Raw genomic sequence first — 274232 nt, 5'->3', positions numbered from 1 at the left:
ATATCTTTTACGTTTTATTTAAATATACAATTTTTTATTATAATTGGGCACATATTTGTTCTTATTTTCACGAAAATTAACAAAAAGTTAATAAATAAATTCGATTCTGACTTCATAAAATCGATAAAATCGAAATAGAGAGTGGCATATTCACAACTTGAGATTTTCATTTCCACAAATTATCATATTTATTTATTATAATATAAGGTGTAAAGTAAATTTACAATGTAATAGCCAAGGTTATGGCTATGCACATTCCTCAAGTAACATAACACACTTCATAACGTGCCTACACTTAGCCTATTTTTCCTTTATATATATATAAGCATAATAAGAAGATACATATAGAATATCTAGCATTTTCAATATTATTGGATCCGATAAGTAAAACTCGTATATGATGTTATTCAGATTCTTCAGAAATGTTATTAGGAATGTGTCGAAATCATCAAAAGCAGTGTATTTCTGGAGAATTCGACATGGATGCGGTATCATTTTTGGAAAGTCGTCCAAGAAACATAAGTCGTGTTCATATGGAGATGATGATGAAAATAACGATGACGGGCATGACTATGCACCAACAACATACTTAGAAAGAGGTGGCGACGATGACGATGGAGATTATGACTATGCTCCGGTTGCTCTCACTTGATGATGTTATCGTGTAACATGTAGTGTTTCATACTAATTGGTAACATAATATATTACAATAATTAGGAAACTATTAAAATAGTTTTTTTTAAAAAAAATATTAATCAATAGCATGCATTGCTCTACTAGTTTATTGTATAAAAAAGAAAACAGTTAAAGGCTTTTTTTAAATAATTTTTTTTTAGCATACGACATATAAAATCAAATTAATTATGACAGTACAAAGCTTTAGGAATAAATTAAACATATGATGCTAAATAAATAGTCTAAATCTACATAGCTAAGTTGTTCAAATTAAGCAATCAATAAAAATTAATATATCATATATTAGTTAATTAATCTAATGTCTAGACAAAGTCAAACTTCAAAGTGGTATATATGTGTTTATTTATTATAAATAAGAATCAAAATCAACAAAATTCAGAAGCAATACCCATGCCAATCACAACAACTATAATCGGTGTAATTTTACAAGTAGATTCTGAAGAAAATATGATGAATGTATGTCTTATTATCCCTATTTTTGCGGGGCAAAGAGGTTATTTCCCGTAAAGTCATTATAGTAAATATTTGGATATCTAAATGACTATCTTTTGAATTGTATATCATGAGAGTTCAACCAAACACCGCCATTAGTTGAGCTTTATTTGACATGAAAAAAAGTGGACATAAATTTCGAACATTTACATATAATTGATGATTGTTGTTGTTATCTTTGAATCCTCAATTATAAACATAGTGAATATGTAGCCTTTTTAGCACTCATTTTAGTCATCACATACAATGACATATGACATGTAAAATCATCACTCAAGCATATGGTTGTGCACATTCTTGAGGTAAGATAACACACTTCCTAAAGTGTCCAAACAAGTCTAATAGTTGTCTCTTTCCTTTATATAAGTATAATAATAAATGGTTTCTTCACCAAAATCATACACACAAAAACAAATATCATAAATCTTCACATCTTTCAAAAGCTAGAGGTACAATATTTGTTAAAAAATATATAGAATGTCTTGAATATTCAAGATTTTCTGGGTTGAGAAAAGAAGGTTGTGTTTAGATGGAGATGACGATAGTGATTATGACTATACTCCAACAACATGTTTAAAGAGAGATGATGATGACAATGGAGATTATGACTATGCTCCTGCTACGACATCCTTGGAAGGCCGCGAGAGGATCGAGATTAGTGGCGACATTTAATACTTTCAGTGACGACATTTTTACACTTTTGGAGGCGATAGAGTTGCCACTAAATGCCTTCTAGTGGCGATATTTTACACTTTAGCGGCGATTATATTTGCCACTAAACTACCTTTTAGTGGCGACATTTGAACTTTTAGCGGCGACTACAGTTGCCACTAAAACAGACTTTTAGCGGCAATTGCTTTTGCTACAAAAACAGCCTTTTAGTGGCGACATTTTACACTTTTAGCGGCAACGGAAGTTGTCACTAAAACAGCCTTTGGTTGTGACATTTTACACTTTTAGCGGCGACGGAAGTTGCCCTAAAACAGCCTTTTAGTGGCGACATTTTACACTTTTAGCGGCGACGGAAGTTGCCACTAAAACAGCCTTTTAGTGGCGACATTTTACACTTTTAGCGGCGACGGAAGTTGCCACTAAAACAGCCTTTTAGTGGCGACATTTTACACTTTTAGCGGCGACGGAAGTTGCCACTAAAACAGAATTTTAAGTGGCGACATTTTACACTTTTAGCGGCGACGGAAGTTGCTACTAAAACAGCCTTTTAGTGGCGACATTTTCACTTTCGCGGCGATGGAAGTTGCCACTAAAACAGCCTTTTAGTGGCGACATTTTCAACTTTCAGCGGCGACGGAAGTTGCCACTAAAACCGCCTTTCAGTGGCGACATTTTACACTTTTAGTGGCGACAAAAGTTGCCACTAAAACAGCCTTTTAATGGCGACATTTTCCACTTTTAGCGGCGACGGAAGTTGCTACTAAAACAGCCTTTTAGTGGCGACATTTTACACTTTTAGCGGCCATTATAGTTGCCACTTATCGTAAATCCATGTGGCTACGATACCCGGCTCTCAAAAGAGTCCCTCTATTGCTTATAAGATCACATATTTGACTACAACACTAAAATCATTAAGGAATCATATAAAAATTATGATCCATTATCCATGTCGACTACATGATTTATGAGGAATGTGAGTTGTCTGAACTCATCCCTATATCGATGCTTAATACTACTTCCAATAATATATATATATATATATATATATATATATATATATATATATATATAACTCATGCTAAAATGTATAAAACATAACTCATCCTCAACTTGAGATTTTACACAAAAGATTCTCTTAAAACAGATAATGCTCTATATTCCTCATAAACTCGTTTTAAAATCAAGGTTTCCTCTAGTTTTAAATGGAAAAGCATTTACACTTTGAAATACCTACTCCCCTTATACTCATTTTGAAACATGCAAGATAACTCTCCTCATTTACAACTCATTTACTCAAGTCTTATTCAAGTTCTAGAAGTTTGTACAAGACTTCTCAAAATGACTCAAAAAGTTTTTCTCAAACTTTACTTTTAACTTTAATTTAATGTAAAATGTAAATTAAGTGATGTGTATGCATGATCTCTCAAGAATTAATGAAGATTTTAACTGTGGATATCATGGAGTGGAGAATATAGGTATGATGCGAGGGAACACACACGGAAAGAAGGACAAAAGGGTAAGGGACCTAGCGACCCAGGCACATTGATCAAAAGCTATTGCATAGTGTTTGGAGCATAGTAAGTAGTGCACCGCGCTAGGCCCTAACTACTGGGCAGTAGTTATGCGCTATGGTGGTGCGCCACCCCATGCCCCTCCTAGAATTTTGACTAATTTTCTTGCTCCAATTCAAGCCCAAACTTGATTGGATTCATAAACTCAACACAAATAATCAAAAACCCCACTCAAATTCTATTAAAAACAATACTCATTCGTAAAACCATCATCTCAAGAACTCAAAAAGACTTCATTGTTAAGGAATAAAGCTAAAACCTCAAGAACTTCTCAAGAACTCAACAAGACTTTCATTGTTAAGAAATAAAGCTAAAACCTCAAGAACTCAATTCGTCAAGTTCAAGAACTAATTTATGAATGAAAATCACATAATTAGCGTGAGAGCGAATAAATCCAACATTATGAAAGCTTACACACCTCAAAAGAACCAAGTATAATTTACACCATTCAATAATTGCCAATAATACTTACTTTTAAGCGACTTTTATTAAGTATACTAACTTTTAATGACAACAAACATAGTATAATATACATCGTTCAAGTCAAACTTTACTAATTTGTGTAAGTCATGACTCATGTCATGACATGAAAGTAGAGTGAACAGAAATCAAAGCAAATAGAAAAGAGGGATTATGACATTGGGAGTATAGTGAAGTATCACATTAAAAGTTTATATGTATGTGATATTAATAAAAATATGACATACATCTTTATATAAAATAGGGATAAGATACAAATACCTCTCTAGACTGTAATTTAAGAGATACATCTTAAATAAACATATTAAGGTCCTATTACACCCTCCCCTCCCAAATCAATTTTCTTTTTTAAATTTCGTATACATATTAAGGCAATAGACACAACTACTAAAGATTAAACATGATTTTGGAATAACCTCATAAATGGATATGTACATATATATATATATTATTTTTATTTTTGTAAAATTACTTTTAATTGGCCAATTGATTTCCAATCTTCAACAATACTCTAAGTACTTCTTTTGCTAAGAGGCCGACCAAAGTGATTCTAATTCCATTCTCCACTTAATTTCTCATGCTTTGGATGCTTATTGCATATATATAAATATATATATTCTTTTTTATGCAATTTTTTTTTAAAAAAAATACTTGCTAAAAAATATTAAAAAGAAGTCAAAGTCCAAATAGAATTTTGAATACTAAATATGTATATCTTAGGAAGGGACCCGTAAATTGGCAAAGTCCACACAAAATTAGCAGGATCATCTCCTTCATTCTACATTGATTTTGACAAGAGTTGACTTCATAAGATCGTAAATCATAAAATTCGTTAAAAAATCATATCGTGTAAATATAGCGAAATAATTTTTTCTTCTGTTTTATATAAATGGTTGAATTCACTTAATATTAAATAGGATATTAGTATAGTGGCCAAAAAATTATTGTAGATCACAAATTTATTACAAAAGACATCAATGATTGAGGTAATTAAGAAAACTTTTATTTTTTTAAGAAAGGGGAAATGGGAAATAATTAAAAAAAAATTAAGAATCTAATTATCCAAAATGGATTTTTATGGGATTTAATAGAATAATCAGTTTATTCATTATTTGAATACTTTGCCAATTAAAAGATTCTTAAAGAAGGCCTTACAACCCGTAAATGTACATTTCATTCACTTTCCACAAAGCCTAAAAAAGAGAATAATATTTCATTATAATGCAAAATATAGAGTTAAATATTAACCTTTAATTTGTATATTTATATCACTTTATAAGCTTAGGATAGGATTGAATAATAGAATTTTGAATTATTGTTAACAAATATTCAAATTGATTTGGGTACTATGGTTGGGGTATATATTGGATAAGACAGAATAGGGATATTGAAAATATCCAAATTTGCCCTAATATTATTCCAAATTGTTTTTACCACTCAGAGAGTTTTGGGAATAAAATAATGAATTTCAAGTTTTCAAGTTCGGTAAGAAGTAACGTCTAATTATACGATAATTTGTTCTTTAGATGAATTGGTCTTTCGATTTTTATCAGAGGTAGAGGAAGAGCGTTAGATACGAATTAAGTTAAAATCGTTAGTAGTTTTGATTCAAACTTATTAAAATATCGTGAATATATACATAAGAAACCCAACAGCTTAAAAAGATTAAAATCTAGGATCCATAATAAGCTTCAAATCTTGACTTCGACTCTGATATTTGCCCTTCAAATAAAACTTATATCTAGCGGGACAACTTTAACGATATGGACCCTAACTTGTGGGATGCTATGATATGAAAATATAAACTTATGACCCGCGAAAATTTTATTTACGTTGAAGAGCAAAAATTAAAGATTAGTTGACACAAATACCCTCCAAATTTACCCTTTTCCTTTTATCCTCAAAATTAATTAATCCCATAAATTACAAACACTATATTTCTCTTGAATTAGAGAATTTTTTTTCCCTTTTCCCTTATTTTATACATTATACATTTTAAAAATAATTTGCTAGGCCTTTTGAGAACACAATTATGTTTCCATCATGCATGATTTGTTTATTTTGATTATAATATAATTAAGTTTTCCTTGACTTGCATATCCCATGCCTAATCTTGGTTAGGAAGATTAATAAGTATGCAATTAGTATATCTTTCTAATTAGTATTATAAATTTTCTTGAGGAATATCCATTAATTTTTATATGTAGTAAGTAGATCACACTAATTAAAGTACTATTAAGTACGTATATATATTTGAAAATAAACGAATCTCTACTACCAAAGTAAACTTTTATATTTCCTTCAAAAGTATACTTTAGCATCATATATATACACCACTAATCCTCTCTTTTTTCCCCACTCAATATATGATATCCGTATGAGAACCTGATTAATCTGAATCCGTTCGTTGTTGGACTTAAATCGGGTGGTGGTCGACTCTCCCAACAAAATATTTTCCATTTCCAAGATTTAGACCTGAAATATCTCGTTAATTAATTAAGGACAGAGGAATCTCAATCAACTCATTCATCATCTTAGTTTACCAGTATTTACAATGATATAATTATTAAAAATATATGAATTTTCGAGATGAGTTTTCAAGGAATATCCGCTAAAATTTGGTTATTATTCGTGTGTTTTTACTGATAAGATCTTTTTCCTTGACATCTTATAATGAAATACAAAAGAAAGTTCAATTAGAAAATATATTCAAGTTATATACTGACAATGTAAATATATTTGATATATCTTTTATCAAATGTAAAATTGACTATTATTCGCGTGTTTTTAAGATTTTTTTCTTGACATCTTATAATAATGAAATACAAAAGAAAGTTTAATTATTTTTCATATCATCGAGATAAAACACTTAAATCACATAAAATATGTAACTTTTGGAATGAGTTTTTAAAATAAAAAAGGTATATAAGTTGGGTATAAGTATTTAATACTTTACGTGCCATAAATCATAACATGCATTTTCATGTGAGCATATAATGCATGCAAGAAAAAAATATAAAGCCAACCAAAAGTTGACAGAAAGGAATATTTTGGAAAATAATTGGAAGGATGTGCTTTAATTTTTTTCTAATGTAAATAAAAAAAATTCTATTTTAATCTGCTTGTCTTATTTTTTTTAATATGTATTTTTTTTATAAAAAAAAAAGTACTATCAATACATATCCCTACTCGTTACGCCTAGCATACTATGTAATATATTTAAATCACAAAATTCAAAAATTATTTTAACATATTATACATATTTTTATTTAAAATCACAAAATAAAAAAAATTAATTAAACTCTATATCGAGTTAAATTAAGATAAATAAATTAAAACATCGGCAATAAATACATACGTGCTTGTCATTCTTTTTTTAGGAAAAAGATATTCCATAGGCTTTCTTTAATCTTTAATCTGTCACTTTAATATTTGCACCAATGATATATAGAAACGTTAATCTTTTTAATAATAATATTTTTGTTTAATTCTAGTAAGTATAAAAATAAAAAAGTACTTAGCTTGTCTTAATTTGAATATTTATGCTCTATAAGTCTATGACTTTTAGAAAAATAAAAGTATATTTTTTACTAGAATATTTCTTTTGTTGATATACGTCATTATTTCTAAAAAGAAAAACAATAGAAAGTTAAATAAACAAATTCGTTTAATTTCTTGAAATTAATTATGTACAAAATCATTATTGGTGGCTTTTCATATTAAATATTTATTTTCGATTGATTAAAAGTTACATATATTTAATCATATATTGTGAGGTACCAAAAGCTCTAATTTTCAATAAATAACACAACATACACATAGATAGCAGAGTCCATTTTTCACAATTATATAGTATAGTATTATATTTACATAAAAATTAATCTATGGTGGGGTTTTCCAATTTATAATTTGGTGGGGGTGGGGTGGGTGGGGGTGGGGGGGATAGAACATTCTAAAAATTGGACTTCCAGACAAAAGGGATATTCAGAAGGACCATATATTATGGGAATATAATCTAAGAAACGTGTCACTAGGAGAATCCCATGCATAGGATAGACAAATTAACCTTTTTTTAAAAAAAATAAAATAAATAGATATACGTTGATAGTGTAAAAAATTGCAATCCTCGAATCATTTTACACGATATATTGTCAAATTATCATATTAGACTTGTTATAAATTTCACCTATTTATTATAATTAAAAAATATATATACATCGGCAATATGAGCTTAAACTCCTTGTTATCACTAAAAATATTGGCAAGATGCGATTATAATTCGTTTATTTTTAATCAAAGTCTGATGTAAACTTCAGATAGAAAGTCATGTGTGAGAGCAAATTCTTCTCTCTCCTTCGTAGAATGTATATTACGTGAATTGCGTTTAATCAGAAATTTAATATAAATATCGGACACTCAATAAAGATAAAAAAAGAAAGGGGAATAAGAGAAGAGAATCTTCAAAAAAAAGTTATGTTTTGGAGAGTTGAGTGAGTCTTGTAAATGAAGAATGAACATAGAAAGCAACAAATTAAAGCTTCATTATTCACCCAATACACTTCAAAACACCTCTTCTTCTTTTTTTCTTTCTTTTGGCAAAGACCAAAAGCTAAGGGAATTAGATGCAGTCTCTCTCTTTCTCTTTCTCTTTCACTTTGTGTAATATTCCTCTCATGAAAAGGTCTATGTTGTTACTATTACTATATGAGTGGAATAATTAGATGTAAGAGTTTTAACTTTTTTCGAGGGGTATATTTAGATATATTAACTTAGTTTTATCGTCAACTAATTAAACACTCTGATTCGTTTTAATTGTAGTGGACGTTAAATATTGATGTAACACATTATTTTTGGAGATATTAACACAAATTGAGTATCTACAAGTGCCTATTTCAATTAAATTGGAGTATTTATCAGTTCATATCAAATTCAAGTACTTATTTATATATTTTATCGTATATATGACTCTAGTGATAAATGAAGTTTTGTATTTGAGCATTGAGAATAAAATTCTCCTTGCAATAATGTTTCTATCATAATCGATAAAGTTTGTAGGATTAGAATTTAAATTAATCGAAGTAATGAATTTTGAATATCAAATACTTTGAAAAGGTTTGCTAATCTTACTTTTTGTGTACTGTTATGCTAAGTGAGCGTCTATTAGCCATTCTAATAAAGTTGTAGCCAACTGTATGCTACCACTAAGGTGTGTTTGGTAGGAAGTTTTCTTTGGTAATTGGTTGGCTTAAATATCTTGTAAAATATTTTTGTAATGGACTAATTTTCTATTAATTTAAGAAAAATGACTTCTCTATTTAAAATACAATAAATCTCTGAAATTCTCTTTCAACTTCACCACTCGATCCAGATTTGGAATTCAACTACTAACTCTAACCATGCTTAAAATCAGGGCCAAGGTTGAGAATAGGGCATCAAACAACGACAGAGAGTCGAATATTAAGTCAAGTTCAAACTCAAAAGTTGAGAGTCAAGTCTAAGACTGGGGTTAGGGTCAAGGTTAGGATTTAAGGCTCGAGTCGGGATCAGGAGTAATGAGATAGAATTGAGAGTGGGGTCTTGTATCAGGGTTGGGATTCAGGTTTAAGGTCATGGTCGATATTAGGTCCTAGGTTGCGTGTCGAGGTTACGTTATCATAGGCTGGGAGTCAGGCTTGAGTCGATATTGGGTGTCACACTGAATTTGGGGCTAGGTCAGATGTCAGATCCTGATAGAGGTATGTCTCTGTCTCAAAGAGTGGGGATCCGAATATAATGTTTTAATATTTGTCTAGATCATATATAAAGACTCATGATACGATACATTTTTTCTTACTAACCAAAATATCAAAAAATAAGTCTAAAATTACTTATTTTCTAGGTGATAAAATATTTTCCTTTGGATCAAACACACCCTAAATAGGGCTCACATCCCTCCTAATCTTAATACTTCATAAAATTTTAAATTAACTAAATGACTGAGTTCCATACACCAAAGTACTAAAAATACAATAATTAAGGCATGACATAGGAATACAAAAGTTGAAATGTTACAAATTAGATAACAAATGGATATTAGAATTAGTCTATATAGAAATGTGCTCTTTTTAATCCAATTTATGCATAGTTTCAAAAAGATAAATGAAATTCTTTTTCCACTAACTACAATTCTTCTATTCATAAAAAATAAGATACTTAATTACCTCTCCTCAAGTTACAAATGAATATTAAGAGGTTTTATTTAAGGAAGCTATGTGTTAAAAAAGAATTACTTCAAAGAACTAAAAAAAAATCCCTTTTCTTGAATGGTCATCTCATCCCAACAATACATCCACAAATATCTATATGAAAATAGAATGTTATAAGTTTTACTTAGGATATTGTATGATCAACGAAATACTTTATAAGAGTCGATACCTAATTTTAAACCCTATGTCTGAATTTGAACTGCATTGAAACTCGATTCAATTTCAGAATCTAAAACTTGAGAAACATAATTAAAAAAATTTTGAATTCGCGACTACAAACATAATAAGAGCCGATTTCATTTTATTTTTCTCAAACTTTACTATGGTTTAAGAAAATTGTGTGAAAAGTTTGGTCAAGATCCAATCTTTGTGAAGAAACATAATTTAATTAGAAAACAATATAAAGAATCTAGTTACCTTCCTATCCACTTCATTAAAGTTATTTAGCAGAAGAAGATTCCCCACAATCCCTTAAGCTCCCTTTAATATACTTTTTAAATTCTTGTGAGACATAATTTGTTCCTTTTTATAAGATCCTTCACTCTTACTTACCTTTCCTTAATTTAGAGTCGTAGAATTGGAATTTCAGATATTCTTTTCTTTGAAGCAAATATTATATTCTTTTGTAAAATCAATGAATTTGAATAGAGATTAGATGTTCTCTCTCTCATACACACATTATATGTGCACTCAATTCTATAAAACAATTATGTAACTTTTGAACCAAATAAAGAAATGTTCTTTTGTTTTTTCAGCTCGATATTCGATATACATATTTGTATCGAGATTTTTGATTAAATTTGTATTTATGTATTGCAGGATTCATTTTTGAAGGTGATTCAAAAATTTATATTTAAGACATCTGATTAAGAACGGAGAATGTCAATCATTTCACCGAGATAGGATAATAAAAGAAAGTTGCTTTGGTGGATTGATACTTAAGCACCATCTTTAACATGTCCTCCTTTTTTCTCTCCCATGCTTACTATAACATGGTTTTAAAAAAGACAATGGTAGCATTTTTTATCCTTTTGAAATTCTAATTTTGATCTTTATGATAGTTGAATCAAACATATTTAACCTTTTCAAAAGCATAATTAATATTTAATCAATTAAAAATATATGTTAATTTTGGCCCCCTTTTAATAATTGTGGTGTTAGAATTATCTTGTGCACATCTAAATTTATGGGACATCTGTTAACTCGTATTAATATAATTATGTAGATATCAGGTTATTCTGTCTAGCAAATCTTGAATAAAAGAAAAAAGAATTCGAGTGCTTTTGAGTTTTTCGATCCCTTAAATTTTTTATGGAAAATTTATATTAATAATTAGACTATTTTCTAGAACTGTAGTACTCTCAAATATGAAACGTTATCCAAACTTTAGAAGAAGAAAAAAACATGAGTAATTATATAATGTAATGGTTAATATATAGAGGTATCAAATTTGCACATTTCAAATTATTGAAGGTTAAATATGTTCAGCTAAATATCACAAGGGCTAAATCACAATTTATCAATAATTAAGGGATTAAAAATGCAAATAAATATATAGAAGAACAACATAATGGATGGGGGAGAGGGGGAGGGGGGGGGGCTTTTTATAATTAGTTAAATCAACCATAGAAATGGAATCAAGATTCACATTATAAATTTAAAAGAATTGGTACTGCATTTGAATAATTTGTTTAAAAGTACATTTTCAAGTACTACTATCAAACCATGATAATAATTTAATTACTATTTTACTATAGTTGAATATAATTTATTTTTCTTGAAAATGTTTTTGTTAGTGGCATACTGTCTGTAAGATACCCATTAAGCCCAAAAGTAGAATTGTATTTAGAATCTTGAATAACACAACTTACTAAATGAATCTTTTGTAGCATATTTATTAAGATAAAAAAAATTGTAAGTTGTTTAAAAGAAGATAAAAGAAAAAGGTAAACCCCATGAGAAGAAGGAAGTAGAAGAGAATATTATCTTTTATTTTGAGTGATTATAGAATTTCATATAAAGACTGTCCTAAAGTACCAAAGGTTCCAAAAATCAGACTCTTTTCTTTTCTATAATCACATGACACCTAAATTGATTCCTTCTTTTACATCTCAACCATTTAAGTTATATAAATATATAACTTTTACATTATAAGTGTAATTTTATTGGCTATAATATGTTCATGAGTTAACTACTTTATATTTTTCGGGAAACTGATGATAATGAGTGGTTAAAGCATTGTATTTATTAAAAGATGAATAATCGTGAACATAATAATTATTAAGTGACAGCAAGGTCGAGGCACGAGATGATTCACCATGCATTTATGCTCAAACATGATATAATCGCACGATAGTAATAATTTATTAACTTTGAAATTTTTTTATGTGTCAATGATCAAGACCTCACAAATATTAATAATGCTAGCAGCCCCCAATATGGGGTTTGGAACCCATGTATAAAATCGTTGAGTGAATTATACTTCTTGTGTGTTGGTTGACCTAAGTCGCACCCTTATCGTTGGGATGAGGCTCAATGTGGCCTCTAAATTGTAGGTGGATGAGTTTCTGTCTCATACAGCTCGAGTCTTAAATGTGGAAAGTATAGAAGATATCGAAAAATCCAGCAACAACTAGTTGTCAATCGAGGGAAGGATACACTTGCTTCTTCACAAGCCTATTCGGCAAAAACACCGAACGTGAATATCCATGGGCTTAAGTTTTACAATTATTATTGGTGGTATGAAACAACATTTTACAGTATTAAATCACTTATAATACTATTATAAACAATTCTTACGATTAAGTATATAAATTAGCAACATATTAAAATGATAATCAATCTTCTATAACATGTTAAAATATATCGATTGATAGCTAATTTTCTATAACATGTTAAAATATATCGATAATATTTGATATATAAATAAAAACAATTGTTCATGCCATATGTACCCCAAGACAACTTACCCTTTCACACTTTGATGACTACCAACAAATAGCTTTTTGCCTTTACTCTTTGCAAGAAGTTACTATCCCTTCTTTTCTCTTCTTTTTTGATTTTTTTTTTTAATCTTTTTTTTTTTTGTTTTGTTTTGTTTCTTTATTTTCTTTATCCTTCCCTTTGCTTTTACTTTTCACTTTTTTTTTCCTCTTTCAAGAATCTTTACTTTATTCTCCCTCGAACTCAACCCTCTAAAAAGACCACCATCCTCTTCACAAATATTTGAATCCACCTTGTGTTCATAAACAAACAATTCCTCCCTTTTTTTCCTCTATCCACACACACCACTTTGTGTTTCAAAAACCTAACATTTTTTTTTATCATCTTCCTATTTGAACATGAAAACAAATCCATTTGTTGTTTGAGGATTATATACGCGGAATATCTGAATAGACACTTGTACTTGCATCGAATTTTACAGATAGACCTAGCTCGTTTTTTCGAGTTTTTGAGAAAATATATAGGCAATCATGAATATGGCATCATCAAATTCAGAATTAAGCCTTGAATGCAAACCCCATCAAAGTTATTCTATGCTTTTGAAATCATTTGGTGAGAAAAATGTTGATCAAACACAAAATCTTGAAGAATTCTTAACTAGACTTGAAGAAGAAAGGGTCAAGATTGATGCATTCAAACGTGAACTTCCCCTTTGCATGCAACTTTTAACCAATGGTACGTAATTTCATTCTTTTCAACAACTAGTATATATCCATCTTCAGATCACGTATATTGATAGTGTAAATAATTTTATACGATCATAAAAAAATCATCCTTTGGATTATTATAAGGTTGAAATGGCTTTCTTTTGTGTACAAGTTTGTGTGTGATGAGATTTATCAAACCAAGAAAAGTAGAACTCAAAAATTCTTGATTATATCATTTAAGAGTAATTATTCAACATCATTGTTATATATGAGGTAATTATTGGTATATCTTTATGATAAGTATTATAATTGATAATTTAATAAAAATGGTACACAACATGCTATAACATGTAGGATATATAGAACTTAAAAATCTTTCATTCAATATATAGCATATATATATGCTAGCTTAAACTTATTTATAGTGTATTGTTTAATTACTTGTTGCCTTTTAACGTGTAATGTCGAAAACAACTTCTCTATCTTGCAAAATCAGGGTAAGGTTCGTGTATATTCTATCCTCTTCAGACCTGACTTGTGAACTTACACTGCGTATGTTGTTGTTTCAAATCTAATATTGGTCCAATTTTTTTTGGGAATTAACAGCTATGGAGGCTTCAAGGCAACAACTTCACTCCCATAGAGAAAATAATCATATTGGACAAATGAGACCAGTTCTTGAAGAATTCATTCCACTTAAGAATAACAATGCAAGTGTTGAATTAGGAGATGAAAAAATAGTAGCAAATAACACATCTACTATTGTTGATAATAAGGCAAATTGGATGACTTCTGCCCAATTATGGAGTCCACCAAGTGATCATCAAGAAACAAAACAACAAGTACAAATATCAAATACTTGTAACAAAGAAAATGATCATCATAACAATATAGGCTTTTCTATTGCCTCAAAATTAGCATTGGATAACAACAATTCTTCATGTCCAAGTCCAACAACACTAGCACTTGCTTCATCTAATAAACAAAATAATAATGAAACATTATTACAAGTGGAAGATAATAACAAGAATTTGGAAATTCAACAAGATTCTCAAGGCATTGGAGGTGGTACCAATAGCACAAGCACAAGTACTCAACAACAACAACCACATAGAAAGGCAAGAAGATGTTGGTCACCTGATTTGCATAGGCGTTTTGTTAATGCTCTTCAAATGTTAGGTGGTTCTCAAGGTAACATATTTGTCTATACCAATCTCTTATTTTATTCATTTATTTTTGTTTTATGTTATATATACTGATAAAGGAGAGTCTTGAAGCAACGATAGAGTTGTTTTTCAATGACCTATTCGAGTCGTGAAACCACTCAATCCAGGTTGGGTAGTGCGATTCATCTCTGAACTTTGTGTGAATACGAGATATATTGTGCATCGATCAGACTGCATGCTTTTTATGCATTGATGATGTAAATAATAGTAGTACATAGTATATATAATTTAATCATTGCAAAGGGAAAAAAAAAAATACTCTTTCTATATATTTAGATATGTTTCTTGTTATAGTCTAGTCTTACATGTACTTTTTATTGGTCTATCAAACTTTTTAAAACTGTTTGTTTATAGTCAAAAAGAATTATCATGTCATCATTTGGTTGTTTTCTTTTCTTACTTTGCAAGCAAGCAATCCAATCTTCTTTTTTTTGTGTAATGATTTTCAGTGGCCACTCCAAAACAAATCAGAGAGTTGATGAAAGTTGATGGATTGACCAATGATGAAGTTAAAAGCCATTTGCAGGTATACATGTTAACCAATTGCAACCCCCACCCCCTCCCCTCCACCCCACACACAACTCCAAGAAAACTAACCCTAAATTAGTTGATTTTTCTTTTAATTTTACATTTGATAATATATTATTATGAACATAAAAATGTCATGACATATTTAAGTTAATTCGTTTTGACTTAATTATACAGAAGTACAGACTTCACACTCGAAGACCAAGTCCAAGTCCACAAGCAACAACAGCACCACCCCACTTGGTGGTTTTAGGTGGGATATGGGTCCCACCTGAGTACGCAGCCGCAGCCGCACACGGTGGTGCACCACCTACAGCCACATTTTATGGACCACATTCAACTAGCCATGCACCATCACCTCACTATATTGCGGCCCCACAAGCATTAGCTCAAGAGTTTTATAATACGCCACAACCATTACAAACACTTCACCACCAACAATTGTACCATCCTGGTAGTCACATGTATAAGCCATCGCCAAAAGCACATTCTCATAGCTCGCCGGAATCGGACGCCCGTGGAACTGGTCAACACGGTGATCGGTCATCGGAGAGTATCGAAGACGGAAAATCGGAGAGTTATAGTAGTGAAAATGGTGGAGAGAGAAAGGTTGTGGTACACAAATTCTAGCAATTTTATGTGATTTTAACTTAGTTTAATTTAGTGATAATTTATTAAGATTAGGTTATATTAGATAAATAATTAGAAGGTTTTTGTTGTTGAAGGGGAAAAATTGCTTCCTTTTTTTTCATAGTACTACTACTCAAAGGAAGGGTAAAAAGGGAATAATGAAAAAGGTAGTGTTTTGTTTTGTTTGAGATTCCTATTGTATGCTTTAATATCCTAATTGGATAAAGTTTGAAAAATCAGATTTATTTGGTTTTCTTGGAGTTTTGTGGGTCTTTTTGACAATTTTGTCCTTTTGCTCAGTTGAGAAAATTGACCTTTTTATTTTATTTTTACTTTTTAATAAAAGAATAAATACTTGTATCACTTACACTCACATGACACTTTGATAAGCTTCCTCATTTTCATTACATGTGACAATGATGTTTAATTTTAAAGTTTGGTGTCCAATTAAGATGTTAATTTGAATTTTAAAATATATATATTAGTGATAATTGGAAAATTAAATAGTGATTAAACAAGGAACAAATGTCACATCAAAGTTTAAATGTGAATAGTTTGATAGATTTATATTCTTTAAGGAGTGAATATTATATAAAATTCGGTCAAACAAAGTCTACTCATCTCGAGATAACTTCATATATGTGATGTCTAAAATTTTGTATGATTGAAATTCAACTATATGATTAAATTTTTGTTTGAAATTCATACAAATATAACAAAAGTTTAATGTTTTTTATTATTGAACTGTAAGCATATGTAATTTCGAAAACGGCGTGTTTGAATCGCTCTACAGCACATGCAAAAAGAATTGAACATATATTCAATAGCGATGTCCAAACATGACACTTGAAAAAAATTATATAGTAATTTTGGGTAATTCGCAATTATGTTCTTTCATTTTTGTCTCATAAGATAAATATTTTTTTTTCGTGATACATAAGTTTATATTTTCACATTATAATTGACGATTCTTTTATTCTTTATGGACCATTGAATTAGTTTAAGGATTCACCTACTCAGTATGCTTTAAGCCCATAACTTTTTTTTGGATTGGGATTTGGGATAATTGGGCCGTAATGAAAACATCCAGCAAATTATGGAGGCCCAATTGTAGGGGAAAAACCAATTTTACAATTTTTTATATTTCGTTGATCAAAAAATTTAGAAAATATTTTCTCTAGAAAAATAAGTCACTTAAAAATAAGGAAAATGAGTTACGCATTGATGTTTCATTTTCATTTTGTCTTTATGCCCTCCAACATAGCACATTCTTCACTTCCAGCTAGGGTTGGACATAAAATATCGAAAATTAAATTGGTAAACTGGATTTAAATTTTTGATAATTTGGTATTCGGTATGATACTCGGGAGTAAAATTCTAGAATTATGGTGTTCGGGTTTAGGTTTGAGACATTATTACTATTTGGCATTTTCCAAATATCGAATTATTCACTTGATGAAGATCATGTATCAACATGTCTATTACTCATTGATAAAAGTCCGAAGAAGAAAATTAAAAAATAAACATAAACAACTCAATTACATGTCTTTTAGTTGTATCAATTTATTTTTATTGATATTTTCTTATTTATTGATATTCTATTATATTGTACCTCCAAATCAACTACAAGTTCAATAAGGTTTACCGAATACCATATCATTCCAAAATTTAGTTTACCAATTGTCGTACCAAATTAAAATTTAAAATTTTCATATTTGATATCTACTTTCAACTATCAATTATCGAATCAGAAATTTGATAACGCTGAACCGAATACCGAACATCTACCCCTACCTCCACCTCTATATAGATTGTAGCTCTTATTCCCACCACTCTACACCCCATCCCTACCATCCATAGCATTTAGTAAGAATCTTTTAAGTTATTAGATTAAACCTTTTAGAATTTAAACACAATATCTTTAATTATGAATAACTAAATTTCACTAATTCCCCACACATTCATTTCTTTTGATGTACTTAATGGTTAAAAAATAATGCATTAGTGACTAGGCATGAGATATCTAATTCATTGAACATAAAAGAAAAGTAGAAAAAATAAATCATTTTCCATCATGGAAATTGTCCTTTCTATATCATTATACTATTATGATTAAGAACTAATGTCAAATGGCTAATCATAAGAACAAATGTCAAATGGGTAAAATATTACATGTACTAGAAATTTGTTGATTCAATTAGTTGGAATTCACGTCTAAGTAAATTTATATTAAGATAGAATAAAATATTCCATATAAAGAAATTCTCTATTTCTGAAATATAAATTTGATATTTTAATTAAAAATAATAATATTTCACTCGTTTCATCATATCATTAAAAAAGATAAAAAGAAGGTGGGGGTGGGAGGGGGGGGTCCCTTTTTCATCATTGAAACATAAATTGTCGTTTGGCTATATATATTAATTACTACTATGATTAATTAAGCTAAAACTAATATCATAAGGATAATATTGCATGTACATTAAGGTTGTATTCCATAATTCGAGATTTGTTAACTCGACTAGTTGAAATTCATGCTAAATAAATTTACAACGAAAAATAAAATATTTTATGTTAAAAAAATTTCCGTTCTTAAAATTTAAATTTTGACTCTTTTTTTTTTCCGCTACAAACCTGATATTTTTAACGAAGAATAGTGAGATTTTTCTCTTTCTAACACATCCGTTCATTTCTTTGTATTTTAAAGTTCAAAGTAATGCTTCAATAGTGACTACACATGAGATCCAACTCATTAAAGGAATAAAAAAGAAAATCATTTTATCATGTAAATTGTTCTTTCACAATCAATTAATAACTAATGTCAAATTAAAGGGTAATATTACATGTCCATTAAGGTTCTATTCAACAACGAGAAATCTCTCAAACTCAACTAGTCGAAATTCACGTCTATTAAAAAGGATTTCATTATCTTTTTTAAAAAAAATATTTTCTTAAAACTCAATTTAAATATACTTTTAAATAAAAATAACGAGATCTCACTCATTTCTGCACTACACATTGAGGGGTGGGGGTTGGGGGGTGGGTCATTTTTCATCATGGGAAGTAATGTCCTTTCACCATCATCAATTACTAATACTATGATTAAGAACTAATTAATGTCAAAAAGGGTAATGATTACTAATATCTATATATACTAATAAGAACATGCAAATATATTTTTCATGATATATTCCTCAAGGAGAGGCAAAAAGAATGTCAAGATTTTATTACAAGATAGTTTGATTAGACTAAAAGTCATAATTGCATTGCCTTTATATTATATTTTGTACATTTCACTTTGTAGTTGTAATGAGTAGCCCTTTGTTTTTTTTTTTTTTTTCCCCTATGGCAAATTGTGACAAAATAGTTTTCAAGAACTTAGGTCCAATCACTATAATGCTCTTATAAAGTTTGTATACATATATGTACACATCTTACAACTTTAATTTCTTTCCAATAAGTGTACTAGTGGGATCAATTCCAGCAAACCAATTTTTTTCTCCTTTTGAAATAGAAAGAACAGAGGCAGATTCAAAATTTAAAATACATGTATGCATTATTTTTTAGTGTATTTAGCGATGAACTAATGTTGCTTTTAATATTAGGCATATTAACGTTAGAATTTCTCCAAGATTAATGTTCGAAACGATCAGACAACATATAAATGATGAACCAAAAACATTGTTTATAGAACCCTTTTAAGCAATTCTTTTACTTGATGCACATTTAAACTATTACTAGCTAATTGTAAGGGTATTTGATTTGGTTTATTTCTTGACGATCATCATATATGATTTTTAGAAAATTATTAAGTTCAGATGAATCAATTTATTATTTTCTCCGCTTTTTCATAGGGGAGGAGGGGGGGGGGGGGGGGTTATGATTCAATTACTTTCAATAGATTTTGCTATCATTGAGTAGTTGAAAGTTTTAACCTTCACGTCTTTTAAAAACATTATTATAAAAAAAAAAAAATTGGAAAAAGGGGAAAGAACAAAGATATGCATCTTTTAATGTAATCAATAGTTGATTAATGTTATATTTGTAATTTGTCATCTCATGCGGTTGGATAAAATGCGTGCCACCTATTATTTTTTTAAAATTATTCAATAAAATCATAAGTAAAAGAAAATGATTACAAATTATAATAAAGCGATAAATATTTTTACTTCATTTATAATTATAAGTTTTGAATTTGAAATCTAATAATATAATGTCTAAGATATATAGAAAATTACTTATCTTTAGATATGAACTTTTCATTACGAATTTGAATTATTCGAGTCGAGTAATGGGCACCAATCATCGGATTATAAGAAAAAATAAATATAAAAAAAAAATAAAATATATATATATATATATATATATATATATATATATATATATATATATATATATATATATATATATATATATATATTGTAAATTTGTCACCATTTAATTTTATAACTTATTTGCTCTTTCAACCATTGAGATTCAAGGAAATAAATTGAGAAAACAAAACCACACATCTTTTTCCTTTGTGTAAATGCTAAGACCTCATTTGTTTTTATTTAATAAGTTATGAATCTCAATTATTGAAATTCAATTAATAAGGTGCATTTGTTTTAAAAGCTTAAGCCTTAATTATTCAAATTTAATTCATATATTTATTTTGTTTCCTTATAAAACCTTTGAATGAATATGAATATATTTAGTTGACTCGCTATGATAGAGTCTTAATATCATTCAGTCTCATCAAAATATTGTTTCGCAAAAGCTTTTCTGTCTCTGCGCTTATCTTCTCGGCAAAATCTTCACATCGCTCACTTTTCTTTCTCAACCAAATACAATATAATTTTCATCTTGAACAGGTAAGTTTTCATAACATTTATAAGTTTTTATTTAGTATTTTTCTAATTCGATGCTTCAATGTTTTTCTCGTTGAAAACAAACAGTCTTATTTATTTAGTGTTCAAATCTAGAAACGATACTCAAATAGATATGTAGATTCAAACATCTAGATCTTAATATAGGTCGATGGCAGGGTCGGGAGTCAAGTTAGGGTCGGTTTAGGTCCCATACAAGGCGAAGTTAATTTGGGGTATAGGTTGGGGTTAGGATTGAAAGTAAGGTCTAAAGGTGGGGTCAGGTTTAGGGTAAAGAGTTGGGTCATGGGTCGAAATTGGGAGTCGAGTCTTGGATCAGGACCAGGTTTAGGAGTCAATTTTTTAAAATTGATTTTTAGTACCAAAAATCTAAAAAGTGAAAGTTGACCTCGTGAGAATTTGGATTCGCGATTGAGGATGAGAGTAGGATCTGGTCCCAAGTAGGGGTCAAGTCTGTGTTTCAGGTCTCAAATCGGGGTTAGGTGTCGAGTCCTAGGTCAAGGTCAAGGTCGAGTTCTGAGTTAGGGTTGAAAGTCGAGACAGAGTCAGGTTTGTATTTCAGATCTCAAGTAGAGATTGGAATTGAGTCTCAAATTAGAGTTTGAATGTCAAGTCTCGAGTAGGGTACAATTTTGTTCGGCTCTCGAATTGAGAATTGAGAGTCAGATCTTAGCCGCATGAAGTCGATGTCGAAAAATCAACACTTTTAATTAAAAACTTTGACATTCTCAAATGCTCGAATCTAAAATATTTCATTATAGATAGTGACATTCCAATCATCCTGTCACAATTCAAATTAATCTCGAATTTAATTATGAGCCACCACTACCACCACTTTGTTTATATAGAAAGGCTACTAATACTCTTTGCCTTTTGCTCTTCACTCTTTTAATAAACTCTTCTGCCTCTCTATATTTGTGTCCTCTCAGATCTGCCACAACAAATTAAAGAGAAAAAAAGCAACAAAAACACCCTTTTGCAGAGAAAATAAATATAAACTTTTATATGGAATCTTTTACTCATATATTTATTCAATTCTTTTACTTGTAAATTTTTATCTTCATTGTTTTTTGTATATATTAAATATAAAAGCCTGCTAATGATGAAAAAAATAATATTTTCTCCACTGCATGCTTAAAGCTCTTTTTTAGTCTTTAGCTTCTCTTTCTTTTAAATTAATTAAAAGTTCTCTTTTCCCTTAAAGGTAGTGAGTGAGTGCAACTATTTATTTATTTTTTACTCAAGAGTTTCATTTCTATTTTTTAATTTTTTTATCTTAATCACATATCTTATATATTCCCAATGCTAAAAAAAAAGATATTTTTAGTTCATGTGACACACTTTCTTATTTAATCGATTAAAAATTTGCATCTTTCTTTATCGAATTCAAAATTATCGTATTTTTATCTAAAATTTCTTTCGTTATAAAAGATTATTTGGTTCGAAATCAGATTATCACTTATGAATTATAATATCGCATTTCATATGAGATACTTCTAAAATTTGATATTAACTTAATTTATATTGATATTAGCTAATACCAATTACTAACCATTGAACATTGGATCAATGTATTTTAATTTTGGGATAATATCTTAATCTCGATAACCAACAACCCTTAATTTTCTTAAGACGGTGATATACAACTTATACATATTTTTTAAAAATTATTTATTAAATTTTGATATATTAAATTATTTTTTAAAACTAGGAGTGATTTAGTACTATCTGTCTCAAATTATATATCGTAATTTCAAAAATTAATTATCTCAAAATTATTTTTATTATAAAACTTTAAGACAAAATTAGTTAGTTCTTTTTTTTCATTTTATCCTTAATAGTAATTAGTTTTGAATACTACAAACTCCTCAATATACGTATATGACATACAAATAGAGTAAACATTTATCGAATAAACACACCTTCTCTAATAAACATTTTTTTAAGATCGTATATAAAAAAATCGTAACAGATAATTTGAGACGGAAAGAATAGGTTCGACTTTCTAAAACTCTATTTATTCCCCATTGAGGTGTGTTTTTTTGTGCTTTGTTTCTATAACTCTCTCTTTCCTTCATTCCTTTTGCTTTTATATAAGTGTTTCTGATTCATATAACAAAAAGATTATTTTTGAACTTCTTTTGCTCTTCTAATTCCTTGATGATTCTTCTCTTCTCTTAACTCGACGAATTAACTTTAAATCTTGATTTCGTCTTCGTAAAATAAAGGAAGTTTCTCCTCTTCTCTTTGGTTTTTGGTTCACTTAATTAGTTCTTCAAGCCATTTTCTCATGTTTGTTGATATACAACTCAAATCTTAACTTCAATCGAGTGTTTATCGAAAATCACTTTGATAATTAGAGGTAAGACTGCGTATACGTTATTTATTTAAATAAAATTTTCCTGATTATGTTATAATTATGATTGTTACAAGTTTTAAAAGATATTATCAATAAAAAATGATTTTTTAATTTTAACTGTCTTTTCTACTTATTATATATATACACGTTTGATTTTACTGCCCCAACTACTCTTTTTGCTTTAAAGTCAAAACCAAAATAATGTATATCACATTATTTTTTAATTTAAGTTATATATATCGATATCGTAAAAGATTAAAATGTGATGTGATAGTAACTTGAAGTATTATTTTACGAGGTTATTGATTAATTTTCAACATAAATTTATTTTATAATTGATGTGATTATGTAAAATTACATCTTTTACCCCTTTTTTTTTTTACTAATACATATTGATATATATTGTTACATGTTATAACTTGGTTTATTTATTTTGATTTTTGATCTAATTTATGTAATTATGATTTGATAGTATAAATTATTTTGACACTCTCAAAACTACATTTAATATTTCTGTTTTTTTTTTCCAGTACCTTATACCTACTACAATAAAAAATAAAATAATGTTGGTCATATTTTTTGCAGAAGCTTAAGAAGGAACACAACAAGTGAAGGACAAAAATTCAAAGAGTTGAAAAATTACGTATATCACAAGGTTTTTTTTCTATTCTTTTTATTTTTCCCTTATATATACTTCCTCTCTTTCCGTTCCTAATTTACGTGATACTTTTTAAAATTAAAAAGTGAAATTTGTAAGTTTTGAACTTAAAAAGAACAATTTATTAAGTTCTGAATAAATTATTTAGACATTAATTTAGTGAATAGCTAGGTATGGACCAATGTTATTAGGTTCGTGAAAATTCTAAGTCCGACCTTGATAACAACACATTTTTATATTAATTTTTTTATTTATAATGAAACGAATATTATAACCACACACGTAAATATAATAATAATAATAATATATATAATATGATTTCACGTATACTGCTCTTAATTCATGGCTGATTTAAATGAATATTAGTATGTTTTACTTTGAGTTTTGATTTTTTTTATTAAACTATGACTTAAATAAAATAAAACATGCACTTGCTTAAATACATAATGCATATTAAAAGAAAATTCAGGATTTAGAAGCTCTCATACGATCACTGAGTTAAATTTAAAATAAAAATAATAAAATTTAGTATATTAGTTAGATTCAAATTCTAATCTCGTAGATGATTCCTCTATCTTGTCTTAGCAATACAAGAATATACTTACGCTCCTTATCAGTGGAAGTATATTTTAGTTTTTATCAGTTTCTCAATATATGTATATAAATTTTTTTTTTTTGAAATTAACGAATACATATACATACACCTCCTCTAACAAACATGAGTCCGTCTTTGAGTACGATAATCGTAAATCAGTGATAAAACTATTTTCATATAACTTGTAACTTATAAATGTATGAAATCGTAAGATTAATATTCATTAACTTGTATATCAAATAGACTATCTATATCATATTCTTTAAAATAATATTTCTTATTATAAAATACGAAATAATTTATGCACCGAATTAACTATTAAGGCAATAGGGGTTGAGGGGTCAGCTATATGCAGACTTTTATAAAAGGAGTAAATGAGAGTCTAAAATAGAGTGTCTCTCTGTACATTCTCATCATTGCCTTTTTTTATTTTATTTTTTAAAGTCTTTTTTTGCCTTTAATTCTCAACCATATCTTCTTTAATATATCTTGGGAATGAACAGAACTAGAGAATTTACAGTATATTCTTTATATATATATATATTTTTTTAAATTAATTAATTGGATTAACTTTTTTTAAAAAAAAAATTACTTCTCCTCAAAAGTTTACTCATTTTCAAAATTCAAATTAAATATCTCTATCTCAAATAGAACTAATTTATTGATTTTTTATTGAGAAAATTATATATAATAGTTAGTAGGGTTTGATTTAATTATGCTCTATGGCAAATGTTTTTTAAAAAAAATTGTCAGACACCTCTCTCCCAAATATCTCGCTCGCCACTCTCCTCCGATCTCTCGCCCGCTTCCTCATTTTTTATACAAACACACGTGTATAAAAATTATTTGTAATTGTGTAAAGCAGAGAAAGATTATATAAATACATATTTTTGTTCCACTCTCTCCCCTCTTCCAGATCTCGCTCGCTACTCTCACAAACTTCGCTCGACACCCTCGCCTTTCTCACTTATACAAATAGAAGCGAAATGTATAAATTTCGTTTCTGTTTGTATAAAGCGTGAGAAAATTGTATATACACATGCAAGTACATATATTTTCGTCATATACACTTATAATTATACAATAAAAATTACTCCCGCATCCAGTTTCTTTTGCTTTTCTCTCTTTCTCGTTTTATACGATTTTCAAATTGTATCTAATTTCTTTCTCTTCCGTTTTATACAATTCGATTCAAATGTACATTCCTTGTCAAGTCTATTTTGTCTTTCTCTTTTTCTCATTTTATACAAATTCAAGTTATATATAATCGTTCTATACACTTATAATAATATAATTCGTTTTATACACTTCGTTTTTATATAGTTTTCTGTCCAAATGTCTTTCTCTTTCTTGTTTTATACAATTTGCTTCAACTATATATGTATAACGAATTATACAGTTTCTATGTTTGTTATAGAGCGCAATTATGCAAACTTTGCTATCGCATATAAATATAATTTTTTATAAATTGCCTTTTTTTTATTTTAATTTATTTGTTTTGCTTTTTTCTTTAGTCTGTTTTAGAAAAACTAATTTTTTTCATATCAATTTTTTTCGAAACATATTTTAGATTATAAGATTAAAAAAGAAAATATATCAAAGAGGGTATATTCTAGCCACAAAGGCTTATATAGATGGTGCGACAAAAATAAAGATAAAATGATTAAAATTTTCTTATATATAAAAGAAAAATAAATCAAATAATTTTAAAATAATCGAACACTATTTTCATCACACGTGATGAGTATTTTTATTTATTTATTTATTTAAAGAAAAGGTAATGAATGTGACCTTTGCGTATGAATCTTGATTTTATATGGTCCCTTTATAAAATAGTTTTTTTAATAGTCTTGATTTTATGGTCGTGACCAAATCTATTAAGCGTGCATTTTTGGGTTATATCTATATTCGAGTCAGAGTCAAATTTAAAATTTATATAATATCGTGTTCGAACGATGAAGTTGTATTATGTAAAAATTAGTCAGGTAATTTTTTTGAATAAATACGTTAACGTTGATCTAAGTACACCAATTAGCCTTGGTGTTACCAATTAATATTACAATAATTTTTTAAAAAATATACATAAAATATTTAATTTTACAGAACAATCACTAATATGTGTGCTTCATATTTATCACATAAATTTGTCATTGCTTAGAGGAAGTAAGATTTTTTATAAGGATATAACATTATTTGTAATATATACGTTAAAAAAAAATTATATTTTATATTCGACAATAAAAATACTTGAATAACATCTCACTTTCGAATAAGTTAAGGTTAGATTATATAAAAATGCCTGCTTGTATTTTATATAGTTAGAGAAGAAATTCTTTAGCTTTAAGAGTTATCTTTATTTTTGTTTTTCCATATTAATGTAAGACTGACTATAAGTAGGAAATTTAATTTACAATACACATTGATATAGATATTATTGTTGTGGTCATAACTTAAAGTACACGTATTTAGTATTTACATTAAATTAATAAATAAATAAATATATATATATATATATATATATATATATATATATATATATATATATATATATATATATATATATATATATATATATATATATATATATATATATATATATATATATATATATATATATATTAGCATGTATGTTATACCCTTTTTTTAATTCTGTTGTAAGAAGGATATCATACTTTCTTATTAGAAATAATTTAATTTAAAATTTCTTATTTTACATTTAATAAGATAATTTATAACCACATAATTTTTATATATATATATATATATATACTCCTTGAAATAGTTTTAATTTGAGATGAAATTTGACTTCAAACTCTTCTTTAGCTTGACCCTCCCTCACTAGGAAAAATACATCTAACAAAATGTGAAACTTATTATTATATTTATATATATATACATACATAAGTATAAAATTATGCTACATTAATGTTAAAGTCAATTCTCTAAATAATCACTCAATTTTAAAAGATTATCATGATATTTCATGAGAATTCCTTAAATACAGCATGATTTAAATAATTTGTTTTTAGTGAATTTTGGATAGTGGAATGGGGTTTGGTGGGAAGGATATATCATGTCCTCCGTCTAATTTTACGTGATATTTTTTATATTTTAAAAAGTCATATATTGAAATATTAATTATTAAAATGTTATTATTAAATATATAAATATAATTTTTTTATATTTATAATTATCAAAATTTAATATTTAAAATTTAAAACCGTATTACGTAAATTGAAAGAGACGATCCTAAAAATATAGTGATGTACAAGTATGCAAAAGGGATAAAGAATAAACTTTGATTTTGCAGTGCATCGTCATTTTCAGAAAAAGAAAGTTCCCTTTATTGGTCAATGGGTATATTCATTGTTTCAAAGTGCTTCCCCACACTCTACAATACACTATTGTCCTCTCTTATGCAGACAATTTGGACTATTTGGTTGGAAGACTAAACCCTTTTTTGATATGCGTTATTTGAATCGGGATAAAATAACGATATAATTTATGTACACTCTATTCTATCTGCACCTTACTTTGTGATGTTTAGCTAACCATCACGCTAATCATTTGTAGAGACAAGACACTATGAGGTAGATAGTTTATTTAGAACGGATCAATCTCATGAATTCTGTATCGAATGAAGGTTAAGCGATCATTTAATTCATTAAAAGGTATAAAAATTCCCTCACCTGATATCGAAAATGATATTTTTTATATTTTTCGTTCGACTTGCATGTGTTGGTTGTTAGGCTAAATCACCTCAAAGTCTTTTTTATTATTATTTCTTTGGATAAGGGGAAATCATGTTATTAAGGTTAAAAATAATCATCAAATCCCCAAGAAGGGAAATAAGCTGGAACAAAACTCCAAAAAAATGTTACAATAAAGAAAATAAAAACAAAAATTAGGGTATGATTTTAATTTTTTTTATATATGCCTTAGACTAAAGGACTATAAAAGGTTTGCTACTTTTTTATTGAAATACATTCTAAATAGTATACAGATATTTTTCGTTATACAAAAACTAGATATGTTATTTATACAATCACTTAGTCAGTCATTGGTCTCTGGGCCAAACACTTGGACCGTTAATGGTGAAACCATTCTGCTATTCATCTATTGATACATCTCTTTCTTCATTTGGATCCAAATTTTATACACTCGTGACTAGAGATAAAATTTACGTATATTTTTAATTTTTAACTGTCACTTGTGAAATTACACAAGACATATTATTGTTATAGTATATACTCATAGTTTTCTCATTTCTTGTTCAATTTAATTATATATACAAACTTTTAATAAATATTATTGAGTTTATATGAATTTATAAATTATATTGAAGATTGAAAATCCGTAAACTTTAAATCTTAGAATAGGTGATGTGTCTAGAGTAGTAGAGATATTTCTGTCAAATTGTTAAAATAATACTACCTGAAAACTCTTATCAGCTGCATAAATATCATTAAATGTGATTCTTTTTATCAGCAAATATTTATCATTAAATGTTTTCTTGTACTATTATCTTAGCTTTAGCTTTTGTTTGGGTTGCACCCTATATAAATTACTTACATTATAGACCAAAATTATGGCATACTAGTAATATTACATACCTAAGAAAATAACTTACAACAATAGCAATAACATATTTTATGAAATGTTCGCTTTGGTCAGACCGTTTGTTAGATTCTTGACTCAAGAAAAACGTTTTTTCAAAAATAATTTTGGATGAATTTATTAGCATTGTAATTGTCTAAATATTTGAAGGGGATACAACAAACACCTTATAGCTCTCATTATCCAAGTAACCTTTTAAAAAAAAAAAATAATCGAGAAATTCTCTAGGGTCACGCTTCAAAATTGAGTGGATAATGAGCTTATTCTTTTATCTTTCTCTACTTAAATATATCAGTATTTCATACTAGTATTACCATCAAGGCAAAGTCACCTTATGGCCGGTCAGGTATTCATCTGAACTTCCTACGAGGAAAAATGAATACTTTTTATACATGGTCAAAATAATTTTGTATGTATGTAAATATCGAAGTCCCCTAGGCTAGTTTTGTGTGTCTATTTCATTAAATTTTAACCTAAAATTCTGATTCCACCACTGATTACCATATAACATGACTACACAAAAAGAATTTGGTAAATTTCATAAAATAGCCATATTTTTTAGTCCATTCCTATAGATTTTTGAAACTTCAAAGATAAATGACTATTTTTTAAATAATATGATCGAAAAATGATCGATGAACGTTATTTCGACTTTAAAAAAAGTTAGCTAAGAATTGGGTTTTTGGTAAAGTTTTCAAATATTTTGTTTAATTGTTGCTACTTTTTGCAAAGATATCAGGCAGAAAATTGAAAGGGGAAAATCTAGCAGTCTTTAAAATATGGTCACGGACCTCAATGTATAGGGGACCCTATACACATATATGTATCCATTTTCTGTCACATTGATTATGACACTTCATTGAAGAAGTTTGTTAATATTAAGTTGACAGTCCATCAACTCTGTCTCTTTTAACAAAAGAAATTTTGACGGAGTCAGAAATTCTAATTTAAAAAAAAAATCGTTGATGAAAACAATCTCATTTCGAATAGTGTTGAAAAAAAAAGTGTGTCACATAAACTGATACAGAGGGAGAACTCTGGCAACCTTCGTCTATGTTATATACTCAGAATCTTCAAAAAATATTTACATGTTGAATCATTCGAAAAAAGTACGATATATATTTGTTTTGAAGAATCTGAGATGAGTACGTCGTCATATTTGAAAAGTCCGAGCAACGTAGGGCTTTATTGAGGTGTATTGTTTTGTTGTTGAGTGGCTATTTTAGTGGATTTTTTGTTCTTTACTTTGCCCATTGGTATCTGCATGGTTGCATGGTTCTCTGTTTTACTTTGGCTTTGTAAACTTTTTCAGCTAAAAAAAAACTTATGAGAAGACAAAATACTGTGAAGATTTGATTCTTTACTAATTCTACTACTTTTCCTTTTGTATCTACACGTGAAAAATGTCATGCATCATATACTTTTTATTATCTATTCATTGTCTTTATTATTATAAATTTTGCATTCATACCTATCCTCATGAATTTCGATTCTTTTTAAGCGTTAACAGTCAAAAAACACATCTGAACTATTGCTTGTTCACGAGTTTTCTTACCTGAACTATCACTAGGAGTAAAAACCCATGTTGAATAGCTGAGGTGTGTTTTAATACGTAGACGGTGATAGTTGAGGTGTGTAACTCGTGAATGCATGTTGTTGTTGTTGTTAATCGAAACACTTCATAAAACTAGCTGATGTTTTTTCATTGTATTTTGTGATGTGAAGGCTAGGCAACAAACATGCCTCAATGGCAAATGAAGTTAGAACTTGAGCAAAAGCATATGGTTTCAAGAACTCCTTTACAAGAGTCGTTGAATCAGAACGCGCAATGCCAAAGTAGTGGAGAGCATAGTAGAATGGAAGAAGTAAAGAGACATAATAATGCGGGGAAGAGAAGAGGTAGGAGGAAAGGGAAAGGGATATTAGTCGAAAAAATGCAGGATAACTCTGTTTGTTCTGCTTCATCATCATCCGAAAGGAGTCTTGTGTTCCCTCGTAGGCCGGGATATGGACAATTAGGTACCAAGTGTTTGGTTAAAGCTAACCATTTCATTGCTGAATTATCAGAAAGGAACTTAAGCCAGTATAGCGTAAGACGTTAACTTACTTCTTGATGGCTAAATTATATTACTATTTTTCGCGATGACTTGAAATTTTACCTTGTTTTAATGACTTTTGAATGCAGGTAAGAATTACTCCTGAAGTTAAGTGTACAAGATTGAACAAGGCTATAATGGCTGAGTTGGTTAAACTTCATAAAGACGCGGATTTGGGTAAAAGAGTTCCGGTTTTTGATGGAAGAAGAACGCTTTACACAGCGGGGTTGCTCCCTTTTAACTCGAAAGAGTTCACTATAACTCTTGGTGATGATGATGAGTGGATAGGAATCACAAAGTACCTATTTTTGTTTTGTTTTTCCTTTATGTTTGATTAATATAGCATTAGCCTATGTTGCTCGGACTCTCTGATGCCTCCACATTCATGTCAGATCCTCTAAAAATGCACTACTTTTGAAGGACGTGAATGTGGAGGTGTTTTTAAAGAGTCTGAGCAACATAGTCGGTAGGACTAGTTGTTACTTAATTTTGACGCTCTTGATAATTGTTCTCAGGGAGCGTAAATTTGCTGTCACGATCAAGTTAATCTCACAAGCCAACATGCTTCAGTTACGCGAACTTCTTGCAGGGAAACAAGTTGACAATCCTCCACAAGCACTTAAAATCATCGATATTGTGCTAAGGGAACTTGCTTCTCAAAGGTGCATTTCATTTTTCGCTATCTCATTGTCATGGTATAGCATTGCAACTATATCCACCGTCTATTTAGTTGTTCTCGTGTTTGTTTAGGTACATATCCGTTGGGAGATTCTTCTATTCTCCGAATATTAAAAAGCCACAGACACTAGGTAATGGTTTACAGTCTTGGAGGGGGTTCTACCAGAGCATAAAACCAACTCAAATGGGATTGTCTCTCAATATTGGTAAGGCAATCGTAAACTCGTTGAATTTCTCCAACTTTATTTGATGGTATGGATGTCTGATTACTATTTTAACATCTTGTATTTATCAAATAGATATGTCAACAACAGCATTCATCGAACCACTCCCGGTTGTTGAATTTGTTGCTCAAGTGTTGGGGAAAGATGTAAGTTCAAGACCATTGTCCGATGCAGATCGAATAAAGGTACATATTATACTAATGAATCAAATGAATTGTTCCTTCTAACTTTCTTAGAAACGTCATATGTTTAGAGTCTAAAAAAGACTTATTTGCTAAATTCTATTGCTTTAGAGTAAATGATGATCGATCGTTTGTGAGTTAATCAGGTTAAAAAAGCTCTTCGAGGTGTTAAAGTTGAAGTGACACATAGGGGAAATATTCGAAGGAAATACCGAATTTCTGGATTGACATCACAGCCAACAAGGGAGCTAATGTACTTGTAGTTTCACATAGCTTCATTTCTATCTTTATTTTTGCATTTCCGTGGTTTTTAATGCTTTACTTTCTTATGATCGTTACAGTTTTCCTGTCGATGAGGAGAAGAACATGAAATCAGTCATCGAGTATTTCCAGGAGGTGTATGGATACACCATTCAGTATCCTCATCTACCTTGTCTTCTCGTCGGAAGCCAAAAGAAAGTAAATTACTTACCGATGGAGGTAAATATTGCGTGAACTACTTCATCATTCAACTGATCACTTTTATCTCAAGTGAAAAGTTTTTCCGAATAATGATTGTTGTAATAGGCTTGTAAGATACTCGAGGGACAGAGATACACCAAAAGGTTGGATGAGAAGCAGATAACTTCACTGTTGAAATCGTCATGCCAAAGACCACGAGAACAAGAAATGGACATTTTGCAGGTTTGTTGATCCATTAGTTATGAAAACATACTCCCTCCGTTTCAATTTATTTGTCTTACTCTCCTTTTTAGTCCGTTCAAAAAAAGAGTCTCTTTCCTATGTTGTAATTCTAAGTTTCCACGTGGCATGTTTAAACTTTTCTACTTTCTTAAACTCCGTGTCAAGTCAAAACCAGATAAACAAATTGAAAACGGAGGCAGTAATAAGCATATACACACACATATTTAAGCTAATTTTTGGAATGCAATGGCTTTTTAGTAACAAAGACATATAGAGATTTTATGGTAATGATCTAAATGGTGTCAATGTCCAGACCATTCGCCAAAATGGATACAAGCAAGATCCAATAGCAAAGGAGTTTGGGATCAATATTGACGATAAGCTTGCATCAGTGGAAGCTCGAGTCCTCCCAGCACCGTGGGTAATGATTGATATATCTTTACTCATACGACTCGTTTTCAAAAGCACTAACATAATTTTTTGTATGTTTTTCTTGTCTTTGTTAGTTAAAGTACCATGATGCAGGGAAGGAAAAGGAATGTCATCCACAGCTAGGCCAGTGGAACATGTTAAATAAGGTACATATAAGATCTTTCGGTTTTACATTAGCATTCGTAGAATGATACTAATCGAACATTGCTTGCCTTCATCATACAGAAAGTAATCAATGGAAGTACTGTTAACCACTGGGCTTGCATCAACTTTTCGTGTAACGTCCAAGAAAATGCAGCCCGTGGCTTTTGTCATCAGCTTGCCCAAATGTGCCAAGTCTCTGGAATGGTAAGTGTTTCCCACATGTTGTTTTAAACCTTCGTACATACTTTTCGAAAAGTAGTTCATCTTCGCAGTCTATGCATACTGTCTAAATGGTTTTGTTTATCGATACTTCATCTCAGGAATTTAATTGTGAGCCCGTGATACCGGTTTATTATGCAAGACCAGATCAGGCAAAGAAGGCATTGAACTATGTATACAATGCTGCTGCTAACAAACTTGGAGGAAAAGAATTGGAGTTACTAATTGCCATTCTACCTGACAACAATGGTTCTTTGTATGGTATGTGGCTAACCTTTGTTGAAACTTGACGTTCGTGAACATAGTATTAGATCGTTGTGATTTTCTTTCTAAAGTCTATTAATCCCGAAAGGTATTACTCCTATAAATCCCTTATTGTACACCGTCATCAGGTCATCCAACTGATATCTATAGGTACGTCTCCTTGAATTATGGTATTTGAAATCTTGAAAATATGATACGTTATCTGCTACAACAGGTAAAGATGACCTGATGATGTAAACGACTGTTTACACTGACGGTGTATATCAGGAATAAGAGTTGTTTATATATGAATGGATGTTGTTTGAGTAACAAGTTGATCGTCAATCAATCTTTAGGTACTCTGAAGAAAATTTGTGAGACGGATTTGGGGATGATTTCTCAGTGTTGTCTTACAAAGCATGTGTTAAAAATCAGCAAGCAATATCTGTCAAATGTGTCACTGAAAATAAATGTGAAGGTATGTAGAAATTCGACGTGCTGAGATGATTATATAATCCAATTTAACGTCCATAGTATATGTTACGCGGAACTTTTTCTTATGGTTAATCATTGTGTGATAGATGGGAGGAAGAAACACTGTACTTTTAGATGCTTTGAGATGGAAAATTCCTCTCGTTAGTGATATTCCAACGATTATATTTGGTGCTGATGTGACTCATCCAGAATCAGGAGAAGACTTTAGCCCATCGATTGCTGCTGTAAGCATAAAGAATACGTTAGTTGATTTCTCAGATGATCACTCAAATAGTTTTTATCTTAGAAAGTCACGTTCTTTATTGAAAAAAATTGAAATGACGAAGAATAGTAGACTTCGTGAGATAATAACAGTTAGTTGAGAATGTTTGAGCCTTTCTCGAAATGTTTATATTGGATATACGATTTTTCTTGATTCAGGTTGTAGCATCACAAGATTGGCCAGAAGTTACTAAATACGCGGGTTTAGTATGTGCTCAACCTCATAGACAAGAACTCATTCAAGATCTTTACCGGACTTGGCAAGATCCTCAACGAGGAACAATGTCTGGAGGGATGATAAGGTGGATATATATATTTCGTCATTGTAACATTCATTTTACACAATGATGTATTGACATGTTTGTTTTCCGCGCTTTTCCAGAGAACTTCTGTTGGCGTTCAAGAAAGCCACAGGACAGAAACCACTGAGAATAATATTCTACAGGTATTATATCATATGATCGGATAATGAGGCCTCTTATTAAAATATGGTTTTAGTACACCTGTAGTATTGAACCACGCCTATGCTTGATTGTTGTACATTACGTTGTCTTTCAATTTTATGCAGGGATGGTGTTAGTGACGGGCAGTTTTATCAGGTTCTACTTTATGAACTCGATGCAATTCGTAAGGTATATATGCAGATAATGTCACTACTCATATACAATTTTTCGAGTGTGTGCTTGTGTAAGTTCACTCATACTTCCCGGTACACAGGCTTGTGCATCTCTTGAACCAGGTTACCAACCTCCGGTAACCTTCATAGTTGTCCAAAAACGTCACCACACACGTCTTTTGCCAAATAACCACAACGACAGAAATCACACTGACAGGAGTGGGAACATCCTACCTGGTAACACTTTTTGCTCTACTTACATTGAGTATTGTGCTTAAACTCATCGAAAACTTAAAGAAAGAGGATCGAGATACCTCATTTAATATGTTACTCCCTCCGTTTTATGTTCTATGACGTTTGTTTGATTGGACACAGAGTTTAAAAAAACCAAAAAGGCTTCAAGAACTTGTAGCGTTAAACATGCCATGACACATTTAACAGGCTTAAAAGGAAAGTATGCCACATAAAATGGAACAGACGGAGTATAGCAATCCTTTTTCTCCCTTTTAGCTTCATTTTTCGTGTTTTTTTCAGGTACTGTGGTGGATACAAAAATATGTCATCCAACTGAATTCGATTTTTATTTATGTAGTCATGCTGGAATTCAGGTGAAATGTCAATACAAGTTTTTAATTCGAAAAAAAAAGAAGAAGCTCCAACTAGAGTTAACTAACACAATGTTGGATGTCCAGGGAACTAGTCGTCCTGCACATTATCACGTTCTCTGGGATGAAAATAATTTCTCCGCGGATGAAATGCAGTCTTTGACAAACAATCTTTGTTATACGTAAGCATTCAAAAATCTCAACTTGTTTCTATACTTGTTTTTCGGGGAAAACTCAATTCCTTAGTGATCGTTTGATTAAATTGCAGATATGCTCGTTGCACTCGTTCTGTTTCAGTAGGTACATTTCTCATATACAACCTTATGTTTCATGTTAAGCTTATGTTCGTTCTGTTTACATCAATGTTGATCATTTTATAAGGTTCATTCGCGATATAAATCCCCTGTATCTACTCTGCTTTATTTAGATCACTATAGTATTCAAACGTTTCATCGTAAATGTATACATCATGAGCTCATTTGGCTTAGCTTATAAGCGTTTTAAGTTAAGAGTAATTACGTATCTGAATACAAGTGTTAGCTGAACTTGGCAACTTTTGCAGTTCCTCCTGCATATTATGCTCACTTGGCGGCCTATAGAGCGCGTTTCTACGTAGAACCAGACTCACGTGACAACGGTTCTATACGTGGCACACGTGCAACGAATGGTTCTGTCAACGTCCGGCCGCTACCAGCATTGAAAGAGAAGGTGAAGAATGTGATGTTCTATTGCTAGAGGGTGAATGTTGAGTTTATGTTATATAGTAGTAGTGAGTAGATAAAATGTATGAAATTAGGATATGAAATGTTATGGGTATGATATACATCATAATTAGAGTCAATAAATTATAATTTAATTTTCATGTTACAATAATCAATGACAAGTTTGCTCTAAATCTAACCCACTAAATTATGCGGCTGGAGCATAATCATAATCTACATCAACGTCGCGTCCTTCGAAGGATACTGCAGGAGCATAATCATAGTCTTGATCATTGCAATCTCCTTCCAAGGATGCTGCAGGAGTATAGTCATAATCTCCATCATCTCCGTCACCACCTCCTTCTAAGCATGTTGAAGGAGCATAGTCATAGTCTCCATCATCGTCTCCATCTGAACACGACCTTCTCTTCTGAAACCCGATAATCTTGAAATTGCTAGACATTTTATATATATATATATATATATATATATATATATATATATATATATATATATATATATATATATATATATGAGTCATAGTCTCCATCTGAACACGACCTTCTCTTCTGAAACCCGATAATCTTGAAAATGCTAGACATTTTATATATATATATATATGAGTGTTAAAGCTTATTCTCCATTCTAGTGGTGGAGATAGAATATATCTACTCTCTTTCTAACTTTATGGGTGGGACATAATATGGTTTGAAAATAAAATAGGTATTTTACACCTCAATATATTAGTTTAAGTTATCGATATCATTAATATAAAAAAGAATCTTTTACAATATCGATCAATTAAGAGTACTAAATATCTTAATACTAAGAGTTATAACAAATAAACACATAAAACATAAATTGTCACGTAAGATGTCAAAAAAAATATAGAAATAAATTTATTTAATTTATATAAATTTACGTGTATACTTGTATCCCTTTAAAGTCGGAGGACTTAAATATCAGTTAATTAAATCAAATTAAAAAGTACATTTATGTGTTACGCCAAAAGCCATTATAGGCTTTACTTTCACAACATTGTCTCTTTGCCACATGCAAATTCCTCCTTTGGAATGTATTGAAAGGAAAGTTGTTACAAGGAGCTATTTAATTTGGGGATAAATTTTTTCTATTTTTTAGGTGAAATAAATAAAATCAAATTTGAGGTATAAATTTATTTTGATATTAATTAAATAACCAAGCATTTTATAAACTTAGTTCCAAACATAATTTTAAAACATTTTTCATTTTATTCAAACATAATATTGAAATATCTGATCTTGTCGAACGTGCTAAAAGATTTTAATTACATGAGCCAAACGAAATCTATTAGGCCACGTGGAATCGTTAGTATGACACGTGGAAGTGTGTACTATCTACGTGGATGCTGAGTTGGCATGCCACCTTGACAAATATATTCCATGTCCTTTAGCTAGAGATATTGTAAAAAATGTTGACATTTATTCCTTTTTGTGCATAATATATAATTGAAAAATATGATAATCACTTAATATATGGCCAAGTTTGACTATAATTAAATAAATTATATGAAAAAAATATATAGTAAGATTTGGATGGATTGAACTATAATGCATTGCTTAGTTCGTTTCAGTCCAAATTAAGATAATCTTTGGGTATGTTAATGATTAATTTGTTTATTAATTAAATTGGTTTCGATCAATTTAAATTCAATCCAAACAATTTATTTGACACACTTAATCATTTATTTCTTATAATATACTTTGATTTATATATGCCATCAAAATTATAAAAATTGCTTAAATTTGTACTCATATTTTAGCCAAAAAGGACATGCTAACTCATCTTTACTTTAAATTCACAAAAATTAGAAGTCCTTTTTTATTTTCTTGTATTCATTCAAAGTAAAACACTTTAATTTAATTATAAAAAATGCATCTAATAAATTAATGATCTTGATTAGAGACCTCAACTAAGTATTATTAAAACAAAGGTTCTTCTTAATTCCTTGTTACTATCTAAACCTTATATTTGAACTAGACAACAATAAGTTAGTTTGACGAAAAATGTTGGGTCTATACTAAACTTGTCTCTAACAAAACCTTTAAAATGAACTTATTTCATGCGGCCGGAGCATAATCATAATCTCCATCGTCATCTCCTTCTAGTGATGCTGCAGGAACATAGTCATAATCTCGATCGTCGTCATCTCCTTCCAAGGATGCTGCAGGAGCATAGTCATAATCCCCATCATCATCGCCATCTCTCTCTAAACATGCTGCTGGAGCAAAATCATAATCACCATCATCATCTCCATCCAAACACGACCTTTTGATCTTCTCGAACCCAATAATCTTGAAAATTCCAGACATATTTCTATAATTACTTGGAGAAATCTTGAAATATGAGCTAGGTGTATATTAGATGTATACTTGTATACCTCTTTTGATAAGATGTGAAGATTAATGTTATGATAGGTAAGGTAACAAAATGCTATATATATAGGAAAGAGCCAAGTGTGCACTCATTTTGGGCACGTTAAAAAGTGTGGCTTTAACATGAAAAATGTGCAAAGCCATATGCTTGGCTCCAAAATTAACTTTACATGTCATAGTATTTAATTTTGTATAAATAATAATGAGTGTTAAAAGGTTACATATTCTCCATTTATTTTGGTGGGAATAAAATCTTCATTATCTTGAATGAGCCAAAAACAAATTTAATGTGTGCAAGACACGTGGAAGTGTGTTTAATCTACGTGGACACTTAGTTGGCATGCCACATAGACATGTAAAGATGTCGACATTTTTTTTTATGCATAATTATATTTATATCTTTACATTTGTTTGGAATATGATAAAAAATTCAGGATATTCATAAGGTTTATTCTTAGCTTTTGGGATAAAAAAAATACTCCACAACTATTTATTCATAAGCCATCTTATAAAATTATTGATTTCATAAATACTCATTCAACTATATATTAAAAATAAATTAGTAAAAAATTATTTGTTTATATGAGAAAAATCAGTCATTTTTTTAAATATTTCATTCAAAGATCTTCAATCAATCAATTATCAATATGCACAGTATCAAAAGTTATTTATATATATATATGTGTGTGTATATATATATATATATATATATATATATATATATATATATATATAATAAAATGATATTGTTTAAACGATGTATATTAATGTATTAGAGATTTATATACATCTACCTATATTGTTTAAATAATAAAGTATATAATTGCATAAATATATATTGATATTAGTAACGAGTGTTAAAGTCTTTACCGACATTAGTTAAGTGTCATTAGAATCAATGTAGCTAAAAGTTTTAGGGATATATAAAAAGAGTGTCAATTACCGCGGCTAAAAATACATATTTAGCAGCTATTAAGAATCAATTGCCGCTAATAATCATTTTTACTGTAGTGATAGACTCTAAGCAGTCTAAAAATTTAGATATGAACTCCTCTTTAAGTCTTTTGATAATTAAATTAGTCACTCGAAACAATTTACATTTTTCAATTCCAAGTTCCCAACCAACTCAAATCTCCTCTATATAGTCCCAAAATTTTAGATGTGAGTTTCTCTCGATGTTTCGAGTTTTTTGATATATTATTTACTTGATTCACGTTTGCGGCAAATTAAATTTTAAATTTTCACAAAAACTAAAATACTTTTTATGTTCTTTATCAAACTTATTTCCATTGAAAGTACAACAATATAACTATATAAGTAAAAACAAAGAGAACATAATCTTATAATTAAGTAAGACAATATTTGACTACAATTATAAATTGATACAAAGATATTGTATAAACAATACATTTAATAAGCCAATGATCTTCATTAGGGTCCCTAACAACACCAGAGACCTCATCAACTAAGTATTATTAATCATACATATTTCCTCTTTTTCTTTTAAAGACTAGTATTATTAAAACCAAGGTTCTTACTTCTTAATTCCTAGTTAAGATCTAAAAGTTCCTTATATTTGAATTAGACAACAATAAGCTAGTTTGACCGAAAATATTGTGTCTACTCTAAACTTTTCTTTAATAAAAACCTATAAATGAATTTATTTCATGCAGCCGGACGGAGCATAATCATAATCTCCATCGTCATCTCCTTCTAATGATGCTGCAGGAACATAGTCATAATCTCGATCATCGTCATCTCCTTCCAAGGATGCTGCAGGAGCATAGTCGTAATCTCCATCATCATCGCCATCTCTCTCTAAACATGCCGCTGGAGCATAATCATAATCACCATCATCATCTCCATCCAAAAACGACCTTCTGATCTTCTCGGACCCAATAATCTTTAAAATTCCAGACATATTTCTATACTTAGAAAAATCTTGAAATATGAGCTAGATGTATATTAGATGTATACTTATACTTCTTTTGTTAAGATGTGAAGATTAATGGTATGATAGTTAAGGTAACAAAATGCTATTTATAAAGGAAAGAGCCAAGTGTGCACTCATTTTGGGCACGTTAAAAAGTGTGGCTTTGACATGAAAAATGTTCAAAACCATATGCATGGCTCCAAATTAACTTTACATGTCATAGTATTTAATTTTGTATACATAATAATGAGTGTTAAAAGGTTACATATTCTCCATATATTTTGGTGGGGATAAAATATTCACTATCTTGAATGAGCCAAAAACAAATTTAGTGTGTACAAGGCACGTGGCAATGTGTTTAATCTACGTGGCCGCTTAGTTGGCATGCCACATAGACATAAAAACATGCAAAGATGTCGACATTTTTTTCATGCATGATTATATTTATGTCTTTATATTTTTTTGGAATATGATCCAAAATTGAAATCAGGATATTCATAAGGTTTATTCTTAGCTTTTGGGGAAAAAAGAAATACTCCACAACTATTTATTCACAAGTCATCTTATGAAATTGACTTCATAAATACTCATTCAACTATATGTTAAAAATAAATTTGTACAAAATTATTTGTTTATAGCAGAAAAGTCACTCATCTTTTGATATTTCAATCACAAGATCTTTAATCGATTAATTATCAATATGTATAGTATTAAAATTTATTTCAAACAAAATGGCTATATGTGTATGTGATGTATCGATATGTATATATACTCCCTCCGTTCATAATTAACTGTAATGGTTTTCTTTTTAGAGTCAAACTATAGGAAAATTGACCAACATTTTACGATGTATATTTTCATCATATTGATATGCAAAGAAATTGCATTTTATATTACTTTTCGTATAGTTTTTCAAATTTTTTAAAAAAAGATATTGAATTGACATATTTTAATTTAACTTTAAAAATTAATCAAATTGACTTTTAAAAAACGCAACATGACAAATAAAAATAGACAGAGGGAGTATATCAATATTATATAAATAATGTATATTAATGTATAAGAGATTTATATACATCTAAATATATTGTTTATATAACAAAGTATATATAATTCAACCAACTCAAATCTCCTCTAAACCAGGGGCGGAACTATCTTGTATGAAGATGGGTCATCCGAATTTTCTTCAACGGAAAATTATATTATTTATACATGGTTAAAATAAGTTTGTATGTATATATAGTAGATGTCGAACCTCTTTTGACTATCTATTTCTACCGATTTTGAACCCCCTTATTGAAAATTCTGACTCCACCTCTGCTCTAAATTAAACAATCTTAAAATTTAGATATGAGATCCTCTCAATGTATTACGTCTATAAATTAAATTTATTCACTCGAAACGGTCTACGTTTTTCAATCCCAACCAACTCAAATCTCCTCTAAACAGTCCCAAAAATATAAATATGAGTTCCTCCCAGTGTTTCGAGTCTTTTGGTATATTATTCACTCGATTCATATTTTTGACAGATCAAATTTAAAATTTGAGCTTCAAATCTCTTTGGTGGCTGATTTTTATATGAGGTTCCGTTGTCTAGTTCGGTGCATCCACATTTATGGATAGAAGGTCTTTACACCACCGTGTTAGATTTTCTGAACCCCACATCCGGCCTAACTTTGATATCATATAAAATTAGATTTGGATATAACTCACAGATAAAAAATTAAATCAAAGTGAGAAGAATTATCTATGCCTTATTATAAAAACTCAAAATTTCATTTATTCGTCAATGTGAGATATTCCATTATTCACTACTTCATTCAAAGAAGTTAATGATCGAGCCAAAAAGTGAATTTTAAAAACTAGATAAATATTCATTCAAAGTAAAATAACTTAAAATTATAACAGACTATAATCTTATCATCAAGTGACTATATTTGACTATAATCAATGTCACTACTTTTCATAAGTTAATAAGATATTTTTCAAGAGTATTGTTTCTATTCTAAATTTGTCTCTACCAAGAGCCTTCGATGAATTTATTCATGCAGCTGGAGCATAATCATAATCCCATCATCATCTCCGTCTATTGTTGCTGCAGGAGCATAGTCATAATCTCGATCATCGTCGTCTCCTTCCAAGAATGCTGCAGGAGCATAATCATAATCTCCATCATCATCACCGTCTCTCTTTAGACATGCTGCTGGTGCATAATCGTAATCACCATCATCATCTCCATCCAAACACGACCTTCTGATCTTCTCGAACCCAATAATCTTGAAAATTCCAAACATATTTGTATAATTACTTAGAGAAATCTTGAAATATGAGCTAGATGTATATTAGATGTATACTTGTACCTCTATTGATAAGATGTAAAGATTAATGTTATGATAGGTAAGGTAACAAAATGCTTATATATAGGAAAGAGCCAAATGTGTGCACTCATTTAGGCACGTTAGGAAGTGTGGCTTTGACATGAAAAATGTGCAAAGCCATATGCTTGGCTCCAAAATTAACTTTACATGTCAAAAGTATATATAATGAGTGTTAAATATTAAAGGTTTACACATTCTACATATATATATATATATATATATATATATATATATATATATATATATATATATATATATATTGGTGAGAATAAATTCTCTCTATCTTGAATAAGTCAAAACAAAATTGAGTGTGTGCATGACACGTGGAAGTATGTTTTATCTACGTGTATGCTTAGTTGGCGTGCCACATAGACAAAGTTATTAGCTCTTTAACTTGACCTTAGCTGATATTTATATTTTTTAACTTTAGAAGTGCATGGATAAATTCTTAAATTTGTATAAAATTAAATATATAAACTGACACGTCCTTTAATTTGACATCAAAAGCATGCAAACATGTTCACTATATTATATACCCTTTCATGCATGAGAACAGTAACATCTTCGCTTTCGTTTAAAATAGGATCGGCCGTTCATTTTTATTTGTTTAATATATCAAAAATAATTATTCGATTTAATTTGTTAATATAGAAAATTAAGAAATAATTTGTCATTTTGTATCACCTTTGGTATTGAGTACTATTACTATTTATTTTTCAACGTTTAGATAATTTATAACTAATAGAAATTATATTGTAAAATTATGTTTCTATTTATTATTTCTTAAAATATATAACAAATCAAACATAGAACAAGTATAGATGTACAGAAAGAGTAAAAAACAATTTATTATTTCTTTATATCAGAAAAGTTATTCATCTTTGACTATTTTAGGCACAAGCTAAGGCCTATTTGTTTTGCGTATAAAACACTCATCTTTGTTACTTTGTTAAATTAGATTTTAACCTAACTTATGCTTCAAAAATTAGCTTAAAAAAGAAAAGATTGCTCAGGCATTATAAAAAATTTAAAATTTCATTCATTTTCCCCTCCTTATATATATCGGTGGTTCCTATTGTTTGGCCTGGTGAGTGCACGTTTATAGATCGAGTTATTTCCATCCTGTGCCAAGTTTCCAAGGGGGCCACTTGGGTTCAGGCTTGTATACTATGTTAAATTAGGTTTAAGCTTAGGTCACTAGCTTTATACCTATCTCATAAGTTAGCTCAAACCTTATAAGAAACCTATGATTCCGTTCATTTGTCAAAATGGTACATTACATTCATCATTTGCTATTTCACTCAAATAAGTTACTGATCATGCTAAAAAATAATTTTTTATCGTCACTTTTTAGTGATGTGACACCTAATATTTTAAGAAATACAATACATTTTAACCAAAAAATCTTCATTACAACTAAGTATTTTACTCGTCAAATCTCTTTATATACTTAACAATTGTAAAAAAGTTCCAAAATTACAAACTTGTTGCATGCAATTTCGAATTTTACTTGCTAACAGAATAAATCCACTAATTGAAGATAAAAGACCCAATCTAAATTAGATCACTATTAGCAAGATATTTATATTATATAATAATTTGTTCGTATAATATTATAATAACCACGTGACTAATTATATAGGAATAATTAATTAAGATACAATTACATGATCAATACTTGAGACTATGTTTGACTACAATATCCATGTCACTCAATGCATAAATTACTAAAATATTTTTAGAAAAATAGTACATGTGTAATATTCATAACCTAATTAATTATTAAACACGTTGTGTCTATTCTAGATTCGCCACTGTCAAGAATCTCTAATAATTTAGGCTGCTGGAGCATAATTATAATTATCTCCATCATCATCATCTCCGTCCAAAGATGCTGCAGGGGCATAATCATAGTCTCCGTCATCATCATCTCCATTCGAGGATGCTGGAGGAGCATAATCATAATCGTTATCATCGTCATCTCCTTCTAAGAATGCAGCAGGAGCATAGTCATAATCACCATCGTCATCTCCATCTAAATATGACCTTTTGTTCCGAAACCCAATAGTCCTCAAAATGCTAGACATTATAAGATATTGGATGTTGTATATATGATCTCTTTGATATGGAAAATGAATTGTTATTATTTTTAATCTTGTGGTGTGAATAGGTGAGGTAACCATATGTTTATATAAAGGAAAAAACAAGTGTGGACTCATTTTGACACATTTTAAAGTGTGGTGTGTTATATGAGGAATGTGCACAACCATAAGTTGGCTCAATTTAAGCTACTTTTGGAGTTGCCACATTCAAAATTCACTTTACATGTCAATTATTATTATTATTATTATTATTATTATTTTATATATATAGATAAATGTGCTTTAAGGATTATTCTTTAGTATATATCTTGGTGGTGGAGATGGAATATAAACAATCCAAATCCATTAAAAGTAGCATAAATTTTAAAAAATAAATTAGTCATAATCGGTGCATCTTTTTTTCTATTTCATAACGTAGACTCTTCGCCACAAAAATAAAATAAAATAGTTTTTGAAATAAGTGCAACTTGCTATAAAAATAAAAAATAAAAAATTATGCATGCCACGTGGAAGTTTGTAGTAATAGATTTCCTCAAAAAAAATTATATGTCAAATTTTAATTTTATACCTATATTTACATATTAACGTTGACACTATTTGATCATACAAGGTGAAGAGTTTAGTGCAACAATTTAAGAAATTTTTACTTCAATATTATTTTCTTTACTTATTGATGTGTTTACTAATTTATATTTTTTTATACCATTTAATAAAAATCGTAACTCTGCTACTGATGAATTAGACTATAGAAAGAATATGTACTTTTGATGAAAAATGTAAAAATGTCGACACTAATTCGTTTATTGCATGAATAATTTTAAAGTAGGAACTTAAAGTTAGTGGCATTGTCAAATATGCTTTATTTCCCTATAACATCTTGAGCTGACAATTAATTTTAGCAGGTTCTAATATTTAAAGTTTTAAGTTAATTATAATTTTGATATGTTGATAAGTATTTTGCAAATATAATTAGGGATGCAGATATTTATTTTAAATAACAACACAATATAATAAAAGGAAGCATGAAAAAAATAATTGAGATGATTATAATTAGATAACTAATCAATTAAAAATATATTCAACGATCCATGTTCCACACGGCCAAGGAACCATCGGTTTTTAATTTCATTATGACTTGGTTGTTTGGAAGAGCAATTAATTCAATCAGAATAGTGGAATGGAAGACGGTAAAAGAATGAAATACTCCTTTTTCTTTTTCAATCGCCCTGCGAAGACAGACGCTCGGAAAGGTTCTCGAGATTCTCAATCGCTCTTTTTAGTGGGGAGGAATAGTCTACTCACCCCAGCGATCTTCACTTTATGCAAAGTTCCACTTCTTCCTTCCCTTCCATTAGATAATCAAGCTCAGTTTCCATCTTCTTTTTCTTAAAGAATAGGAGTGAGACTTTCATAGTGAAGGGAGAGGCGAAGCCTAGTAACACAACATCATGGTTTAGCCTAGCCCTGACAAGCAGTTCACCGCTTTCACATGGCAGAACCCATCACAGCACAGGGAGTCGGGCGCCCCTATACACTCATATCTCGACTTGACAATCAAAATTACGGAAAATGGAAATTTATAGATAGTATACAAAATTCTTTACGCTATCTATATATACGTATAACTGAAGTAATGTTTACAACGAGATCGATGATGAAAGAAATATTTTTTTTCTAGATTATATGATTTGAAGTTATATAATAAATATAATACGACATATATACCTAATTGGGACCAAATTGTATATTATTTCTTATTAATTAATGGTGTCATACTTCCATATTTTTAATCCAATTATATCATATGCTAGAGGCTAAATTTGACTTGTGATAAAAAAATTCTTTGGAAAAAAAGAAAGCATGTGCACACTATATATATAATTAAATAAGCCCCAAGAATTAACAATACACTAATTGAGAAATTAATAATATGTGGATATTAATATAGAGAAAGCAATTTTTATAATTTGATGATTATAATTGTAGAATTATCAAGCAACTATGGAATAGGAATAAAAATTTTATTATCATTAAGTGATAAATACTATGTTTGATTACAATACAATGTAGTCAAATTATTGTTAAAAAAAAGATTCATTTAAAAATAATATTAAGCTATTGATATCAAAAACCCTAATACCTTTAAGTAGACCTCAGTTACACTACATGATCCAATTAATATATAAATTACCTATATATTCCTACTAAATAAAAGAAGAAGAAAAGACTAATTAAAGCAAACACATTGCATTTGCTTTAAATCCTCATTAATTAAATTTCCAAGAAACTCATATGAATTTATGCAGCAGAAGCATAATCATAATCTCCATCATCGTCATCTCCTTCTAAGGATGCCGCAGGAGCATAATCATAGTCCCCATCATCGTCGTTTCCTTGCAAGGAAGCCGCAGGAGCATAGTCGTAATCTCCATCATCGTCATCTCCTTCCAAGGATACTGCAGAAATAGAATCATAATCTCCATCAGCACACACCCTTCTCTTTTCGAACCCAATAATCTTGAAAATGGTAGACATTATATATTATATCTCTTCTTAGAAAATTGAAATATGAGATATTGGGTATATGTTGTATGATATATCTCTTTGATAAGATGTGGGATTTGTATTGTGTATGATAGGTGAAGAAATCACTTGCTTATATATAGGTAGGAGCCAAATGTGGACTCTTTTGGACACGTTAGGAAGTGTGTTATGTTACATGAGGAATGTGCATATATAGCCATAAGCTTGGGTCAAAAATTTCACTTTACATGTCATTAAAAAACTTTATGAAACAACTTTGGGGTAGAGGGTTAAATTTGTTATTTGATTGTTTATATGTTCTATTCTAGAATAGCTAGTCTTGATAGTGTTATTATTTTATATTGTATGATATAAAATAATTTTATTTTATATTTCAAGATTATTATTCTGATATCGGAGACGAAAACAGATTTTAGTTAGCGTGGATAAGTGTGCATGGCATGTGGAAGTGTGTACTATCTATGTGGATGCCACCTAGACAGTGTATTATTGCTAGACAACAAATATATTGACTATAGTCTATATAAAAAATATATGGTGATGTTGATATATATATATATACTTTGACTATATATTCTAAAATGTCAACATTTTTTCATTGCATGGATTCTCAAGTATATAATAAGGTTATTAACTACACTTTGATGCATGATAGAGATAGCAAATTAGAAGTTATGAAACTTAGGTATGAGTCTTTTGTTGAAATGTTAATATATATTTAATGTATTCATTAATATTTTTGTAAATATATATAGATATATATATATATTTATTAATATTTTATAAATATTTACTTAAAATCAATTCAATTACTGTTATACATTATAGTTTCAGAATATCTATTTGCTCTAGATCTCTAGTAAATGCCTGAAGTTCAAAATCAACAAAATAAAAATTTAATGAATATTTATGAAACAAGATGTATATCGAATAGACAAATCTATTTTTATAGCTTCCTAGCTCATTATAATATAAATTAGTGTTTTAAAAGGCTCGAGACACGGGGCGTAAGTCACATGGATGTACGGGGTGTAATCGCATGTATATTTCAATTTTATAATTTTATTACTAATAAAATAAGCAAAAGTAAGCTTTTCAATAAATTATGATTTTTATGTGAGATAAATTGTTAATATTCAATAATGAAGAAAAAAGGATTATCATTATTATTTGAGAAATATCATTTACATCAATAATAAAAATGTGATTTAAAGCCAATAAAAATAAAAAATATACATTAAAAACGTCCGGGCGTACATTTTTACGCTCAAAACCTACGTTTTTATGTTCAGGGCTTACGCCTCAAATTTTAGGACTTATGCCTTATGGATCTACGTTTTTAATTTACGCACCAGAGCGATTTTGATACACTCCGCCCAAAAACTCGCCCTGAGACTCGCCCCAAAAATATTTTGGAAAACACTGATATAAATATTGTGACCAATTATTATGAAATATGAATACTTTTATAAAATATCATTAGTACTTGAATTTTTAATATATAAATTCATTTTTTTTATTACAATCACATCATTGATGATCTGCCAATTGCCATAAGTTGTTCAAATTAAATACCTAAAAAAGAAAGATACATATATGAAATTGGTAAGTAAACAACCAAGCTAATTAAGGTTCTTATACATAACTAAAATTTAATTTATAGCTAAAATATGTGTTCTTTTTGTAACTGTTAGGACCAAGAACAACTAAAAGAACAATAAATTCATGCGCTAGGACCATAATCATAGTCTCCATCATCGTCATCGCCTTCCAAACACTTCAGTTTATACTTCAGATGTTTGTATAACTGTTTGTACTTCAGATGTTTGTGATTGTATAAATTTGTTATTTTAAGCTTATACAAAAATAATTGAATTATACAAGTGTACCTGCGAATTATACAAATGAGACAGTTTAAACTATAGCTACGACCAATAAATATGCAAACTATAGTTATGAAGCATAATTAAGTCTATTATAGTGATTATTTGTGAAAGTTCCCCGTTATAAAACATGTACACAATATATATGTAATATACACTTATACTAAACATTCATATAATATACATATCTTTACACAATATATATAGTCGAAACATATAGTTAATTAGGGTTGTTCAAAATTGAACTGAAACCGATAATTCAAACCGAAAAAAAGTTATTGGTTTATCAGTATTGGGTTATTGGTTTAGCGGTTTTGATAACAATTTTGATTTTTTTTGTTATTTGGTTATTGATTCTTAACGGTTTGTTTGAGGTTTTTTCTTAACGGGTATATATATATATCATTTTGTATATAAAGTTTTTGACTAGAGTTTGGTTTCCTACTTTTATTTTTGGTTATCTCAAACACTTGGTTATTCTACAATGTAAAAATGTTCGCTTTTGAGCAAGATGTAACTTGTGAACTCATGTGCATGGTTTATTTGGTTTGTTACCTTGTTTCTAAGTGATTTTCAATATTTGTTTTTTGTGTGTTAAATCTTAACGGTTAAACCGATAATCGAACCGATAAGTACTAAATATCTTAATTGTTCTTTAACGATTTAGCATCTCTAAAAACCGATAACCAATAAATCAAACCGATAAACTTCAAAACTAAACTAAACCGACCTATACACAGCCCTACAGTTAATGTATATTTCAACCATGTTGATATATAATTGAGCTAATTGACCAAAGATGGTATATTTACTTCTCCCCAATTTAAAGTGCAACTTTAATTATCTTCAGCAAGAAAGCTACTTGTCAAATTCTCTAATGAAAACATACATATAGAAGCTAGATAATTATAATTAATTTATAGATAATGAAAGTGTTATTATTTATATCAAAATATATTGGCAAATCGTACATGTCTACTATGGTTTTGTATGGAGACTTTTCATTTGTAAAATAAGATATAATGCTTAACATATATATTAGGATTTTCTTCGAAAGACGAAACATTCTTTTAATTATGCAGCTGGTGCATAGTCATAATCAGCATCATCATCGTCGTCATCGTCATCTCCATCATCCTCAAACAATGTAGCTGAAACATAAATACACCCTATGACATGGCGATCCATCATCGACCTGGACTCATAAACATGACTACATATGTCATGGTTAAAATTACAAATTGAGTTCATCAATATTGTTGAAATTTGAGACATATTGTTGGAACTTCTAATTTTTGTTTCAAGATTGAATCAAAAGAGATGGTAGTTAAGGGAAATTGCAATTGATATATGATGTTGAGAAGAAAAGGGGTATATATAAGGATGCCTAGTGAGTCATGACATAATTATGTGCTCAAAATGGCTCCACAAATGTACTCTAAATAATAGAGCTAATTAAGCAGCAACGGATTCAGTAAAATTTGAAGGAAAAAAATATAGTGTTTGAGATTTAAATTTGGACCATCAAGATGGATATTGAACCACCTCAATCATTAAAATAATGTCTAATCTTATTTTTAGGAGGTTAAAAATTTATGTATATATCGTATAATTTTTTATCAAATATTTCAATAACCCCTCGCTACCCTTTTAATTTGCCCACAGAGCTAATTAAACCACATCTTTATCATGATAGGATAGTATTTTATGATCTTTATCATCATATCATTAATTCAAAAAGATAGAAGATTTATTTTTTTTATGCTCAAGTATATACCGATCGAATAAACGATTCTACTATAGTTAAATATGTCCATTGACAACAAATTCAAAAATGTCGACATTCTTTTGTGCATGAATTCTCAATAACCATTCTTGAGAGTTACTAGAATCACATCATTGATGATCTGCCAATTGCCATAAGTTGTTCAAATTAAATGCTTAAAAAAGAGATACATATAATGAAAAGTGGTAAGTAAACAACCAAGCTAATTAAGTTTCTTATTGTTAAAAAACATATGCACAACGGAAGTATATCAGGATCTTTAGTGCTTACGTAAATAATAGATAATCAAATTGTTTATACTAGAAATGCTAGAACATATAAACATATTGAAACTTAAGAGAAAATGCACAAGTACCCCCTCAATCTATGCTTGAAATTTCAGAGACACACTTATACTATACTAAGGTCCTATTACCACGTGAACTTATTTTATAAGTAATTTTCTACCCCTTTTCGGCCTACGTGGCACTAGCTTGAAGAAAAAAAGTCAACCAGCGTTGGGCTCACAAGGTAGTGTCACGTAGGCCTAAAAGGGGTAGAAAATTATTAATAAAATAAGTTCAGGGGGTAATAGGACTTTAGTATAGTATAAGTGTGTCTCTGAAATTTTGGACATAGGTTGACGGGTACTAGTGCATTATCCCTGTCTTGAAGCGTGAGCGAATACCTTAACGTGAATATCCTAGATAGACAGATCTTCAAGCAAATCTACAAGGTAGCTATGGTCTTCTACAGTGATCCCAAGTCACATCCGAACTCTCTCAATACTTGGGTGGGCAAGTATCGAATAGAAAACTAATCATCTTATTTTCTAGGTTAGGAGAATCTCTATTTGTAGAGATATCTTCCTAATCCAAAAAGGATTAGAAAACCTAGTTTTTCTACAAGACTAGAAAAAACCATATTATTCTTTCTTTTTCCATAGAAATAGAATTCTGAGTTTTAGTTAAATATGGGCACTATAGGGACCACATAATTAATTACCGAGACTTCCTATTATGAAAATAATTTCAAATAATTAATTTGAATTATTCTTACCATAATAAATTATAAATTATTCCACTAGAAATTCGTAATTGCACTCCTCTATTTCGTAATTCCCCATTAAACACTTATGTAATTTCCTATTTTAACATTTCAGATACTAATCAATAAATTAAATTACTGACGAATTTAACTTAATGATTAATTTCCTTTAGAACAATGCTTAACTTATTTCATATGTCGGATTTCATAAATCCACTTGCAAGATTTGACACGATGAAAACTTATAAGTTTCTCAAAAAGACATATCAATCAATCTCTATAAAGAGACATGGATTTCATCAACTAACTTATTATTTCACCAATATATATATATATATATATATATATATATATATATATATATATATATATATATATATATATATATATATATATATATATATATATATATATATATCATCCAACTTACTAGGTATATTGACCCATCTCAGAATATCACCTTTTAATAAATCAAAATGATAATTAATATATACAGATTATAATAGTTATATCAGGATTAAGAATATAAGTACATTTAATAGTTTAGAAAATATGTTTTTGTCAGTCAGTCTAAAACAACTATCTCTATCCGGTCCCGTTCAATACATACAAAATGACTAGCACAAGAAATTGGAACTATATCGTTCCCATAATCAAGATAAATTACATATAATCTTGTGCTACAATCGTACCCGATGACATATCCAATTTCCATCCTAGATTGTGAACCATAAACTTTATACGTATAAGAAACGATGATTTAATCCTCTGTGTATAAGCTAAAACTCTACACACTAAATCATCTACTATATAAGTAAATAAACACCATAAACTAATATATGATCTATTGAAATTAAGCAGATATTTATTTTATAATAAATACTATTTCTTAATACATGATAAATAGTATATATTCCAACACTTATACATAGCTAAAATTTGTATTCTTTTTGTAACTGTTTGGACCAAGAACAACTAAAAGAACAATAAATTCACGTGGCAGGTGCATAATCGTAGTCTCTATCATCATCATCGCCAACAGGAGCATAATAATAGTCTCCATCATCATCATCGCCTTCCAAGGATACTGCAGAAGCATAGTCATAATCTCCATCATTCTCATCTCCGTCTCCTTCTAAGCATGTTGCTGGAGCATAATCATACCCATCATCATCTCCATCTGAACACGACATTCTTTTTCTGAAGTCCTATAATCTTGAAAATGCTACACATTGTATATTATCTCTTTTCTTCTTGGACTATAGAAATATGATTAGATACTATATATTCTTGGCTATTTTATGATCTATTAGACAATCTGTGAGTTTTTGTAGTGTGTATGATTGGTGAAGAGACCATTGCTTATATAATAGTCAAAGTTTAGACTCATTTGGATACATTGGGAAGTGTGCTATATAACATGAAGATTGTGTAAGATATACTTTTTGGAGAATTGCCACTTCCAAAATTCACTTTACATCTCATCCATCATATTCCTTTTGTTCTGATAATTTATAGCTATATAAATGATGAGACATATTTAAAATCATTATTGATTCAAACTTTCATAGTATGTTCCTTAAAAAATAATTATTAATTTAAATGATATCATATAAATTGAAACAGATAACTATATAAACTAAAGGTCAGGATTAGGATGGAAGAGTTTGCAATACAACTAAACAAATGTGTGATAGCTATACCTAGGAGAGTTTTGAGTTGTTGCTAATAAACTGTACAAAATTAGAAATAGATTTAACATTTTAATTTGATGAATTTGTTTTGTATGAAAAATTACAATTAAATATCATTCGATCATCTAGTTTAAGGAAAAATTATGCGTATAAGAAAATATATACTAGTTAATTAAATAAAATAGCTATAGTTTGCCATAATTACAATTTGTGACCTACTTTTAGCTATAACTACGCGGATCAACTTTTTTATTTTGTATAACTCGCACATATGTATAATTCAGAATTTATATAACTTTTGTATAATATAATTTTGTACAATATTATTTGTATAACTATTTATACTTTAGATGTTTGTGATTGTATAAATTTGTTATTTTGAGTTTATATAAAAATAACTGAATTATACAAATGTACCCGCGAATCATACAAATCTGCTAATTATACAAACAAGACAGTTTGAACTGTAACTATTACCTGTTAATACGCAAACTATAGTTATGGAGCATAATTAAATTTATTATAGTGGCTATTTGTGATAGCTTCCCGTTTTAAAATGTGTACAATATATAGATAATATGCACTTATACTAAACATTCATATAATATACACATCTATACACTATATATACAGTCGAAACATATAGTTAATGTATATTTCAACCATGTTGATATATAATTGAGCCAATTGACCGAACATGGTATATTTACCTCTGCCCAATTTAAAGTGCAACTTTAATTATCTTCAGCAAGAAAGCTACTTGTCAAATTCTCTAATGAAAACATACATATAGAAGCTAGATAATTATAATTAACTTAGAGATAATGAAAGTGTTATTATTATATCAAAATATATTGGCAAATCGTACATGTCTACAATGATTTTGTATGAAGACTTTTCATTTATAAAATAAGATATAATGCTTAACATATATATTAGGATTTTCTTAGAAAGATGAAACATTCTTTTAATTACGCAGCTGGAGCATAGTCATAATCAGCATCATCATCGTCATCGTCATCTCCATCATCCTCGAACCATGTAGCTGAAACATAAATACACCCTGTGACATGGCGATCCATCGTCGACCTAGACTCATAAACATGACTACCTATGTCATGGTTGCCCTCCTTAACATGGTAATCAAAGAAGGTAAAATTACAAATAGAGTTCATCAATATTGTTGAAATTTGAGACATATTGTTGGGACTTTTTTGTTTCAAGATTGAATCAAAAGAGATGATAGTTAAGAGGTAATTGCTAGTGATGTATGAGTTGGGAAGAAAAGGGGTATATATAAGGATCCCTAGTGAGTCATGACATAATTATGTGTTTAAAATGGCTCTATAAATGTACTGAAGTGGATTTAGAATTTTCAGTAAATTTTTTTAAAAAAAATATAGTATTTGAGATTTCAATGTCTAATCTTATGTTTAGGAGATTCAAAATTTGTGTATATATAAATAAATATTAAAATACCTTTTATATATATATATATATATATATATATATATATCGAGGATATTTCGATAACCTCTCGCTACCCTCTTAATTTGCCCCCAGAGCCCACACCTTTATCATGATAGGATATTATTCTATGATCTTTATGATCATATCATTGATTCGAAAAGTATAAGGTTTATTTTTTATATGCTCAAGTATATACTGATTGAATAAACTATTCAAGTATAGTCAAATACGTCCTTTGACAACAAATGCAAAAAATGCACTCTAAATGATACAACTAATTAAGCAGCAGTAGATTCATAATTTTCAGATTTTTTTAAAAAAAATATATAGAATTTGAGATTTCAATATCTAATCTTATGTTTAGAAGGTTCAAAATATCTCTCTCTCTCTCTCTCTCTCTCTATATATATATATATATATATATATATACCGAGGATATTCCAATAACTCCTCGCTACCCTCTTAATTTGCCCTCTGAGCTGATTAAACCACATCTTATCATAATAGAATATTATTTCATAATCTATTTCATCGTTTCATTAATTTGAAAAGATATAAGGTTTATTTTTTATATGCTCAAGTATATACCGATCAAATAAACGGTTCAAAGCTAAGTATAGTTCAATATGTCCTTTGACAACAAATGCAAAATGTCGACATTCTTTTGTGCATTAATTCTCAAGAACCATTCTTGAGAGTTATTCCAAATGCAGAGCTTTAATAATTAATGTCAAAAAAAAGAAAAAAAAAACAAATTAAAATAATTATTATTGTAACAATCTTATAAGGTTATAGTCCACATGCTTCAACATAATAACCAATCAGTAAACTAAATATAATTTGTGAATTTTAATTTTAATTATCATAATCACCCTATTATTAAAAAGAATCTTATTTTTGCCTAAATGAAAAAATAAATTTCAAATTAGCGGACGCAAATAAATTACTATACATGTCATATAAAATTTCTTCAAATATAAAATTAATAATGATATATCTATTAAACTAAATATATTTCAAAGTCAATTGATATAAACCTAGATATTATTCCTCAATAAAAAAATAAAATAAAGAGTAGCTAACTAAGACCAAGATTTTTAATTACTTCCTCACGTTTGAATTAGACATAGTAATCGTTGTGTATATTTTAAATCTATCGCGATTAAGAACGTCTAAATTTATTTTGAGAAAATAATAGTTTGCATAAATTGTATGTTGGTTTATAATCCATGTATTTGCTACGAAATTGAACTAACTCTATTGTTAGACCACACATGCTCTTTGATGAAATTCTTTTGTTGTTTCTTAATTTATATTGCTCAATCGTAGTTTTACACTTAAAAAAATAGGAAGTTTATTAGTTTTTTTAATCAAAAAAAGGAAAAATATTTAAATATGCTATCGAATTTTTTTTAAAAAAACTCATTTATGTCATTCGATAAAAGGTTTGATTCGTCTATATCATTATTGTTAAAGAAAAAGACTCATCCATGTTTTTTTTAAAACTCTGATTTTGTAAAACCATTTTGTACACCTCGTACAAGGTTTAACACTTTTCACGAGTTTTTGAATCAAATGTATATTGTTTGCGTTGCTACTTCCTTAAACACCAGGAAGATTGTACATTTGATCCAAAAACTTCAATTGAAAAGTATTAAACCTTATTTGGAGTGTAAAAAACGATATGAACGAGCCTTTTTTTTTAACAACTATTGAAAAATAAATGAACCAACCTTGTTAACGAATGACGTAAATGAGTCTTTTCAAAAAATTCGATGACATATTTAATTTCTTTTACGTTTAAAAAAATAATAATTTTCCGAAAAATATTTCTCTTTATTTTTGTTGTTAAAACCCCTCACTCCCTTTTAAAAGAGAAAAAAATTTCTGTGAGTTCAAACATCAAACACCTAATAGGCGCTAAAATGGAGAATCCATCTTCATCGGAGAATTTGCTTCAAACCCTAAATACCAGAGGCTGGTGTCTCCGGGATATCAATCTTGTAAATTCACTTATTGCAGCTCAATTGCCGTCATCATACACCGTTAGTTCAATCGAATCGGAGCTTCTAAACATGGACTTACGATCCGTCGGCGGGAAATCGTTGCCGGACTTTTCTCTTCTTCGTAAATCGTCTCATATCCAAGGCCCTAAAGTCCTTCAAGTAATTATCCTTTTTTAATTTCTCTTATATGAAGACTTTGTGTTATTTTGCGTCATTTTGTGTATATAATGGTAGTAGGTAAATGATTTAGAGGAATTCGTATTGGATTTTGATGAACTTGTATCTGTGCTTCTAGCTCCACCTAGGATGAGTTTGGATTTGTACGATTAACAAATGTTTGAGCTGAAAGAATTAAATTTGATTACACCTGCCTTTACATATTTTTGTTGCGTAAGGATTTTGTATGAAGAATATATATGTATGTATGTGTAAAGGATGCACTAAGCATCTCGCATTTTGATAAAGAAATGAACTTTGGGCTTAACTCAACTCCAAAAGTTAGCTCATGAAGTGAGGATCGCGTAAGACCGTATAAGGAGACCTAGAACCCATCCCACGACGATGTGTGACTCCAACACATTCACGCAAGTTCTGGGGAAGGGTCGCACTCCTAAGGGTTGTGATGTTGGCAGCCATAATTGTGTGTACCCATTCGTTAGAAAACTACACTGTGCAAGTGGAGTTAAATTGTATCTTTTTGGTTTTGTGTGAGTTGTTCAATCCCCTTGACATGAAAAAAAGAAGCAAAATTCAAGTATAATGGTAAAAGGGGATTCAAAATTGCTTTAGTTCAGATGTTCAAATTTCGAGTTCCGACGCTACATCATGGATGTTAGTGGTAGTAGTCAAACAATTGTTGCTGTGAGGTAGATTCTGTATTTAGTGTGGGTGGGTTTGGATCTAAACTGGCTCTTATATATATTCACATTTTTTAAATTTCTTATATATGTAGAAATGTTCGAGCTGAAAGCAGTGAATTTGATCATACCTGCCTTGACATTTTTTGTTGCATAAGGAAGTTGCATGAAGAAGTTATATGTAATTGCATCATTTTGTGTACATCGTGGATGTTAGTGGTAGTACCCAAAGTATTATTGCTATGAGGCAGACTCAGTTGTTAGAGTTAGTGGGTTTGGATTTGGACGGACTATTATATATACACACATTTTAAAAGTTCCTTATATATGTACGAATGTGTGATCTGAAAGTTGTGAATTTGATTACACCTGCATTTTGTGGACTGCCTAAATCAGTGGAAATAAAGGTTTATTGCTTAAAAAGGCTTTAGTATCTATAATATCCAGGTTCAATGATGACTAAAATCAAATGGATGTTCTTCTACGTTGACAAAAATTTTCTCAAACGTTTATGAGAAAAATAGGTTCCATTAACTATGTTAGATCACTGAATTTCTTAGTGCTATGGAGGTCACTCGTAATTTTGACTTTTATTTCTGCTAGAACATATGGCTGCATTGTTTGGGTAAGTTATGCCAAAGAACTCCTCAACTTTGATAGGAGAACTTCTTATCTTCGGTTTTGTGCTATAAACTAATGGCTTACTTGGGTTTTAGCCACATTAACACTCGACATGAAGATTTTTCCATCTGCCTTGCCGGACTTATGCAAAGTTGTCTGTTATATAACAATGGAAGACATCAATTTTATCATGCTTAAAATTTTGTACAGAGTCTATGCATTTCAGGGAGATAAATATGCATATCAAAACAGGTTTTGTTACAGTACACACCCATTCTAGCAGAGGTGTACTCTTGTGATTTACTGCACCCACTTTCTAAAATTCTGGATCTGCCTCCGAGAGCTAGGTATTTGAACAAGTGTTGTTATTCAATTCTATTTGAAATATATCATATGTTTCTGAAATCATTATTGTAGACAACAGTCAAAACTGATAGTCGTATCATATGCCATTCATAATTACCAATTAGTCATGGCTTACTTTATAGTATCAGATATTTAAGCATCTCTTCTTTTAGCATCATTCACTCTTTGATACTAATTAAAATTTGTCTGTCGAAACTTTTATATTGGTTTTGCCTCTTATCCCCCTTTAAGTTAACTTACTAAAATTTTGTGCTGCACTGAACTTCTTTCCTTCTTATGTCTCCGTATTGTTCATGGTCTTGAGCAGATATCTTCTGTCAGAGATATATCACGAAGTACTATGGCTGAGAATTCTGAAAGTTCCAACAGTCGGCGTTTACTTAGATTAAAGCTCACTGATGGGCACTCTGAAATCACTGCTATAGAGTACTCTCATATACCATCAATTCCTGATGATGTTGTTCCTGGCACTAAGGTATCCTCCTTCTCTAACTATTTGATAGAAGAAAAAAGTAGTAGATGGTTTACGTTCTCATATACATCCTATTGGCATGTGCTTTACCGAGAATAATGTATCTCTTTTTTCCTAAGAAGGAATATGAATGTCTTTTTATTACTATTGCAATCATTTTTACAAATAATTATTCCTAAATCGTGTAATTCTTGACTTCTGTGGGTGATCAATACAACCTTCGACATATGATATAGACAGTTTAAAGCTTGCCAAAGGCGACCAGTTAACGGGTGTATCCAGTTGCCAGTGATAAAAGTTCCAACTTATGACTGTCTTATTTGTTGGTAGTATACTATGATATGCTGCACAACTTAGCAATGATTCCATGTCTGTATGTATTCTGCTTTTCAGGTGCCCTTGGAAAACAAAGCCACAATTCACAGTGGTATTGTGTGTTTGAATGCCAAAATGATTACTGTTTTAGGAGGAACTGTTAGTTCTCTTTATGAGGAATGGCAGATGAACAAAAAATATTCAGGTTTCTCCCGTTCAACCTTGAAAGTAGCACACGAGGATGGAACTGCTGGTCCACCACCATTTGAAAAGTTGCAGATTGGAGCTTTGCAGAAACCCCTTTCTCAGCATAAGAGATATTCTGGTCAGAGGCGTCACACTTTTGATTTGAATATATATATTTGCCCTCCTGTCATCCTGCATTTAGATTTTTATCATCGAGCTCTGGCATACTATCTTTAAATGATACCTCTTATTAGTTGATCCATACAAGGCAATTAATGTTTTTGTTCGTGGGGAGGGTGGGTTTTGTTTCCTTGGCTTTCTTATGTATGGATGTCGCAGTTATTTAACATGTATTAATTTTTCCTCCAATACTCTGGTGTGAAGATGTTTCTCCGTCATTTGGTAAAAGAGCATGTCTCACTTATGCAGATAAAGCTCAAAGTTCCACAGCTAGTCAAACACATAGATTGCAGAACAACGAGTCAAGGATAGAGAGCACGGGTAATGAACTGAAGCCGCCTGCTCATATTGAAAGGATTGAAGAAAAGCCAAGCACATCTGAATCAAGGCCAAAAGAAGGTGTAGTCTAGTTGTCAAATTGTTATCTAATGGAAATACATGCTGCATTCTCTTCATTCATCCTGACATTTCACTTTCAGCATGTCCTTTCGGATAAACTGCAAGTTTTACTTTCACTATATATTGAAATTATTTTTATCCTTAAAGTGTGTTCACCCTAACCTTATATATCTTTGTCTGACAGTGGCCGAGGCTGTCCCTGTTCAAAACCAAGCAGCTGCGCAAAAATTACTACAGAAAATGAGTCAGCCTCCTCCTCGTGGTGGTCATCGTTCTAGAGGGCGAGGACACAGGGGAAGGGATAGAGAGGAAGATGAGTCACACCTTCTTACCCTAGAGGAATGGGAAAGGAGAAAAACTGGTGCTAATGTTTCTGCAGCACGTAATTTCCCTGATGTTAGCCAAGATGAGGATCTTGCTAGACAGCTGCAACATCAACTAGATTTCGAAGATTTTCATGTAAGTAACTATGGTTTTCAATATTCAAATGATAGTGGCACCCTGACCTATATTTTCACCCTCTCCATATGTAACCTTAAGATTTGAAAGGAAGATCACGCCTTGGCTATGAATCGGTGTAAAGCTCAGATAGAGTTATCATGACAAATATTTCGACAAGTGTGTTTGATATGGTTGTTTTACCAATTTTCAGGAACAAGAAGGTAGTACAACAACTGCGGCAGAGAACATCAGAATGAGCATGTTCACATTTGAAAGAGAGGATGGTGGAACAACAGGATTTAGGGGAAGAGGGAGAGGAAGAGGAAGAGGGAGGGGCAGAGGAAGAGGTAGGGGAAGGAGAGGCTGACTTTCGTCTACCGGTCAGCCTTTCTGCCTTTTCATTTTACTACTCCCTCGTTTAAAAATGAATGACCTTTTTAGTCTGTTTCAAAAAGAATATCTTGTTCCTTTTCTGGTAACATTTTAATTTCAGTTGTCACGTGACATGATTAAAGCCACAAGATTGAAGAGCAATTTAGTACATTTGACATAACTTTAATTTAGGACCGTAGATTCAAAAGTTTCTTTATTTTTTAAAATTTTGTGTCAAGTTAAACGAGGTCATTTTTTTTAAACGGAGGGAGTATATAGTATTTGTGGAATGCACGAAAAGCATTATGGAGAAGATCAAAAAAATATACTCTATTTGCTCGACCATCTTGAATTTTTTTTCTTAATTTATCAATTGTGAAATTTGAATTATTTGATACGTAATAAGAAAGTAAGAAATATCGAAATTTTCCAATTTGTTCGTATTGTAACAAGATGAACTAAAGGCACATGTCGGTGTATAATGATATATGTATTTTACTATTTTATCTAAAAAAGAATATATATATATATATATATATATATATATATGAAAACACGTAACACGTTTGAATATTGGATGACACCTTATTTTATAAAAATTGAATAAATTATAATTCATTGTTCCTATTCACCTTCTTATTTGTTTTTTAAAAAAATCTACCACTTTTTATATGTATTTGGAGTACATGTTCTCTAATTAAGTGTTAAATTTGTTGTATCGAATACGATACAATGATAATTGATAAAGTTGTTCTTCTCTTGACTTGAGGTTTCAAATTCAAATTTTAAGTATGAAAAATATCCTTGATAGCGAGTATTATTTCGAATAGAATTTTACCTAATATAAATTTAAAATAATTAAATTTCAATACAGAGATAGAGATTGATGTCATTATCTACTTTTTGTTAAACTTCTCCTTCTCTCCTTTGTCTTTTATCCATGTGGGCAGCAAAAATGGGACCCTTGATTCACATGGTCAATCAAACTCAGAAGAGTGAAATATTTTTTTTAAAAAAATAAGAGAGCCAAAAAGAAACATACGTTGTGAGTTTGTGACACCCTTTCACTGACCAATGAAGTGAAAAAAAAAGAAGCAACAACTCGAAGATTCAGTGTAATATTACAAGTAAAGTTTGAAAAAAGTGATGTGTACACAATCTTACTTTTATATTGAAAAAATAGAGATTGTTTCTAATAAACCTTCTGTTCAAGTTAAACATACAAGCATGTAACACAAATAGAATAGTGAAAATTCAAACTAAAAACAATGAAGAAGAGAATGATAAGGACAATAAATAGCATGATGATCGAAATCTCAAAAGAGTATTCATAAATAAGATTTCGTGTCTTCTTATATCTACAATAAGTGCATAATGACAAAGTCAGAAATATTCAATATGTAATATATAATATTAAATAATTCGATGCACAAATCATCTGATGTTCATACGAGGTTGAGAGAGAGGGCAAACACCGGTAATATAGGTGGCACATACTAACACAAATCACACAAATATGAAGTGTTATGCTAAAGATATATTACTTATTAATTTTATTTTTAATCACTTATCAATTTTTTTTTATTTGTATCTAATTATTCGTCCATCTTGATAAATTAAGAAAGGATAAAAAAAATTTTTGTCTATTATATCCTCAATAATTACTTTGGAAAAGATAACTTTTTTTATAAAATTTTAATTTGTTGATTCATTCACTTCATAATTAATAGGATAAAATGATAAATTCACTACGTAAATAATTATTTTAATAGATATATTAATCTAAAAGTGGAGAAGTAATTAGGGCATTGAGAGTATTATTTTGTTGAAAGTGTAATGTGCATCGCATGATAATTATGTCTCTTATTTTTCTTTTTGTTATTTTGTTTTATAAAATGTTAATATATCTATATTAAAATATTCCTTCACTTTAATATTGCACTTAGAAATATTTTTAAAAATATTTGGCAGTATATTGTGTCATTTAACTTAAAATACTTTTTTTTCATATTTTTTCATTTTTTGAATTATATATAGTTAGAAAAAAATTCTTGAAATTAAACATTCAGTGCGTGTTGTTACTTGCCAGAATGCCAGAGCAAGAAATAAAACAGCGTCGACTTATTATTAAAGATATTACGAGATAATTGAGATTTCTTTATTTAAATTAAAGTTCATATTCAAATGTTTGAAAACGAAAAATATTATTTAGATTTTTTTTACGAAAAAATAATTTCATAATGCACAAATTTAAATATAATTTAACCTTAAAATATAAATTTTAAAAAAAAGGAATGAAAAATCGAAAAGAGCAAAAAAAAATCATGTCCTTCAAAAATCAAATCTAATAGTTACGATTTTTGTCACTATGTTATAATTTTAATACAACTTTGATTCTCATCTAATTTGACTAAGCATATTTAACTTTAATTCTTTAAACTAATGAAAATCAAACTCTAACCAATTTAATGTTTCATATTCGAGTCTTTATATATACATAGTCGTCTTTGTTAGAAAACGTTCGATATAAAACTTATCGACATGAATTCAAATTTAGTGAAACTTCAATATAAATACTAAACTCGCAATTTTCAAAATATTACTCCGCCACGTCAAAATCCACCTCAAGTCCCTCATTTTTGTTATAAATACTCGTTAACCCCCTATAAATTTCGAGTCTTTTCATTCTCATCGAAGAGTCAAGATAGCAGCTTGGCAACTCAGCTGCAGCCTTTTCAGAGTTGTTCAAAAGCACTAGGGTTTCAGAAAAATTCGATCTTCAGAGTACTGAATCATCACAAAGGAAGATTCTACGATAAGGGTTGTTCAGATCGGTGTTTGTAAAACATCTGGTAACTCGTTTTATGGAAGATTGATATAGTTTTTTGTTAATCAGCAAGTTGTGTTATTTGATCTGTTCATTTTGCTTATTTTTCTCCTTTGATTGTGTTTTGGTTGCTTAAAACGTGATTTTTTATGTGGGTTTTGGTTGTTTGAGTGTCTTTTCGTAAAATTTGATTTCGGTTTGGTGTTTGAGGTCAAAATTAGGCGTTTTGGTATTGGGAAATTGGGGAATTTAGGAACTGGGAAGTGTTTGATTTTAGATGTGGGTGTTTTGGTTGTTCTAGTGTTTATTCATAAAAATTGATTTGGGTTTTTTGTTTGAGGTCAAAGTTAGGCTTGTTTAATCGGAGAACTGGATAAGTGATTGATTTTAGAGATGGTTTCAGTCGGTTTATTCCCAAAATTTGATTTGGGTTGGGTTTGGCATCGAAATTAGGCATTTTGAATCGGAAAACACAGTAGAAGTGTTTGATTTTGGATGTAGGTTTTGGTCTGTTTATTCACAGAATTTGATTTGGGTTGTATTTGGCATCAAAATTAGGCCTTTTTAATCGGTGAACAGTAGAAATGTTTGATTTTAGGTGTGGGTTTCAGTTGGTTTAGTTGGAAATTTTTTATTTGAGTAGTGTTTGACGTCAAAATTAGGCCTTTTCAACTAGAGAACTAGGTTTTGTTTGTTTTGAGGAGTTAATTGGATTTGTGATTTGTTAAATTGGATGATTGTTTGAGTTTATTCATTAAATTGGAACTGGGTTTGGTGTCTGAAGTCTAATCAGGCCTTGTTTAATTGGATATTGATTGAGTTCATGATTTGTGCCAATATTTGTTGAGGATTTTTATGGCTGTTTTTAGTGTTTGTTTCCATTGAGATTGGGTTGCATGTTATAGTTGAAGTAGGTTTCAGAAGAAGTGCTTGAGCTAATGTTTCAAGCTGAAATCTATTGAGAGATCATGAGCTTGTTGGACTTGGGAAGTGAGTAGTGCTAATAGATTGTTGATTATGTTTCTTTTTATCTGATATTTACTTATAGGATCTGGTATTAAGTTGATGAAGGGCCACATGATATTATTGAAACACTTAAAGATAAGAACTACATGTTTACTTTATTTTTAATAATTGCTAATGATCTGTGAATGCTGGTTGGTATGGGGTGGAAATCTTGTTGATCAAGTTCGTGTTCACGTTATCATCTGTACTGTTGGTGTATTAGCGAGTTGGTACAGGAGAGTGACTGAGAACTGTAATTTGGCAACTTTAGGTTGTATTTGACAAAAGTAACATGTCAAGTTTTGAACTTTTTATTAGGATGTTTTGAGTTAGAAGAAATGAACTTCTGGAGTTAAATTAATACATACATTTTTTTGCAAATGAATTAGTGTTAGTATGAAAAAAGGTTTGATTTAGAATTTTCAGTTGGGTCTTGCAGCCTCAATATGTTGTAAAGCTCTGGGTTTGCTTATGGTGAGTCACATGTGAGGATGGATGCTCCTTTTGGTTTGGGCTGATGCTTGTGAGAAGTGCTTTCCATCAGGCTCCAAGTGACCCGGGCTAATTATGCCAAAGATTTGGGTGGAAAAGTGAAGTTCTGTTTTAGTTGCATGGATGAGAGGACTTGATATCTACTGAAGATGCTTCATATAATAACATGATGTGAAAATTTTTGTCAGGGTATGTGGATGATCACCCTAATTAATCCTATTCATTACTTGAAGTGAATATGTATCTATTGGGTGTTACAAACCCTGAATGAGTATGGTAGTTGAAGTACCAACCAGTTTATTTGGATTAGGTGCAACTTGGTTTTCATGGATTTGGACAGATTCAGTAGGAGATAGATTTATTTGGCTAATAAAGCCATTTCATCTTGACACGGCTTCTGTTCTTTTTGTTTTCCATGTTTTGCTAACTTAAAAGAGTTAGATATTTGATTACTGTTGCGATTCACACAATGGTGATATCGAGAATATTCATGTAGTGTTAAAGATATGCAGTGTGTGATTTCCGTGTATTCATCATGGGAACTGTTGTCAGTTCACTTCCTTTATTGAATTTTTCACTAATTACTTTATGGGTGTATATGATTGAACAAAGATTCTAATTGGAATAGGAATGATCACTTCAGATAGAGGATGCAAGTAGCTCATATAGAGGATAAATGAGAGAGAATTGTTTAGTATGGTTTGTTTAGATCCTATGCTGACAAGGTGTGCACTGGTTCATGTGTAAAACACTGCGATGATTGGGGATGTCCTAGAAAGAGACGGGCAGATTGAAAGACGCATGATATCTGAATGCTGACTTGGCTAAGAATGGGACATGATGTAAGAAAATAATAGGCACTACATACTAGTTGTGTCTTAGGCTTAGTTGCTGTTGTACTTGCATCAGATCTGGTGCCTTCTAGTTGCCTGAATGAAGTTTTTTCTTGTGCTTCTGGTTGTAGATCGTCTCTCAGTGTTGGTGTAACAATCTTAAAAAAAGAATATTTACTAAGTAGTGAGGTGAAATGGACCCGAATAAAGAGGACCTTAAATACAGTGTTCACTAGTTCCTTCTGATTTTGGATTCATGCTTAGATGATTGTTGAATGTTATATCTTTTTAGGTGTTTTTGTTAAAGTTGGTGGTTATACTCTTCTAGCCTTTTACGGCAAGTTTTGTTTCTGACATAGTTTCTGTTTTTGTCATACATTAGTTGTTCAGCCTTTTATCTGAACTGACGTCATTAATTCCTTATTTATTCGTGATGCATGCTAAACTGATCAGATTAATACAATGTTACTGAATAAGCATTTTAACCATTTGGCTGAGACATGTGATATTGATTCCTGTTTGCCTTTCTATTTAAATTCTTTTTTAGACTTGACATAGTTTGTGTACACATGTTAATTTATATATTGGTCTTTTGGTGAAGGTTTCTGCATGGATTTGTATTTCAGCACTGCTTACATAATTTTTTGTCATGTGACAGTTCTATTTTCTTATAGAAACTAAACATGCCTAAGGAGAGAAGAGATAGGTCTGTTTCTTTTGATAGGAGCAGAGCTTCTCCTTACTGTTGTAGCTCGAGTCACTCAAGGTCATCATTGTCCAAAAACCCTTTGGAAAATGAGGAAAATGTTAAGGACTGGGAAGATGCTCGATGCCCAGTGTGTATGGAACATCCTCATAATGCTATTCTCCTTCTGTGTGCCTCTCATGAGAAGGGCTGTCGTCCTTTTATGTGTGACACAAGTTATAGGCATTCAAATTGTTTTGATCAGTTCAAAAAGTCATTTGAAGAAGCTTCAGCATCAACAACTCAGCAAGTGGAGATTCCAGCTTCAGCTTCTATTACGGAATCTACTGTAACGTTATCAGAAGCTCTGTCTGAACTTCCAGGTGAAAGGACTGAAGGTGGTTCTATATCCCTAGATGCCTTGTCTTGCGAGAACCATGAAATAAAGAAGATGCTATGCCCTCTCTGCCGTGGCCAGATAAATGATTGGATTGTTGTAGACTCTGCCCGTCGTCACATGAATGCCAAATTAAGAAGCTGCTCTAGCGAGACATGCGAGTTCAGTGGCACATACACAGATTTGCGTAAGCATGCTAGGCAGGAGCATCCTCTTGTACGTCCTACAGAAGCTGACCCAGAGAGGCAGCGCAGTTGGAGGAGGCTGGAACGACAGAGAGATTTAGGAGATCTGCTCAGTACATTGCAGTCATCTGTTTCAGAAGAGGGTAGTGAAAGCACCAGTTTAACCTTTGATGAGGGTGGTTTGCTGACTGTTTTTCTCTTTGTTCGGATTCTCCAACCTAGGAGTAGTTCTCGGAGTAGTAGCTGGTCAGGTTCCTCAAGAACCCGGGCTCAGGCAACTGGGAGGAGACGACCTTCAAGAAGACTTTGGGGTGAAACTTATGAAGGGGAAATTGATACTAGGGATGACGAGAATGACGACTCTGATGGAGGATCAGGTCCCCGGAGACGCCTGCGTCGACAACCAACCCCAGAAAATTAGTTCTGGCTGCAAACATGTGTTTGCTTGCTATTCCTTTTGAATGTTACCGCTGTAGGTACTTGTAGCATATACTACTACAGTCATAACTCATTTCTCTTCTTTGTTATACCTTTTTGTTTGGGAAATTTCAACAACCTGAGAGTGGTTTTCTGTGATCACTTTCAGGTGGAGGGAACCTCGTGGTCCAAAATATGTCGTGCTGAAAGCTGGGGAATCGCTTCTTGGATACAAGATTCGGATGGAGTGGAAATGGAGAATTGTGTTTGGTTAGTAGTATAACTTGTATACATGTCCTTCTTGATGAAATCTCATCTCATCCTGTGTGCTATGCAAATGCTTTATATCTACTTGAATTGATAAAGTTGGAAAGCAATTTGCTAGTTTTGCTTCTTGTCTTATGAATAAACCCCATTACTGCAAGCAAAATATTATTCAACTTTGGCTACTACAGCGTGAAAGGAATATTCACTTTGCTTTTAGCTGTTCATATCCCGTCTCTTCGAATATATGTCCCAGGTTATCTATATGTGCAGGTTTTTGCGCGAGTTATGTGCATGGTGTAATTCGTGAAAATCATAGAATTCGAAAGAAATGTTTTGGAGCAACGGTAAGTTGTTATTATACTATCTCGTAAGTGATCTGATTGTGTAAATATTACACACACGATGCTCATTAGGTTTATGTATCCCCCTCATCAACAAATAGGGGTGGTGAAGTTGTGGACTAAGCTTAGAATTGGGTCAATGTGTGACTCTTTGCTTAGAAAGCCCATATCTCATTCTTTTCCTCTATAACTAAACTAGCCAATAGTCAATGTTACACAAGTAGTCTTAAACCACCTCTCACTCTCCCACACGCACACGCGCATGTATAATTGCACGATTTGTACTTCAAATGAGTTGGTCTTTAATTTTTTTGCACGGTAGCAATCAAACTCGGGACATCGTGGCCATTGGGGCATGAGTTATTTAAAAATTGAAGTCATGTCTAGCCATAACTTATGCCTTGTGTGATATTATAATACGAAATCATAAACTTTTATGTTGCTACGTGAATCTTTGATTAGTTGAATCTCTAAATTTTAAATATAATACAAGAGGATCAGAATACTATACAAGAAGAGACATTGTAGTTTAAAATTTCAAATAACATCCATGTGTGTATCAAATCTAAATTCATTATCACGAAAGTGTATTGCAGGAAGTTATATTTCATATTCCTTCACTTAAAATTTTGAATACTATGTCTTTGTTATCTCGAACTTTGAGCTCGTTTACGTTACCGGTCCAATTACATGTAAAAAAGGGGGAATGTTAGGGATAATCGAAAATAATCTATAAATATCGAGATCAGACTATGTAGATTTTACCGTTCTACAACTTACTTGTGGTATTAGACTATGTTTGCGTTGGCTAATATACAATAAGAATGTTATGGAATCATAATAAAATTTCCTTTTTTTATTTTTTGGTTTTCCCAAATGATCAAGAAAAAGAAGAAATAATTAATATTTTCAAGATAAATATATTACTAAATATTGTTTTTATGAAACTCAAAATCTGATATAATCCTAAAAAATGAACTGTATATGAATAGTTTCAATAAGATCTCTTTTTTTTAATAATTATCACAAGAGACCTACTTTATGGTCAGCTTAATATTACAACATTATTTAATTAAAGAATATAGTTTTTCTCTCCTTAAAACATATATTCTGTCGTCCTCAACAACACATAAAACTAATTAAAGTTCCACATTTTCAGCATAAATAGAAAGATTTAAAATTCACAAAAATTAAAACTTTATGATTTGTAAAATTGTACCACGTGCAGACCATTAGGAAATATAAACTATATATTATAAAAAAAAAATAGGTTTTTTTTATACTAAGTGACAAAATAGGACAAATTAATGTTTCTAGACCCCATTAATTAATTAATTTGTAGCTGCCCATAATATTATGTCCCCAGACAAAGGCTAAAATGTTTTGCAGAAAGAAAGACACAAGCAATTTCCTAAGTATATACCTCCATGTCCCCTTTTTAAGTGTTTTAATTTCCACTTACATTATGCTTTTATCTACGTATTCGATATAACCTCACGAGTGAAGTGTAGAGTGAGCAGACACTGGTGAGAGTTGGAATATTTACTATGGGGTGTTGAAATATTGAAAAAAATGAAGACACGTGAAAGATAAGGAGAGTACGTCTATATATTCAGAGATCTAAAATTTCAACCTAGCTAAATATATTTCGAGGAAAGGATCTTAGTATAAGATGGTTCGGCCGACCGCCATTAAGTATAGAGTTTACGTTACATTTTTTTATGAAATTTTGTGTTTGAGTATAGAATGTACACAGTCAATCTTTAATCTAATGTTTTGGAGGTTCAATATTTATATACACACGATAAAAGTCTAAAATATCATATATATCATGTAATTTTTGTTGAGGAAATTCAAATGAACCCTCTAGATTGCGGCTTCATTGATTTTTTTTTCTTAAAACATAGTTATATGAATTTATTTTTTGTTCACTTTTAAAATGTTGACACCATATATGAAAATTCATTTATATGTTATTGAACTTATGAGTTCACGTGAACACAGTAAATTTGACTTAGACCTTATATTATTTTATTATTAAGAAATTTACGAAATATCTATAAATATTTTAATTTATTATATATTAATTAGAAAATTGATGCAAAAATTTATGAACTTTAAATGTTGAATTTGCCTCAACTGTAACATGAGGGGATTTTTGTCATTTTCAATTTTTTTTTGAATATGTATAATACTAATTTTATTGCATGGTTCAACATTGTATTTACATAAATAAGTACATATTTTTTTTCTGATTTCTTATACTCCTCCCATTGCTATATATCTAGCTTTATTTTTCTGTTTTTTATCCAAGATTCTTAATAAGCTTTTTTTTTTAAAAAAAAATACACTTTATATATATTAACAGTAATATATAGTTTATCGTGGAAGGATATTCAATTGAACACTCTTTTTGGAATACGGCTCCACAAATATTATTAAGATTGTCACTCACTATCTAATTAACTTTTCACTTTTTTTTTTATAACCATGGAGTGTTCGCGTCAGTTTTCTCAATATCTCAATTAATTTCAGGGGATATATATCACCTCCCACCAAATGCACGTACGAGGTAATAACTACTCTGCCCACCAAGACAATCGACCTGAAACCTCGCGATTCTCAAATCACTAGGTTACATATGAATCACATTCCATTTGATCATTACAAAACACCCAAAGAACTAATTAATTCAAACCACACACAAAAAAAAAGCAACACTATAAAAGAATTGGATCTTGTAAAGATATGATATTTAGGTCAAATTAAAAGATTTTGTCATAAGAAAAAGATTGGTAGTTGTTGTGGGATTTTAGTAGGCAAGGGAGAAGAATGTATGGGGCAAGTTATGGAGATTTGAGTTTTTCAATTTATTTGTTACCTTTCTTACATACTAACTTATATATGTCTACTAAAATTGCAACCAAAAGGGAAAATGATAAGATCATGCAGGCACAAAGGGGGATATGAAACAAAATAATTAAATGAAAACTTTGTTATAATGTTTATTTTTTGTTAAATAAGAACAAAAGAAAAAACTTTTGGCTTTTGAAAAAAGTTCAATATATCAAATAATGGAGTCAAACATATATATTTTGGTAATTAAATTATATGATCCTTGTCTATATGAAATATTACAATAATGTTTTGGTGTGTGATTGTTGGTTATTGATATAGAAGAATATTCCAAATAAAACTAATTTTTAAATTAAAATCAGTAGTTAAATTTGAAGTATGTTAAATTACTGATCTACATAAAATACTATCATGAAAATGTTGTTATGATGCATGAATCATTTTGCGTTTAAATATTATTAGGGAATGTTGTTATGATGCATGAATCATTTTCCGTTTAAATATTATTAGGGAATGTTGTTATGATGCATGAATCATTTTGCGTTTAAATATTATTAGGGAATGTTGTTATGATGCATGAATCGTTTTGCGTTTAAATATTATTAGGGAACGTTGGTTGTTAGGTTGTACGCATCAAGCATCTCACGTTTATGCATAATTTAGAGAAGGATCACATTTCAATGAGGTATAATGTAGGCAATCTATTAAGAAAAAAGCATGAACAATTAATAACAAAAATTTATATTGAAGAGATAAGTACTTTTTCGTTTAATATTTATAAAAAAATCTCATATTCGAATTTCAGATTATAAAACCACTTTTAGTCGAGGACACTTAACTCTTTGACCTAGATAAGAGACTTGGGGATAAGATGATTTTACGAGTGAGCTGAAAAAGTTTTAAGGTTGGATTTTACAACAAACCAACTAAGAAGTTTAAGATACAATAGTATTGCATCATTGATGCAATCATCGATTCTCCCGAAAGGTCACAATTATCAAACTCCATAAAACAGGATCGCGAAACAATGTACAACACTTTTCTTCATTTCATTTCAAACTAACCAAACCTATTTCCAATATCATTCACCTCTTATCTTCTAATCTACCGTATTTTCATCGATTAGTCTTTTAACACAAATCTAAATTAATCAAAACTCAAAACGAATACAAAATTCAAAACGAATAAAAAGACAAAAATAACAAGCAAACTCCTCTAGACAAGAAGACAATGATATATAGTGGTAATAATACTTCCAAACAACAAATCTTTTTTCATAACATTATCTTCATTATTATTAACCTTTAACTACCAAAACTGCAAGCCTAGAAGAGTAGGTGAAAAATCTAGGTACTTGTAGCCAATAGATTTCAATTAAATCTTTGATAAATACTCTTTTTTTTTCTTTTACAGTAATACTTTTTTCATAAAATTCAGTGCATGTAAAAAAAATGGTAAAAAAATTTTGTAGGTCAAAGTTCAAATTCTCTTTCCAAAATAAAATACTATATACTAAATAAAAATTAAAGTTTTTTCTAGTAAAACTCTTCATCAATTATAATTATTTAAATAGCACGACTGTAATCTTTTTGGTCAGAAAAAATTAAAACTTTTAATTTAGTGCGATCCAGTTAATTGGCAATATATATATATGTAGTTCTCTTTTTTTTTACTTAAAAAGGAATGTTTTTAGATCAATTGAAAAATAATCATAAACATAATAAAGGTTAAAAGCTGCACTAATTAGAAGTACAATGAATCTGAAAAAAATTAAAATATTTGTGTAAAAAGGTAAATCTATATTATATTTTTTTTCTTCATATTGGTAGTTTTTCTATTAGTTTTCGTGTCTACAGACTCTCCTTTCTTTTTATTCGATCTCATTCTGTCTCTAGTTTAAATTACAAAAATAATTTATTTTTATGAACAACGTAAAAATTATATTTACTGCATCATATATAGGCGAATTATAATTTAAACTTAACTTTATGATTTCTACGTCTCAGGATAATGACCATAATTTGTTTTAAAATAAAGTCTGAAACTTATCATGAATTAAATTATAATCGATATTTTGGAGAAGTAAAGTGAAAACTCAAAAAGAGGTTGGGTATATGTATTTTCACATGTTTGGATAAGTAAACAATAAACACGAAAAATATATTTATTTTCCAAAGAAATTCAAATAGAATCAAGCTCGAATATTTATATGTACTATAACGTAAAAGAACATTTACATAATTAAATTATTAGTATAAGATAATTCTAAGTAACTCTTTTTTATACTCCATAAGCATAATTTTGTAAGTTGTAAACCTAATAAAAATTACGGAACCCAATTTACTATGATTAACAATATACACAATGTAAATTCACAAGAATGTAATGTGTACATATTGTCACTGTGATTCTAGCGTAATTTTCAATCGAAAAAATGTCAGATCTGACTCTGTTTCTTCATAATCTTATCTTTATCGTATAAAGATAGAGAAAACTCTGATCAACTTATAAACATATAAAAATCAAATATATGATATTAATCTAATATTATATATTATAGGCCAAATACATAAGCAGATCCCTAAACTTGTTGGTATTTTTCCCTCGGGTACCTCAACTACGTCATTTTCCTATTGAATCATTGAACCCCCATAATTTGTTCCGTTTAAACAAACACCGTTGTCTGATGTGGGACCAGATTTGTGAGGAGTATTGATAAAGGATACATATGTTGTTCCACAACTCATTAGTCCAATTGATAGTGAAAATGTTGGAGAGTAATTGTGTTTTACTTAAGTCATTTGAACACATTAGAAAACAAATGAGACTAACACGGTTTGTCTTCATTCACTTAATCAAAATTATTACAATTCGAACACAATTGAAGGCATTTACTATAGAAAAGCCGATCAAAATCGACTAACAGCATTTTAAAGGAACAAATTATATGTGGTTCAATGATCAATAAAAATGACATAGTTGCGGTACCTGAAAGAAAAAACCCAACAAATTTAGAAATCTGTTTATATATTTGGCCTATATTATATTATATCAAAAAAATATATGTTATATACGATCGATATATATAACTTAAATCCGCGATAAAATTTATCATCATTAATCTACATAGTGATTCCATATTTGAGTACGTGTATATAAGTCTATAAAGCTAGTGGACAATGAATAGAGCACGGGTATTTTCATGTACACTTTCTACTTTATTACTTCTTTTACGAAATAAATTGTAATTATTATTTTTTCTGTCAAAGTTTTTATTTTCTCATACTAATAGTAAATTTATCAGAACTTTTTGACCGTCAAAAGTAGAAAAAAATAAAGGAGTATTTTTCATGAATATACTCATCATGAATATTGTTGTTATTGGAGTTAGAAATAATTAGTATCTTTATTATAATATATTTATATACTTCAAACATAATTATAGTAGTAATTATAATAATTATTATTACTAGTATTTTTTTTAAAATAATTAAATTATTTGTCTTGATTTTAATTAAAATATATTATTTTAAATTATTTGTTATTTTAAAAATTCAGCAAGCAACATATTAGTTTAATCTCATATGCTACAAAATGAGAAAAGTATGATATACACCAATTTTAATCCATATTTGCCCTTTTCACTAAGGAAGTTTTATATCTTTTTAACAGTAAATTACATTTACTCGTAAAATTATATTTATGATTTCACAAAAGATAGTAGTGAAAAATATTATATAATATATGTTTTTGAATATTTTTTTAAATAGGTGTATATTGCTTCACAAATTCAGTTAATACTCACTTTGTACAATTTTAATTATCATGTTGCGTTTTTCGAAAGTCAAATTTATTAATTTTCAAAGTGAAATTTGATTACATGAATTTGTTACTTTAAACAAAAAATTTAGATGTTCAAAAACTATACGAAAGTATTATAAAATATAATTTTTTACATACCAATATAATGAAAACCTACATTGTAAAATGTTAGTCAAAATACTTATCGTTTAATACTTAAAAACAAACACAATAATTATAGATGAACGGAAATAGCATAAAATAAAATAAAAAGTAATAAATATTTTGAAACATAATTGTTACACTAATGGTGATGTTGATTTCGATAAGATTAATGGTGTCATTTTCGACTTTAAATAAGTCATTAACTCATTACTATATAATTTGACACCCAATTATATAAAATCTTTTTAGTTATAATTAATTTCCCATGATTTATGGCATATATTTCATTATCTAAAGAGTAATAGGTAGCTTTTGCCCGAGAAATATGCAAAGCATTGTCAAAAACCACATGATCCATAATTATATCATTAATGATGACATGAAATGAACATTTTTTTTCTCATAATTATTTGATATTCAAATTTTATTACGATCTATAATAATTATGTCTCAATTTGAAGTAAGTTGAGATCGTTTATATGAATTAAAGTTTATTTTATATCCTCATCATGTGAAATAAGTAAATAAAGTCATATATCCTCTACTATGTACGAGAAATCATTCGTACGTTTTTTAAAACAATTTTTCTTTTATGTATATATCTTGTTTTCTTTTAATACCTTCATACCATAGTTTCATACTTTAATTTAAGAGATACGTATTGAAAATACTTTTACATTTTTTATGAATTATTAGTTTATTTTTAAATTATTTACAGCATTAAAAATATTAATTTACTTGACTAACTGAGCTTAATACAACCATGATCTTGCCACAGAAATGAAATACACCCTTAAATTTTCCCAAGCGCTTTTACAAGAGTTTGAGATCATTTGCTATGTCATGTCGAGACAGATTGAAAATATATTTAAGTTCAGTTAATCGATCAAAGGATATTTTATTGACTATCAATAGTTTGAGGGCGAAAATAAGCAATAACGTCAGGTTTGAAAGTGTTTTCAATACTTCTATGTTCACTTAGATATGTTTGTATAAGTATATTCACATTATCGCTACTCTTAATCCCAAATAAAGGAAGAGGATTATAATAAACTAACACCAACATAATACTCAATTAAGAATAAAATTAGGCTCAATTAACTAAATACATTTTTGACATAGCAAACCTAACCAATTAAGTTAAAGTAAAAAAAAAATGATGTATCACAAATGTGATACCATGTGTTAAAAAGGTATACACGTTCTATCCATTTCCAAAATTACCTCGAATTATCATCAATATTCTTTTCTAAAATAAAATAAAATTCTTCCATTACTATAAATAGGATTTGTGACATAGATCCACATTAATTTTTGAAAATATTTTAAAGAACCCACTATTATTATGTACTAATGTTATACTTTTTAAAAAGTGAAATAATATTTACATGTATGTTAGAGAAAAAAATTTATGTAAAATAATTGATAATTCATTTAAAAAATCAAAATATTACGACATAAAAAAAGAGAAAAAAATATACAAAGTATATAATAAAAATATATTAATGTATGACACCATGACATGGGGTCAAAGAGGAGAACAAAGCTTCTAGACTAATTAAATTTTTAAATAATGCACATGATATTATAAATGAATTTTGTATTATGATTAAAAAGATGGTGGAAAGCTTTATAAAGTATATTATAAGTTTATATAATATACTTAATAATATTTAAGCTCTGTGATAGTACTGTTGCTCAAAAACAAATTTATGAAGTTCATTTGATTAAAATAACCAACATATGTTATGATATTGAGTTGTGACTAGTTAAAGGAACATACTTACTTCATCAACATATTTTCACCAAATTAATAAATATAAAATACATGCTTTTATATATACATATTTACTTATTTCAAACATAATTTTATAATTAATTTTCAACTATTAAAATGATATTATTTGATAAACATAAATATCATATATTTTTATAATTTCACTTTGTTTTAGAGATCATTTAGATGGACTTTAAAAGGTACTATACTTTAGTCGTTTCAAACGCGCTCTTACTTAGTTACTATTTGACAAGTTAATCTTTTCTTTTTTGTTTTACTTATAATTTTTTTATATTATTAATTATTATTGTTTATAATATTCTTATATAGCTTCTATATTTTAAATATGTAAAACTCAAACATTTTAAAGATTTTATATTTCAATTCACATTGGATATTAGTTAATTTAACTATTTTGTTTCAAACCAAGTTAAATAAAAAGATCAAGTACTTATCTCGCTCAAATTATACTCTCTCCATCTCAAAATAAGTATCGTTTTAGAAAATCAAGACTATATCAGGGTGGAGGAGAAACCAACTGTTCTCTTTTATCTCAATTTATACGATTTATTTTTTCTTTTAGTCCGTTTCGAAGTATAACACATTTTTACATGACATAATAAATAAATGTGACCTTTAACTTGGCCTCAAATCACATTTATGTCTTTTAATTTTGGATGTACAGAAATAGACACTTAAAATTGTATAAGGTTGAACAAATAGACACATATGTATAGACACATATGTCCTATATGTCATTCTATATATCATTTTTTGTCTAACGTGGTGTTATACATGTATTATGTCATGTAGGACTTATGTGTTTATTTATTTAAAAATTGGATAGTTAAAATGTCTGTTTGTGCGTTAAGAGAGTTGGAGGTCAAAGTTCAAATTTAACGCCAAGTTTAGAATTCAATATATGTATTATGCCTTTTTATATTTCTTAACAATTTAATTTTTTAAAATATTTATTTTACCTATAATGAAACGATTTATCGTCTCACAAATACAAGCTACGTCACGTAAATTAGGACGGAGGGACTAGTAAAAAAAATCTTTATATATATAAAGCCTGAAGAAAGCTGAAATGAAACTCAAAAACGTGCTCTTCCTCTACCATAATGGCCACCACAAATCGAGACGAATCCGACAAAGACAGTACGGCTTCTTCTTCAATAACAATGCCGGAATCCAGTCGCCGGAGTTGGATGAGTAGTACTAATCTCAGCAGTTTCAGTAGTCGCCGGAGTTCAATTTCACTCTGCAATGAAAACCCCTATTTCTCCAACTCACATAAACCACACAAATCCAATCAAATCTCTTGGGAACTCATTCGACGGATCCGAGTCGAATCAGGTCAAATCAAACTCGAGCATTTCCGACTACTCCGCCGAGTCGGCGGCGGTGATATCGGTAGTGTTTATTTATGTGAAATTCGGAATCCGGTTGTTGGTTTACCGCAGTGTTTTTACGCTATGAAAGTTGTGGATCGAGAAGCTGTTGAAATAAGGAAGAAATTGCAGAGAGCGGAGATGGAGAAGGAGATTTTGGGGATTATTGATCATCCATTTTTGCCTACTCTGTATGCACAATTTGAAGCTTCGCATTATTCGTGCTTGGTTATGGAGTATTGTCCCGGCGGCGATTTGCACGCCGTCCGGCAACGGCAGCCCGGAAAACGTTTCAGCATTTCCTCTGCTAAGTAAGTGATTTATTAACTGATTTTTAACTTATATATATCGACAGTATATATTTCATTTCATCATATATTTTGAAGTTGAAACTCATAAAATTATTTATATAACTTAAAACCATAATTATATTAATCGGTTAACTAAGAGAAATTAGTAAGTTGATTACTATAGTAAATTACCTCTTAGTATATATAACTTAAATCAATTAGATATAATTACATTTTTTATCCATATGTTAAATAAAAGTTTTATTATTTAATTGGTGTAATCTTTAACCGAACTTATTTAATCTTCGATTAATAGAGTTATTCACTAATTAACCGTTATTTTAACGGTATATAATATAGTCATTTCATAACAAATAATGAGATAGTTGTAGCCTTAGTAGCGCATAATTGCGGAGCTAAAATTCGATCGAAGGGGTGTCAAAATATAAAGAAATAAAATCGTGTAAAAGTCAAAAGTGTCAGTATGTAATATATATATATATAAATATTTTTATTCTAGCTACATAACGTAATTTTTCGACGAAGAGGTGTCGATCCACTATATGTGGCTCCGCCATTGCACGAACTCTTCACTTTTGATATTGCATTCGTCTCGGATTCTTCAAAAATACATTATTTTTGACGACCTGAAACACACTTGTTGGCAATTTTGAAGAGTCGAGCAACATAGGACTTGTAGCTACACCTAACAAATATTCATGCATTTGTATCTTATTCTTTTTACCTCTAAGCTTTTAATAAATGCCCACTTTATCTTGTGACATCTTTAGTATTTTGTTACGATCTTTTCACTTTCGTTATTTTCTTTTTCGAACTATTTAAAATGTTTAGGGTCTATCAGAAACAATTTTTCTACAGTACTGACTACTTAGCTTGCGATGATCTGATATTTTTTATTTTAATTTATAGGTTTTATGCTGCAGAAATACTATTGGCACTAGAATATCTTCATATGATGGGAATTGTATACAGAGATTTAAAACCAGAAAATGTGCTCGTAAGATCAGATGGTCACATCATGCTTTCAGATTTTGATCTTTCTTTTAAATGTGATGAAGTTGTTCCAACACTCGTGAAGTCGAAAACAACGAAATCCATAGCCAAAACCCCAAGAAATTCATACTGTGCTATGCCAATCCAACCAGTTCTATCCTGTTTTTTATCACAAAAAACAGAACAAAACCATGAAAACCAAGAAGAGGATCAAGAAATCGTTGCTGAACCTATAAATGCTCGATCAAAGTCCTTCGTTGGGACACACGAGTATTTAGCACCCGAGGTAATATCAGGACAGGGTCATGGAAGTGCAGTAGATTGGTGGACATTAGGGGTGTTTCTATATGAGCTTATTTTCGGTACTACTCCTTTTAAAGGAGAGAATAATGAGAAAACGCTCGTTAACATATTGAAGAAACCACTCACATTCCCAAGGATCGCGATAAGTAGTAGCAAAGAGTATGAAGAAATGGTGAAAGTTCAAGACTTGATCTCTAGATTACTTGTGAAGAATCCAAAGAAGAGAATTGGGAGTTTACAAGGTAGTGTTGAAATCAAGAAACATGAGTTTTTTAAAGGTGTAAATTGGGCTTTGATTAGGTCAATTAAGCCACCACAAGTACCAAATGATTTGGTGAAAATGAGAGGTGTTGTTCCAAAGTTGAGTAAGAAACAAAGGGAAGAACCTTATCAAATCCCTCAGTATTTTGATTACTTCTAAACTTTGTAAATAGTTTTTAGGGTAATTAATTAACAAGATAGCAAGTTGTAATCATGTATGACATGAAGAAAAGACCTAGTTGTTTTCATATAGATGTTTCTCTTTTTAACACCCCGTACGATATTATCTGTTTTAGATTTAATCTGTATGATTATCCTTTCGTTAGGTCTCACGTCATTTAAAAACATATTGTCGTCTCATACATGTAGCTTCTTTTTTCCTTTTTAACTATGAAAAGCACATCCAACAATCTCCTCCTATCGAACTAAGTTTCACGTATCATTTCATGAGCCTATATGGAGATACATTGTGTGTCACCCATATCGTCCGATTATTTATCGCCATCGAAGCCCATTAGTAAGCTTGTTCTTGGGTGTGTTATCCAAAATAGTAGTAAAGATAGTAAATCAAGCTTTACGTCTTCATACTCGTATCTCGAAACTATAAATTTTAATATCAATTATTAGACTAATACAATCTAAAGATAATTTTAACGATAAAAATTTATCCACATTTAATATTTATTACATCAAATCAAATAGAGGTGATGGGAAATATTCACATCTATCATATACTTATCAATATGATATTATATTATCCGTTTTGAACGAAACCTTCACAATTTTTTTTTTTTGTTAGAAAATCAAAATTAAAGATTAGGAACATTCCATTAATCTATGCACCGAATTGTTACGTATAAAAAGTAGAGGCAAAACATAATTGTCACCATGTTTTCATGTGATAGCCATTATTACAATCAATATCTATCATGGAAATATTAAAAAGGTTACCATAAATTCAATAAATTTGTTCTCTTTTTGTTAATATATCTTTTTTTTTTATACCTTTTTCTCCTCAAGGTATTTCAATATCTAAGGTCTAGGATTCATCCTTGTCACTTAAATCATTTTTCTTTTCATTATTGTAATAGCACCAACAATCTAAGTAGCCCATCATGTCCCTTTCCTTTTTCCACTTAGGCATAAAAAAAATTGCAAATATTTTACTTTTTTTTTTTTTTACAAATACCATTTTTAAATCGCTAATTTAATTTTGGTCAGTATTTTAAAATTATTTATGATTTAGTTATTATTCTCGTGTAAATATAAAGTTTTGATACTAGTTAAAATGTCAAAAGAATTCAAAAGACTTTAACGTTTATCAATTTGAACTTCACGAATTATTTTTAAAATTTAAATTCATAAAGATTTGAACTTCATTTAGTGTTGTTGAAATTTAAAATTTGAGTTTTTTTTTCTAACACTAGCAAGAATCATGTGCTAGAATAGTTTAGCTAAATAGATTAATGAATTAATTAAAAGGTTAGCATCAATATTGTTCTCTTTTTTGTTAACATCTTTTTTTATTTTACATTTTCTTCTCAAGGTACTTCAACTAATTAGGCCTAGGATTCATCCTTGTCACTTAATCATTTTTCTTTCATTATTATAATAGCACCAACAATCTAAGTAGCCCATCATGTTTCTTCCCTTTTTTTCCACTTGTGAATAAAAGAAATTGACAAATACTATCAATTATTTGGATTATTACATATGTTTTTTTTGGTATTTATCCCAAGTTCTTCATATCATAATTGGATTTTTTATAGGAAAAAAAAAATATGTAATCCGTATATTTTGCTAGTCCTTTTCTTGTAGAAAAACATATATGACTTTATACATAAAGGTTTATTTCTTCTAAATTAGGAGCATTTATAATTTAGTTCTACGGACTTTGAGAGTTTTGTGTATGGAGAGAAATGGTGGGACTCAAGTGTTACGTTAACACTTGCGTGGAACTCTTTTAATTCTGAGTGAATTGCGTTATGTTATTTCTCCGGTATTTAGTACTGTCATATTTATATAGTGAATTGCTCATCTTTTTTTTGGGCATAGATTAGTTGATCGAACCACATTAAATTTTTGTGTCTTTTAGTTTATTTCTCTCTTGTCTTCTTACTCATGATCTTTCGAAGATTGCTTTGTTAAATTCCGCAAGACACCGAATCAGTTCGGTCCTAACAATTTTAGCCGAGGGTCCAAAACAATCTCTATATCTTTCAAGGTAGGGTTTACCATTTGATATCATATTATCATTATTTTTAATTAGTTTACTCGTCATTTTAAAATTGTTCAAAATTCATTCAATTTTAGTGCGAAAATAAATTTTTGATAAAGATAATCATAGTTAAGAAACGAAAAAACTTTTAAAAGATTTTAGTAGAATTTGTACACTATAAATCATTAATGAAGTTCAAAACTCCAATAATTTTTCACACTTAGAATATGAAAATTTGAACTCCATGAAACACTATTGAAATAATAAAAATTTGTTACTTTTTTTTCTTTCTAAATTTGCCTTACTTAATATTTACTAGTTTGATTCATGAAGTGTTAATTAAGTAAGATGTTTAAAAGAGAAGTAATTTAAACAAAATGCACTTATAATTAAAAATTATTAAATATTCCTTAAAGGGTATTTATTTATTCATAATCTGTGTGAACTTGTACATAATACATGATTTGTAATGATTAGTTGAAAATAAACTGAAATTTTAAAATGAAAAAAAAAAAAAACAGTACACTTATTTTGACCAGAATTATATTAATTATCATAACCTAAACTTTGACCTTTATTGAATTCTACGTAAACTATATCTTTATACATCATTAGATTGTATTGAAGATAAAAAAGATTTAGCTTTAAAGCTTATTTAATTAGTAAAATAATTTTGTTCTTCTGTTGGTCAAGTTGACCAGTTGATTTAGAAGTTCCAAATAATAAATAAATTAATTCAGAATTTAAGTTATATAATTGATAATTTAAATAATTTTTTTTTATCATCAACTTAATTTAATTAATGATATGTTGATTATCCCTAATTTATTTCTAGGTTATCAATCTTTGTCACTCTCTTCCATCCAATTTATGCGAAAGTATTTTACGAAAAATGGAGTTTAAGAATGAAATGACAATTCTTTAAACACGTTATGATTTAAAATAAATTATGACAATATGGGTGTGGATATAAATAATCTTATTAAGAATTAAGTAAGAATTTAATGTATTTGTTTTTAAAAATAATAAGATGTCACTCTTTTGAAATCAACTAACAAAAATCACATTTAGTAGGACGAAAAGTATTAAATGAGTTATTTATCGTTATTTTTAGATGACATGATTATATAAATAATTGTGTTACCATCGATACATAAAATTCAGAATCTGCTTGCCCATAAAAAAAAAGATATTCACTTTTTTAACTGAATAATTTATTATTTTATCATAATATCAATGTTTTGATAAAATTTTAAATTCAACTTGAAGTTATATTTTAATTAATTTGAAAATGAGTTTCTCACTTTTTATTTCGAAATTGTATTTAATTACATTCAGATATAAACAGTATTTTAGTTAAATTTTTTAAAAAATATAACAAAACACAGTTTCATCTTTAACTTCAATTCTATAATCAAAATAAAGAGTGAATATTTCAAATCTATGATCAAATGTCTACTTAAAACTCAATATATCCCACTTCAGACTAACGAACTATAAATAAATTATTCAGATTCATTTTTTCAAACTAAAACTCTATCAAAAGCTAATTCTTTTATCTTTAAAATAAAAGTAAATTTTACATACAAGCAATATCCTATTCTTTTTAAATTTCACTTTATAAATAACACCAAATATAGATATTATATCCCAATTTTTATTTTTATTTTATTTTGCCTTAAAAAGAGATATTTTTCAATTATGGTGGTAGTAATCATAAGTACATATTGCGCATTATACATCAAAGAGGAAAATCATTGCTTTTATATATTTTTTTAGATAGATGCCACTTTATTTTTTTAAATTTTTATTTTCCATTTTCGAGAAATATGTAATTATACTTTCGAATTTATTTTTTTTTAAAAAAATTAATAATTCCTATCTGAAAGTGTCAGCTCCATTTTGCATGCGTAGGAAAAGTTTTTCTCAACTTAGATAACAACAACCAACAAAGCATAAAGTGCCAAAGACTCAAATACACAATTTTTTGAATATTCTTTTAAGTTTTTTTTTTCCCTCATTCAAATCCGATATTTTATTTTAGTGTATCTTATAGGTTACGAGTTTGAATCATAAAAATTGTGATTAATGCTTGTATTAGGACAGTCTGTTGTATCTATCATATTTCTTGGGATATGACAATCTTTAATTTTTCTGGAATATGAACACGAAATGCTTTGTGTACAAGGTTATCTTTAGTTTTTGGTACTTTTTGTCTATGTGAAGTATTGGTCACGAGTTTGAGCCATGATAATAACCATTAATGTTTGCATTATAATAGACTGTCTATATTATATCCGTTGGGATATGCCGCATTCCCACAACTAATGTTCAATATTTTGTCTCAGTGTGACTTATAGGTCACAAGTTTGAACCGAAAATCAGCCATATTGGTATAGTCCAATTGAGACAGTTCGATATTTGAAAAGCTAGACATTTCATGCCGTTGAAGTGTATTTTGGCGTGCTAGGTAATTGACATATTATGTATTGTCTCTACCAAATCCCAAGAATGGATTGAATCGAAATGATTTTTTTTTCTATTGTAATTCTTTGTGTGTATATAATTAGTTTTTGACCCCATAAAAGTTGTTATAACTCTGCATCGCGTATAATTGCTCACATTATCAATCATAAACACAAATATAAGAAAATTTTTTGTGATAGATTAATAATTAACGTAAAACTCATCAATTTACAAAAATCTCTTAGAATAATCAGTGAACGATTCATATAATCGACCCTAACTGCTCCTAATTGGTGTGTTATCATTGTTATAAGCTAAAAGTAGTTATGATGAACTATACATTATGTGGTAAACAAATTACTTCAAACCATAATATATTGTGGGGCTTGATGGGATTTTGTCAATTTCATCAAAGAATTTTGTTTTGGGCCACTTTGACATTATGCATCCAAAAAGGTCCAATAGATAACTAGCCCACTTAATAAGTTCATTTACTCCTCTTGCTGATTTTGGACTAAACAGAAGAGCCAGAAATCACAGACTTATCCATTTTGTGGTCCAGACTGTGTCACCACCTTTGAGAAAAGGTAACAACGACGACATATTCAGTGAAGTTGCACGAGTAGAGTTTTAAAAGGAGAGCGTGTACATTGTCTTACGAAAAAAATTTGTGTTACATAGCGCGTCATTTGAATGAGACCTAATGAGGTACAAATTCAAAATAATCAGACTCTAATATAGAAAACATGATAAATACTTGATTTATCCCATACTATGTGATACATTTTAATATATAGTTTATTTTAAAAGATATGATACATATATCACATAAACTGAAACGTCGGAATGAATAAAAAATGTTGTTATTACTAGGTTTCTTGTGACTAATAATCTAAAGCTCCTTTGAAGAAGTAATTCCTAGAAATTAGGTTTACCTACCACTACTTTTTTCTTTTTTTTTGACACAAGTGAAGGTATAAGTTGAAACAATGACCAATTACTCATGGGAAGTTGTTTATTAGCCCACAGGTCTCATTGGCCACTTATATTTTAGCATAGTTACTTCGAGAGATCAATCAAAAAACTTACAAAAATATTTATTCAGTAGAGTCGATAGTAAATATTTATCATTCACCATCGTATGATATACATTTGATATATATTTTAGGTGTTGATTTTCTCATACATACAAGTTGTATAATATAACATACACTTCAGATACATATAGTTTGAAGTCAAAATTTATATGCAAAATATGAGGTATGTTAACACGTGATCTCTCCATAAAGCTAAATAATTTATGTATATATTTTTTAAATATACATATAATATTATATTCTAATTTGTTTTGCCCTTTTTTAGTGGTACAATTATATTTTTAAAATTTTAAATTCGTCTCTAGCTAACTTTGCACATATAGTTTGAAGTCACATACACTTGGTACTCTCTTCACCTACATTCAACTTCTGCTTTGAAAACATACATACATAGACATAATATATTCGTATAATTTTAATAAAAAAATATTGTATACACGCAAATATATTATTTTATTTTTAAAGAAAATGAAAATCCAAAATATGACAATCCCAAGTTTGTGGCCAGGTGTTAAACACTTGTGGACTAAACATATATATTTATTTTTTCAATTTATCCATAGGGCACACACTTAGAAAAAATGGGCATTTCCCCATAGTTTTGGCCTAAAGTTCCTAAAAACCACTGGCTTCTTCTGCATTCTCCAAAACTGTGGAACCAAAAGACTTATAAGTACTGTTTCTTGGTTTAATTATTTTTACGTATTTTATTTTTAAAGAATATAATATTTAAATTTTAATATTTTATTAAAATTATGTATCGTCTTTTAAATCATATAATTATATTGAAAGTTGAAATTAAAAAACTTACTAAATATAAATAAAAATGCTTAAATTAAAACAGAAGGAGTAATATCTAAAATGAGTTATATATATATATATAAAAGCTTTATTTAATACGAATATTTTATTCATATAGTGTGAGCTCATAAAATTTATTCATAATTTGAGAATAGTTAATGACTTATTTTTCGATATAATATTGTTATTCTCTTCTCAAAAGATTTACTAGTAATGCGAGGACTGTTAATGACGTATTCTTTAAGCTCGAATGATTTAGATTTAACCTTTATATAAATATTTAATGACTTTTATGAAATATATCAAGATATTCGAAATGGTAAGTATCAAATATATATTTTGTTGCATAAAGTTTTTTTCTAAACTAAAGTGCAGAGAACTTTATACACTATAGGAGTAATATTTACTACTTATATAAGTAGTACAATATTGAGTAATATTTACTGTTTATTAATTATTATATTATATTAATATACTCCCTATCCAAGAATAACTCGACTTTACCAATAAAAAGTCACTGTAATTTCTCTTTGCTCCTGAGTTAAATATTTTTATTCGGTTATTCTCGTAGCCGATTAAAGTTATATAGATATTAAGAAAATATATTTAGGCTTTTTATATTATATTTAAAAGTTAATTATGTTTATTTTAGTTATTTATCAAATATTATCTTATACCCTGCGTATAAACTAAAGTAAATATCACATTAAATTTACGTATAGTAAAAGTAATGTGATTATTAATTATATAAATTTTATTAAATATGTGAATAATTTAGCTCCTGATCTACTATCAAACGAATTATTATAGTATTAGTGACGGAGCCATCATATTTTTAAGGGTTTATTCGAACCTTCTTCAGCGAAAAATTATACTATTTCTATATGATTAAAATAACTTTTTAGATATATACAATAAATGTCAAACCCCATTCAATCATTTTAAGTATTTATTTCTTCAAATTATCGAACTCTTTTATCGAAAATTTTGAATCGACCGCTATATACTAATATTTTATTTAAAACCACAGATTTATCATTCATGAACCGACAAATGTATTTAAATTTACTGACCATATAACAGAACCTGATAACACATAAACTACTTATTATTATTATTATTATTATTGTTATTATAATCATAGTACCAAAAAAAATATAAAAATAATATTACTCACGTACTGAGAATTAAATAATAAATAAATAAATAAAGTGATAAACAAAAACAAGTGACTGGAACATTGGAAATTATCCAAAACCATCAAAACAAAATATCTATAAATAGATAGAAATTCATTCTTATTTCTTACTTCACTTACAAAAACTCAAATCAATTATTCCAAAACCTTATTATAACTCTTTTACAATATTTCTATTAAAAAAAATGGCAAAAAATGTGAGTTTAGATTCAATTGACCAAAAATTAGCATATGCTAAACGTTGCTCTCATGGTACTTTCCCTTTTATTACTTGTACCTTCACCAAAAAAAAATTGGAATTTTTTCATTTAATTGATAATTAATCTCATGAATATTTTTTTTTCTTTTTTATGATTGTAAATAAATATAGAAGGAGCAAAGGCAGGAGCAAAAGCAGCAGTTTTTGCAACAGTTGTTACAGCTATTCCTACCGTAAGTTAACGTTTGATACGATAAAAGTCATTTTTTTAATTGATGTGACACATTTTTTTATTTTTAGTTAATATTGAAAAAAGTGATACATTCTTTTGATTAGTGATTTAATTTTAAACATTTACGTTTAGTATAACCTATTATTTTAGACAATAAATTTTAAAAGTTTTCTATTACTAAAAATTGATATTAATTAATACTATTGGATTCTATTACTATTTTATTTAAATTATTGATGAAATTAATTTATTAATTTGCAGTATGCTTGTGGGAAGATATCACCATGGGCAAGAGCACATCTCAATCCAACTGCTAAAGCTCTCATTGTCTCCACAGGTATAAAATAAAAATTAATTTATACAAAAAAAGATATTATATCATCAATGAGATTTTATTAAATATAATATATATCATAAATATAAAATTCGATTTATTTTCAACAAATAATTATCTTTCAGGTGACTAGACATATATAGTAATTCAACGCATTTACATGATAAGTTATTCGGATTATAGTCTTGATTTCAGTTTCGATTTTAATTAATATACCTAACGACAACTAAACATGATATAAATTTAATATCAGGATACTTTAGTGCATAGAAATTAAACTCTACGATTTTTTTTTTGTTTCTAATAATATTTTTGTATTATTATATAACAGCTGCTGGGATGGCATATTTTATTGTAGCAGACAAGACTATTTTGAAAACAGCAAGGCAAAATTCCTTCAAACAACAAGGCTAATATAATCAACAACTAATATAAACTGTTTTAGTACCAAGTTTTATTATGAAAATTTAAATTAATTACTGTTTTAAGTACAATTAGTAGGGTAGTTAGTAGGTGGAGAATCACATTATGAGGTAATTAATTAGTAGAAACCTCAACAAAAAAAAAAAAGTGATTCTTGTCTATGTAATAGAACCATCTCTACATCCTCTACTGCAATAAATATAATAAACTTTTTTTTCTCATCAATTGTTAATCTCGTTTTTTTTATTTTTACGTAAAAGCAATCAGAATTCAAATTATGATATAATATGTAAAAGCTATCAATAATCAATCAAAATTCGAGTATCGACTTTGTCGCATTTTATTGAAAAGGATATAATTATAATCTACGTGACTCACTTTTTCTTTTCACTAATATTTTGGATTTTAAAGATTTCACCTTTTATGAGATGAATCCATCTTAACAACTAAATATTTAAACATTATATATATATATATATATATATATATATATATATATATATATATATATATATATACGTACCTCGTTGAGTGAAGACATTATATTATTTTATTAAAGTTGTCCTCCAAGCATATATATTATTACGTAAATATATAATTTCCCCACCCTTTGATGCGAAATAGACGCGGGAAAATAATTATTAATTATCGTGAATATAATATTTTTTATATGATTCATAAATATATAAATTTATTTTAACAGAATAAGATAAAAAAAGAATGATTATTAATTATTTTATTTTGACTTACCAAGAAATAGTCAAATTAGTCAGTATTTTTGAAATCATCTAGGATAAAGTTGTACTAAAAAAAAAAACCTTTGGTTGTGAGCAATATAATTATTACTCTATTATTTATTTTTATTTGTCATGTTATGTATTTTAAAAGTTAAACTTGACTTATTATTATAATTAAATTAAATTGTATTAGTTCGATATTTTAAATAAAAATTTAGATATTCAAATTATACGAAAGTTCTATAAATTGCAACTTTTCACATATCAATATAATGAAAAATACGTTATAAATATTAGTCAATGTTCTTATAATGTGACTCAAAAAAATTATAGACTATCGCACACGAAAATTTTGTTTTGGAAATTCGATATCACAAAAATTCATGAATTATAGCACATGGGAATTTGCAAAATTTGTGTTTACCTTCTTTGGGGTTCGTTTGAACTTGTAAATGTACCCGTTTTTCCCGCTGGACAAACTGAATACATCGCCAATGTCTTAAAGGGCGTCCACAAAAAACTTCGACCATATTGTTTTCAGATTTCGAATCACAAAAATTTCATAAACTATAACACATGAAAATTGACAAAATCTGCGTTTACCTGCTTTGGGGCTCGTTTGAACTTGAAAATGCGTCCGTTTTTCCCGCGGAATGAACTGGATACATGTCAACGTCTTAACGGATGTCCGTAAAAAAATTTGGTCATTTTATTTTAGAAATTTTGGATCACAAAATTTCATGAACAATAACACATGAAAATTAGAAAAAATTGTGTTTACGTATATTGGAGCTCGTTGAACTTGAAAATACGACACCCATTTTTCATGCGGGAAAAATTGGATATATTGTCAATGTCTTAACGGTCGTAAATAAAATTTTTTGATAATTTTATTTCGTGAATTTCGGATCACAAAAATTACATAGACTATAGCACACGAAAATCGATAAAATTTGCATTTACCTGCTTTGGGGATCTTTTGAACTTGAAAATGCACCCGTTTTTGTCACAGGACGAACTAGTACATTGCCAACATTTTAACATACGCCCACGAAAAGTTTCGATTATTTTATTTTTGGAATTCTGGATCACAAAAATTCCATGGATTACAGCACACGAAAATTGACAAAATTTGTGTTTACCTGCTTTGGGCTCGTTTGAACTTGAAAATGCTCTAATTTTTCCCACGGGACGAACTAGATACATCGCCAACGTCTTAATGGACGTCCAAAAAAAAGTTCGGTCATTTTATTTAGGAATTTCGGATCACAAAAATTCTATAGATTATAGCACAATAAAATCAGCAAAATATGTGTTTACCTTTTTGGCTCGTTTGAACTTTAAATTGCGCTCGTTTAAATTGCGGGACGAACTGAATACATTGTCAATGTCTTAACGGACGTCCATAAAAAAAATTTACATTTTATTTTGAAAATTTTGGATAAAAAAAAATTCATAAACTATAGCACATAAAAATAGATAAAATTTGCATTTACCTGCTTTAGAGCTTGTTTGAATATAAAAATGCTCAAGTTTTCTGTTGGGATGAACTAGATACATCGACAACGTCTTATCGAACGTCCATGAAAATTTTAATCATTTTGTTTCAGGAATTAAGGATCATAAAATATAATGCAATATAGCACACGAAAATCAGTAAAAATCTGCGTTTACATGCTTTGGAGCTCGTTTGAACTTGGAAATGCATTCGTTTTCCCTGCAGAACGAATCGGGTACATTGCAAACGACTTAACAGACGTTCACAAAAAAAATCTGGCCATTTTGTTAATAGAGTGTCGGATCACAAAAATTTCATGGACTATAGCACACGAAAATTGATAAAATCTGCGTTTACTTGCTTTGTGGCTCATTTAACTTGAAAATATGCTTATTTCTATGCGGGTCAAACTGTATACATTATCAACGTCTTAACAGACGTCCACGAAAAATTTCAACTATTTTGTTTTTATAATTTCATATCTCAAAAGTTTCATTTGCTATATTTCACACGAAAAATTTCAACTATTTTGTTTTTATAATTTCATGTACTTACCTGCTTTGAGACTCGTTTGAATTTGAAAATACATGCGTTTTTCTCGCAGGACAAATTGGATTCATTACCAATGTCTTAACAGACATCAACGAAAAATTTCCGCCACTTTATTTCGGGAATTCTGGATCACAAAAATTTCATGGTCTATACCATACGAGAATGGGTAAAATCTGCTTTAACCTCCTTTGGTGCTCATTTGAACTTGAAAATACGCTTGTTTTCCTCGCGAGATGAACTAGATACATTGCCAACGTCTTAACAGACGTTCACGAAAAATTTCAGCTATTTTGTTTCAGAAATTTTGTATCACAAAAATTACATAGACTATAACACATAAAAATCAACAAAATCTGTGTTTACCTGCTAATGGGCTTGTTTGAACTTGAAAATGCTTCCGTTTTTCCCGTGAGATGAACTGCATACATTATGAACGTCTTAACGTATATCCGTAAGAAATTTTGGTCATTTTATTTTGAAAATTTCGGATCACAAAATTTCATGAACGATAACACATGAAAATTAGAAAAATTTGTGTTTATATATATTGGAGCTCGTTGAACTTGAAAATACGACACCTATTTTCCATGCGGGAAAAGTTGGATACATTGTCAATGTCTTAACAATCGTAAATAAAAAATTTTGACATTATATTTTGTGAATTTCGGATCACAAAAATTACATTGATTATAGCACACAAAAATCGATAAAATTCACATTTACCTGCTTTGGGCTCTTTTGAACTTGAAAATATGCCCATTTTCTTCAAAAGATGAACTGGATACATTGTCAACGTTTTAATAAATGTCCCTAAAAAATTTTGGTTGTTTGTTTTTGAAATTTCGGGTCACAAAAATTTCATTGACTATAGCATATGAAAATGGGTAAATCTGCTTTTACCTTCTTTGGGGCTCGTTTGATCTTGAAAATACGTCTATTTTGCCCGCAAGACGAACTGGACAGATTGTCAATGTCTTAACGGACATCCACAAAAAATTTCAGCCATTTTTTTTGGGAACCAGATCACAAAATTCTATAGACTATAGCATACGAATATCGATAAAATATGCGTTTTCCTGTTTTAGGTTCGTTTGAACTTTAAATTGCACTAGTTTTAACTGCGGGACGAATTAGATACATTGCCAATGTCTTAACAGACGTCCTCAAAAATTTTTCTCCATTCTATTCGAGAATCTGGATAACAAAAATTTCATGGACTATAGAAGACAAAAATCGATAAAATCTGAACTTACTTTGGGGCCTTTTTGAATATAAAAATGCTCAAGTTTTTTCAGCGGCACAAACTAGATACATTTTCAACGTCTTATCGAACGTCCACAAAAGATTTCAGCTATTTTGTTTCAGGAATTAAGGATCACAAAAATATCATGCAATATGGCACACGAAAATTGATAAAAATTGCGTTTACCTGCTTTGGGGCTCGTTTAAACTTGAAAATGCTCTCATTTTTTCTGCGAGATGAATTGGGTGCATTGCAAACGTGTTAACAGACGTCCACAAAAAAATTCTGTCATTTTATTAATGGAGTTACAGATCACAAAAATTTCATGGACTATAGCACATGAAAATTGATAAAATCTGCATTTACTTGCTTTGAAATTCGTTTAACTTGAAAATGTGTCCATTTTTTCCGAAGATTAAACTGAATACATTGTCAACGTCTTAATCGACGTCCACGAAAAATTTCAGCCATTTTGTTTTTGAAATTTCAGATCATAAAAATTCCATTGACTATATCACATGAAAATCGAATAATCTGCATTTATCTGCTTTGAGACTCGTTTGAACTTGAAAATTCATCCATTTTTATTGCGGGACGAACTGGATAAATTTCCAACGTCTTAAAAGACATCCACGAAAAGTTTCAGCCACTTTATTTCGGGAATGTCGAATCACAAAAAATTTCAAGGACTATAGCACACTAAAATGGGTAAAATATGTGTTTATCTGCTTTGGGGCTCATTTGAACCTAAAAATGCGTCTATTTTTCCCGCGAGACGAACTGCATACATTGTGAACCTCTTAACAGACGTCCACAAAAAATTTCAAACAATCAATTTCAGGAATTTCGGATCACAAAAATTCCATAGACTATAACACATGAAAATCAGCAAAATATGTGTTTACCTTCTAATTGGCTCGTTTGAATTTTAAAATGCGTCCATTTTTCCCGCGGAACACATTGAATACATTGACAACGTCTAAATGTATGTCCGTAAAAACTTTCGATCATTTTATTTTGAAAATTCCAAATCACAAAATTTCATTGACGATAACACATGAAAATTAAAAAAAATTACGTTTACGTACATTGGGACTCGCTTGAACTTGAATATGCTTGCATTTTCTCTGTGGGATAAATTGGATACATTGCCTACGTATTAAAGGTTGTCAACAAAAAATTTCGGCAATTATTTTGGAGATTTCAGATCACAAAAATTTCATTGACTATAGCACATGAAAATATGTAAAAATTTGCGTTTACCTTCTTTAGAATTATTTTGAACTTGAAAATGCGCCCGTTTTCCCACAGCACGAACTGGATACATTTCCAACCTTTTAACAAATGTCCATGAAAATTTTTGGTCATTTTACTTTTGGAATTCTGGATCACAAAAATTCCATGGATTATAGCACAAAAAAATTGATAAAATTTGTGTTTACCTGCTATGGGGCTCGTTTAAACTTGAAAATGCGCCCTTTTTTCCTTCAAGACGAACTGAATACATTGTCAACGTCTTAATGAACGTCCACAAAAAATTTTGGTCGTCTTTTTTTGGAAATTTTGGATCACAAAAATTCTAGACTATAGCACACGAAATCGATAAAATATGTGTTTTCCTGCTTTAGGCTCTTTTGAACTTTAAATTGCACTCGTTTTAACAATGGGACGAACTGGATACATTACCAATGTCTTAATCAACGTTCACAAAAAATTTTCTCCATTTTATTTCGAGAATTCCGGATAACAAAACTTTCATGGACTATAGTAGACAAAAATCGATAAAATTTGAATTTACTTACTTTGAATCCTTTTTGAATATAAAAATGCTAAAGTTTTTTCAGTGAGACGAACTAGATACATTGTCAACGTCTTATCGAACGTCCACGAAAGATTTCAGCTATTTTGTTTCAGGAATTAAGGATCACAATAATACCATGCAATATGGCACATGAAAATAGACAAAATTTGCGTTTACCTGCTTTGGGGCTCGTTTAAACTTGAAAATGCTCTCATTTTTTTCGCGAGATGAATTGGGTGCATTGCAAACGTGTTAACAGACGTCCACAAAAAAATTTGGTCATTTTGTTAATGGAGTTACATATCACAAAATTTTCATGGACTATAGCACATGAAAATCGATAAAACCTGCATTTACTTGCTTTGGAGTTCGTTTAACTTGAAAATGTGTCCATTTTTCCCGCAGATTAAACTGAATACATTGTCAACGTCTTAATGAACATCCACAAAAAAATTTGGTTATCTTTTTTTGGAAATTTTGGATCACAAAAATTCTAAACTATAGCACACGAAAATCGATAAAATATGCGTTTTCCTGCTTTAGGCTCGTTTGAACTTTAAATTGCACTCGTTTTAACTGCGGGACGAACTGGATACATTGTCAATGTCTTAATCGACGTTAAAAAAAATTTCTCCATTTTATTTCGAGAATTTCGAATAACAAAAATTTGATGGACTATAGCAGACAAAAATCGATAAAATTTGAATTTACTTACTTTGGGCCTTTTTGTATATAAAAATGCTCAAGTTTTTTCAGCGTAACGAACTAGATACATTGTCAATGTCTTATCGAACGTCCACGAACGATTTCAGCTATTTTGTTTCAGGAATTAAGGATCACAAAAATATCATGCAATATGGCACACGAAAATCGGTAAAATTTGCGTTTCCCTCCTTTGGACTCGTTTAAACTTAAAAATGCTCTTGTTTTTTTCGCAAGATAAATTGGGTGCATTGCAAACGTGTTAACAGATTCGATCATTTTGTTAATGGAGTTATATATCACAAAAATTTCATGGACTATAACACATGAAAATTGATAAAATCTGCATTTACTTGCTTTGGAGTTCGTTTAACTTGAAAATGTGTCCATTTTTTCCGCAGATTAAACTGAATACATTGTTAACGTCTTAGCCGACGTTCACGAAAAATTTCAGCCATTTTATTTTTGGTATTTCAGATTATAAAAATTCCATTGACTATATCACATGAAAATGGAATAATCTGCATTTATCTGCTTTGAGGCTCGTTTGAACTTGATAATGCATACGTTTTTATTGCGGGACGAACTGGATACATTTCCAACGTCTTAACAGATATCCACGAAAAGTTTCAGCCACTTTATTTCGGGAATTTCGAATCACAAAAAGTTCATGGACTATAGCACACTAAAATGGGTAAAATCTGCGTTTACCTGCTTTGGGCTCATTTGAACTTAAAAATGCGTCTGTTTTTCCCACGAGACAAACTGCATACATTGCCAATCTCTTAACAGACGTCCACAAAAAATTCAGGCAATCAATTTCAGAATTTTGGATCGCAAAAATTTCATAGACTATAGCACATGAAAATCAGCAAAATTTGTGTTTACCTGGTAATGTGCTCGTTTGAATTTTAAAATGCGACCATTTTTCCCGCGGAACAAACTGAATACATTGACAACGTCTAAATGTATGTCCATAAAAAATTTCGATCATTTTATTTTGAAAATTTCGAATCACAAAATTTCATTGACGATAACCCATGAAAATTAAAAAAAATTACGTTTACATACATTGGGGCTCGTTTGAACTTGAATATGCCTGCATTTTTCCCGTGGGATAAATTGAATACATTGCCTACGTCTTAAAGGTTGCCAACAAAAAATTTGGGCAATTATTTTTGAGATTTCAGATCACAAAAATTTCATTGACTATAGCACATGAAAATCGGTAAAATTTATGTTTACCTGCTTTGAAATTATTTTGAACTTGAAAATGCGCCCGTTTTCCCACAGAACGAACTGGATACATTTCCAATGTTTTAACAAATGTCCACGAAAAATTTTGGTCATTTTATTTTTGGAATTCTGGATCACAAAAATTTCATGGATTATAGCACACGAAAAATGACAAAATCTGCGTTTACCTGCTATGGGGCTCGTTTTAACTTGAAAATGCACCCTTTTTTCCTTCAAGACAAACTGAATACATTGCCAACGTCTTAATGAACGTCCACAAAAAATTTTGATCGTATTTTTTTGAAAATTTTGGATCACAAAAATTCTAGACTATAACACACAAAAATCGATAAAATATGCATTTTCCTGCTTTAGATTCATTTGAACTTTAAATTGCACTCGTTTTAACTGCGGGACGAACTGGATACATTGTCAATGTCTTAATCGACGTCCACAAAAAATTTTCTCCATTTTATTTCAAAAATTCCGGATAACAAAAATTTCATGGACTATAGCAGACAAAATCGGTAAAATCTAAATTTACTTACTTTTGGGCCTTTTTGAATATAAAAATGCTCAAGTTTTTTCAGCGGGACAAACTAGATACATTGTCAACGTCTTATCGAACGTTCACAAAAAATTTCAGCTATTTTGTTTCAGGAATTAAGGATCACAAAAATATCATGCAATATGGCACACGAAAATCGGTAAAATTTGCATTTACTTGCTTTGGGCTCGTTTAAACTTGAAAATGCTCTCTTTTTTCCGCGAGATGAATTGGGTGCATTGCAAACGTGTTAACAGACGTCCATAAAAAAATTCGGTCATTTTGTTAATGGAGTTACAGATCACAAAAATTTCATGGACTATAGCACATGAAAATTGATAAAATCTGCATTTACTTGCTTTGGAGTTCGTTTAACTTGAAAATGTGCTTATTTTTCCCGCAGATTAAACTGAATACATTGTCAACGTCTTAACCGACGTCCACGAAAAATTTTAGCCATTTTGTTTTTGAAATTTTAGATCATAAAAATTCCATTGACTATATCAAATGAAAATCGACATAATCTGCTTTGAGGCTCGTTTGAACTTGAAAATGCATCTGTTTTTATTGCGGGACGAACTGGATACATTCCCAACGTCTTAACAGACATCCACGAAAAGTTTCAGCCACTTTATTTTGAGAATTTCGAATCACAAAAATTTCATGGACTATAACACACTAAAATGGGTAAAAATTGCATTTACCTGCTTTGGGGCTCATTTGAACTTGAAAATAGGCAAAATATTGTTTTCCTGCTTTGGGCTCGTTTGAACTTTAAATTGCGCTCGTTTTAACTTCGTGACAAACTGAATACATCGTCAATGTCTTGTTTTTGTCTATTTTTTTCCAGAATTTCAGAGAACAAAAAATTCATTGACTATATCATACGAAAATCGGCATATTCCGCATTTACCTGCTTTGAGGCTCCTTTAAACTTGAAAATGCATTTGTTTTTATCGCGGAACGAACCGGATATATTATCAATGTCTTATCAGACATCTACGAAAAATTTCAGCCACTTTATTTCGAATATTTCAAATCACAAAAATTTCATATATTATAGCATACGAAAATGGATAAATCTGCTTTTACCTCCTATGGGGCTCATTTGAATTTTAAAATATGCATGTTTTTCCCGCGAGATAAACAAGATAAATTACCGACGTCTTAACAGATGTTCACAAAAAATTTCAGCCATTTTGTTTCAGGAATTCCGGATCACAAAAATTTCATAGACTATAGCACATGAAATCAGCAAAATCAGCATTTACCTGCTAATGTGTTCGTTTGAACTTGAAAATGAGTTCATTTTCCCCGTGGAAAGAACTGGATACATTGTTAACGTCTTAACGTATGTCCATAAAAAATTTTGGTCATTTTATTTTGAATATTCCGAATCACACAATTTCATGTATGATAACACATGAAAATTAGAAAAATTTACGTTTACGTACATTGGAGCTCGTTTGAACTTGAAAATGCATCTTGCAGAAAAAATTGGATACATTATTTTAAACGATCGTCAACAAAAATTTTAGGCAATTCTATTTCGTGAATTCCGAATTAAAAAAATTTCATTGACTATAGCACAAAAAAATCAGCAAAAATTTACATTTACCTGCTTAGGTGCTCTTTTGAACTTGAAAATACACTCGTTTTCCCCACGAAATGGAATATTGATGCTTCACAAGAGTTACCATCATATATGAGGATTATTGATCAAGATCTTTTAGATGTTTACAATGAAATTGAGAAAGAGTTGGCAAATGAAAACAAGTCATTTCTAGTCAACTATTCCATAAATGAGGTACTTATAAAAAAAAAAAGTAGCAAAAATATATACTTAAAATTAATTAAAATGATGAACACTAACATTTTTTTTTAGATGAAAAAGGTGGTGAATGCTTACTCTCAAGAGGCAAAATGGTATTATGAAAAGAAAGTGCCAAGAATGGAACTATATATTAAAAATGGAATTTCAACAAGTGGTTACCTATTCCTAGCAACTACTTCTTGGTTAGGGATGGGAGAGAATAGCAACTAAAGATGCATTTGATTGGCTAACAAATGAACCTCCAATACTTGTTGCATCTTGTATCATTACAAGATTACTCAATGATCTTTTATCACATGAGGTATGTTTATCTCTGTCTCAACTTATGTGATGTTATTTGAGTTGACACGATTTTGTATGTTTATATGATTAGGAAGAGCAAAAAAGAGGAGATGCAGCTTCTGGTGTTGAATGTTATATGAAAGAATATGGTGTTCGAAAGGAAGAAGCACACACAAAAATAAGAAACATAATAGAAAATTATTGGAAGGATTTGAATGAAGAATACTTTAAAGTGGATGTGACTATTATACCAAGAGTTTTGCTTATGCCTATAATTAATCTTACAAGAGTATCTGAGTTCATGTATAAAGATGAAGATGCTTATACTTTTTCCAAAAATAACTTGAAATGTGTCATCTCTGAAATACTAGTTGATCCTATTATATAGACTGATATGAACTTCAATCAAGGGTTGTTTAGTTACTTGTATTACTTGTATTACCAGCTTGCTCTTAACTCTGATCCACATCATTCCCAAGATATCTTAGCAGCTGCAACCGTTGACGCGTCGTAGAACTTGTCACTCATTCCCAGAAATCAATCTCAATCTAAAATGAAAGAACAAGAGATGGCTTACATCAGATGTATAAGTGCTATGAACTTACCCTTGTAGGTAAGTTAACCAATCGACTCTGTCTCAGATATTCGTGAGCTAGGAAGACTGCAGACGTTTCACTTCCTCCTCAATTCTTTGTAACCATCTAAATCCAAGGTCCGATCCTGCTTTTGCAGCAATTTCAAATTGTTCTCTGGCAAGCTCAATCGGATTAAGCTCAGCATCAACGCCGTTCCTCCTTGATATTCTGCTTGATGACCCCCTCTTCACATAAAATTTTGTTATTGATTCTGGAAGTTCCACACCTGAATGATGCCACGTGAAATTGAGAATCCGAAAAATGCTCATAACATATTCCAATCAAGTGTATTGCATTATGTGAACTTAAGCAGGAATCCTATTAAGTTAACAACACTAACAACAATATACCCAGTGTAATCCCATAGGTGGGGGTTTAGGGAGGGTAGTGTTTCCGATAGACAAAAAAAGATGAAAGTCGCACTAAGTTTACAAAGAAGAGTGGATAGTCTCACTGTTAGATGTTATAGAATCCTTGTAAGAAGAGCAAGGACACACTTGTCCTTTTCTAAAAAAAAAGATAACAAGGGGGGGGGGGGGGGGGACAGGACAAACTACCTGTGAGTAAAAGGGATCCATACGCTATAGCTGCTCCAGCATGACCCTACATTCAAGCAAAGAAAATTAGGTGGGGATAAACAGCCCGGATCACCAGCTAAGGCCCCTAAATGACCGCTCAGTGATAATTGTAGATAGGCTCTTCACTTATTTGCTAGTAAAACAATTTTCTATGAGGTGGAGCCAACTTACGCCAATCACAGTTTGTTAACGCGATATGCTTCCCAAAATGTACAAATCCAGTATTCCTTTTAAGTTTAATATGAAAAACATCCGTCTCTACAGCATATAATTTGTCACTACATAGTTCGATCTTTTGTACTGATTAGTTGCATTCAACAAGCAGTAAAAATGCCCTGTACCTTCTGAGATGCTCTATGGAAACACCACAAAGCAGAACCAACATCCTTTTTCACGCAGTCCCCAGTAAGATACACAGCACCCAAGAGGTATAGTGCACCTGGATGCAACTGAAAAAAAGAACAATTTTCCCAAGAAATTTAGAACATTCATGCAACCAAGAATAACTTCAACATCACTAATAAAATACACACCTGGTCAACAGCTTTCTCCAAGTAGTAAAATGCTTGCTGATCTGATTGCACATACTCGTTCTGTGAAGACCACCCAATGTATAAAAACAGTCAAAATCTTTAAAACATGTCTTGAAGGCAGAACAATTGAGCAGGGGAAACTCAATTAAGGTAGTCGATTCTGCGCTTCTAAACTAATAGTCTCCTGATGGACATGATGGAGCAAAAAGAAATATCGTAGAAACACCCAACATATTAACCTACGAAAGAAGGAAAGTTTGAAATGGTCGAGCTGACATTATACATAACATAGACTTGTTTGACACAAACCCACTACTAGGATAGAGTACTTGAAAAGGCTTCAGATATGTGATTATATTGCTCAACCAAAGTGAAATCGATAAACATTATAAAAACGCATTGAGAAGGTGGCAGTGAAGCTGAGTCAGTGCAAAGCAGTCAAAAGCCATAAGTATGGTGGTTAACATCAATAATATTATTCAACATTGAAGGAATGCACAAAAGTGACTCATGGCTATCTGATCCTTTTTGTCCAATGGCTCAGACATCGTCCTTCCACTTCTTTTTTTAAAACTGGTAACATAACATCATCTTTCCAAATTTAAAACAGAGAGTATGCAAAATTGCTGAGTTTTGGTGAATGATTGTGAAAGAAGATATCCTTTCCCAGGGAAACTTAAGTCAGTTCCTCAAGAATTCTTGTACTTTCCCCTCATTCACTAACTTCTTCATTTTCCATGTTCATCTACTTCCCTTTACAATACCTCAGTGCCCAAAAATATACCCAGTGTAATCACTAATCCCATAAATTGGATCGGGGAGGGTAGCATGTACGCACCTTACCCCTACATTGTGAAGGTAGAGAGGTTGTTTCTGATAAACCTCTGGCTCAAGTAAATAATACCGAAAGACAAGTGTGTAAAATAAATACAGTAGCGAAGAAGCTATGCTGAAAGCAATAGAGAAGAGAACCATGTAGTAGCTTTGTCATGTCCTTGGTTACAAATCAGAGTGTTTTTACACAAAATGTAGGTCCGTCCAGTATAAAAATGACACCAACAGAGAGAAAAGGGAATTTATCAAGGGTGGTTGCCCTGTCTGTTTGGCATATGATTTTTCCTTTAACCAAACCAACAACCTCTTCAGATGTACAAGAACTGTTTCCTTGTTTTCTGAGCTTAGCAATGCCCCTACAAATCAAATCAAATCAGCAGAACTTCTCTGTACCTTAAACTTCAAAGTTAGTTTTAGTCTCAATTCTTGGAATCACAATTTAAGCCCACTACCCTACTCGTGGGATTATGATAGGTCTGTTGTTGCTGTACGATTTAAGCCCAGCAGAACTCATGCATGACTTAGGCTTACAATCAAAATTTCAGCAGTATCTGAATAGATCTAGCATGCTATAGCTGGTTGTCAAATTATTGTGCGTTTTTGAACTAGTTCTCTCCTCACAACCGTTAGCGTAGTGACAGAGACATGCCGACTAGCTCCAAATTAGACCACAATTAGTGGATATACTCAAAGGCATGTGCTTTGAATTGCAGTAATGAACGGGGAGCAATGTGTGGATAAGAAGATTAGTGGATATACTCATAGGCATGTGCTTTGAAATTGCAGTAATGAACAGGGATCAATGTGTGGATAAGAAGAAATTCTCAAAAACACCCATTTGATTAAAAAGAAAGAAGTTTTCATTTTTGTAGTTCATGTCACTAGAAAAGTTCACAAGTCATACCAAGCAAAGTAAGATACTACATACTAAGCTTGTGTCACATATCAAGGTGATGTTAGTTAACTTTTGAGTTTTAAACTCAAACAAGTTTGTGTAGGTGTTAAGATGGTCTGTCACTTGAGCAAGAAAGAGTCTTAACACTGTAGAAACTCATAGGTGGTATAGGATTAACAATTCTTCTTGACAAAATTGATATGTTCGGATAAAGGAAATCATACCTCGACTCTTAAACGGCAACCTAATTCAAATTGAGCTTCTGGATCACCCATTTCTGCAGCTTCAACCAATAAAGCAGCTCCTCTGTCATCAAAAATAGGAATAAATATTAGCTGTAAGTTTTAACAGTGTAATTTATGAAGAAGTGCTGAACATAGTCCTCAGTTTCCCCTTAATTACTCCATAAAAAAGTACTGAAGGTATCACTCAAGTCAAATGATTAACCCCCTCATCTCATGAGCAAATCAAGAAGTTAGATATCACTACATATCATGTAAGTAGCGATTGGCTAATCAGTTAGTGAAATTTTTAGAACCTCAATCATACACATGATAAGTTCAAGAAGATAAACATGATAAGAACAAGCTTGAAACTAATTAAGTGGAGGGTGAAGACCTATTTACACTTGCTTAGAAGAATGTAATAATAGCATATGAACAATAATAAATGCCTACACTTCGCAGATACCCAATTTTCAGACCAAATAGACAAAAACTTACACAGCTTTGCATGCCCCAGGGACATGGTACTTGAGATGAAGTTTTGAAAGCCAATATCTTGCATGCGTATTTGAGTTGTCTGCTTCTAGGGCCAACTCAAAATTCTCCTTTGCTGTCTAACACATAAGAACCAATGAAAAAAATATTTGATAAGTTCAAAATCAACAAAAAAGAATATTAATGGATAAACTCTACCAAGATATACATGCCTAAGTAAATATTGATTGGTATAAGGGAGATGAACCATAAGAGATGAAAAGAAGCAAACAAAATACGCAACGATGTTGTTTTCATAAAAAGAGTCGACTGTAAACAGAAATGCTATTGTAGTTAAGCTACCAAGCCAATGGTGGATGCTTCTTCAATTTCTGTGGAATACCCTCAGCTATTCTTTAAGACAAAAAAAAAAAACTATATGACATCCTCCGTCTTCAACACAGAAGACGGCACAAAGCATAAGTTGGATGCTTGACAAAAGAAGGATCAAAGGGTCACCTCAAATGCCGCTATGTAGGGTGCTAAAACTCCTGAAAGATAAATAAATCTGCTTAAATTGAACCAACCAGCTCTCTTTACAACCATTAACATCAATAACCTCCATGACATATTCAAGAAACTGGAGAAAACCTAATGATCAATGTGCTACTTTGGGCATGCTTCTATCTTCCCAATCAATGTACAGCAAGGATAACACTCTTTTCTAAGGAAATAAACATGAAAATTGACCACAATGTCTCTGGGGTTAGTAGCAAGCCAAGACAAATGAAGATAGTAGCAATTACTGACAGAGGTTGAACTCACACACAGAGACACATGAATTTCCATTGAAAGAACCATAAATAAAGAAGATTAACTGTATCATGTTATTTTCTACTAAACATACCCTTAGTGGAGGAATGAGACGTTTGTCATTAAGCTCACAATAATCAATTACTCTATCAACTTCCTGCAGAGCATTCCACCCTTTAGCTATGAACTCCATTGCCTTCTTATTTCTGCTGTGCATTCCTCTCTATCAAGAAGCAAAAGTTAGCACTAAAAGAAACTAGAATGCATATCACTACTATCCCAGAATTGCAGAATCGGATTGTATCAGAATTGAAATTTTTACCTCTGAATGGAACTGGAAAGGATGACGACAAAGCTGTTTAGTGACATCTGGATGATAACTAAGCTGTTTAGAAACGGCCTTTCGAAGGAATGATCTGAACATTATTTTCCTGCCTGCATTAAGAACCATAAGAATCTTCTCGGTGTCAAATCACTATAGTGGCCGTTTTTTGTTTTTTTTTGATTCATAACACAACCACAAGGATCTTCTCCACTGTCAAGTCTTCGGAGAAAATACTAAAGCTCAAAAGAACAGTATCTCCATCTAGTTAGGCACCCGAAATTATTTTCATGACATCTTCTTTTTTTAGTTGTTTGGGGGATGAGTAGTTAAGAGCAGGAAAATGCTAGGGTTCATTGATATTCAAACACAATGAAAGATGACAAATTACAATGTAACTTCACAAAGGGTTCCACTTCCCTACATATACAAATGACCCCTCAAATGCTCCTAGTTTCTTCGATTTTAGCAATGGCTTCCTATTTCACTTAGCTAGCTTTTGGCCATAGAATTTGAATCAGATTATCTTCATTCATCTATTAGGCCATGAAATTTGATCAAACACTTTTTCGACACCACTTTTTGGGAGAAATTTCACATCCACTCACAAAAATTCGATTTTTTTTTTCAATTATAATATATGTCCAAAGACAACTTCCAGAACTCAATTTTCACTTTGCAAATTCAAAATCTATGGCCAAAAGGGAGTTCTATTCATGCCAACAAAATGAAAGAGGAAAAGATACCTACTCTCGAGGGCCATTCAATTTGTACAGAAATCGGCAAGATTATACAAACCCAGAAGAAAAAAAAGAACTTTTACATATTTTGACAGAAAAAAAAACAAAAAAATCTACATGAAGATGAAGAAATCGATATTCCCAGTAGCCAAGCAGCAGCATAGAAGAAAACGCGATTCCATACACTAATTTTGGAATAATTATGTGGAAAAAGTTGAGATTTTTACCTTTCTTAGCAACACCTGATGCTTCTTCAATGGCGATTAGGAACAAGAAGAAAAAACTGTATTTTTCGACTGCTAATTATAATATCATATGTTTATAGGTAAAGCTATAAAAAAAATGACACATAAATATTTTTGGAATAATTCACTCAACACACTTATAGTATACTAAAGTACTATTACCTCGTAAACTTATTTTATAAGTAATTTTCTACCGTTTTTCGATCTACGTGGAAAAAAAAGTCAACCAGCATTGGACCCACAAGATAGTGTCACGTAGGTTGAAAAGGGTAGAAAATTACTTATAAAATAAGTTCATGGAATAATAGGACCTTAGAACTACTATAAGTGTCTCTGAGATTTCGGGCATAGATTGAGGATACTTGTGCATTTTTCCATATTTTTTAGTTTATAGTTCGAGGATGAAGCTCGTAAAAGAAAAACACTTTTAACTTGTTTGGATATCGATACATATGTTTCATACGAAATGATATTGTATTATTTTGAAGAATATATATATATATATATATATATATATATATATATATATATATATATATATATATATATATATATATATATATATATATATATATATATATTAGTTTCATGTGTATAGTTTAAGAGAAGTATGGATAACATCCTTAAATTTGACACAAATCATTAGTTTCGTCCCCGAATTTAAACTATTGATAAAATTAAAAATCTGAACTATTGATAGTCTTAAAAATACTGATCTACTTGATTAACTAAACTTAAATATATTAACTAAACTTGGATGCATCTCCATCAAATGATCTCAAGTTCTTGTAGAAGTATGAAGCTCTTAATAAAAAGTCGAGAGAAGTATTAAAAATACCTTTAAACTTGACTTGAAAATAAAACTAATAATTTGCGCCAAGGTTTAAGAGTAATAAAGTTATACTAGTATAAGAAAACATAAGAGTAAAATAAGATTATTAAACAAAAAAATAAGGTCAAGATAGAAGGGCAAAGATACTGATACGATAACAACGTCATATAACGATACAAAATAATAAAATTAATATTGTGTTTAAAGTAATAATATCATACGAGACAACATTTAACACCAAATAAAAGACTGTCTGATAAACGAAGAACGATGGAGCGAACCATTATACACCAAATATTGAACTGCACTTCACAGGCTATTGAGAATTTCTCAATCATCAAGGAAGAAAAAAGTGGAAGGCCATTACAATGTTGCTTAGTTCATGAGGGGAACAATTTCACTCTTGGTCAGCATGAATGTTGAAAAAACTTGTACAATCCAATGCACTTTCAAAACACTATCAAAACTTACAAATATTTACTTCACTCAAAACTATTCGTTCAAAACCGAACTTTGAACAACTGAATTGATCTGATTCGTTCATAACTCCTATACGCCTTCAGCTAAGTCAGTGAGATGTAAAACTATGCTTGTTAACACACCGTATCTAATCTGTACGAAACAAATCAGTTTGTAGCTTGAATCTCCTGAGAACCAAATATGGCAGTATAACCATGCAAGCCATGAATAGAGTGAACTGCAAAACATAGAAGACAAGGTAATGCAGTTCAATCAGATTTAAGAAACTAGTAAGACAAGAAATGGTTAAAGAGTGGTAAACTCGAAAATGATGATTCTTTTCTGCATTTTGTTAGGCCATTGTCATTTGATTCTTTCTTTTAATGAACGAGAAATTCCCGACAGCCAGTAGCACACGATCCAAAACACTGTGGATAATGGTTCTCTACTAAAATACTCCATCCGTCCCAATTTAAGTGTTTTACTTTCCTTTTTGGTCTGTCCTAAAAAGAGTGCTTCTTACTGGACGGCGTACCTCTTTATTTAAGATCACAAGATTCAAAAGTTCACCAATATTTCATAAACTCCACGCCAAGTCAAACTAATACACTTAAATTATGACGGAGGGAGTGACAAACTTTTGTCTGCAGCAGGGTTCAAACCACAGATGTACACTCAACCCGCACATCACACTGCGTTCTTACCGCTAAACAAGCCCTTGGGGCAACGTCATCGTTTGATTCTTTTACATGATTCATTAGAAAACACAAGTTATTTCAAGCTGGTCAACTGTTTATTCATCAAACAATTGGAAATTGTTCTACAGGTGAATCAGAAACATAAAGGGACTCAGGACATACCACAAGTGGAAGGGTCAACAAGCTCCATATAGGCCACAGAGCAAAACAGAACCTGAAACAAACAACTTGTACTTTAACAAAACAGTCTCATTTTATCTAGACTTTTGAATTGAAAAACTATATGTATGTTATTATTTGAATGCACGTGTAACTCATGCAATCATAATGTCTCTTACAAGAGGAAAGATAGGATCCCAAGCGCAGTGATGTAGGGAAGGGCAGCTGTACTGGAAACCTCCCACTTCTCATAGGACTTCCGGACACCCAAAGCCAACATACTTGTGTGGATGAAAAATAGAACATTAAAACCAACACCAAACATCCCAAAGTAAAGTGGTAATCTGCAGGAGAAATGTGAAGAATCAATGAAGGTACTTGATATCAAAAGAAGTCGAGAAGCTAGTAGTTCCTGGATACCACATGCATGTTACTAACAGATTAACAGCTGCAGTTTGCTAACATACAACACACTTACATGAAAGAACTGTGTGGGAATGATGGAAAATAGACAGATGGAATGCACGCAAGTACAGACAGATTTGAAAATTCTATGTATTTTGTATTTACTACGATATTTAGATACTTTTGTATCTGTTGTTCTACAAAAGGACCCTCGAATAGTTGCTCTCCACCATATGAAAGATTTATATCAAAACAACATCTTTACCCAATAGGTTATGAACTATGCTTGATGGAAAACATTCAATCTTTCATCTCTTAACTTATCATGATTTAAAAATAGGCTAATAAGGAGATTAGGAAGTGAACACAGTCCAATAGGATCAGTGGATTAAGAAAACTAATTAAGCACTAGTTGAGCTCTATATATGAATGAATCCAAAAGATCCAAACTACACATGTGCCACATTTTCCCTTCCATTCCTCCATTCCCCTACACATGTTATTTTATTTCTTTGATCCAGAGTAAAATTAAAAGGGAAGAGGGCAGGGAAACTGGTGCACAAAGCATCCAGGGGGCACGCAAGGTTCAGGAAAGGGCCGCACCTGATAGTGAAGAAAAGAGAGCTTATTTCATTGATTACCATGGAGTATTTCAAATAACCTACAGTTGCTTGGACACCATACACCTCAGATGCAGTGTTTTCTCTGGAAATGTTTAAGAGATTACTTCCTAGAATTCATGATTAAACTCCCTCTGTTTCATTTGTTTGTCTCACTTTCCTTTTTAGTTTGTTTAAAAAAGAATGTCTTTTTTCCTTTTTTGGCAACGTTTTAATTCTAGCTTCCAACATGACATGTTTAAGACCACAAGATTAAAGGGCACTTTGGCACATACTACATATCTTCAGTTTAAAGACCACAACATTCGCAAGTCTTCTTTACTTTATTAAACTTTGTGGCAAATCAAATACAAAAGGTGCTTTGCCAACTCAGTGGGAGTGTCAAATGGAGCCAACCTGAAGGACCCATATCAAGATAAAGAAGGTGCAGAAAATGAAAAAGATGACTAACAATTAATGTGCTACTAGACATTCCTGATATCTAATAATTTGAATGCTTCTAACAAAAAAAAAAGAGTTACTTGAAGCACTAGAGTTGATTATCATTTTCGCTATGCAATGGGATAAAAGCATTATAAACAAACATATCAATTCAGCCAAAGCAAAAGGTTGTCTAGAAATCTTTCAACTAATAACTCGAAGCAAATTTGACATGGTTTACATATGCTAGTTTAAAACCAATCAGTTGGATTCAAGGACACTACATGACAGTAACTACCAATCAAGCGCAGTAGCTAAAACATTAGCTACATCTATCCAATCATCTGAATTGTGATGTGAGCTAAAAACATCAAACAAGAGCAATCTACCAACTATTCAGGCAGTAGTATATTAGTAAACGACTAATCTACACATTTTTTCACCTATCCTCATGTGGCATTCAGATATAGTTATTGACAACCTATTGTGCCACATTTATCTACCATCCCTCTCTTTTTTTCCCTTTCTTCACTTTAGGTGGCAAAACAGTCATGCAATATATAGAATATCAAATATGTTGCTTGAAAGTAATAAGTCAAAAGTAGAAATTGAATCAAGTAGGCTCACCTCCTAATTCGATCATCATGCCACAAAAGGAAAATCAAATTATGATGCCGATCACCATAGTATACAATGAATATTGCAGAAGCAATCCAAAGAAAATTCTCTAAAATCTCAGTCCATGTTCTTGTCCTGGGAAGTGAATGTGATTGTGATACAAATCTAGAACAAGCATCATCCTCAAGATCATCGCCACTCGAACCATATCCTTGACTAAGCCTCTGCCTCACATATCTACCGCTACCAGCAGGTGTTCCACCAGACATATTAACAAAATTGTTCTAAAGCAAAAAAATCAACAAATTTCTGTATACAACTCCTTTCTAACTCCTTGAAGTTATTTAGCTGAAACCAACCAAACAAGTCAGCTACAACCAACCAATAATTCCAAATTCTCTACAAATTCCTAACAAATATCCAAACCCCAATTCACTTGTAAAAAGAATCAAACAATGTAAACTATCTAACAACAAAAAGTAACTGTGTCTCTTCAGTTACCAAATTGCAGCTCATTCACCTGACACCCTACATGCCCAGTTGAATCAAAAACTCAACTATATCATCCAAACTGTAAAACCCATATAAAAAAACTCAAAATTCTCTAAAACCTCATCATAAAACTCAAAAATACTCACAACCCCAAATCAAAGATCACAACTTTCTGACACCCCAATCCATGAATACCCAATAAATCAAGAACCCACATCAATGGCCTCAAAATCTTCGACCCCAGCAAAAAAAAAAAGTAGAATTCTCGAATACCCAAAACGTAAAACTTCAGTTTTTTTTTCAGATTAGAAGAATTCAATACAAATAAGCACAACAGCAACGGTTAAACACAACAAGTGTTGCTAATAATGACAACAAAAAAGGCCATGAATGGTTTTTTTTAGAGCTTTTTTGCTATTTTTAGAGAGATCTGTGCATATAAAACTGATGAGTAGTGAAGAAATTGACAGTTGGTAATGCCAGATTCGTTTCTTGAATTGTACCTTTAGGTATGAAGTCTTGATTAAAACCTTAATCTTCGTTATATGTGGAGTAAATATTTTTAAAAAAAAATTGGTTTAGTCTATAGTTTTATGCATGAAATATCAAAAATTACTATTAGGTAATGATAATGAAATGGTTCGGATATATAAAAAAGAGACCAACAGAACAGATGTACGTATGATAAATTGACGAAAGATAGGTAGAGGTATCCAAATGTTAAAAATCCACATTATATATTTGCAGTTTATCGAGGATAAAATTCTTAGGAATCATTTGGTGTGAGATATAAAGTATAATAATTTTAGGATAAAATGCGAGATTATTTTATTTTATATTTAGTTTGAGGTATTAGATAGTTCAAGATTATTTATCACATCATTTATATACTTATTTCGAGATAATTAGTCCCGAATAACTTATTTCCAACTAAATGATCCCTTAGATTAGAAAATATGGATTATCTCGTACAATTTGTTCTCAACCAAGTTACCATATAGATTGGAGAATATGGAGTAGGATGCGGCTCAACTCTAAAACACAAAAGAAAGAACTACTCTCGAACGATAAGCACATATCACTTCCAATTTGAAGACAATAACTTTAGACCCTCGGAAAATAATAGTTATTATTATTACTACTAGTAGAATTTTACTATCATATTTTTTGATTCTATTTTACCTTTTTATTTTCTTTTAAGTCAATTTTGGGTATGCAAACACATATACCTAATTATAAGCATTATATCTAATTGTGTGCATCCTAAGAAAAAGACCCATTTTTTATAAAATAAATAAACAAATAAAATGAACATCTTGAGATTAACTTAAAATTCAATATACTATATGTGGCTACTCCCAAGTCCTAACGGAAACTAACCTTATGAATTATGATATAAATAACATACACACATTTTGTTACACTAACATGAGACATGTATTTAGATATAGGCCGCCTAGGGTTGCGATGAGTTGGATATATATAATTCCTCCACTCTTAATCAAAGTCTCGAATTCAAATCTCGATATGGAGAAAATCTTGGTAAGCTAATATGTACCGCTTAGAGTTGCGATGAGTTGAAAATGATTCCTCGACTCTTAATCAATGTCTCAACTTCAAATCTCGATATGGAAAAACTCTTCGTAAGGAGTGTTCCCCTTTTACCGTTTAATGTGGCTAGCATATCGTAAATTTAAATTTTAATTAAAATCTTAATATGGATACGAAATATCGAATTTAAAAAAATAGTATTATTTTTGGGTGGAAACAATAGTGAATATATTAAAATAGTAGGACCATATTGCCTTTTGTGCCATGGCAATTAGTAATGTCCGAAGTAAGCATGCTTTGCTTGCCCACAACTCCACTCCTTTTGTTACTTTTTTTTCAAATGTCTACTTGAGCCAACAAAAACCACAACCCCACAAATATTATCTTAATTTAAAAGATTATTGTTAAACAAAGCTTGAATATATAAAAATTCTTTGTATACTTGGATAAATATAATGATAATAACTACAAATGGGTATAAGTTAAATATTTCCTTTTTAGTGGGGTTCATGTTTGATGAAGCTTCTCTTATTAGTGGTTTATTAGTCTTGTCAAAAATTGTTTATGTTATTTATTGTGATCAAATTGTTTGGTTTATCTCTTATTGGTAAGTCTTAATGAATGATGAATTTGGATTAAGACAAGACTAAAGTGACCTAATTAATAATTTAAAATGCACACTCGACTCTTCATAGCCACAAATAAGAGGTTTCTTTCTATATGTTTTGATGATTTAAACTACAAAAACTTTACTTGAAAATAGAAACTTTGAAAATATTTCTTCTCAACAAATATTGTTTTTAGTTGCAAATGTATCAATGAAGTAGGTTTCCAAGAAATGTAGGACAACAACAACAATAACATACCCAGTATAATTTTAAAAAATCGTACAAGTTAAATTCGGAGATGTTAAGATGTACATAGACATTGCTTAGAGGAGAAGTGTATACACAAGAACCTATAGTTTCTCCAAATGATGGAATAAATCCAACAAACAATTTACTTTTTTAAAAAAAAATTGAATCCACAATGATTTAGCTTATGAGCTATTGGATGTATGATATTCTCAGCTACATAATTTGTACAAGATAAATATTCTTCGAAGAAACGAAGAAAAAAAAATACAGATACGTAGAGACAAATCAATGGCCTGCAGTACTACTAACGCTAACCATATCCATTAAGGTTGAGTATAACACTTCTAAAGATAAATAACCTAAGAATTTCCTAGTTTCGGATTCACCACTGTTAACGTCCATTTGAAGTTTGTTTTCTTCAGAGAATCCATCGCCCATCACCAACCACCAGGAAATACATCCTTGAATATCTTCAGGGTCTACGTGTGCCACGAGACTGAGTGTTTCTCCTTGCTCTAGCTCAAATGACAAGGATAAGAAATCCCGGTTTGCTTTGATACCAACCATAAGGGCTTCTTCATGAAGCCATCGTATCACCTGGCTGGCAACCTGAAGAAGAAATTAATAGCTTGACATAAGGTTGCTGCAAGATTGGAAGTGACATTGATTTCCAACGTAGATTGTATATTGATTTGTTTATCGAAAGGAAGGGTACAAATGTGATGCTTTTGCTTTTCCCTTTCTGTGATAACTGAGAAAATGGAGCTTGGGGCTTTGAGATTCCCTATGATGGTGCGGAACATTATGTTCCCTTGTCTCCCCAATCCCCCAGTGCCAACTGGCAAAAGGTTTGAAATCTAAAGGATAATAGGTTTGCCCCTCTATACTCTGCGACAAGATTCAAACTCGTGACAGGCGCCTAACTAAAGCAGTGATTTGGAGGTGGGTGAGGACTGAGGCTGGGGCTTCACATTTGTTTCTATGGTAACAAAACAACATTCTCCCTCACCATCATGACCACAGCTATCCACCAGAAGTTTGGTCCCCGACCACAAGATAGCAAATTATCCTAGGCAGCAACACAAACAGTTTGAAAACCTTCTATGCTACTCGTATCACATAAATCACCCCACGCAATACAACAGAAAAAGACTCAAAGAGTTTGGATGGTTCAACTGAATCACAGGAAAAATAAAAAAAGTCTAGGATCATAGGCTTTCTTTTTTAAGGAAGTACCAGCTCTAGGATGAATAGAAGTTTATCCGGCCAGAAAATGAACGATTCTTCATAGTATGGTCACCCATTTTCATATCAAAACACAATAGTAAAGAGGATGAGGACACAGACCTGCTGCAATAGAACCATCGGAAGATCTGACAAGTCACAATCATATCTGTTCATAGGGCAAATACTATCAGGCTTTCCTTTGAAGAGGCCAACAATATTAGGAGCACCTTCCCCTTCCAGACTGATGCAATCATCACGCACCATGACTTTTGTACGAAAGTGAAATTTCACATTCTTTACATAGTCAGATGAGTGAGACAGGCTTCCTGCATGGAGAATTGACTCGGGTACATCCATGGAAAGCGTCCATGATGATGTTCGAGAATGCCAAGTGGGATGCGATATTAATTGGACATATGGTACCCTGCTAACCTACAGACAAAACAAGGAATTCTTCAGATACATAATGGCTACATTAGCTAGCAGTTTACAAACCCAGACAGAAAAGTTCATACCAGACTTTCGAGCTCTGCGAGGACTTTGTTTGAGAAGATCCTATGAGCTAGAGAGACGCAGAAATGTCCCAAAAGGTTGGGACCATCTTTCACAGGTTGAGAAGATATTTCAGGTTTGCCCAAAGATGATAATCTATTTTTGGCTTTTATAAACACATGTTCATGAAAAAGTTGTTGCAAATAAATTTCAAAACTAATTCGATTGGGAAACCCCAACTTTTTCAAGTCAAGTTTCCCTTCATCTTGTTTTGAAGCATCAACTGATTCAAAAGGCACAATAGCAGTTTCTGGATGTTCATCACCCACAGCATTAGCTGTCTGACCATCGTCAGCAGATGGTACAAGTGAAATGGACAGAGAAGCTCTTTGACCTATACTTAAACGTAACAAGTTTTCTTGTATTCCTGTCACGTCAGCACCCAAAGCTGGATTAAATGCTTCACGGTTAACCAAATCAAACACCTGCAACAAGGACCAAGAAAATAATCAGAAAACAGAAGTAGGTCACAAAAATGAATAAGAAAAACTCAAAGGGTACTAAAAAGAGAAAGGAGGGAACCTAGAAATATACCTGCTCATCAAAGATTGCTCGGTGAACTTCACGGAGTGTCGAATGAGTTTCTCTCACATGCTCATCATCACTTTTTTCTCTCTTAGTTTCTCCAGAAGAATCCTCAAAAGACACCTTTGGTCTCAGTCTGCTATGTTTTATAACACCAGCAGGTGTACTTGCACCGAGAAACTCAAATTGAAGAGTCCGGCAGGAATTTGGCGGTAAATTCACAGCCAGCATCCCAGCTGGGTCATGCTCAATACGCACCACAGATGCAGAAGATGGGCGAAATGCAACCGCTGGATCATATAATGAAGTGTCAAATAAATCAATGTAAAACCCTTCATTTCCAGAAGCAGCAGCAACCATCCGATGCCATTTAACCTTCCAATTTTGCTGCAATCTATCAGCTCATCAGGAAATAGCCAAAATTTTGAGGAAAGGCACAAAGACATGGTAGTCTAAATGACTGCACACATATCTTTCACAATGTACTAATACTGTTCGTAGCCACAAAGAACAAACCTGATAAGAGCACCATAAAATCTTGCTTCTCTAGCCACTTGTTGTTCCAAAGCTTTGGCAGATTGCTTAAAATATTTCCCCAAATGCTGCAAAAGAAAAGCCAAATTACGAAACACATACAGCTTTGCTAATGAAGTGCATAACTATACTTTGTCAACAAACCATTAGACTTAAAGATAATCAGTGGATTATTTGTTTAACTCAAACTTATACATCAACCATAACATCTTGCAGAAGGGATAAAGTAAAATACACGGAAGCATTGCAGCTTGGTTGCCATAGACACGGCAAGGTCTGACAGATGCTCGTTGGGCAATTGCTTTGGCCTGGTCATGCCAGCCACTGTCACTGCATCGTTTGCCTCCACCTGTATGCAGAACAGCAGAGTCAACAATGCAATACATAATCCACAGTTCCTGCTAATTTATTCATCTTATGCCTAAGAAAGGTGCTGTCTTAAATGCCAGGGAGAAGGGGCAAAAAGGGATTGAAGGAGCAAATGGACTGACGAATCTCATGCCACTTAAATAACTAATGCCGAAAGCTTAAGTCAAATTTTTTAATCCTTAGTTGTCTCTATCATACTGATAATGAGGAGTAAATGATATGCTAGGGACATTATCATATGCCTTTTCTAGGTCAATGAACACCATGTACAAGTCCCTCTCCTTCTCCCTATACTGCTCAAACAATCTCCTTTCATGGCTTCAAGCTGAATTGGTTCTGACACACCCCTCTTCATCCTCATCTCGACCACCCTTTCCCAGACTTCCATAGTGTGGCTTAGTAGCTTGATACTCGTGTAGCTATTGCAATTTAGAAAAGCCACGTTGATTCAATTCAAAAATCCAATATGTGGTGTATCCAACTTTACACCTTCCAAAAGGCCTTTCTTTATCACGCACACATGAAATTCCCTACTGGAACAACTTAGAGGTAGTTAATAATTCCTCTGTTGTAAATAAGATGTCTTGATCTTCTTTCTCTAACCACTTTTCAAGTACATTCACGATCATACATGTGTGTATTTTACAGTTCTCTATTGTATTTTCTGAATTAGATTCATACCTTACTAATATTGATAACTAAATAAAAATGTTCCAACCCACTCTCGTGATAAACCTCAACATTGGAATAAAACCAGTGTGCTCTATTCTCATAGATGAAATTTTATTAACATTTATCCATGATGCAAACACTACTCTGTATCATTCAGTCTAAAACTGCATGCCACAAAAACTCAATTGGCCAATAATGAGTACAGCATAAGACAAATGTATTCCACTTTCAAGCACATTATCAGGCTAAAACACAAAGTTTTCCTCTTATGGTAAGTGCATGGAACACAACCAGCTAGGCACAAGACATACTAAACATGTACCAACAAATAATCAATCAATCAACCGACACCTCAATCGCACACTAGTTGGCATTGACTAAACCTCCGTATTAAGGCGGAGCTAGAGTGTGGGAAGCAGGTTCAGCAGAACCTAGTAGTTTTAGCCCACTTTGTAGGTATCATATGCAATCCATTTACTAAGTACAAATTACTAATTTAGAAATCATCAACTCAAAAAGAATAAAATCCCAAACCTATAACCTGCTCACCATTCTTTTTTCTCTATTCAACTTCATTATTCTCAAAATCTCACAATTATCACACATTAGTCTTTGACCAGACACCACACAAACACCAGACCAGATGTAAATATCAGAACAATTAAAACTTAATTTGAACTATTTTCTATCAAAACTATATAGACATTAAGTTCAATCATTAAAATTATAAGCCAAAATTCTAATGTTAACACTTACAGTGTGAATGAGATCGATAATGACTTGAAGCTCTTGATGAGCCAATCGCAAATTCTCCACCAAACTCTGCCATTGCCATGGCTGACTGCTACTTGTCTCCTTTGAAGAAGTAGCACTACTGCTTTTCTTCTGCTTCTTACTTGGCTCTTCTCTTTCCACTGCCCACGCAAAATCAATTCTCCTAATCAAATTCACCGTTTTCTCATCGTATCCTATATCACTGCAACAATTACGAAAAATCTAAATGTAAATATCCAGCTCACAAACTGATTATGCATGAAATTCTACATTTTTATATAGAGAGAGAAAGAAAGTGTACGAAGGGAAGCGTTCAGCGCCTTGTTCTTCAATATACTCTAAACGCTTGATCGGAAGCTTGTCGACGGAAATCTCCAGATTGCCGTTCATTTTTCAGGGAGATTTTCCGGGAAGAAGTGTCGGAGAAATCCCGAATTGTGCCCTAAATCGGGGAAAATACCCGTCGAAAATAATTGGGGTTTGGTTCGCTTAATGTATGGGCCTATTAAGATCTGGGCTTAAATCATGGGCCTATTACGAACCACACTATGGCCCTTTCATGTTTGGTTTGGTGGGTCAAAAAAGGGAAACTTACGTAAATGTACTCGCTTGATCACTTTTAATTCATTTATAATACAAGTTTAATACATATTACACAGAACAATTTATTATTCACATGTAATACAAGTTTTAATGATAGATAATACACTTATAACACATTTTAATACACTTATAGTACAATGCGACAATTTTTTACCAAACAAACATAATATATTTCAAAAACAATTAGAATTCATATATATTGCATACATAATTCACTTTTAATACATATTACAGACTTATTACAGTATTGCTATAAATGGTAATAAACAAAAAATATAGCTAAAATCAGTAATTATATTTTAAAATGTATTAATTCATGTAATTTTTTCGTCAAAAAATGAGTTATTTGCGCTTTTATCGTATTTGTACTTGATTTCAATTTTTGTCTCTTATGATAAATCAATAACTTTTTTGGTGGGACGTAAGTTTAGATTTTTTTTAATCATAATATCTCATAAGTTATAGCACGTGTGCCCTTAAAGAACTTATGTACCGCTAGGTATAAGTTTGATTATTAAAGATCAACCTATTTAAAAGAAAAATCGTGCAATTATCAATTATTAAAGGTAAAATTTGAAGATCAACCTATCTGAAAAGAAAATCATGCAATTAAATATTCAAAAAGGTTCGATAGTTAGCAAATCGTCTTGTAGTTTCGATAGTAACTAGGTCTACAGAAAAGTTATGCGTCTTATATTCATGCATAACTTTCATACTGAAAATAACACAGTTAAAAATATTATTACATATATTAACTCAAATAAATATGATTGGTGAATAAATTTTACTTATATACATTACAATAAACATCTTAGTTTCATTATTTTCTTGGCGGCTAAGGATTATTTTTACAGTAACAGATCGGTCTAATCACGAGTTCATAGATTCAATAAAACTTAATGATTTGATTTTGAACATTGTAGTAGCATATGCAATTCTTTGACAATAGATTTATTTCAATTCTGTTTTTGACGATGCATTAATATACATGTAAAATTTAACTAAGAAAATCAATTAATTTCATATTTATATAATTTCATAATACAAAAGAACAATAAATTTTTTATTTAAAAAAATCTAAAAGTTTGAAGCAATTAAATTTAAATCATTGATATGTTTAATTAATTTCAACTATAAATATAATTAAATATACAATTTAAATCTCCTTCTCTCAACTTATAGTTTATAATAATTAAATTCTAAATTCGTCATCGATCGAAGTTGATACACCTCCTCAATGAATCAAAAAGACATTATTGCTAGTAATTCTTAATTATTTTAGTGCCCTTAGGCTACTAAAAGAAGTATAGTATAAAAACAAAATAACAAAATATACAAGTTTAATATTTTGATGATGTGTTTATAGTAGTGGTTGGTATTATGGCAATTTGCCAATTGCCACGTCACCTATTATATAAAAATTCCAGCTTGTCATGATTACGTGTCATTTTTATTTGATGAGTTTTATAAAAACCTTTTTTTAAATGAAATAAAAATTTAAACAATAATGATACTATAAAATACCTTTGTTGTGCGGAATTTGAGATAATACGAGAAAATATAAACGCGAAAAACAAGACAACAGATTTACGTGGTTCACCAATAAATTGGCTGCGTCCACGGGAAGAGAGGGAGCAGTTTTATTATGGAGAGGCAAAAACAGAATTACAGAATAGGGTTTGACATAGCGTCTATATATAGTGCTAAGCTACGCCCTAAAAGGCTTGGGCCCAACATACAGAATCAACAGAAAATTAAGGGCCCAATACAACAACATTGTATACCGTCGGGCCGGGGGCGTCTCTGCCCCCCTGGACCCCCCGACTCGCTGACCGGGCAGCGAGACCCCCGTCCTTTCTGTTTGTAGCGGGTCCGATTCAAGGCATTCAACAACCTTATTTGGTCCAAATCACCTCAATTTGTTACATGATTTCCCCCTATTAATTTTGTCCAAATGCATTGCTTAAATATAATTAATCTAGAGATTCACATGGGATGATGATAATGGATATCTGAGATTTGAGAATATATTAATTTTTATTTAGGTGATAACATGAATATTTTATTTTATAGTCCTTTTATTTATTTTTTTTAAAATTAGTATTATATTTTTTATAAGAAACTTTTATTTTTAAACATAAAAATTCTAAAAAAGATCACTTTTTTTAATTATAAACGATCATGACAGATCATTTCTTTATAACAGTCTAAACTGTTATAAAATATTAGTCTTATACATACATATATATATATATATGTATATATTTGAAATACAACTGTTTTAAAATATATTAATTCTCACTAAACTAAATCTGAATGGGAACACTAATATTTTGTTTAATAAATGAATGGTCCTAATTATTCAAGCTGATTAAGCATACAATTAATGAAATACGAGAAGGTTCACTAGATATAAAAATTATAAAATCATAGTAACAAACACATGAAATGAGAACAACTTTCTGTTTGAGTCTGTTTTGGGGTGACGCTATAAAAATATTTTAGTATTTAAATTTAAATTTGAAATTTTTAATCAAGAATAGAATAGTATTATTATTATATTATAATTTATTTTAGTTTTTGAAATATCATCTTTGATGAAAAATATGTTTTATTGTATAAACTTTTGAATGAAAAATTAAATTTATCGAGCTTCGAAACGAATATCGAGAATATAACGAAAGGGCAAAGTTATTGCATGTCTTTTTTGAATATTAAACTAAAACTATCACCACGTGGTATCTACTTGTTTTACAACCAATTGTCACTAATTTTATTATATTTTTAATATCATTTCAAAGATTATTTTTTTTCTATAAATAACTACTCCATTACTACTCTACTTTGCAATTAATTCTTTAATTTCTTTCTTCCCTTAAAAGTTTGTATTTTCTTCATTTTTTCTTGTCTTTAATTTGTTTATTAATTTCATATTTATTGGAATAATATTATGGAAAATCCATTGCATTTAAAGTCATTAAATCACATATCAATAGTCTGTAGATCACTTGAAAAATCTCTTGATTTTTACCAAAATATTCTTGGATTTTTTCCAATTAGAAGACCTGGTTCTTTTAATTTTGATGGAGCTTGGTGAGTACTAATTTAATTATTTAATTAAGATACTAATTAAACATATTGATTAAATATTAATTATGACATTTTTCAGGTTGTTTAATTATGGAATTGGCATACATCTTTTGCAATCTGAGGATCCAAACAATATGCCTAAGATTAATATCATTAATCCTAAGGATAATCACATTTCCTTTCAGGTATACAACTTTCCATCTCTAACAACAGCAGCATATTCAGTATGGTCACGTAAATAATCAGGTCTAAATCGGATTGAGTGTACGCATATCAATTTTATTTGATTCATAACACCTTGTGTCCTATCTGACATAATACACGCAGAACGTCAGGTATGACGTAAAATTTTCATGTAGGGTGACATGTAGAACACGTGTGTTTACTTTTTTAACGTTATACAAATTTAAAGGCCTACTTATGGACTTTCAAAATTGAAGGGCATAGTTATCCGTTGAAGCCAAGTAAAAAATCATATTTATATATTATATCTCATATATCAGTAGTATATGTAGAATTTTTCGCAGATATAACTGAATACATCAAAACAGTGACATATGTAGAATTTTATATAGATGATGTTTATGTACATATTATTACTATATATACATCATTTTAAATTGGCCCCAAAAAAGTAAATTCATAAATATTAATCAAAATAAAGGGAGTATTAATTAATTACCTTATTGGCTTATTGGAACATACCATATGATTGTCATGTTCCCTAATTTGTTACCAAATCTCAATATGAGAACCATATTTTTGTGTTAATTAAACCATAATAAATTACTTACTTTCTAATTACTACATACTTTTTATTAGCAAAATATCACAAGTCTGATGTATTAAATTTTTGTTATACACAAATAGTATATTTAAAAAAGGGTTATACATAGTCGATAGATCAAATATGATTTGATTTTTCCCCGTAACGAAAACTTAGTGTAACGAGTCGATATTTTTGTTGATTGTAGTGCGAGAGCATGACAATGGTAGAAAATAGGCTAAAAGAGATGGAAACAGAGTATATCAAGTGCAGAGTTGAAGAAGGTAACATCTACGTTGATCAAATATTTTTTCACGATCCCGATGGCACGATGATCGAGATCTGTAACTGCGATAACTTGCCGGTAATTCCACTTTCCGGTGGTGAAACAGTTCTCCGGCCATGCTCAACTCTCCACTGCACCATGCAGCAGAACAAAATTCAACAAATGGTCTAGTTGGAAAAAAAATCGTTCAAAAAGGTTCAAATTTACCTCTCATTATATATATATAATTCGAAGTTGCTCAATTTTGCCTTTTATTATATTTTTGGTCAATTTATGTACTCTTAACACAAAATGAGTGGACTCACATGTCTAAATTTTTTTATATAAAAATCACAAATAGTCACTTTTCACCTTATAGTAATTGAAAGATATGATTATTGGAGTTTAACTTCGTGATAATATATTTTTAATTACAAGACTGAAAAGTGACTAGTCGATACTATTACTACAAACATTTCAAGATATTTATCTCTCAAATTTTAATGATGATTTAAAATTATTAATCATGTTGGAGCTCCGTTAAGGGTCAAGAATAAAAATAGGGAAACAAAAATATATCTTAATTTTTAAAATGACAAAATAATGTATAAGATAAAATTTTAAAGGTAAAGGTAAAGTTATTCTATTTCGATCGATACAAAAAAGAAGTTTGACCTTTTTCTTTATTTGACATTTTGCAGGAGCATGAAAATATTTTCCTTCGTATCGGATTCGCGGTTGGTGTTAACCTTTTTTTGTATTTTTATGTATCATAGTAAGTGAGTGCAATTATTTTTTGGTCTTGTTTTTGTTTTACATTTGAAAGTGTTAAAAATTTCAATAATCTACGTGTTTTTTCAAGGTAACGCATATATATTATTATATATAAACGTATTTAAATGGCCGATTGTCTTATATGTATATAAAAAAATTTCTCAATATTATCATTATCGTCAAATAATGATATAAAATACTAAGTACTCAAATTTAGATCGATGAACTATTATATTAGCAAAAATATGGCAATAGCAATTGTCCACACAAGAAAAATGTAATTAGATGTCTATTTTAAATAATGCATTTCACATCACATCAATTGATGTACATTGTGACAATTAATAAAAATCTTACAATAATTTGTGTAATATCAATTTCTAACTACTAGTTGCTACCTTCATGTCTCAATCTTTTTGTATTTTGCTTTTAGGAATGCTTACCATTAATTGAATTAATACCAAAGGGCCACAAGAAACAAGTAACAAATTGGATTTATAAGGTATATTAAGGAATTATGACACAAAGATAACATCCAAAAGGTGTGGCTACATATGTGGCCAATCAATTGTATAAAAAAACTAATGTTTAAATAAATAGAATTTGAAATTTATTATTCATTTTTATATATAGCAATGACAAGTTATTACTATTATAATGACAAATTGAATTTTCAGTTAAATATCTAGAAGTATATAGAGAAAATAGTTATTAAGTTCATGTAAATATGTTATTCGCTTTCTGAATTCGCCGTTGATTCAAATCTCAAATTAGATACACAACGAGTAGGTGTATTATCTGCACAAATATCAATGGTAGAGTTATTTGATATTTGTGTTAGTTAATAAATATAGTTATCAATGACATGGTAAAATAATCGAGTTACGAAACGATCCTTTGCTTAGACAATGAATTATGAAAAGTATCAAGTGTATAGATAAGCACTAATCAATTTTAATCTAGAGGTGTGGCACAAGGGTGGAGCCAATGTATTTGATTACGAGTTCGATCAAACTAAGCAGCAATCTAAATTTTGTATTTGTCAAGAATTTCACTGAATATATATACAAATTATTATTAATTTAGAACGAATAATTTTAAAGAATTAGAATTTCAAAACCATAAACTTCAAACTATGACCTCTACTTCTACTTTCGCAAGTCGCAACCTTGTAATGGAGAGTGTTTATTTAGGTTTATAGTGAAAAAGTTGACAGATAAGTCGCTTTTATTATCGATCTAATATTATCGTTTTATAAAAATAAAAATTTTATAAAGAGAATGAAAAACTTATACAATTGTGACACATCATTTTCATACCAAATACACAATTGTGACTATCACTTTCATGCCAAACATACAATTGTGACACTCATTATCATACCAAGTATACTAGTCCCTACTCTTTCATCCCTCACTAATTTTAAAAGAATTTGCTAAACCTAAACCCCATTTGGTCTGTGGAAAATAGCACAATTGGTGATATATCCCTATAACAGGCCAATATGCTTGGTTCAAAGGGCCCAAAATGGACAATGAGGATACTATGTCATTATGTGCCAAATATTGTAAAATCTTCCCAATAACTTTGCAATGAATAGCCTAATCCTACTTTTTTTTAAAAGGATTAAAATATTCAGTAGTTTTTTTCATAAATATTTTGATTAAATCAGTGAGAAAGTAGACAGTGAAAAGAAAAAGGAGCGAATGATGTCAACAATCAACTCAACAAAGACATTAGAGAAAAATAAAGAAAGACGTGTTAAGCTTGTTTTTCTCTCAGTCGACTCATACATAATCGTCTTTTTCTATTATAGAGTCGAACTCTCTGGAAAAATTGTATCTTGTAAGTTTTTGGAAGAAAAACATAAAAATAGATATCGATAAAAGGAAAAAAACTCATTTTTCGAACCGGAAGATACATCTTCTAAGCTTGTCATTCTCCACACTATTATTATATTATGTATAGGGCGAATTTTCATAGAAATCACATTGAATTAGTAGTGGAAAGAACCTTTATTTCTAGCTTTCTAATAAAATGCCCTCACATAATGTCCTTCCTAAATCCTAGTGTCATTGTTGACTTCAACTTGCAAGATTCGAATTCGAGGCCTCTGATTAAGAATGAAAGAATACTTACCATTTTAGGAGAACCCTGGTTGATATCAATTCATCATTATCATAGAAAAACATACTTGTAATAAACTAGAATCAACATATTGAAACTTTAGTTTAAAAAAGTGGTCCTTCACTTGAGTCAAACAAAATTTAATTCAAGGAAAAAACAAGTGAGGATAAGTTTTAAACAGTGTGAATTTTGTCTAACCTAACATGTGAGAACTAACAACATTAATGTCTTTCTCAAAAGAGTTTGACATCAAAGGGTACAATTCATGTAAAAAAAAAAAACAATTTATCTTAAATTCACTTGTCTTCTCAACCCTTCAATAAATGTCACTGAAAGAGATGGAAAATAATTGAGATGATAAATTGTGGGAATAAAGTTAGTTCTACATATTGATGACTATTTAATGTTTTTGTTTTTATTTGCTTTTCTTTCTTTGAGTGCTTTGAGAGGAATGGGGATGAGGAGGGAGCAAAGAAGTTGATATCAATGATATGTATTTGATTTCTTCGATCTTAATCAGAGGTTTTGATTTTGAAATAAAGATTGTTTCTTGTTTGATAAATTTTACGTGAATAAATTTAAGTTAATTAGATAAGTGAATAAAGAATTATAAAATAAATTATCTATACAAAAAGTTGATAATATGAGAATGTAAAATTATTTTTTCACGATTGATGTAAAGAAAGTAAAATCAACCTGAAATAAAGAGCATAATATTTTTAAAAAATGTAAATATTTTTTCACATGGTTGATATATAAAAATTGATCTTTAATAAGAAAATTCTAAGTTATAAAATATTCCTAATTAAAAAAGTAGAGATGAAAAACATCACATGTTCTATTAATAGTTTTCCTCTTTGTTTGCTAATAACTCAACATGGAGCTTGAATTTTTTTTCACCTATTTGCCATTCCTCCCATATATTATTGTCCTCTCCATTGGTTATTAACTATATTAGCTACATACCTATTTGTTAATTTGAATAGAAAATAAAGATATTATTTTTTAAATTTCTTATTCGATGTTTCAATATCACTTACTTAGAAATTTTAATTAATTTAAATTTGTGTTGCATAAAATTATTAAAAAGAGGGGCGTTAATTAGTACCAAATTTAATTATATCTAATGACTGATCTTGAACTTTTAATTTTCACTTGCTCCATAAGCAATATTCCAAGGATATACAAAAATTGTTGATCTTGATTTTATGCTCATGAAGCAAGCATAGTCAAAAGTTCGCGATCACCTATTTCTAAAGTCTATTATTTTGTAAATTATCCCATCTTTTCATACATTTAAAACTAAAAAACTCAATATTTATAATTAAAAATAACTTTTTAAAATTCATTCCACCATGACTATTAATGGAAGAAGAATAAAATATAAAGAAATGAATTCAATCTTCCATTCAATCAATTTACAAACAAACAAATAGAGAAAACAAAAATAAAGTACTAAATGATTGAGATTTTCTTCATTTTTAATTAGGACTTTTGAATTAAAGTCATAAAATAATAAAAATTATTTTAAAAATATTTTTTTTAAAAATAAATTTCATATATTATAATACGTGTATCAGATACCGAGCGGAAAAAATAATTATGTGGACCCATGAGCAATAGTTTAGAGTGGCGGTGGGAAGGTAGGGGTCTGTATTTTGTTAGGAAAAAAAAACAAATATTGCCCCCTAATGACTAATTATAATAAAGTCAAAAATACATCAAATCTTGTTTAAACAATACCACCATTTTATTATCCAAAATTATAGGCAATAACACATGGTTTGCTACTTTTGATTAACCCTTTACCTACTATCTAATCAAACCATATTTGACCCTAATATTTATTCTTTTTATGAGCTAGCTTTTCAGATTTTGATTAGAAACGAACTCAAAATGAATTCTATAAATAATTTGATCTGTTTTACTGTAATTATATAAATACTTAATAAAATTATATTTATTTTGAATTTACTATTTCAAAAAAAAAAGATAAATTTATGAGCATTTTTTAATTTATTTACGTGTTTGATAAACTTGACTCTTTTTTTTTAAAGTTAGAATCAATCACAAATCCATAAATTTATCATCCAAAACTTAAAAGCTTTTAATATTGTAAGCATTTTTAATTTGACATATTATTTCTTTTGTAATCCTTGAAACACCCTTTCCAAGACAGAATTATTAATTCCCTCAATCATTCCATTTTGCCAATTGCACTCTATTTATTTATTTATATATCTTTAGTAAATATTATTTTCTTCATTTCATATGAGATGAATATTTTTTGTTTTACATGATAATTAAGAAATTATATTAATTTTGTAAGCATTTTCTACTTTATACTATAATTAAAAAATTATTAATAGATTAATTAATTTTACTATTTTATTTTTGTTTTATTTTAATGAGATTCTTAATTTTTATTTATTTTAGATCTTTGTGTGATTTAAATGTTATGCGTTCAAATTATAAAAATAGATGCTGAGACCAATACTTATAATATGATAGACTGTGTATAACTTTACATTACATGCTCTGAAATATGACACCTGCTAAATTATATCAATATGTGATACTTTATGTACTGAACCGACCTAACCAAGATGTTCTTGAAATAATGTATTTCCCTTTGACCCTAACCAACAAATAACCCCCTCCCAACCCCCACTCCACCCCACCCCACCCCAAACCCCCTCACCCAAGATTTATATACATGAGTTCTCTCATCCCACCAAAATACCATTCAACAAAACTCAACACACCTCAAAAGAAAAATGGCAACAAGAATAGTGGGAGAGAAGCAAAACAAAGGATCCATGTATGTATACAACTTAGACACCGGAAACCCAAAGCCAAAGCCAAAACCAGAACCAGACTTATCAACCATGTTTAAAAAAGGTATATCAAAAGGATGGCCCCTTAGAAGATCAAAAACGTATCGCGAAAATCATCATCAAAATAACAATGTTGTCATCACAACAACAAAAGGAGAAACAACAAGAAAATCAGTTTCATCAATTGAAGGACAAGTTATTGTTAATAAAGAAATTGAATTATCAAAAAATCCAATTATTGAATCAAGAAAATCAGCTTCTTGTGTTATTGGAACAAGAAAATCATTGACACATGTTGAATTAAATGTGGCATCAATGGCTGCAATTCTTCAAGTTAAAGTATTGGTCACAGACATGCCAGGATTTATGCAAGTTCATGCTTTTAAATGTGCAAGAACTACTTATGATAGCTTGGAGAAATTTAGTTCCAAACATATGGCCTATAACATGAAAAAGGTACACCTTCGTTCTCCGTCTCAAATTATCTGTCGTATTTATCTTTTACATAAGAATCTTTTAAAACTAATTTTATCGTTATTCATGTCTTCAAGATATAGTTTAATCTCCTCATTAAATATCTACGCTGTTGAGATGTTTATAGTGTTCAAGAACTATTACCTCTAATAAGGATCGATAAAATGAAAAAACTTAATTAATTTTGTCTTAAAGTTGTAAAATGAAAGATAATTTAAAATAACTATTTATAAAAACTAGGACAAATAATTTGAGATGGAATGAGTATGTGCTTTTCCTATCTTTTTACCTTTAAATTTTGCTAAGGATAATCATTCGAAGTCAGAGTATTCAAAAAAAAAAAAGTCAAGAAAATAAATACATAAAAAAGTTAAATTAATAGAATTCAATATACACAATATATATATATATATATATATATATATATATATATATATATATATATCTTTTTTTTAACCTATTTACATGATATAATATTTCGATAAAAAAGTATTAATCGACACCCTAAACAATATTAACTCCACCACTATACATATCACCTCATATTTTCACACGATTTCATTTTTTAAAATTTTATGCAATTTAAGAAAGTTTAACTTGTATACACGAATAGGTTATGATCTTTTTTTGCCATTAGATAACTTACAAAAATAACATAATTATCGATCCTAATTCTAATTTGGTAACCCATAACATGTTAATAATATGTTGTAATCGATTAAAATATATCTATAATTTTTTTTATATTATCGATATATATTTTCGATACTCTAAACATTGAAATTATATTAAGTCAAATGTACCTAGAAAAAACCTCAACCACATATGGTATAGCTTAAAGAAGTTTCTCATTCTGTCTGTCTCCATTTGTTCATTATACATATCCTTTTTTGCATTTATTATTATTTATCCAAATATCTATGGCATAAAATATATTTTTTTTACTATAAGAAATTTATCTATACAATTTCCTAAAATGTTTTTTTCAATAGTTATTACCCATTTTGAGGAAAAACAATAAAAGATAATTTTAATAAAATAACCTTTACTCATATATTTATTTTTATGGCACATGTAATTGTAAGACAAATTAACACATTTTTGCAAACCTGTCAATCAGATCTGAGACAACTGATAATTGTAAAAATTACATGTTAATAATAGCAAAATGTATCTCTAATCATGTGGCTAATTGTCAATTATTATTCACTTCTTAGTCATCCCATGTGAATAGCAAAAGCCAAATAGTTGCTAATTGTAAGAATTAATTATATATTGATCATAAAGTAGATGACAATTATGGAGTAACAATACATTAATTAAATATATTTGTATATTAAGTAATAGGGTTCAAGGTAGCGATATGATTCGTGTATACATTATTTTATTTTAAACCTCACTTTTAAAATTAAACTAAATATAATGTTGTTATTGTTTAGCGATTGAACCGTTAATAGATATATGGTAAATTTATAAATATCACAAGCAAAGTAATTAAAAGTGTATATTTCAGTTAGTTAGATATCAATAGTAATTAAAAGTGCTATTTACCAACTAAGTTTTATATATAGATAATGTAAAAGAATTTTTATAGAACTATCATATTGCTAAAAAATAAATACTAGTAATTATGTTATTGCAACAAAAATAAAGAACATTGATAAAGTTAATAGTTAAAAACATATTTGAACTATTATTTTTTTCGCGAATTTTATATCTTAATTATTAGTTGTTTCCTTCTCCTATTTGACCTATCACCATCTATATATTAAAACGCAGAGTTTTTGGCAAAAAGCATACTTCAACTATACTCCAAATATAAACTACATCCTTAAAGTATTAATTTTTAGCAGAATTTTTTTTAAACTACATCCTTAAAGTATTATTTTTAGCAGAAAACATCTTTTAAGTATTTGTAAGTGAACAACTTTCATCCTTTTGTGAGGATATTGTCAAAAAATTAAGAAATTTTACGAAAAAATGAGTAGTTAACGTGACTATCAACAAAAGTTATTCTGGAAAATTTCATTACTTTCTACAAGAAGTTCTTTAAAGTTAAATTTTAGACACTGTTGCTCATGGAAACTAAAAATGATTGGAAGGTGTGAGTGCACATGATTTGCCTTTTAGTGAAGAAAAGAAGTTGGAGATTAATTATTTCTAAGTTGGAGATTAATTATTTTTACCTTTTTCTTAACCAATTAAATGAATAGATTTTTGGGTCAATCTAATATCAAAGTGACCAAAATATTGATTATGTCTCGTATTTGAGTTTCATTCTACATTACTAGACGCGGAAGTCTCCAACAAATGTCGCTTCTAGCATATTCAATTGAGAAGAAACATATTTAAACTAATAATATGTTTTATTAAAATTAGGGATAATGTCCAAGTACCCCCTCAACCTATGCCCGAAATCTCAGAGACACACTTATACTATACTAAGGTCCTATTACCCCCCTGAACTTATTTAATTAATAACTTTTTTACCCCCTTTTAGCCTACGTGACACTATCATGTGGGCCCAACGATGGTTGACTTTTTTTTTCAAACTAGTGCCACGTAAGCTAAAAAGGGGTAGAAAATTACTTATAAAATAAGTTCAGGGGGTAAATAGGACCTTAGTATAGTATAAGTGTGTCTCTGGGATTTCGGGCATATAGGTTGAGGGGGTACTTGTGCATTTTCCCTTAAAATTACATGAAAAATGAATGAAAAAAGGATCAAATTCAAAGATTTTGCATAATTCTTAATTCAATTACGATAAAAGTTCAAAATAATATTCTTAGCATATTTAAGAATAATAATTAGGAAGGGACTACTTAATTTTTTGTGGGATATATCGATTAGTTTTCTGATAAATTCAAGTAGAAGGTTGAAAATTGTTTACTTTAAAATACTTGAAGAAGGATGTTTTCTGCTAAAAATGATACTTTAAGGATGTAGTTTAAGTTTTGGTATAATTAAAGGATGTTTTCTGCTAAAGATGATACTTTAAGGATGTAATTTAACTTTGAGGTATAGTTAAACGATGTTTTTGGCCAAAAACTCTTAAAACACACCTCAAATCTTATTAGACCAACGATTGATTATTCCTTCTTCTTACCTGAACTATCATCATTTACTCATGATAAGTTAAAAATATAGATACTGATAATTCAAGTACAAAAAAGAAAATTAAAGTATGAAATTCACGAAAAAATGATAATACGAACATATTTTTGACTATATATCATATTATCCATATATATAAGTTAAATCGTATTCTAACGGGATTTTTTTTTTGACAAATTTTAAACAGGAATTTGATAAAATATATGGGCCGGCCTGGCATTGCATAGTGGGCTCAAGTTTTGGGTCATATGTTACTCATTCCACAGGTGGATTCCTATATTTTTCAATGGAAAAACTTTATATTTTAATCTTCAAGACAAAAGTTCAAAAGACCATTGAGTCCTAAATAATTAATTTATTTTGGTAGTAATACTTTTAGTTTTGTGATTTTTATCACTTTTTTTTTTAATTTAGAATTTTCTTTATTTATTTTTTAGATTTGTAAATGGAAATTCATTGAAATGAAGTGTGTATATGTCTTAATTTTTTTAAGAAGAAAAAAGTACCATTATCCTAAAGTATACCTCTTCTAATTGATCTCCTTTCTTTTTTAGGATATATTATTATAATAATTTAAGAGAAGTTTCTCGTAAATTCATTCTTTAGTATCAACTCATTAGTGTGTGTCCAATCGCGTAACTCAATATCTTTTTTAGAATTTCATTTTGCAAAAGAGTGATTAATTATTGTAGAAACAAACGAAAAAAAGGCTTAGACACAACAATGACAAAATACTTTCTATAAATATAATAACCAAAACTATGACTCCTATAGTTAACTTATCTGATTTAATGTAAATATTGAATAGGAATGGATATTTTCGATCAACGACCTCTTAGTATTTCGTTTTCATGCGAACTATTTTAATTTTTCCCATTTTCTCCTTTAAAAAGAGTCTCTTGTAGTTTATTTTTTATTTATAGAAAATACATTTTGTATTTGTGCTAATGATATTAATAGTTTCAATTATGTGAAATTGATGTAAAGGGTTATATATAATAGTTAGGCTTTGTATTTTAGGGATCTATTAGGATTAGCACTAAATGGGAGAATTACTTTTTGGCTAAAGTACAAACCAATAGTGGCTAGATTTTAAACATCATTTCATTTTCCAAATTGATATATTGTCTTTATTAGTATACACTTTCTTTCACTATCTATTTAATGCCAACATTCAAGTGATTCCATATCATTTTTGGCTTTCTAGATCTTACATCTAATCCTCCTAAAAAGTGAAATAAATAAAATTAAATAATATATATATATATATATATATATATATATATATTATTTGCATTGTGTACGTAGTACGTGCCATAAATATAGATCGTGACAGTTTTATATCACGTCTACCCTTGTGCAACTAGGTAAAGATATTGACACAATTAAGTTACTATTCATAAAAGTATTTATAAATAGAGGTAACATCTAAACTTAATGAGTTTGGATACAATAAAATCTACTAAATACTCGAGTTACTAGGTCTCGAATGTAATATTGACATATATTTGATAGTATTTATTGCATACATAAATCTAGGTCTTGAATTTAATATTGACATACATTTGGTAGATATTTATCACATACATAAATCTGGTCTAACTCAAAATTATTAGGTTTGATTGAACTCGTAGGCATCTGTTCCACACATATGATTTCTATAATAAACAATTATCAAGAATCTTGAAAATTAGTTTGGATCTTTATAACAGTTAGATTACATCGACAATATACAAATCTTTTATGTAAATCTATAGTAACAACGATAGTGATATAAAAACCTTATAAAGCTAAATATATTATTTTCGATAAATACTCAAGTCAAGTTATTTATATATAACATAAATCCTTAATTAATTTTTGGTTATTTCTATACTACTAGGTGGGGTTGTTCAAACCTAAACCTCCCCCACTTCAATTTTTTTTTACTTAAGTGGGACAATTCTACCCAAAAAAAAAAAAAAAGACCCTTACAGGTTGTAATATATAAAAATATGTGGATTATAGCAGCCAACACAAGACAACAAATTAATGGATTTAAATTGGGAATTGGGTGGTTTGTATATTTATCAAGAAAATGACCTGTTTTTATATAAAAATATATTAAATTCAATAACCTATCATCCTTTGGTTTCTCCTTTATCCTTTTAAAATATAACATAATTTCCAATGTCAATTATATTGTAATCACTCTCATCGTTTTAATTTATTTATTTTACTGTATTTATAGTCTGTTTAAAAAAGAATAAATATTTAAAATCACAAGATTAAATTAAACATCATTTCAAAGTAAAAATAAAATAATTAAATTAAAACAGAGATAGTTAATGTTTATTTTAATATATAACATAATTTCCAATGTCAATGACATAGTAAAGCTCTCTTCGTTCTAATTTATTTATTTTATTGTATTTTTAGTCTGTTTTAAAAAGAGTAAATATTATCTTTTATTTTTTTAATAACTTTTTAATTTCAATGCAATATTTAAAATCACAATAATTAAACGTCATTTCAAAGTGAAAATAAGATAATTAAATTAAAACGGAGATAGTTGATTTTTATTTCCACCAAATAAGAAAAAAGGCCTACAATAAATAATACTACTTGTAATTGTTTTAGGTGATAAAACTTTGGAATTTTTCAATTATTATCAACTTGGATAACAATAAGTCAAAAAGCCATGAAAAGCACAACTTTCTTGAACCTTCAAGCTGTCTTTAATATTCAAGAATGGCTAAATTTGCTATATTATGCATAAAATAAAATTAAGTAAAATAAAAAACAGACAACAATTTTAGAAAAAAATGCATTTTTTAATTCCATTGTTTATATTATTACAAAAGGAAAAACAATAGATTTTATGCAAAATAAATTTGTGTCTATAGCAACTAAATAAAATTTAGATATCAATGTTATTATACGTGCATAACAGTTAATCACTAAAAGATCTCATCACGAACAAAACTGTTATAAAAAGATTTAACTAAATTAACATATATTTTTTTTTAAAAAAAACATATTTACATTCAACATCAACAAAGTCTTCTTAGTAGAAAAATTCGTATAACACTTATTCAAAGCGCGATAAATTAAGAAATTATGAAAATTAATAAATATCGTACCATCTAACTCGAACACTACAATCATTTTTTTTTTTTTTTAAAAAAGACAAGACAAAAAATAAAAGGCAACAAAATTCTGATCTTACAAACCAAAAAGAAAACCATGATTCATTCATTTGGCTGAAAATATAACATTTAGTACATATATTACCACAACAAACTAAAACACATAAATATATAACAAAACATAGAGGTAATTAATTAATAATTTCACCAAATATATTTATTAAGACTTAGGTTTGACATTTTTTCTTGTTTTTTTAGATTTATCAATAGGCTTCCCAAAAATACCACAAACACCACAACCAGATACCTTAGGAGATGGAGGATCTATGGACGGTTGCATGTAGTTATCTGTAGCTCGAGATTTAATAGGTTTGGGCTCTGACGATTTTTTTTCTTTTTTCTTCTCTTGTACGCCTTCTTGATTATCAATTTTATTGAGTTCTCCAGATAATAATTTATCGTCCCATATTAAACCTGACGAACCTTGTCTTCTAAACGAAATTTCTGATCTTGGTAACATTTCTCCAATAGATGGTTGATCACCCATATAAAAACTCTAGTCTAAATTTTTCTTTTTCCTTCTTCTTCTTCTTGATCTATATGAAATTGAGTCAAAATAGTTGTTCAATATCTTGATATATACAAAAACAAGAAATAATATATGAAAAGATTAGTTGGACAATGATGTGATCATATATATAAAAATAATTTTTTTTTAATCATATCTTATTTTGTATAGTGTGTTTTTTGATATTACTATTTTGCCCTTTGAAATTTTGTGATATGGTTTTGAAGATTTGACACTCTAGTCTCTATATAAAATCATAAGTTACACTATATTTATATAGTTTAGTTTATGAACGTCGTGAATCGGTAGAAGTGCTTCATTCTTAATCCTTCGATGTGGATTTCGGACATCAGATGAAAAATAAAAAAAATATAGTGTAATAATTTTTTTTGGATATTTCATTTTGTTGAATTAGGTTTAACCATTGATATATATTAACAAGAAATAAGATATTAAGTTTGGACAATGACGTGATCATAATATAAATGAATATCACATGTTATAGTGTTAAAATTATTGCGTACACTCAAAAAATTGTTCTATATATTGATATTGTAATTTATATTTTTAGGGAAAATATAGAAAGACAAATTATTAATGCGGATTATAAATTTGACCAAGAGGAAAATAATTTATACGATTTATATGTTTTAAAGATTTAACTTATATATAAACTCTAAATTGATATAATTTTTACATAATTAGTATACTATTTACCTCCATATTCCTTCATATATTAAAAAGAAAGTGTACTTTTAACAAATTGTACATAGTAGATATGTTATTAATTCATTTTTATGGATAATTATTTGTAACTAAGGGTGATCTGATAGTATAAAATTTATTTATGCATAACTCATATGAAAATCAATTATCAAACGATCGCTTAAAACATGTATTAAATCATGGATAACTAATATTATAGGTGTTTGTTTTGCAATTTAAAAATCTACATAACTAATATATGCGTAGGCTACGAGGAAATCTATGTATTATTTTGTGCAAAATTAAAAGGTGACGTACATAAATAACTAAAATCTGCACAAAAATAATACATAAATTTCGTCGATAACTTTATCCCTACATTACTTATATCTACGTAACTCTAATTAGTTATACGTACCAAACAAAATAGTTGGTAACCAAAACTAATACTTGCATCATTTTCTATAATAACACCTTCTGCCAAATGATACCTAAATTGTTTAAACATACACACACTTGCAGAGTCAAAGTTTGGATTTGGTAATACATTATAATTGGATAATTTGATTTAGACTAGTAATTAAATTTAGACATCTCGAATTTAAGCTTTTAAAAATGATAAATAGGTTATGCAGTGCATACATTTAAATTTAATCATATTCAAAACGTTTATCAAATACACGAATAAAAACTCCCAACTCAAAAAGGACAATATGTTGAATATGAAGGTAGTAAACCAATTTTGAGGAAATAAAAGTTAATTGAGGGTCTAAATTAGAGTATTAAAATAGCAGCCATCTTTGAATACAAAATTAGCATTCATGAAAAAAATTTATTAAGTAATAAATACAATAATTATTTATCCTGATTTTTTCAGATTGATCGATTTTATTATTTTAGGGAAGTTTTTAAAATTATGCAACTATGCTAATTCTTCAAAATAATATGATGTATATTAACCTACAAATCTTAGATACTATCTTCTTAACATATTATAAGTTTGACTAATTCAACCAAATTAATAGAAATAGACCTAACAGATTCATAATGGATAAACATTTATTATTATATTTGTTTGAAAGAAGAACAAAGAGAGGTAAATCTATATCTATATCTAAATATTAATTCGAATTGACACGAATCTCAATGATGACGATGATCAAGAATTGACTATTGATAACACAAGTAGATATAGAAACATACAAAATATATATAGTGGGAGTCTGAAAAGGATAGTGTGTAACATAACACAATATCTGAAAAAGTGTGTATGCGAACCTTACACCGTACCTTGATAATACGTTAGTAAATATAGAAAACACACGTAATACATGCAGTGGAGTATGACGAAGGTAGTGTGTATACACAACAACATATCCGTCTAATCCCACAAGTGGGGTCTGAAGAGGATAGCGTATACAGTGACCTTAGCCCTTACCTTGATAACACAAGTAAATATAGAAACACACATAATATATGCAGCGGGTTTCAGGAGAGTAGTGTATACACACAACGACATACCAATCTGATCCCACAAGAGAGGTCTGGATAGTGTAGTGTAAATGCAGACCTTATGCCCCTATATTGGAAGGCAGAGAGGTTGTTCCCGATAGTGTCTATCTGTTGAAAGAGATTAATCAGAGTATGCAATATGCATTTTCATAGCAAGAAGGCTATTTTCCAATGTACCTGTTTTAAAAAGTTGTAAAGTTTCAAAAGCTAATCCAGAAAATTGTACAGAACTTTTCACCAAGCTACAGTTAAAGTTTTTCCAAAACTAAGATTTTATCAAAACCTTATAGAGTCTACTAATGGCTCACTACTGAGCTCAGCCTTCTTTTGTCTTTGAGGATTTCACTGAGAGGCTTTGGACCTGAAAAGTCTTCTTTTTCACTTCCTCCAGATGGACCAGTTCCCTCAAGTGAATTAGCATATTCTCTTCCTCTCCTCTTTTCTTCTCTAATCTGAGCTAGAGTCTTGGGTGCACTAAACGTCTCTGTCTCTGGAATGTCAGTCAGTCTCTTCCTAGAATCCATCCTCCTCCTAGGGGGTTCATTTGCAAAAGGTCGCGACTCGCCCCGTCTCCTGTCCTTGAAATGCTGCTGTCTGTAACTGCTTCCTTGAGACTGTCTCAACCTTTTCAGCCGATTGGCACCCTCCAGACGAGTGCGGTTCGAAAACCTGGGGGAGAAAGAAACATTGCTTTCCACTTTTGAAGCCCTTCTTTGAGGTATCCACCGGGAACCCTGTGGACGATGCCTATCCCTGCTGCCTTGCTCATGGACATTCGACCTAGACAGGTCAAACCTTCTAGACAAGTGATCTGGAGAATCACTTTCATGGGCTCGTCGCTTCTTCAGAAGGTCCCGGAGGTCAACATTGTCTCTGCCGCGAAAAGCCAGTTCTCTAGGCAATTCTCTTTTACGAGATACCCTCTCTCTTCCATGAGCAGGGATAAGAAATTCTCCGACGCGTTCATTCATTTCATGATTCTCAAAGTTATAATAAGAAGTTTTCTGTTCTACGTCGGACACAATTCCTATATCTGGATATGCAGGATCATACTCGAGGTGGTTCTCAAAATCATACCCAGTGAACCGTTCGTCAAGCTCCCTGTCTTCCATATCATGATGCATCAGATAATTATGTTCATCTTCGTGACTCAAACCTACTAATCTATCATCAACAAGAACATCAAAACCGGGAGATGATTCTAACCACTCCTCTCTCTCCACGTTGTCCTCCACTTCTTCATCTGAGCTCTGGTTGGGGGACAAATAGGATCCTCCTTGGGTAAGGCCTTCAGCATGAACAAACGGAACTAACCCGACTGCAGCAGCTTCTTCAGAAGGAGATTCTGACGTCTCATGAGAAGCACTCTGCTCACCAACATTATTAGTGATCAAAGGAACATCCACTTTTGAGTTGACATATTCATGTGCTGCTTCCTTGGGCCCCATTTCTGAAGAATTCGGATGTCTCTCGACTGCTGAAAGATCAGTTTCACTTCCTGCAAATGTCTTCTTCATCTCAGCTGTTGGTTCATCAGGGACCTCAGAAGCTACTTTTGAGGATTTCCATGCAGTTGCACCATCATCAGGTCCATGCAGATATGCACATCTTTCACCTTTATTGCAATAGCCACTGAAATAGAAGTAACAAGGCATATTTGTCTTGTTAACAGGCACAACAGATTTGTTGGGTTGAGGAGCCAATTCAGATGACTTCTCAGCATGGCTCTCTAATGGCTGAGAAAATGGACAGAGAAAAATTAGCACGTCCAAAGAATTTAAAATAACAAGTTCAAGAATCAATTTAAGTCAAATCAGAAAAAAAGGAAATGAAAGGTCAGACATATATTTGCTTTAAACCATGTAATTTCTTGTTTACTAGGTCCTTAAGTAATCCATGACATTGTCACAAAAACCTTCAGACAGTGGAAGATCTAACAACCACTTACCAAATACTTTTCATTGTTTTCTTGGAGTATCGTAAATCCACCTCCCGAACCACCCTGCCCAACACTGACCTTTATCCATTTTGCTCCCTTGGTGACTTGAATCCCTAACCTCATGGTTGAAGGTGGGTGGTCGTTTCAACTAAGCCATCCCTCCTCATTAACCAGTCACAAGGTACTTAACACATTTACAACCCCCCCTCTTTCTGTTCCATGAGAAGAATTAATATGAGCATTTATTAGAGAATAATACAAGACATTGAACACATACACCTTCAGAAATTGCACAGATTGTTAGTTAAATCAGAGATTTGTGCATTTCGAGGAGCCTGAGGTTTCAGATATCCACGCTACTCCTAAAGAATGTTGCACTGTACACTTTTCAGGAAAAGAATTTGGACCTTGCGCTTTAGGCTTGTTAAAAAACTTAAAACTTCAGCAAGAAATGGTTACCATGGATTTGGCTGACACAAACAAGTCACGAGTAGCCAGTAAATTTTAGTGGGGATCTATATTTTTGGACTCCTACTGATAAGAAAAGTGTTTAACAAGAAGATATCTCGCTTTCTTTGCAGACAAAGGCCTTGAGGAGCCGCTAATTATTAGTGGAGATCTATATTTCTTGACTCACGAAGTAGGAAACGTGCTTCTTTGGATGATATCACGTTTTCATGGAAAGAGGAGATAGAGACAAACACAATATTCAATTCTACTATTCTAGAGCTTAGGCAGACTCTAGCCGAGTTGTAATTATCCGACCCTATAGACTAACACTAATATTCTTAAATTCTGATATATGAAACAGTTTAAACATATCTGAACTCAAACTATTTTAAGTAGAGAGAAATATTCTAGCCAAATCAAAAGCATATTTTATTTTGTTGCATTTTTGCAGTAATAATAATATCAAAATCAGCACAACTATCAATTTCAAACTATGACAGGTTTGTACTTACCGGATGTCGAAAAGCACATGTTGGGTTAAGACAGCTTCCAGCCACCCAGTACCAGCAATCCCTGGGATTGAGCCTTGCCATCTCACTATGTCGATATTCACATTCCATTCCCTGGAACAAAAATCCATATCACAAAACCAGATTCTTAGAAACAATACTTGAAACAATGAGACAAGACACACACAAACACAATTATACATGTGGAAAACCCGGAGTCAGGCACAATGACAATCACAACGCAAAGCTAACAAAAACACCTAAGATTACCAATACAGGTATGACATAATTAAAACAATAATATAAATGTTCATTGCATTGAGACCTATTACTCCGATTGTTGTTATTCCATCATCTCTTAACCTAATCTACTAGAGTTGAATTGAAAAACTAAAACTATAAATAGAGAAACAATTAAACACAATAATAACTTAAAACAAAGAAACAGCACCAATACAACAAACTAAATGAAGACAATCAACTGAATTCACAACTTCAGCAAACCACAACACGATCATCGACTCACTTTATTAAAAAAACTTAACATAACACCCAAATCCATTTAACCGTTCCATCATAAAACAAAAATCCAACAAATCAATGCACCCTAATCCTGAAAAACACACATCTAACACGATACGTGCACACACACACTCTAATTCAAATTTCATACGACTTGTTTACTTGACACAAAGTTTTAACATATACATTACATCAGCATTAACATATACTTAGTAGAATGACACAAAAAACATATTTTTTTCTTCAAAAAAAAGGTTGGGGGGTAGGGTAAGGGGAAAACAGGAAAGAGTTTACCAGGTGAAGAATCGAACCCTCACCAACAAACTAACAATTCAGGTATCCAATCAACTGAACTACTAACGTTCCCCGACGTAACACATAATCAACAAGCTAAACAAACACCCATATAAAAATGAACACAAAATGCATTCATCCACCATTTTTTTCCCACCAATTCTTCAACAGTTACATAAACCAAAAACAAATTGAAACCCAGATTAGAAATGCAGATAATCAACGAGCTAAACAAACACCCATATAGAAATTCACACAAAAAAATACGTTCATCCACCATTTTTTCACCCAAAAAATCGAAAATTTCGACAAATGCAGATGAAAAAAGAGAGAGCTATACCTTCTTACAAGTGAGGGGAGATGCTAAAAAATACACACAATCAGTAAACCGCTTCTTAAATTCTTCCTCCATTGTTTTCTCCCCAAAAAAAAAACCAGACGAACAAAAAAAGAAAATTTTCAAAATTCTGAAAACATTGAGGTTCTATAACTCGATCAAATTCCAAACCCTCAACAATGAATGTGTATCTATATATATGTATATATATACCTATAGATACACATATACATACAACAACTGTATAGGGTGGGGTATGAAGGTGATGATGATGCTCAAATTTTTTTTACAGAAGCTAACGCTTTCTGGGTTTTTTTTTGTTTTATAAGTTGCATTATTTGCAATATAGGTCCTTGTATTTTTGGACATGTTGCATTTACTATCCCTTTAATTTTTATTTTCATTTTAACCTGTTATGAAAAACTACTGATAACTACTGGTTCGATTAGTTCTAGTTTGTATCGATGTAAATATTAGGTTAGAAATAGAGATATTTTTATGTTAAAGGACTTGTAAGTAAATAATGATGATTAAGTTTGACGGTGTATTTTTAATTTTTTTTTTCTTTAAATGCATTTTTGACTATAAAATTTTTAGATAAAATTGTAAAATGACTAAATTTTTTGAAATTAATTTATTTTTTGACTAAATTTTTCGAATTTAATTTTTTTTTGACTAAAATTTTTGAATTTAATTTATTTTTTGACTAAATTTTTGGATTAAAATTTTAAATAATAATCTTTAAACGTATGTTTGACTATAGAGTTTGAAAGAATTTTTTATTCCGGTCTTTAAAAATATATTCAAGTTACTTGTTTTTAGGTTTTGAAACTTTAGTAAATCTTAATAGGTTAGTTGATTGATTAGTTGAATTTTTATTTTGTCGATGAGGATTCGATTCCTCACTATTGTAAAATGCATGTCACACAACTTTAGGTTATAAAACCCACAATTTCAAAAACTCAAAGTTTTCTACTTTTAAATTTCAACTTCGAACTCTATCGCGAAATGAAAGATTCTTCGACAATCAAGCGATTGATTAATCATATATACTATAATTGCAAATTATGTTGCAACATAATAAATTTTATTATTTTTTGGGTTATTACTTGTGCTTTTTCGTCATGTTTTAGTAGAAAATTAATTATCGACAAATCAATTGATTCAATTAATCCAGATTCAAATCAATTTAGATTCAATGTACAATAACTTAAACTAAGAGAAGTTTTAAAAGTTTGCATCACTTATTATTTTTTGGGTGGGTGGCTATGATCAAAAACTACATATATAGAAGTAATTACCTTCAATTTATTCAATTCTTTTACTAAATATAAAACTCTCGATATATATCGTAGTAAAATTTTTTTAGAATCGATATTATAAACACTTAGTCAATATTCATTTTGATTTAATTAATTTAAAAAGATAGTAAAATGTTCTCATACGTGAATGTGGGTGTAACACCACTATATTTAGCCTAATGTAGATTTTCAAACATATTTTTTGTACAAATTTGGTACCAATAAATAAATGATCCAAAAAAGCCAATGAGCTTTAAAAAGGTAAAATAATTATAATAATATATTATTATTTAAAAGTTTTACATGAACAAAAATATATGTGACAACAAAGTGTACACCAATTAAACAAATTAAATTGGGAAGATCTCGAGATATTATGTCAAGAAAAACATTGAAGATATAAAAATTATTCCTACATGCATGGAAATGTATTAGAGCCGTATCGAGGATTGTGGTGGTATGGATATGCATTCTTCAATTTTAATGGTCTCGGGTTTGAGCTAATTTGCGTATGGAAAAAATATTAATAAGTCTTACGTGAATCAGGACTAGTCAAGATTGAAATGGAGATGCCAGATATCGGTTGGAACAAAAAAAAACTATTATATTGAGCCAGACATGAATCTAGGATTTGAATTTGATGATTTCGATAAAGATCGAAACTATTGTATTTATTGATCAAATTTTAATATTTGTTGACATTTTCATGTGTATATTTATGGTTTGTCTAAAATCATTCATGCATAACATTGTTTTTTTTTTTTGTTATTTCTAATTTTAACAGAAACAAGATGGGGATTACAATGTGAGGAATCGAACCCTTACCAATAAAATGTGATTTCAGATAATCAACCAATTGAGTTACTAAGATTCCGCTCCTAACGTCGTTTTATATTATATATTATTATAAGAGGGAACCAAAAAAGTTAAAAGTTGAATTACGATTTTACCCTTATTATAAATTAAAATGATATAAAAATATTTAGTTATTTAATTTAAATATTTAATTATATTATTTTAATAGAAATGTTAATGACTTTTGCACTTCTTTAGATTAATTCTTAATTAAAATATCTAATTCAATTTATCTTCTTTAAATATTTACCCTTTAATAGATACATGTATATGGTTTAGCTTCTAGATTAATTTATGTTCTTAATTAATATTTGTCTTTAATTCCTGTAACACTTGACCTTTCAACTTTGTAAGTTAATCTTCATATTCCAAAACTATATCTTTTTCCTATAAATACAATCTTTTAATATTATTTTTATAGAAAGATTTACATGTGATACAATTTTTGTGTGTGGAAGACTAGAGAAGTTTTAATCAAGTGAAGAAAATTTCAAGGCAAGAGGATTTGTGTCAAAATTACAAAGCATAATGTGATTATAGGAATGAATGTTAATTATTAAAATATCGAAGCTTGATGTATTTATTTATTTTTACTTATTTGTCAAGATCAGAACTATGGTAAGACCCCTCCATTTATGTAGTTGAATATCACTTCCATTAACTTGTCTTCCAAATATTTTAATTTTTTATGGTCAAAAGTTGAATGTTTATTACTATAACTTTTTTTCAATTTGCATTATCAAGAAAAAACAGAAAAAAGATTGTCTTAGCATTTTTCTATTTTTCGTTGGTTGCGTTATGCTAAACTTGCTCCGATATATGATACTTTTTTCTTTGTATTTGTAATTTTATTTTAAGAATATATTTAATTGAAGGGTGTATTTTTTGCTTTAGAAAATGAGACAAATACAATCATAAAAATAGTGTATAAGACATGCAGAACAATTAATGCTTACAAGATATTCTAATTCCAAATATTAATAATTATATTTTTGCATTTTAAATTTTAAATATTTGTAAAGAATCATTCTTACATGTGCTTGTGGATAAAATCTATAGTTTTTCGACAATTTTCATTAAAATTATCATGAGATCCAAATTTCAAAAGTCGAAAAAATGATACACCAAAATGCTTAAGAAGTTAGAAGATCTTTTTATCCTTTGACCAAATATTGCTCCTATTATTTTTTTAACAAAAAAATGTAAAATATATTTCAACAAACTTTTAATTGTAAGAATACTAATATTATCATTTTGACTCTCCATTAAATTAAAATCTGATTTATTTAATTAAATATTAATATTTTATTTGTATAATTACATAATGTAAATATCAATCATTGCACTTTAAATCTTAGTTATTTTCTTCTAATAAGTTTTTTATTTATAAATTTTAATTACTTAATTGCATTCTACTTAATGAGAAGGAGAATTTCATCTTTTACGAATTAATGTCAAACATTTTATCTTCTTGAAATGTATAAATATTAATTTAATTTCAACATTTTTATGAGACAAAAAAGACATTCTAAGAAAGTTAATCATAAGATAGTGTGCCTCCATTTTTGTTTTTGCTACTTTATTTTATCTTTTAAAACAAATATATAATTTATATATCAAAATTATAATAAAGGGAGGACTAAATGTAAAAAAAATTCTTCAAGTTAATTATATATTACAAACATTTTTTAAAAAGTTAAATTGTTTATCATTTTATTCATTGTTATGAAGTAAACGTGCAACGCACGTGTCCATATACTAGTGTGCTCATAAAAGCAAAGGATCAAGTTCTTATCTATGTTATAATTAAGAGTTGATGCTTAAAAATGAATTAATTTTGTTCCCTTTGAATGCAACTATTCATAAATATTCTATGAATCCAATATCTAATCCTTAGTGTTGTTTCTCCTAATTTTTTTTATGTTGCCGCGCTCGTATCGTCAGATCCTATAAAAATATACTAGCCTTGATTTCAGTTGTTTGTCATATTTTGATTTGACGTGAAATTTAAAGAAAGTTAACAAGACAAATAGTATCTTGTTGTCTTAAACTAAAAATATATCAAATGCATGTACCAAAACGGATTACAAACCAAGGAGGACAAACAAATTGAAACAACGGGAGTACTGCTTTTGGAGGATCCCATCGATACCTTTGAAGAGTCCGCGAGCAGCATAGCTAGTGCTTTCTTTATAGGCCTAAACAACATTGATTGATTGTCAAGATTACACAGAAAGAAAGCAAAATCTGAAGGAATTTCATTCATTAGAACACACTATGTAACAGTGTCACAGATACAATGTAGTTAAGTCTCAGAAGGTAAATCTTCAACAAAAACTTAATATCGCGGCGTCCCTCATCCTGAAAAAACAGAACAGAATGTTATAGTAAATGAAAAATGGTGTTGGAAAGTAAAACGTCGACTAATTCAGATGTCTCACCAGAATCCATAGGTGTCTTGCACTTGTAACATTCAGCTCTACTAGCATAGTTGTGCATACCACATCCTATTCTGTAGATCAAGAAGGAAGTTATGTTATATGCTCGTAGTAAATATCGAGGACTTCTAGTACTACTTCTCACTTTTGGTGAAGGGGAGCCCTTGGTGCAACAGTAACATATTCCGCAATGTGACTAGGACATCACGAGTTCAATCTGTGGAAGGTGAGGCTGCATACATAAGACTCTATAGGCTATATGGTTTGGTCATTTTCTAGATCCTACGAATTGTGGGAGCTTAATGCACGGGGCTACCTTAAGGGGAGAGATATGGAAAATGAGGATTCATGTAGCCGATCAAATTTCAGCAATCTGTTATGTTTAGTCCATACATCTGTTATGTTTAGTCCATACATTGCAACGTCAGCTGACGTTGCATATTTAGGACAGCTACATCGTTGGCATCCATCACGTTTCTTGAAATTTACGTGCTGGCATGCAACACACATCCAATCCCCTTCCCTGTTCATATTCTGTCCTTGAAACCTGAATTCAACATCAATCTTAAAGGCTTAAGTTTTTCGAAAAACATTCATGAAAGACTGAAGCTTTTTTATGTAGAATCCAGAAGGATACGAAATTTGATTCTAACCAAAGATAATGAAATGAACTACACAAGGACAAAAACATTATAAATGTGTCTCACCTTAAGAGATGTTACAGATTAGACAAACTGAGCTTCTCGACTAGACGTAAAAACTTGAAGATCTCATTATTGGGGCCAAAAGAAGTTCCTTTTGAATTATAGACAGTTTCCTTAAATGGGATCCACAACAAACATGATGATGTTTATAAATTTTGAAGAAAAAATTTGGATAAAACCTTGAAGAGTTGACAAATGCATATGATGCTAACATCTCTTTTTTCCTAAATATTCTTCAATAATTTGAAAAAAAAAATAGGGAATAGAATCCTAAAACAGACTTAAAAATTTGATTTTTTAACAGAAAATTGACTTTTTATTGACAAAGATATTGATTAAGAATAGGTTCTAGCTGTTTGGACACTAGGAGATATGCCATGGAACTAAAACACTTGTAAAAAAGGAATATAATTAATTTTACATGGAATGTGAACCTTTGCAAAATAATGGATTATTCCTATATGGAAATGTAGGAGTAGAATTTTTTGGAGCTGCGGATTCAAGGTTTAAAGTTGATAAGTTTTATCTTTAAGGTACTTATTGCTTAATGGTTGTTGACGTTCTTCGTGATTTTTTACATGTATATGTATGGTTCATCTTGAAAATGTTCGTGTGGTGGACGTGAGTTCTGAAATGTATATCTAAATCTACACGTACTTGTCTTACGTGTCTACAAATGCACACATATATATAGACTCGATACGAAAGCACCTGTAGGTTCTATTGAAAATGCTAACCTGTGGTTGACTTTGTACTGATTGCTTTACTCACCTCCTACCCCTCATCTCTTGTTTGTGGTTGAATTCCCGACTGTTCTTTTCACGCCCCCTCCCCCACAATCCCTAAGACGGATAATGTTTTAGAAATAATGTAACAAGAATCAATTCCATATTCTTATTCAGTAACTCAATAACTCTGATAGAAACAACCTCTCGAGTTTTTCCTTATCCGAATGAGTTTTGTATTAAATACGATTTTATATTGAGCTCTAAATATAAGTATGTAGTTGGTCCTGCTGGTTAATGTACATGATCCTGTTTCCAATGAAGCCAAGCTTACTGCTAAGTTATAATCGGTCAAAATCCAATCTTTATTAGTGTGATTTCGAATAGTTCTTGGCTCATTCTCGTCTCTTAAGTTGCAACGAACTTACGAACCCTCAAATGGGGTTTCCACTAATTAGTTACATTCAAGTTGTTGTTATAATTATCTGTTGTTTCTTGTACTTTCGTTACTTCTTTTTCTAGACTACTTTGGCTTATGCTTCCTTGAGAGCCGAGGGTCTATAAAAGGGTCTATCTAGACACACACTACCCTTTCCAGAACCCGACTTTGTAGTTGCATTGAAATTATATGGACTTAGCTCAACAATGATGAAATGACTAACTCGGAAATGTTCCCGATTAGTATGGAGATGGAAATGAGTTTGAGACAAAGAAAAGAGAAAAAGTGAAATTGGCTCACTAATAAAAGTTAAAGCATCTGGTTCTTATCTGTGTATGATAATTGAGAGTTGATGCTTAAAGGAACTAATTTTGTTCCTTTAGAGAGAAATCACTCAAATATTCTATGAATCTAATATCTGATTCTTATGTAATTTCAACTTCCTTTTTTCTTGTTGGACTGTTAAGTTCCGATAATATGATTCGTTGGAGCACCCGAAGTAAAAGCAGATGTTGAAACAGAAAGAATGCAAAATCTTGAAGGGATTTCATTCATTAGAACAATTGCATAGTTACAATGCAATTAGAAATTAAACCCTTCTTTGAGAAACTAATCTAAAGAAACAAACTTCATATTGCCGCGGCTTTCAATATAACTCACTCTCTCTCATGTCACCTCCTGAGAAACAGAGAAATGAACGAGATGTTAGTGAATGAAAAGTGATGTTGGAAAGTAAAACGTCGACTATGCAGTACCAGAATCATATGGCAGATGGCTCACCAAAATCTCTAGGTGTCTTGCATTTATAACATTCAGCTCTACTGGCATAGTTGTGCATACCACATCCTAATCTGTCGATCAAGAAGGAACAAGTCACGTAAAGATTTGGACTTAAACGGAAGGACATGAATAATGAGGATTCATAAAGTCGAAGTTAAAGACAACTAACCTGCTGCAAATCCAATCACCACTTTTCCAACCAGGAATAGCACTTGCATCATATCCATAACCTGCTGGTGCCATCATTCCTACCCCCATACCATAATAATCACTTTTTGATGAACCGCATCGATAACAACTTGTTCTGCTTGCATAGTTGTGAGAACCACAATTCATGGCACTGCAATACCAATCTCCAGCAAGAACATCTGTTTTGCTTAGTCCATACATAGCAACATCAGCCGATGTTGCGTATTTAGGACAGCTACATCGTTGACATGCATCTCGTTTCTTGAAATTTAGGTGTTGGCATGCAGAACACATCCAATCTCCTTCCCTACTCATGATCTTCTTTTCTTGAAATCTGAACTAGTAAACATGAAAAGACGATGAGAAAATTTTTTCATACAAGAAGCATAATAGGAGATAGTAAGAGTTTAGTTCCAATCTGAGATAAAGAAATGAACTTTACCTAAAACAAATGAAGGATTTGAAGACTTGAGCTTGTCGACTACACGTTATAAACGTGAAGCTCAAGAAATGATTTGCTGGAGTTGGTAGATTTTGATGTTTGGTTTGGGAGGTTTATATAGTTGGAAAGTCTCACTATTGGGGCCCCAAAGTTTCCTATTTGATCTTTAGACAGTTTCCTTAAATGGGATCCACAAGATAGAACAAAAAAAAAAATACTTGGATAAACCTTCCTTCTTGAGTGTACAGATATATGTTTTTCAAAAGTTGTCAACTGTTAAATTCATGCATTTAATGCTAACATCTCACTTTTCCTAAATATTCTTCAATAATTTGAACTTTTTTTCGCGATATAGAAAATTTAGGGAATAGAATCTTAATTAGACGGACTAAAACAGTGATTTTTAAACGGAAATTGACTTTTATTGACAGAGATATTTGAAAGAAAGACATGATTAACATGAATTGGTTCTGGCTGTCTGGTCCACAGGAGATATGCCATGAAACCGCAACTACTTCACATGAGCTGAGACACTTATCTAAGTTAATTTGCATGAAATGTGTAACTTTCCCGAAATAATGGATTATTACTGCATGGAGAGGCGGATTCATGATTTAAACTTGAGAAGGACTTTATCTTTAAGTTCCTTATCGTTGGTTACGTTGCATTTTTGGAACTGTTGGTTTGAAGTATAATATTTGTTGACATGTTAGTGCCTTTTCACTTGCATACTTATGGCTAGTTCACTTCTGGTTGGGGTTGCTTTTCTCCCCAAAAAACGAGTATTGTTTAGTACATGCATACAATTTATTTTCATTCTTTATATATAATTCGAGCAAAACGTAGTTACATAGATCTGCCTAGTCTTCTAGTAATGAGGTTTGTACTCCTAAATGTGAATGTACTTCCATGTATATAAGATTACTCGTGTTGAGTGTGACCGCCTTTGCACGTTGATGTAGCCAAGCATAATGCTAGATCGATTATCGGCCTAACATTGAAAATGTTGCAGATTAGTGTGGAAATGGAAATGAGTTTTGAGAGTTGAAGAAAAAAAGAAGAAGAGAAAAGGTGGAATATGAGTTACTTCATTTTGGCTCACTTATAAAAGTCAAGCATCAGATTCTTATTTCTGTAATAATTGAGAGTTGATGCTTAAAGGAACTAATTTAGTTCTGTGAATCTAATATCTGATCCTTCTGTACATAAGTAAAACATAACCCTTCACATTTATTAAAGCTATATAATACTCACTCCGTTTCAATTTCTTTGTCTGGTTTTTGACTTTACGCTGTGTTTAAGAAAGTAAAGAAAGCTAAAGATATGTAAAACGTATCGAAATGTCCTTTAATCTTGCGGTCTTACACATGTTTTGCGGAAAGTAAGAATTAAAGAGTTACCAAAAGAGGAAAGGTATATTCTTCTATTAAACAGACTTATAAAGGAACGTAAGATAAACAGATGAAACGGAGGGTGTATTATCATTAAACCACCCAACAAAAACAGTTTTTGAAACTTGAAAGTGAACAAACTTTCATTACTGAGAAGTACAGTTATTTCATTCTAAAAGGAAACTCCGCGGCACATTAAACTTGCATCAAAGACATCAGTTTTTTTTGTGTGTGTGGAAGCTGCAAAAAGAGGAAGTTTAGTTCCAATGTAAGATAAGTAAATGAACTACACAAGGAAAAGACATGACCGACGCCTCACCTTAAAAAGAAATGAAGGAATTGAGCTACTGAGTTTCTCGTATAGACGTAGAATTTGAAGCTCAAGAAATGGTGTGCTGGTGCTGATAATTTTGATGAATGGTTTAGGGAGGTTTATATAGTTGTTAGATCTCACTATTAAAGCCGAAAAGTTTCCTTTTTGATCTGTTGTGACCTTTCGACAGGATCTACAAGATATATAAGTTGTCAACTGTTAGATTTATGTTATTTGCAGCACTAGTTTGGTATAGAGATATGGTTTGACAAATGCATATGATGCTAAAATCTATCTTTTCCTAAATATTCTTCGATAATTTGAAATTTCTTTCTCGATTGGAGAAAAATCGAGTAAACTTGGAGGGAATTGGTTCTGGCTGTCTGGACCACAAGAGATATGTCAAGGAATTGAAATTGCTTCACATGAACTAAGACACTTGTCTCGATAAAAAAAAAGGAATATAAAATCTAGAAGTTGGTGGATGAAGAATGTGTAGACTTGTTACAGGGTGGAGGGACAAAGATAGGTCTTTCTACCCCTGCCATGCAATGAACTTCAGCTCTCACCAGTGGCGGATCCAGAATTTTTCTAGTTATGAGAGCTCAACAATTTCTAGTTTGAGTGGTCGATCTAAAATTTAGACGTTGTAGGTTCTAAACTGAGAATAGAGAGTTTTGAGATGTATATATAACTCTAGATATGCCTGTTTTATGCACGAGATCTCTCTCTCTCACACACACACATTCACCCTTGTTCGTGGTTGAATGCGCCATTGCTCCTTTAGGCTTTCACCACCACCCTCCACAAAATTCCTAAGAGTGTTTTCATGGTATAATCACATCCAAGTTTGATTATTTTCATGGTCTAATCACATGGAATTTACTTGAACTCAGAATCAATGTATGCTCCGATACCATATTGTTGACCCGTGTGACCATCTTATCTAAAAGTTTAAACTGTTAGAGTTTAATAACTTAATTATATCTTCAACAACTCCGCCCTAAAAGAATGCTCTTTTTATTCGAACTTTGATGTAGCCAATCTTACTACTAGCTTATCGCCAAAATCCAAGCTTTGACCACAACTACACACTATTCACTTCTACATGCCTTTTAGAAGTTCTTGGCTCATTGTTGTCTCTTAAGTTGCATTGAACTTAAGAAACCTCAAATGTGGTTTCGACTAATTAGTTGTGTTGAAATTATACGTACTTAGCTCAATGATGATAGGATGTTTATCTTGAAAATGCTTCACATTAGCATCGAGTTGAAACGAAAATGGAAGCTTGAGGGAGGGAAGGAAAGAGAAAAGGTGAAATTGGCTCAATTATAAAAGTAAAGCATCTGGTTCTTATCTGTGTAATAATTGAGAGTTGATGCTTAAAGGAATGAAACCACTCAAAGATTCTATGAATCTAATATCTGATCCTAATGTATTCTCTTGTTTTTTTCTTGCTGTGATCCTTAAAATGAAAGACGAAAAGACGCAAAATCTGAAGGAACGTCTTCATTATAACAATTGCACAGTTACAATGCAGTTAGAAATTAAACCCTTCTTCAAGAGACTAATCTAAAGAAAGAAGAAAAGAAAAAACTAAAAACAAGAGTGAAGAAGGGTTGTTTGAAGGCTAAATCTTCAATAGTAACTTAGTATCGCCACGTCCCTCAATACAATTCACTTTCTCTCATATCACCTCCTGAAACAACAGAGAAATGAACAGAAATGTTAGTAAATGATAAATGGTGTCGGAAAGCAAAATGTCGATGATGCAGTACCAGAATCAGAAGGAAGATGGCTCACCGAAATCCCTAGGTGTCTTGCACTTATAACATTCTGCTCTACTGGCGTAGTTGTGCATACCACATCCTAATCTGTCGATCAAGAAGGAAGTCGTGTCAGTTATAGATCAAGTCAGTTGATATTGGACCGGGATATAAAAACAGTGAGGTTTCATATAGCCGACCCTACTTGTTTGAAGTAAAAATGAACTAACCTGCTGCAAATCCAATCACCACTCTTCCAACCAGGAAGAGCACTTGAATCATATCCATAACCTGTCGGTGCCATCATTCCTACTCCGATGCCATAATAATCACTTTTTAAGGCACCACATCGATAGCAGCTTGTTCTGCTTGCGTAGTTATGAGAACCACAGTTCATACCACTGCAATACCAGTCTCCAGCCAAGACTTCAGTTTTGTTTAGTCCATACATGGCAACATCAGCTGGTGATGCATATTTTGGGCAGCTGCATCGTTGACATGCATCCCGTTTCTTGAAATTTAGGTGTTGGCATGCAGCACACATCCAATCTCCATCTCTGCTCATTTTCTGTATTGAAATCTGAATCAGTGAACATGAAAAGATTATGAAAACAAAATTTTACATATGGGAAGCAAAATACGCCTTCTTAAGAGGCATGAGAAAACAATCGAGACATCTTATTGTTTATCAACTTTTTAGGCATTCGAAATACTGTATACAAGCAAGAAGCACTTACACTTTGACATTTATGTCATTCTCAGGAAGAAACTCCGCAGAATGTTAACTTTCTATTGAAAGCATAATATTTCAAGAACTTGCATTCAAAGTTGAATTATATTTATTGCAATTTACTTTCAGAGATGATAAAATGAATGACACAAATGAAGAAAACATAATGAATGCCTCACCTAAAAGAAGTGAAGGATATGAAGAACTGAGCTTCTCGACTACACGTAAGCTTGAAGCTCAAGAAATGACTTGCTGGAGTTGGTAAGTTTGATGAATGGTTTGAGGAGGTTTATATAGTTGGAAGAACTCACTATTGGGCCCCCAAAGGTTTTCTTTTTGATCTGTTGTAAGCGTAAGACTGTTTCCTTAAATGGGATCCACAAGATATCGAAAATTTTCCAAAAAGGAATTGGATAAACCTCTTACTTTTCTTCCTTCACGAGTATAGAGGTATGGCTCTCTAAAGTTCTCAACTGTCAAATTCATGCATGTGAAGCAGTATTTTCTTGCAAAAACATAATAAATTCCCCTCCTTACCCGTCCCCGGTCCATTATTCTACTAGTAAAGTATTTCTCAAAATATTATTCTTTATTCTGTATCCATTTCTAGTAGGTGTTATGAGGGGAAGATGTTATATGAAAGGTGGGGTTATTTCAACGTATGCTGTTGCTAAGATCGATGGCCCCTCGAGATGATATGGATTGAGCACACTTACACTATACATGAACATGTGTAATCCACATTACAGATGGAAGCATTTTGCCTTAAACGAAGGCTTATATCGTTCAGGTGGAAAATGGTCCAGGTTCCAAAGGGCAAACACTGTAACAATTACTACCAGAGAATCAATTCCCTCATAATGCATAAGTTGAGTTCTATTCTTCTTTTGTGTTATATTCTTCTTAATAATTCAAAAGTGAACTTCTTTTCATCTCCTGTACATGTCATGTCCTTGTTTACGTGTCTGTATTGGACAAAATTATAGCTCTTAATCACACATTTAGGCCTTTATCTCTACTTGGAAAGCATAATATGCTTGTCATCAGTAGATTGCTAAGAATATAAAAAAAGCAGTTTTATCAGCGTAGACAGATGATACATGACTTCGGAACAAAACATGAGAGTTACATTATTCCTATGATACAATTTATCGGCGCAAACAGATGATACATGAATTAGGAACAAAACATAAGAGTTACATTATTCCTGACAGTATTGAATGTATCAACTTGAATAGAAATACCTCCTTCATGACAGGTACCTGAGGATCATCATATGGCGTTTATCATCGTTTCATTAGTAAAGAAATCATCAATATTCTCTGAAGATTCTGAAAGTGATGCATTGTACGAGACTCGAATTATATGAATTTGATGCCCTGTAGTTGCAGATGAGAATTGAAAAGGTTAACCATCTTTGACCATAAACAATATAGTGTAAGGTTATTCTATAACTTTTGACTTGGTTCCCATGCCTTAACAATACAGTGTACGCGGTCTTGTCCTGCATTTCTGCAAGAGGTTGTTTCCACACCTCGAACCAATAACAATTATCGAGGCCACAAATGCTGACATGGCATCCACAGCTGATTCCACGTAAGCATAGAAGCTCGCGTGTAGACATAGGATTTGATAAGGAGGAATCCTAATCACTATTTTTAACCAGACAGCATGAATATTCTGGATAAGAAAACCTCAGACAAAGCTTCATCCTTTATTCTTTATATGTGACCATTCTGTAAAGGGGGCCAATCCTCCTCATCAATAATACTTACCAGAATCTACATCTTAACGGCAAATGATAAAACTAGCCGTTGCTTTTGAATGCTGCATATTCCTATTGTGCTGTCAGAAGGTAAGTTTAAGCTAATAGTGATTAATTAACATATATTCTTCTTATCTATACAAGTAAGTTGATTTTGAAAAGGAAAACAACTCTTCGAGTAATAATGATATTGATGATAGTGACCGATAAAATCAAGAAGAATGATTATAGATGCCCTGTCCCTCTCTGGATGTTTTCATTATAGCCAAAGAATGCATAGAATGGTTTTAGCTGAGGTTCTCCACTACTTTTAGCATGATCTCTATTTGACAAAAAAATGTGTTGACACTCTCTTAAATCTCATCAGAATAAAGGTCCGAAAGATCGATTAGTAGTGGTAAAAAAAGAATCACAGAAAGCCAAAAAAAATAAATCATTTTGGCTTAGCCCTTTGTAGTGCCCACTATAACTTGTTTTCTTATTGGTATTCAGCATCAAAATAGCCATATAGGAATGAGTTCACTTGGATATTTTTGGTCAAGTCGCTGGACTAAAACAGCATTTTGAAAAAGTTAACTCACTGAGAACCTTTCAAGCAATGCAGCATCAAGTAGCCACATCTGCAAGAATATTAAAGTTAAGTCTGGTAGAGACGGATTCAAGATTCTGGTGGTGTCTAGATGATCATTTTGTAAGTTAGAGTTTTCATCTGACGCAGTTGAGATGAGTTAAGGTGTCTAAATGTGCATACTCAAAGTTTGAGTGTTTACTAGCCAGATGAGGTCGAGTTTCAGTATCTGTTTTTGTATTATGGCTTGACTAAACACTTCATCCACCTCTGGTGCCACGGGCTTTTGTCTTTTGACTTCTCTCAGATGCTCCACAATTATGGTTATAAGTGGCAAGCAACTCCCATATAGTTATTCTTTTGAACATTCTCAATCTAATCTCAACTGTTAGTTATTGCCTCATTTATATCAGAAGCCAAGTAATATATCTCTCTGAATGCCCTTCTGTCATCTAAAGAGGCAGATGCAGCCTTTGGACAAAGGGATCATCTGGACCTTATATTTTCGACAAGGAGCACAAATATATATGCGAAAAATCACTACAATCCATAATATCAGAAGTATAATGAGTTAGGTGCTAAGAACCTTAAAGGCTAAACCCATTACGTTTAAATTTTGAATCTCCTCTATGTCCGTTCAGCTTATGTTTCACCACAACACAATAAGAGTAATCCTTTTGCAGAGGTTTTATGGTTCCTTTGGCTCAACAAATTAGGACCGGAAAACTTCATTTGATGATTCATAAGCAAGGATCTATAGAACCTGAACTATCATTCCTTCACGAGTTTCACACCTCAACTATTATTCGTTCCCTTTCCCTAACAGAACTATCACCATCTATGTATTAAAACACACCTCAACAATCGGTTGTTCCCTTATCCTACCTAAACTATCACCCTCGTTCAAGTAGGAAAAGGAACAGCTAATTGTTGGGGGTGTGAAACTCACGGAGAAAACGATAGTTTAAGTATGTTTTTGACAGTTCCAATGCTAGTTATACCTCCACTTCCCATACAGAACCTGAAAAATATAACAAATTTTAGTCAAATACTTTGTAATAGAACAAATATTGTGTAGCAGAACTACTTTTGAGCCAATTGCAAAAGGCTGCAGCTTGACAAAACAAGAATATATTCTTAAAGACACCTACATCTATATTCTTTCTGAGCATACTGAACAAACTCCCATAATGTTCATGCATAGGTTGTATACTTCAGAAAAAAAAATCCATTTTTTTCATCCGAATCGTCTGTTACACCTGTGCACTTTTTATGCTTATCTCAATTTCGATTTTTCTTAACTGAGAATTAAGATACCTTCGTATCTTTTGTTCTAGGATTTCATTTGCAAAAAGGAATTGTTGATTTTTTAAGATATATCTCCTCATCATCCCTTGGTTAGATCTTAGTTACCAAAGGACGTGTAACAGCTGAAATGGAAGCCAAAACTGCCTCCATAAGCTGTCACGCTGACGATTCATTGATCTTGAAACACCTCCACATAGTGGGGCAGGACAGTGAAGGGAGAAAATCATTATCCGCACCTTATATTTACATCAAACTAATGAAAACATTGACATGTATTTGCACCAAAGGACGTATATCAGCTGGAATGTAACCCAAACTTCCCATCTAAGCTGTAACAGGATTCCATGCTCTTGAACCCCCCACCCACCTAGTGAGGACAGGATACTGAAGGGTATTTGCACCGGGAAAGATACATCCCAGAAGAACCACACCCCACAATCAATCATTGAAGTGGTAGAGTCCGAGACTTTATAAGCCCCATATCAGCTTCCCATTTAACCAATAAGAGACTCAAGTCCCATACGTTGCAGTAGGATGTGTGCCATCAAAGGTGTAACCCCACATCAACTCGCCAATTTAACCAATGTGAGATTCAAGTCTCAAACCATGTAGTAGGCTATGCGCCATCCAAGGCACGACTTCACATCAGCTCCCCAATCTAACCAATGTGAGACTCAAATCTCAAACCTTATAGTAGGCTATGCGACATCCAAGGCACGACCCCACATCAGCTCCCCAATTAAACCATTGGGAGAGACTCAAGTCCAATACCTTACAGTAGGATGTGTGTCATTCAAGGCACGAACCCCACATCAACTCCCAGAACTTAACCAATATGAAACTCAAGTCTCAAACCTTATAGTAGGCTATGCGACATCCAAGGCACGAACCCCACATCAACTCCCACAACTTAACCAATATGAAACTCAAGTCTTAAACCTTATAGCAGGCTGTGCAACATCCAAGGCACGAACCCCACATCAACTCCCATAATTTAATCAACGTGAGACTCAAGTATCATACCTTACACTAGGATGTACGCCATCCAGGCACGACCCGACCCCACATCAACTCCTCAAGTCCCATTTGCAAATAGCATTATAACATGTAAGATTTTTTGGGGCCAAATTTCAAAGATTGGACCTTTATCCCCATATTATCTTGTACACTTATCAAATTAGAACACAAAACAATGACACTCTCTTTACCTATCACTATCCTCCACTTTCTCCCAAACTCAGATCCCCCTTACAAACTCCTTCAAACTCATCCATCTTTTTCCCTCTTATCCAAATGCAAAAACATGGAAGATTTCAAGAATGTTCATACCCATTTCATCAAATTTGGTTTACACAATACCCAATTTGCACTAAGCAAATTACTTGAATTTTGTGTCACTAATCCATATGGAGAATTATCATATGCTTTATCAATCTTTAATTCTACCGATGACCCTAATCACGTTATGTATAACATGATAATTAGAGGATATTCATTGAGTTCATCTCCCAGTTTCGCTATTGATTTCTATGAAAAATTGCTTTTTTCGGGTAATAAACCGAATTCGTATACATTTCCGTTTCTTTTTAAATCTTGTGCGAAAATAATGGATACCCAGATGGGGAAAACGATTCATGGACATGTTTTTAAGCTTGGGTTGATGACTGATGTTTATGTACATGCTTCACTTATCAATATGTATGCTCAAAATGGTGAAATGGATGATGCAAGATTGGTGTTTGATAAAAGTTCTAACAGAGATGCTGTGTCGTTTACGGCGTTGATTAATGGGTATGCGTTGAAGGGACGTGTCGGTGATGCTCGGGGACTGTTTGATGAAATGCCTGTGAGAGATGTTGTTTCGTGGAATGCGATGATTTCGGGGTATGCTCAGGTGGGACGGTTTGAGGAGGCGTTGGTGTTGTTTGAGGAGATGAGAAATGTGAATGTGGTACCTTCGGTGAGCACGTTGTTGAGTGTTCTATCTGCGTGTGCACGTGTAGGTGAACTTAAATTGGGGAATTGGGTGAGATCATGGATTGAAGATCACCGACTTGGTTTGAATATTCGTCTTGTTAATGCACTTATTGATATGTACTCGAAATGTGGTGATGTGAAAACGGCTAGGATGTTATTCGAGGGTCTAGAGGAGAAAGACCTCGTGTCGTGGAATGTTATGATTGGGGGTTATACACATTGTGGCTATTACAAAGATGCATTGGCTGTTTTTCATCGAATGCAGCAAGAAGTTATCGATCCCAATGATGTTACGTTGTTGAGCATCCTTCCAGCTTGTGCACATTTAGGTGCTCTAGATCTTGGTAAGTGGATACATGTCTATATTGACAAGCATTATCAACACTTACAAAACACTTCTCTATGGACTAGTCTGATAAATATGTATGCAAAATGTGGAGCCATCGCAGCAGCAAAACAAGTCTTTCAGGGAATGAGAACGAAAACTTTAGCTTCGTATAATGTGATGATCTCAGGGCTAGCAATGCATGGTGATGCATATGAAGCTCTGGAGCTTTTCCGTAAAATGACAGAGGAAGGAATGAAGCCAGATGATATAACATTCGTTAGTGTTTTATCAGCTTGCAATCACGCTGGTTTAGTGGATCTTGGTCGAGAATATTTTATTACCATGATCCAAAGCTACAAGTACACACCAAAGTTGCAGCATTATGGATGTATGATTGACCTTCTAGGACGAGCAGGAAAATTCGATGAAGCAATGAACATGATCGAAAGCATGGAGATTAAACCCGATGGTGCAATATGGGGTTCCTTGCTAGGTTCTTGTAGAATCCACAAGAATCTCGAGTTGGGTGAATATGCTGCCAAGAACTTGTTTGAATTAGAACCCGAGAATCCTGGTGCTTATGTACTCTTATCCAACATCTATGCCGGTGCTGGAAATTGGGACAAAGTAGCATCGATAAGAACTTTTTTAAATGATCAAGGAATGACGAAAGTTCCTGGTTGTACCTCCATTGAGATTGATAGAGTAGTCCACGAGTTTCTTGTTAGTGATAGAACACATCAGCAAAGCAACGAGATTTATAAGATGTTGGATGAAGTCGATAGGCTATTGGAAATGGCTGGCCATGTTCCAGATACATCTGAGGTACATTATGAAATGGATGAAGAGTGGAAGGAAGAAAAACTAAATCAGCATAGCGAGAAGTTGGCGATTGCCTTTGGATTAATCAGCACAAAGCCAGGGACAACTCTGAGAATTGTTAAGAACCTTAGAGTGTGTGGCAATTGTCATGAAGCCACGAAGATGATATCGAAGATATTTAACAGGGAGATCATTGCAAGAGACAGGAATCGATTTCACCATTTCAAAAACGGTTCTTGCTCGTGTTTAGACTATTGGTGAACTGATAAAGATCAAGCAGAGTGGATGGTTAAGTTTATAGCCAGAATGCTCTCAAGGTACTTACTACAAGTAGTTATATACACAAATTTTGCCAAATACTTTTTCTGTAAAGATATTACACTGTTTGAGAAAAGTGAGTTGATCTCTGACACGCTCACTCAACTAACAGTTATTATCTCAGAAAGTCGTCACTCAACTTTGAGTATTGTTTTATTATTAATAACATACAACGTAATTACAATCCCATAGTTTTATTGAACGAAAACACCAGCCCCGAACAAATGATTCTTCTTTTTCTTGTTGTCATCGGTCTATATAATAGGATCAACTAGTATATCAGAGATGACATCTTTCAAGTTATTTTTGGAGAAAGTATAAGCATCTTCATCTTTATATATGAACTCAGCCACTCTTGTAAGATTAATTATACACATGAGCAAAACTCTTGGTATAATAATCATATCTACTTTAAAGTATTCTTCATTCAAATCCTTCCAATAATTTTCTATTATATCTCTTATTTTTATGTGTGCTTCTTCCTTTGTAACGCTATATTCATTCATATAACATTCAACAGCAGAAGCCGCATTTCCTCGTTTTTGTTCTTCCTAACATAAATTAAAAAGAAAAATTAGAGACAAATAAATGCATGAATTTCTAACAATGAGTCGAAGGATTTATGATTTATAGTTACACAAATTTCTATGACTTATTTTATACTGCTCCCTCCGTTTAAAAAAGAATGACTCCTTTGACATGACTTTAATTTAGAATCACATGATCAAAAGTCTTCTTTAAACTTCGTGTCAAGTCAAACTGTATCATTCTTTGTGAAACGAAGAGAGTATAAGTTTCAAAAAAGTCTTTTTAGTCAAGTAAATAATAGTAGATAAATTGAGATATATGCATATTTACCTCATGTGATACAAGATCATTGAGTAATCTTATAATGTAACAAGAAGCAACAACTATTGGTGGTTCAGTTGCTACCCAATCAAATGCATCTTTAGTTGCTACATTTCCCATTGCTAACCAAGAAGTAGTTGTTAGCAATATGTAAGCACTTGTTGAAATTCCATTCTTCATATATTGCTCCATTGTTGGTACTTTCTTTCCATAATACCATTTTGCCTCTTGAAAGTAACCCCTTACGACCTTTTTCATCTGAAAAAATAAATAAAGTATTTGGAAAATTAAAATGAGATAAGCTATAATAGAATTAGGGTTGTTCTTGGTTATGGTTAACAACCAAATCAAATCGTATTCTGAACCAAATCGATAAAAAAAACTGATATTTGGTTTAGTTTGATTAGATGTGTTTTTTTTTTAATTTTGAAAATCGATACTATATGGTTTGGTTTTGGTTTTACTAAAAAATAACCGCAGAAATAATCAAACCGAACCGATAAATTAGATATATAAATTTTAGAATTATTTATATATTATTCATAAGTAAATTAAAAATATTTTGTTAAATTTTTATTAACTTGAGTCTTTAATTTTACCATTTTCTCTAGCCTAACACTTTAGCCCAAGTATAACAATCTCAAATCCAAGTCCATCAAAATTCATTTGTTTTTATCCATCGTAGTTCACATAAAATAGTCATATTTCTCTTAAATGAATCACTTTGTTCGTGTAATATTACTTAATTGTTTGACTGAACTGACATTAGCTTTTCTTTATATTGTTCATGTACTTGGTGTTTGTGTCTATCAAAATTTGTACGTCCTCAAAAAAATTATTACTTTCAAACCGAATAAACCAAATAAATTGAACCAAACTGACAATAACCAAACCGATGGTTGTTTTTTCGTTTGATTTGGTTTGGTTTTAGGAATTTAAAAAACCGATTAGATTGGTTTGATTTTTATTTTAATCAATAACCAATCCAAACCGAACCACAAACACCCCTAAATAGAACTAAGGTGGTTTAAAATCAAATCAGAATCAATAACTCGAATTGAAACTTTTTTATTGGTTATGAGTGTTGGGTTATTGGTTTATTAGCGATTTTGATAACAATTTGGACTTTTTTGTTACCGATAACCCAATAGTAAATTAAAAAAATAATCATATTAATACCATTTTTCGTATATAAAGTCCTTGATTTAGAATTTGGTTTCCTACTTTTATTTTTGGTAGTCTCTAACTTTTGGTTATTCTATAATGTAAAAATGTTTACTTTTGAGCAAAATGTAACTTGTGAGACTCACGTGCATGGTTTATTTGATTTGTCTCCTTATCTCTAACTAAATTTAATGTTTTTTTTTTTGTCAAATCTTAATGATTATTATTGATAATTAATTTTTGTAGTATATGTTATTTGCTACTCCTTTAATAAAATTAAGTACCTCATTTATGGAATAATTGACTAAAAATGACTTGTTTTCATTTGCCAACTCTTTCTCAATTTCATCATAAACATCTAAAAGATCACGGTAAATAATCTTCATATATAATGGTAACTGTTCTGAAGCATCAATATTCCACCTACATAAGAACAATTATAAAAATGTTGTGAGCTATCAATATATATATATAAAAGGGATAATGCATAAGTATCCCCTCAATCTATGATCGAAATCTCAGAGACACACTTATACTACACTAAGGTCTTATTACCCTCTTAACTTATTTTATTAATAATTTTCTACCCCTTTAAAGCCTATGTGACACTATCTTCTGGGTCCAGCGCTGATTGACTTTTTCTTTCAAGCTAGTACCACGTAGGCTGAAAAGGGGTAGAAAATTACTTATAATATAAATTCAGGGGTAATAGGACCTTAGTATAGTATAAGTGTGTCTCTAGAATTTCGAGCATAGATTGATGGGGTACTTGTGCATTTTCCCTATATAAAAACATAACAAAAAAAATTTATTACCTTTCAATTGCCTGAGTGAATAGAGTAAGTTCATCTAGTTTCCCATAAATATCATATGTGTCATCAATAATTGAAATATAGAATGAAATTTTTGTCAACATTTTCCTTGCGACGCTATACTGAGGCTCAAAATAGGTGCCTAAACACCAAAAGTAACACTCTACCAATCTGTCTCTTGCATAAGGTAATGTGTTCACTAGTTCCATCTTTTTCCACCACCTACAAAAATTGTACATGTGTTTCGTCAGTAGGCGCGCTTAATTGATATATAAAAGAAAAGAATATTTACTTAAAGAGAGAAGACATAGAGTGACATCTGAATAAGTTGTTCTGGATTTTCAAAAAGACATGACCTTAATTATGCAAACGTCCTATTGCCCTCAAAACAATCTTGAAGTGATATTATTACATCACTTTATTTATATTACTTCAAAATTGTTTAGGTGTAATAGAACGTCCGCATGGTTAATGTGTTTGTTTGAGAATTCGAGACAACTTCAGAAGATATCCACTTGTATAAATTTGAAGTGGGAACATAGTATAAAGACTCCTCAAGTAAGTATTTTAACTTTTCACCAAAGGTTAAGATATACCTTGTCATATCAGATAGCTCCTTTTTATGCAATGTTTGCAAGATGTTGAAGTCTAATTTGGCAAAGTTTAGTAAGACTTCATTGTGATTTTGATTTTGTTGGTAAAATGATATGTATTTTCTTGTTTCTACCCTCACAATGCCATCTTTAATTGGATACTTGAGTGCATTTGTGATTTGTTGTGCAAGTTGGGAGTTGCTCAATTTAGGCAAAATTTGTTTCAATTGAGCAATGGTGAAATTTAGTGCTTCATCAAGAATTTGTTCTCCATGTACTCTGAATTGTGCTGCCTCATATAAGCTCAACATTCCTTCTACATCCTTAACCAATTCTTCCTTGAAATTTCCTTGGTCATTAGTGAACTTCTTAAATGCATCTGCTTATCCCACAAACATTTAGGTATATAATTTGAACAAATACTATGATACCGAACCTGAATCCCCACCCTTTAGCAAGGATGCAAATTTCGAGTGTGGGTTAGGATCAGGTCTTAGGTCGAGGTAGGAGTCAGGTCTTGGGTTTGATCCCCGAGTCTAAATAAGGGGCTAAGACTCAAGTCTTAGGTTGGGGTCGTGGATCAGGAGTCAGGCACCGACCAAGATCAAGAGTTGATGTCAGGTCCTGAGTCCCAAGACCCGACTTCCTACTCCTGACCTCGACCCGATATCATGAACTTCCTACGACTCGAGAACTCAATCAAGAACTCAACTTGAAAGAAAAAAAATTGTTGTTTTTTTTTAAAAAAAATTGAATGATACTTACCACATGAGACATAATAACCTTGTTGCCTAAGTAATCGAAAGCATAGAGCAATAGCATGAAGATCACCAATCGAATATTCTTCATAATGAGTGTACATGTAACTCAATGATTCATCAATCTCACTTTGAAAATGATAACCTAAACCAAGACATTGGATTGTGTTGATGAGTTCAAGTTTTTCCAAAGACTTTGAAGGAGCCATCACTAGCATCTTTCTCACTTCTTCTTTTAGGTCTTCATTTTGCTTCTCTTCCCCTTCATTGGCTCCCTACTTGGAAATTAATACATTAGTCATCATATGATTCTCTTTTCTTTTTTTTTATATTGATAGTATAAAAAATATTTATTTACCCGAAGATCAGCATAGGCAAGAAAATGGTCACCCCATAAAGTAGGATGATGACTACCAGAGCGACGTGTAATTATAACTTCATGATCCGCTGCAACGGTTTGTGTGCACAACTCCATTTTTCACAAGGAGTTACAAAAACTTTGTATAGACAAAAGTATAATGCATATTAAAAATTGACAATATTGTGGAAGTTGCAAATTCAAGTTTTTCCAACTTACTAATACAATGAAGCATGATGACTCAATTCCTATTTATAATGATGATGATTTAGTGGTTTTACTTAATTGAAAAATATTGTGGGGTCCATCCACATAATTAGGCTCAAGCCAATCTGTGAATACTCTCCGACTTATTTGTCTATTATATATATTAAAAATAAATATTTGCTTTTACTTGTATAGTAAGTTGAAAAATTAGGAAAAAATGCACAAGTATTCCTTAGTCTATGATCGAAATCTTCGAAACACATTTAAACTAAACTAAGATCTTATTACCTTCCTAAACTTATTATTTTTGTACTTTTGTGCGCCTTTTTGGCTTACGTAGTATCTAAATATCTCCCACGTGCCTTAATTGCGTGGAGTCACAGAGTGTATTATATAAGACAAAAGGTGCACAAAATTTCAAAAATATTAAGTTCAGGAGGGTAATAGGACCTTAGTATAGTTAAGGTGTCTCTGAAATTTCGGTCATAGTCTAGGGGGTACTTGTGCATTTTTTCCAAAAAATTGTAACATAATTTATCACTTAGATTTTAATTTACCTTTGTAAATAATTAGTCATTTTTCAAAGAGTTAAAATTTATTATATTCAAGGAATTATTATTTATTTATTGTTCCTTATAAATATTTATTATACCCGTTGTATTATATTATTAGTTCAAATTCAATGTTTGTTTTGATTGTTACTTAAATTTTATTGTGTAAATTTACTATTAGATAATAACCAAACGACCCATTTTTTGTAACAGTCGAATTTATGTGATTGCGTCGTTGTCTTAATAATTTTTTCTAATTTTATCTTTACTCATTATTTAATAATATATAATTGTATTTTATCCTTTGCCCCCACTAATTTTGTGTTTACTCGTTATTTAATATAATTGTATTTAATCCTTTACCCCACTTTATCACATTAGCCCCCCACCTTGTGTCCTAATTTCCTTGCACGTTTATCATCAAATTATGAATGCGTAATATTACGTAACAACAAAGAACAATAAAATTTATTCATATATTGTATTTACTAAGACAATAGTATGATATAATATAACAAAATAATACAATTATAAAACAATACATAACAATCATTCAATACCTAAATAGAAATTAGGTAATGTTAATATATTAGACATACTCTAAAATACTTAAATTAATTTATTTGTGAGCCTTAATTAGGCCTATTTGAAAGAGTTTTGCCTTGCTGTTTTGAGAATAGTTTTGTCAGCTACAACAAAATATGCCATCCCAGCAACTGTTGAGATGATTAGAGCTTTAGCTGTTGGATTCAGATAGGTTCTTGCCCATGGTGACATCTTCCCAATAGCAAACTGTATATTTCATAAACATTTGAGACCTTATATGTTCGGTACGACGAAAAATATTCGAAAAATAATAATTTATTTTCTAGTGTTTGGTAAATATTTTTCAACAATAATAACAACGTATCCTAATATATCGGTGGGGGATAGAGAGGGTATTAGTGCATATACAATCTTCTTTCTATCTTGTGAAACTGTTTTCGAAAGACAGGTTCTTATCTCAAATAAAGCATACCAAAAACAAAAATGAGAGGAAATATAGTAGTAACAATGTAATATTAAAATAAAGGAGATAAGAGGGAACAGTAGCAACAACAAATAATATCACTAGCTAGTAAAAAATCCCTATTTTCCAATTATTATATTTGATTGAATTAGCGAGAAAGGAGAAAATATTTAGTTGTTATTCTCTATATTTCAACGAAAAATCTATTTTTCATCATGCATTTTCCTAGTGAGGTGGTTCAGTGGGAATAGAATTAAAAACAATCAACATTCTATTACAAGAAAAAATTCCATTTTTTTAGTTCCCCACTCGGTGTTTGGTTACTCACATTGGAACCTGATTAAATTCGAATGCGCATCGACAAGTCAAAGGATAAAGTGTTCCCTAACAAAGACGACTCTGTAAAATTTCATTAATATATTCACGATAAGAAAAATCTTAATTTCTATTAGTGTATGCCATAATAACCGAATAAAAAAAGCATATAATAATAAAATCAAAAAATAAGATTACAGGAGAGTAATAACAGTAACGCTAACAAGAGGAATTGAAATATGTGTACTACCCTAATAAAAAGCCGCTCGACTATTTACTAACCTAATAAAAAAACGCTTGACTATTTACTAACCTAATAAAAAGCCGCTCGACTATTTACTAACCTAATAAAAAAACGCTTGACTATTTACTACCCTAATCTTCGATCTAGGGTACCATTTTCCATAAAAAAAAATTATAACCATCAACACTCGATTACTTACTACGCTCGAAATAGGTTTATATATAGAGTGTAAATCTTACTGTTGGAATGGCAGTAGCAACAGATGCAACAACAGCTGCTTTTGCTCCTGCTACTACTCCTTCTGCATTTACAATCATTTTAAAAAATAAAATTAATCTTATAATTAAAAAAATAATAATTATTTTTTTTGTTGAGGTACAAGCAATAAAGTGGAAAGTACCATAAGAGTAACGCTTAGCCATAGCTAGTTTTTGATCCATTGAAGCTAAACTCACATTCTTGGCCATTTTAATTTTGTATAAACAAAAATTATACAAATAATAATAATAATAATATGATAATGCTTCTTAATTTATCAAGAAATTGATGATTTTGTGAGTGAAGTGAAGAATGAAAGTTTATTTATAGGCATTTTAGACAAATGTTTGATGGTTTTGTCTAATTTCCAATGTCTCAAGTGACATGTTTTTAGAATAAAGTTCTTTATATTATTAATATATTGTTACTTTTAGAATAAAGTTTTTTATATTATTATATTTTAAGTTTTGGTAGTACTATAAATTAGTGTATTTGTAGACTATCCAAGTTCTTGCTGTGGTCGGTTCATTAGATTTTTGTTCGTTGGTACATGAATCTATGGTTTTTTTAAAAAAGCTGAACGTATCATCGATTCTTAAATTTGTCAGAATATTTTATTTAAATATTTAAACTAAATTTCTTTCGATTATATTTTTAATAAAGTTAAATATTTCTAATTATATACTTTCGATTCGAAATTTGATTATTTTTTAATATGTGTTCTGATTCTACTACGAAGTAGCTAAATAAATCGCATAAAAAATGTTAGTATTTTCTTTTGTTATACGTATCTGACTGTATAATTGACAAATGAAAACACACATAGTAAATTCTATATCTAAATTTACATAAAGAACTAAATAAGTCTAATTTTTATATTATAAATGACTTTCATCGTATCAAATACACAGACAGATTAGTTGGATCCATAGTTTGGACTTTAGATAATGCAATATATGAATGGTTTTGGGAGTCTTAGGATAAAAAGGCACTTTCAAAAAGCCAAAAGCCCAAAACAATGGGTAAGGACAGTCTTATTAAGCACTGGGATCAGATAATGTTTGGTTAAAAAAAGAAAATACTTTCTTTCGTGTTAATTTATATGACATTATTTGATTTAATATCGTTTACTGTTACTTAAGGAGCAAGTAATTTCTATTCAGAGTGTAGTAAACTAAGATATAATTTAGAAACTATATGAAAACCTTGCTAGTTATCCTTCCATTAAATCAATTAAAGGGTATTTTACTTTACTCCATACATGAAAAATACTATTTCTGTCCTTTTTCAAGAATCTCTTTCACAGTTCCATTGCAACACAAAATTAAACAAACAAAACATAAAGATAGGGGGAGGGGGGGGGGGGGGGTTGACTACCATGTATACTACTACAATTTGGAATATGAAATTCACTTAGATTTTCCTTTATTTGAAGGTCCTTTTGTTGATGATTTCTTGTAAGGTGACTTCCTTGCCTTCAATTTGTTATCGGTTGACGATGACTTCCCTCCTTGGCTTCTTCCTTTCTTATCTTTTTTCACATTGTACATGTTTATAGCCTACAGTATTAAGGTGAAAAATTTGAACTAATTAGCACGTAGAAATCTCGGAGGATGAAATGATAAGAGATGAGTACATATGCATGTGTTATACCTTTTGCACGTTGAGTATCTCGTGGGAGTTCTTGGCCATGAATTTGTTTAGGACCTTCTCGGTTTGTTGTCTCTCTAAGGATCCCATTCCTGATCCTTCCGCAACTGGTAGGAACTGGTTGTGGATAGGAGGGACGTGGACTTAGAATTGTACAATCGAGGTCAGAACTAAGGAAAGTTATGTATGTAGTTTTTGTAGAGAACAAACCTTTCGATACTTCTTGTCATGTTTTGGGGGCTTTTCACCAGGCAACTTCTTGTCAAATTTTCCGCCACTAGCTGTTGCATTGGCTGCCATTCCAGCAACATTTCCGAGTTCATCCTTGCTAATTTTCCTTGGTGCAGCTTGTGATCCTGTTATAGGCAGTGCTGTGGCAGCAAGCTGAACGTGACTGCAAAGCAAGAAATGAAGTATGAGGCACACGTATTTCACTGGCGTGGCCAACTAAAGTACGCTAATACACCAGAGTGAGGAATTTTAAGAAGTCGAGGGCAAAGAAACAGAAAGAGGGCATCGCCAAATCAGCCGCAAAGGAACTCACAAACAAGAAAACTTGCGTTTGTTTTGATTCATTCACTAATGTTGTTTTGATTCTCTTTGGATCAACTCACAAAACAAATACTAAGATTTGCTGGAATCGATTAGAAAAGATTAGGTGACTAGACATACTTTTGCGCTAAATTAAAGAACTTTCAACAGGATCTACGTTTTTCTCCACCATTGACTTGTGTAAGAGATAATAATTTCATGCAGAGGCTTAAAGCTCTGTGACTTATAACTTAAAAGTCATGAAAAATCCTCTCCTTCGGGAATGATGATAAACTTAGTCACTGTTGCATCCAATATATTTGAGAAAACATTAAACAAATTGCAAAACAACAAATATGTTAAGGATTTGTAAGCACTTAGAATAAGTACAAGGAGGTTCTCTCTTTGGGAGAGTAAGAATTTTAACCACCGTGCTTATCAAGACAAACGACATCAGACAGAAGGATGCAACAGATAAGAAAAAGGTAGATGCAAACTTCAAGGCGGTATTTAGCAACTGATACAAACAAGGCTTGATGGTTTTCCTGAATGAGATCTGCTAACCAATGCAACAATTCAACAACTAGTCTAAACTGGATTTTTTTAAAATGGATTTGATACATGAGCAAAAAAACTAATAAATCCCTCATAGATGGCAGGAATTATCAAAGAACTAAAAACGTTATGGCAGAAAAACATGAGAAGTTTAGAAGAACAAGACCTTGGCAAGGCACCAGCTTTTGCAGCTTCCTTCAAGTTACTATATCGGTTTTTCTCTTGTTTTTCTACTCTTTTCTTCTTTTCTTCTTGTCTCTTAGCAAAAGGATCTTGACCAGGCTCTGAAAAAAAAACAGGGAGATGACATTCAGAACAATGACAAAATGCTAATGCAGATATGTTCTTCCCTTCATGGACAAAGTATAAGTTTCTTTCCACTAGTTATCATCATGAGGACTTGATTGATATAAGAGAGTATAATCATAATCACTATCCATTAAGAACTGAAATACTGAACTTCGACGTCAAGACATACATTTATTTTAGGATCTTATGACCCTTTGAATCCTATCATTCAAAATCCTTACAGTTGAGAGCTTGAGACATAAGAAAATTGAATATTGCAGGAGTCGAGAATTAAAAAATCCCCACACTAACCATCAGTTGCCTTGGCATCAATGATTGGCACATCTTTGTCATCATTTACACGATCGTAGCCATGTCTGCGCTTCCATGAACCAGTTTGGTCATCAAACACCACCTTGTCTTTCTTACGTTTTTGAATACCTGAAAGAAAATTTTACCAAAAATTAAGAACACAATGAAGGTCATTTAAATCAAGAATTATCTATATTCTAAAACCCATACACTATTAACATGGTACCTTTCTTCTTGGCAAACACTTCCCATTTTGTTGGAGGTTTAGGCCTTGGAAGCTGAAACAATCAAATCATAATTAGCACTAAAAGGAGCAGACAGATTTAACAGATAAGACCACAGTAAAGAAGATCTCTTTTCCACTATGCATATCTAGAATATAGGGGCGGGAGGAAGGGAGGCATCTAAGCATTCTATATAAAAAAACTTTAATAACAGGACCACAGAAAGAAATTCCTTAAAAAAAAAATGAAATCAACAAACTTAGGATCAGAATATATTATAAATGTTACTACATCGACCATTGTACTATAATTTAGGGAAGAAACAAATGAAGTTTTAAAGTCATCAGGAGAATTGGCAAAATAATTTCTTGCCACATTATTTCGATCACGACCACACAACTTCTCAAATATGAAGGTAAAAATCTTCGTAAACACTTTGCCCCTGTGCTCACTGTAGTAAATTGTATTATCATAGATTATGCTGTATATCAGATCCAATTCACAATTGAAGCTAGAGTCACACAATTCTCAAAAGAAATAATGAGATTCGACTATTCTTTATCAGAAACAGAGAACTTGTTCAGGCAAAGGGGTTAACAAACAAAGACCTCATTGGAAAATCAGATCCTTACACTGTATTATATGTACGCCCTCTACGAGACATAATGAAGAGGAGCAAAATAATTGCAAGTTATTCTTCTGTTTCCGTGGAAAAGTTTCTTTCATTAATTTGATCAAATTAAGATTAAAGTAACATTCTTCCTTACAGAACAATGACTTAAACGCAATTCGGAATGAGCCACGATAGAAAACAGATCAGTTGTTTCAAATACCATGAATGCGCAGAAAAATGAGTTTATTGTTGCAAATACATGCTCTACCACTCCTCTTGGAACTGATAAGAAAAACACAATTCTTGTGCAAAAAATAGAAATGAGGTCTTACAGGCTTCTCTCTAGGCAATCTCGTAGTTGGTTGAGGCAACTGGACAAGAGGACCATCAGGGCTTTCTGTTGAAGGTAAGTTGAAGAGAGCATCTGCAATAGCTTGCACTAACTTGGTCCCCTCCTGTAGACACTCCTTCACCAACTCCTCCCTACATATTTAGTAAGAATATATGATGAATAAAGGAAATCCGTTGAGTGTCCTTATCATTGTAACTTAGTCAAAACATCAACTTGAGCTAACATTGTTAATTGTGAGCTAGTTCCCTATCCCCATGAGTTAAACTATAAAGACAACTTTTTCTTGAATCGGGTATCATAAAGAACTTCAGCAAAAATTGTCAAACAGTGGAAAGAGAATACTGTAAATACATCCCAAGTTTCCACCTTTTTTCAAGCAACAAAAAAAGCATTGACATCACAATACATGTTAAAGAAGGGTACTTTTCAAGAATATAGCTAACCAGTTTAATCCAAGTATCCAACTAGCTAGGTATCACTTAAACAGACACTTCAATTCGATCTACTATATTCTCAGCTAAATCTTCGCCCATTCTAAGGGATATTTAACTCTTTTGACAATTTCCTACAATTTAAGGTCTACTCCTTCACCCCAAGATAACTCTGTTACCTCATAAATCAAAAACAATAACACAACTTGAGCAAAAATCACAGAAATTGTTGAAGACAATACTCTAAAATCCTTTCAAAGTTCCATCTTTTCGGGTTAGAATAAAAGCACAGTAATTTCCAAGAACACAGCTAAGTATCACTTTACTTTCATCTATTATATTCTTAGCTTAACCTGCACTAGTGTCTAATTCCCATATGGTTTTTCAATCTTTTTGACAATTCCCTGCGGTTTTAAGCTACCCCTTTACCCCAAACAGACATTAACAACACAGCCATGTTCAAAAATCTTCCGAAACAGGATGATAACACACTAAAGATTCCACCTTTTTTTTTAGCAGAAATCAGCACAACAATACATGTTAAAAAAAAAAAGGGTACTTTTCAAGAAACTCAAACCTGGAAGAAGGTGTAGATGCAAAACTGTGATGTGGGTATGAAGCCATAAGATTACCTACATCCAATTCATATGATTCTTGAGCCATCTCCATGTTTTTTTTCGTTTGGTTTGTTTTCTGCAGAAGACCTTACGGAGAGTGGCGAGAAGGGTTTAAGGATTTGGGGGCTGAGTTTTTAAGACAAAGTGATGGGTATAAAATGCAAATAGGTCAAACCTAATAGCCCCTTTCAACTACTCCTGTTCGTTTTAATTTACGTCACACAATTTTAATTTTAAATCTTAAGTTCATATCAAAAAAATTCGTAAATTTAGATTAGCCAAACTCTAAAATAATCAATGAAATAAATTAATAGGATTTAAATAAATACATAGTAATAGTATAATATAAATGAAATTTACACTACTTATATAAAAACTTAAAATAAATTCAATAAAAGTATGTATAATTTTTATATATCAAATTAGTTAAACAAAATAATTTTTTCTTATTGTCGTCATCATAATTGGCATTTCAAAATATTTATAGAAAAGTTAGATTAAAAAAAGAAGATTTATACTTATTAGTTTGATTAATATTTTATTTGTGATTCGTTTAAACTATGTAAAAGGAATAAGAATGTTATTTAGATATAGTTTGACTCAAAAATATTTTTACCGTTAATATTTTTGCCAAAATTGCCCTTAAACTATGCGAAAGAACATAAAAATGTACTGGTAATTTTAAACCAAAGTATTGACGATAAGGGTATTTTTGAGCCAAACTATAAACGGAGGACATTTTTGTTCCTTTTACATAGTTTAAGGGCATTTTTGACCTTTTCCCTAAAATATATGAAACAAAAAAGAATCCACATTTCAAGCTATGCGAATTGGAGTGTCAATAAGGCTACTCGTGATGTGTGAAAAAACCTTTGATAGGAAGCGTTTGTTTCAATGGATCCTAAGTGGAGTAAATTCAGATTAATCGTGCTCCAATACCGATACGTGACATAGCGAAAACCAAAACCAAATATAAAATAAAAATTGGAGTGTTAAAATGAGACCTTATGTTAACTTCATTAAAAAGCCCAAAACTCAAAATACTAGCATTCATTACATAAAAACAAAGCATTTTTCCAATAAGAACAAGCAACACTTTAACTGCAACATAGTATAGTTAGTGCTATTCAAAAATTAGCAAAACTGATGAAGGTTAAACTTCCAGGAAGTCATCAATCTGAACTAGAACCCGAGCTTGAACATCGATGAGATCATCACCAACGTGTTTTTGGAGAACGGAGATGTGAAATACTGGATGAAATTCTTGCTTTAAGTTGGTAGTTCAAGCTTATACGCCACTGTCCCGATCTTTTCAAGAACTCTGAAGGATCCATAGTACCTGGATGAAAGTTTATACACGCTCCGCGTAGCTACTGAAGTCTTGCAATAAGCTTGTAACTTGAGGGATACGAAATCACCAGCAACAAACTCCCTTTCTTTATACTTAAGAATCCATAAATCGTCTTCACACGATTCTGTTCTGCTGCAGTCTTTTCAACAACATGATCCCGAGCTAGCAACAGTTGTTCCACTGACTCTAGTTACGCTGTGTTTCTTTCCAAAAACAGCCTCCAATAGCAGAATTCTGCCCAAGACAACCAGATTGACCAACCTTTCGGATGAGAACCAGAGAAGTATCTTAAATACATCTCTAACGTTTTATCCACCACCTCAGTTTGGCCATCAGTTTGAGAGTGGTATACTCGAACTAAAGCTAAACTCAGTTCCATTAAGACGAAAAAGCTCCTTCTGAATGCATTTGCGAAGATTGAGTCTCTTGTCACATACAATGGATCTTGACATCACGTGTAGGCGATAAAATTTGATCAAAGAGAAACTACGCAATATCTTCAGAAGAACAAGGATGTGACAGAGCAACAAAGTGAGCATATTTAGATAAGCGATCCACTACAACCAGAACAGATGTTTTTCCCTTCGAATTTGGAAGTTCATACATCGATATGTCCTCCCAAATTCGATAAGGAATAGGAAGACGCTGAAGAACAACAGCTGGAGAAAGATTCTCGACTATTATTTTTTTGACAAACATCACAACAGATTCGAATCCCATGAGCTTAAATGATCCTCATGACAATCACTATAAACGAAAACTTCATCACAGAAAACCAAAACGAATTCTCAGAGATGATCTTTGAGTATTTGTAACGTCACATAACATAATCAAGAACTCATAATGTCCATTACGTGTTCTAAAACCTGCTTCCTCAGCATCAGTAGGATGAACTCTTGTCTGGTGATTCAACACAGATCCTCATTTTCCAAATGTGGTCAGTTTCTTAGACCTATGAAAACAGAAAAATAACTATTAAAGCTACTTGAAACTTCAACAAGCCAAAAATCAAAATATGTTTTACTGTTGAATTTGATATATCTATCCAAGAAGATAGCATTCTTATCTATATAAAAATATACATAACTTCAAAATTCCAAGAAGAGTGTAGCATACTAAAAGCAACAAACTCGATATACAAACAAAAAAGGCCATCCAGTGCACTAAGCTCCCCCCACTATGTACAAATCGCGGTAAGAGCCGAACCACAAGGATCTCTATTTACACATCTAAAACCATATGTGAATCTAGGATTTCCATTTCTACAAGCGCTTGTTTTCGTAACTCGAATCAAAGGCTAATCTAGCATTTCTAGTACATGAGTGCACCACTGAAAAAAATTTAAAAAAAGAACTAAGCGAACCTAGTGTATCATTTAGTCTTCTTATAGTCAACAAATAATATTATACTAATTTTAGAAAATCTATGCATAAATTATTAATTTTACGAAGAGATCATGAATTCAAGGTCTGTCATTTTGGCTTTGTTAGTCACATGGAGATTTATCTATCCATTTCAAACTTGATTTGCAAATAACTATTCAAAAGTTCTAAATTTTAAACACTGATAAAGTTCAACAACAACAAAAAAGACATAATCACATAAAAAAAAACAAAAAAAAAAAAACAAACAAACATTAGAGCCCTTATGATATATATTTTCTCTCTTTTTCGTTTTTACCCTCATGAGATAGGATAGTTAGTTCATTTACTTTTAGTCTTTTGTTCAAAGTCTATCGAAAACTTATGATATATATTTTCTCTCTTTTTCGTTTTTACCCTCATGAGATAGGATAGTTAGTTCATTTACTTTTAGTCTTTTGTTCAAAGTCTATCGAAAATAGTTTTGATGGCTCTTTTACTTTTACGATTGAAAAATATATTAACCAAATTATACATACGAAAAGTTGCCCTTACAAATTGCCATCTATGGTACAACAACAATACATGTTAATATTTCTAATGAGTTTTGAAATAAAAACCCAAGAGACGTTATGGAGTGTGTCATTTTACTTTTTTAAATACTTCTATATTATTTAACAATCCCAGAAGAGGAACTACATTTTCCTTTTTTTCTCATTTCAATTTTCTATCCGGTTGGTGCATAGGTTCAAGACTCAGAGGAGTATGAGTCCGTCCCTCTACCCTCCTCCACGCTCTGCTCGTGGCAGAAGCTTGCAGCAGGGCTCGAAACCCTAATTTATACGGTATCCACACATCACATGCCACGTCGAAATCACACAAAAAAAAAAGAGGGGGGGGGGGGGGGGGGGGTCTGATCATGTCTAGAAAGAGGATTCTATTAGTCCAAAAATGAGTCATGATTCTTGAAAATGGCAGATACATAGTTTCTCTCTAATTTTGTGCCAGTCATACTGAAGGAAGCCATTGTCCACTAATCTTTTGATGTGATGACCAACAATCCCAATGCACCTATCAATATATACTGCAATAAGAAGAAAGGAAAAAAAAGTCTTAGCATTTGAATTCCATATCACCTAGATAGTTAACCTTATAAAGCACTAATGTAAAAGCAGAATTAGAAGTTCAATAGACAACAAACCTTGATAATTGGTTTTTCGGTCATGATTATCGTTACCCAACCAACATAAGGCAAGAACCTGAAATTAACAAGCAAGTCGTTCAGCATTCAAGGAACAAATAGGTAACACACAAAGGGGGGCTGAATACAATTAACATATTCTGAATATACTCGCACAAGTGGGGTCTGGGGAGGGTTGGGCGTACGTAGACCAGACCTTACCCCTACCTCTGTGAGGTAGAGAGGTTGTTTCCAATAGACACTCGCCTGAAGACAAAACGTTTTCCAGAACAGGTTTGAAAGCTATGATGGAAATATTGAAGAAAAAGAAGTACTGAAAATAAAAGTAGTACTATAAAAAGAATGAAAAAAAGGAGAGATACGAGTGAAAACTTCAATTCTTTCTCGAGTGTCAACAAATTCATGAAACTTCCCTAGCATGGAAATAGTGGTATAAAAAATGACAACTTCTGTGAAAATTTTACTTTACGTGGAGGATCTTCCAATGGAAAATGATTAACAATATGAATTCTGCATATTTATAATGGATTAGTTGTTGGAGTTTGCAATATTGCATAGAGTAGAATCGAAAGGAAGTGGTGCATATTCAAATAAGATAAAGCATAGAAGGGAATGAGAGCCAAGGCAACACCACTGTAAGACCTCACAACCTAACAATTGCTGATGGGTCTCTTAAGCAGAGGACCTCAAGAAACGAGAAAGCAAAGATCTAAAGAGCAGATCTAACTGTCAACTCACCCAACAGCTCTCCCCATGATGTGATGACGTTGCAGCCAGAGTTGACCTTGAGCATATAGAAGTCTGTCATCACCAAAGTTGTTGTCTCCTAAAGATTTGAATCATATACAGCAAAGAAAATTAGTAGTCATTATTGAGGAGTAAGAACCATAAAACCTTGCTTAACAATAATTAGGGGACAAGCAAATAACAGAAGGCTTTCTCAGTTGATCAGTACAAACAAACAAGCAGAAGATTATTGTCTGAAGTAAAACTTTTTCATTAAATAAAAAACTATGAAATGATTGATGAGCACCTTATGAATTGTAATAAATTTATGATAACCGACTCTCAATGCAGAGAGAGAGGGAGAGAAAGAGCGCGGAAGGGATCTATACAATACATTCTTGACTTCTAACCTAATATGCATCATAAACAAATACCTTTTGTAAGGACGTTAACTTCTCCAGTGTCTTTGCGCTCGTGAACCTACAAGGGGAAACATAAAGAAGTAATGGTGGTTAGTTTACCCAAGAGGAAGGAAAAAGTGGGCAGACAGCAAATGTCAGATACAACCAAAATTAGTTAAGTACAGGAAACACGTGCCTTCTTATCATGTCATTATTCAACAATATTTTAATTTCTGTTCCCTCTTCGTTCAGAAGGTTGGTACTTGGATTGAGTTTGGAAGTAAATACAACAAAGTTGTATTACAAATTGAATTACCACGTGCAGAAAATGATACAGAAAGTTGCTGATAATATTTGTGAAATTTACAGTCTATTCTCGGTTAGATTCATCACTGGTATATGACTCCAGAATTTACTTTTTATGTATGTACTTCTCTCAATTATCAAGGAAGAGAGGAATGGCTAATCATCAGCCAGGCTTCAAACCAAGCCCGCTCTGATTGGTTGCATACCCTAATCTAGTTAAAAGAGGGTCATTCTATCACTTTATCACTTCAGAATGTGCTTTCATCTATCAATCCCTTATATCCTTCTTTTCCTTTACAAATATTGATAATTAATTGCACATTCCTTGTTTTACTACCAGTGCACAGAAACATTAGATGCAGGCAACACAACCAGATGAAAGAAAATTTGGTACAGAGAGAAAACTTCCCAACATACCTTTATTACTCTATGAACAATTGGAATTTCACGTCCCTGTGCAACAAAAAAATGCCATCAGCATTAGTAAATTTTGAAGTCAATATAAATGATAGCAATAATTTCAGGAACATGATTTTGACAGATTGAAGTCCAATCATAAAATAGATATTACTGGTATTTATGAGCAAAACTAAATAAGGTCTATTCAATGAAACAATTTTTATTCTAATATGTGCCTAATCCTGTTGTTGTAGACGAAATAGAAATGTGAAAAGGTGCCAAGCTGTTACTATGGGAACATAAATAACTCCCACAAGTGACATTGCAAAAGCAGAGAATACAAAGAAATATTGTTTATTGTGTATGTTTATCTTCTCAAAAGCCAAAGTAACTCGAGCAGAAAACAGGTAAAACAGAAGATGCTGGTAAGCACTACTTACATCAACATTAAACACAACAATTTCTCCCGCACGAATAGGGTCCTTGCTCATATGCAAGAAAAGAATGTCACCCTGCAAGAAAGTAGACGATGTTTTCAGTAATACAGAGTCGAAAGAGCAACTAACACTCCACTTAAAGAAGTATTTCTACTTCTCACTATAGTGTAAACGAAAAGAAAAGGAATTCAGGAGAGTTTCTCCTCGATAGTAAGAAAGACACCAGGATCATACTGTCACTCACATGAAAGGCGTACTTTGCACAACATTAGAATAGGAAGGCTCATTATTTATTTCAAATAATAACAAGTTGCTACTGAAACCAGAAACCCTGATATCTATTCAGCAATAAGCCAAATACAAGAAGATATATCTAGCATAGATTATGCATATTTAGATGAAAAACAAGATAGTTAAACAAAACTTTTTTTGAACTCCCTTTCTTTAGTTTCATATCCTAATATCCTCTAGTATTTAACCTCTAGTAAAGAATCTTTAGCAAAGGATAAACAAACAGAGTAGCACACAGCAAAAGAAGTAGAAACAAGTCCAGCTACAGTTGGCTGTTATCCGTTTGTTTAGATGCCCTCTCCCATCCCCAAGTCCTCTTTTTTTTCTTGTGAACAAGTTTCTTTAGCTCACCCTTTTAAAGCCTGGTTCCATACTTCCAGAGAGCACAACCACCACAGGTGACTCGCTGCCAGTTACACACATCAATGCTTTCCATATTATAAGTGCTGACGTAACAATCATCCCTGAAAGTGATTATGTGAAGAAGGGTCAGACTAAAGAATATTAACTTTTACAGAGTAAAGAACAAAATCCATCAACTTCCATTTTCATACTTTTTCACACATCAGAAGAAATGAAAATAGATTTAACATTGAACAACTCAGTTCTAATATCAATTCTTTCAAGAAGTGTGGGGTTGAACTGATTTTGCCAAAAAAAAAAAAAGAAACAAGTGCTCTAACAAATTTAAAACTAAGGTTTTCAAATTGTTCAAAGACTCGGACTCTATTCTTCAAAATAAAAATTCAAGAAGTCAATTCTGAGTTGAAATATTTGAAAATTTGAGTCTGAAATTATTTCCCAAAGTAGTCAACTTTCACTTGGCAAAAGCAGCCAAAACAAACACTTCTTGTAAAGTTTGTAAACTGAATTTCAAGTTCAATTCTTCAAATCAATGCCAACTAGATATTCCCTCTATACCAATCTAGAAGTCCAACTATTTTCTAGCTCGTATAATCCGCAACAAAGCAAAAACTAGACACTAAATCATTGAGAAGAGGATAGACATTCGCTTCAGCTTGCATCTGCATTAGTTCCATAGTTGCATTATTGCACATTTAATTATTTGAGAAGATGATTTTCTAAGATAATAAATTTTTCTCAATGGGCAATGTTAAGTTTCATAATATCCTTACATGGAGATATAATTCAACCATGTCATTAACAATTAAGATATTTCTTGATTTTTAATGCCCAAAAATAAACTACAAATATGCATAAAACAGTTCTCTCTTTTTGCTAACATTGACTAGAACAGATATCTTGATTTGGGTATAAATCTTTCAGCTTCATAACATAAAATATGTGAACCTATAGATAATAAGTGAATAAGGGAACACAGCTATTTCATGCTCTATAATTCACCTCTAGACAATGACTACAAAGTTGGACACTTCATTTCAAATTATTTCAATAATTAGATAAAGAAGAATAAGGTACAGGACTACTTGTAGCCTATTTCTGAGCAAACTGCACAACCCAAACAAGCAATCGTTCAAGACACAGTTAGCAACCACATGAATGCCACCTAACAAGAAGCTACTTCAAAACTTCCATGGGATGTCTCAAACAAGCTTAAAAACCAACTGGATTTGGTCATTGGCCTTGAACTTAGCTCAATAATCATAAATAAACATCTAAATTTGGTTTCTTTGGTACTAAAAGCAAAACACTAAAAATTTAAAATACACCATGAAACCGCTATTGATGTTTGCACCTAGGTAAGCTGCCTACAACACACCCTTTAGGGGTGCGACCTTTCCCCCAACCCTGCGTAAATGCAACAAACCAGGCTGTGCCTTTTTACCATGAAACAGATAGGAACCTAATCTATATACTCCACCAAACACCTAAAGAGAGAATTTTTTTCCAGAAAATCTCAGCCTCTAGTCTGAAATCCCAACAAATTCATAAAAAAAAAAAAATCCAAATCCTCACAAAACGAAGTTTTTCCAGAAGTTAACAACCAGCAAAAAAAACAGTCAATTCATTCTAAATACTGAATCCATCAAAACGGGTCAACCCAAATGCGTCCATCAATTGATAAGTCCAAAACCCAAAAAAATCATCAAAAACCCCAAATCCATGAAAAAATGAAAGTTTTCCAGAATCTATCACTCAACATCCAGCAAAAAACCAGTCAATTCATTCTGAATACTGAATCCATCAAAATGAGTCAACCCATATGGGTCACAACACACACAGCAGCACAATTAATTAATCAATTGATAAATCCAAAATCACACAGAACTATATCAAAAAATAAAAAATCAAACCATCCATATATATATACACAAGCTCAATGAATTGAACTAAATCAAAAGGACAAAAGATGAACACAAACCAAGACTGATTGCTTGAGTTACGAGTTGTCTGTACTGAATTGACTTTATCGAATCGATTTGCTCTCCGATCCATCCCATTTTTGCGTCTCTCTGTTTTCTTCTCTGTTTCTCCTTTTGGTCTGAAATCAATAAATCTTTGAGGGCACAAAAGTGTAAGGGCTTTTCTATCTATATAGTGAAATATTTGGGGCAAGTTTTGAATTATAGCAAAGTAATGGGGCTTTTTTGCAATATTTCACAAATTAATAAGTGATTAAATTATATTTGAACAATAGTTTAATTTAAAAACTCATTTTTATGATTGAAATATTAGTTCAAGATATAATCGAATAAAAGAAGAAACGAATAATGTACCAGATTTGAAATAAATTTAGATTGAATTGATGAAATGTGGTAATAAGTGTTTTAAATTTAATGAGTCTTATGCAATACGAATTTGAATTACTCGAGAGGTAAACGAAAACGAAAATGAAATATATTATTAGCCAAATGCATAAATGACCCATAAAGTTCTCTAATTTTCATTTTGACCCCTCAACTTTGGTTATTACCTAGTGTGACATCATTTGCTTCATATGTGACAAATTGGACCAATAAAATAAAAACATGTCAGCAAAGAAGAAAATATTAAAAGACACCTCACAAAATAATACCTACCCCACACCCAATTTTTCTCCTCCTTAATAGAAACACTATTGTCCTTCGCCGAGATAGAATCAGAATTTTAATTTTTTTATTAATTTTAAATTTTATCAATTACGCCTTTAAGTGGTAAAAAAAAATTCTAGTTCAAGTCAGTTTTTTAGTGAAAATAATTTTTTTTATTCAGGATAGCTTGCGCGCATCTAAATTAAACTTGTGAATTTTTTTCGGTATGTTATGCCTTAAGAGTTCCAATACTCGACCCTAACTTATTTGAAATTGAGCTATAGTACTCGTTATATATATTATCGTCAATGAAGTATCACGTTCCATTAAAGTCTTGGGACTCAATTATATTATCTCCAATAGTCTTATGAAGTTCTTAACAAACACACTTCCACAAAATGTAAATACTAACGTACAAGATTTAAGAACAAGCTTTAAGCAAGAAAAATAATGTCTCAGTCCCAAACAAGATGATATCAGCTACAAGAACAAACATATAAATTATCAAAGTGAAAATGCCGATTACATAGATTTGTATTTCGAATCTCCATTTAACTAACTAAAATATGTACGATCATCAAAAGATCATCAATAAAGAAGTGCCAAAAGCTTCTCTTTTATTATCTACAAAGCCTCACTCTCACTTAATAATTGAGACTAAATAAGGTAACTCGATACGTCTTCATGTGTTCACTTTTATTTTGAGATAATAGTCAAAAATATACTTGAACGCTCAATTATTAGTTGTTCTTTTTTCCTAGCTCAACTATAGTTCAAGTAGTAAAAGAGAACAACTGATAGCTAGGGTGTCAAACTCGTGAAAAGAAAATGATTCAAATATGCTTCTGACTATTAACTCGTTTAATTTTTAAAAAAAATTCTAGCTCCTAATTCTCCTCAATAATCATTCTAAGGTAATTAATTCGCAAAAACTAAAAAGTCGATTGATATGCAAGAAGATAAAATCTTGAATTTCTCCCTTGAATTTTACCATTCCACTATACCCTTTGACGATAAATATTGAAGTAAATAAAAGAGGGAGGGGGAATGAAACAAGACCAATTTTATTTTTTTTATGTAACTTTCTTTATTCACAAATTATGTAATACAAAATAATAAAATTAACTTAGGCTATGAATTTTTACTTTTGTTACATCACTCACATTAACACCAAAAAAAAAAAGGACCAAATTGCACTCTATATCGAAAAATTATATATATTTAGTTGTTTTCTAATGGTAATAATACATTTTTGCGGTATTCAGCCAAACCCCATAATGGATATATATTTCTGTATGCTGCATAATGCAACATGCAATTCTTCATAAAAACTCCAGTAATTTCCTGCACATATATGTATTACAAAAAAATCAGATAATAAAAAAATTTTGATAATAAAACTATTTTTTTATATATAATCGAGAAATTCTCGAGAGCCAATGGGGTACAATTTTGTCTATAATAGAGTTTTGTGACGTACGCCTAATTCACACATCACATTAGACAATGATAAAACTGACTTCATATTCCATGCTTCCTTTTCAGTCTGTTCCAAAAAGAATGATTCATTTCTATATTTAGAAACGATTTAGCTTAAATTTTCTATTGTTTTTTGTTACTAATGAGATGATTAAAAGAAACACAAATTTTGTTTCTTAGAGAACAGGTTTTAGAAGTATTTCTTACTTTCTTAAGCTCGTGTCCAGTCAAAATGTGTCGCATAAAATAGGACGAGGAGAGTAATGTCTATTTTCTTACGTATATTTTTTGGTAAATTGAAAGAGCTTTTTTCGCTTTAACAATCAGTATCAATCAAACACAACTCAGTCTTTAACTAGTTTGTATCAACTATATGAATCTTCTATCCGTTTGGCTTGTAATTTACAGAGTGATTACCTGCTGTGGGAAGTCACCATCTTCCATCTGAGAATTGATCAACAACTTTGCTGCACGGTGAAGGGGTTTCGGATCTCTATCAGCCTGTCCAGAGTGAATCAATCCCATCAATGCCCATGCAGTTTGTACAAGATTTGAGTCATTTGTTTCGAGTTCTCTATATACCTGTTTTGATCAAAAACAAAACTCAGTCACAGTGGCTTTTCGACAGTACACATCTAACTAGAAATTCGTAATGTAGATGTCTACGTGATCATTTTCTAAGTTGGAATGTTCCTCTAGTATAGTGGAGTCGAGTTGAGGTGTGGCGTGCATACTCAAATTAGGAGTGTTCAGTTGCCAGTTGAGGCCAAGTTAAAGTGTCTATCTTCGTATTGAGAACCTTCAGTGTTAGCTTGCATATTGGAATGAAATGGTTTGAAATGAAGAGGATGTATCTTACCTAAAATATCCGATCCTAACTATGTAAAGATCGAGACATTGTTGTTGTTATTGTCATTCTTTAACGGGGAAAGGGGTGTGGAATTTAAAAACAATGCATCAGACTTTAGATGCAGATAACTCAAACGTGCTGACAGAGAAGTCCTGAGAAAGGACCTTTACTTTTACTTTACCTTGTCTGGGCAAGAACGGTAGCTTTCGCCCCAACCACCATCGGATCTTTGTGTTCTTAGCAGAAATTCAACGCCTTTACGAACAGCTGCAGAGTTGTTGTAGGACTTGCCTGCTGCAACAAGCCCTCCAAGAGCAAACCAGGAACCATATGTGAAGCAAACACCCCAGTTACCATACCTGTTAACATGATTACTCATGTCATATGTTATCGAGCTATTTGTAGTAAGTTCAAGAACTCGGAAAAGAAATATAATATACCATGAACCATCAGGCATTTGTACATCTTCAAGATATTTAACAGCATTATCAATGAATATGTTAATCTCCTTGGTTCTGTGTCCGGGATACAGCTTCTTAAACAGAACAAGTGCTTGAATTGATGAGGCAGTGCATTCGACGTACCTGGATTGACATTTAATCAGTGTCAAGCTGTAAAACGGAGACTAACAAGAAAAGGGAAAGAGAGAGGAACTATAGTGATCATACTCGTGCTCAATGACAATGTCCGCGAAAAATTCAGTAGGATTCAGCAGCTGTCAGTGAATAAAACAGAACAAGAAAGTTAAAATGGTTGAAGGTTTTTAACAACGTTGAGACAAATCATGGAAATAGGAATATTGTGTTACCTCCAAATACTCGGAGGCTCCTGCAGGTTCCCATGCTGCTAAACCGCCATTTTTGCTCTGCGATTATATTTAAAATGGATCTTATTATAACTTCAAGATATAGGTTTCTCTTGAATTTTTTTGCAAAAGCAGAAAACAACTTCAGTGATTAATGATTTGAGGGCACATCTTTCAGTGTTTACCTGTAATGAAAGAATAACATTCACCGAGTCATACAATCGCCCTGGCTCCATTGCCTGACCGACTAATTCACGAGGCATTGTAGACAACAGAAGGCAGCACTAGACAAACAAAAGTTAAACGAAAAATTAGGCAAACTTTCTAGCCATCATCTTACCATTTGTCAGCAAATTTCAAGAAATTGAACTTTGAGATACCTTTAATGCTTCAGCAGTGCAATCAGAGACTTGCCATCCATGATCTTGATCTGAAAAAGTCCATGATCCTTTTGAGATATGTCGATACATTCCTTTGAAATCACCAGACGGATTGTTCGTCACCTACGAGAAGACTCTCACACTGTAAGACTTAGTTGAAACGAAAACATTAGAACAAAGTTCTTAATAATTAAATATCCAAACCTGAGATTGTTTTATAAAGTCATGTCCTTTTCTAAGCGTATCTGCTATCTCATCATTCATCTCACTGGCCAATAGTGCTTGGATAGCAAAACCAGTATCCCATTCTTGACTACCGAAACTCTGAAATTCAACGACAAATTGTCGCCTATTCAGTAACAACATATCCTATTCTTGCTTATTCTGGTTTGTCAAATAGTACAATGCAGATTTACAGACCTGCATTTTCATTCCATCTTCAGCTACCCATAAATAATCAGAGATCCTAGCAAGATGTTTTTTGAAATAATCGCCGTTAGGATCCTCGACCCAACAAGCAAGCATGCACAATACCTACACCATCCAAGTGTTTCATCAGTGTCTAACAAAAGAAGTCATTAACAAAATGCAGGTAATTCTGTAATCTGTTCAAAATGATTAAGTTGCCATACTTTTTCGACACATCCGATGGTGATGTATCGACTATTCTCGTCTTCATAGTGTATGTGTTTCATGGTAACTTCAAGAGCTTTGTTTCTCAGCTTGTTGAAAGGCCAACGGGTCAACAAAGGCTCGGTACATATGTAGAGACTATCCCACATCAAATCTTGAACCAACGGATGAGGGTAATAAAGATCCTCCTGCAGCAACAAGTTTGTGTTTGAGCATTCGTAGAAGATGGTATAATGTAGATACTAACTTCAAAACTGAGGACTCGTTTGGTTCGTAAACAAAGCTATACAGGGATAAATACTACCAAACTTTATGTCGGTAATCAAACGACCTTTGATAATCATACCTTTGCACATACATGGCGCACTTTCTTCCAGTTAATTTCATCGTATGGTCGATCATATAACTCTTCCCTTAGTTGCAAAATGAGAGGCGTGATTGGACCAACGAATCTCTTCCCATAGAGGTAAGACATCGGCATGTAGACCATTCGACAGTAACACCACATTTTTGCTGCATTTAAGTTGAAGTGTCAAAATACGAGGCAGATCGCAATGCTGCATAGAAAATCCTGAAAATAATATTAACCAACCTGGATGCACGGGAAGAAAAGATGGAAGAATCCAAAACTCAGGTGGCATTGGATTGGTTCCTATCCATTCAAAAACTCCAAGAATCTGATTGAAAGAGCGGAAATTTCTCAGCACAAGAAGACAACGTTGCTCGACCCTCCAAAAATGTTGCCGCGTCCATGCCAGATCCTTCAACTGCACTACTTTTGAAGGATCCAACACACATACGACCACATTTTTGAAGAGTTTGAACAAAGATACATGTCAATAGAAAATTACTTGACAAGGGGAAATGATATAATTCACTTAGTTTAACGTGAAATACGTAACCATCCTCTATCTGTTATAGACTTTGTACGTAATCATTGTATATAAGTTAAATCATAGTCATACCGAGAGCCATGTTTTTCCCCACGAAGGAATTGCGGTGACACTACCATGATCAAGAATCCATTTCCTTGCTCTAGCACACGCATTATTTACACCGCCATCTGGTCCTTCTCCAAGGATCCTCATGCAAATGTAACTCAGAGCTGTACAGAACATAGTACTGTGACCTTCTATGTGCAAACCCCATCCACCATCTTCGTTCTGAAACAACGTCAGCAATTCAGAAACGATTTTAAGTTCTATACACTCGTGACATCGTACACTATCTATACTAATCTTAAATTTGTAAACATTAAGATGCTAAAAAAGTTAACTCATGCACATCGTCATTGTATATAAGTTAAATTCTTTAGGTATCAGTATACTCATTGTGACATTACGTCGTATACCTGATGACAGTATATATACCGAAGAATTTCCTTTCGATGCTCAGCTGGGAATACAGTATTAAGATGCCCAGTGATATACATACACATAACCTGAATTTCAATGTAAAAATTAGCCTTAGCATATCCAAATTCCAATTTTGCAATAAAAAGGAAAGTAAAAATACATTAACATATGATATTTACTATCAAGAGTGGATCCAATTTTCAAAACAAATTCATCTGAACTCAATATTTCGACACAAAATACAGATTTTTATGCCAAAACTCACAAAAAAAATCTAACAATTATTAGATCTAAACAAATGTTAAAAGTATATTTGTACAATTTATTCAATGCTAAAAAAAACTTATAAATTACTTTTTTTAGGATTAATACATAGATAATTAAACACTTTAACTCGGCCCTCAACGGACAACAAAACACTCAACTTTCAGTATACACGTCTAGATACCTCGACTCATCTCCATCATATCAATTGAACACTCTGAGCTTACAAAATAATCATCTAGACACCTTCAAAATTTATGTCACGTCAGCATCATCAGATGTCCACGAGATATATTGGAAATGAGTTAAAAGTGTTTAATTAGTTGTTAGTTAACACCAAATTGAACTGTCTAGATGTGTACTCTCAAAGTTAAATGTTACTTACTTAACTAAGGTCAAATTTAAATGTCTATACCCTACACACAAATTTATTTATAATTATCTTATATTTGATCTGATCGCGTAAATATTAAAAACTTACCAAAGGTGGAAGAAAAAACAAAGGACCAGCATTTTCAGCAGGCCAATGACCATCAGTTGCCTGTAAAGCTGAGAAGAAATTAACTGCTCTATGCAATGCAATTGTAGCAACTTCATGGCTAATTTCTTCACCTTCTTCAACTTTTACTGCTGGAATTTTTTGTTTGAAATTTTTCTCTCCAAGAAACTGTAAAAAAAATTTTAAAAAAAGTGAGTGAAATTTAATTTGCTAAAAAAAAGATTAATTTACTTAGTTTTTGTTAGGTTGTAGAGCCTGATTAATATTTAATGTACTATTTATTCTTCATTTATTCTCTGTAACCAAAAATACTCTGATTTATTAATATATATATACCACACCGCCGTGAAAGTTTACTCACTGGGTGTTACCGCGAAATATTGGTTTCTCTCTTTTTCTCTCTAGATCTTTCATCTTATTCTCTCTAAAGTTCTTGTGTTTTTTATTCAGTGTGTGAATTCGATTCTAACAGTTTTTAGATTACTAATTTTATTTTTTATGAATAGTTATATGTAATTACCTTTCAATTGAATATGCTATAGATAATTATTTTACTTTTTTTTTTGTTAGTAATTTCACTTACTATGAGTTATCATTTGTAATTGCTCGAATAAAATTATATGAGAATTTCTTTTTACATTATTAATAAAATATTTAATAAAAGTAAAAAGTGATATCAACAAGTGGTGACCATTCTTTTTCTCTATATTTTATATAAAAAAAAATGAATGATAAAAACATGTTGTTGACTCTTCCAACTCTATTTAATTTTATTAAATAATAATCACTACTTGAAGTCAAACATTCGATGATATCGAACACTAGGACTTTTTTTCCCTGTGGCTCTATTATATTTAGGTTCGTGTGTTATAAAGATTGTTTTTTATTTGAAGCTTCAGTATAATTTGTAATTTCTGTCACTTTGTGTATTTAGGATAAACTCTTTATCGTGTAATAACCTGAAAATCACATTAGAAATGTAAATTGTATTAGACAAATCATATGTAACAGGTTTAACTTAGACGACTTTGAAGGGGGAATGATCTACGAATGACCACCCTTCGAATTAACAGATGACTCAGTTTCAGCTTGAACTCAAAATAAATAATTAAGGAGGGATGAATTCCAACTATAAGCGTATTTATTATTGTTGTTGGTCTATACTCTCTCCGTTTCAAAAAGAATGATTTCCTTTCTTTTTTAGTCTATTTTAAAAAAAATGACATCTTTTTTTTGTAACATTTTAATTTGAGCTTTCCACGTGATATATTTAAGACCACAATATCAAAAAATAATTTTGTATATTTGATCTAACTTTAATTTATGACCATAAAATTAAAAAATCTTTCTTCATATTCTTAAACTCCGTACCAACTTAAACCAGAGTGTTATATTTTTGTTGTTGTTATATATTAATCCACAAAGTATATTAGGGTCTTCCTCTAATAGACTATTTTTTTGGTCTTTTCTCTCTTGTCTTTCAAGTCTTAATTGGACACCTTTTTCATATACCCCACCCCCACCCACCCACTTTTAATGATTTAATTTAGGACATAAATATAGAATATGAAAAACAAGTCATGTCATCAATTTAATTCTCTTGTGTAGGTAGATGTTGTCAGGTAGAATTGATAATAGGACAAATTTCAGCGTATAACAAATAAAAAGTTTATATTTGTATATTATAGCAAAATTATATAATTGCGTTCTATAGTAAATATAAGTTTTGGTCTCGATCGGTTATATTTTTGGTTAATCGGGTAGGTGTCGATAGCAGCAGAACCTTTGTTTTTGCTTTTTTTTTTTTGCTAAAAACTTTTGAAAAAGTCTTCAAAGTTGAAGCATATTATATAAAACGAAGTGTATAAAATAAGAAAGAGAAAGACACTTGGGCAGAGAACTGTATAAAAATGAAGTGTATAAAATGAATTGTATTATTATAAGTGTATAGAACGATTATATATAATTTGAATTTGTATAAAATGAGAAAGAGAGAAAGACAAAAGAGACTTGACAAGGAATATACAATTGAATCGAATTGTATAAAACGAGAAAGAGAGAAATTAGATACAATTTGAAAATTGTATAAACGAAAAAAAAATGCAAAAGAAACTGGACATGGGAGTATTTTTATTGTATAGTTATAAGTGTATAGGATGAAAATATATATACTTGCATGTGTATATACAATTTTCTCACGCTTTATACAAACAAAAACACAATTTATACATTTCGCTTTGTGTTTGTATAAGTGAGAAAGGCGAGGGTGGCGAGCGAGATTTTGGGAGAGTGGCGAGCGAGATCTGGAAGAGGAGAGAGGGGGAACAAAAATATATGTATTTATACAATTTTCTCTGCTTTATACAATTAGAAACAATTTTTACACACTTGTGTTTGTATAAAAAGTGAGGAAGCGAGCGAGAGATTGGAGGAGAGTGGCGAGCGAGATATTTGGGAGAGAAGCGCCTCACAATTAACTCAAACCCTAGCTACTCCATTTATTGTAGGTTATTACTTTGCTATTATATGCAATTTTCCTTTGATAATAATACACTGTGTAGAATAGAGTAACGATCCTTTATGACCTCTAACAACTGGTCCACAAAAAAGACTTTTTTGAATGAAGTAAGAGACCTTGGGATCATAATCTCTTCAATAAAGATTGAAATGAGTCGATATATTTACCTGTATCCGCCAAAGAAGATCACTACTAGGCTTGACTTTATAACGATTATTCCAAAATTGTTTTCGAGCCTCTTCTATCTTAGCCCGTTCTTCTATCGTTCCACCATTTGGATCGAACTCCCACGTTTGTCTTCCAACATAGTTATTTGTACTATACAAATATGGACCATTTTGCCCTTCAGCAATTTTCAATTTCCACATCCTTTAATCGAATGTTCGAATGAACTCTTAACGTCTACCACCTCAACAATAAAATATATGAAATTTGAAATATATGTTGCCCTTACGTATTTTATCTGTCTTTACACGATAGAGAAATCGTTTCAGAAGACTCGATTAAAAAAAAAAAAGTAATGAAGAAGGGAAAATTGCATATATACTTACTAGGATAATTATATGTAGAGTTGTTGGAGATAGGAAATAAAATGAGTGAAATTTTACTTAAATAATAAGAGGGAGTTTATGCTGAAAGTGTGTAAGGTATAAAGGGAATGAACAATAAATTCGGATGAACTTTATTTTATTTTTTTATGTTAAAGACTCATTATAGTATTTAAATTGGAGGAATTTGGGTATAAAGCAATAACAAAAAAATATATTTAAAAGTAGGATTATAAAGTTTGGTATAAGCAAGGTCAAAAAATTATGTTTGTGTGGAAAAAAATTGGTGATATTATGCAACTATTTATAATACAAATTACAAGTTTTTTTTTTTTTTTGTCATTATGATGATGATAAAGATATATACCATCTACTGGCTTTTTCTTTTTTTTATAATTCCTTTTCTTGGAGAATTCTTCATATTGTCTTGTTTCAACTTTACATAAACACACTTAAAAAATAAATATTACAAATATTTGAAGTTAAAAATTATGTGAAAATGTATGTTATTACCTCGGTTCAGTTTTAATTGTCATAGTTTTCTTTTTAGAGTTAAATTATAAAAATTTTGACTAACATGTTACGATTTATTTTTTATTATATTTATATGCAAAAAATTGTAATATATCATACTTTTTGACTTTCGTATAGTTTTTATATATCGAAGTTTTTTGTTTAAAATATTGAATTAGTTTAATCTAATTTAACTTTGAAAATTAATGAAATCGACTTTTCGAAAAACACATCATGACAAAGAAAAATGATCCGAAAACGTAATTAATTATATCTCCACGAAATACACATGTTTTGCATTTATTGGCTTGGTATAACATACTAAAAAAATTAAGTTTATGATAAAAGCGGAGTATTTAATTTTGAGCTTGTAGGGTTATATGTAGGTTCTAATATTCTTAGGTAATTTACAAATGTATTTTATCCGCGTGAAATAAGTAAACTTTGAAAATTTTAATAAGATTTCGTGTCAATATATTAAAATGTATAATCTATAAAAAATAATCGAGTTGATTAAGCAAGTGATTTTTCAAATAAAAAATTTCGAAAATTCTTATATACTTTCTTAGTCGAACCTGTCGCAATGACTAGGATTTCCCTGTCAATAACAATTGTATTTTTTATTATTTTTTTTTCATTTAAAAAAGCATAAAATTTACACTATAATTAAACCAATAAAAAAAGAAAATAAGACAGTCACTTTTCATATTTATAATACATTTTATATCCTGTCTTAATTATAAGATTACAAAAACTAAAGTAATATACTTCATATAATCTCTTATAAGATTAGAAAAATCATATAAATTTTTTCTAACATCGATAAGTAAAATATAAAAACTTAATTAGATCACTTTATCGAATAATTATAACTAAATTTCTATAATAAACATTACTGATAATTATTACTTATTCTTTTTTTTTGGTACAAGGTCTAAATTCCATTTATTGGACGCATTGGATTTTTTTTTATAGATAAAACAAAATTTAGGCATATAAGAACAAAAAGACAAAATTATAGTCATCTCATTTAAAGTAATAACAAAATAATTAAATCAGCTAATTTGATTGAATTTAAACAGATTAAAATAGACGTGCTATTAATTTATCTAAAAATTATTTGAATTAAAATAGACTAAAATGTGGAATAAGATCGGGTTTGTTCAATTTTTACTAAATTTTAATTATTTAATTTGTTCTTTTATAATTTTTAAGTGTCTGATAGAATTATTATTTTTCAAAATTTAACTTCATCATATATAGACAATTTAGGTTTTTACAGTATATTAGACAATTTTGCTATCAACATAACTTTTGATAATTAGTATCGTCTCAAATTATTTGTCATGTTTATTTAAAATAATTATCTTAAATTATTTATTATTTTAGAAATTTAAGATAAAATTAATTATGTTTTTCCCTTTTACCCTTAAGAGCAATTATTTTTGAAATAGCTAAAATATATCACAAGACATAATAAAGATAAAATATGTAAAAAAAAAAAAAAGTTAAATTAATATTTTCTTAAGAAACGTGTAAAACATAATTATAACAGATAATTTGAGACAAAGAAGATACTAGTTATTACAATTAGTTTCAGTATCTTAGATACTTGAACCCTCTACCAATTAAGCATCCGAGTGAGTAAAAATAATTTTAGCTAACTCGTATTTTATCTGTTACTGTCCAAATTAAATGTAAATGGTAATTTTTATTTTATTCATTTAAAATATCACTTAATCAATCTATTAAAATATTAAAAAAACTAGATGAGTTGACAAAATTATGACACTTTGAAAGTCTATATTGACTACAAATTACAAGTGTGGAGCTACCTAACTTTACTAAGTGCAATTTTGAATAAAAATCAGTTATAAGTCAATAAGTTCCAAATAAATTAGGTAATGTGATCCTAGGTTTAGTAAAATCCACTTTTTTTAGGATATGTACAAATAAATGTATATTGCACATATATATTTAGCTGAAAAAATAATAATTCAAAAGTTTTCAATTAATTAACAATTCTTATAAAAATTATAAATACACAAGAATATTTTTTATTTTAAAGCAGAATGAGTGATATATTCAACAATCGTTGATGAAAAATACAAGCAAGAGTTAGAGCTCGAGTATTAAACACAAGCAAAGCTGAAGCTTTTGTTTAACCTAAATAATAGTCCAAGATAATTCATTTGCGGTAAATAATATGATATGGTTTCTATAACGTATACCTACGTTGAACGTTGCGATCTTATTATTATTAAAATTAGAGGTGTTAATATAGGGTGGTCCATTCCATCCGAACTAACTCATATAAATTTAGAAATTTAAATTGACAGGCTAGGTCGGGCTGACCCATTTATTTTGTGGACCAGAAAACGGTCAACCTAACCCGCAACTACGTGGGCTACAGTTTTTGCAAAAATATATTTTTTTATAATTTTTTAATCAAATTATAATTTGAAAATATTATCATAAAAATTGACAAGACAATATTACATGGTGTTCGTGTTACTACTTTTTAATCAAATCCACAAATAAAATTATCTTTATATTATTTATTAAGTTTGATTTCAAGTAAAAGTATAGATAGTTAAATAGAAATAGTAAACTAATTATTTTCTAATGATCATTAAAAAAACAAAAATATGACAATATTTTTATAGGCTATGGCCTACTTAGTGAGTCCCTAAAAATTCTAGAAAATTTTTCTTTCATGAAGTACATATTTTATAAACATAATTGTATTTAAATTTTAATATTTAAAACTTCAAAATAGGTTTTGAGTTTGGATTCTTATTAATTTTAATATTCTATATTGTTTATATTTGGACCATGGATCGGCCTTATTTATATTTCTCAAGTCTCACTAATCAGCATACTTATTCAGGTCTCCTATCATTCACGAGTTAGATAAGACTAACCCAACATGCCTAACCAAAATCGATATTATTGAATATGATTTTAATTTCTACTTTGGAAATTTGTAAGAAAACACTAAGGATTGAGGAATTGTACCTTATTATTAATTATAATTAATATCACTCATCATTGACATTTGACAAGTACAAGTGTGGAGCTATACCTAACTTTAATTAGTGCAAAATCTAGGAAAAAATAGTTAATAGTCATTAACCTCAAAATACTTATTACATAAATACTTATTACATAAATAATATTTTAATAACTTGTATTAGTTTAATTCTGGTTTTCTTATGTCTTTTTCCTCAAGATGAGTAATAACTATCAAGAAATTTTCTCAAAAATTTGTATAAATTATAGATTTGGGAAAACTACTAGTATCTTTTTTTTAATTTTAAAGTGAATACTTCTTTTGAATTAAATTTATTTAGTTAAAATGAAGTTTGAAATGGATAATTTGTCAATAGACACAAATATAAAAAAGAAAATCTAATGAGAGGACTTAATAATTAGTCCTTTTATCACACGACTCTCAAATTTAACATGTAATAAATTTCTATAAAACAAAGTCAAAGTATTTAATTATTTGCCTCATATTTTGTGTTGCTTCAACCATATGTCCTTTGCTTGAAACCACACAAATATATTGATTAACGTTTACACGTAGCAATTTTAAATACCATGTTATGTTGCTTCGAAAAAGACTTGCCACAATTGGAAGAATAATAGATTGGTCCTATACATATTATTTTGATTGAAAATTTTTCTTTATTTGTCCGTCGGTATGGCTCATTTGATTTGACCGGTGACTATCCATATAGATGACCACAGAGTAAGGCTCTCAAGAAAAATATCTTAACTTGTGAGGGTCGGGGGGGGGGCATATTCATTTAACTATACTCATTGTTTCGACTAATCTGGATTAATCAGAGTAATGATTTGTCCTTTGTTGAACTAAAAACGAATTTAGAATTTAAATTTTATGGCCTCAAGTTAATACTTAATACTATAATAATAGTTGAGTTCAACGATGATAATATATTCGACGCAATCTTAGTGAGGCCTGAAAAGGATAAGATATGCACAAACTTTACGCTATCTTTATGGGGTAGGAAGGTTATTTCCAGTAGACAACAAAAAATAAATGCAATAACAAATAGTAATATACCGGGAAGAATAAGAAACTACGATATAACTAAATAATACTAAAACGAAAATAATAATTGAGCTTACAAACAAATATCAATAGATGTTTAGTAGATTCATGAGTAATGTATACATTGGATTCATGTAGATCCCCTATGTAGAACCCTAAAGGAGGAAGCATATCATATCAAGATTCTTTCCATCCTCGAGGCTCGAATCCGAACCATTTGATTAAGGGTCGTATTAGCATTGAATCCACACACACATGATGAATTTAGAACACAAGAACTTTCAAGAGAAAGAGATGAGAGATCTAGAGAGAGAAAGAGAGAAACCAATATTTCGTGGTAACACCCCGTGAGTAAACTTCCACGGCGGTGGGTATATATATTAATAATTCAGAGTATTTTAGGTTATAGAGAATAAATGGAGAATAAATATTGCAGTATAACAAATATTAATCAGGCTCCACAACCTAACAGGTCGATCATAGTCATATCTAACCACTACTTGGGTGATCACTTACATTAACACAAAAAACAAACAACGGACAACTCGATTCACTAAGCTCCCGCTATATACGGAATCCGCGGAAGGCCCAAATTGCATTCTCTATATGTAGTTGTGTTTTAATGGTACTAAGACATTCCTGCGGTATTCAGCCAAACCCCACAATGGAAATATATTCCTATATAATGCATAGTGCATCATGCAATTCCTCAAGAAAACACCAGTTATCTCCTGCACATATTTATAAAGTTAGATAAAAACAATAATTTGATAAAACTGGTTTTAACAAATCTCTGTTCTATTAAATATTGTTTTTGTTATTTGTAGTTTTGATGATATAACAAACTCAGGGACCTCGTAAAGAGACATGCCCCCGAGTGGAAATATACACACAAACTGTCAGGTTGGAAAAAATACAAAAAGTTGGTGCACAAATCCAATAGTGGCAGAAACCTCGGCCAATGACATGGTTTTGTGACTATTCTACATAAAGATGATGTTCCAATAGTCACAACCTTAGTTTTTGCAACTTGAAAAACATCTCAAGAACTCTTGCAAGGCTGACAAAAGAAGTGAAGAAGCATCCTTAAGATCAACTCGAATCGGAAAGAGCTGGAAGGTTAGTTGTCTTAGGATTATTTCTGCACATGCATTGTAAATCTGTTTCGAAATGTATAAAGGATTCAGATATTTTGGTTTGTTGAAAAAGTCTAAATTAGGTGAGTCCAACTAATTTAGTGGGCAGCCTTGTGTGTTGCTTAGTTAAACTCTAAGTCATCCGGAGCATGGTGATTTAGTGAGCAACCTGCATGTTGCTTAGTTGAATCCTAAGTTGTCTAGTGGTGATATCTTAGTGGACAGAGTGTCATCTGCTAAGGCTCTTCAAGCAAATCGGGTTTCACTTTTGTTTGTGAAGATTAGTGAAGACCGTTGAAAATCCTGTGTGACAGATCGTGATTTTACTCCCTTGAGCAAGGACGTTTCCACGTAAACTTCTTGTGTTGTTTTCTGTCATTATTTACTCTTCATTCTTATTTTGAGTGTGTCAAGGGACCTGGTGCGTTGACTGATAGTGGACGCACGTATTGTATCAGTTTTGCCAGTTTGATAGAGCTTGTTTCTTTATATTTATTAATCAATATCAATCAAATACGACTAGATTCTAAACTAGTTCCAGTCAGACTATATATATGAATCATCTATGTTCGTTTCGTTTAAATTCATCCAAATACTGAACACAGATAAATTCGTGGAGTAATTACCTGTTGTGGGAAGTCACCATCTTCCATCTGAGAATTAATTAACAGCTTTGCTGCACGGTGGAGAGGCCTCGGATCTCTCTCAACCTGTCCAAGAAACTTTTTACTACGATGGTGAAAAAATTTAACATGTTACTACTAGTAACAAGGTATTAACCTGGCCAGAGTGAATCAATCCCATCAATGCCCATGCAGTTTGTACAAGATTCGAGTGTTCTGTTTCAAGCTCTCGATATACCTGTTTGATCAAATACAAAGCTGAGTCACAGTTGTCTTTGTGAACATTCATCTTTATATTTCCTCCTCGAAAAGATCCAAATGAAGCAAAAGTTCATATAACCGACCTTTACGTGGCCTTTTTTGCTGTTACATTACCTTGTCAGGACAAGAACGGTAGCTTTCTCCCCAACCACCATCAGACCTTTGTGTTCTTAAAAGAAATTCTACGCTTTTACGAACAGCTGCACAGTTGCTGTACGACAAGCCTACAGCAGCAAGCCCTCCAAGAGCAAACCAGGAAGCGTATATGAAGCACACGCCCCAGTTACCATACCTGTTGACACGATTAATCATGTCATAATCGATAAAGCAGAAAGGAATTTGCAAGTTCAAGGGCTCACGAGAGAAATATCATATACCATGAACCGTCAGGCTCCTGTACATCTTCAATATATTTAACACCATTATTAATAAAATTGTCAACCTCCGTGGTTCGGTGTCCAGGGTATAGCTTCTTAAAACGAACAAGTGCTTGGATTGCCGAGCTAGTGCACTCAACATGCCTGGAATGACATTGAATCAGTGTGAAGCAGTAAAATGGAGACTTGGAATTGTGGAAAAAAAACTAAAGGGAGAGAGAGAAACGAATCTTACTCGTGCTCAATCACAATATCCTCGAAAAATTCAGTAGGATTTAACAACTGAGAAATATAACAACCATGAAAAATACTTATTCAGGTTCAGGAAAGATTATAGAAGAGGTCGAAGGTTTTCAACAACGTTGAAATGAAGAAGATATATAAACTTACTATATCATGAATCTCAAAATTCGAACGATTATTTTACTTGGCAGAGAAGTTACCTCCAAATACTCTGGGGCCCCTGCAGGTTCCCACGCTGATAAACCCCCATTCTTGCTCTGCAGTTTATTTAAAATAGATCTCATCATTACTAGAAATGAGCCAAATGACGAATGACTAAATTCAGAAAAAAGGAATTCATTTCACAATTCACAGGTAACCATGTATTGGATACGCTTCTCTTGGAATCATTCTACAAGCAGAAAACAACTTTCAGATTAAATGACTTAATGATTTAATCATTCAGTGTCTACCTGTAATGAAAGAATAACATTCACCGAGTCATACAGTCGCACTGGATCCATTGCCTCACCAACTATTTCAGGAGGCATTGTAGAGAAGAGAAGGCAGCACTAGATAAACAAAAATAAGAAAATATCAGGAAAATTTACTAGCACTAGAAAAACAAAAATATAATACCATTTTTCAACAATTACAAGTTGAAATCTCATTTCATTGAAAAGTTAGGTACCTTTAACGCTTCGGCAGTGCAATCAGATACTTGCCATCCGAGATCTTGATCTGCAAAAGCCCATGATCCTTTTGAGATATGCCGATACATCACTTTAAAATCACCAGAAGGATTGTCCTTCACCTGCAAATAGTTACTTCCATTAATAAGGTCCACTATTTGAAAGAGTTGATATGCTCACCATCTAAACATCCAAACCTGAGATTGTTTTATAAAGTCGTGTCCATTTTTAAGAGTATCTGATATCTCATCATTCATCTCACTGGCCAATAGCGCTTGAATAGCAAGACTAGCATCCCATGATTGACTACCACAACCCTGCAATTCAACAACAAATACTCGCTAATGTCAGTAACAAATGTTTGCATCACTTCAAAGTTCAAACTAGGAAAGGGGGCTAGATTTTTTATATTACAACACGTTAATTGTAAATGCGCTTCTTTTTTTAACTCATTGTGGCTTGTGAAATAGAACTATTCCGATCTACCAACCTGCATTTTCATTCCGTCTTCAGCTACCCATAAAAAATCTGGGATCCTAGCAAGATGTTTTTTGAAATGATCGCCATTGGGATCCTCAACCCAACAAGCGAGCATACTCAATACCTACATCATGCAAGTGTTACATTCAGTGTTCTCTAACAATTGAACTATTGTAGTCATTAAGAGAATGCAGGTAATTTATTAGTCTGTCAAAAATGAGTTAGTTTCGTACTTTTTCCACACATCCCATGGTGATGTATCGACTATTCTCGTCTTCATAGTGTATGTGTTTCATGGTAACTTCAAGAGCTTTATTTCTCAACTTGTTGAAAGGCCAACGAGTCAATAGAGGCTCGGTACATATGTAGAGACTATCCCACATCAAATCTTGAACAAAAGGATGCGGGTAATAAAGATCCTCCTGCAGCAACAAGTTCATGTTTGAGCATTTGTAGAAGATGGTATGATGTAGACTCTAACTTCAACACTGAGGACTCGTTTGGTCCGTAGACAAGGTTATACAGGGACAAATAACACCAAACTTCATGTCGGCATTGTTTTTCTTATCTTGGTAATCAAACAACCTTTGAGAGTCATACCTTAGCACATACATGGCGCACTTTTTTCCAGTTAATTTCATCATATGTCTGATCATACAGCTCTTCCCTCAATTTCAAAATAAGAGGTGTGATTGGACCAACAAATCTCTTCCCATAGAGATAAGACATTGGCATGTAGACCGTTCGGCAGTAACACCACATTTTTGCTGCAGTTAGATAACGAGGAATAAAAATATTAACCAACCTGGATGACATGCACGAGGAATAAAAACGTTTAACCAACCTGGATGCACGGGAAGAAAAGATGGAAGAATCCAAAACTCAGGTGGCATTGGATTGGTTCCTATCCATTCGAAAGCTCCAAGAATCTGATTGAAAGAAGGGGAAATTTCTCAGCACAAGAAGACAAGGTTGCTCGGATCCTCCAAAAATATTGCCGCACCCATGTCAGATCTTCAAAGAGTAATTGTAAACATAGCACGAAGACATACATGACACTCGAAATTTACTTGAATATATGAAATGATTCAAGCCGTCTAAAAGATAATTACAACAGGTTAAAATTCACTAACAATGTGAATTTTTTTGTACATTAGCACTTGTCAGTATAGTACTTGTTATAACAGATAGTAATACATAATTTTGTATACTATCTGTTATAACAAGTTAAAATATATAATTTTGTATGCTATCGTGTATATAAGTTAAATACTAGTCATACCGAGAGCCATGTTTTTCCCCAAGAAGGAATGGCGATGACACTACCATGATCAAGAATCCATTTCCTTGCTCTAGCACACGCATTATTAACACCGCCTTCTGGTCCTTCTCCAAGGATCCTCATGCAAATGTAACTCATAGCTGTACAGAACATAGTACTGTGACCTTCTATGTGCAAACCCCATCCACCATCTTCATTCTGAATAAAACAGAATGTCATCAGTGTTGGGTTTTAGCAAAATGTGAATGGGAAAAGAGAAGAGAAAAATGGAAAAGTGAGGGAACCAATTTTGGAAGGAAAATGAAAAGTCATTTCTCCCATACTGGTGGAAGAAAGAAAATTGTTGTCCTTATATTAGGAAACACTTCTTTTACTTCTTAAAGGGTCAAGAAGAAGGTGCCCCTCGCGCCGTCATTGCATGACAGCTTTTTTTGGATAAAACTGGTTTGGTTTGAACAGACACGTTTCTTGCTGAAAATGATTATAAAATGGAGGTCCTTTTCATTTTTTCAAGCATTGAAAATTTTTCCTAAGTAGCGCTACTTTTGCAGACATTTTCTCTCAAAAACTAAATTCAATCGACTGAGTCTATGTGCGCTCTTGTTACTGTTCATACGTTCACTGAAGTTATGGAAAGTTTGAGGTTCCGCTTGTGCTCTTGTTACTGTTCTTACGTTCACTGAAGTAATTGAAGTTTGATGTACCGCTACTTCAAACTTTTATCTTGGGAGAAATTAATCTGCAATCTCGAATACAGTTAGGTAATTAAATTTCTTAATAAAACACAATGGTTTCGGTGGATTCGAATTAAAAGTTTTTCTGTCTGTTTCATCTTATTTTTGTTTCAATATTTTTTGACTAACCTTAATACAGGATATAACAATCAGTAATTCAGAATGAACTTTATTTGCACTAGTATATTCATTGTGACACTCCATCATATACCTGGTGACAGTATATATAACGAAGAATTTCCTTCCGATGTTCAGCTGGAAATACAGTATTAAGATGCCCAGTGATATACATACACATAACCTGAAACAATTTTGGCTTTAGTTCACCCATTTTATCGAAAGAAGTTCACAAATTCAAACAAAAAAAACTTACGAGAGGTGGAAGAAAGAAGAGAGGACCAGCACTTTCAGCAGGCCAATGTCCATCAGTAGCCTGTAAAGCTGAGAAGAAATGAACAGCTCTACGCAATGCAACTGTAGCAATTTCATGGCTAATTTCTTCTCCTTCTTCTACTTTTACTGCTCTAATTCTCTGTTTGAAATTCTTCTCTCTCAAAAACTGCACAATAATTGTATTATCCGTCAATTTGTCCTTTTAACTTGGCATTATTTCACTTTTTAACTTATATAACAAAGGGTCTGATATTTCCTTAACTTTATTATTTGGAGCTGATACACCGCTCGTTATAAAAGTAACTCATATATACTTTTACTGTTATACAAATGGCTCACATATACCCCTGTCGTTACAAAATGGCTCACATATACCCTTCATTCAACGAAATTTTAAATAATTAGTTTTAAATTTATATTTATTACTTATAATTTTTATAGAAATTATTTAGTGGTATATATGATTCTTCTATATAAAAGTTCAAGGTATATTTTTATTTTTATTTCATACATAAATTATTTTTTGACTTCTTTTATTATAATTATTTGAGTTTCTTATTCTTATTTTATTTTTTTCTTTCATTCTTTAGTTTAAAGAAAAAAAATAAACTATTTTTTGTGTGTATTGTAATTTAATTTCGTATTCAAAAAAAAATTTGGTCATCTACAATAAGTTTTACAAGAATATTAGTGAAACATAAATAAATTTGATTATCAAAATAATAATTATAAATTAGTCATTGAAACAAAAAAAAAGTCAAAAAAATATGTTTGACGAGGATTAAATTTACTCATATGGGATTATATTTTTTTGGAAAAAAAATAATAAAAATATAGATTGAAAATTATTATTTTTTCATTTCCGTTAGAGGAAAAGGGTATATGTGAGTCATTTGTTTACAAGTAGGGGTATATATGAGCCACTTTCATAACAAGGGGTATATCAACTCTAAATGACAAAGTTGAGGGGTATATCAGACCCTTTAGACACATGAGTCAAATACGCATAATACATATATTGGATCCTAAACTTGACTTCGAATTTTAACTTTGACCTCCAACTTTTGTAATGCACAAATAAACAATTTCACTATCCAACTTTTAAATAAATAAACAAATGAGTCCTATATGACACAATACACGTAAGACACCACGTAGGACAAAAAATGACATGTAGGACATGTGTGTTTATTTGTTCAACTTTATACAAGTTTAAGTGTCTACTTGTGCGTACCCAAAGTTGAAAGGCATAAATATAATCCGAAGCCAAGTTAAAGGGCATATTTATGTATTATGCCAACACATATATGACATCGCCTACAATATCAGATAGGACATATCAATCTGTTTATTTAATTTTATACAAGTTTAAGTCCTGCATACATTTAAAGTTAATAACATAAATATAAGAGGCAATATAAGATAAGATTAAATTAGATGATATGTGTATGTATTATGGCTTTATAAATAGTCTATAAAACTAGGCTGAACTCATAAATAGATTTCTAAAATTGTTGATTTTTTCTCTTAGTTATCTCAACTGCGTCATTTTTCTATTGAATCATTGAACCATCCATAATTTGTTCCTTTTAAATACTATTAACCGATTTTGATCGGTTTTTCTATTGTAAATGTCTTCAATTGTGTTTGTATTGTAATGATTTTGATTAAAGGAATGAAGACAAACTGTGTGGTAGTTTCAGTTGTTTTCTAATGTGTTCAAATAACTTGAAGTAAAACACAATTATTCTCGAATATTTTCTCTATCAATTGGATTAATGAGTTATGAAACAACATATGTATTCTCTATCAATACCCCTCATAAAATCTTGTTCTACATCAGCCAACGGTGTTTAAAAGCAACAAATTATGGTGGTTCAATGATTCAATAGAGAAATAACATAGTTGAAGTACCTGAAAGAACAAATTCAACAAGTTTAGGGATCTGTTTATGTATTAAGCCATAAAACTAATTCTCTAAGCATTTCAAAATGGCATGAATCAATAAATGGGTCATTATTTGAATCAGAGATGACTTATTAAAAAATAAATTAATTCAATGTGTCTATTTTTTCTCAAGTTTTAATTAATACATATATTGAACCATAAACTTGGCTTCAAATTTTAACTTCGACCTCCAATTTTCATAATTCACAAATAGACACTTTAACTATCTAACTATTAAATAAATAAACACATGAGTCCTACCTGACAAAATATACGTAGGACACCACATAGGACAAAAAATGATATGTAGGATTACATATAGAACATGTGTATCTATTTGTTCAACTTTATACAAGTTTTACTGTCTACTTGAACACACCCAAAGTTCATGTGTATCTATTTGTTCAACTTTATACAAGTTTTACTGTCTACTTGAACACACCCAAAGTTAAAGGACATAAATGTGATTCAAAACCAAATTAAATGGCATAATTATGTATTATGTCAAACTAAAGCTAATACTTTTTATATAGCCTACACATGACAAAACTTCAACCAAAAATGATCGAAAATTTGTGGCCTTATGATCGAGACGACCCTTATAGTTACTGACCTGCATTCTCCAAAGAAGATCACTATTAGGCTTAACTTTGTAACGATTGTTCCAATAATGTTGACGTGCCTCTTCGATTTTGGCTTGTTCTTCTATTGTTCCAGCATTTGGATCGAACTCCCATATTTGTCGTCCAATATAGTTATTTGTACTATACAAGTATCGATCATCTTGTCCTTTTGCAATCTTCAACTTCCACATCTTTTTAATATCTTCTTCTACTTACAAAAGGATAACAATTTAGTGATATCAATGAGAATTTCATAGGTAATTTATGTGAATTTAATTATCTAAAGGACCATAGTTAGATACAATAACCAAAGATGATCAATTGAATATTCTTGTAAACAATTATATGGATTTTTTTTTATAAAAAAAAATTAGGATTTTTAGTAGTTAATTGTATCATGTATGTCACTATTATTAATTTATTATATCGTACGATGAGTTAAACTTAATTTTAAATTTTAACTTTGACCTCTAACTTTCATAATGCAAAAACAGACATTTTAATTATCCAACTTTTAAATAAATAAATACGTGAGTCCTACATGGCAAAATACACGTAGGACAAAAAATGACATGCAGAACACGTGTGTCTATTTGTTTAATTTTATACAAATTTAAATATCTATTTGTGCACATCCAAAGTTGAAAGGCATAAATGTGATTTGAAGCTAAGTTAAAGGAACATATTTATGTATTATGACTATAGTTAAAATAGTAAAATATATTTTGCTGTCAAGTTCATAAATGATTTAATGCACTTTCTCTAATATAAAATTTACAATCTTAAAATTGAAAGTAATAAATACTTACCTACGAAATATCTCTCTCTAAATGTTCAATAATATATCAAGCAAAATACTAAAGATGAAGTGATCACAAAAATGTTTTCTTAAAAAAAAATGAAAGAGAGTAAAAACTCACCAAGTTTAGTAGGCTGAAAGAGAAGAAATTATAAATTATGTTTGTGCCAAAAAAATGAGTGATCTATGCAATTATTTATATAAAAAAAATAAATAAATAAAGTTTTAGTTGTTGGTTGTATGTCATTATTATTAATTTATTATATTGTACGATGAGTTCTCTTTATATCATTTTAATTTTATTATCCTAAATTTAAAATGTCAAGTCCTTATCATTTCATTCATAATTTGTGGACAATATTTGTCATTCAAGCTTCAGTAAATGTCATGAACATACTATAATTGACAAAAATAAATTTCCACAAGTTTTATGTTCAATCAAATGTAATAGTAATACTTTCTTTTTATTTGATTAAATAAAAATAAAATTTCAAACTTATTTTATATATAACTATAATTCATTTTAAAAAAAAAAAACGTTTACTAAAAGACTTTATCGATAAAATGTAGATAGAAAGCTTACAAATGTAATTTATGATTTGAAATTACATGTAATGATTTTTCACTGGAGACATTAATGACACAAATATCTAATCACTATCAAAATTTAAAATAATATTTATCATGCTAACAAAGTTAAAATATTATTTTATAAATTTTATTTTCATCTTTTAAGATAGACATCATAAACGTAGTTTTTTTTCGGAATTTTATTATTTTGTGATATACAAAAAATTAAATAGAAATATTGTTGCATGTTAGGGAAAAATGGTATTTTATTATTATTTAATAAGATGAATTAATTATTTGACTTAATATATAAATAGCGTATTAAATTCACCGATAAATTTTATTTTGATATTCGAATTACGACTTGTTCCAAGTGAACATCCAAACACACGATAAAGTATCCATATTAGACATTTTTTTGTTTAGATTTGGAGAGTATGCGCATGTTCACAAACGTCTATTAGCTATAATTATGCTAACAATATAAAGTATGTCGTCTCATTTAATTATGTACATCTGTCCGAATCGAAACATCCCGGAAGTTTACGACTTGTTGATGAGGCTAATAAAATTAAAGAATGTAACATATCTCATATCCAACACATAATATTATTTAATTCAATATTTGTGTGTGATATAATGTTAAAATAAAGAGAAAATGCATAATTATTCCATTAAATTTGTACGATTGTATCCTTTTTTAAGTAGAGATCTAAAGTTTGTGAGAATTCTATTTCCCCGTCAAATGAGTTGCAACAATTCTAAATACACCATTTTAAAAATATTTGCAATTTCATAACCCGTGCATGTGTTTCACCCAAATGAAATAATATTTTTTTTAATTACTTGTTTATTTGGTGTTTGATTTCAATTTTTTTCCTCCAAAGATATAGTTTAGTCCTTTTTAGCTTTGTTTCTATTCCCAAGTCAAGATTAGCTTTGAGTCCTATAAGTAAATTTTACTTTTTTTCTGAATTTATACGAGTAAATTCTTTGAGATTTTTTATCTTGGGAAACTACATTAACGAAAATAGGTTTAAATTTCTTTGATAACAGGTAAATTAGGTGTTACATTGGCCAAGTATTATGTCATTGTTAAGTGAATTTTTCTAATAAAAGACCTTAAGATGGGTTATTAAAACTTGATGATAGAGTATACAATAAAAAAAGTTATTTCGCGTAATAAAGAACCAACTTTTGTTGTTGGGAAAAGCTCTCAATAACCGTCAATATTAGTGTTTTAGGGAAGAAGAAATGTGGGTCTCTTTTCAATTTGGTTTGACGTTGTCATGTGTCGGTTTTTCATCGATTTTAAGGTGTGTAAGTTTGATAGAATAATTATGTATTTTCTCTAAAATAAATATTAAACTCTTCTAATGTTAGTTTGTGGCAACTTAATTAAATTACATATAAGTTATTAATGGCCATATCAGTCTATGTTGTGTTAAACCTGAAAATATTATAAATTAATTTATTATTTAAAAATATAATTAATCACGTATAAATACAATTAAAGACCGTAATATTAAATCCGTTAACGAATCTTTTCATATCTAGTATGTGAATATAGGCCCTAGCACTCTGTCAATACTTGCTTGCTTATACACATATAGCAACAAAACATGTTACTTCGCAAATGTGGGCCCCATGTATGTTTGTAATTTATTTTGATCGTTTTTATTTGTTCATTTTAATTTTTGTATGCCTCTTAATATAAGTATATCTACCCCAATATTTAAATTAATGAATATATAATCATACATCCTGAAAAATGATTTGGAATAAGTAACTAGGAAAAAATGTGGAAGAAAAAAAGTTTGATATGCTAAAAGTGAAAAATAAAATGTATTCTTAATATAGTGGACAAATAAAGAACTGTTTTTTCTTTAGCAATTTCTTGTTCTTTTTTTTTTTGTCAACATAAAAATAAATTAAAAAATTGCTTTTTTGGTCGCTCATTTCCGAATTTTTTATTTTATTGTTTGATTTATGAAAAGAAAATATTTTTCGAAAAACGTTTTTTTAACATCTTTTTTTTTTTTGTAATTTTCATTATTCACATATTATAAATATTTAACAACAGTTTAGGCTATGATTTTGGACATTGTTACATGACACTTACATTAACACAAGAAAGAATAAACTTCATTATTTATTGGGATAATGCACAAGTAGCCCCTCAATCTATGCCCGAAATTTCAAAGACACACTTATACTATACTAAGATCCTATTACCTCCTGAACTTATTTTATTAATGATTTTCTACCCCTTTTCGGCCTACGTGGCACTATCTTGTGGGTCCAACTATGGTTGATTTTTTTTTTCAAGCTAGTATCACGTAAGCCGAAAAGGGATAGAAAATTGCATATAAAATAAGTTCAGGGGGAAAATAGGACCTTAAAATAATATAAGTGTGTCTGAAATTTCGGACATAGATTGAGGGTGTACTTGTACATTTTCCCTTATTTATTTCTTAAGATATAACTAATGTAATATATCTTTAGCTGTTTTTTAATGATACTGAAACATTTTTGCGGTATTCAGCCAAACCCCACAATGGAAATATATTTCTAAATGTTGCATAGTGCAACATGCAATTCTTCATGAAAGCTCCAGTTATTTCCTGCACATATTTATGAAGTCAGATTAAAAACTTCTTTATATTTAACTAATCGACGAAAAAAGCTCAGTGCATGTTATCGAACTTTCAGAAATGGCTCAGTCATGCCATAGGTTAATAGTTGGGCTTTGTTTATGTCATCATTGGGACACAAAGTCCACATTCCCGCCACTCTTCACTGAAAGTTCTATGACATATTTGAGCTTTTCTCGACTAATCAATATCAATCAAATATGACCAATTCGACTAAATGAATCATCTATGGTTGTTTCGTTTTTTCCCAGTCTATTTCATCCAATACTTAACAGCATGTTCTTTTAACAGTTGAAGAATCTTCTCCTATGATTATCTTGTAAATTACAGTGCAATTACCTGTTGTGGGAAGTCACCATCTTCCATCTGAGAATTAATCAAAAGCCTTGCCGCACGGTGGAGGGGTTTTGGATCTCTATCAGCCTGTCCAAATAGGAAAGTATTGTGACTCATTGTCACTCCGACACTGACATGGTACATATATTCTCGACGTGTCTAGATGATCATTTTATAAGTTGAAGTGTTCAAATGACACAATGGAAACGAGTTGAAGTGCGTAGATGTGCACTCACATAGTTGTAGTGCTTACTTGACAACTGAGACCGAGTTTGAGTGTTTCTTTATGTATTATGCTTTTACTACTAGTAACAAGGAATTCACCTGGCCAGAGTGAATCAATCCCATCAATGCCCATGCAGTTTGTACAAGATTCGAGTGTTCTGTTTCAAGCTCTCTATATACCTGTTTGATCAAATACAAAGCTAAATCATCGTTATATTTTCCAGTCATCTTCATACGCTTCTTTAGCGGTAAATTTATATGCATGCCAATAGAAAACTTAAAGACTTAAAATATTCAGTATTGGAATGAAACGATTCCAAATGTAGTAGGATGCATGTGCAGAGTTCATATAACCTACTATGTTGCAAGGACTCCCCAAAAGTGTTGTTGCAGATTGTCCAAAAATGCACTACTTTTTGGAGAATGTGATGCGCACCAAGTGAAGTACGGAGAAACATAGCATATAACTGACCTTACAATGCACAAATTGAGACATTGCTGTAGTTATTGTTGTTTTACGTGGCTTTTGTTTCTTTTACATTACCTTGTCAGGACAAGAATGGTAGCTTTCTCCCCAACCACCATCAGACCTTTGCCTTTGTAGCAGAAAGTCAACGCCTTTACGAACAGCTGCAGAGTTGCTGTAACTCTTGCCTGCTGCAGCAAGCCCTCCAAGAGCAAACCAGGAAGCATATGTAAAGCACACACCCCAGAAACCATACCTGTTGACATAGTTAATCATATCATATGCATTGATAGAGCAGAAAGTTCAAGGACTCGCAAGAGAAATATCATATACCATGAACCATCAGGCCTCTGTACATTTTCAATATATTTAACAGCATTATCAATGAAATTGTCGATCTCCGTGGTTCGGTGTCCAGGGTATAGCTTCTTAAAATGAACAAGTGCTTGTATTGATGAGCCAGTGCACTCAACATACCTGGATTGACATGTAATCAGTGTGAAGCTGTGAAATGGAGCCTAACAATGGGGAAAAGGCTTATGGGGAATGGAGAAACTAGGGACAAAATGTTACTCATGCTCGATGACGACGTCCTCAAATATTTCAGTAGGATTGAGCAACTGGAATATAACATAACAAGAAAGTTAAATTTTTAGATTTTGGATTACTATAGAAGAAGTTGACTGTTGTTAACAACCATTAAATGAATCTCAAACCAAAACAATTATTTTACTTACCTCCAAATACTTTGAGGTCCCTGCAGGCTCCCATGCTGCTAAACCGCCATTTTTGCTCTGCAATTTTATTTAAAATGGAATTTGATATAACTAGAGTCTAGAAATGAGCCAAATGACGAGTGACTAAATTTAGAAAAGATGAATTTAATAACGCAGGTAGTCATGTATTGGATTTTCTATTCGGCGTAAGATATAAGTCATGTATTAAAATGCACTCAACATGTACATTTCTCATTTTTTTTACCTGTAAGGAAAGAATAACGTTCACCGAGTCATACAGTCGTGCAGGTTCCATTGCCTCACCAACTAATTTAGATGGCATTGTAGAGAAAAAAAGGCAGCACTAGTGAAACAGAATTAACAAGTCATCAGGCAAATCTATTAGCATTATCATCTTACTTCTTTTCAGTAATTACAAGAAGTTGGAATCTTATTTCATTGAGTAGTTAGATACCCTTAATGCTTCGGCAGTGGTATCAGATGACTGCCATCCATAATCTTGATCTGAAAAAGTCCACGATCCTTTTGAAATATGCCGATACATCCCTCTAAAATCACCAGAAGGATTATCCTTTACCTAGCGAGAAGTCACTTACATTAATAAGATCTTGAAAAAGCAGTTATGCTCATGATTTAACATACAACCTGAGATTTTTTTATGAAGTCGTGTCCTTTTCTAAGAGTATCTGATATCTCATCGTTCATCTCACTGGCCAATAGTGCTTGAATAGCAAAACTAGTATCCCATGATTGACTACCGCTATTCTGCAATTCAACAACAAAACTCCGCAATTTCAGTAACAGTTGTTTGCATCACTTCACAATAGGAAAAGGAGCTAGCCTTCTATTTTACAAACATGTATTACGTGTAAAAGAGATCCTATTTCGTAAATCATTGTGGTTTGTGGAATAGTATAATGTCCTTGCTTATAGAAAATAATTTATATCTACCAACCTGCATTTTCATCCCATCTTCAGCTACCCATAAATAATCTGGAACCCGAGCAAGATGTTTTTTGAAATAACTGCCGTTTGGATCCTCAACCCAACAAGCAAGCATACACAGTACCTACACCATACATGTGTAACATAAGTGTCAAACGATTGAAGTTGTTAAGAAAATGCAGGTATTTTGTAATCTATCAAAAATGAAAAAGTTGTCGTACTTTATTGACACATTGAACAGTGATGTATCGACTATTCTCGTCTTCATAATGAAGATGTTTCATCGTAACCTCAAGAGCTTTATTTCTCAGCTTGTTGAAAGGCCAACGAGTCAATAAAGGCTCGTAAAAAAAGTAGAGAGTGTCCCACATCAAGTCCTGAACCAGTGGATGAGGGTAATAGAGATCCTCCTGCAGCAACAAGTTTGTTTGTCTTTGATCATATGTAGAAAATAGTATGATATCTATACTAACTTCAACACTAGGGACTCATTTGATCCGTAGACAAAGTTTTAGAGGGAGAAATTATATCAAAATTTATGTCGAGATTATTTTTCTAATATCAGTAATCAAACGACCCTCGATAGTCATACCTTTGCACATAGATGGCGTACTCTTTTCCAGTTGATTCCATTGTATGGTTGATCGTATAACTCTTCCCTCAATTGCAAAATGAGAGGTGTGATTGGACCAACAAATCTCTTACCATAGAGATAAGACAGTGGCATGTAAAATATTCGACTGTAACACCACATTTTTGCTACATTTAAATTAAGAGTCAAAATACTTGGAAGATCAATATATCGACACTAACAGAGGATAGAAACAACCAGAAAACATTGCATAGCAAATCTTCAAAATTAATATTTACAACAAAATGAACTGACAATTTTAGGATGTGTATGCATAAAGCAATAAAAAAAATTGGCCTACCTGGATGCATTGGAAGAAAAGAAGGAAGAATATAAAACTCGGGAGGAATTGGATTGGTTCCTAACCACTCAAAAGCTCCAAGAATCTGAACGAATAAGAAGGAAGATTTATTAGCAATATTGTTGGCTCCTAGTTTTATACCGGAAGAACTTGTGAATATGTGATACAGTTGTACCGGGTGAAATATCCTTAAGGATAGTGTCTTTCGCAGAATCAAGTCATCTAAATGATAACGTCAATTAACCAACCATCCACCATAATTGCAGAGGAATGTATGTAGTAAATAACGAATAAGTTCAACAAGCCTAATGTTCTTGACCCTAGAATTTAAGCAAACTACTAAGTTTTGAACCTATAAATTCAAAAATGCAATGTGTTCAATGATAAGAACCTAAACGTTGAATCCATCAAACTCAAACAGATTAATAAACATTACACATTGATACTGTAAAAATTTTGTACACTACAAGTGTATATAACTTAAATCCTACTATAGTATATATATTCTTCTAAAAAAGTTACTAGGATAATTAATCATACCGAGAGCCATATTTTCCCCGAAGAAGGAATCGCAGTAACGCTACCATGATCAAGAATCCATTTCCTCGCTCTAGCACACGCATTTCTTTCGCCACCGTCTGGTCCTTCTCCAAGGATCCTCATGCAAATATAACTCAGAGCTGTACAAAACATTGTACTGTGACCTTCTATATGCAACCCCCATCCGCCATCTTCATTCTGAATAATACAGAATTCCACAGTAACTCAGAGCTTTTTTTTTAAGACATAATACAGAAATATGCATTTTAACTTGGCATCAGCTGATATATACGCCCTCCAACTTTGAGTGTGTACAAATAGACACTTAAACTTGTATAAAACCAAACAAGTGGACACAAACATCCTACGTGCCATAATACATGTAGAACGCCACACATTAGTTCGAGTATATGTCATGCGAATTGGCACGTAGAATGTTTGTATACTTATTCAACTTTATATCATACTCGCCGCACTAAGCTCAGCTAAAACCAAACTAAAAGAGCACGTTTATGTATTACACTGGCAACTTAAAACATAAATTCCAAGAATTTGATGCATTAAATCATATACCTGGTGACAGTATATATAACGAAGAATTTCCTTTCGATGTTCAGCTGGAAATACAGTATTAAGATGCCCAGTGATATACATACACATAACCTGAAACAATTTTGGCTTTAGTTCACCCATTTTATCAAAAGAAGTTTACGAATTCAAATGAAAAAAAACTTACGAGAGGTGGAAGAAAGAAGAGAAGTCCGGCATTTTCAGCAGGCCAATGTCCATCAGTAGCCTGTAAAGCTGAGAAGAAATGAACAGCTCTACGCAATGCAATTGTAGCAATTTCATGGCTAATTTCTTCTCCTTCTTCTACTTTTACTGCTCCAATTCTCTGTTTGAAATTCTTCTCTCTCAAAAACTGCACAAATATCACTGCGTAATTATAAACTCTAATTTCTAGTTATCCAAACCAAAACACCAAGGTTTAAGTCTTCTATAGTTGTTTAAGTACTTCAAATTTGTTAAACGAAACCTACTCACAACACTCCATTGTAAATAAAGACTCTTGTTATACAATCTTACAACTTTTCACTCAACTCGCACCACTCTCCAAGTTAATATCAAAAACTCTCTCAAACCTCCTGATCGTGTTTTGATTTTCTGTCAATGTAAGTGTGCAAATCTGATGAAATAGATCAGAAACTCCACAAAGTCCTTGAGTTTGTTCAACTCAACCTTGTCGTTTGAATTTGAAAATGGGCCGATTTGCCCGTCGGGACCAACTAACTCTATTACTAAGGTCTTAACGGACGTCCATGAAAATTTTAAAGAAAAACACGATGAAATTTCGAATCACCAAAAATTCATTAACTATAACACACGAAATCGACAAAATGGGGGTTTACCTGCTTTGGGGCTCGTTTGAACTTGAAAGTGGGTCGATTTGCTCGTCGAGACCACTAGCTCTATTACTAAGGTCCTAACGAACGTCCATGAAAAATTTAGATAAAAAACACGGCAAAATTTTGAATCATCAAAAATCCATGGACTATAGCATACGAAAATCTTTGGACACACAACCTGTTCTATGCCTCTTGACACTTTGACATTCTTCAAAATATTTATTTAAGACACTTGTGCTTCTTACAAGGACTTTGTTGTATCAAAGAATTGGTTATATTTCTTTTAATATGTATAAGGGCAATATCTCAATAAGAAAAAGTTATAACATTCATTTTTCTAATATAAATGTATATAAGTTAGATATAGAATTCGAAAAATTAGACTTTGAAATAATTTAGGCGTATATTTTAACTTTCCACTCAGTTAAAGCTATAACATACATAAGACACTCAATCAACGTCTCGACTACGTTTAAATCAATTTATTTCATAATACAAATTTATAGGTGTTTTTAATAATTTTTATAATTTATAGATACAAATCATTTTTAAAAAATCAAATATTTGTCCCAAACTTTATAGCCTACACATGACAAAACATCAACCAAAAATGATCGAAAATTTGTGACCTTATGATCGAGACGACCCTTATAGTTACTGACCTGCATTCTCCAAAGAAGATCACTATTAGGCTTAACTTTGTAACGATTGTTCCAATAATGTTGACGTGCCTCTTCGATTTTGGCTTGTTCTTCTATTGTTCCAGCATTTGGATCGAACTCCCATATTTGTCGTCCAATATAGTTATTTGTACTATACAAGTATCGATCATCTTGTCCTTTTGCAATCTTCAACTTCCACATCTTGTTAAGTTAAAAGATCGATGATCAGTTGAGCATTTTTCATCCAAGATTATGTAATATATAGATATATAGACAAAGGTCGTAATTTTTTAGGCCAAACCCATCGGTGACCTTCTAAAGTTGGCACTAATTTTTACTTAGACACCTTAACTAAGTTTCGTTCATTTTAAACACCTCGTGTATGTCCTCAAATAGATAAGCTATATAAGTTTTAGTAGAAAGATTGAGACTCCGTATTTATGTACTAAAGCAACAGTTTTTTACTTGCATTGACCCAAAAATCCAGCGAAAAAGGAGAAAAAAACCCGAAAAAGATCAAGCAAATACATTATCACACTCATCAAATCAAGCATTCAAATATCGATTTATTAGAATAAAAACGTTCTTATCTCACAACATTCATAAAATGACAAAAAAAATACTTCTTTTGACACATTTGATGAGGAAGGGGCAGGGGGTGGGGGTGTGCATATAATTTTCTTTTTATGAAAAGTGTTTTTTTTAATTATTTGGTTAATGAAATTCCACATGTCAATGAGTCATTTGTTAGTTTTTTTCATACTCAAAATTCATCATTTAATAATTAATTTTTTTTATATATGTCACATGTCTTTATTTAATTCGTCATTTTGACACGTTATTATATACATCTAAAAATTTGGCAGATTATCGAAAAAGTATCAAAATGACACAGTTATACATGACACGCAATGTCTAAAATAAACAAAATTTAGTTAAAATATCTAAGTAAAAAATTATGTCAAATTTAGATGATCGCCGATGGATTCTCCCTTTTTAGTTTATAAATTTCACATCACTTTCTTTTCTTCTACTTATTGTGTTCTTAATAAATTATTCACAAATATTACTCTTCTATCTTAATATATATATATATATATATTAAATTTTAAGAGTCAAACAATTTAAATTTAAGCAATATTTAAAATATAAAATTTTTATGTTTTTTTTAAAATTAAACTTATATATTTAAAAACTACGTAAACGATATTATAAATTACATGATTGAATATTTAAGGTATATGAAAAAAAGATTATGATTAAATTTTAACAATTAAAATAGAAAAAGTAACAGATTCTTTTTAATACAAATACAAATTTTGAGTTAAAATTATTAAATTTTATCCTACATGTAGATTGAAATTATTTTTCATATTTCTCACTTTTTTTATCAATAGGATGACGTGATAGATGCTCTAAAGATTTCAACAAAATTTCATGCAAAGAAAAGATAAAAGTGATCACAAAAGTATTATTATTTTTTTAATTAAAAAATTAACACGCATAGAGAGATAGAGAAAACTCACCAAGTTTGGTAGACTGAAAAAGAAGAAATTTATAATGGAATTTGAAGAAAAAAAAAAGTAATATGCTCAACTTTTAATACTCTCTTATATATATAGAAAAAAAAATAGCCTACAGTTAGGAGTTCAACTGTATTATTAATATTTTGGGTCATTGCTGACCTTAGGTATTAATGTGTTAGCCTTATTAGATATAGAATAAAGTAATTAATCTATAATATAAATAGTCATATTTTTATTCATATGTAAAAAAATAATTAAATATCATAAAAACATAAATTATTTATATATTATAATACACTTTAAAAGGCCGAATATAATTTAATTATATATGAAAAATTGAAATCGATAATTTGACTATACATAAAATAAACATTAACCAATTAATTGTGACCGACTTAAAATCTCTTTTAAATCGCCTCAAATTTTAGACATAAATTCTCATTTGATCGAAACTACTCACGTTTGTGTCAAATTCTAATTTTTTTAAAAAAAAATCTACAGTGAAGCTTTAACTGTATTATTAATAACGAAGTTAAAAATTTTATTAATATTTTGGGTTAGTGCTCAACATTGGCATTACCCCACTCTATATATAACGTGATTAGTTTATAATAAATATAATTGGTTGAGGAAATGATATATCGTCTATTCGTATCATCATATAATCTTAAAAAAAATTCACGGTATGAACTAGTTTAGTTGTGACCTAAAGTTTATTTTCTAAAACACGTACAGAATAATTAGGTAAACACAATCTAAAATATCCTGATCAATTATAAACCAATATAATTTGACTTTTGTGAACTGTGTCTACCACAAATTTTCTGCTACCTATGGTTGTAAATAATAAACATTGTGTCTCAATTTTAAAAAATTTCAAATCTTTCATTGTGGATAAAGTCTTTCTAAATTTTGCTATAATAGAAGTTACAAAAGGGTTGAATTAGGTTAAAGAAAAATATGAATGGGAGGTGATCAAAAGGGACACATTACATCACATCACAACCTCAACTTATCGAGGATATTACCCTATATAAAAAAATACAGTAGACGATGATTATGATTGAAGAGTAGTAAGTAGTCAACTGTTATCGCACTTCATGTGTAAAGAGGCAGAGAGCTAACCTCCTCTTTGTTTCTCCTTTGTATTAATATTACTTAGCAATCATATTGTTTTTTAAACCTTCAATATTGGTTATTACTATCTATTGTTGCTTTGCTTTGTATCCTCGTGTTCCCCCTTACGTCTTCTGTAAGAACGAGAGGGATGGGCTCCATTATATTCTCATGATTTGTTTTGTCTTATGTTTTCTGTAAGAACGAGAGGAATGGGCTCCTCGCTAAAGACTTTTTCAGATATTCCCTCCTATTTTTTATCATCAGTGGAAAAAATGAACAATGGAGGAGAAATGATGACACTGATAATTGCTGGACAAGCTCAAGGCCATTAGGTAATGCAATCGCCTCAGTGAAATTCAAAGATGATATGTTAATCGAATCTACCATTAATCTAATGCTATATATTTAAACTTTAAATAATAAAAAGAAAGAGTAACCATTCTATCAAATCCATTCTTAAAGGTGATGTACAAATACAAAGAATAAAAAAGAAACACATAAGCAAGACAATTAATTATTCCTTTTCGATATTGTCTTGATAATGAAAATTATAACAAAATCTAATGTAACAATCAATTTGTTTTTTAACACAAAAAGAAATTCTAAACTAAAAGCAAGTTATAAACAAAGCAACAATTCAACTATATAAGTAGAAATAAAGACCATGTTTCAATAATTGAATTATTATCTTTCCTCATGACTGCATAAGGGAGATCTCACAAATTATGACATTATTTCACCAATTTAGAGGTCCTACATATAAGGATTGTAGGAGTACCACATAAGACATTTTTCGGGAAGAGTTAAATTTATAGGATAAAAATTGTAGTATATGAAAAGTCACATAAAATTTTGAAAAGTCAAATAATATTAAAATAAATATTTTACATGTATCTACTTTAATTTCTTGTCTTCAAGAAGTAATTGAATATGTGTTTTCTTATTCTATTTAGTTTAGTTAGGTTTATAACATTTTTAGCTAATAAATATGTAGAGACAAATTAAATGGTAATTCAATTTTAAAGTTAGATATTCAAAAACATTGGAGTAAGAAAGAAAAGGTCTTTTTATAGGTGAATAAAATTTGCATTAATTAAGAAAAAACTTAGGGAATTTGCAACGATATACTAAACTAAGAAATCAAAGGGTTGGATTTTTAATTCTACATTATATAAATAAAATTTAATATTAAATTAAATTTACTTTTTAATTAGATTATAATTTAGCATGGGAGAAAATAGTAATTCAACTTTTAAGTTCGGAGCTTCCCACTTTCAGCATAATATGATATGATATTATTTGGGAATAACATAGTTCCTTTGTTCTTTATTGTTTATTACTATTTGTTGCTCCATTGGCTTGTCTTATTTTTCTTATAATCCTGTTTCTGAGCCGAACGTCTATCGGAAACAGTCTCTTTAACCCACAAAGGTAAAAGTAAGGTTTGCGAATATCCTATCTTTCTCATACCCTACTTGTGTGATTACACCGAGTATGTTGTTATTGGTAGTTTACAATGACTTATTAGTAGCTCTAGTTCCTTTATCTCCCATCTGCAATCAATATCCTACACAATACTAACATTACTTAGAAAAGCATATACTTCCATTCCTCATCACTTCATCCTGAAAGAGTTGCTTCTAAGTCCAGAAATTCAAGCCTATTCTATAATCAACCAAGGAGGCAGACTTTCGGAGAAAAAATCGACAAACATTTCTATCAAACTCGGAAAAATTGGCAGCATTAACTCGTATTCAAGCTAAACAAACAGCGCGAAAGAGTAACCAAGCATCCTTTCTAAAGGATGGCCAAGCTAAGTGAACTACAGAAAGCATCATGTTGTACTCATATGAATTATGTCACCTACCAAACTACCTTATAGATACGTTCTGACTCAAAGAAAACACCAAAGAAAACCATGTCATCTATCGATCTGTCGTACAACAATATGGTTTATTCAATATAGTAACATCAACAAGACTGGATCTTACCAAATTTCAGGTCAACTATTTGAACATGTCGAAGACAACCAACATCATCGGTTCATCTATGTCTATCGATACTTCAACATGTTGAACACTTCAAAGGGAAAGCTTTAAAGGCAATGATGTTAAAGACAAATGAAGTATTTCAAGAAAAGGGAAACAAAGACATATTTAGCTGCATCAGTTACTTTCATTAGTAAAAGCTCTTCTAGTATTACTGTTCTGTCAAAATAAACATAAATTGCCTCGAGTCATGCTCAAGTACATGCACGATCTGGTAAGGTAATACGAGCAATAAAACTATTATAAGATCCTCAAAACAGATAATGTAAATGATTTATACCTAAAAAAACAGAAGCTAAATCATCCGCACAAGGACGTTATAATCTGATCTTCAGGTTTCATCTCTCAATGTCATTCTACCTATGGATAATACGAAGTAAACGAAGAAACAACTCAACCCTGAGACTCATTCTTCTTAGCACCATTCTCCCCTTCTCTTTCCTCCAACAATCTTCCAGCCTCCTCATCAGCAGCCTGTGAAGCCTTCTTCTGTGCTTCATTCGCCTTAAGAGCCTGCAATTTGGCGTGGTTGTAATACGCCACACCTAAGAAAGCCAATCCATATCCAACCAAATTGACAGGAGTGACAGTATCCTTAATCACGGACCAGGAAAAGGCAATTAACAACCAATCCTTAACCACGCCAGCAACATTCATAGTCAAAGCAGATGTCTTTCCCACAAGCAAAAACACAGCAAGATTCAGAGCAAACGCGCAGAAAGAATTAGTACCAAAGATGACCCAATCAAAATGGAAACTAGATGTATCCTTCAACAATGGATATTCCACAAAAATCCATGGAATGAACAAGAAAACCAAACAGCAAGGCGCAACGTAATACAACGAAGTAATCGGATTAAACGTAATACCCTTTGATGTCAACAGAATCTGAATCATAACCAATCTTGTAGCCTCAAAAGCTACAGCACCTAACTGTAACATCACACCCCATGTATCAAATTTAGCTTCTCCATAAGCAGCAATCGCAACCCCAATCGAAATCGACACCATATTCCCCATTGTATCAGATTTAAAAGTATCTTTCTTAAACAGAACCCCAATTGAATACACAGCAACAGGCATCAAAGCTTTAAGCATTTGAATAAACGATACAGACAGATAAATATAAGCAGAATTCGACAACCACAGTGAAAACGCATAAAGTAAACCAATGGGTACCACAGATTTGCAATAAAGATCCATTGTCATTGTCACAGGCTCAACAAGTTTAAACACACGAACAAGAAGATAAGCCAATGAAGAACAAAAAGCCATATGAATAATTGTTAGTGAAATTGGGTAAGGCCAATTGTACAACTTACGATCCAAGATATACTTGTTGTACACAATCACAGTAAAAGATAGGAAGATCCAAATTGCAACATAAGTGTATGAAAGCAAGATTTTTTTCACAACCCCTTCACTCAAGTTTCCACCTTTTCCCATTTTTTCAACTCAATAACTCAAAATCAAGCAAAATCAAGAAACACCCACAATTCTTTTTGGATCAATGAAAGGGAATTTGGGGAAAAAAGAGAGAATTTTAGGAGGAGAAAGAGGAGGCGTTACAGGACAAACAAGAAAAGAGTGGAGAGAGTTTATATGCTTATGTGTAAGATTGTTAAGGGAGGTGAAACTGAATCTCATTTTGTTCTTTGACTTGGTAATTAATTTAAATCTTCATTATATTAATACTATATACTAAAAAAAAATTAATTAATTTTATTTTGGATTTAATATGTTTTAGGGGTAATATTGTAATAGTATATTTGGTTGAGAAAACCAAATTTATTTTTTGGGTCAAATTGATTAAATGGCTAGGATTATTATTTTGTCTCAAAAAGAAAATAAGACTTTTAATAGAAAAAGTCAAAGTGATTATATAATTTGAGAAGAAAAAATAATTTTTTGCTTATATTCAAAATTAGTGTTGGCTTATAAATTTAAAACATGAAGTTCTAGGAGAAGACTCACTTATGTTATTTTTTTGTTTGGTTAAAATGTTTATCGATATCATTATTTGATAACTCAAAATAGTTTTGATTTTGTAAAATTATTTTTTTTACATATGGTCAATTAAGATCAGACTATGTTGTTAATTAAGTCTTCTTTAGAAAATAGAAAAAGTTTAAATATCTCATCAAACTTTGAAAAATGATATATTTATTTTATTTATTAAAAGTTTGGCTGGTCTTTGTTTCGGCCAATAAATAATAGCATAAATAAGTTTTTTTTCAAATAAAAATGGCATAAATAATTTTTTTTCTCAAATAAAAATGATATAAACAGATTATATATATGAAGTTTTTTATTTAAAAATTTGATGGCGTATTCAAGTTTTTTAGTTAAATTCAATTTGGAGTTGAATTTCCATTTTGAAAAAGTGCTTTAACGGATCATTCACGTGCATGTATACCCCTATTTTGAGGTAGTTTTTAATTTTTGTCCTTCAATTTAGTAAGTTTTAATTTTTATTTTCTAGCACTTAAAATGATTGGAAATATTTGCTGACCTTAAAAAAAATCGCAACGCACAAATTATATTTTACTACTTTCTTAAAACTTACGTCAATAGAGACATCAATTTTATTTCATAGCTAATTCTATTTAGCGATATATTATTATGAAATTATGTTAATTCTGTATGATTTAGCATAGATTAGTGACAAATTTTGAAACTAATTTTATAATGTGTGGCCACTTTAGACTTGAATTAATGCATGGATTAATAATTTTCTAAAAAGAAATATGTCTTTATTATAGTACAATGTTTGCACTCATTACTTTAAAGAATTTATGAATGCAATTAATAATTATATGGACCACTAACTTACAAATTTAAATCCTAATTCTCATACTAGGAGTACTTGTATAACAATCATATTTCCAAGTTTGGCATGGACAACTAACAATTTTGACTTTTTCGCCAATCGATTCAAAGAAATTTTAATAAACAAAAAATTATTTTTACTAAAAAAGTTTTTATTTATAACAAAACAACTGAAAAGTTTGTGGAGACGGATTGAATTGTGTAATATTTAATCTGTAAGTTAATAAATCGTTGAATTTGAAATCGAACTATTTATTATTTTTATTTTGTGTTTTTTTTCTATTTATCATTTATGTTTATGGGTATAGTTTCAAATGGAAAGAATAGATGAATTATTACTTAAAGAAAAGGTGAAATATTTATTTTTTGATAATACAAACTCATTAAAAGTTAACAATAGTAAAGTGAGAAAGTTTATTTTTTGTCAATCTCACAAAATAATTAAACTAATAATAAAAGTTTGGCAAAATAAATACACATGTTGTATTTTTGTTAAAAAAAGAAAAACCTTTGAAATTCGACTTAAATAGTATAGACTTATGTTCCACATAATCTCCTTTTGTATTGCAATTTTGTCGATTTAATAAAAATCAAAGTGATAATCAAATTTTAGATTAATACATAAAATAAAAAGGTTTTGCATTTTCTAGGATGAAAAGAATTTCAGAGAAAACAAATTATGCTAGGAGCATCTAACATAAATTCAAATCAACGTGAGAGAGTTGTTCAAATAGTAAATACGACATTCATCTCCAAACTTGAGGTTATGGGTTAACGTTCGAGTCACAAAATCAAGTAGTAAGGGTGGGAGTCATCCTAGGGAGTGGTTAAAAAAACAAAATTTACGTCGAATAATTTCACATTGGGTCGATGCTATATCTAGCAGACTTCGACTTCGATCTTGAGAGCTATGCTAATTAAGGAATGAATCATTACTTATAACTCGAATGAAGATTTCAATCTGGAGATCTATGATAAGAAATGAAAAAGTACTTACAACTCCACCCAATAATTATCGACCAAATATATAACAATGTAAAATTTTCACCATAAATCCAAATTTTAATAAAGATTTTGGATATCAAATGAAAAAAATTGTTTATTCTATTAGTATTAGTTTGCAAGAGGAAGAAAAGTGCTCATAAGTCATAATATAGATATAATATGTTGCTATAATAATTGTAAGAAAAATTACAATATAAGCAAAGTGAATACTTGGAATACGAGATATTAATTGGTATGTAATATGTATATATTTAAAACACATCCTTTTGATAAAGAGCTATACTTTTTTTTATCGATCAAAATCTGAATAAATCGAATTTATGAATATTTAGTATAATTTATAAAGTTTTTCTTTTCGTTTGCTTAAAATTTGTCTTTATTTTTTAAAAATTGGATAAATATAATTCTGTAAAGAGTTAATTATCCAAACAACAATAGAATGACAAATTCAGATTTATAAGCTATATAACTTATAAATAAAATACAGAAATAATAAAACAAAGATAATTAGCTAAATAATAATTAAAAAATATATTATTATTTAGAAAGAGTACACTTAGCTAGTTATTAGTTGCACTTTGAGTAATTTGAGAAACTTTGGAGGAAGTGAATTTAACGTGTAATTCCACATGCATAACGTTACTTGAAGCAAAAAAGCTAATAAGTGTAACTTTTTTTTCGTTCCATATTTTATATTTATATTATATTTATTTAAATTTAAATTGAAAATTATAAGATTTATTTATATGGTTGATGTAATGATAATTTCTTTTAGTTATTTCAGAATAACTTATATCGATTATATTCATACTTCATATGTTCCTTTCTACTTGTCCCTTTTTTACAAATCAAAAAAATAAATAATAGTATATGTTTTTACATATTACCTTCAATTTATTTAGAGAGTTAATATCTTTTTAAAACATAGAAAAACGTTAATGAGTGAATTGATTTTGAAGTTATATTAATTAATAGAAGTAAAATAATAAATTTATTATGTTAATTATAATTTTCTTAATAAATATGTTAAATAAAAATAGAAATAAATAAAAATAGGAGTATATGTTAGTGAACAATTTGTTGGGCTTCATTGGCAACCTTTGCATTTTCTTTTATATTACTTTATATGTGTAATTTTACTTGTTTATTATATTAAAAACAAATTGTTATTTTTAAAAAAATAAATTGTTATTTTTTAATTTTACTTGTTCCTCCTAATTTTTTCCTTTTCTTCATCATGTTTTTTATTCTCTTTTGTAATTTCGAACTAGCAATTTTAGCGTGTTCAGTATAATCAAGTTCACAGCACCTAAAAAATTTGCATCCAACCTGCTTTAAGAGAACAAATTCACTATCAAAATTAAATCTTGAGAACTAAAATTTAAACAAAAAATATGTTTTAAATGGAATCCGACTATCTTCACATTCAAGAAACCAACGACCTGGATTGTTTGCAGACCAAGAAATCTTTATTATAACTCTTTTTCCACAATGACAAAAAAAAATTAGAAGCCATTTGCACAAAATATGAGCACAAATCGTTTTAAAGAGAGGGAAAAAAATCTTGATTTGAAAGAGGATGAAAGAGAAATTAGATTTTGATTTGGAAATATAAAGATATATCTAAAAAGGGATTCATTAAGGATATATTTGTCATTTCTATTTTTTTAACCGTTGTGAGCCTCAATAATAGTCATAACTCGAGCAGAAAACGTGCATAACACGCGTTTTGCTATGTAGAATTCGTGTGAGTATTTATAAAAAATAGAATAGTTAAAGTGTCTATTTATGCACTGTGAAAATTTGAGATCATACTTAAAATTTGAAATTAAATTTAAGAACAAATATATGTATTATGCCTTTTTAAAATTATAAATATAAGAGATAATTTTTTATTTATACCAAACATTAATTAAGACATGAAGAAATATTTAATAAATACTAAAATTAATAATACTAATATGTTTCATATCATATTTTATAAATAAAGTCTAAAAAGGTGTTGGCAATCCCAACAACCAAAGAAATTAGCTATGTTTTTATGACCTTTAATTGGTGTCATTTTAATTGTGCATTGAATAATTTGTGTTACAAAAATGAAGAAGAGAGAGCTGAATAAAAGTCAAAAATCATAAATGAAGGCACCATTCCTTTTTGTTTAAAGTAATCACTCATATTATGTTACATAATATCTATTTTTATAATAATAATAATTCAATTTAACAATTAAAACGCTATTATTATAATAGAAAAGTTTTAATGCTACTTAAACATAACAAATATTATTACTTTTCTCGCATATTATACATCTCAAAAAATTAAATAAGATTTAACTTAATTATTACTTCTCTTTAGTTTTTCAATAAAAATAAATATACTGCAATTCACCTTCTCATTAAATAATTTTGTTATATTTTTCTATGATTCTTAAAAGCTTTTACTAAAGTCAAATTTCATTACTATCAGATTCGTTTAGATATTACACTCTCAAATTTAAATTTTTTTTTATATTCAAAACTCAAACTCAAAGCTGATTCTGTTATAAAATAATGACTTCTTGAACTAGAATATATTAAATAACATGGTCATATATAGATCTTTGCCTTAGAAAAAGAGAGATTATTCCTTTCATTACACTTGTGTTGGTGGTGGGGTCCACTAACTCCATTAATCACCATGTTTAGAGAATTAAACAAGATTTGTTATACAACAAAAATGCCTTTTTACTACTTTCTATGAACAGTGACAAAATAATTTTTTCAAGTGAAAAGCAACAACAAAGGTCAAGAATGGTAGTACTACTACTAGTGTTCATGAACAATATAGAATCTTGAAATAGCAGATCAAGAAAATGGAACTTACCATAAAGAAAACTAAATGGATGGTTCCTTTAGCTATTGCACTTTTAATATCTTTTTTCTTAATCATTTTCACTCTTTCAACTAAAACCCCATTTCAGAAATCATCCATTAAAGCTAAAGTTCCAATCTTTGTTGAATCTAAACTACATATACCTTCTACTAGACCTATTTCAACAATACCCAAATTGGCATATTTGATTTCTGGTTCAAGTGGAGATGGGGAGAGCTTAAAGAGGACATTAAAGGCTTTGTACCATCCATTGAACCAGTATGTTGTACACTTAGACCTTGAAGCACCAGCTGATGAGAGGTTAGAGTTAGTGAACTTTGTAAAAAGGGAACCTTTATTTGTTGAAGTTGGGAATGTGAGAGTAGTTGTGAGATCTAATTTGGTTACTTATAGAGGACCTACTATGGTTAGTAATACACTTCATGCTGCTGCTATTTTGCTTAAGGAAGGTGGTGAGTGGGATTGGTTCATTAATCTCAGTGCTTCTGATTATCCTTTGGTGACACAAGATGGTATGTAGTTAAAAACTAGTTCTTGCAAGTTGCAATCTTTTTGATCTATCTTTGCCCTTTTCTGTGTGTTTGCTAGTGAGTATCCTTTTCTGAGCTAGTTGGGACTTGGGACCAGGTGTGGAGTAGGTAGAGCTAAGGGGGTTCAGAACCCTTCAGTGGAAAATTGTGCTATTTATACTTGGTTAAAATTAACTTATATATCTTTTTCATGTACTTACTTCATTAGTTTAATATATCAATCTTACTTTCATTTGCTTGAGATTCTTGGTTTTCAGATTGAATAATGGTGCTTGCTTGCTATTGCTTCATTTCTTTTATTTTCAACACAGGAAATGCCAACTAGAGTTGGTGAACTTTGTAGGGTAACTTTGTTTGTTGAAGTTTGGAATGTGAGAGTAGTGGTGAGATCTGATTTGGTTACTTATAGAGGACCTACTATGGTTAGTAATGCACTTCATGCTGCTGGTATTAAGCTGATGGAAGGTGGTGAGTGGGATTGGTTAGTTAATCTTAGTGCTTTATGTAGTTAAAAACTATTTTTTGAAATCTGTTTATTATATCTTTGCCCTTATCTGTGTGTTTGCTAGTGAGTATCCTTTGCTGGACTAGTTGGGAGCATTTGCTTAATATTTGAATATCAGTTTCATTTGCTGAGATTCTTGGTTTTCGGATTGAATAACTGTGGTACTTGCTAGCTATTGCTGCCTTCTTTTATGTTTAATGATAGGTGACGCCAACTTGTTTTCTTCAGTCTCAAATCTGTATAGATGCTTCTATTATAAGTGGTAGCTAGAATTATGGTTACAGTTATGTTTGGCTATTTGTGGTGGTGAAAGTCGAAATAGTAGTGAAGGATTCCAGTAGACGAAGCAGCATGAAGGGCAGTCTCTTTTAGTTTGTAAAAGAATTGTATGTTTGTGTAAATATAACTGTGGGAATTAAGATAGTCCTAATTTTTCTTAAATAACATATCTTTTCGAGTATTCAAATGAGATGGACCTAAATAAAATGTGATGGATACAGAACATTCATGTAGCCAAAGGTTAGTTTAGAATTGAGGTGTACTTGATTGATACATCAATTGAATTCCTTTACTATAAATTAATAACTTTATTGGATCCAGGCTTGACATTGATACAAATTTATTTTAAGCAGCAACTATTTTATACAAGTTCAGGAACTGGTTCATTGAGAAAAGACTTGTATGTTCGTGTAAAGTGAGTTCTTAGAGAATCATAATTTGTCTTAAAAATAACATTCTTTTTATTGGAATGAAATGAGCCCAATAGAATGTAATGGATACAAAATAGAAGAATTAACCTAAAGAGTCGTCCATCCAACTGCTTAAACTAAAATAGCCGAACTTGAAATATGTGTATTCCATTTATAAATATGTGTAAAACTGCGTATAATCCATGTATACTAGCTTGGAAATGTAAATGGTGAATCGGACGGTTATTTGTGTAAAGATCAACTAGAAGAATTAACCTAAATAGATCCTACAAAGTACAAAATATCCATGTATCCACCCAGCTAGTTTGGAGTTGAGGTATACTTGATTGCTAACTGGTTGAATTCCTTGTTTTGATTGTTTAGGGGAGTGGGGGAGGGGAGGTGCTTTTGTGTGAAATAGATTGTTGTTGAACACTTCTAGCATTATTGTTATGCTACTCCAAATTGGACATTGCTTAAAAATTCTTCTAAGAGCCTAACGTCATATATGTGTAGACTGGCTCATTGATTACCGTCTTTCTAATGATCCTGTGCATTGATATTGTGTTTGGCAGATTTACTTCATACTTTTTCAACCGTGCCAAGAGAACTTAATTTTATTGAGCATACAAGTGACATTGGATGGAAGGAGTATGTGGAGCTTTTCATTTGATCAATCAACTTTTTTTTGGTGAGATTTAGTGTGTTTAGCTAACTAAAATGTTATATTTCTGTTTGTAGATATCACAGAGCCAGGCCTGTAATAATTGATTCAGGGCTGTACAGCCTGAATAAATCAGATCTCTTCTGGATCCCGCAGAAAAGGAGTATGCCAACAGCATTTAAACTATTCACAGGTGAGAATTTTGTGCATTTGTGTTGATGCAAAAGGAAGCAATCAAGCTCTTTTGGCTGCTTTGTTTTCTTAATCGCCATTCTCAGCTTTCAAAGCCGTATTTAATCGTCTGAAGCCTCCCCGGAAAGGACCTCTAAATTGTTCCTTGGGTTGGTTTTAGTCCTGTTTTCAGCCAATTCTTCCATAGGATTTCCGTGAGTTAGTCATGTGTATTTGGATTTCGAATCTGCTTGAATTAACAACTTAGTATCAAATACACTTCATGAATTTTCCTTTTCATCCTTTCTACTCTATGCAATGATAATATGTTGGAATTTCCTCAGGGGTGACTGTCTCTTCCGTTCCTTAACTTGAGGTAGAGTTCATGATAGCCAGACTCATGTTCTCAATAAGGCCACACGGAAGTATAGATGTTAGGGGAAATACACTTTTTTAGGGGAAAAACATTGGGTTTTTGGGTGTGGAGGAAATGGTTGGTTTGGAAACCGAACAACGTAAAATTTTAAGTGCTAGGAATATCACACAAATAACTTTCTTGAAGGGGCCTTAAGCATGAGAAAACTCTTTCAAATGGCCTTTCGTTGGTTATCCCTGATATGGTCCATGAATAAACATTGTAGAGTAACTGCACATTTTGATACCAAGAGTTTTTACAAAGAGTTAAAACTACAAAACCAGGTGCACCTTATCTTCCTACTACTGCCTGAGAATCAGCTGTCCTTTTTGATTGTCCACTTATGCAATTACACTGTTGTTTTCGCTTAGTTCAAGTGTGATTCCCCATACTACACTATGATCTCTTAACACATTTTATAGTGAGCTATGTTGTGTTATAACATAAAACATGATTGTTTGAATGTCTGAATTGTCAAATCGTATGAAAATGGGAAAGATATCATACTGGACCTGATTACGCAAGCTTTTGGAAAAACTCAGACATTTGCCTCGATTTCCTTGTACTCAGGCTCCTTCTCAAGGGTTTTTGAGAATTCCTACTGCAAAACAGAAAGATGAAAGCAAAGACATTTCAAACTGCCATTTTCATTTCGTCTTGAATATCAAAATGAATACTTTATCAATGGGGTAGTCAGACTAACTCATTTCTGGCAAGCACTATTCTGTTGCACTTGCATATGGTTTCTTACTTTGAACAAGTTGCTGTAGGTCAAGTTCTGTCTTTTTTGCTCCTGTATGATCACTCTGCACTCTGTCCTATGTTTATAAATATTTGCCTGTATACAATCAAATATCAATATACATAGTATATCAGAGATTTTGAAATTGTGATGCTATCGCTTTTCCTCAGGCTCTGCTTGGACGATGCTCTCTCGCCCCTTTATGGAATACCTTTTATGGGGGTGGGATAACCTTCCAAGAATAGTCTTAATGTACTATGCCAACTTCCTTTCAACGCCTGAAGGATATTTCCACACTGTCATATGTAATGCAGAAGAGTTCCTGAACACTACAGTGAATCACGACCTTCATTTCATATCCTGGGATAACCCTCCAAAGCAACATCCACATGTTCTAACTCTTAAGGATTACAAGAACATGGTCGACAGCAATGCATCATTCGCCAGAAAATTCCACAGGAATGAACCAGTGCTTGACAAGATTGATTCTGAGCTCTTGGGGCGCAAAGTCGATGGTTTTGTTCCTGGTAGTTGGTTTGATGGCGGGGATTCCAACGCTACAATCTCACAGTACATTCTAAGAAACATAACTTCACTGAGACCTGGACCAGGTGCACAGAGAATGAAAAGTCTTATTTCTAGTTTGTTGTCTGATAAAGATTTTAGCTCAAAGCACTGCATCTAGTTCCTGACTGGTTGCAATTCGCGTGCTATAATGGAAATCTTTCGGTTGAATAACGGATCAGTTCATCGTTGCTTATTCCCCTCGAACGATGTTATAAATGGGGAATGGAGCATCTATACTTATATACTGCTATAAGGTTAAGAAAGGAGTAGAAATGTATGGTTTATAGGATGTATTTTTTCTTCTTTTGAGCAGTTGCTTGTAATTTTTTGTTGGCCAAATGGCTGATGGATGTTACTATTATTGAATGAGGCACATTCTTGTAAGACATGATTGAGTCTATAATACAATACATTCAAGATTTTAAACAAGAGTTCACAATTATTCTTCTAAGTGCTCGATATCTGTTAAGATGGAGGTAGTATCTCGTGAAAATTAGTTGAGGTTTAGTGATGTGTGTCTGACTCGAACACCTTTAAGCGTGTTTTAACATTTATACCTCAAGGTAGATGGTTTGGTTATTTGATCTTGAGACCTCGTAATGTTCTTCCTACTTCACCTCCAATCACTCGAGGGAATAGACCCTACATGATATCACAAGTTAAAATTTTATTTAATTATATAAAATATAGAATTTCAAACAATACTTTTATATCAAAACTAATTACATAGTTATCATTCCAACATTTTTAGTCACTACTAATAATCCAATATATAGGTTAAATTAACGTATTAGGGAAGGCATATGAAAGAGAAAGAAAGTAATTTACGCTTGTTTGAAGAGAATCAGTTGAATTATAAGGTGGTATAAAATGGAAGAGTGTATCTACGCCGCTCGATAATCGAATGCGCAATCTTCCAACTTCAGGGGCTTGATCAGGATTCGAGAATACTCCTCGGCGCTTTTGCTTCTTTTTGAGATCATGTCAAATCACTCTCTCACACTCCTCATGGGTCAGCCTTGGTACCATAAAGGCTGTCGCATTGATAGATAATCAAATAAATTATTTAAAAAATGGAACTATAAATACTATTTTATCTGGTTCATTTTACGTGAACCTATTTAATTAAGCATACTTTTTTTTTAGATAATTACTTTTAAAATTTATGATCATAAATTAATCATTTATATGTGTACAATAAAATTATTTTATTAATGATAACGCAAAAAGTTCACGACTAGATTCGAGATTTCAACTCACATGACTTTTCGTTCAATTTTTTTGAATTCATTGAATTCTTTTCCGCCTTCGAGAACTCTTTTTTTTTACACCGCATCCCGAAAATATAATTTTTTTTAAACATACTAACAAAATAATTTTCCGTACACCAATTTTCATCTTACTTTTTTATTCTACAATACAAAAACCCTAAACTAGGGCTTTTCTTCCCGCCTTCTTCCTCACTCTCACTGTGTCAGTTCCGGTGAACGGAGCTGAAGAGTACACACAGATTCCGGTGAACGGAGCTGAAACCTACGCAGAGATTCCGGTGAGCGGAGCTTAAAGCTGAGAGTAACAGAGAAACAATGGTCTCCCCGAAGATTTTACTATCTCTAATTGAATCTACTGTATTGAATTCCACACCTCCTACGCCATCGGAGAGGATCGAGCTGCTTCACGCCATTCGTCACTCTCTTCCATCTTTCCAGTCACTACTTTCCTATCCGGTAAATTTCTATTCATTTTATTTGGTAGGTCAGTGTAGCTATTGAAGTGAACAAGGAAAAAAAACGAGTTTTAAGCTTAAACAGTGGATATCTCAATTATATATATAAGAATGTGTGAGATATGAGGAACAAATAAACTTTAGTTTGATTATTTATTGTTGAAATTTAGTAGACCAGAACAGAGTCCTCATTCATAATGAAAAAAAGGAGGTCTCAAATATTGATGAATAGATATAGAGGATTCGTATAGCCTAGCTGACCTAATTAGGTTTGACTTAGGGATCAGCTAATTGAATGATTGATTGAATTATGCAGTTGTTATTGAATTTCTTTTTTAGATTGTAGAAATGTTATTTTTCTGAATACTCAAGCATGTATATCAATGCGTTAGGAGGTAATTATTTGTGTCTATTGATCTATGAATTTCATTTTCTTGGAATGGTTGGTTTGTTGGTTGATGTTGCTTAAGAAAGAAATATGTGCCTGTGAAATGTTTTGGCCAAAATGAGAATTTTTCACATTGTCTTTTTTTTTTCTCCTTTCAAAATGTGGATTTTTTTTTTGAAATTAAAAATATATGTGGAAAAATTATTGTGAAAGAATGATGTTATCAATGACCAAGCTCACTTTTCCCCCTTAATATGTAGCCCCCCAAGCCCTCGGACCGAGTTCAAGTCCAGTCCAAAGAAGTGAGACTTCCAGATTCTGGCCCAATTTCACTGGATGATCAGGATGTTCAAATTGTGAGTTCCATCACGTGCTGTATTCTCATTATACCATATGTAACTTAATTCATGATTTTTTTTAAAGAATTCTTTTTTTTTCCATTACTATCAAAGCATCATAATCCCTTGGAAATTATAATTGGATACTTGCTCATACTAATCTATCTACTCAAGAACGGTTTTGCAATATCAAGTCCCTAAACCTTGGGAGCTGTAGCTCAATATGAGCTAGAAATCTCTTTCTGTGTAATAATTATGTCCTTTTACCAAATGTTACTACACAGTATTTATTTGAGTATGAGTGTTATAGACGGGTAATTTAACAAAGAATGTACCACGAAATGCCACAACTGTTACAGGTAGAATGCTGTTATAGAGAGGTAAAATATAACATGAAAGTTTGACTCTGGAGAAAATAAGGATGTTATAATGATTTGCTGTTATAACGAGGTTTGATTGTACATTGTTGGGTTGATGTCAACTGGACTTATCTTATTTTCTTAGTTAATAATCTCCACCTAAAAACTAGCCATCATCTCTTTACAACCTAAACTTGACCCTTCTGCTAAGAGAACATTATTCTACTAAATGCTGGGAAGAAAATGTAGAAGACAGACAAAAAATTGTATTGATGGCCTCACGAGCTAAAATTGTGTGGCAAACATACAGTGCCATGTTAGCAAAATGTGTCTAACAGACACAATTTAACTTGAGTTTAGGTGGGGCTGCATATGTATTCAGCCAATATTTTGTAATGATAAAATACATATACCTAAATTGTGACTTCACCCTAATTTTTTTTAGTTAAAATCATTGTATCTCTCTTAATTTCTTTATTAATTTTGGTCAAAGTACCCAAAATTGATTGACCATATCTGGTAAGGATCCCACACCTACAACCTTAAGTGGTGAACTATATCTGTGGATATATAGAAGTAGTGTTACCTTTCTCAAAAAATAAAAGTGGTGAAGGTTGCAGAAACTTTTAGATGTAGCTGGGAAGATATTCCATTGTGCTGAGATGTGAAGTGCATGTGCTCCAAGCATTGCTGGGACTTATTTCTTAGTATCTGTGGTCTTCCTTGGATGATGCCTAATAGCATCAGGGGTTTGTTAGAATGATGGCAGGTAGACATATTCCAAAAGGATCTGAAACAAATATGTTTCATTTTTCCTCTCTGCATCTTTTGGACTCTATGGTTGGAGAAGAATAGAGCTTGTATTGGAGGACAAAAAAGTCATATTAATAGGATCAAGAACACCTATTTGCATAATTTTTTTTTCTGGTGTAAGAGTAGGCATATTGATGGTATAGTGCAGTTTATGATTTTTCGAGAAATCTTAGGAGGAACAAATTAGTTGCTTAGTTGTCATAGATCAGTTTATTTTGGTCTTTCAAGAGTCTTGTACTTTTGTATTTTCATTAATAGCACCCTTACCATCTGAGCACATTAAGCCGATGCACTTGATGATACTGAGAATGAAGGAAGCACGGTTATGTGCACAAAAATTGAAATAGAGTTGACATGTCTGCTCCCTCTGATTCCCAGTGATTTAGGGGCATGAGTTGAGACTCACATCCATAATTATCTTTTAATGTCATTTTCAAAGAAAAAAAACTTTTGCCATTTCAGGACGAAAAACTCTTCATTCGCCTCGCCTGACTGCATCTTGACCAATTGGCATTGCAGTCTCTAGTGTAAAGTAAAGTCAATGTAGGTATTAGAGGAATTCAAGCAAGATTTACAAATGCAACTATTGGATGTAGTGAGTGGAGAAATATTAGGGGAAGAGGAAGACAAGAGTCACCTCGAATGAACTAAACAAATAATTGTGACTTGTGTGGGAGGTAGCAAGTATCCTATCGAATTAGTCGAGGTGCATATAAGTCGACGCGGACAACACAGTAATAAAAAATTGTGTTCACACACATAATGGCGAAATTTAAATGTTCTATATCTACTTTGTCTTTGAATTGAACACCTGTTTTATCTTTAGGTGCATATTGTAAATATTTCTCTTTCACATTTGTTTTGGTGTTGCAAACAATTTGTATTGTTCTAATTTGTTTTGTGATATTTAGGCCCTAAAGTTAAGTGATGATCTACATCTTAATGAAGTAGACTCTGTTCGGTTGCTTGTTTCTGCCAATCAAGAGGTAGGTCATTTTCTCTATTTGTTTGTCTTGTAGAATTTTTGGAATTTCTTATGTAATCAGTTTTTGCTTATGCAAAGAGTACTATACAGTTTACTCCTCTTTGATATTTGAAAATTTGCGTTGCTTCCCTTTCTGAACATTGTTTTTGTTGCCTCTAGTCCTTGCCCTATCGGGATAAAGGTAGTGTCTTTGACTCATGTGCAATGTGATCATCGACTCGATAAGCTTCTTTCTAGCCACCACCAACAGTTGCACTTGCACGTAGGTTTGATTTTTCTGCCTCCTTATGTGTTTGTTTGGAGGAAGCCTCCACAGTGATCTCTCACCTCCTTAAACAGTTGGTTCGATCGAAGGTGTAGCAGAGTAGCCTCATTTTCACACCTCTAAGTTATTGACTGACTTGATCCAACTGTCAATTCGGGAGTCAGGACAAATAATCCTATAACTGGAACTTCCATCATTCTCCTGCTTTTACACTTCCAACTATTTTTTTTTTGAAATAGGTAACTTTATATTATATCACAAAATAGTACATGGCTGTACTGGAACCATTATATACAGATGTCTCCTTTTCCACTTGTTTCAGTCTATATTGAGTCTAAACATCAATTACTGATTAAGTGTTGATGGAGTATACTTGATTACACCAAAAACATAACAATAGAATGCAGTTTAACTCGACTTTCTGGACATCATTCTCTATGTTCTCAAAACACCTAGAATTTCTTTCTTTCCAAATAGTCCACCATATACTCGCAGAGACAATTCTCAATCTGTTTCTGTCCTTTGCATTCTCTAAGACCTTCCTTGGCATTGTCCAGGAGATGCCTTTGAGATTTGAAAATCCTCCATATTTGTTGGGTATACTTGCAGTGTAGGAACAGATGGTTCACGGTCTCTAATGCCTCCCCACAAAGAAAACAACTAGAGCATAAGGTTATCCCTCTTCTCTTCAAGTTATCTGGAGTCAGAGCAACTTCTTTGTCCAATAACTATATGAAGCATGAGATTTATGTGGTATTTTGCATCTCCATATTTGTTTCCATGACCAACTGTATGTTTGTTGGTTTGTCCGATCCATCAACTTGTAGGCTGAGTTAACTTTGAATATTCCCCTCTGCTATTTCCCTTCCACCACATAACATCTTCCCCTGTCTGTTCATCTGGATAGGAACTAAAATAAGAATATATAGGCTATAGGTTATTCATGTCTCTCTGCTTGACGCTGGCCAAGAGTTCCCACTTTTCTATTTCGTCCTTGCTGGCTACCTCCAATGAGATTTAACTGTATTGACCAATCAAGATATCTATTTTTGGAGATCACTGTAGGCTTTCCTTGAGATTGCGTCGGCATATATCAAATCCTTCCTCTCCCTGCACATATGAACTTTTGATCTTTTGGCTCATTGGGGCTTGGATGTAATTTTTAGAAATATGGCATAACAAGCAACTCCCTTTTTTCAATTTTCTCAGTTGGCTCACAAATCTGCTCATCTAGTGTTGAGTCCTAGGTCTGGTCTGATCCATATGCTTTGTCCCTTCCTTTTTATTTTGATTAACTTGACAAGATTTCTCATCAAAAGGGTCAAATCAGCCATAACAAGAGGTATAAAGAACCTACAAAACGATATGGTTCTCTACAAAAATACCCTATCCTATATACAACCAGGAACTGCATGGTTGCAAAAAACAAGAAGGAGTTGGTGACTACTCAACTGTCCAAAACTCATTTTTCTGATAATAAAGGGAACCCATAGTTGCTACCCTTTGGATGTGCGCAAGGTAAACCCTGCTCCAGTGTAATAACACGCAAACCACACAGGAGAGGTAAACTACACCTGGCAGCTTGACCGAGAAGGCATGCAAAGATTTTTGAACCTTAGACCCCTTATTTGAGAGATCTCCTACTCAACCAACTCGGCCACCCTTATGGATTTCAACTGACCAAAACTCATTTCTATCCATTTAAATACTCTCCTGTTTCTCTCTCCAAATAATCCACATCAAAGCCAGAGGAGCAACATTCTATCTCCTGCTTATTCTTTTTTCTTCTTACATCTTTCCTGCAGCAACAAGTCATTTACAGATCTAGACATCACCCATGACATACCTTCTGCCCTTCCTTTATGTAGCTTCCACCCTTACACAACTGCCAAAAGAGTTGAGGTTCTGTATTAACTGATATCATAAATTAAGGTGTTCTTTCTGGTGCTGTAGATTTACCTTCTTTGATGTATCACTATCACAACCCATCAGAAGGTTGCACTATTGAGACATTCTGTTCACTAAGCTGGTAGATTTCAAGCCATGATGTGACAGCTCAATAATCTTAAGCGCTTCAAAGAATGAAGTTACTTTTTGTCTAGACATCTCCGACTTAAGTACATTTAGTTTTAGGAGCTGAATTCGGGTTTCAGTCACCACCTATAAGTTCTTCTTGATAAAGAAGTTTTCTTCAACACTTTGTTTTCATGACCAGTTTTCACTCTCTTTCTGATTATTGATGCATGCAGTGGGGATTATTGGGACGTGAGCCATTAGAGATATTCCGCCTCGCAGCTGGACTGTGGTATACAGAGAGAAGAGATCTTATAACAGCACTTTACACACTGTTGAGGGTATACTTCTTTCTTAGTTTCTAGGGATAGTGAAGTTTATCTCTTGTTAGCTGCCTGTTAGATATGACTAAAAGTTATTTTGCAGGCTGTTGTCCTTGATCAAGGACTGGAACCTGATCTTGTGGCAGATATTCAGAGATTTTTGGACGATCTCATTAATGCTGGAGTTAGAAAGCGGTTAATCTCACTCATAAAGGTTGTTTGATTAACTTAATTTTCTTTCATGTCGATCCCTTTGAGTTACATCTGTTCATTTTTTACCATCTTTATCGACAGAGCTTAGATAGACAGTTTTTTTTTGTTGGAAGAGTGTTTTGTGTGTGTAGGTTTTCCTTCAAGTCAACTGTTCAAATTTTTCACTAGTAAGTCCTTAAGTACAAATTCAGAGTCGTATTTTTGATATAAAGTATCTTCCAGTGTCATCTAAATTAAATTTCAGGTAATTTCAAAAACCTAGGACGGTTGTCCTCTCGATGATACTGAGAATGTTCCTTCAGTGCACGTGATCATGTGAAACATGAGTTCATAAATTTGTTTGTTGTTCATTTGACAGAAGTGAGGTGAATGAATATATGCTGATGGTTTCTTGATATTATATGTTGAGTATACTTTAGGAACTCAATCGAGAAGAGCCATCTGGTTTGGGTGGGCCTAACTGTGAACGCTATATTCTTGATTCAAGAGGAGCTTTGGTGGAAAGGAGAGCTGTTGTTTCCAGGGAAAGGCTCATTCTGGCTCATTGCCTTGTCCTTTCTGTTTTGGTGGTGCGTGCAAGTAAGTTATGGATGGCTATATTTTGATCTTATCCTTATTCACTTCCAAGTTTTTTTAGTCATAGAAATTGTTTCTATTAGGACATACTTATAGTGGCACTATTCTTTTTATTATTGTGTGGGCTAGTAAGTTATGATTGCTTAAGTTAACTCCCGATAAGGATATGCTTATCTTTTCTTCGTTTTAGTTGGGCTTGCATGGTTTCAGGGAAATATGTTGCCAGAGATGATTTCCGGGTAAATCCTATAATGGATCACTGGGATGGTTAATCATTCTAATATTTTCTTTTAGTTCTACTTGACGATGATTGATACAGATTGTTTGTGCATAACCAAGTGTTATTTTCATGTTTAAGAAGCCTGGTACAGCAAGCATTTAGCTAATATGCTTTGTCACATCGTTTTAGACGATTACATGATCATAATATCAGACATCAGTTGTATGTTTCTGAAGTATGTTTCTGTGTGCTCATAAATATTAGTTAAATGTTTTTGAAGTTGTGTACGCTAGAGTCCCATCAATCTGCTATATCTGTTTGTCTGGCCTTATTTATCTGCATATGACTCCAACACTGAAGTCAACATCCTCCATGTGCTTTGCGCTGTAGAAGAAACTGTACTCATTTGATTGTTATATTAATATTGTGGTTCTTCAGTTTCCATTTGTCTTAAGCCTTGGGGATGGAGTTAATCAATACTTGTGCTGGTGGGAGGTAGCAGGTACTTAATGCAATAGTCGAGGTGCCCACAAATTGGACTGGCTACCACGATTATAAAAATGTTGTGGTTTCCCCCGTTATGATTCTCTGCATGACTTTGTCCCCCTGAATGGGTGTACAATGTGCTTCGTACATCACAAAATGAGCAATGTTCGTTAGCCAGTGTTTCAAGTTTTTAGTGTAGTCAGGAATAGCTTATATGCCTGGACTGCTCCACATCTCATTTATTCTCCTTTACAGCAATTTAGTTATTCTGTATTTATGTGTCTCTTTACCACTGAAAAAGTAATTATCTCTTTCTCATTGTAGGCCCTAAAGATGTGAAGGACGTCCTTTCTACTTTAAAGGATAGTGCAGCAGGGCTTAGTGGTAGCACTGACACTTTAAGCCATCAGGTTTTCTCAGTTTTTGACCATGGTTTTTTCAAGCTTAATGATGAATTACTGATTACAAATTCGGAAGTAGTGGCTTGGCTGGGAAGTTAAATCATCGAATCTTGGGCATTTAATAGATGGTTCTTTTGAAGCTGTATCCTTTCACATAAGAACCTTGTAACTTCTCCAAGTGCCACTTTATGCTCTCTCTCTCTCTATATATATATAAGTCAAACTACGTGAAGACGCCAGCATTGGATTTTAAAGCTCAGCCTGTCTCTATACACCATCTCAACTCTTGTACCTGAATTGGGGTTTAAAGCTCAGCCTCAGTCTCTATATACCACCTCAATTTTTTGTTCCTTTAAGAGTTCCAGTATTTTGATTTTGGGGTTTTGCTTTAGGATTATCAGATCTAGATTTTCTTTACATTCTCCTTTTCTTTTTCAAATGCCGAATAGAGGATGGAATGAAACTATTTTCTATCTTGAACTGTATGGCATGTACCCTCTAGCTATCCCTCTTTTCTTGTTCTTCAGTATTTCGCTCTATACTTCTATCTGATCCTCCTTTGAAAAAACTGCAGATAACATATAGTCTTCTATTCTCCCTTGTGGTGGCTCTCATATCAGATGCATTGAGTGCAGTACCTGATAAAACATCAGTCTTGTCCCGTGATGCAGCTTTTAGGCAGGAATTTCAGGAATCTGTAAGCAGACAACCATCTTTTAATGTTTGACTACCAATGGTTTGTCATTTTCAAAACCCTCTATATCTTTTTTTAGGTAATGGTCACTGGGAATGATCCTGTTGTTGAGGGCTATTTTGATTGCTTAAGGAGTGCATGGGTTGTACATCTTATGTTAATACATGACGGGATTGATGCAAAAGATACATCAGCAACTGCTTCATCAAATAATGATATAAGGAACATCTATTCATGCTTGGAAATTATATTCTCCAACAATGTCTTCCTGTCTTGGCTGAATAAGATCCTCCTAACTCCTGCCTATCAGGTGAGAATTGACTTGTCTCTGATTAAGCAACTACTGATGTTTTATCTTAGCAATTCTCCTTATCCCTGTTATGATTATTCTGGTGTAATCAAATATACTTAAATGCCACTATCTCCATAATTGATGTTCTAGATTCAATTTAGGTAGGAGTTAGCAGGATTTTGAAGTAAAATTTGTGTATATGGTTTTCAGTACAACCTGTGTACTGTTTGTGAAGAAATATACGAAGTTACCTGTTTAAAAAAAATTATTCTGGTCTAACATGACATGTGATCCCCCCCCCCCCCCCAACCCCCAAATCCGAACAACAACACAACAATGAAACTCATTGCAATTTTGGAGGGAACGACATGGGTGCGTTTAATTTTTGGAGAGTCTGAGCATCACAGAAACTCCGAGATTCTGCACTTTTAGTCCTCTATCTCCCTTCCAAAAAGTGTGCATATGGTGGTCAGTGTGGAGAGAGAGTTTGGGAGATGCTTTGAAGACAAATCAAGGCCCATCCTTGTTGTGAAAGGGAACTGCCTATCCACACTGTTTTTGTGGTGTAAAGGAAGTTGTATAGAGGAAATAGATCTTGTAGATCTCATAGGCTCTCCGTAATCTAGATTTTATTTTTCTTCCCCTTGTAACGCTTTCAGAGATAGCCAGCATTCCTTAATGCCAAGGTATACCATTTATAAAAAAAACCTTTAGATCTTTAATCCCAAAGCTATACCAACACCAACACTTTGATGTGGTAGTAGACTCCCAATTTACCATGTAAAACTTCGTCTATCCGCTTGAACCATGCCATAGAAAATCTCTCAATCTCTCCAACCAGAAAAAGAAAAAAAGAAAATCTATCATTCTCTCAAGTTTTTCAACTTCCTCGTAAACCTGACTGGAGCATGTAGCAACAATGTGAAATATGTGGGAATACTCGATGATAGTGTACTCTTGGTTAACACATTCTTTCCACTTTGGATAGGCCTCATTGCCAACTACATGCCTCTTTTATACCCTTCTTATGTCCAGATTCCAAGCTGCTTGGTGTTTATTAGATGTTTCTAGTGGTTAATCAAGATATGTTGTAGAAAAAGACCCAATGTTACAATTTAATACCTGTGTTAGGAGCTATATATTTTCTACCAAGCTGACTGGGATGATCACACATCTTCTAAGATTGATCTATAGGTTTGACACCACCTGGAATCATGTCAACACTTGTCTCAAGTAAGTCAAATGAGCATTGTCAGTATCACATAACACTAAAGTATCATCTGCAAACAAAGGTATGGCACTCTTACAGTACATTGTCAAGCTACTGTTGGAGAAAACATCCTCAAGTAACCTCCTGCTACAACTCTATGCATCATCCTGTTAAATGCTTCCATCAGGCCGTTACTAGAGTGAAAAACATAGGGGAAAGCGGGGTGCACAGTCTCACACACCGAACAATCTACATGGACTACCATTCATGAGTACTTGGCTGTTGAGATGCAAAATTTGATCAATTTCTACCATCTTGCACCAAAATCCATCTTCAGAATAATTAAGTTAAGAATTTCACTGTCACAATGATCATAAGTCTCTTCAAGATCTAGTTTGCACAAATCCGGAGTTCTCCTTGCTTTCTTCTCGAATCACACCACATCATTTGCAGCTAGTGCTGTATCTAGAATATGTTTGCCTTCCACAATAACATTTTGCAAAGTAGATACTATCTCACACAAGACCTTCTTTAATCTATTAGTAAGCACCTTCAATGTAATATTATGTGGCCCATATGGAGAGATAACCAGGATAGCTTTTCAAGGAGTAGAAAATGCTTTTGTACACTTGAGGGGTAACCGCTTATCACCTATTTCTTTTTGGTGCGCCCACGAGGTGCCTAATAATCATAGAAGATCATATATTTTTGTTAAGTTTTCACTTTTAACATCGTACTAGCCTATACACTTTTTTTGCCGTACATTAATAACATTATTACTTTATTAAAAAATAGGTAAACAATCCCATCACTTAAACATCCTGTTTTCTGCATAATGTATTGGTTATTGGTTGCTGGTTGTAGAAAATCGTATATTTTTGTTATTTCTTTTTTGTCTATCTCGTGATGAATCACCTTCCTTGTGATTTTTTACTCCTGTAGTTGTCATGGGTAATTGGCATATTTCTTGAGTTGTGTAAACAGATAAATGGTCCTGGTAGCATATCATGCTTGTTGGTTTGACCCTGTTTTTGTAATTGTCTAGTCCTTCCATTTAGTAATTAACTCAGGTTTCTTTTCTATCTCTCATGGGCAGAATGATGATGAGGATATGATCTACATGTACAATGCCTATTTGCACAAGATGATAACATGCCTTTTGTCTCATCCATTGGCCAAGGACAAGGTTTGTTTAGTTTCTTTTGTTCAATATTCTAATATTTTTTGAGGGTAAATGATTGAAATTGACTCTAAAAAAGAAGTTATGCTTGTTATTTCCACCCAATTCTGTAGTTCTTTTCTTTCTGAGGCACATGCAATCCGAGGAGTCCGAGTCCTGCTTTGCTTGCTGTCCAGCCCCACCCTGCTGGGATTTTGTTACACTGCCATATGAGTTCATGTCCTATAAAGCAAATGTGTAAATTTACACATTCACTAACTTGTATTTATGTGGTGTGTTGAAGCTCATGTATAGTTGGGTTCTCTTTATGGCTGAATAATGAGTGTATGTTCCCCAAGTATCCCTATGATAAAATGCCGTGCTTGCTTTCTCTATCCCATGTGCTATTAGGTATTGAGAGAGATAGAAGAGCTTTGATGAAGTAGAGAGAGTTTTTGTCCACTTGAGGAGTAGCCTCTTTGTGGGACTACACTGGGTATGGTATTGTTGAGGAGTAGCCTCTTATCCCTTGTATTCCTTTGGTGCATTGCATGGTTGTGCTTTTTGTTGTTCTATTCAATATGTACTTGCTTGAATTTTTCGAAGGAATTTCTTTAATTGGAAAAGTTTTTCTTTCTTTTTTTGAATGAGCTATGAAATTGAGATTATTGTTCATTGTTTGCATTAAACTTTTAGATGGTGAACAAACGATCATGAATACAGGCTGTTGTCTTGTTGTTTTTTTGGAAAAAAGCTTTAAATTCTAGTAAGGTTTTTTCGTATCAAGTGATCTTGAGATTATTTTATGGTGGGGATTTAGGCTTGCCTGTGAGATTGCTGTATTTACCAAGTGGGAACATAAAGATTGGTGGCTTCTTCATTTCTATTGAATTACTCACTCACTTTTTTTATTACAGGTTAAAGAAGCAAAAGAGAAGGCTATGACGGCACTTGGTCCGTACCACTTGTCTACTTCACATGATCATACTGTGGAGGGAATTGGGCATTTTCAGAAGGCCACTGAACCTGCACCACAAACTTTTGTCTCTCTCTTGGAGTTTGTGAGTGAAATTTACCAGGTTAGTGCCTTTTCTTGCTAATTTTGGAGTCCCTAGGGCATTATCACTACGAAAAGGTATGAACGGTGATACCAAATTGATTTTGTATTTCAACACATAAAACTCTTGAATATGGAAAACAATTCAAAACTATCTTTCCATTAATAAAATACGAGTTCATTTGGAATAATCATCAATAGAACTGACAAAAATAATGAAATCATAAAGTTGAAGTAACTCTATGAGGACCCCAAATATCAGAATGAACTTGGGAAAAAAAGAGTCCTCACAATATATAGGTAGTTAACCTCACTAAGAGTGTGCTAAATATGTATACAGCTAAGTTGTCTTTTTCCAGTTTTATTTATCATCTTACTTTGACTTACTTGTTTGTGATCTTTTATCAGAAAGAACCTGAGCTGCTGTCTGGTAATGATGTTTTGTGGACTTTTGTCAACTTCGCCGGAGAGGATCACACTAACTTTCAGACACTTGTAGCATTTTTGAGAATGCTGAGTACCTTGGTATGTAAGTTTGGCTGTATCGCCAACTTGGTAATGTTTCATCGCTTCGAATGATAAACAAGTGGTAACTTAGTTTTGTTATTGTCATGCATTGAATCCAGGCATCTAGTGCTGAAGGTGCTTCCAAAGTTTTTGAGTTACTTCAGGGAAAGACATTCCGTTCTATCGGATGGAGCACTTTATTTGATTGTTTATCAATTTATGAGGAGAAGTTCAAACAAGCCCTGCAAAGTCCTGGGGCAGTTCTGCCAGAGATACAGGAAGGAGACGCCAAAGCACTCGTTGCTTACTTGAATGTTCTGCAAAAGGTGAGTGGTGTAACTGTCCTGCCTCATTTTTGTCTATGTTCTTTACATTTACTTAATAGACTAGAATGCTCTATCTAGAAGGCTATGTTGTTGAGACGTTATCTCATCTAATTTTATGTCTTTTTTGTGGAGCTTTGTATGGGAACATATCTTCATTGTTATTGCTAAACTGTGTGACCATCTCATCTAAAGCTAATAGAGAGAGCACACTTTTACGAGTTAATTATATTCTCAACATGCCCACTCACATGCGGCCTGATTTTTTTTCACGGGCCAATCAAGTGCAAATTCTTTTTTAGTTGGGTGGCGGTGAGATTCTATCCAGGACCTTTGCCTGCTCTGATTCCAGGTTAAAGTGTGTGACCATCTCATCTAAAAGAGCACACTTTTATTAGTTGATTATATCTCAACAACTATATATTTATAATTACCTAGGTTTAGTTGACACTCTCCCTGTATTCCTGTATTTTGGATTAACTGCAATGCTGGTGAGTTATCATAGAGAATAGGATGACATAAGAGGCTTCATATTTCTCTTAGTTTGTGTTGTCTTGTCTGGTTCATGAAAGACCATATGAGGACCTTTGTGTCTGGTTAGGAACTTCTAGGATGCCAAAGCTTTTTAATCTAATGCTCAATCACGATGCTCTCTGACTTAGTGGTTTCTCTTCATTGTCTCACCATCCGCACCACTCTCCCCCCCCCCCCCCCCCCACACACACACACAGACACACACACCAACCAACCAACCAAAGGAAAAAAAGGCCTCTCTCTGCTGTTCCCTGTTTGCACATGGATTGAAATCTTTTTTGTCACATCTTAGTAAACTTGAGTTTCCAGGGTCAACATTTTTCTTTTTTCCTCTTACTTAAGGAAGTAAAGATGTTCCATTTGTTTTCAGCTCCAAGAAAGTAATTATGAGTGCACATGAGCATTACAGGAGAAGATAGTCCATTTGCGAAAAAATAACATATTTTTCTTTTCAATTGTAGTCCGAACTGACAATGCCTAATCTGTATCATTTATAACCACATGTTTACACCAGTTAAACAAAATCCAGAAGGGTACTTAAGCTGATTTGCAGGTCTCTTTCACCAATACAACACCTGTTGTTCTCTTCCTGTACCTCTCATATCATACAAAAGGGTGGGAGCATACCATATATTCGTTTTGCTTTTCTGCGCCATTACCCCTTTCTTTCTGTGAAATGTTTGAGTTAAAATTTTAGGTTTAAGCACTAGAAAAGATTACAAGTATAGGAAAGAATTCCGCATCTTTTGCATAACCAAGAAATCTGCTGTATTCAGCTTCGGGACCTGGTGATAATGGGTTCATCCTCCTACCTTTCTCCACTTAGATATGAGGCGTGGTTCACCAACCAACATTCAAGAATAATTTCAACATCTCCCTTGCTACTGAGCAACAAAGTCAATGATGATTTACACATCTAGTCTACATGACATAAGAAATCATCTATTGAAAAGCCAATCTTAAAAAAGTTAACCAGTGTCATACTTTTTTTTTGTTTAATACAATTCACCCAAAACAAGCTAGCCATGGAGTGCTCTTGTTTTTCCAAATGAAGCTTCATGGCCATGTTTCACAGTTGGCAGAGTAATTTTACTTTTTGATAAGATTATTAATTTTATCTATGATGGGGATATGCCAAGGCAGAGGACAATGTTGTGTATTCAGATTTAGTTTAGTAAATTCCTTCACCATGTTTTGTCCACGATAGAGCATCTCTGCACTAATTTCTCATTTTCCTACTTATCTAATAAATTAAATAAACACTCTGTTTCCATTCTTTCAAGAGGCTTACAAGAATGGTAATTCAGCTTTGCCTTCTCTACATTGACCCCACATTTGCATCAGATTACAGCCACACACACTCTCTCTCTCTCTCTCTCTATATATATATATATATATATATATATTGTGTGGGTTGGGAGGGCGTTCATCTTCTAAGGGACTACTCTGAGCAAACATTCATCCTGACATTGCCTTGTAGACAACTCCAGTGCCAAACTTTTTATGAGTTTGGTTATCTGGATTCTGGCCATTTTCCTTGTATGTAACATTATGTGTATATTTTGTACTTCTACTAAGACCTATAATAAACTATGACGTATATGAATCATTTTGTATGGAAGTTCATGTTTTTCTTGTCTCAAGTTATGAATAGAGATTGGAGATATCTTCCTATATTTGATTTGGACCATTTTCAGGACATCGTAGAGGAAATTCTGTCTACATATGTTTTTCTGCTCCAGTGAGCAGATATAACAGGCTTGGGATATTTATTGTGTGCTGCAGGTTGTCGAAAATGCTAATCCCGTAGAATGGAAGAATTGGTTCCCTGATATTGAGCCATTGTTCAAACTCCTTGGTTATGAAAATGTCCCTCCATATCTTAAGGTAAGTCCTCTTTTTTTCATGTGACTCCTTCACTTAGTTGCTATTTCAGTTTCATGGTTAGATCCTGCCACTGTGTTCTGCAACTAATTTGTTTTTTGCATCTGTGATTATTAGGGTGCATTGAGAAATGCCATAGCTACTTTTGTTCAAGTATCACCAGTTCTGAAAGATACAACTTGGAGGTATTTAGAGCAATATGATCTACCAGTAGTCGTTGGGAACACAACACAATCCTTGACAACACAGGTCGGTGGTGTCCGTGCTATTTACTCTATGTTGCAGGCTATTTAATTCTTTTCTATATATAATAAAGTAATAATTATTTAATATAAATGGGCAAGTCCTGCATACATCTGGTTGAGATGTTCTTTTAAGAGCTCAATTCAGATAATCTCTATTCCAGGGTGGTGTTGAAATGGGTGAGTTGGGGGAAAATAAAGGGAAAGATTAAACCATCAATTTTCTAGATTGAAGTTTGCAATTTTGTTTTTTAAAATATGGCGACAGTTTTTCATGGTCTAATGCATTTGGATTTGCCTTCACAAGAAATTATCTTATTCTCCCCAATTTTCCCTCTACTTCATTTATTTTTGTTGGGGAACTATCTCATCCAAAACTTTTTCATTCAGGTTTATGACATGCGATTTGAGCTGAATGAAATAGAAGCTAGAAGGGAGCAATACCCTTCAACTATATCATTCATTAACTTGTTGAATACACTTATTGCCACGGAAAAGGATGTTAGTGATAGAGGGCATAGGTATTGGACTTTTTGTGATTGCACGTATTATATCATGGTTTTTAGTTAATATTCTTAACAGTTGTATTGATTCTCATTCTGAGCTACACCTTTGCAGATTCATTGGCATCTTTAAATTCATTTATGATCATGTCTTTGGACCATTCCCACAGAGAGCCTATGCCGATCCTTCTGAGAAGTGGCAACTTGTCATAGCTTGTCTGAAACATTTCCAGATGCAAGTCTTATCTCAATATTCTCTATGATGCTCTCTGTATATTTATCTTTTTCCCTTTTGGGCCTTGTTTATGAGGTGTTTGATCGTTGCTTGTATATTTATGAAAGAAGTTGCTTACTTTGTAATATTGTTTGCAGGATGTTGAGTATGTATAGTATCAGAGATGAGGATATTGATAGTGTTGTGGACCAATCTCAGCTGTCAGAAACAGGTCAATCTGCTCCGCTGCAGATGCAGCTTCCTGTAATAGAGTTGTTGAAAGTATTAATTCCTCAAACTATTCTGTTATTTAGAGTGTCTTTGTCTAGTTGATGTTATCTAATTTTTTTTTTTTGACTTCTAAACTTTTCATATTTAATACTCCCTCCAATCCAATATATGTAGCACTGTGAAAATGGGCACTAAGTCTCATTAGGGTGAATCCATTGGGACTTGAGATTATAAACTGCAAAAGTAGTGTTGTCTCTAGTTTCTTTTTGGTGTACTTGAGATGCCTATTTATATAGAGGATTTGATCTCTTCTGTTGAGAACCATTTGATGTATGGTTTTCTTCTTTTGGTATTTGGCTTGTATACGAGGTTTCCCTCAATTATTAATAAAATTATTTACCTTGTCAAAAAAAGAAAGAAAATAAGCCATAAACATTTGTGGGAAGAAATCGTCTCATCAAGGGTAAAATGGTAAGTGAAAAACTTAAATTGTTTCTAAAGTTAGAAAGGTGTTCTTTTTGGGACAAATTAAAAAGAAAATTCTACTACATAAAATGTGACAGTGGGAGTAAGTATTAGCTTGTATTGCTTTAAGCTACTATTGTCACACTTATTGTTGGCAACTCAGTTACGTAAAGTCTTTTTGCTGTTATGCAGGATTTTATGAGTGGTAAAACTGTGTTCCGGAATATCATGAGTATTCTTTCACCAGGAGTCAATTACCTAATTTCTGAAAGAACTAGTCAAATTTATGGGCAACTTCTGGAACAAGCTGTCCTCCTTTCTCTGGAAATTGTAAATCTCGTATTGGAGAAAGATTTAGCTGTGTCTGAGTATTGGCGTCCTTTGTATCAGGTAAGAATCTAAAACTCCATCTCAGGTTTCCTTCTTTTCTTTTCAATAGCCTAAACTCCACTGGAAGAAGCTGCTTGAATGAATATAACCTCTTGCTAATTTTTCTGTAAGGACTGTTTGCAGATTACACCGTATTACCAGTTGTTATGTGTCATAATGGTTGTTTATTTTCCAATTAGTTAAAACGATCTTAGCTTTGATGCTTTGATTTTGGGTTTGTATTTGTAGTGATTCAATAATTGCCACTAGAAGCATTGTTAAATGTTTAATTTCTCGAGTAAGTTACAGGTGTTTCAGGGAAGAACAAAACTGAAGTATTCTTAGATGGAGAGTAGTGACCTTAAGTGAATAAAAGTTACTGCAATGAATATTCTTTTAACTGATTCTGCTTTGTTCCATGTGAGCATGTTTACACACTACTCAAACTTATATGATTTGGTTTAGTTGTTTGACTGCATGTTGTTGCCTTTCCCTTTGATGTCAGCTCATTGTCTCATTGCTGCTTCTTGTCTATGCAGCCTTTAGATGTCATTCTCTCACAAGATCAGAGCCAAGTTGTGGCTTTATTAGAGTATGTTAGATATGATTTGCAGCCCCGTATCCAACAATCATCTATCAAAATAATGAACATCCTAAGGTAATCCTTTCATCCTTTTTTTTTTATTTCTATTCCCTTTGCCGCAAATCTTTGTCATTCTCCAAGTCCCGATTGTTCAAAGAACATGATTAAATGTGTTGATTGAAGCTCCACTCCTTTGCGTCTCATTATTTCTTTTACCTATTCAAATTAGGGCATTTACCTTTTACTATACTTCTTTTTACCTTTATGGTACTATTTTTGATCTTCTTGATGCCATCAATCTAACTACATATTTCATAAAAGAAGGGCATTTTCCTTTTTACGGTTTTCCACATCTCTCTTCCTTCTAATCAGTCTTTTATGGATAGCACAAACTATTCTAGTGCAACCTTAATAAGAAATGTGGTTTCATATCAAATATTAAGAAAGGATTGTATTGTGTCATGTTATTGCACCAATTTTTAATATCGATGATGCTTTTACGTGGATGGCAGTTCTCGCATGGTCGGGCTTGTTCAGTTGCTCTTAAAATCCAATGCTGCAGGGTGCTTGGTTGAGGATTATGCTGCCTGCTTAGAGCTGCGATCTGAAGAATGTCAAATTATAGAGGATTGCCGTGAAGATTCAGGTGTTCTAATACTACAAGTAAGTTCTTGCATCTAAGACCATAAGAATTGGAAGGTGGGGGATTTTCTCTTTAGCAATATGTCTTGATCCCATATTCTTTAGCCATGTTTCACTGGAAGGAGGAATGGCAGAGAAGGATGTTTAATTGAAACTTTGAACGAGGTGGAATCTGTCTTCTTTATTAGTTGGTATTTTACTGTGTAATGGTAAGTTATAACCTTAATCCACTTAGACAATGTGCTATTAGGGGAACTTGAACCTTATAGTTTAACTTCAAAAAAAAGTACTTCCAATTACATTTTAAGAAGGTACTGCATTTTTATATGCAAATAATACAAGTTAATTGAGAAATCAATAAGTAAACTCAACTGATAGCATCAATTACCCAGAACTTGCTATAGTAATTGCATAAGTTGCTAGAATAGAACTCCTAAATTCGTTATGGACAAGATATAATTAGAAATAGTAATACTGTGTGTGCCCTGGGAATGTCAAGATAAGTGCCTGCCTGCTATGGTGTGTTGTGAATTTCCCCAGTTAACTTTATAAGTGGTTTCTGATTTCAATTTCATATTTGTAACATGTACATTAAATTTTCCTTACTAAATGTTACACAGTGTTTTCCTTATTCATGCGTTTCTTAAGTCCCGACCCCTGATTTATATATTAGGCTTCCCTATTTCTTGTGTATTTATTTAAAGTTCTCTCCTTTTTTTCTGATAAGAGTTTGAAGTTCTGTTTTTTCTCTTTAGGCTATCATAGTCTTTGGGTTCCTGAACTTGGGACATTAAGAAGAAATTAAGTTTTTTTCCAAAACTTCTGATTCATCAAATGAGTTTGCCTAATCTCTTTGAATGGAAAGGGATGTTCTTACTTAGACATCGGTGTAGCATGCTCAAAAGAATTTGTTACTATAGTCAAATACAGATGTATTTCTTCACTTTCTTTTTGGCAATACAACTTCATATGTAGAAGCCATGTGTGATCTTTTGAGCACATAACATGGCATGTAATGGTGCTAATTGTACATATTTTCCAGCATCAACTTGATGTGCTAATAATAAATTCATCCTTTTCTGATAATTTCGTTGGTGATGTTTTTTACTTATCAGAGAATGGATTTGGTCAAAGCTGGTGCTCTTTTCCTCTTAAATGTGGTTACAATCATTGACTGATCCTCTGGTTCTACAATTGCAGCTGCTTATGGATAATATTAGCCGGCCTGCCCCTAATATCACACATCTATTACTCAAATTTGATGTCGATGGGGCTGTTGAGAGGACCGTGCTTCAGCCAAAATTTCACTATAGGTTCTATTTCAATTGATATATGTTATTTTAACTCCCGTGTTCCTTTGCATACTCAGGGAATTGAAATTCGTTCTTTCTACTGCAGTTGCTTGAAGATCATTCTTGATGTGTTGGAAAAACTTCTGAAACCTGACATCAACGCTTTGCTCCATGAATTTGCATTTCAGGTTTGAGTGGTTTGATCATTGTTTTGGGGTGTATATTCTTGTTTATTAGCATTTTCACGTGAAAAAAGATTGTCTATTGACTTTAAGCTGCAGAGGCTGTCAGTCTATTTTCTTGGAAACTGCTATAAATCCTTGTACTTTTGGTGAGCTTATAATTGGTTACTATATGCAGCTTCTTTATGAGTTATGTACAGATCCCCTGACTGGTAATCCTATGATGGATTTGTTGAGCACCAAAAAGTATTGGTTCTTTGTACAGGTGCGACTGTGTAGATTGAAATTGTTTCTGTATATTACTTGCACATTTTCTTAAAAGAAATTCTCCCTCTTGATCAATATTTGTCTCAGTTATTGTTTAAATATATCTGTACAGCATCTGGATTTAATTGGCATTGCTCCACTTCCCAAAAGAAATAGTAGTCAGGCACTTCGTATCAGTTCCCTTCATCAGGTCTGTTTTGAGCTAGTGGTGTGTTTGTTCCGCCATTTAGCTAGGTGAATTTGCTTCAAATATTTCTCCAATTTCGCTTACTTGATCTTATTAAATTGGTTACACATGTCCCTTATTTCTTCAGCGAGCATGGCTGTTGAAGCTGCTAACAATAGAATTGCATGCGGCTGATATGTCTAGTTCTACTCATCGAGAAGCTTGTCAAAGTATTCTATCTCAACTATTTGGAGAGGGAAATTTCAAATCCGATGTTGATCTCGGTGTATCTTCTCCCTATAGTCAAATTAGTACTGGAGTGAACGGCACCAGAATGATTAGTAAATCTAAGGTAAAGTTTTACTACTCACTGTGTCTTGAATATTCAGGAATATGATTACATCCTCTTGTTTTTGCACTGGTTCTCGTTGTTATTAATGTCACATTCCAAACATTTTATTTCATGCTTTTGTTTCCTGTATATGCCGTGCCCTCTTGTCCCTCTCTCTGGCTGTCGTTTACTATCACTTCTCAACATTCTATTAAACAAGTCAACAAGTTATTTGCCTTTTGTTCATATGAAGTCAAGCATTTGCTCAAAATCATTGAAACTCTCTGATCTAAACTTTTATGTTTTCTTTTATTTTCATATTTAACTTGCTCTCAACATTTCCACTTAAGTGGTGACATTACCCAGATTGTTCCTGCCATAATCCGTTATCTATGTTCAATGTGTTCTTAACTTCTGCCCCACCTCCATTGTGTTTTTTTTTGGGATAAAGGTACCATTTTATAACAGAGAACTATTACCTACAATCCTCCTAGATTCTCCAAAAAAGAAGTAATGTCCTCCACTTCTTTGGGGAGGACAAGATTACACCAAAAATATAAGGTTACTAGATGGTTCAACTTCCAACATTGGAGAGGTTTGCTCTTGTTCTCAGAGCATCTTAGGTTCCTTTCCTTCCAAATTGTCCACCAGATGCATGTAGGGACAATCTTCCATCTCTCCTTGTGACATGATTTTTTGCCTACTTTGTTCCAACTTGCTAGAACTTCTGATGTTTCTCTTGGCATAACCCAACTAATTCCTCCAAAATTAAAGAACATCTGCCACAGTGTCTCTGTGACCCTGCACTGTATGAAGAGATGGTTTGTTGTCTCTATTTCAAGTTCACAAAAAAAGCATCTGGATCATAACCGTCTACCCCACCTCCATTATGTATATCTTAATCATTTTTCCACTTCTTCATCTGCACAATCTTCCATCTCTCCTTGTGACATGATTTTTTGCCTTCTTTGTTCCAACTTGCTAGAACTTCTGATGTTTCTCTTGGCATAACCCAACTAATTCCTCCAAAATTAAAGAACATCTGCCAGTGTCTCTGTCACCCTGCACTGTATGAAGAGATGGTTTGTTGTCTCTATTTCAAGTTCACAAAAAAAGCATCTGGATCATAACCGTCTACCCCACCTCCATTATGTATATCTTAATCATTTTTCCACTTCTTCATCTGCACATTATGAGGTATCTCCCAAACCACTTAGAGCAACCTTCCCTAAAGTTTCTCCCTTTTGTTGTTGATGTATGTAGTAGGAGAGCACACTTCTATTATTTATGTCTTCACTATCGAAAGTCAATATTCAACCAACAAAAGTATAAAATGTACCAAACTTAATACTGGTATTATCTTGTGATCCCATTAACCAATGAGCCCTTATTGTGGTATTCCTTTCTTGTCACTTGTGTTCTCTTCATAACATTTCAATTTATTTTAAATAATTTTTTGGTAGATCCTTTTTTTTTTTTTGGATAAGTAAGATAAGTATCTTCTATTTTCATTAATAAAGGAAGTAAGAACAACTTCCGTTGCATTTATGTATAGGTATTGGAGTTGCTTGAAGTTGTCCAGTTCAAATCTCCTGATACTGTGTTGAAATCTTCACAAGCAGTTTCAAGCGCGAAGTATGGGTTTCTGGTAGGAACCTTGTTAGGTTTGGAGCAGTTTTTCATTGCTATTATCTTTGGGGAGTACTCTTATCATTCTCTGGCATTCTGCAGGCTGAAGATATACTTACCAATCCTGCTACTTCTGAAAAAGGTGGTGTTTATTACTACTCAGAACGTGGAGACCGTTTAATTGATCTAGCTGCATTTCGTGACAAATTATGGGAGGTACAATATTTCTTTGCAATCCAGTTTTTCCTTTCTTTTGTCCCTTATTTATTTATAAGATCCCTTTAGCCACCTGAGATTGTTTTTATCCATTGGAGGTGCTGCATAACCTTTCTTTTAAAATTTTATCCCTCTTTCAGAAATACAACTTGTTTAATCCCCAGCATAGCTCCTTCAGCACTGAAGTTGAGCTAAATGAAATCCGAGATACAGTCCAACAGCTGTTACGATGGGGTTGGAAATACAACAAAAATCTTGAAGAACAAGCAGCTCAGCTTCATATGTTAACTGGCTGGTCTCAAATTGTTGAGGTAACGTTTCTTTTCCTTCGTCACTTGGTTCTCAATTCGTCGGTATGCTTTGCTGTAAGTACGTGTGTTGGGCTAACATATTCTGTTATGCAAATTTTCTTCTAGGTCTCTGCCTCTAGCAAAATTTCCTCTCTTCCCAACCGTTCTGAAATATTATTTCAGTGAGTGACCATTTTCGTTTTTTTTTCTTTCTGTTTTGTTGCCAATCTTTGATCCCGTCTCACTTTTTCTTCCATGCATAGGTTGCTTGATGCCTCTCTTGGTGCTTCTGGTTCTCCCGACTGCTCATTGAAGATGGCACTGATACTGACACAGGTTATACATTTCTCGTCTTCTTAGTTTGTTGAAGTGGTTACACCATGTATTGCAGTTACCTCGATTATATTCTTATTTTGCTTAAGATATTTGTGTAGGTTGGTGTCACATGCATCGCCAAACTACGTGATGAAAGATTTTTATGCCCTAGTGGTTTAAACTCTGATACTGTCACTTGTCTTGACATCATGATGACAAAACAATTATCTAATGGAGCATGCCATTCTATTCTATTCAAGCTTATACTGGCAATTCTCAGAAACGAATCATCAGAAGCATTGAGGAGGCGGTATAGTGTTTCATATTTGATTAATCTTTGATTAATCTATTCCTTTAGCTTTGTTGCAGAGAAAAGGAAGTCTCTGACTTTTGCTGTTTGTTTCTTGACTACAGCCAATATGCCTTGCTCCTTAGCTATATCCAGTACTGTCAACATATGCTTGATCCTGATCTTCCTACCACAGTAATGCAGTTATTGACAATGGATGAACAGGAAAATGATGATCAGGATCTTGAAAAGGTTCTAAAATCTTTGTGGGGAAACTTCCCATTGGATCTCCCTATTGTTGTATTCTTACTGGATCAATTTAACACAATGATGTAACGAGTTGTTATTCCATTCTCTCACTCTGTTCTATCTTAAATTTGAACAGATTGTCAAAGATCAGACTGAAATGGCATATGCAAATTTTTCAATAATAAGGAAGGAGGCTCAATCACTTCTAGATCTGGTGGGTAGCACATTTCAGATTGAATTCTTAATTTTGTTTGTTGTTTCTTCTGATGCTGATCTATATCGGGGATTGGGACCGGTAGTGTGAACAAGCTCGTATAGGCAGATTTAACTTCTCTCACTCATCTGCACAAGTTATTTTATTTAAAGTATACCATTATTACTCCATTTCTCTACTTCCTGTGTCTATTGTTGAAGTGTGTGACCATCTTATCTAAAATCGTTGTTAGAAAGCAGACTATTTATTATTTAATAATATTCTTAACACGTCCTCTCACTTGTGGGCCTGATTCTTTTTCATGGGCCAAGCATGTGAAAATTCTTTTTGATATGGGTGGCGGTGAGATTCGATCTTAGGACCTCTATTTGCTCTGTTACTAGTGTTGTGAAAAGCGACAAAAAGTGTGAAGCAAGGCAAGGCGCAAGCATTGCGTTTTTATGCTTTGAAGTGAGGCGCTGCTAAAAGTGCGAGGGCTTCTGTAGGCAAAGCGAGAAGCGCGCTTAAAGCAAAGGCGACAAAAAGCGCTCTTAACCGTGTTAGGTTTTTTATTTTTAACTTCTGTTAATATACTTGTCTGCTGCAACTCAACATTTCCCTCTTCTTCTTCTGTGACTCAAACATCTCAACATCTGTTGCTGCAACTCAACGAGAAGTTCTTCCTCTCTTTTCTTCTTCTTCTTTGGACTCTCTTTCAAGCTTTTAACGACTACTTTTAGGGTTTCCCCCCTGTTATGCTCTGTTTTTTTTTTTACTTATTTGGTTTTGCTGTTTGCATTTGCTCAATATGTTATGATTATGAGTATTATTGACTATTTTTTATTTGCTTTTTAATTTAAGAATTGAAAGATTTGCTTAGTATGTTATTTCTATTAATTGGTTATTTATATATGCATATTTAATATTTTTTTATTTGTTGTACTAAACAATACTTTAGTAGAAAAGAGCATGCGCTTCGTTTCACACTTCACGCTTTGGCGAAGCAAGCTCTCGTCGCTTTTTCCTGCTTCTCATTCTCCAAAACACTGCTTGATACCAAGTTGAAGTGTCTGACCATCTCATTTAAAAACTTAAGCCATTAGAGAGAGCACATTTTTATTAGTTCTTGGACCTAACTCAACACACCTCCTAATGTTAAATTAGGTGTTGGGCCTATTTCACACCCCAAAAGCTAAGCTCAAATGGAGGAGGATTTCCCAAGCTTTATAAGGGGTCTACCCATCTAATTGACCAACAATGTAAGACTTTTTTCATTCTTTAACACCTCAGCTCACCTCACACCCGGTGCTTAGCATCTAGTGCGTGCACAATTTTAATTTCGGGGGTCCAATATTGGGTGAGACGGGTCCTGCCTTGATATCAAGTTGATGTGTGACCATCTCATATAAAAATTTAATTTGTTAAAGAGAGCACTTTTGTTAATTAATTATATTCTCAACAATTATCATAATTCATCTACTTTTTACTCGATGGAACTTTTAAAATTGATTTCCTGTTCCTTTTCCTCTGTATCTATCACATTATGGCTCCATATTTTCCTTTTGCATTTTGAAGTGTGTATGTATCATAATTGCTTTCTTGCTTCGCTAGCTTACCGTGCTTTTTTGTTTTATTCTAAAAACAGATCATAAAAGATGCAATCCATGGCAGCGAATCTGGAAAAACCATCTCGCTCTATGTTTTGGATGCTTTAATTTGCATTGATCATGAAAAGTTTTTCTTGAGTCAACTGCAGAGCAGAGGCTTTTTAAGGTCTTGCCTTGTGAACATCAATAACTTTTCTCAGGTACTTGATACATTACCCCCATAATATCTCTGTTGATATCTGGCATTCTTGCCTTACTTCGTGTTGGAGCATCTGATCTCTTCTCTTCTAATTCTCTTTTTTTTGGGCGTACAATCTCTTCAACTAAATTTCACGTTTCCATTATTTCTTCTAGTTTCACATTTATGCCTGTCGGCACTTGTCTGTCAATATTTATTAGTATCCTTGCTATTTCCTGTATATACTCTGTATTCGCGTGCATCATATTTTAAACTGAAATGTAATTCACATGTATGCAAAAACCTCTTATTATGATATTCATGCTGTTCCTGTGTGCAAAATCCTAGTAAGCCAGCTTAATTTTCTCTGAATTCTTCTGCTTTGGAATTAATTCAAGCCATGACTTCTGTTAGTATCAGTAACGGAAAAAGACACGAGTAACAAAAAATATAGGTAATGAAACGTTATGATTGAACTCATTACCGTTTTTTGGATTTAGATATATATATTTTTACTCTTTTAAATCATTGTGTTTTTAATTTTGTTTTTTAATTCAAGCCTACATTTAAGTTGTGTATTGTGTTTAAAGCACTAATAGACCTAGAGCCCTTTTTAGAGCTTTTCACCTTTAACAAGGCTGAAGCATATGAGTTTTTGGTATTACCTTCAGTAGATCTATGTCAACCACACAAATAAAAGGTTGTGTTTTTTTTGTTGTTGATAATGTCTTACCTTTATTTTGGATCTTTATTAAAAGAACTTTGCATTTTTTTGGTTGTGTAAGTGAGTCTTTGTTTGCGAAGTGTGCTAAGGAGTAAAAAGATGTTAACAAAGGGAAATCATGATTATGTCATAGTTCATGCTGCCTTATTAGGGGGTGTATTTCTCCTTTGAAATGTGTATTAACTTTCCAATCTGATAGAAACCCTCTGATGCATTCATTTGCATGCAATATGTTGTGTAGTTAATTTTTTTTTTTTAAATATACTTTCCGTGGGTTTAAAAAATTCGATTGGCATCTCCCATCAGGATGATGGCCAATCATATGATTATGTCAGAGTTCATGTGGCCTCATTAGGGGGTGTATTTCTCCTTTGAAATGTGTATTAATTTTCCAATCTGATGGAAACCCTCTCCATGCGTAGCTTGCATGCAATATGCTGTGTAGTTTTTATTTTTTTAAATATACTTCTCGTGGGTTTTAATAGTTCGATTCGCATCTCCCATCAGGATGGTGGGCTCTCGTTAGAGTCAATGCAGCGTGTCTGCACTCTTGAAGCGGAACTTGCTCTTCTTCTGAGAATTAGCCACAAGTATGGTAAATCTGGGGCCCAGGTGCTTTTTTCAATGGGTGCATATGAGCACATATCTGCCTGTAAGGCACTAAATATGCAATTGAAGGTATTTTTTCCTCTATTCATGTGATTTAGTTTGCAATATCCTCTTTGATTAAATTGTTACAATCTTTTACCAGGGAAGCTACCGGCGCATGGATGGCAAATTTGGAAGAGAACTGTCAGTTGATGTTGATAAACAGCGAATGATAATAGCTCCAATCTTGAGATTGGTGTTTTCACTTACTTCATTGGTTGATGCATCTGAATTTTTTGAGGTGTGCTTCATTTCTTCATTCGAATGCAGTATAATGTTGTAAAGACAATATCAACAACTTTTACTTTAAGATGAAATATTTTTAATTTCAAGAAAAATGTTGTGAAGACATGAAAAATTATTTCATTTTAAAGTCAAAAAAGTTTTTGATACCTTATGGTGCTTAAAATTCTTGTTTCTGACAAATAATCTTTTGTAGAAAGAAACAAAGAGTTATCCTTAATGGTTGATTCAATTAATTATATAGTTCTAGAATATGAAATATCTGAATGAACTTCTGGCAATTTGGCACTTATTCAAGAGGTTTACCATATTTTAAAAAAGTCCTCTTTCTCTTGCGATCTATCCTTTTAATTAAGTGGGTGACTAGCAGGTTAAAAACAAAGTTGTACGTGAAGTCATTGAATTTGTAAGAAGTCATCAATTACTTTTTGATCAAATCCTACGAGAAGATCTTTCTGATGCTGATGTCTTGACAATGGAACAAATAAATTTGGTTGTTGGCATACTTACGAAGGTACATTTCCGTACAGTTTTTTTGCATACTGTCTTTTAGGTGGATTTCAATTCCATTGATGGTTATATTACTGATGATATTTTAGCCATTTAAATAGCCAGTTGCTATTCTTGCCCCTATAATTAACAATTTTTTTTAGCTTACTTTTGAACTGTATTTCTGTGTAGATTTGGCCATATGAAGAGACCGATGAATATGGATTTGTTCAAGGGCTTTTTGTGATGATGCGTTTTCTTTTCTCTCGCGAGCCAGACTCTTTTATTACAAACCAATCTATGCATTTTCTGGAGGTAATAAGAATTTTTAGGTTTAGCTTGATTGTGTATTATTAAGGCAAGATGTATACAACGGTGAAGCTTGTATGGTCATAGACCACCTCACTTTTGTTTCCTTTTGTATGTATTATCAGGAACGTCGGAAGGCAGAAATGAATGCATCTCGTCTTTGCTTTAGCCTGAGTTCTTATCTCTGTTTTCTTGTTACGAAGAAGTCTTTAAGATTGCCGGTACATCAAAATTGACTTGTTTAATTATTTTCCTGCTTATGAACTTTTAAGTCAACGGTTAGGCATTAAATGTTTATGTCCTTTTCTTGCTGGTGCCTTGATAAATATTTTTGGCATGTGTCACAATTTTGTTCACTCTATTTGGATCAGGTCTCAGATGGTCGAATGGACTATCGCACTTCTGCTGGTCAGCAACAGCCAACATTGAATTTACTTGGTTTTCTTCTCAACTCGCTGACTACAGCATTGGAAAGAGCTACTGAGGACAGATATTTATTGCTTAGCAAGGTGAAAGATATGTGTTTTGGCTACTGAATAAAGAATTAATATTTGATTATCTGAGCTTTAAATCTCTTCATTATCCCAGATTCAAGACATAAATGAACTTTCAAGACAAGAAGTGGATGAAATCATCAATATGTGTGTTCCCAAGGGTTGTATTTCGTCGTCCGAGAACATTCAGAAAAGGTACATGTAGCTTCATGTAATACAATTCCAGGATAGAGTTTTGCTCGTCTAGTTATGAGATGTCTGATTTAGATCATTAAAACTAGCTGGAGGGTGGCGGGGCATTGCCACATATAGTAAAGGTTGGGTGGTCAGTTGAACACCCTTCGTCAAAAATTTATAGATAGTAAGCTTCCTATTAGTTCAACTCCGTCTGTCCAAATCATGTTTTCTGGTCATCTCCTTTTTGAGTGCTGATACAAACGACAGTTTATTTGCAACCAGCCCAAGTGGCAGTGATGACCTCACCTAAAGAATAACTACTACAATTGTTTTACTCAAGTAATTACTTGTATCCAGACATAATGTCTCCCTGAAATTTCTTTAATATCCAAGGCCCAAAAATAGATCCGGTTTGGTGGTCAAATCATAGGAAGTACACTCAATTTTTATTTCATTAATCTTTAATGCAATATGTGGATTTTGTTGACCATCACATATTAATTGATGTAGTCATATGCTTAATCTTGCAATTGTTGTGCTGACTGGATGAGCTACATTGTTTATAGGTGAATGATTATCATGCTTTAAATCCCTTTAGTATGCTAATCTGACTAATTTTCTGATTGGTTATATTCCAGGAGATATGTCGCGATGTTGGAGATGTGCCAGATTGTTGGAGATAGGAATCAACTTATGACACTATTGCTTTTACTAGCGGAAAACGTGATGAATATTATCCTTGTTCATTTTCAGGACAGGTACCATATTTATGGCACTTCTCTTTCGTTCATGGCTATGCAAATTCTGCTTGGTTTAACTTCTACTGGGCATTGCAGTTCTTTTGAATGTGACAACAAACGCTACTCAAAAGACGACTTGAATTTGCTATGTGGAAAGTTAATTTCAGCTTTGGAGAGGCTTGAATTTCTAAGCGAGGTATGCTAACAGTAACTTTTATCTTATGATATAGTCGTAAGTTCGTTTAAGATTACCAATCCTCTCTAAGGGTGTATTTGATTGGTCAAGATGTTTTGGACAACAAGTATCTTAAAATTGAGGGAAGTGACTTTCCCAATAGTAATTGGGAGCCAAGCTCCATTGGCCCTTGTGATTACTTTTTACAACATACCCAGTAGTCGCACAAGGTGGGCTCTTGGGAGGGTGAGGAGTACGCAGATCCTGTGCCTACCTTTTGGAAGGGGGTAGGGAGGCTGTTTCTAATGGGAATTTTCGATTATAAAAAAAAGCTTGTAATATTTCTCTTGTTCCAACATGTTTTGCATTATGTAAATTTTTGATACCTGAATGGCCAATGCTTGTTATATTTCTCCGTTTCTGTAATTTTGGGATTTAACCTTTCATTTTAATATTTTTCTTCTTTGCAGGATAAAACAGGTCATGACCTTAAAGTATTTCGAAGATTAGCTAGTTCTCTGAAAGAAATATCGATTCAGAAGTCACCTGTTTGACTGGCCATCTCCTTCTTTTGTTCTTTCATAAATTTTTAGCATAGGGGGTATGAGGAATTTTGTTGAGTTGTAATGTAATTGTATATTTATCTTTTACATAGTGCTTGTCCTATATTTTTTTAATCCTCCAATCTATTGTACATATTGTATATCATACTTACAGCCTCTATTGTGCTTTTTGTGTGGGAGTTCTGAATGTTACAGAAGACAGATTACACTAGAAGGCTATTAGTAGTTATACTCCTATAGGTCTTGCCCCCTTATTTGTAGGTTTCTGTACTTCGATTATCATATTATTTTGTGTATTTACTGTTCAGAATGTCTTAATGTGCGTCTTATAGCACTTTTTCTGAATTGCATTGAACTATTTTTTCTATAGCTGAGGGAATATCGGAAGTAATCTCTCTACCTACAAGGTGAAGGTAATGTGTTTGTAGACTCGATCTTTCACAGACGCATTTAATTGGGTATGTAGTTGAATTCTAAATGTCATAATCCATCACAACTACTATTTTTGGACGTGATATATCATTAGTTCGATATATCTATGAATTGGAATCCATTATTAAGACAGATAATCATGACTTTTTATATGGTCCTCCATTCTTAATGTATAACCCATTTGTGTAATTTCAACATTCTGTGTGCATTTCTGAGAAAGAGTTTAATTATTTTATTATACTAAGTTCAATAATTGTTCAGATTAGTCAACATTTATCTCTTTCAATGTAAATGATCATACTGGGTTCATGGTAAGCACGGTTAAAAGTCTAATATGTCCACTAGAAATTTTAATTAGTAGCCATTTTGCTTGTCGCTAAAAGTCTAATTTGTCATCACTAAAAGACTGGATTAATGGCAATTTTTGTTGCAGCTAAAACTCTAATATGTCGCCACTAAAAACTAGATTAGTGGCAATCTCAGTAGCCACTAAAAGGATGAATAAGTGGCAATTTTAATCGCCGTTAAAACAGTGAATTAGTGGCAATAAAAATAGCCCATATAAGAGCAATTTGTCGTCACAAAAGAGTTGAATTATTGGCAATACAAATCGCAGCATAACGTCTAATTAATCGTCGCTAAAAGCCTAACTAGCCGCCACTAAAAGAAAGAAATAGTGGCAATAAAAAATCGCCGCCAATAGTCTAAACAGTCGCCACTAAAAATAGAAATAGTGGCAAGATAAATCGCCGCTGAAAGTCACAACAGTCGCCACTAAAAGATGGAATAATGCCAACAGTAATCGCCGCTAAAATTCTAACAAGTCGCCACTAAAAGAAGAATTAGTGGCAAAAGAGAGTCGCCGCTAAAAATCTAAAAAGTCGCCACTAAAAGATGAATTAGTGGCAAAAGAGAGTCGCTGCTAAAAGTCTAAAAAGTCGCCACTAAAAGAAGAATTAGTGGCAAAAGATAGTCGCCGCTAAAAGTCTAAAAACTCGTCACTAAAAGCAGAATTAGTGGCAAAAGGTAGTCGCCGCTAAAAGTATAAAAAGTCGCCACTAAAAGAAGAATTAGTGGCAAAAGATAGTCGCCGCTAAAAATATAAAAGTCGCCACTGAAAGATAAATTAGTGGCAACAGAAGTCGCCGCTAAAAAAGTCTAAAAAGTCGCCACTAAAAAAAGAATTAGTGTCAACAATTGTAACCGCTAAAAGTCTAAAAAGTCGCCACTAAAAGAAGAATTAGTGGCAACAGATGGTCGCCGCTAAAAGTATAAAAAGTCGCCACTGAAAGATAGAATTACTGGCAACAGATTTCGCCGCTAAAAGTCTAAAAAGTCGCCAGTAAAATAATTAGCGGCAAAAATTATCGCCGCTAAAAGTCTAAAAAGTCGCCACTAAAGAAGAATTAGTGGCAAGAGATAGTCGCCGCTAAAAGTATAAAAAGTCGCCACTGAAAAATGGAATTAGTGGCAGATGTCGCCGCTAAAAGTCTAAATAATCGCCACTAATTAGTGGCAACAATTGTCGCCGCTAAAAAAAACATTAGTGGCAACTCTTGTCGCTGCTAAAATACTATAAAGACACCACCAAAAGATTGAATTAGGGGCAACAATAATCACTGCTAAAAGTTAAACAGTCGCCACTTAAAGAGAATTCGTTGAACAACACTAAACGTTCAACCCCCTTTTTTACCATTAGCAAGAACCTGTTTCAGTTGAATATTATAAGGAATTCGAACAAATGCTTCAATTAAAGTATTAAGAAGTACCGATTGTGGAACCTCAATTTCCACGGGCTTATTAGATAAAAGGCAATAGAATTAGTGGCAACAGTAATCACCACTAAAAGCCTAAACAATGCCACTAAACGATTGAATTAGTGGAAGTCGCCGCTAAAAGCCTAAATCGTTGCCACTAAAAGGTAGGACTAGTGGCAGCAATAATCAACGCTGAAAGTCTAAAAAGTCATCACTAAAAGATAGAATTAGTGACAACAATAATCACCTCTAAAAGTCTAAATAGTCGCCACTAATTAGTCGCAATATAAATCGCCGCTAAAAGTCTAAATAGTCCCCACTAAAAGATAGAATTAATGGCAATACTTGTCCCCACGAAAAGTCGATTATGTCTCCACTAAATGATGGAATTAGTGGCGACGTTAGTCACAGCGAAAAGCCTACTATGTCGCCACTAAAAGATAGCAATTTTAGTCTCCACCAAGACTTTACTATGTCTTCACTAAATTGTGAACATCTCTCAATTCTAAAATCGTATGGACAAATGGTTTAGTCGTCGGAAAGTAGACTAGTAGATCTTCAATTTCATATATTGGTGTTCTTCTAAAGCTTTTATAGATTGAGAGAAAAGCTCTCAGACATTTCTCCAAATTTCAAAAGGTTCATCAAAGAAACTTACTCTAGCCTTTGTCAACATTTATTTCCCAACTTGCTTGAATTCAAAACATAACTTAGATCATTAGGCGAGTAAATCACCTTATAAAACATTCTTATTAGGTATCTCAGACACTCTTTGTCTTATCCCCAAGGTACTAGTTAACTTAAACATATTGAACAAGCGGGGTATCAGAAGACACATTCTTTAACTCGAACTTATTTACTGACGTTCGTTAATCTTTTGTTTTACCACTACCTTCGCAACCTTATTATTTTGACATGACACACCAAGTCATATAGCCTCATACAGTCATGCAATGATACATACACTATGCGAAAGAACCACGGGGTCTTACAGAAATGGGTACATTGCTAACGTCTCAAGGAATGTTCATAGACTATAATACACGAAAATTAGCAAATCTGCATTTACCTACTTTGGGCTTGTTTAAACTTTAAAATGCGCTCATTTTCCTCGCGTTATGGAACTAGGTACATTGCTAACGCCTTAATAGACGTTCAGGACAAAATTTATTTTTACCCGCTTTGGGGCTCGTTTGAATTTGAAAATGCACCCGGTTTCCCTGCGAGATAAATCGTTTGACCTTGAAAATGGGTCGATTTGGCCGTGATGACTAACATGATCCAAAGATAAGTTCTTAACAGACGTCCATGTACAATTTTAGTTAAAATGAAGTCGGAATTCTAGGTCAGCACAAATCCATGGACTACAGCGTACGAAAATCGACAAAATGGCCAATTTACCTGCTTTGGGACTCGTTTGACCTTGAAAATGGATCAATTTAGTTGTCATTACCAACTGTCTCAGTAATTAAATTCATAGCAAACATTTATGTAAAATTTTTACAAAGTGTCGTCAAAATTTCGGATCACAAAAAATCCATAGACCATAGAAAACAAAAATCATTAAAATAGGATATTTAGTTGCTCTAGGGCTCGTTTGGCCTTGAAAATGATGTTTTTTGGCAGTGGTGACCAAATTGCTACATATTTAAGGTTTTAACAGATGTCTATTTAAAATTTTGACAAAAATAATGTCGGGATTCTGGATTACCAAGAACTCATAGACTATAACGCATGAAAATCGATAAAATACGGAGAGGGTTTACCTGCTCATGGGCTCGTTTAACCTTGAAATAGGTTGTTTTATCTATGGTCACCAACTGGCTCCATAGATAAGGTCTTAACAGACGTCCCTGTTAAAATTTTGCAAAAATGATGTTGGGATTACGGATCACCAAAAATCCATGGTCTATGACACACAAAAATCGGTAAAATGAGTTGTTTGTATGCTCTTGGCTTGTTTGACCTTAAAAATGGGTCTTTATAGCCGTAGTGACCAACTGGAACCATATTTAAGGTCTTAACGTGCGTTCATATAAAATTTGGGCAATAAGACGTTAAAATTTTGGATCACCAAAAATCCATGGACTAGCACAAGAAAATTGGTAAAATGAGGGGTTTACCTGCTCTAGGGTTCACCTGACCTTGAAAATGGATCATTTTGGCCATGGTGGAAAACTGGATCCATAACTAAGTTATAGCAAACGTCGATGTAAAATTTAGGCAAGAATGACTTCAAAATTCCGGATCACCAAAAATTCATGGACTATAGCACACGAAAATCAAAAAAATAAGGGGTTTACTTGCTCTGGGGCTCATTTGACCATAAAAATAGGTCGTTTTGGCTTTAGTGACCAACTTTCTCCATAGATAAGGTTTTAACGGATGTATGTGTAAAATTTTGGCGACTTTGAAATTTCATATCACAGAAAATTCATGGACTATAGCACACAAAAAATCAGAAAAATTAGGGGCTTAACTTCTCTAGGCTCATTTGACTTTGAAAATGGGTTGATTTGATTGTGGTGACCAACTGACTCCATAGTTAAGGTCTTAAAGAATATCCATTTAATTTTTTGCAAAAATGACATTGAAATTGTGAATCACCAAAAATTCATGGACTATAGCACACGAAAATTGGCAAAATGGGGGTATGCTCAACAAGTAAGGTCTTAACGGACATTCATGTAAAATTTTGTCAAAAATAACATTGGAATTATGCATCACCAAAATTCATGAATTATAGCACATAAAAATCGGTAAAATAGGGGGATTTACCTGCTCTGGGCTCGTTTTACCTTGAAAACAGGTCGTTTTGGCTGTGGTGACAAACTAGGTCCATAACTGAGGTATTAGCGGATGTCGATGTAAAATTTTGGCAAAAATGACGTCAGAATTTTGGATCATCAAATATTCATGGACTATAGCACACGCAAATCATAAAATTGAGAATTTACTTGCTCTCGAGATTGTTTGACCTTGAAAAATGGATCGTTTTAGTCATGGTGACCAACTCTCTCTATAAATAAGGTCTTAATAGACGTCCATGTAAAATTTTGGCAAAAATGACATTAGAATTCCATATCATCAAAAATCAATGGACTGTAGCACAAGATAATCGAAAAAATAGGGGGTTTAACTTCTCTTGGCTAATTTGACTTTGAAAATGGATCGTTTTGATCGTGGTGACCAACTGAGTCCATATCTAAGGTATTAACAAACATGCATGTAAAATTTTGGCAAAAATAAGAAAGAAATTCTGAATCACCAATAAATTATGGACTATGCACACGAAAAGCAGCAAAATGGGGTGTTTACCTGTGTTGGACTCATTTGACCTTAAAATGGATTGTTTTAGTTGTGGTGACCAACTTGCTTCATCCCTAAGGTCTTAACAGACGTTTATATAAAATTTGTCAAAAATGATGTCAGAATTCCGAATGACCGAAAATCCATGTACTATATAGCATATGAAAATCGGCAAAATGAGGGGTATACCTTCTATAGTGCTTGTTTTAACTTGAAAATTAGTCGTTTTGCATGTGGTGACAAACTGGCTCCATATGTGAGGTCTTAACGGTCATCCATGTAAAATTTTGACAAAAATGACGTTGGAATTCCGGATCACCAAAAATTCATGGATTATAGCACACGAAATTGACAAAATGGGGGGTTTACTTTCTCAGGGGCTTGTTTGACCTTTAAAATGAGTCATTTTGGCCATGATAACCAAATAAAATGTCTTAACGAACGTTCATGTAAAACCTTAGCAAAAATGACATCGAAATTATGGATCACTAAAACCGGGGCTCATTTGACCTTCCAAATGGGTCGGACAAGCCGTGATGGCCAACCGTATGCATAGACAAGGTCCTGACGGACGTCCACGAAAAAATTTGGCATTTTTGACGTCGGAATCTGGATCACCCAAAAAATGGTGTGCTATAGCACACGAAAATCGTCGAAATGAGGGGTATGCTCGCTTTGGGGCTTGTTTGACCTTCCAAATGGGTCGGACAAGCCGGGATGGCCAACCGTATGCATAGACAAGGTCTTGACGGACGTCCATGAAAAAATTTTGCATTTTTGACGTCGAAATCCGGATCACCCAAAAAATGGTGTGCTATAGCACACGAAAATCATCAAATGAGGGGTATGCTCGCTTCGGAGCTCGTTTGACCTTCCAAATGGGTCGGACAAGCCGTGATGGCCAACCGTATGCATAGACAAGGTCTTGACAGACGTCTACCAAAAAATTTTACATTTTTGACGTCGGAATCCGGATCACCCAAAAAATGGTGTGCTATAGCACACGAAAATCGTCTAAATGAGAGGTATGCTTACTTCGGGGCTCGTTTGACCTCCCATATGGGTCGGAAAAGCCGTGATGGCCCATCGTATGCATAGAAAAGGTCTTGACAGACGTCTACGAAAAAGTTTGGCATTTTTGACGTCGGAATCTGGATCACCCAAAAAATGGTGTGCTATAGCACACGAAAATCGTCGAAATGAGAGGTATGCTCGCTTCGGGGCTCGTATGCATAGACAAGGTCTTGACGGACGTCCACAAAAAAAATTTGGTATTTTTAACGTCGGAATCCGGATCACCCAAAAAATGGTGTGCTATCGCACACGAAAATCATCGAAATGAGGGGTATGCTCGTTTCGGGGCTCGTTTGACCTTCCAAATGGGTCGGACAAGCTGTGATGGCCAACCGTATGCATAGACAAGGTCTTGAAAGACGTCCACGAAAACATTTGGCATTTTTGACGTCAAAATCCGGATCAACCAAAAAATGGTGTGCTATCGCACACGAAAATCGTCGAAATGAGGGGTATGCTTGCTTCAGGGCTCGTTTGACCTTCCAAATGGGTCGGACAAGTTGTGATGGCCAACAGTATGCATAGACAAGGTCTTGACGGACGTACACGAAAAAATTTAGCATTGTTGACGTCAGAATCCGGATCACTCAAAAAATGGTGTGCTATAGCACACGAAAATCATCGAAATGAGGGGTATGCTCGCTTCGGGGCTCGTTTTACCTTCCAAATGGGTCGGACAAGCCGTGATGGCCAACCGTATGCATAGACAAGGTCTTGACAAACGTCCACGAAAAAATTCGGCATTTTTTACGTCGGAATCTGGATCACCCAAGAAATGGTGTGGTATAGCACACGAAAATCATCGAAATGAGGGGTATGCTCGCTTCTGGGCTCGTTTGACCTTTCAAATGGGTCGTACAAGCCGTGATGGCCAACCGTATGCATACACAAGGTCTTGACGGACATCCACGAAAAACTTTGGCATTTTTGATGTTGGAATCCGGATCACCCAAAAATGGTGTGCTATAGCACACGAAAATCGTCGAAATGAGAGGTATGATCGCTTCGGGGATCGTTTGACCTTCCAAAAGGGTCGGACAAGCTGTGATGGCCAACCGTATGCATAGACAAGGTCTTTACAGACGTCTACAAAAAGATTTGGCATTTTTGACGTCGGAATCCGGATCACCCAAAAAATAGTGTGCTATAGCACACGAAAATCGTAGAAATGAGGGGTATGCTCGCCTCGGGGCTGGTTTGACCTTCAAAATGGGTCGGACAAGCCGTGATGGCCAACCGTATATATAGAAAAGGTCTTGACGGACGTCCACAAAAAAATTTTACATTTTTCACGTCAGAATCCGGATCACCCCAAAAATGGTGTGCTATAAAATACGAAAATCGTCGAAATGGGGGGTATGCTCACTTGGGGCTCGTTTGACCTTCCAAATGGATCGGAAAAGCCGTGATGGACAACCGTATGCATAGACAAGGTCTTGACGAACGTCCACGAAAAAATTTGGCATTTTTGACGTCGGAATCTGGATCACCCAAAAAATGGTGTGCTATAGCATACGAAAATCGTCGAAATGAGGGGTATGCTCGCTTTGAGGCTCGTTTGACCTTCCAAATGGGTCGGAAAAGCCGTGATGGACAACCGTATGCATAGACAAGGTCTTGACGGACGTCCACGAAAAAATTTGGCATTTTTGACGTCGAAATCCGGATCACCCAAAAAATGGTGTGCTATAGCACACGAAAATCATCGAAATGAGGGGTATGGTCGCTTCGGGGCTCGTTTGACCTTCCAAATGGGTCGTACAAGCCGTGATGGACAACCGTATTGATAGACAAGGTCTTGACGGACGTCCACGAAAAAAAATTTCATTTTTGACATCGGATTCCGGATCACCCAAAAAATGGTGTGCTATAGCATACGAAAATCGTCGAAATGAGGGGTATGCTCGCTTCGGGGCTCGTTTGACCTTCCATATGGGTCGGAAAAGCCGTGATGGCCAATCGTATGCATAGAAAAGGTCTTGACAGACGTCCACAAAAAAAATTGGTATTTTTGACGTCGGAATCTGGATCACCCAAAAAATAGTGTGCTATAGCACACGAAAATCATCGAAATGAGGGGTATGCTCGGTTCGGAGCTCGTTTGACCTTCCAAATGGGTCAGACAAGCCATGATGGCCAACCTTATGCATAGACAAGGTCTTGAAGGACGTCTACGAAAAAATTTGGCATTTTTGACGTCGGAATCCGGATCACCCAAAAAATGGTGTGCTATAGCACACGAAAATCGTCGAAATGAGAGGTATGCTCGCTTTAGGGCTCGTTTGACCTTCCAAATAGGTCGGACAAGCCGTGATGGCCAACCGTATGCATAGACAAGGTCTTGACGGATGTCCACAAAAAAATTTGGCATTTTTGACGTCGTAATCCGGATCACCCAAAAAATGGTGTGCTATCGCACACGAAAATCATCTAAATGAGGGGTATGCTTGCTTCGGGGCTCGTTTGACCTTCCATATGGGTCGGAAAAGCCGTGATGGGCAATCGTATGCATATAAAAGGTCTTGACAGACGTCCACAAAAAAATTTGGCATTTTTAACGTCGGAATCTAGATCACCCAAAAAATGGTGTGCCATAGCACACGAAAATCGCTGAAATGAGGGGTATGCTCGCTTCGGGGCTCGTATGCATAGACAAGGTCTTGACGGACGTCTACGAAAAAATTTGGTATTTTTGACGTCAGAATCCGGATAATCCAATAAATGGTGTGCTATCGCACACGAAAATCATCGAAATGAGGGGTATGCTCGCTTCGGAGCTCGTTTGACCTTCCAAATGAGTCGGACAAGCTGTGATGGCCAACTGT

General features: G+C 31.8%; 25 protein-coding genes, 2 long non-coding RNA genes and 1 other non-coding gene across 62 annotated transcripts; 13 read left to right on the top strand and 15 right to left on the bottom strand.

Annotated features, from left to right (window-relative positions):
* The first annotated feature begins 13214 nt into the window (after positions 1-13214).
* LOC101267682 (myb family transcription factor EFM) lies at positions 13215-16450 on the top strand. The gene is made up of 4 exons (XM_004251534.5): positions 13215-13834; positions 14413-14997; positions 15482-15558; positions 15738-16450. Exons 1-4 carry the CDS (start codon positions 13630-13632, stop codon positions 16188-16190), a joined length of 1320 nt encoding a protein of 439 aa, XP_004251582.2. The 5' UTR covers positions 13215-13629; the 3' UTR covers positions 16191-16450.
* Positions 16451-23104: 6654 nt separating this feature from the next.
* AGO10 (protein argonaute 10) lies at positions 23105-37061 on the top strand. 4 transcript variants are annotated; one of them, NM_001279339.2, is given in 24 exon segments: positions 23186-23420; positions 24003-24072; positions 31013-31377; positions 31473-31681; positions 31899-32045; positions 32134-32267; positions 32361-32470; positions 32614-32720; positions 32809-32947; positions 33035-33151; positions 33465-33572; positions 33658-33729; positions 33809-33931; positions 34048-34207; positions 34546-34667; positions 34771-34908; positions 35105-35247; positions 35328-35390; positions 35514-35577; positions 35663-35798; positions 36096-36169; positions 36254-36348; positions 36435-36466; positions 36729-37061. In NM_001279339.2, coding segments are annotated over 22 exon segments (2817 nt in total). In that variant the 5' UTR covers positions 23186-23420; positions 24003-24072; positions 31013-31026; the 3' UTR covers positions 36902-37061.
* Positions 37062-57959: 20898 nt separating this feature from the next.
* Positions 57960-62745, top strand: LOC101267092 (uncharacterized). The gene is made up of 6 exons (XM_004251532.5): positions 57960-58262; positions 60255-60422; positions 60813-61059; positions 61350-61499; positions 61684-61958; positions 62152-62745. Exons 1-6 carry the CDS (start codon positions 58023-58025, stop codon positions 62305-62307), a joined length of 1236 nt encoding a protein of 411 aa, XP_004251580.2. The 5' UTR covers positions 57960-58022; the 3' UTR covers positions 62308-62745.
* Positions 62746-64979: 2234 nt separating this feature from the next.
* On the top strand, positions 64980-69644 carry LOC101266193 (uncharacterized). Of its 21 annotated transcripts, none has more exons than XR_011213275.1 (4): positions 64987-65164; positions 66584-66825; positions 68144-69208; positions 69323-69644. XR_011213275.1 is itself a non-coding variant. In XM_069292505.1 (3 exons), the coding sequence occupies exon 3, from the start codon at positions 68153-68155 to the stop codon at positions 69155-69157; it is 1005 nt and encodes a 334-aa protein (XP_069148606.1). In that variant the 5' UTR covers positions 64987-65164; positions 66584-66825; positions 68144-68152; the 3' UTR covers positions 69158-69644. The 21 variants fall into 21 exon arrangements, 6 of the variants coding, with proteins under 6 accessions (XP_069148606.1, XP_069148604.1, XP_069148602.1 ...); XR_003244707.2 differs by having other exon boundaries at positions 68144-69212; XR_011213272.1 differs by having other exon boundaries at positions 68128-69208.
* A 9810-nt stretch (positions 69645-79454) lies between these two features.
* PK5 (protein kinase PINOID 2) lies at positions 79455-81893 on the top strand. The gene is given in 2 exon segments (NM_001321273.1): positions 79455-80065; positions 80975-81893. Coding segments are annotated over 2 exon segments (1389 nt in total). The 5' UTR covers positions 79455-79484; the 3' UTR covers positions 81783-81893.
* Positions 81894-89527: 7634 nt separating this feature from the next.
* On the top strand, positions 89528-90725 carry LOC101265615 (early nodulin-93-like). Its single transcript, NM_001329421.1, has 4 exons — positions 89528-89654; positions 89773-89834; positions 90095-90170; positions 90499-90725. Exons 1-4 carry the CDS (start codon positions 89588-89590, stop codon positions 90579-90581), a joined length of 288 nt encoding a protein of 95 aa, NP_001316350.1. The 5' UTR covers positions 89528-89587; the 3' UTR covers positions 90582-90725.
* Positions 90726-101232: 10507 nt separating this feature from the next.
* Positions 101233-107431, bottom strand: LOC101265311 (Sel1-like repeats-containing protein). 6 transcript variants are annotated; one of them, XR_011213071.1, is made up of 10 exons: positions 107298-107431; positions 106331-106443; positions 106103-106231; positions 105220-105335; positions 104722-104803; positions 102769-102828; positions 102577-102684; positions 102215-102260; positions 101600-101883; positions 101233-101513 (listed from the first exon to the last, which is right to left on the bottom strand). XR_011213071.1 is itself a non-coding variant. In XM_069291830.1 (10 exons), exons 2-9 carry the CDS (start codon positions 106430-106432, stop codon positions 101675-101677), a joined length of 852 nt encoding a protein of 283 aa, XP_069147931.1. In that variant the 5' UTR covers positions 106433-106443; positions 107298-107431; the 3' UTR covers positions 101233-101513; positions 101628-101674. The 6 variants fall into 6 exon arrangements, 4 of the variants coding, with proteins under 4 accessions (XP_069147931.1, XP_010313705.1, XP_010313703.1 ...); XR_738673.4 differs by having other exon boundaries at positions 106331-106465; positions 107298-107372; XM_069291830.1 differs by having other exon boundaries at positions 101628-101883.
* An 884-nt stretch (positions 107432-108315) lies between these two features.
* Positions 108316-112723, bottom strand: LOC101265005 (uncharacterized). The gene is made up of 4 exons (XM_004251524.4): positions 111536-112723; positions 109643-109807; positions 109467-109518; positions 108316-108844 (listed from the first exon to the last, which is right to left on the bottom strand). Exons 1-4 carry the CDS (start codon positions 111793-111795, stop codon positions 108755-108757), a joined length of 567 nt encoding a protein of 188 aa, XP_004251572.1. The 5' UTR covers positions 111796-112723; the 3' UTR covers positions 108316-108754.
* A 1810-nt stretch (positions 112724-114533) lies between these two features.
* Positions 114534-119578, bottom strand: LOC101264702 (mediator of RNA polymerase II transcription subunit 17). Its single transcript, XM_004251523.5, has 8 exons — positions 119381-119578; positions 119062-119281; positions 117500-117613; positions 117247-117332; positions 116740-117124; positions 116169-116630; positions 115774-116085; positions 114534-115035 (listed from the first exon to the last, which is right to left on the bottom strand). The coding sequence occupies exons 1-8, from the start codon at positions 119467-119469 to the stop codon at positions 114712-114714; spliced, it is 1992 nt and encodes a 663-aa protein (XP_004251571.1). The 5' UTR covers positions 119470-119578; the 3' UTR covers positions 114534-114711.
* A 2948-nt stretch (positions 119579-122526) lies between these two features.
* On the top strand, positions 122527-124669 carry LOC101264403 (uncharacterized). The gene is made up of 4 exons (XR_011213365.1): positions 122527-122775; positions 122852-122957; positions 123747-124019; positions 124505-124669. It is a non-coding gene; the product is annotated as an uncharacterized lncRNA (long non-coding RNA).
* Positions 124670-129481: 4812 nt separating this feature from the next.
* Positions 129482-130098, top strand: LOC101264095 (uncharacterized). The gene is made up of 2 exons (XM_069292606.1): positions 129482-129997; positions 130093-130098. The coding sequence occupies exons 1-2, from the start codon at positions 129482-129484 to the stop codon at positions 130096-130098; spliced, it is 522 nt and encodes a 173-aa protein (XP_069148707.1).
* A 9072-nt stretch (positions 130099-139170) lies between these two features.
* Positions 139171-143387, bottom strand: LOC101261394 (zinc finger CCCH domain-containing protein 32-like). The gene is made up of 3 exons (XM_010315397.4): positions 143097-143387; positions 141944-142054; positions 139171-140778 (listed from the first exon to the last, which is right to left on the bottom strand). Exons 1-3 carry the CDS (start codon positions 143166-143168, stop codon positions 139339-139341), a joined length of 1623 nt encoding a protein of 540 aa, XP_010313699.2. The 5' UTR covers positions 143169-143387; the 3' UTR covers positions 139171-139338.
* LOC138340608 (uncharacterized) lies at positions 140739-142318 on the top strand. Its single transcript, XR_011213288.1, has 2 exons — positions 140739-140877; positions 141563-142318. It is a non-coding gene; the product is annotated as an uncharacterized lncRNA (long non-coding RNA).
* Positions 143388-147262: 3875 nt separating the features above from the next.
* On the bottom strand, positions 147263-148231 carry LOC109119059 (uncharacterized). Its single transcript, XM_069292605.1, has 2 exons — positions 148004-148231; positions 147263-147884 (listed from the first exon to the last, which is right to left on the bottom strand). The coding sequence occupies exons 1-2, from the start codon at positions 148216-148218 to the stop codon at positions 147632-147634; spliced, it is 468 nt and encodes a 155-aa protein (XP_069148706.1). The 5' UTR covers positions 148219-148231; the 3' UTR covers positions 147263-147631.
* A 1858-nt stretch (positions 148232-150089) lies between these two features.
* On the bottom strand, positions 150090-151078 carry LOC101261099 (uncharacterized). 3 transcript variants are annotated; one of them, XM_010315396.4, is made up of 4 exons: positions 150967-151078; positions 150505-150858; positions 150311-150406; positions 150090-150233 (listed from the first exon to the last, which is right to left on the bottom strand). In XM_010315396.4, the coding sequence occupies exons 2-3, from the start codon at positions 150837-150839 to the stop codon at positions 150316-150318; spliced, it is 426 nt and encodes a 141-aa protein (XP_010313698.1). In that variant the 5' UTR covers positions 150840-150858; positions 150967-151078; the 3' UTR covers positions 150090-150233; positions 150311-150315. The 3 variants fall into 3 exon arrangements, with proteins under 3 accessions (XP_010313698.1, XP_010313696.1, XP_010313697.1); XM_010315394.4 differs by having other exon boundaries at positions 150336-150406; XM_010315395.4 differs by having other exon boundaries at positions 150336-150406; positions 150505-150863; positions 150967-151070.
* Positions 151079-154166: 3088 nt separating this feature from the next.
* Positions 154167-155656, bottom strand: LOC101263788 (uncharacterized). Of its 3 annotated transcripts, none has more exons than XM_010315393.4 (4): positions 155346-155656; positions 154667-155004; positions 154449-154544; positions 154167-154369 (listed from the first exon to the last, which is right to left on the bottom strand). In XM_010315393.4, exons 2-3 carry the CDS (start codon positions 154999-155001, stop codon positions 154454-154456), a joined length of 426 nt encoding a protein of 141 aa, XP_010313695.1. In that variant the 5' UTR covers positions 155002-155004; positions 155346-155656; the 3' UTR covers positions 154167-154369; positions 154449-154453. The 3 variants fall into 3 exon arrangements, with proteins under 3 accessions (XP_010313695.1, XP_004251568.1, XP_010313694.1); XM_004251520.5 differs by having other exon boundaries at positions 154474-154544; XM_010315392.4 differs by having other exon boundaries at positions 154474-154544; positions 154667-155016; positions 155346-155470.
* A 4343-nt stretch (positions 155657-159999) lies between these two features.
* On the top strand, positions 160000-162721 carry LOC104644825 (pentatricopeptide repeat-containing protein At1g08070, chloroplastic). Its single transcript, XM_010315391.4, has one exon. It carries the CDS (start codon positions 160000-160002, stop codon positions 162193-162195), a length of 2196 nt encoding a protein of 731 aa, XP_010313693.1. The 3' UTR covers positions 162196-162721.
* On the bottom strand, positions 162507-166903 carry TPS17 (sesquiterpene synthase). The gene is made up of 7 exons (NM_001252112.1): positions 166787-166903; positions 166436-166703; positions 165674-166049; positions 165081-165299; positions 164550-164688; positions 163111-163359; positions 162507-162803 (listed from the first exon to the last, which is right to left on the bottom strand). The coding sequence occupies exons 1-7, from the start codon at positions 166901-166903 to the stop codon at positions 162507-162509; spliced, it is 1665 nt and encodes a 554-aa protein (NP_001239041.1).
* A 1098-nt stretch (positions 166904-168001) lies between these two features.
* On the bottom strand, positions 168002-169747 carry LOC101263488 (early nodulin-93-like). The gene is made up of 3 exons (XM_004251519.5): positions 169513-169747; positions 169352-169413; positions 168002-168336 (listed from the first exon to the last, which is right to left on the bottom strand). Exons 1-3 carry the CDS (start codon positions 169577-169579, stop codon positions 168187-168189), a joined length of 279 nt encoding a protein of 92 aa, XP_004251567.1. The 5' UTR covers positions 169580-169747; the 3' UTR covers positions 168002-168186.
* Positions 169748-170555: 808 nt separating this feature from the next.
* Positions 170556-175147, bottom strand: LOC101263184 (ribosome biogenesis regulatory protein homolog). The gene is made up of 8 exons (XM_004251518.5): positions 174904-175147; positions 173876-174026; positions 172933-172984; positions 172707-172835; positions 172273-172390; positions 171231-171414; positions 171024-171137; positions 170556-170929 (listed from the first exon to the last, which is right to left on the bottom strand). The coding sequence occupies exons 1-8, from the start codon at positions 174993-174995 to the stop codon at positions 170780-170782; spliced, it is 990 nt and encodes a 329-aa protein (XP_004251566.1). The 5' UTR covers positions 174996-175147; the 3' UTR covers positions 170556-170779.
* A 3428-nt stretch (positions 175148-178575) lies between these two features.
* Positions 178576-183952, bottom strand: LOC101262891 (uncharacterized). The gene is made up of 8 exons (XM_004251517.5): positions 183761-183952; positions 181768-181880; positions 181129-181200; positions 180707-180742; positions 180017-180062; positions 179595-179682; positions 178857-178914; positions 178576-178739 (listed from the first exon to the last, which is right to left on the bottom strand). Exons 1-8 carry the CDS (start codon positions 183837-183839, stop codon positions 178689-178691), a joined length of 543 nt encoding a protein of 180 aa, XP_004251565.1. The 5' UTR covers positions 183840-183952; the 3' UTR covers positions 178576-178688.
* Positions 183953-185471: 1519 nt separating this feature from the next.
* Positions 185472-194016, bottom strand: lTTS1 (beta-amyrin synthase). Of its 2 annotated transcripts, XM_010315322.4 has the most exons (18): positions 193744-194016; positions 193360-193659; positions 190657-190842; positions 189908-189997; positions 189522-189719; positions 189149-189233; positions 188903-189069; positions 188556-188744; positions 188344-188457; positions 188128-188247; positions 187924-188046; positions 187729-187827; positions 187547-187603; positions 187407-187453; positions 187179-187322; positions 186920-187097; positions 186306-186470; positions 185472-185753 (listed from the first exon to the last, which is right to left on the bottom strand). In XM_010315322.4, exons 2-18 carry the CDS (start codon positions 193558-193560, stop codon positions 185631-185633), a joined length of 2286 nt encoding a protein of 761 aa, XP_010313624.1. In that variant the 5' UTR covers positions 193561-193659; positions 193744-194016; the 3' UTR covers positions 185472-185630.
* A 4645-nt stretch (positions 194017-198661) lies between these two features.
* On the bottom strand, positions 198662-208070 carry TTS2 (delta-amyrin synthase). Of its 2 annotated transcripts, none has more exons than XM_069291805.1 (19): positions 207911-208070; positions 207092-207309; positions 204512-204697; positions 204350-204439; positions 203405-203602; positions 202967-203051; positions 202723-202889; positions 202356-202544; positions 202133-202246; positions 201840-201959; positions 201642-201764; positions 201424-201522; positions 201172-201228; positions 200964-201010; positions 200729-200872; positions 200466-200643; positions 200248-200328; positions 200094-200177; positions 198662-199062 (listed from the first exon to the last, which is right to left on the bottom strand). In XM_069291805.1, exons 2-19 carry the CDS (start codon positions 207290-207292, stop codon positions 198934-198936), a joined length of 2292 nt encoding a protein of 763 aa, XP_069147906.1. In that variant the 5' UTR covers positions 207293-207309; positions 207911-208070; the 3' UTR covers positions 198662-198933.
* Positions 208071-210770: 2700 nt separating this feature from the next.
* OSC2 (oxidosqualene cyclase) lies at positions 210771-218936 on the bottom strand. The gene is made up of 19 exons (XM_004251516.5): positions 218900-218936; positions 217374-217574; positions 216042-216227; positions 215879-215968; positions 215306-215503; positions 214766-214850; positions 214426-214592; positions 214055-214243; positions 213844-213957; positions 213534-213653; positions 213343-213465; positions 213133-213231; positions 212889-212945; positions 212725-212771; positions 212485-212628; positions 212230-212407; positions 211785-211865; positions 211464-211547; positions 210771-211094 (listed from the first exon to the last, which is right to left on the bottom strand). Exons 2-19 carry the CDS (start codon positions 217572-217574, stop codon positions 210972-210974), a joined length of 2286 nt encoding a protein of 761 aa, XP_004251564.2. The 5' UTR covers positions 218900-218936; the 3' UTR covers positions 210771-210971.
* A 3237-nt stretch (positions 218937-222173) lies between these two features.
* On the bottom strand, positions 222174-224103 carry LOC101262284 (probable sugar phosphate/phosphate translocator At4g32390). Its single transcript, XM_004251515.5, has one exon. The coding sequence runs from the start codon at positions 223510-223512 to the stop codon at positions 222460-222462; it is 1053 nt and encodes a 350-aa protein (XP_004251563.1). The 5' UTR covers positions 223513-224103; the 3' UTR covers positions 222174-222459.
* A 4389-nt stretch (positions 224104-228492) lies between these two features.
* LOC101261988 (beta-glucuronosyltransferase GlcAT14B) lies at positions 228493-233483 on the top strand. The gene is made up of 4 exons (XM_004251514.5): positions 228493-229283; positions 231071-231146; positions 231237-231352; positions 232658-233483. Exons 1-4 carry the CDS (start codon positions 228752-228754, stop codon positions 233170-233172), a joined length of 1239 nt encoding a protein of 412 aa, XP_004251562.2. The 5' UTR covers positions 228493-228751; the 3' UTR covers positions 233173-233483.
* Positions 233484-234299: 816 nt separating this feature from the next.
* Positions 234300-265145, top strand: LOC101260798 (nuclear pore complex protein NUP205). Its single transcript, XM_010315389.4, has 45 exons — positions 234300-234781; positions 235429-235524; positions 237590-237664; positions 240178-240282; positions 240368-240478; positions 240897-241056; positions 242084-242169; positions 242735-242857; positions 242934-243164; positions 245453-245542; positions 246433-246594; positions 246981-247097; positions 247199-247405; positions 249722-249823; positions 249938-250069; positions 250453-250583; positions 250681-250800; positions 250938-251061; positions 251668-251865; positions 252384-252502; positions 252940-253090; positions 254270-254382; positions 254468-254549; positions 254722-254808; positions 254923-255000; positions 255125-255328; positions 256863-256955; positions 257039-257152; positions 257293-257463; positions 257569-257624; positions 257706-257778; positions 257877-258067; positions 258172-258298; positions 258432-258509; positions 260134-260295; positions 261505-261675; positions 261749-261886; positions 262259-262402; positions 262570-262692; positions 262812-262907; positions 263058-263195; positions 263275-263375; positions 263996-264115; positions 264194-264293; positions 264743-265145. The coding sequence occupies exons 1-45, from the start codon at positions 234641-234643 to the stop codon at positions 264824-264826; spliced, it is 5625 nt and encodes a 1874-aa protein (XP_010313691.2). The 5' UTR covers positions 234300-234640; the 3' UTR covers positions 264827-265145.
* On the top strand, positions 236985-237088 carry LOC112940584 (small nucleolar RNA snoR100). Its single transcript, XR_003244922.2, has one exon. It is a non-coding gene; the product is annotated as a small nucleolar RNA snoR100 (small nucleolar RNA).
* Positions 265146-274232: the final 9087 nt, after the last annotated feature.

This window comes from Solanum lycopersicum, chromosome 12 (genome assembly GCF_036512215.1).
Source record: "Solanum lycopersicum chromosome 12, SLM_r2.1".
NCBI lineage: Eukaryota > Viridiplantae > Streptophyta > Magnoliopsida > Solanales > Solanaceae > Solanum > Solanum lycopersicum.
This window is presented reverse-complemented; position numbering and strand designations above follow the sequence as displayed.

Bases quoted from the DNA above. Each gene is read 5' to 3' on its own strand.
- LOC101264702 (XM_004251523.5), bottom strand. From the start codon at position 119,469: ATGAACGGCAATCTGGAGATTTCCGTCGACAAGCTTCCGATCAAGCGT. The intron at 117,333-117,499 runs GTATTTTACTTT...TTTCTTTTGCAG, and splicing joins CCAAGCTGCAATGCTTCCGT to CATTTGGGGAAATATTTTAA. The intron at 115,036-115,773 runs GTCTGTGTCCTC...TTTCTTCTTCAG, and splicing joins CGATGGTTCTATTGCAGCAG to GTTGCCAGCCAGGTGATACG.
- LOC101261394 (XM_010315397.4), bottom strand. From the start codon at position 143,168: ATGGAGGAAGAATTTAAGAAGCGGTTTACTGATTGTGTGTATTTTTTA. The intron at 142,055-143,096 runs GTATAGCTCTCT...TTTTTGTTCCAG, and splicing joins CTCCCCTCACTTGTAAGAAG to GGAATGGAATGTGAATATCG. The intron at 140,779-141,943 runs GTAAGTACAAAC...CCATTTTCTCAG, and splicing joins CATGTGCTTTTCGACATCCG to CCATTAGAGAGCCATGCTGA.
- TPS17 (NM_001252112.1), bottom strand. From the start codon at position 166,903: ATGGAGTTGTGCACACAAACCGTTGCAGCGGATCATGAAGTTATAATT. The intron at 164,689-165,080 runs GTAATAAATTTT...GTTCTTATGTAG, and splicing joins TTCACTCAGGCAATTGAAAG to GTGGAATATTGATGCTTCAG. The intron at 163,360-164,549 runs GTACTTAATTTT...TTATTTTTTCAG, and splicing joins TCAATTATTCCATAAATGAG to ATGAAAAAGGTCGTAAGGGG.
- LOC101265615 (NM_001329421.1), top strand. From the start codon at position 89,588: ATGGCAAAAAATGTGAGTTTAGATTCAATTGACCAAAAATTAGCATAT. The intron at 89,655-89,772 runs GTACTTTCCCTT...AAATAAATATAG, and splicing joins TGCTAAACGTTGCTCTCATG to AAGGAGCAAAGGCAGGAGCA. The intron at 89,835-90,094 runs GTAAGTTAACGT...ATTAATTTGCAG, and splicing joins TTGTTACAGCTATTCCTACC to TATGCTTGTGGGAAGATATC.
- LOC101267092 (XM_004251532.5), top strand. From the start codon at position 58,023: ATGGAGAATCCATCTTCATCGGAGAATTTGCTTCAAACCCTAAATACC. The intron at 58,263-60,254 runs GTAATTATCCTT...GGTCTTGAGCAG, and splicing joins AAGGCCCTAAAGTCCTTCAA to ATATCTTCTGTCAGAGATAT. The intron at 61,060-61,349 runs GTCAGAGGCGTC...TCACTTATGCAG, and splicing joins TCAGCATAAGAGATATTCTG to ATAAAGCTCAAAGTTCCACA.
- LOC101262891 (XM_004251517.5), bottom strand. From the start codon at position 183,839: ATGGGATGGATCGGAGAGCAAATCGATTCGATAAAGTCAATTCAGTAC. The intron at 181,201-181,767 runs GTGAGCTAAAGA...ACTTTCTTGCAG, and splicing joins TGGAACCAGGCTTTAAAAGG to GGTGACATTCTTTTCTTGCA. The intron at 178,915-179,594 runs GTGAGTTGACAG...TGTTAATTTCAG, and splicing joins ATCATGGGGAGAGCTGTTGG to GTTCTTGCCTTATGTTGGTT.
- LOC101261099 (XM_010315394.4), bottom strand. From the start codon at position 150,839: ATGAGTAGGGAAGGAGATTGGATGTGTTCTGCATGCCAACACCTAAAT. The intron at 150,407-150,504 runs GTTAGTTGTCTT...CTTGATCGACAG, and splicing joins GGTGATTGGATTTGCAGCAG to ATTAGGATGTGGTATGCACA. The intron at 150,234-150,335 runs GTGAGCCATCTG...TCTGTTTCTCAG, and splicing joins CAAGACACCTAGAGATTTTG to GAGGTGACATGAGAGAGAGT.
- LOC101261988 (XM_004251514.5), top strand. From the start codon at position 228,752: ATGGAACTTACCATAAAGAAAACTAAATGGATGGTTCCTTTAGCTATT. The intron at 229,284-231,070 runs GTATGTAGTTAA...TGTGTTTGGCAG, and splicing joins TCCTTTGGTGACACAAGATG to ATTTACTTCATACTTTTTCA. The intron at 231,147-231,236 runs GTATGTGGAGCT...TTCTGTTTGTAG, and splicing joins AGTGACATTGGATGGAAGGA to ATATCACAGAGCCAGGCCTG.
- LOC101262284 (XM_004251515.5), bottom strand. From the start codon at position 223,512: ATGGGAAAAGGTGGAAACTTGAGTGAAGGGGTTGTGAAAAAAATCTTG.
- OSC2 (XM_004251516.5), bottom strand. From the start codon at position 217,574: ATGTGGAAGTTGAAGATTGCAAAAGGACAAGATGATCGATACTTGTAT. The intron at 212,772-212,888 runs GTAAGTAAAATA...GTTATATTCCAG, and splicing joins GGACCTCAAAGTATTTGGAG to TTGCTCAATCCTACTGAAAT. The intron at 212,408-212,484 runs GTATATGATATT...CTATGTCAACAG, and splicing joins CAGAGGCCTGATGGTTCATG to GTATGGTTTCTGGGGTGTGT.
- AGO10 (XM_069291833.1), top strand. From the start codon at position 31,027: ATGCCTCAATGGCAAATGAAGTTAGAACTTGAGCAAAAGCATATGGTT. The intron at 33,730-33,808 runs GTACATATAAGA...TTCATCATACAG, and splicing joins AGTGGAACATGTTAAATAAG to AAAGTAATCAATGGAAGTAC. The intron at 36,467-36,728 runs GTACATTTCTCA...CAACTTTTGCAG, and splicing joins CACTCGTTCTGTTTCAGTAG to TTCCTCCTGCATATTATGCT.
- LOC101263788 (XM_004251520.5), bottom strand. From the start codon at position 155,001: ATGAGCAGAGATGGAGATTGGATGTGTGCTGCATGCCAACACCTAAAT. The intron at 154,545-154,666 runs GTTAGTTCATTT...CTTGATCGACAG, and splicing joins GGTGATTGGATTTGCAGCAG to ATTAGGATGTGGTATGCACA. The intron at 154,370-154,473 runs GTGAGCCATCTT...CTGTTGTTTCAG, and splicing joins CAAGACACCTAGGGATTTCG to GAGGTGATATGAGAGAAAGT.
- LOC101266193 (XM_069292505.1), top strand. From the start codon at position 68,153: ATGCCTAAGGAGAGAAGAGATAGGTCTGTTTCTTTTGATAGGAGCAGA.
- lTTS1 (XM_010315322.4), bottom strand. From the start codon at position 193,560: ATGTGGAAATTGAAAATTGCTGAAGGGCAAAATGGTCCATATTTGTAT. The intron at 188,458-188,555 runs GTATGGCAACTT...TGGATGGTGTAG, and splicing joins CCATCGGATGTGTCGAAAAA to GTATTGTGCATGCTTGCTTG. The intron at 186,471-186,919 runs GTAAAGTAAAAG...TGATCAAAACAG, and splicing joins ACCGTTCTTGCCCAGACAAG to GTATATAGAGAACTCGAAAC.
- LOC104644825 (XM_010315391.4), top strand. From the start codon at position 160,000: ATGACACTCTCTTTACCTATCACTATCCTCCACTTTCTCCCAAACTCA.
- LOC101264095 (XM_069292606.1), top strand. From the start codon at position 129,482: ATGGCAACAAGAATAGTGGGAGAGAAGCAAAACAAAGGATCCATGTAT.
- TTS2 (XM_069291805.1), bottom strand. From the start codon at position 207,292: ATGTGGAAGTTGAAGATTGCAAAAGGACAAGATGATCGATACTTGTAT. The intron at 204,698-207,091 runs GTCAGTAACTAT...ATTATTGTGCAG, and splicing joins ATCTTCTTTGGAGAATGCAG to TTTTTGAGAGAGAAGAATTT. The intron at 200,644-200,728 runs GTATATGATATT...TCGTGTCAACAG, and splicing joins CAGGAGCCTGACGGTTCATG to GTATGGTAACTGGGGCGTGT.
- LOC101263184 (XM_004251518.5), bottom strand. From the start codon at position 174,995: ATGGAGATGGCTCAAGAATCATATGAATTGGATGTAGGTAATCTTATG. The intron at 172,836-172,932 runs GTACCATGTTAA...ATTTTCTTTCAG, and splicing joins AGTGTTTGCCAAGAAGAAAG to GTATTCAAAAACGTAAGAAA. The intron at 172,391-172,706 runs GTTAGTGTGGGG...TTTTTTTTTCAG, and splicing joins TGATGCCAAGGCAACTGATG to AGCCTGGTCAAGATCCTTTT.
- LOC101265311 (XM_010315401.4), bottom strand. From the start codon at position 106,459: ATGGTTCTTAATGCAGGCAGGAAAATAATGTTCAGATCATTCCTTCGA. The intron at 106,232-106,330 runs GTAAAAATTTCA...GCTTCTTGATAG, and splicing joins CTTTCCAGTTCCATTCAGAG to AGAGGAATGCACAGCAGAAA. The intron at 102,685-102,768 runs GTGTGTATTTTA...TCTTTTTTTCAG, and splicing joins TGGAGAAAGCTGTTGACCAG to TTGCATCCAGGTGCACTATA.
- LOC101260798 (XM_010315389.4), top strand. From the start codon at position 234,641: ATGGTCTCCCCGAAGATTTTACTATCTCTAATTGAATCTACTGTATTG. The intron at 251,062-251,667 runs GTATTAATTCCT...GCTGTTATGCAG, and splicing joins CTGTAATAGAGTTGTTGAAA to GATTTTATGAGTGGTAAAAC. The intron at 261,887-262,258 runs GTGTGCTTCATT...GGTGACTAGCAG, and splicing joins ATGCATCTGAATTTTTTGAG to GTTAAAAACAAAGTTGTACG.
- LOC109119059 (XM_069292605.1), bottom strand. From the start codon at position 148,218: ATGAACAGGGAAGGGGATTGGATGTGTGTTGCATGCCAGCACGTAAAT. The intron at 147,885-148,003 runs GTAGCCCCGTGC...CGTGATGTCCTA, and splicing joins TCCATATCTCTCCCCTTAAG to GTCACATTGCGGAATATGTT.
- LOC101267682 (XM_004251534.5), top strand. From the start codon at position 13,630: ATGAATATGGCATCATCAAATTCAGAATTAAGCCTTGAATGCAAACCC. The intron at 13,835-14,412 runs GTACGTAATTTC...GGGAATTAACAG, and splicing joins CATGCAACTTTTAACCAATG to CTATGGAGGCTTCAAGGCAA. The intron at 14,998-15,481 runs GTAACATATTTG...AATGATTTTCAG, and splicing joins AATGTTAGGTGGTTCTCAAG to TGGCCACTCCAAAACAAATC.
- LOC101265005 (XM_004251524.4), bottom strand. From the start codon at position 111,795: ATGTCTGGTGGAACACCTGCTGGTAGCGGTAGATATGTGAGGCAGAGG. The intron at 109,808-111,535 runs GTGAGCCTACTT...TTTCTCCTGCAG, and splicing joins CATGATGATCGAATTAGGAG to ATTACCACTTTACTTTGGGA. The intron at 108,845-109,466 runs GTATGTCCTGAG...TATGTTTTGCAG, and splicing joins TGTTGACCCTTCCACTTGTG to TTCACTCTATTCATGGCTTG.
- LOC101263488 (XM_004251519.5), bottom strand. From the start codon at position 169,579: ATGGCCAAGAATGTGAGTTTAGCTTCAATGGATCAAAAACTAGCTATG. The intron at 169,414-169,512 runs GTACTTTCCACT...TTGTAAATGCAG, and splicing joins GGCTAAGCGTTACTCTTATG to AAGGAGTAGTAGCAGGAGCA. The intron at 168,337-169,351 runs GTAAGATTTACA...TGAAATATACAG, and splicing joins TTGCTACTGCCATTCCAACA to TTTGCTATTGGGAAGATGTC.